At 34.2% G+C, this 286,740-nt stretch overlaps 28 protein-coding genes and 3 non-coding genes across 40 annotated transcripts; 17 read left to right on the forward strand and 14 right to left on the reverse strand.

The window, feature by feature from the left end:
• Positions 1-4,861: 4,861 nt before the first annotated feature.
• Positions 4,862-7,629, reverse strand: LOC109597888 (uncharacterized). Its single transcript, XM_049968701.1, has 7 exons — positions 6,929-7,629; positions 6,627-6,877; positions 6,394-6,573; positions 6,170-6,268; positions 5,944-6,114; positions 5,778-5,892; positions 4,862-5,723 (listed from the first exon to the last, which is right to left on the reverse strand). The coding sequence occupies exons 1-7, from the start codon at positions 7,493-7,495 to the stop codon at positions 4,911-4,913; spliced, it is 2,196 nt and encodes a 731-aa protein (XP_049824658.1). The 5' UTR covers positions 7,496-7,629; the 3' UTR covers positions 4,862-4,910.
• An 88-nt stretch (positions 7,630-7,717) lies between these two features.
• LOC109597895 (uncharacterized) lies at positions 7,718-28,009 on the reverse strand. Its single transcript, XM_020013680.2, has 7 exons — positions 27,657-28,009; positions 17,973-18,324; positions 13,400-13,706; positions 9,640-10,078; positions 9,080-9,585; positions 8,633-8,822; positions 7,718-8,571 (listed from the first exon to the last, which is right to left on the reverse strand). The coding sequence occupies exons 2-6, from the start codon at positions 18,233-18,235 to the stop codon at positions 8,634-8,636; spliced, it is 1,704 nt and encodes a 567-aa protein (XP_019869239.1). The 5' UTR covers positions 18,236-18,324; positions 27,657-28,009; the 3' UTR covers positions 7,718-8,571; position 8,633.
• Positions 28,010-30,617: 2,608 nt separating this feature from the next.
• Positions 30,618-36,713, reverse strand: LOC109597891 (delta-1-pyrroline-5-carboxylate dehydrogenase, mitochondrial). The gene is made up of 10 exons (XM_020013677.2): positions 36,537-36,713; positions 34,042-34,249; positions 32,837-32,964; positions 32,625-32,765; positions 32,396-32,567; positions 32,162-32,349; positions 31,883-32,105; positions 31,652-31,830; positions 31,294-31,601; positions 30,618-31,235 (listed from the first exon to the last, which is right to left on the reverse strand). The coding sequence occupies exons 1-10, from the start codon at positions 36,584-36,586 to the stop codon at positions 31,117-31,119; spliced, it is 1,716 nt and encodes a 571-aa protein (XP_019869236.2). The 5' UTR covers positions 36,587-36,713; the 3' UTR covers positions 30,618-31,116.
• Positions 36,714-38,268: 1,555 nt separating this feature from the next.
• Positions 38,269-39,910, forward strand: LOC109597904 (protein LSM12 homolog B). The gene is made up of 5 exons (XM_020013689.2): positions 38,269-38,471; positions 38,800-38,933; positions 38,988-39,149; positions 39,200-39,280; positions 39,388-39,910. The coding sequence occupies exons 1-5, from the start codon at positions 38,351-38,353 to the stop codon at positions 39,436-39,438; spliced, it is 549 nt and encodes a 182-aa protein (XP_019869248.1). The 5' UTR covers positions 38,269-38,350; the 3' UTR covers positions 39,439-39,910.
• A 695-nt stretch (positions 39,911-40,605) lies between these two features.
• On the forward strand, positions 40,606-40,769 carry LOC126266111 (U1 spliceosomal RNA). The gene has a single exon (XR_007548586.1). It is a non-coding gene; the product is annotated as a U1 spliceosomal RNA (small nuclear RNA).
• A 666-nt stretch (positions 40,770-41,435) lies between these two features.
• Positions 41,436-41,630, forward strand: LOC126266112 (U2 spliceosomal RNA). The gene has a single exon (XR_007548587.1). It is a non-coding gene; the product is annotated as a U2 spliceosomal RNA (small nuclear RNA).
• A 323-nt stretch (positions 41,631-41,953) lies between these two features.
• Positions 41,954-42,077, forward strand: LOC126266114 (U5 spliceosomal RNA). The gene has a single exon (XR_007548589.1). It is a non-coding gene; the product is annotated as a U5 spliceosomal RNA (small nuclear RNA).
• A 700-nt stretch (positions 42,078-42,777) lies between these two features.
• Positions 42,778-44,044, reverse strand: LOC109597926 (60S ribosomal protein L22-like). The gene is made up of 4 exons (XM_020013707.2): positions 43,904-44,044; positions 43,404-43,544; positions 43,205-43,347; positions 42,778-42,963 (listed from the first exon to the last, which is right to left on the reverse strand). Exons 1-4 carry the CDS (start codon positions 43,910-43,912, stop codon positions 42,816-42,818), a joined length of 441 nt encoding a protein of 146 aa, XP_019869266.2. The 5' UTR covers positions 43,913-44,044; the 3' UTR covers positions 42,778-42,815.
• A 159-nt stretch (positions 44,045-44,203) lies between these two features.
• On the forward strand, positions 44,204-45,213 carry LOC109597925 (retinal rod rhodopsin-sensitive cGMP 3',5'-cyclic phosphodiesterase subunit delta). Its single transcript, XM_020013706.2, has 3 exons — positions 44,204-44,382; positions 44,616-44,936; positions 44,998-45,213. Exons 1-3 carry the CDS (start codon positions 44,333-44,335, stop codon positions 45,077-45,079), a joined length of 453 nt encoding a protein of 150 aa, XP_019869265.1. The 5' UTR covers positions 44,204-44,332; the 3' UTR covers positions 45,080-45,213.
• Positions 45,214-46,691: 1,478 nt separating this feature from the next.
• On the reverse strand, positions 46,692-48,383 carry LOC109597924 (uncharacterized). 2 transcript variants are annotated; one of them, XM_020013704.2, is made up of 3 exons: positions 48,037-48,383; positions 47,842-47,964; positions 46,692-47,784 (listed from the first exon to the last, which is right to left on the reverse strand). In XM_020013704.2, exons 1-3 carry the CDS (start codon positions 48,175-48,177, stop codon positions 47,590-47,592), a joined length of 459 nt encoding a protein of 152 aa, XP_019869263.2. In that variant the 5' UTR covers positions 48,178-48,383; the 3' UTR covers positions 46,692-47,589. The 2 variants fall into 2 exon arrangements, with proteins under 2 accessions (XP_019869263.2, XP_019869264.1); XM_020013705.2 differs by having other exon boundaries at positions 48,019-48,175.
• A 701-nt stretch (positions 48,384-49,084) lies between these two features.
• LOC109597898 (uncharacterized) lies at positions 49,085-52,459 on the forward strand. 2 transcript variants are annotated; one of them, XM_020013683.2, is made up of 2 exons: positions 49,085-49,289; positions 51,641-52,459. In XM_020013683.2, exon 2 carries the CDS (start codon positions 51,652-51,654, stop codon positions 52,219-52,221), a length of 570 nt encoding a protein of 189 aa, XP_019869242.1. In that variant the 5' UTR covers positions 49,085-49,289; positions 51,641-51,651; the 3' UTR covers positions 52,222-52,459. The 2 variants fall into 2 exon arrangements, with proteins under 2 accessions (XP_019869242.1, XP_019869243.1); XM_020013684.2 differs by lacking the exon at positions 49,085-49,289 and adding an exon at positions 51,157-51,565.
• A 510-nt stretch (positions 52,460-52,969) lies between these two features.
• On the forward strand, positions 52,970-57,353 carry LOC109597892 (small G protein signaling modulator 1). 2 transcript variants are annotated; one of them, XR_007548480.1, is made up of 13 exons: positions 52,970-53,119; positions 53,301-53,447; positions 53,499-54,273; positions 54,322-54,461; positions 54,516-54,719; positions 54,770-55,066; positions 55,116-55,314; positions 55,368-55,521; positions 55,571-55,993; positions 56,045-56,369; positions 56,425-56,682; positions 56,730-56,885; positions 56,966-57,353. XR_007548480.1 is itself a non-coding variant. In XM_020013678.2 (12 exons), the coding sequence occupies exons 1-12, from the start codon at positions 53,104-53,106 to the stop codon at positions 56,816-56,818; spliced, it is 3,027 nt and encodes a 1,008-aa protein (XP_019869237.1). In that variant the 5' UTR covers positions 52,970-53,103; the 3' UTR covers positions 56,819-57,353. The 2 variants fall into 2 exon arrangements, 1 of the variants encoding a protein (XP_019869237.1); XM_020013678.2 differs by having other exon boundaries at positions 56,730-57,353.
• Positions 57,354-58,118: 765 nt separating this feature from the next.
• On the reverse strand, positions 58,119-64,932 carry LOC109597927 (ATP-binding cassette sub-family D member). Of its 2 annotated transcripts, none has more exons than XM_020013708.2 (5): positions 64,778-64,932; positions 59,854-60,723; positions 58,722-59,799; positions 58,546-58,671; positions 58,119-58,489 (listed from the first exon to the last, which is right to left on the reverse strand). In XM_020013708.2, exons 2-5 carry the CDS (start codon positions 60,668-60,670, stop codon positions 58,309-58,311), a joined length of 2,202 nt encoding a protein of 733 aa, XP_019869267.1. In that variant the 5' UTR covers positions 60,671-60,723; positions 64,778-64,932; the 3' UTR covers positions 58,119-58,308. The 2 variants fall into 2 exon arrangements, with proteins under 2 accessions (XP_019869267.1, XP_019869268.1); XM_020013709.2 differs by lacking the exon at positions 64,778-64,932 and adding an exon at positions 62,780-63,184.
• Positions 64,933-67,164: 2,232 nt separating this feature from the next.
• On the forward strand, positions 67,165-69,737 carry LOC109597887 (uncharacterized). Its single transcript, XM_049968788.1, has 3 exons — positions 67,165-67,368; positions 67,480-67,623; positions 67,680-69,737. Exons 1-3 carry the CDS (start codon positions 67,233-67,235, stop codon positions 69,623-69,625), a joined length of 2,226 nt encoding a protein of 741 aa, XP_049824745.1. The 5' UTR covers positions 67,165-67,232; the 3' UTR covers positions 69,626-69,737.
• Positions 69,738-77,088: 7,351 nt separating this feature from the next.
• Positions 77,089-87,486, forward strand: LOC109597903 (T-box transcription factor TBX1-A). The gene is made up of 9 exons (XM_020013688.2): positions 77,089-77,289; positions 80,415-80,588; positions 80,770-80,902; positions 80,961-81,188; positions 81,243-81,399; positions 81,456-81,614; positions 81,672-81,739; positions 86,555-86,637; positions 87,032-87,486. Exons 2-9 carry the CDS (start codon positions 80,450-80,452, stop codon positions 87,343-87,345), a joined length of 1,281 nt encoding a protein of 426 aa, XP_019869247.2. The 5' UTR covers positions 77,089-77,289; positions 80,415-80,449; the 3' UTR covers positions 87,346-87,486.
• Positions 87,487-90,095: 2,609 nt separating this feature from the next.
• LOC109597893 (microprocessor complex subunit DGCR8) lies at positions 90,096-94,001 on the forward strand. Its single transcript, XM_020013679.2, has 7 exons — positions 90,096-90,518; positions 90,592-90,779; positions 91,823-92,141; positions 92,196-92,360; positions 92,413-92,615; positions 92,663-92,920; positions 92,979-94,001. The coding sequence occupies exons 1-7, from the start codon at positions 90,254-90,256 to the stop codon at positions 93,264-93,266; spliced, it is 1,686 nt and encodes a 561-aa protein (XP_019869238.1). The 5' UTR covers positions 90,096-90,253; the 3' UTR covers positions 93,267-94,001.
• Positions 94,002-94,095: 94 nt separating this feature from the next.
• LOC109597896 (glucose dehydrogenase [FAD, quinone]) lies at positions 94,096-103,404 on the forward strand. Its single transcript, XM_020013681.2, has 6 exons — positions 94,096-94,144; positions 101,111-101,780; positions 101,837-102,100; positions 102,157-102,711; positions 102,765-102,952; positions 103,009-103,404. Exons 2-6 carry the CDS (start codon positions 101,111-101,113, stop codon positions 103,195-103,197), a joined length of 1,866 nt encoding a protein of 621 aa, XP_019869240.2. The 5' UTR covers positions 94,096-94,144; the 3' UTR covers positions 103,198-103,404.
• A 274-nt stretch (positions 103,405-103,678) lies between these two features.
• Positions 103,679-104,635, reverse strand: LOC109597900 (uncharacterized). Its single transcript, XM_020013686.2, has 2 exons — positions 104,053-104,635; positions 103,679-103,996 (listed from the first exon to the last, which is right to left on the reverse strand). Exons 1-2 carry the CDS (start codon positions 104,163-104,165, stop codon positions 103,756-103,758), a joined length of 354 nt encoding a protein of 117 aa, XP_019869245.1. The 5' UTR covers positions 104,166-104,635; the 3' UTR covers positions 103,679-103,755.
• A 4,414-nt stretch (positions 104,636-109,049) lies between these two features.
• On the forward strand, positions 109,050-111,449 carry LOC109597886 (uncharacterized). Its single transcript, XM_049969133.1, has 3 exons — positions 109,050-109,208; positions 109,272-109,748; positions 110,921-111,449. The coding sequence occupies exons 1-3, from the start codon at positions 109,167-109,169 to the stop codon at positions 111,386-111,388; spliced, it is 987 nt and encodes a 328-aa protein (XP_049825090.1). The 5' UTR covers positions 109,050-109,166; the 3' UTR covers positions 111,389-111,449.
• A 67-nt stretch (positions 111,450-111,516) lies between these two features.
• On the reverse strand, positions 111,517-113,421 carry LOC126265826 (titin-like). The gene is made up of 2 exons (XM_049968653.1): positions 113,363-113,421; positions 111,517-113,302 (listed from the first exon to the last, which is right to left on the reverse strand). The coding sequence occupies exons 1-2, from the start codon at positions 113,405-113,407 to the stop codon at positions 111,581-111,583; spliced, it is 1,767 nt and encodes a 588-aa protein (XP_049824610.1). The 5' UTR covers positions 113,408-113,421; the 3' UTR covers positions 111,517-111,580.
• Positions 113,422-118,799: 5,378 nt separating this feature from the next.
• Positions 118,800-120,700, reverse strand: LOC109597884 (lysine-specific demethylase 6B). The gene is made up of 3 exons (XM_049968536.1): positions 120,461-120,700; positions 119,645-120,371; positions 118,800-119,582 (listed from the first exon to the last, which is right to left on the reverse strand). Exons 1-3 carry the CDS (start codon positions 120,515-120,517, stop codon positions 119,269-119,271), a joined length of 1,098 nt encoding a protein of 365 aa, XP_049824493.1. The 5' UTR covers positions 120,518-120,700; the 3' UTR covers positions 118,800-119,268.
• A 786-nt stretch (positions 120,701-121,486) lies between these two features.
• Positions 121,487-123,335, forward strand: LOC109597902 (splicing factor ESS-2 homolog). The gene is made up of 6 exons (XM_020013687.2): positions 121,487-121,659; positions 121,714-121,867; positions 121,919-122,427; positions 122,484-122,671; positions 122,755-122,892; positions 122,953-123,335. Exons 1-6 carry the CDS (start codon positions 121,513-121,515, stop codon positions 123,230-123,232), a joined length of 1,416 nt encoding a protein of 471 aa, XP_019869246.2. The 5' UTR covers positions 121,487-121,512; the 3' UTR covers positions 123,233-123,335.
• Positions 123,336-125,645: 2,310 nt separating this feature from the next.
• Positions 125,646-132,110, reverse strand: LOC109597913 (clathrin heavy chain). Its single transcript, XM_020013697.2, has 9 exons — positions 131,858-132,110; positions 131,513-131,720; positions 130,632-131,348; positions 129,963-130,574; positions 129,662-129,901; positions 128,103-129,603; positions 126,634-128,047; positions 126,354-126,579; positions 125,646-126,295 (listed from the first exon to the last, which is right to left on the reverse strand). Exons 1-9 carry the CDS (start codon positions 131,900-131,902, stop codon positions 126,204-126,206), a joined length of 5,055 nt encoding a protein of 1,684 aa, XP_019869256.2. The 5' UTR covers positions 131,903-132,110; the 3' UTR covers positions 125,646-126,203.
• A 1,066-nt stretch (positions 132,111-133,176) lies between these two features.
• LOC109607956 (60S acidic ribosomal protein P2) lies at positions 133,177-134,353 on the reverse strand. The gene is made up of 4 exons (XM_020013682.2): positions 134,195-134,353; positions 133,847-134,018; positions 133,491-133,580; positions 133,177-133,314 (listed from the first exon to the last, which is right to left on the reverse strand). The coding sequence occupies exons 2-4, from the start codon at positions 134,016-134,018 to the stop codon at positions 133,241-133,243; spliced, it is 336 nt and encodes a 111-aa protein (XP_019869241.1). The 5' UTR covers positions 134,195-134,353; the 3' UTR covers positions 133,177-133,240.
• Positions 134,354-135,177: 824 nt separating this feature from the next.
• Positions 135,178-136,602, forward strand: LOC109597908 (aminomethyltransferase, mitochondrial). The gene is made up of 4 exons (XM_020013691.2): positions 135,178-135,461; positions 135,519-135,918; positions 135,971-136,314; positions 136,367-136,602. The coding sequence occupies exons 1-4, from the start codon at positions 135,209-135,211 to the stop codon at positions 136,582-136,584; spliced, it is 1,215 nt and encodes a 404-aa protein (XP_019869250.2). The 5' UTR covers positions 135,178-135,208; the 3' UTR covers positions 136,585-136,602.
• A 78-nt stretch (positions 136,603-136,680) lies between these two features.
• On the forward strand, positions 136,681-139,413 carry LOC109597883 (cAMP and cAMP-inhibited cGMP 3',5'-cyclic phosphodiesterase 10A). Of its 2 annotated transcripts, none has more exons than XM_049968814.1 (8): positions 136,681-136,842; positions 136,890-137,071; positions 137,126-137,318; positions 137,366-137,592; positions 137,640-138,010; positions 138,061-138,815; positions 138,870-139,157; positions 139,212-139,413. In XM_049968814.1, exons 1-8 carry the CDS (start codon positions 136,748-136,750, stop codon positions 139,348-139,350), a joined length of 2,250 nt encoding a protein of 749 aa, XP_049824771.1. In that variant the 5' UTR covers positions 136,681-136,747; the 3' UTR covers positions 139,351-139,413. The 2 variants fall into 2 exon arrangements, with proteins under 2 accessions (XP_049824771.1, XP_049824772.1); XM_049968815.1 differs by having other exon boundaries at positions 136,711-136,828.
• LOC109607955 (odorant receptor coreceptor) lies at positions 139,404-142,571 on the reverse strand. Of its 2 annotated transcripts, XM_049968817.1 has the most exons (11): positions 142,448-142,571; positions 141,737-141,909; positions 141,549-141,683; positions 141,363-141,499; positions 141,027-141,310; positions 140,889-140,976; positions 140,633-140,837; positions 140,285-140,384; positions 140,129-140,233; positions 139,921-140,076; positions 139,404-139,865 (listed from the first exon to the last, which is right to left on the reverse strand). In XM_049968817.1, the coding sequence occupies exons 2-11, from the start codon at positions 141,907-141,909 to the stop codon at positions 139,815-139,817; spliced, it is 1,434 nt and encodes a 477-aa protein (XP_049824774.1). In that variant the 5' UTR covers positions 142,448-142,571; the 3' UTR covers positions 139,404-139,814. The 2 variants fall into 2 exon arrangements, with proteins under 2 accessions (XP_049824774.1, XP_049824773.1); XM_049968816.1 differs by having other exon boundaries at positions 140,633-140,976.
• A 904-nt stretch (positions 142,572-143,475) lies between these two features.
• Positions 143,476-143,956, reverse strand: LOC109597882 (uncharacterized). The gene is made up of 2 exons (XM_020013668.1): positions 143,930-143,956; positions 143,476-143,874 (listed from the first exon to the last, which is right to left on the reverse strand). The coding sequence occupies exons 1-2, from the start codon at positions 143,954-143,956 to the stop codon at positions 143,476-143,478; spliced, it is 426 nt and encodes a 141-aa protein (XP_019869227.1).
• Positions 143,957-144,546: 590 nt separating this feature from the next.
• On the forward strand, positions 144,547-145,023 carry LOC126266004 (uncharacterized). Its single transcript, XM_049969135.1, has 2 exons — positions 144,547-144,573; positions 144,625-145,023. Exons 1-2 carry the CDS (start codon positions 144,547-144,549, stop codon positions 145,021-145,023), a joined length of 426 nt encoding a protein of 141 aa, XP_049825092.1.
• Positions 145,024-147,018: 1,995 nt separating this feature from the next.
• On the forward strand, positions 147,019-151,535 carry LOC109597912 (alpha-tocopherol transfer protein). The gene is made up of 5 exons (XM_020013696.2): positions 147,019-147,151; positions 150,267-150,413; positions 150,466-150,625; positions 150,688-151,157; positions 151,217-151,535. The coding sequence occupies exons 2-5, from the start codon at positions 150,272-150,274 to the stop codon at positions 151,366-151,368; spliced, it is 924 nt and encodes a 307-aa protein (XP_019869255.2). The 5' UTR covers positions 147,019-147,151; positions 150,267-150,271; the 3' UTR covers positions 151,369-151,535.
• Positions 151,536-152,428: 893 nt separating this feature from the next.
• LOC109597911 (homeobox protein cut) lies at positions 152,429-184,383 on the reverse strand. 4 transcript variants are annotated; one of them, XM_020013695.2, is made up of 8 exons: positions 183,573-184,383; positions 169,817-169,954; positions 161,019-161,200; positions 160,856-160,923; positions 159,484-160,269; positions 156,585-156,909; positions 155,619-156,436; positions 152,429-155,564 (listed from the first exon to the last, which is right to left on the reverse strand). In XM_020013695.2, exons 1-8 carry the CDS (start codon positions 183,690-183,692, stop codon positions 153,901-153,903), a joined length of 4,101 nt encoding a protein of 1,366 aa, XP_019869254.2. In that variant the 5' UTR covers positions 183,693-184,383; the 3' UTR covers positions 152,429-153,900. The 4 variants fall into 4 exon arrangements, with proteins under 4 accessions (XP_019869254.2, XP_049824394.1, XP_049824392.1 ...); XM_049968437.1 differs by having other exon boundaries at positions 155,619-156,460; positions 156,585-156,894; positions 183,573-184,382; XM_049968435.1 differs by having other exon boundaries at positions 155,619-156,460; positions 183,573-184,382.
• Positions 184,384-286,740: the final 102,357 nt, after the last annotated feature.

Below are 286,740 nucleotides of genomic sequence, written 5' to 3' on the forward strand. Positions count from 1 at the left end.
CCTTGGTTTAGGTTAAATTTTACGGATACAATTGTCAATTAAGAACGAAATGATCATGATGCTTTCGTATATAATACGACCATCACGATACGATTTTTTTTCTAATTTAGAAATTTTATTGCACAGTAACATACAGCCAGACTCTTTAATGGTAAACAGTAAAAGAAAGTAGACAATTAGCGTTTGAAACTGAACAGTCGTTTTGAAATAGTAACGTACACTCTAATTATTGTTATAAATATGTAAAATAACCCCAGAAGATGCGTTTAGTTTATTTCGAATGTGTACCTTGAAGCGTTAAGGAAACAATTAACGTTGGAAGAATGGATGAAGAAGGTTTTTTCGTAGATTGTTATCGCACTGGTTTTCTGTTTTGTTTTAACAGCTTCAGTTTTAAATTCGCACAGGAATGTATTAATTAATTTACCATCCATTGTTCTGTTCTAATTTGTTTCTTCGACATAATTCGCAATCGTCAATTTATTTTTAATAATTCATGTAATTTACCAGTTACAATTATTTTTTTATTGCTCTTAAATTCATTTTTATTACACCTTCCGCATTTCCCTTTGCGGTGCAATGCTCCGGTAATAATTTACCCAATCCTGCAATGCATTCATGTTCTTCACATTCATTGAATCCGTTCCTATCACTTCGAATTATTTATTTGAAAACCCATAACTAAAACTTTTCAATTTTTTTTTTTGTAGGTTTAATTAGTGTTTTTATTTATTATTTCGAAACAGGATGTACGAATCTTATGTCATAGAGATTTCTCTAGTTTTTTATTGATTAAAAAGTAACCTGAGACGCTGGAATTAAAATCCTTTTAATTGGCAAAAAGGAGGAGTCGTTGACGACTATTTTAATTTACATTTTTAACTGCGGCAATTGAATCAATCCGTCTCGCTGCAGATTTAATTATACAAACTGAAATGAGTCAAATTAAATTACAAATTTAATGTACTAATAACAACAACTATTGACCCAGTTGAAACTGGCCAGCTTGTTGTTTTATCCAACTCTACTCTGGATGTTATTATTATTATTGGGTTTTTAATAGTTTAACAGTATCTTTTTAAAATCGATATCCCGCTATTTTATATCTGAATCGTCGGTATATGTTGCGTTTATAGCATAATCAATGGGTTCGTGTTAATTATATGGAAGACAACCAGTAGATCAACCCGTTTTTGCTCTACCTGCAGTAAGTGAGCCATGAAGTTAATTAGTATGCATGTAATAACTGCTTAAGTCGTAATGTGTCGCTTAAAAAATTTATATCGTTAATGTTGTCATTAAATTCCATGTTTATTACTGATAATTTTGATTAAAAATTTGCTTTAATTCTAAAGTACTCCCAAAATTTACTTAGTGAAACAAAATATGTTAAATTGTGTCTATGATGTCTATATTTTACACACATAATAATTATTAAAAGTCTAAAATATTCACTTGAACAATTCAGATTTTTCAATTAACCAAATGTCACTGAAATAATTATTCATTAATGCTTAACATCCAGTAAATAATTATTAAAATATTCACCTTTAATTTTGTTAGTTTTAAATTGTAAAATAATTAAAATTCTTTTTTTGTCTCCAATTCTAATTTTACATTAAATTAATTAAACAACTAATATTTTTAAACCAACCAAATGTTTTACAAACAGTTAATAATAATTAAAATAAGTTAAAAAATTAAAATATTAATAATTAATAAATATTAAATTAATACAACAGTATGTAACAGACTTTAAATATTCAACAAAAAGTAAGTAAAGTTTAATAAAAATACAGTTTACAATTATTAACAACAGCGAATCATCTAAAAGAAGTTAACCTTTACTTTTTGCATATTGGCGCTAAAGTTAAATTGTTTAATGACCAATTAAACAGAAGAATAAACAACACACACACACAAAGCCATTACTTCTAACAGTACCAAATACTTTTCTTAAACCATAAAACTATCTGGCTGACTCTTGTTTTATTTGATTCCAATATTATTGCTGCAGCCATGTATAATTATAAACGAACTGAACTAGATTTTTATAATTAAAAGGCCTACAAGATTATAATTTAGATGAGTATATGGTGCACATGGTTTTTATGGTCCACAATCAACCGGAGACAAATTTATTAACAGCAGATGGCATGGCGAATGTTATCGTTGTGTGGATGTAATGTGTACCGTTAGATGGAAACAGAGTTAAATCGTACTTGAGAAATAAATTTCACGATTGAGTATGTCGTTTAAGTTTTACAAGTTTCCTAGTTGTAAATGTTTCAGCGTACAACTTTTGACAGGACTGTTTAGTACTAATTTTTTCTAAGTTTGGGAAGTTATGATAAAGACTACATTAATATTTGAAGTAGTACTACCACTATACTGTTTTTATATTATCTTTACTATTAACTTGTAATGGTACTACCCTGGCAGTTCTCAATTTTGGACGCACTTTACTTTTCATTAATTTAGTGGTTCTATATTATCTAGCCAAGACAATTTACTATTGATTTGTGGTGGTACTACCCTGACAGTTCTCAATATTCGACATACTTTACTTTTTATTGACTTACTCATTTCGTATTGTCTATCCAAGACAATTTATTATTGACTTGTGGTGGTACTACCCCAACAGTTCTCAATATTTGACGTACTTTACTTTTTATTGACTTACTGATTCTGTATTGTCTATCCATGAAAGCTTATTATTGACTTGTTGTGGTACTACCCTGGCAGCTCCCAATATTCGAGGTACTTACTTTTCATTTATTTACTGATTTTATATTATCTATTCAAGACAATCTGCTATTTACTTGTAGTGGTACTACCATGGCAGTTCTCTATTTTGGGCGCATTTTACTTTTTATTGATTTATTGAATTTATTTTGACTATCCAAGACAACTTGCTATTGAGTTGTAGTGATACTACCTTAACAGTTCTCATTTTTCGTACTTTATACATAAGTGTCATTTACTTTAATCATTACACTTCATTAAAAAAATCATACTAAAGAAAATCAATTGGGCCAGAAAATCTAAACCAATGACATGAATAACTTACAATTGCAACAAATCGCAACCAGTTGTTTAAATGTCTTTAATAAGTAAAGAACATCTGCATCCTATAAAATGTCGATTGCGAATAATGGTTTTATTATTAAAAAGATTCGAAAAAGATTTACCGTATAACCTTTTGTGTGGTATTTGCATTTGTAAAAACCAATGATGCAATTCATGTAGGTACTACCGTGGAGAAAGATTAAAGTCACTGAAAATTATTAGAATTAAGATAATAATTAAAATTTATTGCTTAAAGGATTTTAATTTCTTGCCTCATCTGGTACTCAATTTATTACGGTAGTACCACTAATAATAGTAATAATAGTTTTTCAAAAATTGTTAATTATACATATTAATATTAAATTTGACACGCAAAAATTATTGCTCACCTACTTTATGTAGTACTAGGTGTGAAACATTCAAGTACCAAAACATCAGAGGCATGAGTGTGACAATTTTGTCACGCTAAACTACAATTTTCCACCGGCTGGTTTCACTTGGAGATACATCAATTATTGTAGCATTTTAATGACAGTATCGATATTTAAGTACTAATCACTTACAAGAAGTACCAAATTGGTGCTATTAAAAATTTATCTTCTTCTTTCTTTCACCAAGTCTGTTATTTTGCTTCTTATGAGAAACGTCAAAACTACAAAGTACTAATGGTACTAGTAATTTACATTAATAACAATATTATAATAGTTACAATTTAAATTATTGGTACACCCCCTGAAAACTTACCGAAAACCACCCTATTCCTAAAACGTCACAAACGAGATCACAAATAATTAACCACAGTTTCACCCCTCAACAAATCAGTACCATCGAACTTTCCACCAACAGAAAAATCAATATCCAAAAACCACTGCACTGTCGGACGTCCGGAAGACACGCGTTATTGAACACGCAACTCGTTAACGCGACGCTATACCGTCTTGTGGTACCACTTCTTGTGGTGTGCGTCGCACAACTACGTCTTCGGTGCGAGTGCGAGGAAGCAGCGGTACCGTCGGTGATTTTCTTCACTACGCATACAAAAGCCGAGGTGGTACTCGACGGGTATTGTAACAGTTAACCGCTGGGTCGTGCTGAAGAAGCATGCGATTAGAAGCGGGTACTCCGATCTCTTCTTCACGTCTTGGATTTCGATTAGTTTGGAACAAAATAGTACCTCTAGGAGAACGTTAGATTCAGTACCTGGGATCCTTTTCCTGAGGCACTGAGACGTCTTCAGTTTTAACTAGTTCATTTATTCAGAGAACAAATTTGTTGTTTTAATATGAAAATCGAATAGTACCTAATGATACGTTGCTTAACATTTTAATAAAATCTCCATTAATTGGAGTACTACTTCATAAAAAAAAAACTTAAGAAATTCAGTCATTACTTTTAATTTAAATCAAAATTGTTAAGAAATTGTTCAAATATGAAATTTTAAAATTCTCCTAATTGCGAGATAAAATTTGTGGGTCAAACAGGAGTGATAGAATAAAACCTGCTGTTCAACGATCTTGAACTTGGACGCGGCCATTCGAGAATAATGTGCAAACCGTAAAACTAGTAGCACAGAACGCTGTTTAGTGATTGAAAATTGCTGTTAGTGTCGGATGAACAATTTAATTTTCGTACGGCATGGCAGTGCCATCTACCAAACAATTTATTAAGCGTGAGAAGCCAAGACACTTATTTACAAGTAAACTGTTTCAAAAACAACGTCATCTATGTTTGAGTAGATAAAATATAAGTAGCGAATAAGTCAATAATATTAAAAATGCATTTGGTATTTTGAATTATTTTATTGAAACCAAATTTTCACACACGTAACATTAAACTATTCATTAGGAAGAACATGAACTTGGTGATGAGTTTAAAAATGGGCAGTAAAAATGTGCATCGAAATCAGAATCTGACGACTCTGTACTTGAATTGAAAAAACATGAAAATGAATTAAATGGATAATAACTTGAAACTGAAGATGAAATACTCTGTGTTTCTGACGACACATCATTATCCTGCTGAGAATCGGGAACATCATTATTCTGCGGAGCATCGGGAACAGTTTCAGGTTTTGATTTCTTCTTGGGTGGTTCAGGAGGCTCATCATCACAAACAGTTAAATCTATGATGGTTCCAACATGTTTTTGTTTCTTAGTTATCCCTGTTTCATCAACATCGTCAAGTGTTATAACTAATTTAGAGTCCTCAGGTGTTTCATTAACGACTTCTATGGGTTTGGGCTCCGGCAATTGTTCCTTATTTTCAAAGGCGGGTCTAATAAGTTGATCGGATATTATAATTATCTTTGGCACAACTTCCTCAGACACCTCTTCAACCACATCTTCATCAATTAAACTCAACGTGGAGTCTTCGTGCACGTTTAACTCTTGGAAATTGAAATTTAAGATGGGGGACAAGATGGAAGGGCAAATAGGTTGACAGAGCCTCTCCAAATTATTTAGACCCATTTCGCAAGTACTTGCGATGGATCTGTTAAAGGAATTTGCCCCACGATGTAGCAAATCAATGCTTAGTTGCAAAGGGGGGTACGTAGAAAGGGTTTCATCATCGTAGATGGCCACCACAACTTCATAAACTAACTTCTGACATTCAGTGTTATTGTATGGCCTCACCAGGACAGCCTTGTAGATGCCCTTAAATGTTTTTTCGTTAAAATATCTTAAAATTATCTAATTTATTATATTCACCTGTAAAATATTGCCTGCTAAGTTGAATGAGTTGCTTCGGAACAAATACTTTAAGCAGTTCAATGCTTGTTTACGACTTTCTTCTGAATATTCAACTTCAAAAGGTGACAAACTTCTGCAATTGTTTCGATGCAGACTCAAATATTAAAGTGAATTATAAACTTACTGATTTTTTCCACTCTTTGCCTTAGATTGAGGTTTAGCTTTTTGTTTTTTGATTGGACTTATGTCACATAAAATTGCTGCCACCAACCCCTTTTGTAATACTTTGTTAATTGCTGTCTTTGCTATTTTCAGCCATGCTATGATTGTTTTGTAAATGGCTCTTTTGTATCCACTTAAAAAATTATTGAAATGAAATGTGAACCAATTTAGAGGAGTATTAATGTTACCAATCATTTTTGAAGCAATCACATCTTTGAATCCTCTTCAAACAATCAGCCAACAACTTATTTATGGTAAAACTAAATGGCAACAAATGAGTTTGATACCTAAAAACATTTAAAATATAAAAATAATGAAACAAAATTTATATTATAGACCATTTGGCCCCATTGACATTTCAGGAACGTCCTATGGGCGTCTAAGAACCTCCTAATGATATTTGATAGCTTACCCATTTATAACTAGTTGCAACAAATGCAACAAATCTTTCTGTAAAACATTAAGTAATAAAGTAAAATGATAAGTATGTGTCGCAACATCTCCAGCTAAACATTGATGAACTGCCAAACCTCTTATCACTACATCCAGAATCTCTTTGGGCTTTGTTTCTTTCCTTACAGGAAATTTTTTACTGAAACCAAGTTAATCTTGTAACAATACGTTGTTATTAAATCAAGTAAATACCTAATCATATATTTTAAGTAACACAAACAGTTCCTTAGACGTTTTGTCGAGTCATACAAAGTCTTAAGACTGTCGGAGGTGTAACAGTTAAAAGTAAATGGTGACTCAGTCTCGTAATTGTCGTAGGGCTCTTTTTCCTTGATGCTATTAAACAAAACGTCGTACAGGCTGTGTGCAGTTGAACACAACCTTCCAAATTGCCTTGAGAAGTTGTCGACGTAACCCTGGCCATCAACTCCTCCATCTCCAACCTATCCAAACGAAACTTTTTAGTGGGGTAACATAATTAACGGGCAACGAACCTGTTGTAGGTATAAAAATGTGTGTGCAGCCTTTTGGACGACCTCCTGGTCATCACTGTCCAGCATTTTGACAAGGAACTTCTCGATTTTTGTCTTAAACTCCCCCAGGTAATCGCCGTAATATTTCAAGCAACTAGTTAGGAGGCCCAAAGCCGCTTGCACTTCGAACACGCTCTCCAAAGTGGTTGACACGCAAGCTTCGACGATTTTCTTCAGATAATCGTCCTCTAATTGGTCGTGGAATTCATCGACTTCAGGCACGTGGTCCAGGATGGCGGTCAACGTCAGCAGTTCCTGTTCTTTACAGGAGGCAATTGGACGTGCCAAACATACACTGAGGACTTCCCAAGCTTCCGAAGCCTCCAAATTACCCGCCTCGGCAACCGTTGTAAGAAGCTCCAAGCTCTCCTGCCTCGCTTTGTCTTTGTTCACTAAGTTGAACAGTAAGTCGTCGACGATTTTTCGTCCTTGGCCTACGTTCAGTTTCAGGATGTCGGGAACGAACGGCTTCAGCTCCCAATCCGACGTGGAAAGGACGCTTTTAATTTGGTCTGCGTTCAGTGGCATGTTGTCTCAATTTCGTCGTTGTTGTTTAAAAAGAAACCAAGAACTATTGCTAGGTGACACACTGACATTGGACACTGTGGTACGAAGTTGGGCCGGTTGGTGTCGCCCCGATGTGCGGTGCGCAGAAGCCACTGCGCCTCACCTGTTACTGACTTCAATGTGTCTAGGAGGGTATTGAGGGGTTTGAGCCGGATATCAGGATATTTAAATTAAAAACGTCTCCATATTTTAAATGCTTTATTTACAAAAGATACAGACAGTTAAACATCATAAACCTAGAAAAGAGTTCGAAAATTAATTTACAATTACTTTCAAAATGCCTTGTTTGATTCGACCCCTTCAGGACACCGAATGTGACAAAATGGCACATCAAACAAACGAAAATATAAAAAATAGTATAAAATTTCCATTACTGCACAAAAACACAGTTAAAATACATAAAAAATCATTTGTTACTATAGACTCATTTAATATCTAAGCGTTTAAGGCTATATTTACAAATTTAAAGTTATTTGGTCAATAACATAAAAACCATATACCTTTTAAACAAAAAAAAAAATCGAAATTGTTTCCATTAAAAAAAGATAATTGAACATAATGTGTAAAATTTGAGCAAGTCGTTAAAAAGTCGTTACATTTACAATATATGTACAATAAAACTGAGTATTGCAACACTACAAAAAGATAATAAATCTTCTCAATACAATAAACTGATGACAAAAATTAAAAAATATTAGTTTTATTTAATTTTTGCCCCCAATTTATATAAATATTCCTAAAAATGGATAAATACTACGTTAAAATAATAATAATAATATAAAATATATAACTCTATGCTAAATTTATAAACAAATAATTTCTAGAAACAGTACTAGAAGCATTCCTAAGTTGCCTAGTTTACTTCTAAAATTCAGAAAGTCCAATACTGTTGCTGAATATGAATTACATAACAAGTTTAAATATAATGGGTATTAGTGCTCATGTTAAGTCTTATATTATTTAATCTGGTGGTCATAAATAGATTCTCCATTTGATTTGAAGACTTGTGCTTCTTCTCTGTGACGTATGGCTTCATCCTGAAACACCAACAATTGGTTTAGTAAACAGTTAAAAGATAAATTTATGAAAATAACTTACTTTATCGACGATGTCCTCTTCCATTGACTTGTGGTGATGTTACTATGACAGGTGCTCCTGGTCCCATTGCCCTGGACTCGTACATTCCTCTTGGTACTTCGGAACGTTCCAATTCATCTCCTGACAAGTCTAAGTCTTGAACCATTTGCATTATTTCCCTCTCCTTCTTTATGTCCTCCCTGTCTTCCACCTGAAACATTAATTAGAATATAAATTAGTCGACGCATTTGCATAAAATCGTTTAATTAATATTCACATCCTGGCTGCAACGAGGAGTTGCCATATTAGTACCCATTATTCATTCAAAGAAAGTGATAAGAAATTGATCGACTTATACAGAATAGAAATCATTTCATGTGTCTCAACACACTTGCACTTTTATTTTTTACCAATTGGTCACTTTCGATTGTTGCAGAACCGTTCTAGCATTTAGTACCACACACTTACATCGTGTCCGTTCGGTATCGGCGTGGCGAACTTCAGGTTGGCGAGGCTGCCGTAGCTCCTGCTCCGATGCTCCTGCCTTATCGAGTAGGAGAAGGCGCGCTCGTTCAGGTGGCCCTTCTTCCTGTAGATGCCCGTGTTGAACGGGCTCTCCTCGCTCAAATTGGGATCGTCCAGTCCGTTCATGCTCTGCGCCAGCTTCTTGTTCAGCTTCTTCTCCTGGCTCTTCTCCCGCCTGTTCTTCTGCTTGCCCTGCGACTCGAGCGTGGCGTAGTGCTGCATCAGGTACGCCTCGTGCGGGAAGTTGACGGGCTGGTAGCTGGCCACGGGGCTCAGGGCCCGGTTGCTGGGCATGTAGATGGGTTCCTCCATGGCGTGCTTGTTCTTCTTCTTGCTTTGCTTGGGGAGCGAGGTCGGGATGATGACGGGGGCCATCGGTACTAGCGGTGGGGGGATGGGTCTGGCTGGAATCAACATTTTTCCTCTGGGGCGGTGGGAAAAGGTGTTTCCTGCAAACCAATTATATTATACACCTCATCCAGTATGCAATCCGACTTGCTTACCGTGGTGCTTGAAGAACTTGGGGTTGGGTAAGGTGCCGGGGTGGGGTGCCATGATGTAAATGGGTTGTTGGACCATCTGGGGCATCTGTCTGGGTTTTACCATGGTTCCTGCCACGCTGCTGGCCTTGCCGTTCATTACTGGATGGTATAGGTCTTCCCTGGAGCTGCTCAGGGATTTTCCTTTGCTCTTCTTCTTCTTCTCTTTGACTGGTGGAGGTGGTACGGTGACGGGCTGCATGATTTGCCTTGGTCTGGATGGCCTACTGATGGTGGACGTAGAGTATACGTCATAAATTTGGTCCAGGTTGTCCTGGGAGCCAGCCCAGACTTTGTGGTTCTCATCTCCGTTGTAGATGCTGATGTCATCTTTCTGGTTGCCTATTGTATTGATGGTCATGGTGGAGCCTGATTGGGAACGACTCATCTTCCATTCTTCCAACTGAAATTAACACTTTGTTGGAGAAATTTGTGGAAAAAATCAGAGTTAATTTGTTGAACAATTTATGACCAACAGCTCATACATTTTATGGTCAAATAAACACACATGTCCATTAGTATTTTCATTAATCATACAGTTATCGAACAATTTAATTTTAGTGGCATTTAACTGACTCATTTCATTACTTCATCAATATTTTTACTAAGACATAGTTATTATTTGCTTTCACTTTTCGTATTCAACAAAACTTGTTTTAATAACTAAACAATAATTACAAGTGAATTTCAGCGAAGGTTATTCTTCCAAATAATGTGTTGATTTCCACTTGACTATCAAACTGAACCATCGCTTTCATTCACCGAACGGTTCATTGAGAAACTAGTGTGGCGTGTGCACAATTAGCATCCGAAATTGTGACATTAGAAAACCGACGGTCCAATAAATTCGATTTAGTGGAACGTCTCAGAATTCGACTATTGGGAAAAAAAGTTTCACCGACAAAATACAGTTTCCCGTATGTAGGTGCATACATTGTCGTAGCCTACTTCTTATCTGCCGAAGTGAAAGAAGTGGCTTCGTTACACCGGCTATTATGTAAACGTCTCCGAGCGATATTTAATATTTAACCTTAAAACACATATACAGTGTTTGTCGAGAGACAATAGACAAACAAGGTGGAAATTAATTTGTCATCGGTCTCGTATATATTGAATCATCGGCGTTTTGACGTTTAAGAAAGTCACCATAAAGGTAACGGTGTCCGTTCTCCGGCACATTGTTGATGGAATGGCACGTTATTTCGCGAAAGCATATTGTCGATGATGATGATGGTGTGTCGTAAAGTGAGCCATAAAAACTTTTATTTATATTATGTCGATAGTGGATTTCTTTATGCTTTTAACACATGTTATGTTTTATGGCCACTTAATGTACAAAACTACCAAACTATATGTTTCTCTGCTTTGTTTACTAAAATGTGACATCACTGCCTCGTAATTAGGCGGGCAATTTGAAACTGTTCCATCTATACATGTTTTTTGATAATATCTTATTCGTTTTATTTATTTATTTTTCGCAATTAATAATCAAATAAAAAACTATTTATTTTATTTTAATTATTCTTTTTGTTCAATTTATTTTATAATATTTATGTTATTCCTTAATTCATTTATTTAATTCATTTCATTAATTAATTTATTTTATTTATAATAATTTTACTTATTTTATTTTTTGTCTTATTTAAATTATTCATTTCATTCAATATATTACTTTATTTAATTTTCCATTCATTTATTCTATTTTATTCATATTATTCCTTATTTATTTCATTTAAATCATTTATTACATTCAATTTATTCATTTTTTATTTTAATTTATTCAGAATATTAATGATATTCCTTATATTTATTTTATTTATAATAATATGAAGACAATTGAATTAATTTCATTTATTTTATTATTCATTTATTAATTTTTTTATTTTTTATTCATTTTCTCAATTCTATTATTCATTTTCACTTAATTAAATTATTTTTTCCATTGAATTTATTGACTTATTTCGTTGTTTCTATTTTTTTTTCACAATATTCATGTTATTTCTTATATTTATTTTATTTAAATCATTAAATACATTAAATTTATTCATTTTCTCAATTGTATTCTTTTTATTCATGTTATTCGTTATATTTATGTTATTAAAATTATTCATTTGTTTCAGTATATTAACTTATTTAATTTTATATTAATTTATTCTATTTTATCGATAAGATTCATGTTATTCGTTATATTTATTACATTTAAATCAGTTATTACATTAAATTTATTCAGTTTTCAATTGTATTTTTATTATTTGTCTTATTCGTTAAAATTATTTTTTTAATAATAATTTAAATACACTTGAACTAATTTTACTTAGTTTATTTTTTATTTATCTTAATAAAATTATTCATTTCTTTCACTATATTAATTTATTTAATTTATTTTTTCTATTTTATTCATAATATTCATGTTTTTTCTTATATTTGTTTTATTTAAATCATTTATTAAAATAAATTTATTCATTTATTTCATTGTTTTTATTAAATTTTTTAATTCTGTTTTATTCAGAATATTAATGTTATTTTTATATATATTGTATTTATAATAATATGAAGACAATTTTGGACTAATTATATATATATATATATATATATATATATATATATATATATATATATATATATATATATATATATATATATATATATATAATAATTTATTATTTTAAATTTATTCATTTATTTTATTAATTATTTTTTTATCTTTCATTCATTTTCTCAATTCTATTATTCATTATTATTTAATTAAATTATTAATTTCATTTAATTATTTTATTTATTCAATTTTTTATATTTTCATCTCACAATTTTGTTATTCCTGATATTTATTTTATTTAAATTATTTTTTTTTCATTCAATTTAATAATTTATTTCATTTTTTATATATTTGAATCATTTCTTATATTAAATTTATTCATTTTATTAATTGATTTTTTTATTTTTTAATCATTTTCTCAAGTTCATATTATGATAAATATAATAAAAAGAATAATTTTTTTATTATAATTTATAATAAAAATTTAATTAAATAATATGAATAAAATTGAATTAATTTCATTTATTAAATTTTTTATTCATTTTCTCAATTGTATTATTCATTATTATTTAATTAAATTATTCTTTTCGTTAAATTTATTTCATTTTTTCTATTTTTAATAATATTCAAGTTATTTTATTTTAATTATTTGATACATTTAATTTATTAATTTATTTATTTTATTTTTTATTAATGCAATTTAGATATTCATATTATTTATTTTATTTTAATTTTTTAATTTATTCAGTATATTCTTGTTATTTTATATAAACTATTTGATCAAAATTACTAATCTATATATTTCTCTGATTTGTTTACTAAAAAGTGACATCACCACGTCGTAATTTGGCGGGGAATTTGAAACTTTATCTTAATTCTGTGCTGTATATGTGTTTTTCAGGAATGTTAAAAGAACCTTAGCTAATAATTAATAGTATATTTTATTTTATTGTTTATTTATTTGTTTATTAATAAACCTATTAATTGCAATAGATTATTGATTTGCCAATTTCCTTATTTATTATTGGCGAACTGATCCAGATCAAGCATGAAACGTTAATCCCATGAATAAACACCATTGTTCACCGTCTCCAATAATAATTGCGCTGAACTCCGACAATTATTTTATTAAGAAACAATGGCCAATTAAGCCGGTCTTCGAATTCGCCGCGATGACACACCACCTACCTTCTCTTTGTTCGTTATCCTCTCCGACGCCAGCGTGCCGTAAATGCTGCCGGCACTGTCCACTTGTTTCGCATAGCTGGAGTCGGCGTAGGCATGGAAGCAGCACCGCACCAGAGCGTTGGCGGCCACCTCCCTCTTGCATATGAACGCGTGACACTCCAGCACCTTGATGCCGGTGGTGCGGCGCAGGATGGCGGCGAAGAGGGGCGGGTGCGTGGGGTTGGGGGCGCGGGCGAACGGCGAGTCCAGCGGCAGGAAGCGGGGGCTGGGGCTGTGCAGCGTGTTTTTTTCGGGGACTAGAACATATCTGGAACAAAGTGGAACATTATCAATGGTGAATATTTCCTCCTGGAGCCTCCGGAAGGAGGCAAAGAAGAGATATTTCCTGGGGAATACATAAAACTATCGTTTTAACAACAAAATTGTGTGGTTAAGGTCCGTTTCTTAGTCACACGTTGAAGTCTCCGCACTAATAAAAGGCTGTGCCTAATTAGATCCGGTGTTCTGAGTATTTTTAACCGAAAAAAATTGTGAAATTATCATAAAATGTGTATTTTTCAAGGAGTTTTCAGCAGGTACCGTAATTTAATGAAACAATGATGAGAATCTTTGTATATTTCGAGTAAATGCAACAATTTTATGGTCTCCTGTGTCGGCTAATTTGTTTAATGAAAGGAAGTAAACGGTCTAATGTAAATTGACAGGAAAAAGTACCTCTTGATTTTACCTAAAAAGTACGACATTAGCATTTATAATTCGTCAGTACAAATAAATAAAAATTGCAGCTGCACTGAATAATTGATTAACAGAATTTTTAATCACCACAATGTATAATTGACACAGAAAATGATTGTTACATCACCACCACACACAACCATTATTAATTGTTAGCCAATCACCCGCACTTTTCTCACGACCATCGCCCCACATTTTGTTTATTTTATTTCCAATCAGGATTAATATAAATTACATTAATCAAGTTTTTTCATTGCGCCAACATAATTGGAAGGAAAGATCGCTCTTACGGCGTTTCGTACTAGAAAATAGAGGAAACGGGCGCCGATCCGTGATAGCAATTATTAGTTATTCATTGAAAGTGGCTTTTACGTAAGCAGAAAAATGGCCGGGTATCTGCGGGACCGGAGGCGTTAAACTATTGCCGTTACGTAAGCTGTGCAATTGAGTGAAAAATCTTCGTCGGGATCATCGATGATGTTAACGATTGTTTTCAGGGATACACGCGATTTTTTCTTTATCGGACGATACGTTCAAGAACTTTTATGTCATAGCTCATTTTATTCAAATTATTCACCTCATTTATTTATTTTTCATGTTTATTCACATTACCCATTTCGTTTATTTCATTATTTATTCAATTAATTCAGCTCATTTCATTTTGTATTCAATTTATTCAATCCAGTTACATAATTCATGTTATTCATTATATTTATTTTATTTAAATTAATTCGTTTCATTCAATTTATTCATGTTTTTTTTTTTAAATTTTGTCTACTTCGTTGAACTCATTTCATTTACTCATATTTTATTAATTTTTTTATAATTTTATTCAGATCATTAATTATATTTATTTTATTTGAATTATTTGTTTCATAAAGTTTATTTTAATTTTAATAATTTCTTAATAATAATGTGATTAATTATGTTTGTTTTATTTAAATCATTTTCTTAATTTTATCAATTATATTAATTTTATTTTAATTGATATTCAATTTCTTAATTTTATTTGATTTATTTAGTTTTTTATCTATTTTTTTTTTTAGTTTTAATCATATTATTCATTATTATTCATTTTATTCATTGTATTTATTCTATTTTAAGTAATTTTTTATTCGATTTATTGTTTAATTTTATTGATTTACTAAATTTTAATTAATTAATTAATTAAGGACATCATTAATGATGTTTATTTTATTTAATATTTAATTGTTCAATTAATTCAATTTATTCATTGAACTAACTGAATTTATTTCATTAAATATTCATTCAATCATTTCTTATTTTTATTCAGATTATTGATTATATTTATTTTATTTGAATCATTTATTTTATTGTATTTATTTTAATTTTAATTCATTTGCTTATATTTATATGGACTATTCATTTTATTTATTATATAAACATTCATTTCAGCCAATTTACTTATTTATATCATTGATTTTATTTGATTTATTTAATATTTAACAATTTTTTAAAATTTTATTTGTTATTCATAATATTTATTTTATTTCATTCAATTTATTCTTTCATTTCATTATTTTATTTTAATTTTATTCAGATTATTGATGTTATTGGTTATTTTTAAATCATTAAATTTATCCTTCATTTCATTCATTTTAAATATTTCATTGAAATTATTTAATTTATTTTATTTATTTATTCTGAATTTTATACATATTATTCTTTAAATTTATTTTATTCTATTTAACTTATTTATTTAGCTATTTAATTTAATTAATTTTATTGATTTATTCATATTTTTTATTATTTATGTATTTTTTAAGTTATATTCATTATATTTAAATCATTAATAACATTAAATTTATCATTTATTTCATTCATTTTCTCAATTTTATTCATATTATTCATTAAATTTATTTTATTTGAATCATTTATTCCATTCAATATCTTATTTATTTAGCTGTTTATTCATTTTATTTTAAATTATTAGATCAAATTCCGAAGTTTGTGAAAATGAACTTAATAAAACAACTTTTCCTAATGTCATTTGTGTTTATTACAATGGAATTTGCAACAAAGAAACGAATGATCAAACATCTTCATTGTAAAACACCGATGATTTCATTTCAATTTATAGATATAAATTTTTATTGTTCAAACCAGACAAATAGTCTTCGAACAAAAACACATTTACGACATTCTTTTTCCTTACAACAATCCCAACAATCGATTGGAAAGAGTTTCATCTGTGGAATCTATTAAATTAACACCATTGTTCAAATTAAGTGCTTCAGATTTCACTTGATAATAATCCTGTTAAAGTTAAACGAGATACGGTTTATAGATTCTATAAATTAAATTTAAATAAACGATACCACAGCAGGTAATATTTCAGTTTGGTAGATAATTAAGGGGAAATTAATTAAGGGAAATAATAACCGGTAAAAAACCTACTAATTTATTGGTGCAATGAACATTCCGTACAATTATATGGTGTACAGTTAACTGTGTGGGATAATAACTTTTACTGAGTATTGTAACTCGATGTAGCATGACGAGTGGTAATGTAAAAGACTTTTCATTTTGTCCGGTGGATCAATTAAAGAATATATTTTTGTGTATTTAATTCTTCAAATGTATTGATGAAGAGGTGTGGGTGGAAAGCAGAAGGATGGACAAAAAAAGAAGAGGAGGAGGATGGACAAGAGAAGAAGAAGAGGAGAATGGACAAGAGAAGAAGAGGAGGAGGATGGACAAAAGAAGAAGAAGAGGAGGATGGACAAGAGAAGAAGAGAAGGAGGATGGACAAGAGGAAAACAGGAGAAGGATGGACAAGGGAAGAAGAGGAGGAGGATGGAAAAGAGAAGAAGGGGAGGAGGATGGACAAGAGAATAAGAGGAGGAAGGTGGACAAGAGAAAAAGACGAGGAAGAAGGGGAGGGGAAGGTTTTGGAACACATTACTTTGTGAAAGCATTTTTAAATTTGTCCCTCAAACAAAAAATTTATTGTTGTGTTATCTACTTAACAGTTTGAAGAAGGATTCCATTAGTACAATCAATTTCCATAATCATTCGAAGACCACATAAAGGAAGCAATAAAAGTACTAATCGAAGACTTTATGGCCGTCATCAGTGGTTATTTCCTTCACCGTTTCGTAGCCAAGACAAAACCGACACAGATCTAAGATTCCTGGCCTGGGGGCACAAAAAAAACGAGGCAGTTGACAGCAACAGTGGCTGCAAATGGAAGAAACAAGCGACACATGCACTTGTTTACGAATCGACATCGTACTTTCAATGGTGCCGATACATTAACATTATTAGCGGTATATTCAAGGTTAGAAGTCAACATTCTTGAGCCGGGCAATAAAACTAAGGCCGTCCTCACACGAAACTAGCGGTACATCGACTCCTCAACGCTGTGTTGTCTGAATTGGAACATGGAAATCGACTTTGTGGACTTACGGTAACCGAGATGCGGTGTTAGGACAACCCGTAGTGTGTGGTACCGAACTACGAACTTAAACCATCAGGTACCACCACCAGCCAATGAAGAGGTAAATCTTAAATCGTTGATTGAAAACGCATCTCTTACCGGTGGAATGTGGCTTCGGCGTTTTTCAAAACTCGGTTGCTCAAGATGGTGAAAAAATCCTTCGAGAAATTGCATAATCAATAGAACTGGTTGCAAGCCTCCCGTACGCTTGGCGAGAACGCTTTAATTTATTTGAATTCTTCGAGACACACGCATAGTTTTTATTCATAAACAACGTGAGTGTGTCGCATTTGGAATGTTTAATTGCCGATAAATATGTGGTGGACGAGGTGGTTTTCGAATTACGTTTTTAATTAGGCTCAGTAGCATGGTACTCACCGTACTGCGGCGCAGTAATGCAGACTCTCGATCGGGAAGAACCTGGTGATTTTCTTGTGGTTTTCGTCGACGTTCTCCAAGAGGATGCCGTTGGACCAGACGCTGAGCCAGCTGTCGATGCCTCTGGCGCCGGTGGCTCCTTGGTCGGGGTAGAGCTCCTGCAGCGGCTCCTGGATGCCCTGCAGGCCGTCTTTGGTCTGTTGGGGCACGCTAGAGCCCAAATACAGGACTCTGCATCTGCATATTGGGGTGGATTCGGACATTTTGATGGCCTTGTGGTGGTCGAGGACTGAGGGAACGATTCGTTGGTGTGATGGGACGTCAGGACATCTTTAGCTCCTCGTCATGTTTACTAGAATTAAAATGATAATCTTAATTTATTATATTCTCAATAATTAATAAATTTATTTATTTTAATTTAATTATTACCATAAATAATTAATAGAATCTTACAAATAACAGAATTATCTTCGTTATATACATTTTTACATTTTTAATTTAATTTTCATCATTAATAATTAATAAAAATTAATAAATCTCACAAAAAACTTTTTCTTTTTCAGAATTTTTTAATAATAAATGATAAATAATTTATTTTAACTTGAATTATAATTTTTCATTGATTATAATTAATAAATCTTACATATAATTAAAGTAATTAAGACCATTTGTAGAATTTTAGAAGAATATTTATATTATAATTAACAATTGTCATAACTTTCTAAATATTAATAATTAATAAATATGTTTTAAATAATATTTTAGTGTTTTATTAATAATCCTGCTATTTCAACTCCACAATTTTTTTAGTATTTTTATTTGTAGAATTTTAAAAGAATATTTATATTATAATTAACAATTGTCATAACTTTCTAAATATTAATAATTAATAAATATGTTTTAAATAATATTTTAGTGTTTTATTAATAATCCTGCTATTTCAACTCCACAATTTTTTTAGTATTTTTATTTGGGATTTCAAGAAACAGACATTAAATAATAAAACAATAAAATTGAATGTTCTTGCACAGTAATACTGTTCACTATGCCCACCAGCCTGTAAAACAACTCGTCCCATTCCGCACACCGTACAATTATAATCGACTAATGCACAAAACGAAAATGGATTTTGTGACGCACGAACAATAGTTGCGCCAGGTCTGAAATTCTTGAGCATCTTGCCCTCAACCTCAACCGGCATAACTCCGAGAAATCCGAAATTCCATGGTAATATATTTTTACCATGGAATCTGGAGTGCTCTTATCGGGCCATGGTTTTAATTGGCTTTTTTTCCGGGCCAAGGTCGGAAACGGTTTCATTATTCATCGGCTCCTGAGCGACGTGCTAACTGATCCTTTTAATTATTGAAATCTGTTTAACTGTAAAATCGGCCGGTTGACAAATCTGGCGTGTAAGTGGGTTGGATTGTGGTTTAGCACGAGGAAACAATTCGAAACAACAAATGTCTTAATTAATAATTTTAATTAATAGTTTTAATAATGTTCGTCCTGTCTTGTTGGAAATATTTTTTACATTTTTTCTTATGGAAATCTAATAAATAATTTATTTTAATACCAAAATATTTTCTAAATATTATATGGGATATAAATTACTCATGAAAATTCTAAATAAATACATTTTTATTATACTTGTAATTATTATTAACAATAATAATTAATAAACTTTAGAGATAACTACATTTTTAGCATTTTTTTAATAACAAACATTTAATAATTTGGTTTCATCTGCATTCTTTTATTAATAATCAATAATTATTAAGTTTTTTATTATTATCACAAATAATAATAATCAATGTTATTGATAAGTGGATTTTAAATATTTTTATATCACTTTTTAATAATGAGTAATTAATAATTTGTTTTCATTTGCAATTTATTATTAATTATAAATAAATTTTACAAATAACTGAAATTTTCTTTGGAATTTTAATATATTTTTAATTTATTTTCATTATCTATTAATTAACAATAACACTTATTAATAAATTTTAGAAATGGCTGGATTTTTACCATTTTTTTAACAATAAATAAGTAATACTTTGCTTTCATCTATATTTTTATTAATAATTAATAACTTACAAATAATTGAAATTATTAAAACTTAATTAATTAATAATAATAATTAATAAATTTCACATGAGTAAATTTTCTTTGGAAGATTAATTTATTTATTAATTACCAATAATAATAATTAATAAATTTTACAGATAACGGGATTTTTACCAATTTTTTTAATAATAAATAATTTGCTTTCATCTACTTTTTTTTATTAATATGTTTTCTTCATAATTGTAATTTTTTTTTTATAATTATTAAATTAAAATTAATAACCAAGATTAATTATTAACAAATAAAAGCTGAGATTATGAAAATTTTTAAATTTTAATGTTTTTTTATTAATTTTAATCATCATCATTATTATTATTATTATTATTATTATTATTATTATTATTATTAATAATAATATTAATTATTCATTAATTATTCTTACAATTATATAAACTTATAAATAATAAATCTAATAAATCATTGGTCTTTAATATTTTTAAACAATGTTTTTCAACATATATTTAAAATTATTAATTTTAAACCATTAATTATAATTGATAATGATATGTTGAGTTGCAAATATTTTTTACGTACTTTAATCATATCATCCACACATATCTGTTCATGGCTGAACATTCGATAATATCGAGGTTGTTTCAAAATTAATAACAGTGGTTTTATACGGTGAACTTGAATATTGAACTGATGGATGATAAAAAAAAACCATATTATAACATTCTTCACCATATTTTGCATAAAATAAAGACGTTTAACCTTGAACAAAAGATGTTGTTAATGTTTTTTTAATAAAATATCGAATAAATACATGAATGGATGACGAATTGTTTTTTACGTAATGGTGAAATCTTCTCCTCGTCTCATTTCAATAATATCATCTATCTATATCTATTTTTAACCGTTTATTACGATATGGTGTAAGAATTTATTTAAAAACCTTCCTTGTGTTAGTGTGTAATTAAAATTTTCCAAAAATTCCTCAACCTGTCAATCAGTCAGTAAATTAGTTGGTAATTTTCCTCAAATTAAAAATCACTAATTAAACCCAAATAGTTTAATTGTAAATGAATCGTAAACAACACACAAAAAAAATGGTTGTTTTTTTAAATAAAAGTGACAAAGGAATAACTGGACCATTTAACGTTAAATATCCTGAACAAAACGCTGTTTAATGTGTTGATAAATTGAATAAGTGGATAACTCACAACTGGTTTTTTTCAGTCGTGTTTTATAGAAAAATTGTTCAATGTATAAATTCGCAAAAACAAACCGTGAACCGTTACTTTTGATTGTACAATTTGAACGCTGTTATTTATGTTCGTAATTGTTTATAAATTCCCACACTTCTATTTTGATTAACTTTAAACGCAGAGGTTTTAAAGTGTGGTCGAAGAGAATGGTATTAACAATACAATAACTGATAATTGGTTAAGGACAGCACTGTTACTCTGGTTAAGGTCGGAGTCAGTCATGAATGCAAGTGAACTTTCAAAATGTAACGCCCAGTGTTGCACGAGGACTGTTAATCATTTTAAATTGGTGGTTGCTTCGAAATGACGCTTATAAACTTCGGGTTTTTCAAATTTAGCGCCCACTTGATGACGTCAGTTCCCTAATGTGAGGTTAGGGTTTCAATATTTTGTTGGGATTTTACATTAAAAGTAAATTGAAGAGTTTTAATCGCGTTAAATCATGCCACGCTTTCAAAACCGTACAATAAAAACCAGATGTAATCTTAAATTGAATTAAATCGGATTTGATTTAAATTATGATTGTTGAGCAAACTTCGTAATACTTCAAAATCCCACAGAGAGATCCTGGTGGACTTTAAAAGGAACGCCGTTCATTTCTAAAAATACCACAGTGTCTCACATCCATAAGTGGTGTTATGTAAAATAATTATTCAAATTAATTATAATTTTCTATTGCTCTGAAAACGGAAGATACACTTTTGTCACGTACAACATGCGTAGAAACATGTCGGTTTCACTTTTCGTTTGCGCACGTACGGCTTATGTATGATATACAGGGAGATTTGCTTTCACGTTCGATCCATAAACTGTTGGGTGATGATGGTTGGTTTGGTACAGTAAATGTAATTCGTTTTGAGGCAGCATTAAAAGTGCCGGGTTGTAATTAAAATAACTGTAATTCTACAGCTTGTTATTATTGTTGTCTGCACAAAAAATTAAATTATTTATGTATTTCTTGGATTTTTATTGCTGCAAAGTTCAGGCGAATAAATTTCTAGAGAACAGAAGGGAAAATGTTTCGATCAAGAACAGTTTTCTACTTGCTAATTGCAAGGAGTGGTTGAAATGCATTAATCAAAGGTACTGTATTATGTGAGATCGTGTTTGTATAATTTTTTTCAACTTTCTTTGCCTTGATGCAATGCTCATCACGCCATTTTAATTAATTTAATGTTAACATTAATGTGCTGGAAAAATCTAACAAAGTAAGGTTCAAGTGATTACACGAAATGATTATTTGTGCTGAAAATTTAATTTATTTAAATAATTTTATATATAATTGCTAATTTTTATAATATCATAAAAGGAATATGTAAATATTAAACAAAAAATCTAAATTAATAATTTCTTTCCATTAAAAATATGTGTATAATTTATATAATTATTCATTGATAAATCAATAGAGATATAAATTAATGAAAAACTATTGTATATTAATTTAACAATAAAAAATAAAAGTTATTATAAAATTTAATTATTTAAATTGACAAACAAAAAATTAATTAATGTTTAATCAAATAAAAAAATGTGGCTCTTAATTTAGCAATAAAAAATTAAAAATTTTCATATTTTGTAATTATTTATTAATAAATAAATAGGGACTGAAATTAATGAAAAAATATATTATATTTAAGTTATAATAAATTTTAATTATTTAAATTGACAAAAAAATTAATTAATGTATGGTAAATCAAAAAATTTATATTATTTTACAAATAAAAAAATGTGGCTCTTAATTTAGCAATAAAAAATTAAAAATTTGAATATTTTGTAATTATTTATTGATAAATAAATAGGGACTAAAATTAATGAAAAAATATATTAAATTTAAGTTATAATAAATTTTAATTATTTAAATTGGCAAAAAAATTAATTAATGTTTGGCAAATCAAAAATTTTATATAATTTTACGAATAAAAAAATGTGGCTCTTAATTTAGCAATAAAAAATTAAAAATTTGAATATTTTGTAATTATTTATTGATAAATAAATAGGAACTTAAATTAATGAAAAAATATATTAAATTTAAGTTATAATAAATTTTAATTATTTAAAATGGCAAAAAAAATTAATTAATGTGGAATAAATCATACAATTTTTACAAATAAAAAAATGTGGCTTTTAATTTAGCAATAAAAAAATAAAAATTTGAATATTTTGTAATTATTTATTGATATATAAATAGGGATTTAAATTAATGAAAAAATATATTAAATTTAAGTTATAATAAATTTTAATTATTTAAAATGGCAAAAAAAAAATTAATTAATGTGTGATAAATCAAATAATTCATAACAATTTTTACAAATAAAAAATATAGATAAAATATATTTTGGAATTTGAATATTTTTAATAATAAAATAATTAATAATATAAAGAATATATTCAATAAGAATTGGACAAAATCTAAATACAATTATATAATATTTTCATAAAAATTGTATTTTAATTGTTTCATTTATTTTAAAAAAAAAATAATATTATAAAATTAATGTTAAAAATATTTAAAAGTCTAGTTGGAAACTTGAATGAATGAAAATTAATGAATTTTAAAATGTAATTAAGTAATACTGGTCCATTTTTTATAAATCTTATCTAAGGCAACATAAATTTGTAATTATTAGTCTCTAATTAATCCACAGAGCTAAATATTTCATACCATAAACATAAAATTGTATAGTTAATTAAATATAAATCAGTTTTACATTAACTAGTAATGCACAAAGCCATAAAACAAAAAATACATTAATGTGCACACACACTGATTTGTAAAGTAATAATTAATCGGTAAAAATTCTATTTCCAGCAATAAAATGTTAATTTCAATTTTAAACATTGGCTGGAACCAACAACCATCATGGTTAAACCATGATTCGGTATAATTACGCCGTTTAACATTATTATTAACTAAAAATATGCAAAGCATTATTATGCTCGGACGATAGTACTAATTAAGCGTTCGAAGGTCGAACACACCGATACGAACGAACGTTTTAACATTAAGACACAATAAACATTCCGAGATATGTTTAAGGTAAAAAAAATCGCATTTTAATACGACACGTCGTTGTTGTTATTAAAAAGCGATAAAAATATTTTATTTGCGGCTCTTCGAACACTTTCTTGTGCCACGCACGTTACGACTTTTTGGGGGGAACATTTCTATTAGAAACCCGAACCCGTTTCACTTCAAAACGCATAAAAAATCGAAAGTAATCTTCGAAATACATCCGAAAGATTCACGTTTACATTGTTCGGGGCCGGACGTTTCCGGACGCTTACAATAACCGATTGTTATATTGTGTGTTATCGTCGGCTAATGAAAGATATACAGGTGGAATTTTTCTTGAAAACGTGGCCGAGCACAGAAACTTAATAAATTAATCGTCTGATTTGTGGTGCAGTTTCGACTTTCTTTGAAACATGTGGCGAATGTTTTTTTGTAATTTAACAGGAGATTGTTTGAATAAATTTCAAGCTGTTTGATAATTTGGAAACAATTTCAATCAAATATTTTGGAGACTAACTGTTTCTTGAAGAGAGTAACCTAAATTAACATACAGTTAATATTAAAAGTTTCAGTAATTTTCAAAATTTAATATAGACGTGTAAGTACACACTGAAGGAGGTAAAGATTTTTAATAAATTTCAATTTGTTCAGTAATTTCTCAATAATTTCAGCCAAATTTTTGAAGATTAACTAATTTTTAATATAAACACCTTAAATTAACATATACTTAATATTAAAGGTTTCAGAAGTTTTCAAAATTTAAGGACTCACAGAAGGAGGTAAAGGTTTTTTAACAAATTTCAATTTATTGGATAATTTCCCAATAATTTCAGTCAAATTTTTGGAGAATAACTAATTTTTAAATTGAACAACTTAAATTAACATACAGTTAATATTAAAAGTTTCAGTAATTTTCAAAATTTAATATAAAACTGTAAGGACACACTGAAGGAGGCAAAGATTTTTAATAAATTTCAATTTGTTCAGTAATTTCTCAATAATTTCAGTCAAATTTTTGGAGATTAACTAATTTTTAATGTAAACACCTTAAATTAACATACACTTAATATTAAAAGATTCAGAATTTTTCAAAATTTAAGAACCCACAGAAGAAGGTACACGTTTTTTAATAAATTTCAATTTATTGGGTAATTTTCCAATAATTTCAATCAAATTTTTGGAAACTAACTAATTTTTAATGTGAACAACTTAAATTAATATACAATTAATATTAAAAGTTTCAGAAGTTTTCAAAATTTAAGAACCCACAGAAGGAGGTAAAGGTTTTTTAATAAATTTCAATTTGTTGAGTACTATCTCAATAATTTCAGTCAAATTTTTGGAAGACTAACTAATTTTTAATGTGAACAACTTAAATTAATATACAATTAATATTAAAAGATTCAGAATTTTCAAAATTTAAGAACCCACAGAAGGAGGTAAAGGTTTTTTAATAAATTTCAATTTGTTGAGTAATTTCTCAATAATTTCAGTCAAATTTTTGGAGACTAACTAATTCTTCAAGTGAGCAACATAAATTAAGGTACAGTTAATACTATCAGTCCCAAAAACGGTGAAAATTACAACAGTTTAGCATATAAAATATGTTACTTAATGGTGTGGAAAGCCAGACAATCATTTAAATACCAGCCAGTGAATGGATGGAAAAAGGAAACTCCATTGATTCAATTACAAAAGACAGGCATCAAACTCGCGTTTTGAATCCCAAACAATGAGAGTAAACGAACTGAATCCCGCAGTGTGTTACCAGTAAAACGATGACATTTTATTAACCATCCAATGGGCGTAACTAATTAAAATGAGCCGTATCGACATGTCACAACAAAACGTTATTCAACAAATACAGTAATCCCTCATAAATAATCATTTAACCACTCCTCGCAACGATCCAGACATAGCTGAAGGAATAAACACATTTACATCGAGTTTTTAATGCATATACACGGCCAATGAATTGTACATTATTTTTATTGGAGTTAATGGATGTTAATTCGTCGAGCGAGATGTATAAACGTGCACAAAACTAAATGCAAGGCGGGTTTTTCCTTGTCGTGTGCAAATCAGTTTTTCTCCTGCGATGCAGGAACTCTATGTGCGACAGTTAAATGGCTTAATGGCTGTTTACTATTCTGGAAAATGAGGCTTTAAATATGCAATGTATTAATGGTTAAGTTGCATTAGAAAATTTGCATATTAATATCTTAATTATAAACGTGTAAAAACATGAATACGAATCCGTTATGTGGTAATGTTTATCAAGTTTAGGTGTTTCTCTCATCTTGTGTTGGACTAACAAGAAGATAAGCTGATGATCTAGAACTAGTTAGTTTTCAAATATCACAAAGTGTTATGAAAACTTTAATAAACTTTAAGTCAAAGAAACTGATGGGATTTTATTGGATATATCTTAATAACTAACCATTTTTTCAGTCTTTTCAGTAAAGAGTAACTCACCAATTATCAATTAAAGAAGTCATCCGAATATTTGAGCTTCCACAACTTCAAGAGTTTTAAAATGACACCATTTTGAAAAATAGTAAAACATTGCTAGTGTTATGAAAGTATTATGAAAGTTTTAATAAACTTTAAGACGAAGAAATTAGTGGAATTTTGTAATGTAATAATTTTTTCAGTCTTGTAAAAGCTCAAGAATAACTCATGAGTTGTCAAAAGTCATCTGAATATTTGAGCTTCCATAACTTCAGGTGTTTCAAAATAACACTATTATGAAAGACAGTTAAACTTTGTTAGTGTTGTGTAATATGTAACAATATGTATTTATTTTTTAGTTCTATGGATGTCACGTGACTTCAGTTTTTCTGTTCCCATGTGATGTATAATATTAATGAAGATGGCTTATATTTTAATAACATCTTCAGAAAACCACAGAGCTTAAATTCTGACGTTTTGTTATCATTTCCCATCATATCTAGTGTTTAGTCTTTTGGTCGACATCTTGTTTATCAAGTTGTCCGTAGAATTTAATATTACATACAATTTAAAAGCTTTAATTTGTTTAAACATTTGAACTTTGAATACAAGACGTATGTTATTTATTAACAGGTGTATTACATACAATCATGCGAGGCAAAAACATCAATAACTGTATCTACAGTCTGCACTGGACAAGTTCAATCGACCTGTTGCAAATTGGATGGTTTATTGTTGGGCAGAGCAACTTTAATGAGCCATAACATTTCTTTAAACACCAACGGGCAAGTGCATCCATGAACTTCAAGTGGTAACAGGGTAAGTCACCACTGTTGGGCACAGTCAACAACTAAGATAAGGACAAACAGTGTGCATACTTACAAAATCACAAAATCCCTTGGTTAATCCAAATAAAGAACGAAATAAAAAACGGTCCGCCGCAAGAAATTCCTCTAGTAACACACACCTAAATTCCAACGATTGACACAATCTCACCACACACCGATCACCGTGCCCGAAAAGACGCGTACCCGTTGCGAAAATGCTGCACTGCGTACCTTGGTGGTGCACGTATCGTTGGCCACGGACGTCGCGAATTTCTGACCGATGTTGTGTGCCGATTTTCCGGATGGAATTTGGGTGATTTGAACGCTGGTTGTACACGTCGGCGGACCGATGTGTCTGCAGGTAGGCCAGCGCGGAGAATGCGATGGGTGGGGACAGAACGGACGAAGGTGAGACAGGTACGAGGTAGGTACCGACCGCGAGTGCTCCAAGACGGGGCCCGCACCAAGATGGCGACTCCGTACAGTACCGACGGTTGGGAAAGACGGCCGATAACGAGGCGAACGGCCCATTGGGTTCTCTCATTAATTGGCTTATATTTTAATTACATTTTCGGTGGTACCTAATCTTGGTGACTTTCGTCACGTTCCTTTTTGTTCCAAGTACTGATTATCGTCTCCGATTTTGAAATTTCTTCTTCAGATGACATAATTAAAGGTGGTACCCTCAATAAAACACCTCTTTGAGTAACTGGTTTCTATCTTAATCAGTGTTTAAGGTGGTACCTCGTGATCAGATTGTCTTGATGACATTCATTATTCTAGAAAAAATTATCTCATTTGAAGCATTTCTTCTTCAGATAATAAAAGTAAAGATGGCACCCCTAATAAAACGCCTTTTAACTGGTTTCTGTCTTCATCAGTATTTAAAGTAGGAATATGTTTTAGATTATCTTGGTGACTTTTATCAATTAAACCTTCATTTCAAGAACAAATTATCATCTCCCATTGAAGCATTTCTTCTTCAGATAACAAAAGTAAAGGTAGTACCCCCAATAAAACGCCTTTTTGAGTAACTACTTTCTGTCTTAATCAGTATTTAAGGTGGTACCTTATGATCAAATTGTCTAGGTGACTTTCAGCACATAAACCATCAGTAACTGGTTTCTGTCTTAATCAGTATTTGAGGTAGTACCTTGTTATTAGATGGTCTTGGTAACTTTTACACATAAACCTTCATTTGAAGGACAAATTATCATCTCACATAGAAGTATCTCTTTTTCAAAAGAAAAAAGTAAAGGTAGTACCCTCAATAAAACACTTTTTTGAGTGACTGGCTTATATTAATCAATATTTAAGCTGAAGCTTGATAATTGGGGATGGGCTTAATGACTTTTGTCGCTTTAGTCTTCGTTCCAAATACAAATTTTCTTCTTATATTGAAGAAATTCTTCTTTAAAAGACAAAAGTAAAGATGGTACCCTCAATAAAACTCTTTTTTGAGTAACTGGCCTGCCTGTTAATTAATATTTAAGGTGGAACGTGATGATTAAACTCCCTTGGAGAATTTATCCTTCGTTCCAAGTACGAATTATTGAAGATGTTCAAAATAAAGACCAATAAAACACCTGTGTTCAAATTATCATAAAATTCACTTTACGGTGGTGCAAATTTGGGAATTCCCACACACCGTAATTGCACAGGATGTTCAGTTTTGCCTGGCCATTATTAGTAAGGTTGAAGTTAATCTTTAATACAATGAGAACGGAAAACTTGACAGGTAGATCGGTTTCATCCAAGTTTGTCGTAAAAACCTTACTGTCATTGTACAAAGGAATATTTATGTTGGTTCTTCATTCGAACGGTTTTCAAACCATTCCCGAAATTGTCTGGCTTACGTGGGAAGAATATCAGCATCGATAACAAGAGATTACCAATAATATTTGCATTGAAAGCAATTAAAATTAATTGGTGTGAGCTATATGCATAAACAGAAGGTAATTTTGTGTAAAATAAATAAATAAACCAAACCAGAGTCTTTAATTGATGACTATCCTTTAATTTTAACATTATTTTGTACATTTTTGACTCCATCACTATACTCGACAATCGGAATTGGGTCCGGACATACACGCGTAAGGTTAATTTCACCGAAATTCCACGTGACATGCTGGCCAGTTTAAGAGTCGATCCGTCGTGCACCTGTAAAACATTTTAAAAATTAGCACGGTCGTCTCATTTAGCCCCCGGGGCCAATTCGAACCACACGTTCGTACCGTTATATTGTTTCGTTTCCCAAACAAAATTATGTATTGAAATTGGTGTTTGGTCGTCTCATTTTCACTGTGTGTTTAGGTCGTTGAAACTGTGGAAATAAATTTACTAATTACCACCTTGTAATCATTAATATCATTAAACCATTAATATTTTCCAGTTCATAAATATTTTTTATTTAATTTTCCTGAAAATGAATGGTTTAAAGTACGAAAATTATTGTAAAAGGCTTAGAATTGATTGAAATATTTTAATTTTCAATTTATTTATACTAAAACATACAGGGTATTCTATGAAAATGAGAAAATTATTTAAGGTGTACAAAATTAAATGTGAATAACGAACACCCTGTATAAAATTTGAAAGTGCTTATGATGACTCCTTATAGGAAGGTCCTTTCTTAACGTGTATGCCAAAAATGAACTTTCCGGCATCAAAATTGGTGACTTTACAGACATTTTAGTTCATCAATCTGTTAAAATTTTTGGAAAAAAATTCGTAACTCAAAAACTATTGTGTTTAAGTATAGGACGTGGTATAGCAATTCTATTTTCAAATACATGAAGAATTTAAAAATCCAAAAATATACAGGGTATTAAAAATTAAATTTGAATATTAAACACCCTGTATAAAATTTTAGAATATTAATAATGGCTCTGTTGGTTAATGTATTTTCCATAAATGAACTTTCCACTATCAAAATAAATGGCTTTAAAAATATTTTAAAATGTGGATCATAGAAATAATTAAGAATATAAATAAAATAAGGGCTTAAATAAAACAGTTGTATAAACAACAAAGCATTTTATTGCTACGGCAATTTACACTTGTATTTAATACTTAGAAAATGACCAAAATGAATGTAAATAAATAAAATCCCATTACATAATTTCTCGAATTTTACTTTACATACATTTATAGATATGTAAATTACTTTTTAAAAACCAATAAACCTAACAAAAATGTTCAAAATTTACAAATTCTAAATATATAGTTTGTTTCACATATTCTCAACAATTGTAATTATTATATTGTCAATGGTTTTTTACATTCTATTCGAATAAAATATTTATTGAAAAAATTGGTTGATTAACTGAAAATCATTCGCCCATAAAAAGGTAGATGACGACGATCTGTTCAAATAAAATCCAATTAAACCTAATACTTACTGTAAGATTGACTCTGGGTCGTACCCAAACTGATTTTTCAAATCAAAATTATCACATTTACTAATAATTGGTGATCGAACTTAAAATTATGGACACTTAGTTGTATAAAACTTATTATAATTGTTGCATGTATGGATAGGTAACATCGGTTAATGGTACGAAGGTCTCTTTGACGGCCTGAGGATTGCCCCATCTGAGCACGTAGTGAGGACCGCCAGCTTTATCGTTTGTACCTGAAAAAAACACAGTTAAATGCACCAATTAAAAAATACAACAATGTGTGATACCCACCTGACATTCTGGCACCACCGAAGGGCTGTTGGCCGACAACGCTGCCGGTCGACTTGTCGTTCACGTAGAAGTTGCCGGCGGTCATCTTCAAGTCCTCAACCGCCTTCTTCAGCCAGGCCTCGTCTTGAGCAAATATGGCACCGGTGAGGGCGAAGACCGTGGAGTCACCGATCAACTTGACGGTGGCGTCCAGGTCCTTGTCCTTGTAGACGTAGACGGTCAAAACGGGGCCGAAGATCTCCTCCACCATGATCTTGTCCTTGGGGTCTGTGGTCTGGACGATCGTAGGCTCGATGTAGTAGCCAACGCTGCACAACACACTTTAGTACTTAACTAGGGGTGGTATCGGTAACCTCACCTGTCGTCGTATTTGCCACCTCGCAAGATCTGGAGGTTCTTGGAGCTCTTGGCGTGCTCGATGTAGCCGGTGATCCTCTTGAACGCCTTGTCGTCGATGACGGCCGACGTGAAGCTGTCGTACTCGGTCGGGTCTCCAATTTTCAATTGGTCAGTTCCCTTGATCAATCCTTCTTTGATCTACACAAACATAATTAACTAGCTGAACCTTTTTAAACTGGAGGTAACTTGCCTGTGGCCACAGCGACTCCGGCACGTACATCCTGGACAAGGCGCTGCACTTCTGGCCGCAGAACTCGAAGGCGCTCCTGATGCTACCGTTCACCACACTGGTGACGTCAGCTGTTGGATGGACGAAATGATAGTTCTTGCCCCCGCACTCGCCGATCAAACGCGGGAAGTTAACGTAGCGGTCGATGTTCTGGCCCACCTGCTTCCACAGACGCTGGAACGTCCTGAAACCCAACCCGAGACAATTCGATTGATTGACATTCCAACTCGCCAGACTTACGGCACGCTGCCGGTGAAGTTGATGCCCGCTAGGTGCGGGGAGGCGGTAATGGCGTCGCCGAAGACCGGACCGTCGGCTGGAATGAAGTTGACGACGCCCGGCGGCACGCCGGCCTCCCTGCAGATTTGGAATATGTACCAGTTGGAGAGGAGGGCAGTGTCACTTGGCTTCCACAGTATGGCGTTACCCTGCGACGACCCGGTTAACGGTTGTCGGTGCAAACAATGTACTTACCATGAGGGCCGGTGTGTAGGCGAGGTTGCCGCCGATGGCGGTGAAGTTGAATGGCGACACGGCGGCGATGAAGCCGTCGATGCCGCGGTAGCGCATCGAGTTCTTCGTCACCTGCGGGTTCTCCGAGATGGGTTGGTACTTGGTGGCCTCTTTGAGGAAGAATGCGTTCAATCTGCAAGCACAAAATTTATGTAACATCTTTCAAATAATGTAATGAGGATTTGGTCACCTGAAAAAGTCGATGAGTTCTGCGGCGGAGTCGATTTCAGCTTGGATGGTCGTCTTGGCTTGGCCCAGCATTGTGGCGGCGTTCAGCTTCGCCCTCCATGGTCCGGCCATGAGGGAAGCTGCTTTTTCCCAGATGTTCAATCTTTTAACCAACAGGAATTATTTTAGAGGAGATAAATTTAAAAATAAAGATTCAAGAGACATTTTACATACCTTTCGGGTATGGGTACCTTGTCCCATTTCTTTTGAGCTTCGCAGGCTGTTTCAATTGCTTTGTTAACTAGTTTCGTGTCGGCATAATAAAATTTGGCGAGTTTTTTAGAATGATTGTGAGGCATAACCTGAAAATTTAACAAAATAGATAATTTTCAATCAAATCAATGTTAAATAAATATTTATTTATACAAATATTCCACAATCCATAACCACCATTATACCAATCGAAAATGTTTTTAATATTCAATTTAATTATGCTAAAATATACATGGTGTTCCATTGAAAATAATAAAGTTATTGAAGTTTTAAGATGCACAAAATTAAACGTAAATAACAAACACCCTGTATAAAATTTAGGAGTACTAATAATGGTTCCTTATAAGATGACCCTTGGTTAACGTGTATGCCAAAAATGAACTTTCCAGTATCAAAATTGGTAACTTTACAGGCATTTTAGTTAGACCATCAATATGTCAAAATTTTTGAAAAAAAAATTAATAACTCAAAAACTATTGGGTTTAGGTATAGAACATGGTGTAGCTATTTTATGTGCAATTATATGCAGAATTTAAAAATTCGATAATGTTTCCCTGAAAATAAGAAAGTTTATGCCACTTCCGGCGGAACCATAAACGAAATTTTGTTCAAAATAAATTAGAAAAATAGCCCAGATCAAGTTATAATTGCTGCAAATCAGTGCATTTTTCCATTTTCTATTAATTAGGTGAATCACCTTATATATTTAAAAATATTTTTATATAAAAATTAATCTTAATTAAATTAATGTTATTTAAAAATAATATATAATTATAATTTTTGATAATATTGTCATAGAAAATATATTATATTATACTTTTATTCTGTTCATATTAATATTTAATTAAAAATTATTTATTAAACTTTGATTTTTAAACCATATCTTGAAATATTTATAATTATTCATGTACGATACCTATTTATTTCAAGTCATAATATCTTTGTAAAAGCATATTTACATAAAAATATAAATTTTCATTACACTTTATGGATTTACGGTTTCACGTGTCTATTATGCTAAAAACACGAACAAACAAAACTTAACAACCTGCAAAAACAATTAAAAACACATAAAATAAACAACAAATAATTAAATATTTATTTTTTGTATTTATATATTGGTAAAGATACATAAAATATGTAAAACAGTTCATCAAAATGTTTACCTGATATCTGACATCTTTGGTGGTGATGTTCTCGCTACCAATGACGATAGGAACTTCCTCCGTGCAGTTCGACAGTTGGGCGAGGGCGGCCTCGAGCTCCTTGCGCTCCTTCGAGCCCTTCAAGTACGAGAGGACCGGCTCGTTCTTCACGCCGAAGTCGCTGATCTTGACCTCGGGCAAAACGGAGCCCAGACATCTTACACCGGTCCTAAAAAAAATTAAATCAATACGTAAATATATAAAAATAAATTAGTTGGAAAGTTTGCACTCTTAAAATAAATATCGATGGGTCAGTGTTAAGTATATTGTCAGGTGAAATTTGAGATTTTTAAATATCCTGGCCGCCGACTAAACCAATGACTTGTCACTAGTGCAACTAGTTTTAGAGATGTATTTTTAGAAGGTTCACACTTTGAAACGGGGACTGAAGTTTGGACCTTAGAACGGAATTTTTTAACTAAAAACTTGTTTTTTCAGTAATCCGTAAACAAAACAAATTTATAAATAGATGGCCATGTTATATGAACACATACTTTTGTTATAAATACAAAGTTATTAGTTTTTTAAAAAAACTAGTAAACTAGTATGAATTTTAATTATATCTATTAAAATTATAGTACTGATGTTAAAAATCTATTTTACAGTAATTAATAAATGAAATTTTATAATTTCGTTGATTTTATATTAAAAAAATTATATATTACTTCAAACATCTACATAATTATTTATTATAAACATCAATTATTTTCTATAAAATCTTCATTTTTAAGTTTTTTATGAATATTACCCCAAGAAATTAATATTATTAAATTTATTTTTAATATTTGTTCAGGAAAATATCCCAAATTACTCCTTTTTATAATTTTTTAAAGTTAAAAAATCTATTTGCAGCAATTAATAAATGATATTTTAAAATTTCGTTGATTTTATGTTAAAAATTTATATATTATTTCAAATATCTACATAATCATTTATTATAAATATTAATTATTATCCACAAAATCTCTATTTTTAAGTTTTTATGAATATTAGACCAAAAAATTAATATTTATAAATTTATTTTTAATATTTGTTCAGGAAAGTATCTCAAATTACTCCATTTTATAATTTTTTAGTAATTTATTTGTTCAATAATTTATACACAATAAAAATTACAAAAAATGTTGTATATTAGTTATTTGTCTAATCATCTTAATTAACTAATTAATTTTAATATAATTTTGTTTATAAATTTGTTATTCAAACTTTTCATATTATTTTCTTCATTGTTTTTACTATTTTTATTTTTATCTTAAAAAGAAACAATATTTTATTATTTTTAATAGTGTGAAGTATTTTAATTACATCTGTTAAAATTTGAGTATTGCTGTTTAAAATCTACTTTACAGAAATTAATATGCTAATTTTTATAATTTCATTGATTGACTGTGTTAAAAAAATAAATATATATCTGTTTAGATTAAATTATATTAATAAAATCTGTTTAAATTAAATATATTTATAATATTATTTCCAATTATAAAATATTTAGTAAACTAAATACTTTTTTGATCATCTTAAATAAAAAAATCATTTTAAATATTGTTTTTTATAAAAATTACACAAAATATTGTTACATATATTTAAACACATTTATGAAACTGAACAATTACATGATTTTATCAACATTGTTGCAAAAATTACAACGATTTATAACAAATACATAACGCTGGAACTGTTTAACATGTTTATTACACTTAATAACATTATACAAAATTTGCCAAGTGATATTTAATTTCGCACCAGTTGCATAACATAAATTTTCTTTACGGAAACAAACCGACCACAAATAACAACCGAATACTTGCATTTACGCAGATTGATAGCTTTATTGAATCGTATTAATTAATACAAGCTATCGAATGCGCCTGTCTGGTTGGGAACAACGACTATAATTAAAAATGCACGTTAAAGTCAAGGTAAATAGCAATTATTCAATCGCACAAATAAAAATAGAATGAATATGCGTTTACGACGAAAATTCGTGCACTCTCAGCCACGTCGGGTGAAAAACACGTCAACCTTGAGATTAATCCGAAAGTAAACCGAAAAATTGAACGGAATTAATGTGTGGAGGCTTTAAGCAGGGCTTATGTCACGATCAGCTGATTGAGGGAATTCAATGGGTGAATCTTGTGGGTTTTGTGAGGATTCGAAGGGCCGAGGACACATGATCGGCCCGCAAATCCGATAGGACGATGCCGTTATTGATTTTCCCTCCGATCCGGTTTTCCGTGGAAATTTCCACAGTCAACTGTCACAACAGACGGATCCCGTTGGAAACCGCCCGATTATCTTATGACAAGCGACTTATAACGATTTATCAGCACACGAATTTCGATGTTGCAACCCAAATCGATATCAGCTTTATCAAGCGGGGCGATAAATTTAGAGACAAACAAACACATTTTATCAGCCTCTCAAATGTTAGAGTAAAACCGATAACCTGCACTGACCTTTGAAAACCGGCGGATAACTGGTGTTTACAGATTGATAACATTTTCATCGGTTTTCCGGAGACGCACTGAATTTTTTTTGTTTTTGAATTTAGTCAGGGCCCATTTAATGTTTGTTGGAGCACTGCACACTTTTTGACACTTGCCAGTGACGTAATGGATTTTACGTAACCTCACTAAGTTCATTCGCACTGTCCACGCGTTCCTACCCACCGTATTAGAAAAAACGTGGCGGTTTCGATGGGAAATTTAAATTGTATACGGTGCGTTTCGTTTGGTCAAAATCGTTTTTTGTGATTGAAATTTTTGCGGGTTGTTTTCGGGTGAAATGAGGTTTTGGTCTTTTAGGGCGCAGTCGCGCGCAGATTGTTTGAATGAAGTTGGGTTGTCCGTTTCAAATTTGGCACGTTAGAAATTACCAATTTCTGTTTTAATACCTCAATTTTATTAATTACTCCTCAAAATAAAACATCTTAATTAATCATTATAAATATGTATCACAAACTTGTTTCTATAACCAGTTTAATTCACAAAATTAAAGTTATAATTAATAAAAGTTGAAATATATTTTAATGATTTAATTAAATTAATTTAAAACTTAATAATCTTATAGGATTTCATTTATTTAAATTAATAATAAATTTATTAATTAATTAAAATTATTAACTATAAAAAACTATAATTTCTCCTAATTTATTAATTAATAATAATTTAGGTCTTTTTTATTTAATTAATTTAATAATTAAAATGTTTACCAATTATGTTAAAACAAACTATAATGGTTTTATTAAGATTAATAAATTAATAATAATATTGATAATAATAGAAATAATTTATTAATTTTATTAATAAAATATAAGTTATTAATTAAAATATTAATTAATAATTACATAAAAAAATACTATAATAGTTTTCTTATAATTCATAAATTAATAATAATAGAATTTTATCAATTTATTTTATTAATAAAAACTATGTTTATTAATTAATAAAACTATTTACTGCTTCAAAAAATACTATAATGGTTTTTTTAACTAATAAATATTAATAGAATAATTGATTTACTAAATATTTATTATTTTAACATTTATTCATTGATCAAAATGTTTATTAATTATATAAAAAATACTTTAATTGTAAAAATTGTAAATTAATAATAATTTAAGGCTTACTTAATTACTTATTTATTTAATAATATGTTAATAAATCTTTTTTCGTAATTAATAAATTATTATTAATATATAATAAGTTTTGTTTCATTATTTTAATTATTTATTTGATTTAATGACAAATTTATTCCTCAATTAATTAAAATGTTTATTATTAATATAAATAAAAATTCTATAAAAATAATTGTTTTATTACTTTTTTTAGTATTTTCAATAATTATTAAATTATAATATTTGTTACTGTATTTTTATTAATAAATTATACTGTATTTATTTTAAATTGAATTATTCTTTTTTATTATTAATATGCATATTTTACTTATTATAAAACATTTTTAAACATTGGAACGAGTTATTTGATTAAAATTGATTGTTCCTTGATTTAAGTTTTATTATGTGTATTTTCAATTGCATTTGTGGTGGCATCTCTGCGTTGGTAGTCGCATTCAATGAGTTGAGCATAAGAATCCGTCCAACGACGTTGCAAATATGAATATGCAACCACTAGTACTTACACAAAAGTGCAGGATTACAACATATCCTTCTCCATCCGTGCTCTCAGTCCATCCAACGTTGCAGAACGACAACATAACCTGCAAAGTTCCCAGCTTGGTCGAGCTTAGTGTCATTTTTCTATTAGGAAACATGGCTGCCCCTGCTGATTTTTTTTCATTAGGCAGCACAGTTTGGTGTAAAACCTGCTATAATTCGGAGGTGCAAGGCGAAGTGCTGGCATTCGACCCGACGTCCAAAATATTAATATTAAGTATCCTTTTCGAATCGATCGCGTACGTGCGATCCGTAACTTGTGTGTACAAGTGCAATGTTTTTGTTCCGTTTTGTTTTTGTTCGATTCCGCGTGTATGGTTGATTAATTCGCGTTCCGGCTTGAGATTGCAGGTTGGAAGGTGGTGTACCGGCGGTGGAGGGCAGTTAATGTGTCCGAAACTAGTAATGAGTCTTGGGGAAATGTTTTCAGGGATTTCTTTGTTTTTATGACTAACTGGCTGTGATTTTCTTGTACAAACTTGTTCACAATGTATTAATATACTCTTATTACGTTGTTGTCATTGTTTTCCTTAATAAAAACATAGAATGTTCTCCAACAAATGGAGATCCCAAGCTAAACGATGTGAATATAATCAACCTGGCCTGGGTTAGCGAACTGAAAATACTAAAGGAGGTTTTACCACATCATGAAGTACCACAACCACTAAATTTTGAAATGGTAAATATCCACTTAATGATATAACATAACTTATTGTATGTGTTTTCATTTCAGCTCAACAGGAGACTTCACAAACAAGTTAATGAGAAAAAACACAAGCTGCAGGCAATATCAGCAAACGTTTCCGAAGAAGGAAAGAGTTTATTCTTAGCTATATCAAAAGTGATTACAGAGATTAGGTGGAGAAATTCTGAAATTGTTGTATTTAATCAAGATGTAAGTTATTACTTATACAGCTACTTTTTATTAATGTTAATTGTTCATAGGTTATTATAAGTCCTCCATATCAGTTGGAAAACATAAAAGGAAATATAAATAGTAAAGAGTATGGATTTATTAAAAAAGTGGTAAGTTATCATTATATTGTACTAATTTTTAGGAGTTTTACTTGTTTCATGTTGAATTTATACCCTCATCTATTTTATAAATTAGCTTATTAATTGTTTTGTTTTAGGTTGAAAAATTTTTCACAGATAACGCAGTCTGTCAAAATAATTCCCAATAAATGTAATTATCATCAAATTTGAATAGTTTTTATTATGTATGATTTGTATATTACCGTACATACCTATTGTAACTTATAATTTCCGGATTAAATTGACATAGCTGAATATTATTATTTCGATTCGGGATCGGACCACAGCTTCGAACGCAAAATCGTATTTCATCGAAAGTAATTCTGCCTTTACCCAGAGTTAGTTTCTTTGTATATTTTTCTATAAATATTTATAGATTTTTTTTACTGTATACGTGTGTTCGTCAGTTCTTCGATTCCGAATTGATTGACATCAAGTTTTTTTGTTTTTAATTATTGAGGAACGTTTATAATTCACATCGATCAAAATCCAATGTAAATCGCCAACTTTGAATGTCGACGAGTTTTATTCGATTGTTAACATTCTCTGTTGGGAATTTCAATGCTATTTTTCTTTAGTAAAATCTATTTATTTTATATGAATAAAAAATATAAAATTTAATATTGTTTGTTTGTCTCATTCCGTTATAATGGATTTGAAAACCAGTCTTTCAATTATAGTTAAGAAAGTAAAGATGACTTTTTATTTGTAAACTATGACTAGTTTCATACATTTAGTCTTTTATTTATAAAAAATATGTATACAATATACGTAATTTTAATTCAGTACCGTTTTATGATAATTACAAATATATTAATAATAATTACATATTACTAAACGAAATAATAAATATACTTTCACTAATATTAATTAATTTACTAATTTCTATTTAAATGTACCAGTTAAATTTGTACAAATGATTTTTTCAAAACTATCTCACAGATAATAGATAAAGTTAAAAAATGAAAATTTTAAGGTTTTTGGGAATTATCTAAAACATAATAAATATAATATAGTAATTTTTTGTGAATTGATAGATTTCAGTTCGCTTATAAAGATGCTGCTCGAGTTGCCTAACCAGTCGTTCTTATTGTTGGGTCATTGATCTTTGTTAAATGTACAATTAATATTAAGAATTTTAAAGTACAACAAATTTTAACACTTTTAACATCACTAATCTGTCGTAACGAATTAATTTAAAATATGTTGATAATAGTTAAACAAACAAAAGAGTAAAATAAATTTATTTTTTATATATCTCACCATCGTTGTATCAGCTGGAGTATTTATATAGCGCGAGAAGGCACGAACAAAGCATACTTACCTGGCGTAGGGGTCTACCGTGATCAATAAGGCGGTTCCCCCAGGGTGAGGCCCTTTCATTGCACTACGATCGGGCTGACCCCTGCGATTATCCCTAATGTGGATAACTCGGGCGCACAATTTTTGGTAGTCGGGACTGCGTACGCGCTATCCCGGTCATTAATTAATAAAACATAATATTTCAATGAGTCCCTAGAGAAAGCTCACCATGCTCAGCACAAGTGAGTGATGTTATTATTCAACGGGTAAGTTATTTTTATTATTTAAATGTTTGTCTATTTACACATATTTGTGAATTTTAATTTAAAATACGTGGGTACGATTATTATTTTGTTGTACATAAAGTACTTGTCGAATACTACTTACTAAGAAGGATGTTTAAAAGCAAAATAGCGATTATAAATAAGTTATACCTCGGGAAAGGGTCAGGATTTTGATATATCATTTTTATAACTTTTTATTTCATTTATAACGTTTATTAACAATTTATTCGAAACAACACACTATTTATTAATTCAGTATTTCTAATTAACAATAATGAAAACGACCGTAGACCGCAACGATCAAACTAACGCACTTTTCTAAGAGCAATTCAATCTTACGGCCTACGCTACAGTCAGTTATCTTTAGTGCCTTTATTTTGTTTAGTTTGTTTATTATTTGTATTAATCCTAATTCTCCGACAAATGCATTCAGTGTATGGTTTTGAATATGTGAAATAGAAGTTCCTTGTTGTTTGCCTACAGATGTCGCTCTATGCTCTATACTACTCTTGTTGTGGTGAACTAAGAGATTAAGTAGCCAAAATCGCTGTTTTAACGCTATCGCTTCTCGGCCCTATGGCTAAGATCAAAGTGTAGTATCTGTTCTTATCAGCTTAATATCTGATACGCACCGCATGCGGTGCCAGTATATTAATCTGATTTTTGGAAATTGATGGAGGGTTTTTAGGGGCTTGCTCCACCTCTGTCGCGGGTTGGCCCGGTATTGCAGTACCTCCGGGATCGGCCCATAAAATGTAATCAAATATAATTTTTGCAAAGGGGTTTGTTTGAGATGTGTGTAACGGAAAATAAATCCATTTTATACATGTAAGAAATTTTTTTCACTTCTAATATTTTTGGCTTTTATTTCATAAAGTTTGTGTTATTTTGTTGATTGGGGAAGAATGGATTTTTCTTTATAATTTTCTATTTTTTTTTTTTTTCATTTTTTAATAACAGGAGGTATCCAGTTTTTTTTGGAATCCCATGTAAAAAAAATTATTTGGTTAACTGAAAATAAGTCACCGGCGTTGTATCACTGGAATTTAGTAAAAGCTGATGAACGGCGTTTTGGAATTTACTCTGGTGTCTCTTCAGTAAGCGAATAAATCTTTCGCCTTTTACTAAAGATTTCCGTGGAGAGGCACAACTCAAATGAGTCTTTAAACAATTTTTTGTTGGCCTGACGAAAGTTTGGGCCTAAATAAATAATGAAAGAAAAATTTCATTTCTAAGTTTCAATGTATTTCACAAATTTTGTAGATTACCAAGATAGATTGCAGACAGTCTTATTGGGTTCGTTATGCCTAAATTATTTAAAGTTGACGAGCGATTAAAAATAGTCATTTTTAATCATGTTTCAAAGTGAAAAATTTTATTAGTTTTAAAGATTTTTTCTAATTAATATTTTGGAGGACCGTAAGAAAATAATTGGTCTAGTAAAATTAAGACATACTGGTATGATACAAAAACAGCGCCACTTTCAGCGTGAGCTCCCCCAGGACGGATCCACCTTGTCGTGGTCTTGGGGCTCAGTACCGCTCCACAAGCCAGTGGTAGTAGGGAGCTAACGGATCCAACACCTGCAAGTCCAATCCATCCCCAGGAAGATCTCCGATTTTCCTCAGATCGAACCACTTGACAATGGGCTGGCGTCTACGTCAGCTTTAGTCTTCTGATTCAGCTCATCCGCATACACGTATGCGTATCCATCTGGGTTGAGATCTTTTGGATCGGTACCCGGAGGGGGGCTTTCTGTCTTCTGACTCCCCTCAGTAAAAAAAAATCAGCGTGAGCTCAACTAATAATGCAACATTGAATCGAAGCACGTGGCTACCTCTTTTAGTCATTTAAAATGATTCCTTTTTTGAGATTAAACTAAAGGAAACAAAAACGAAAGTATTTTTATTTAACTTGTTTTATTATTATAAAATTACAGCTTATTCATTGTCTTCCTCATCATCATCATCTTGATTGTTGATCTGGAAGTATCTGAGTTCGTAGCTGTCCTTTCCAGAGGCAACCACTCTCAACCAATCTCTCAGGTTGTTCTTCTTCAAGTATTTCTTTGTAAGGTATTTAAGGTACCTATAATGAACAGAATATAAGTTAATAAAAGCCTATTTTAAATACAATAAAAAAATGCACACAAATTAATAAAATTGTCGCCTCACAGTCAACCAAAAGGGCCATATGAGCCAAATTGGGGCATTTAAGCTGGTATCATTCCTATTTGAGTATCTTTAGCACTGAGCAACAATTTAGTTACATTACCAAGTGACTCTAGACTCAATAAATAGTTTACAATACTAAATTAATAAAAACGCACCTTTTAGAGAAGGGAATTTCACTGTTAAGCACCAACTTGGTTCCCTTGTCACGGCTCAAAGTTACAGCATGTTGGCTACCTTTTCCACCAGTAAAGTTTCCAGTCTTTCCATTGATCTTTATCCTTTGCTTCAAGTAGGATTCCTGCAAAAATACAACAACAATCAGTCACATTTCTATTAAAAAACTAAAGTACTTACAAAGTTAGCAACATCCAAGATCGAGTCCTCGACGGGATGCGTGCAGTCAATGACGAACTTGAGGGCGACCTTCTTCTTCTTCAGACCTTTGCCGCGGATCTGCTGTTTCTTGGGCTGGGGCTTGCCACCGACCACTTTTGTCTGGAATCCACAACTTTTAGTCCACACTCCCAACAAAACCCCATAAGTTGGGAAATTTTGCGAGGAGTGTGGACTGGTTAATGTTGCGTTTCAGCCAGACAATTCATAGTACCATCTTGCCGAAATCGCCTGAAGCAAACACAGTGAAACTTGTTCTAAGTTAACAACGGCTAAACCATGTGAAACACATTCGCAGGACATAACCTAAACAACCACAAATCCGGATTCATCGCGAACATCCTTTGGTAAAACGCAAAAATTACAGCACGAAAATGTCCGTCGAATTGTTCTGCATGGTTTCCCGGTGATATTTTCCACAATTCGCTCGGTTTTCCATGGAAATTGATGAAAATACTTACGGGTGCCATTTTCGGTACGTGCACTGACGTTGTCAAAACGAGAAAGAACTGTCAATTTGGCTGCGTTGCTTCGCAAGCCGATTACATTGGTGGGGGGCTAATACTCTGTTTCAAGTTAGGCAACCCAACTTACATTTATTATTTTCTAGTTTTTAACTGTTTTCAATTATATTTTAAAACACCAATAACTTTTTGTATCATAATGGAGCTTAGTTTTTTCTTTCAATATCTTTTTTATTACAATTAAGGATTATTTAAAAAAATATATTGTTAAATTTAGGCAACACGTAATAGGTTTGGCAACGTTTGATGTGTGTTTTGAAATCTGCTTGACGTTTGTGAACGGTCAGTTTAAAAACTTTAATTTTCGTATATTTATGCGGTGAAAACAACGAAAAAACAACGAAAACCTTTTAGTTTTAACGTAGAATGACTGATACTAATAAACGAGGAGAAGAAATACTTCAAGGCTTCCAAGTGTATCCTTTTTTTAATTACTTTCACTTTGTTTACAATGTTTGGCTGCATTTAGTGAAGTTCCAGCTATTTATACGTACTTTATTGCACTAAATTAGCACAAAACACAGTATTGTTTTTAACAGTTGCCATAGCAACAGCCCCAATAATTGATTAACCTAAATCCTCCACATACGAAACCAACGTCCGGTTTCCATAGCAATAACACACATTCCTTAACCCACCATAAATGCAGTAATTGGATCTGTCTGAGGGACGCAGACGGCGGTAAAGTGTTCTGGCAAGGGTCGGAGGACCTGAGCCATCCGGAGGTCGAACATGAGGCCCACGTACCAAAATCGATCCTCAAATGTCGTGCTGTATCTCGAGAATTTAATTTTAGCACCCGCGAACAAATCGAACGGTTCCGTTTGGAGCAGAAGGTACTGTTTAAGGGACGCTGCCTCGAGGAGTGGTACTTCGAATTTGGTTTTGTTATGCCAGAATCGACAAACACATGGCAATCGATACTGGAGGCTGCACCTGAATCACAAATGATGCCCGCCTCGATTTTAAAGTCTGTTTATTATTTACCTTAATTTATTTGTTTGGTGTATTAATTGTTGGTGTTTTTTTAGTGGCAACATTGTTATTGAAACCAAGTTTTATGATGATGATATACTGATAACCACGTCCAAAGTACGATTGTTTTATGTGTGATTTGCACCATGTTTTTGGGGACCAAACTTTGTTTTTAGTTATTTTTTTACATATTATTTATTTGTAGTACAAATACTAATGTCAATTCTTTTGATTTATTGTTCAAAAGTTGTCAATAAACATGTGATCACTTACTACTTGTTGTTTTATGTTTTCGGTGCATTGATTTCACAATGTGTTTTAGAAAAGGGGATTACAAATATGTATTTACGTAATTTATTTGTTTTATGTTTTGAAATGTCGACAAATACTTATTGTTTCAACTATAAATACAATTGAAATTGGCACATGCAAATTAAATTAATAATACTGATTATTATTAATAGATTTAATAATTAAATGCAACAACAATATTTTATTTAAAATAATTACACTATATACTTTCCCTCATTATTTAAATCAAAATAATTTCTTTTTAAATAAAATCTTAAAGTAAATGCAAAATGTGGATGAGCACACTCAAAAACATATATTTGTTAAATAATTTTGAAGAAAGTGCGAATATATTGTTGGGTCCCTCAGTTCGTTATAATCGCCTTTAAAGTGATGAAGCAAAAATTCAATGAAATATTAGTAATGGTCGTTTGATATCAAAATTTCATGTCTCTTCATTTAATAATCATAATTCATCTAAATTTGATGCTTTTTGGTGTCGTCCTACAAGTTTTAAATTGTATTTAAATCCGGACTTTAGGGTGGCCAATCTTAACATTTTTATCTTTTAACCAAATTTGAACAACTTTGGATGAATTCTTCGTTCATTATCAGGCATAAAAATTAATATAATTAGTAAATTATGGCAAATACTCCATTACATCCGTCATGATATCTCTATATACAGTAGGAAAAGCTTTGTACCCGCCTCAATTTAGAGAGAGATATCATGTATGACAGGGGCAGTCTGTCCCATGGTGGGAAACTGTTTCTATTGTATATGATGTCTCTTTCAAGATTCAGATGGATCAAAATCATTTCGTAATGTGTACATACTGTATTGTATTTTCAATGGAGTGTGTTGTTTCATATTTGTTAATCCATTTTTTAGAAGCATTATATGTTTTTGGCGATATCAGCAATATTTGGACCTTGTTTCATATTAATTATTATTTTCCTCTTATCTGTGAAGTGAATTTATTTAATAAAATAACATAAATCTTACTAAGAATAAATTAATACTATTAATATTATTGTTACATACACATGATTAATTCATTTTACTCTTAATTAGTTTCAAATCTCACGAATCACGTTAGCTAAATTTATTTTAATTTTTTGAATATATTATATGATTTTCAAAGGTTTCCTAATGGATTTGGGAATATTACAGACGCTTACGTAATTTCTTTAAGACAACATGTTGGAATAAATTACTCCTACTACCATTACACTCTGCGCTAAGGTTAATAAAAATACAAAAAACAAAATTGTTTGTAGACGGAAACGAAAAAGTTAATTACCTTTATCAAGTACAAAATTATCTAATTAGGACAATCTAAAAATTTAATATTGTAGTATTAGCCTTCATCATATTTTAATTATTTTTAATCTTGTTATGAGTTTTTTAGGAAGCGTAGTTTTATCAGTTTATTTATAGACATAAATAAAACATCATTTCTCATAATATATTTATTTGGTATATATAAAAAAAAGTTAATTATATTTATCAGGTACAAAATTGTCTAGATTTAAAAATCTCTAGGATAAAATTATTGCAAGTGCCGCAGAAATTCCAATACGAAATGCCATTCAGTTCGAGTTGAAATAAGTGCGACAATCTAAAAATTTAATATAATATAGTCTTCACAACAATTGACTTTAATTTTTTTCTAACATGCTTGGTTTTCAATAGATATTTAATATGTTTATTGTGTGTCTCTTCATCCGAATTTTATTCACAATTGGAATGTGGATGCTTTTTTTATTGGTGGAGAAAACATGCAAAAAGTTATATATAAAACCGTGTGTATACGTGTATATATGTCACTTTGGTTGTAACAAAGGCATTTGAAAGTTATAAAAAATAAACCAACTACTAAATCACTAACAACCAACTAAACTAAACCAACAGTTTGCTACGTAGTGGTTTTAAAACTATATAACGAGCAAAAAACTGTAACTAGATCAGTTTATTGTATCACAAACAACTTTTATTTACGTGCACTTATTAAGGAAGATTCAAGTTATCAAGTATTTACAACCATGCAGATTTTTGGAAATTCATGCCATCAAAAAAATAAACATAAAACTTCATGCAAAAAAATGGTGGATTGATTCCATTTTGATGTGTGACTGGGTAAGAATGTCGTCTTAAATTTAAATCCAATTAATTGACAATATCTTAAGCGCAAATTATAAAAACAATTCGGCGCTAATTTCCACTGGATTTTCACAGGTTTGTTGAGGAGGTTTATTTTTATTTTTGCTAAGCCACTACGACCAGACTTATCAGTTGAAGATCCAAAAGTCCAAGGCGAAGATATGTGCGAAAATAGGGTCTAAACTTGGTAATTTTAATCCCTGGAATTCCTGTCCCTCGTCCTCTGTATGTTGTTCAGATGGCTCTCAGGAATGTAGACCTTCTCCTTCAGCGTGTTGAACTTGGTCTGCATCATTTTCAGCTGCATGTGCAGCGTCGTACTAAGCTGCCTCTGCAGGTCCTGCACTTCACCCAGCTCCTTCTTTAGGTGCATGTAATTCGACTTCACCTAAACCACGACGCATTAACATTAACTAAATCGTGGGGGTTGGACGAAAAAACTGACCTCGTTAACGCTCCTTAACAGGTTGTTTACCTGCACCTCCTCCACGTCGTCGGCGAACATGTCCTGCTCAATGTTACCGACCTGCACCGCCAGATCCTCGAACCGTTCGTCCGTCTTCTTCATCTGAAACGGGGAACTTTTTTAATGACGCACCCCTCGCCATACCTCACATCACACAGCTCATCGTCTCGTTACTTTGTGTTCGAGCTCCTCGACCGCCTTTTCCATCTTTGGCCGGCCGCTTCCGGTGGGAGTGTATCGACGCGTCGCGACGCCCGCCGTCGCTACGGAGCAGATGACGCTCGGCGGCGTGAAGAGCGGTTCTTTCGAAACCATCCCGGTCCTGTGCTCACTACGTGACCGCCATCAGGTCGTTCCGTTTAAAATGCGTTTCGCAATCCGTCTCTAGCCTAGCACAAGCTGTGATGGACATAAGATATTTTTATACAGAATTTCGTTGTTATGGAGCTGGGATAAAACAAGGTAATTGAGACGGTAATCGTTCCGGGGAAGCCCACTTCTTGGGGAGATCTTTAATGAGCATTTCCTTATATAGTTTTATTAGGATTGTTCGACTATTTGTTGAGTGTCTGGGTAGTTATTTAGAAAACAGGCGCGTCTCCATAGTATTTTTTAATGTTCCATCTTATTTACACTTTACAATTTTGTTTAACTAAAAGCTGTCATTGTTTGAATAATAAACTGTTTTAATTACAAATAATTTGTGTATTACTCAACAGTTTTCATGTCAAGTTGGTATGTTTTATGTATTTAAGATTATAAATATAGTAATATAATAAACAAAAATGGCCCTTATTTCCATCTACGCCACATAAATTGAAATTTTAAACAAAATTTTGTTACGGCAGCTATATTATTCGCTTCTTAATGGCTACTGTCACATAGATGGCAGCACAAACAGGCACAGTGTGAATTAAAGATTTTCAAAAACATTTAAGTAAATAAAATGATACAAAACAAGTTTAACGTCAAAAAAACAAGGATTACATCCTGGAAAGTCATCTTGAGGGTTTAAATTAATAATTAGTCTCCCTGTTTTGTCCTGAAGAAATTTTTAAGCCGTTTTTTACAGTATTTAAACACTTTTTTCTACGTATTAAACAAATTTATCCTGAAAACCCCTCGAAACTTGACGCATCTGCACACGTGCACGTGCACGTGCAATCAATACAACCGGAGGGGTGACAAAGTGCGTGAGTACGGTTCTGTTTTATTTGGGTGCATCACGTTCACGAAGAGTGATCGCATTGGAACATGGGAGCTGTTTGTTTGGTGTTTTGAAACGCACGCGGTTTTTAGTACGTTCGTCCAGTGATGGGAGATCGAGTCTGTTGGCGTTTCATAGGGAGTTTCGTATGGAAAAGTACCACGAAGGACTATTGTTGAGCCACCCCAAGAAGTTGTTTTCAAGGAGTTCGCAATTTTTGGTGAGTTGTTTAATTCAGGTGTTCTAATTTTTTTTTGGCGGACACAACGTGGTTTTGGTTTTGTGTTTATCATGTGTGTGGTTGATGATTTTGCCAGTTTCTGGGTCAACTGGGCTCGATCAAAACGGTTTTATTAATAAATTTAATTCGTCGAATTTATTGTGACTAATTGTCGAAAACTAAAAATGAAGGTTTTTTATGTTATACAATCGAGAAGATCTCAGATAAGGACGAATTTATTTACACATGTTATCTAAATCCTTTCACTTATCTATCAGGCAAAATAAAAATATGAAATTATAATCAAATTGGATTTTAAACATTTTCAAAATTGGTTTGTTTACAATCATACAAAACTGAAAATATTTATTGCCTTTTAATTAAATATTTACTAATTGTTTATATTTCACAATTGGTAAAGGTGTATAAATAATTTAAATGACCAATTAACCTAATTATGATACTAATCATTAATGAATTAAAAAAAATTCCTAATAGAATAATAACTGACTCAAAAATTGCTATTAAGGTGTTATCCAAATGAAAAAGTCATTAATGAGTTGTTATAAAAATATTTTTATCAAAAAACGTCAGACATAATTTATCCTAGTCACACAACGAACGGAAGCCGATTTAATTACAAGAAAACTACGCAAGTGACTAATTATTTTTCGATGGAATTACGTAGAGTTCAATGATAGAAATAAAAAGACTTTTACGATGACTATTCATTTACTAATGTTCTCTTGGAACAACAACTGTCTGTGATAGGGTAGATAAAATAAGTAGTTGACACGATTTTGTTTTATAAAAATATATCTGTAAGTAAAAGGTTTTGCATGTAATAACTTTAATTGTTAATTAACTGAATTATATATTAACAGTTGTTGCAATATTCAGTTAGTTTAATTATGAAAGAGAGTGCGACATTTTTCGAAATGGTGAGTGAAAATCCATTTTTTTATTACTGATTCGTCATCGTTAACATTATTAATCATTAATTGACGCATATTGATTATCATTGTCCAAATTGTTGTCTAATGACGTGAGTGAAACTAAAAACTAATGTTTACAAATAGTCTAGTCCTAGTCTACGACTTAAATAGTTCACTAGTTTGAACTTTGGAAACTAACTAACAAGTTTAATTAATTAATAAAAAATGTGAAAATATTTTTTCTAAAGTTATGCATCACAGGTTACGTGTTAATGAGAACTGTACTATATTGATTATGATTGTTCAAATTGATTTTTAATGGCGCAATTGAAACTAAAAACAAATATTTACAGATAGTCTAGTCTTAGTCTACGACTAAAATAGTTCACTAGTTTGAACTTTGAAAATCAACTGATAAGTTTAATTAATTAGTAAAAGGATGTGAAAAGATTTTTTCCAAATATTAATTAACATTTTCCAAATTGTTTTCCAATAAGGCAACTGTAACTAAAAACTAATGTTTGCAAATAGTCTAGTTCTTGTCTACGACTAAAATATTTCTCTAGTTTGAGCTTCGGAAGTCAAGTGACTTCTAAATTAACTGACAAAAGGATGTGAAAATATTTTTCCTAAAGTTATGCAACACATATTGCCCGACAACGGGACTGCACCATATTAATTATGATTGTTTTCCAATGTCACAACTGAACCTAAAATCTAATGTTCACGTTCGTGTTCTAGTCTACAACTAAAATACTTCACTATTTTGAGCTCTGAACATCAATTGATAAGGATGTGAAAATATTTTTCCTAAAGTATAGCAACACATATTACACGTTAATGGGAGTTGTGGCCTATTAATTATCATTGTTGAATTTTTTGTTGCTATGACGCAACTCAGATTAAAAATTGGTGTTTACAAATCGTCTAGTTTTAGTCTACGACTAAACTGGATTAATCGTTTATCAGTTGAACTTTGGAAATCAATTGACAAGATCAATTGATAACTAAACGGATGTAAAAATCGTTTTCCCTAAGATTATGCAGCTAATGTGGCATGTTAGAGGGAAATTCAAAACAAGAACAATAATATTGCCAAATTGTTGTTAATTAGCGTTCACTCGTGTTTGATTCGTGACGAATTTCGTACGTTACGTGATTTAGCCAGTTTTTTTCAACTAACAAACGCGATGCCCTTGCATTTGTAATGTTTATGTCCGACGCCTCATGCTGATAACCTTTTAATCGTCGATAATGCGAATTTGTACCGAAATCTTCAGTCTTAAAACCACCACGTCCAGCAACACACATCAAGACATCAACCGTGCAGAAACAAAATAGGTACAGCTATTGCTTTCCTCCATTTCTTTTTTTTTTGTGACATCTTATCGTTAACTTGCCCCCATTTTGTTGCAGCATCGCACAAGATGAGCAGCACGGTGTCGACGACCGAAATGAAAACAATACCGGCCCGTCCCATCGTCAGACTGAAGGCGGACGAACACAAGTCGAAGCTGGTCCGCACCTCGTCCATCGAGAAGATACGCCGCTTCAACAGCTACATCTGCGCCCAGCACTACTACGTCGTGCCGGCCTTGCTCACGTGGCTCAAAAGCTCCCATTCCTGTCTCCAATCGTCGGCCGAGAAGACCATTTTGTTCTTCCGCTCGCTGATCTTCAACGCGTTCTTCTATCGCGTCATCCAGAACGTGTTCAGGGTAAAGGCCGGCGTGGTGGAGAAGATGGATCCGGACGCGCTGAAGGAGAACCTGATCTCCAACTTTTACGATTACTTTTCGGGTAGCTTCGAATCGACTTTGCTGTCGATGGGGGTTTACTTCGTTTCGGTGCTAGTCTATTCGCAGCTGTTGATTTCGATCTACTTCCTGTCGCTGGTGCCCATCCCTGGCGGTTTGTACTTCTTGCTTCTGACCGGAGTCTACATATCGTTCCTCTGTTACAAGTCGATCTTCTTTTATAAAAACAAGACCAACTGATTATAAGACTTTATTTTATTTATTTAAGTTTTAACTGCTTGATAATAACAACGGTGTGATTGATTTTTATATTTTAAATTAATTTTAACATTGTTTTAACGTAGATCGTTGATCGATAGTGTACTGATTTTTTTCGGACGAATATTTTGGATGTATATAGTAATTTTATAGTAGTTGGATTAGATGTATATATTTTTTACAACTATTCGAATTTAATAAAATTTTATTATTGACTTAATTATGTGTTTTATTCATGTTTTTCTAATAGAAACACTTCATTTTTAGTTTTAGAGAAGAGCTTCAACCAGTAAACTTCTGTGGTACCATGGTAAGAATCAGTAATGAAGAAACCTAGACTTTTATTTCCTGTCTTAAAGAACTTTCTAAATTGATTATGATGATGATAAGAATGGATAATGAATAAATTTCTATAAATGATAACTAATTGAAATAAAAATTAGAAAATTATTCTAATTTTTTAAGCATTTTATTCAAAAATTATATCCAGTAATCATTTTAAAGGACACATCCCAAGAGGATATCCTCATAAACATCTTGATCTCCTTTCTTTCCCTTTAAAGAACATTTCTTTCGTCCCCTGTATAGAAAACCAACATAATAAACAGTTCAAAAACCGCAACTCGATTGCAATCCTATCGATTTTCGCCAGTGGCGTGCGCCCTCAATTTTCCCACGATCCGGGGTGCTTGCGCACACCGAACGGCGTGAAAATCGATTGGACGGTTTTCAAGGTAGACTCGGGGACAAATCGGGACCGAAATGTTTCTAATTTCCAGTTAATACGCGTTGGTTTTCTCGTTATCGCCTGTCCGGATGTTGTTGTTATCGGTCTTATGTTTAGTGAGCAGTTGAACTGCGAAAATGACGGGAAAAAACGGTACGTAATTTATTTATTTATTTGTTGTTGTTAACGTCATTACCGTACCCCCACCCCCACCCCTTGTGGGTTTAATTTTTTATTGTTTTGTAATAAATAAAAGGGCGTGATGTTACGATGTTACGGTTTCATCCCTTAATTAACCGGCTTTCACCAGATTTAACTGCTGGCATGATTACAGAGGACGAGTACAAAAACCGCCTCATCACCGCCGTGAAGAAGGAGGTGAAGCAGGTGATGGAGGAGTCGGTGACGAGGAAGTTCGTGCACGAGGAAAGTGGCTCCGTTACTTCCCTTTGTGGAGCTGTTGAAGCTTGCCTATCTCAAGGTAACAAATTCACAAACAGTCTTAAAACTAGTAAACAAAAATGCGATTTAGGTTTGAGGCGTCGAGCTTTGGGGTTGTTCAAAACTTCATCCACAACAGCCCTGTTGCACAAGATAGCGAAGCACAGTCCCGAAGCTGCGATCATATCCAAAAGAGTGCTGGAGATTGAGTGCAAAGATCCGGACCGCCGTTCCAGCAGCAGCAGCGAGAGCCTCACCAAACCGACGCTCAGGAAGAACATGTCACTAAACAGCAACTCCACATCACCCAAATACTTGTGGATTAGGTTGGCGTTGTTCGAGAAACAGCTGGCCAAAATAATCGATTATCTGGTGTCAAACGCCGAGAAGTACTACAACTCAGACGCCCTAGTAGCCGACCCCGACTACGGCAGCATCCTCAGCAGTTTGCTGGTGGGACCGTGCGCCTTGGACTATTCCAGAACCAAAACGCTAGACCACTTCTGGACCGATCCCCCCGCCGACGAACTGGTACAAATGATCCGGATCTACGGCTACCCCTCCACTCCACCCTCGGTTAGGAAATCCAACATAAGAAGGCCGTTGAACACCAGCTCGGAAGACTCTATAACTTCCAGAAGTCAGACGCAGAGCCTCGCCAAGGATTACGTGCAAAGCATCCACCAGAATCCCAAGGCGACCTTGTTGTTCGGCAAGAACAACGTGTTGGTACTGCCGGTTAATTCGGAGGTCTCGGAGCCGATGCCCGGGTATCTGAGCCTCCACCAAATGGCCTCGGGTCTCACCATTAAATGGACCCCCAATCAGCTCATGAACGGCTTCGGCGAAGAAGTCCAGGACAAAAAGTAATCCTTATAAATTGTTTTGGTTGTATTTAACCGGCTACTTTCTAGTGTGTACTGGGATTACGCTCTGCAGGTGCGTCTGGACGAAATCGTCTATGTGCATTGTCACCAGGACAACGAAACTGGAGGCACAGTCATATTGGTAGGACAAGACGGGGTTCAAAGACCTCCAATACATTTCCCCAAAGGTGACCAAGTTGTTAATTAACCAAATAAGGTTGTAACTGAATTGTTTTCGACAGGTGGCCACATGTTGGCGTTTTTAAGTTGCATTGAAACAGGTTTGTTGCCCAGAGGAAGATTGGACCCACCTCTTTGGTCGCAGAGGCAAGGCTTCAACAGCACCAAGAGGCGAAGGCCTTTGCCCGCACTTTCCGAAACTGAAGAGACGTCCAAGGATTACGTCTTTAGAATCATCGACAACAGCAACCATAAAGACATACCTTGTATGTGGTTTTAAATCTAAATCTTCACAATCTCATACAACATTTTTTAGTGAAGAAGACGATTTTGATGGACACCTCAGCTTTGTTGCCAACGAAAGTCAGGATGCAACTCGGAAGCACAAGCACCAGTTCGGAAAGTTCATCGAAAAGCTTCAGCATGGACCAGAACGTACCGGACAGTCCCCCCAGTATTTGCATACAAGCTGTCTGCGACTCCATGAAGAGGCAGATCATTTCCAGGGCTTTCTATGGCTGGCTAGCTTATTGCAGGCACTTGTCCACTGTTAGAACTCACCTGAGTGGGCTGGTCAACTGCAAAATCATCAACGGAGACGGCTCCCAAGATGGTAACTAGTCAACCGCCTCCAAATTGTCTTTCAACTATGTTTTCTTTAGGTATAACGGAGGAGAAGTGGGCGGAGATGTACAAAGATGGAATTTTGAACGATTATGCGGAGGTCTACAGGTTGGTGTACTTCGGAGGAATTGTGAACGACGACATTCGCAGAGAATTGTGGCCTTACCTACTGGGACATTACAAATTCGGCAGTACTGCCGAACAACGTCACGAACTTGGAGAAGAAACGAAGCAAGCGTATGTTTTACATCTTCCCCCACAAATTTGTGTGTTAATATGCTTGTTTGTAGCTACGAGAACACCATGTCGGAGTGGCTGGCCGTAGAGGCAATCGTCCGTCAAAGAGACAAGGAGAAGCAGGCCAGCGCAATAGCGAAGCTGAGCAGCGAGAGCATGTCCAGCGAACAAGTACCAGCCCAAATACAAAGGGATCTCAGCAACGACGTAACTAATCTCAAAACTTTAAAAGCACCAGCTAAACCACACGTTTTAGGTTTTCGAAGACATATCGGACGACGAGTCGATCGACGAGCAAAGCGAGTCGACACCCGAGGCGGGCAAGAAACGTCCGCGCAAAACCAAACAGAACACCATCAAGTACGAGAGCGACGAAGAGAACCAAGACCCGAACGCCGAACTAATCAACGGCGAATGCAACGAACCAGCTGAACTTGAACAGGAGGAGGAGGAGGTGAACGAGGAGCAACTCAAAGATTTTATTCACAATGTTATAGTGACGAACGCGAGTGTTGACATGTCCAATTTGGGCAACGAGAGTCCTAGGAGGAACAACTTGGACGCCGTCACTGAGGAGAACAACTCGTCGTTGGACACGTGCATCGAAACGCATGGACTAGCTTCACCTGCACGATCAGCTTGCGTCTCACCTGCGAGCTCCAACGGAGGAGTCTATAGTGTAAGTAGTACCATAACTCAACACCAACAGGTTGTAGCTAAAGGTTTGCAGCAAGAGTTGCTGGAGACGTTCGGGCTGAACCTGCACCGCATTGAAAAGGACGTGCAGAGGTGCGACAGGAACTACTGGTACTTCGCCGGTGATAACTTGGATAAGCTGCGCAACGTCATGTGCACCTACGTCTGGGAACACTTGGAGGTCGGCTACGTGCAGGGTATGTGCGACCTTGCTGCTCCTCTGTTGGTCATCTTCAACGACGAGTCGCTGACCTACGCCTGTTTTTGCCACCTAATGGAACGAATGGTTGAGAACTTCTCCAGTGGAAACGCCATGGACTGCCACTTTGCTAACATGCGAAGCCTCATTCAAATTCTAGGCTAGTTGCTTCCGTTAACCCCGAACAACAACCCTCTAAACAATTAAAGTTGCAGATTCGGAAATGTACGAGCTGATGCACTCGCGCGGTGACTACACGCATTTCTACTTCTGTTACCGTTGGTTCCTGTTGGATTTCAAGCGGGAGTTGGTTTACCCGGACGTCTACGCCACCTGGGAGTGTATCTGGGCGGCGCAGCACGTCTCCTCCACGCATTTCGTGCTGTTCCTCGCCTTGGCGTTGCTGGAGACGTACCGGGACATAATCCTGTCCAACGGCATGGACTTTACTGACATCATCAAGTTTTTTAACGGTAAAATTTGAGTAATTTTGAAGCTTTTTTTAACGGTTTTTTTGCAGAAATGGCTGAAAGACATGACGCACAAGCAGTTCTGAAACTAGCCAAGGATCTGGTGCTGCAGCTGCAGCTACTGATCGAAAACAAATGATGGAACAAAGTTCAAAATTTAACCAAAGGTTTGAAACACCAAAACACCTTTTTGGTCGTTGTGGAACGTTAACAATTGTTAGTAAATTTATATTATGAAAGGAGTATATCTATATATCAATTAACTTTTTATTTTTTTTACTTGTAGATGAACGATACCTATTTTTTAATCGGTTTTATTGCATTAGTCAAGTTTTAAAACTATGAAGATTTTATCGGTTCACGACCTTCATTTGTGATAAACCGTAGGAAATATATCTAAATAAAAAATTCTAATGATAAAAGTTAAATATACCTCAGATTGTATTGTGGAATATATTTTGTAAACGGTGCCAAAACTATTACAATTATCTTAATATCAATAGGTGTAACAATGAAAAAAAAAAAAATTATAAAAATATGTATTTTTTTAACATTAAGATCTGTTGTATGTGCAGTTGATTTATTGTTATTGCAGATATTTTATTAAAAATTTTATTCAACGAATGGTTTATCTCGAAAAAAAAAAATAAATGTCTTCTAAATATTTAAATATATATCCTGTGTTTCATTTCTTTATTCGACCATTTTAAAACAAATTTTATTTATGCCTACATTAAATTTTTTGTATGTACGCGTATCACATGGAAACTACTTAACGCATTTTGCTGAAACTTGGTATAAGGGTGAATTAAGTTTTGGGTCAACATTTAAACTACTTTTTATTTCAGAAAATGAAACAGTTTTTGGGTTCAACATTGTCTTTTTAACTTTTATCTTGGACTACGTAAACAAATATTTTAATTTTTTTGGATGAAAATTATCTTAAATGTTTACTAAAGATTTAATCTATTATTCTACCAAATTTTATTAAAATCTGATAAATAGATTCCGTCTGATAAGCGTACATATGGAGAATTGTGTTTATATTTTTTCTTTGTACAATTATCACACTAAAACTACGTAACAGATTTTGATGAAATTTGCTACATTAATAGCTTACGCCTTGAGTTAAAAATTAAGGTACTTTTTATCCAGAAAAATAAAATAATTTCTTTTTTACACCAATTTAAACATTTTATTTGTCTCTGCTAAATGCTTTATAATCTAAAATGTTTTATTTGAAATTGGTTTACTAATCATATAGGATTACTAGAGGTATCATGTAATCATATTATGTAACATATTCTGGGTTACATAACAATTAATAGAAATAAAGCAATTAATTCATATGTATAATTAATCGCTTTGTTTTTCGTTAATATAGGTTACGTAATGTTGGTTGGTTTCACTGATATTCGAGGAAAAATAAAACTACAAAATACCGTCTAGTTTCAATGAATTTGTTCGTACTAATTCCTCTAATCCTAAGTTGCAATATACAAAACTATACAATATAAATACATTAGAAAAAATATACACAATCTGTCTTGCACAATTGACAAAAGCATTGCACGAAGCGTGATGTACCAATAAATAAATTAATTAATTATTAATAACAATTAAAGCCTTTCATTCATCCTCCCCCAACAATCTGTTCAATTCTTCTATCCTCCTTGCCTTCTCCTCGCTGTCCGTTTGCCTTAACAGTTGTTCTTTTTCTTTTTTAAGCTCCAGCCTGTTTGAACAGTTCAAAGTGCTGAACTCCCACGCACCGGTGCCGTCGAATTGAAGAATATGTGTGTGGAATTTCCTGTACAATTAGAATTCATTAAAATCACACATAACTGAACGTAGAAAGTTATTTACCAGAGTGTGGGACGATGGGTGATGGTTAAAAGAGTGATTCCCATGTCTATGGCAGTTTGGTACATGTTGCTCTCCACATCTATGGAAACTGCAGACGTGCACTCGTCCAACAGCGCATATTTGGGCCTAAAACACAAAAATTAATACGCACAACTTTTGTTATTCCAGTAAATTACTTGTGGTAGAAGAGTCGTGCGACAGCCATACGCTGTTTCTCGCCGCCCGACAGTATGTCCGTCCAGTCCTTGATTTCGTGGAACGTGTCCCGCTCCACGATGTGATCCAAGTGCACCAGTCGCATGATTTTACGCAGATCTTCCTCCGTCACCTGTTTGTTGATCATGTCGGCGTACGTGTCCGGATAAATCACCTGATCTCTGAGATTGCCGATCACCATGTACGGCCTCTGGGGTATGTAGAACATGGCGTTCTTGGGGGTGTGCAACTCGCCCCCGTAGACGGGCCACAGCCCGCTTAGGATCCTGAACAGGCTCGACTTGCCGCAGCCGTTGGGGCCGGTGATCAACAGGTGTTGGCCCGGCTTTAAATGAAGGCTGAGGCTGGGACAGACGACGTCGCAGTTGGGGGTAACGATGGGGACGTCTCTCAGTATGATTTCGTTGGTGGACACGACCAGTTTGCCCTTGGCTATGGGCTGGTCGCCGCGGAATTCGATTTCGAAGTCGCCCTTCTCCTTTTTCTCCACCAGGGTTTTGTGGTAGACGCCACGGCTTGCCTCCTCCAACACGGTGAACATGTTTTCCACGCGTTGGGTGTGGCCGGCCAGCTCCACGATGTCCTTGTAGCTGGACATCAGCCGTTCCACGGCGTTGGAGCCGGTCAACAACAGGTTTTTGGCTGTGGTGAAGTAGTGGGTGCGCTCCGACACGTTGTCTTCGGCCTCTCCGTCGTGGGACTTTTTGTGCTTCTTTGTGGCCGACAGGAGGATGGGCAAGGACACCACCACCATGCCGGTGCCTGACCAGACGTATTTCATCAAGAACTGCTCTAGCATTACGAACCACAACTTGACGCCGAACATGTGCTCCAGGTGTTGGACCAGTATTCTGTAGGCGCTTCTCAGGTGGCTCTGCTCCACTTTATGGCCGCCGTAGAAGGCGATTTCTTCGGCGTTGGCCACAATTCTTCCGTGTACCAACCTTAGGTAGCCCTTCTTTTCGGCCTCCTGAGCTACCAGTTGGCCAAACTTCGGCGACACTAGTCGGAGTATCAGGGCGGAGACGACCACAACACCTACAACACAGGTCATAATCATACAATCAACAAATTATTATAAAAGTAAATTACCTGAGATTATTACAGGTCCGGTTATGAGGTTGGCATTGCGGGACTTGACGAGGTTGGCCAAAGCTATTGCCATTAACAATATGTCGAAGCAGGGCTTGGTGATTTGACCATACAAGTGGCTGACGGTGTTGGCCACAGTTTCAATGTCGTCGGTTAAACGTTGGGCACAATTGTCCAGACGTCCGTCCAACACAGTAACACGATAGTAGCTTTGATTCTTGAAGTACAGCTTGTAGGAATGGTCGACCAGTCTTGACCTGAAGCTGAGGGCGATCCTACTTTCGAGGTACTTGATCATGCTGTTAATAAAGGTGGCCGGTATGGCAACGGCGAACCACTTCATTAATTGCTTGACGAAGTTCTTCGGGTCCTTCCTGACTATAAACTTAACGATGGCTCCCTCCAAGTTGGCTACGTAGATGCTCAGGAACGTCCTCAGGAAAAGGAATGTGGTATGGCCTGTTAAGAGGGCGGTTTCGGTGCAAAACAAGCTGGGTATCATAATCCTGATCAGCTTTATGAACTGGAAAATGAACCTCAGGTTGAGATTCGGTATGTGGTTTCTGAATTTCCTCGATATGACCTTCTGGGTCTTCGGATCGCCGTTCTGAATGACCACGTTGTCCTTGACCAGGTTGTTGTTGAGGCCGAGGCGCTCCTTGTTGGTCTTGTGTATGAGTCCATCGACGATGGGATAGCCGACTTTGAGTACGTAGGTGAAGAGGACGGCACCGATCACCACCCCCGACACTACGGTGCGGTTGGCGTTCAGGTGGTGCTCGCCCTTCTCCAGGAACTTTGAGATTACGCTCGGCATTTTCGTTTCGTTTTATTGTTCGTTCATTTTTTTCTTTTTACCTTTTTTTCAAACTGCGGACAGAAACAATTATTGTAAATGATATTGGAAACAAGTTGCGTAAATTGTTAATGGTTGTTAATTGAGTCGCAATTATTTTGTTGGACGTTATGGCATGTTTTTCGTGAAGGTTAGGTTTAATTAATTAATAATTTATTGTAATTATTAAATGTAGATGTTGTACTGGCTGGAATCACTGGTTCTAATCCGTTCTATTGCATCAATTACGTTATCTCGACTCGTTCTGGAGTGAAAGTTTGCACAACAGCCTTGGATCATTTGTAAGGAATGTTATATAACTTATAAAAATTTAAACAAAATTTCAACACTGGGAAACTTTCGTACGTACATACGAACCAGATTTTCCTAATCTAATAGAAATTGTGGTCATATTTTTGGACGTGCAACCTTGACAGACGTTGTTTATTAATAATCTGATCAGATGTTTATTTTTATAAACGCAACCAGGAACAGTAACATTTACGTAATTGGTGGACGATGAGAAATGGGGGAGACGCGAGGTTCAAACCTTGGACCATTGTTCTTGGTATTTATCACAAACAAATTTTGTTAATTGGGCGATTTAATAAATAAATAATGACAATCAATGACTGGAAACGAAACAAACCTTCGGCGACTCTTAACATTCTTTCCAAGTTCGACTAGTTTTGCATTTTTCGTACATTAATGTTTTTATTTTATTGCATCGTGGATTTATTATGACTATGTTATAAAATGTTTTAAATTATTTTAAACATAAGTTGGGTGATGCAAATAAAACTATATTTTAGTACATCTTTTATTTCATTTACGTGATGTAATGTTGTAAATATTTTAATGAAACTTTCAAGAAATAATGGTTTAAAACTGTATGATTCTACGACTTTAGAATTTTTAATTTGTCGTTAAAAAATTATTTAATTATGCTGCATAGAATTTAATTAAATATTTTAATCAACTAATGGTTTATGTTAAGAATTGTATAAATTGCAAGGATCGATTTTCAATTTATTAATTGTCTTTAAGAAATATTTTAGCACTTAGGTGCCATTTGTATGTTTGCATTTTTTTAATGTGCAGAATTTATAATTTAAATAATAAAAAAATGAACTGTGAAAATTACAAGATTCTACCATTTTTAATTCTTGACCTGCTCAACACTCTGTTACTAATTTCATGTAATAATGTCATTAATAATGACTATTATTAACTGTGTTTAATATATATTTTAAATAAACAGAGTAATGCTCAAAATAATGAAGAAATTATTATTCTACTGACTTAATGACTTTAAGTTTTTAACTTCCTCAAGAAATGCTTAAGTAGTGAAAACTCCAAAATCTCACAACATTTAGGTTAAAATTAGCTTTAAGAAATGTTTAACACTTTAGACCTAATCATTGTGTATTTTTAACAATCGTTCGCACTGTCATCTATCCGACAATAGCTACACATGTACAAGATGATAATGATGCAGGTTTCTGTAGTGATTTATATTGAAAATTGCTTTGAATTTGATTTTTTAATATACAGAGTAGATTGAGTAATATTTTTGATTAAATTTTACCACATTTGAAAGCTCACAAACGTGCCAACAGTAAAAGATAAAAACCAGAAAATTCCGATAGACCGAAACAACGAAATTTGCTGCACAAACTTGCCGATCCGCAACATTTCCAAATGATACAAATCAGCGTTTCGTGTCACAATAGGCGAACTCCCCATTCGAAACCGGTCTCTCGACGTCGAATTGGAAACCGCGAAGACAAAACGCGGTACAACGGCCCCAAATTACATAGGAAGGTTGCCGTAATTGTGCGTTACGGTTTGTTGCACCGCTATTGCCTCACTTTTCTTGTTATTTTGTTTGTTTAATTTTATTTTTTTTTTTTCGGTATACGGTTTGTTATATTCGGTCGTCGACAAAACGGATTTCGAAATTCAATTAATCTGGTTTATTTTTTTTTTTGCAAAGTGGACGTGCGATTAACGGGCAAACTTTCACGAAATTAATTAAAAAAATAATTAGTCACAAATAAACTAACTAACTTAACTAACTAAGTACGGTACCTTAGAGAACTGTCGCGGCACAAAACAAAGAACCCGACGTAGATGTGTGTGCGGAGGAACGGACGCGTAACCGACGACTGTTTAATTTACGAACGATTAGTTTGGACTTTATTCACAATTGTAATTGATAAGATCGTATCGGCTGTGAACGTGTGTCACACACGATTGTGACAATTTTCGTACCCAGAATCAATTTTTATATATTCATGGTTTTTTTATTTGCCTGCCCGAAATGCGGTTTGACTTGGATGCAGTTTTTCGGTGGTGATAAAAATGCGGGACCATGAAAGTTCAATGCTGTGCATAAAAATTCCGTTCGTGTAGTTCGCAGTGAGGGTCGTAAATTTATTGAGGACGCACCATTCGGGAACAATGTCAAGTGCACACCGTCACGTGAAATATTCAGAATTCTATAATTAACGTTTGTCGTTACTGTTACTTAACACAATGGGTGGATTAATGCTGAAAAAAATGGTACATGTGTTCAGACTTTTGTACTTTATCTGTGACATTGTTACTCCTTTGTTTCCTGTTAGAAAAACACTGTGACATTTTGAAGGAAAAAGGCTACAGGTGTCCAAATTTTAGTGTCCAACTTTTAGTTCCTTTAATTTTTTTCCACTAGGAAAAGACTGTCATAAATAGAAGGAAAAAAGTAACGAGTGTCCAAACTTTTTTACCTTAACTTCTTTATTCCAACTAGAAAGATACTGTGACCAATTGAAGGAAAAAAAGCAACGAGTGTCCAAACTTTTGTATCTTAAATGTGACACTGTAACTTCTTTATTCCAACTAGAAAGATACTGTGATCAATTGAAAGAAAAAAAGTAACAAGTGTCCAAACTTTTGTACCTTGAATGTGACATTGTAACTTCTTCATTCCAACTATAAAGATACTTTGATCAATTGAAGGAAAAAAAGTAACGAGTGTCCAAACTTTTGTACCTTGAATGTGACATTGTAACTTCTTCATTCCAACTATAAAGATACTGTGATCAATTGAAGAAAAAAAAGTAACGAGTATCCAAACTTTTGTACCTTGAATGTGACATTGTAACTTCTTTATTCCAACTAGAAAGATACTATGATCAATTGAACGAAAAAAAGTAACGAGCGTCCAAACTTTTGTACCTTGAATGTGACATTGTAACTTCTTCATTCCAACTATAAAAATACTGTGATCAATTGAAGGAAAAAAAGTAACAAGTGTCCAAAATTTTGTACCTTGAATGTGAGATTGTAACTTCTTTATTCCAACAAGAAAGATACTGTGATCAATTGAAGGAAAAAAAGTAACGAGTGTCCAAACTTTTGTACCTCAAATGTGACATTATAACTTCTTTATTCCAACTAGAAAGATATTGTGATCAATTGAAGGAAAAAAAGTAACGAGTATCCAAACTTTTGTATCTTTAATGTGACATTGTAACTACTTTATTCCAACTAGAGAGATACAGTGATCAATTAAAGAAAAAAAAGTAACGAGTATTTTAAATGTGACATTGAAACTTCTTTGTTCCAACTATAAAAATAAAATGACTAATTGGAGGAAAAAAGTAACAAATGTGCATAGTTTTATATTTTAATTGTGACATTGTAACATCTAATCTATATTCCAGTTAGAAAAATGCAGTGTCAAATTAAAGACGAAAAGATACGAGGGTCCAAAGTCTTGCACTTTAAATGTAATATTGAAATATCTACTAGATAATATTTAAAGAAAAATATAATTAATCCGGATTAATCATATTTAAAAATATCTTCATAAAATAATGTTCAATGCCATTAAGATAAAATGTATCAAAATGCCAATATTAATAATAATTAGAATAATAATAATAATAATAAATGTTTTGTTTACAATGACTAACATAAACAACACGTGGGATCAATAACGCAGATAACCAGGAACTGACTCAACGTCAAACGTCATGACTAGTCACCAAAATAAAGCAAAACCACCCCCTTTCGCAGTGCCCAATGTCATGCATGTCTCACCTATGGATGGATTAGCACACACGGTCGGAACGGCACAAAACACCGTGCACAAATCACATGTTTCGACGAACGACGACGATACGACGAAATGGAAAGTGACAGATCAGAATCCTTAGCACCGAAAGTGGGGGCTTATCTAACGTTTCGCGGTGTTGCCGCCGTCGCGACGTTCTCCCCACCCCACAAAAAACGGCTTGTTTTTGGTTTGGTGATCGTCAGTGACCAAGCCGTTTACTGAAAACCGGTACCACAAACCTTTAAATTTACCTTAGCACATTGCAACTATTAACGGCCCAATTAGGATTATCTAACGAGGAAACGATGTTCGGAAACGCATAATGGCCATTTAATGGCGGCATCCGCAAGTGGCGGAGTCGCAGTAGAAATTGGGCCCGGGGGCAAAGAGAGTGCATCGTTGCATATTTTGCAGTTTCCGGACAGATTAGGAAGAAAGTGCACGGGGACTTTCACTATCGCCTCGAACGCTTCCGTGTAACAAGTTTCGTTTTCTTTAACGGTTACGTATTTGTGGGTCATTGTTATGTAAAACGTTCCGTGATTGGGATACTAATAAAACATCATTCAATTTTATTGTTAATGTTATATTAATTGTTTTTGCAAATTGGCTCTTCGGTACTAAACATTTATTATTTGTTAGTTTTGTCACTTTTAATTTCTAATTAATTTTAATGGAACTTACAGTAAATAATATTTAAATTAATGGGAAATCGAATGGTGAAAACTGTAAAGTTCTACGACTCTTAGTTTTCCAGTTATGTTTCAATAATTACCTGACACTTAGGTGCTAACCTCGCATATAAATATTAATCGTATATTTTTTAGTTTGAGAAATATTTTATTCTTCCAACTTGCAGGAATATCACTACAAATAAGAAAGAACTTAATGGTGAACACTACAAGATTCTACAACTTATAGATTTTTTGTAATTCTTAAAAAACTGCTGAATACATTGGTGCTATTCCCATTTATATAATATTCAGCTTTATAACTTAAAATTTATTACATATTTTAATGAAATTTTGGTTTATATATTGGTGATTGGTGAAAACTGCAACATTCGAAGACTTTTACTTTCTGTGTGATCTTTACACGTTCGTGCTGTTCTCAATTATTTGATTACTACTCTTAGTTTATAAAATATTTTAATAAAATTTTCAGAAGTAATACTTTAAATAATGAAGGAGTGATTGGTGAAAACTGCAAGATTCGAAGACTTTTAGTTTCTATGTGATCTTTTAGACGTTGGTGCTATCCTCAGTTATTTTATTAGTTTATAAAATATTTAATTGAAATTTAAAGGAGTAATACTTTAAATAATGTATTATTAAGTGGTGAAAATTGCAACAACCGACAACTGTTAGTTTTTGAAATATCCTTAATAAAGTACTTAGCACTATGGTGCTAAGTCAATTTGGTGAATATTCTGAGGAATATAATTTTAAATAGAACATAATCAAATCTCACAATGTACATAATTTATTTAAATTACTGGTAAATTTATTGTTTCTAAATATTCCAGCTTAATGTTAATTTTGTATAATTATTAATAATCATCTTCTTTGTGTAATAAGTATTACAATGACGTGTAGACTATTAAGTAAACATAACGCAAATTAAAGTAATTATTAATCAACACACCATTAAATTATGAAATGTATTTCAATCTCAGTGTCGACATAACAGTATATTGTCGTATTTGGGTTAAATCGATATTCTTAAAATCTCCAAAAAATGTTAATAAATCTGCATAATTTAAAAACGAATTATAAGTTCAGTCTTTCCATTAAATCACCATAAATAATCCCAGGGATTATTTTACATTCAAACTGCTATTATAAACACATTAATTATGGAAGATAACAGTGTTGTTTAGGAAAACTCTCACGGATCTTCCATTGTATCTAGCGGCTTGTTTTACATCAAAACACGCACATGATGCAATACAGCCGAAATCAGTACAATTTTATCTTAAGTACGAATTAATGACCCGTGCAACAACTGGGCAACAAATAAATGTATGGAAGTAAAATTAAATTAATTATAAATTGTGGTACAACTTTTACTTTTCGTATGCAACCCCAATTGCACGCGTGCATTTGTAAGATGACCTTAAAGGCGACAACGCTGCGTCTTTTCTTACAATGAAGCTGTGCATTGTTGACACATTGTTGATTGATCACTAACGTTTTTTGTTGTAGTGATACCAGATAAAAAGATAAGCGCAAAAAATGTTTGTAAACATTAAAATCCATAGTAATTAATAAGATTTACTTAATTAAAACTCTTTATTGTACAAAAAAATGAATTGTTTTATTTATTGAGCGGCAACAGAGTAAAATTGAACGGTGATTCATGTTTACTCATCACGGCAACTTGTTGATATTGTTGAGATAGTAAAGTGGGCATGGCCCATTGTTTAGTCAACTATCGAAAATGACGGAAGAGGAATTACCTACTCCGAATTGGCTTCAGGAATTAGAGGCGAAAAGGGAAAGGAGAGTTAAGGCTAAATTGGGACACGAAACTGGTGCCGGTGCTCAATGTTTGAAATGTGCTGATAAGTGCCCAGGTAAGATAAAAATAACATTAATTTTTAAACAATAAGAAACATCAAAAATTATGTCAGAAAATGTCATTGAACCACCACCAAATGTACGTGTAACAAAAATTTCCTTCCTAGGCTTGGACCTCCACTTCTGGCGCAAGATCTGCAGGATATGCAAGTGCACGAAGGACGAGCACGACGTCCCGGACGACGACGTGCACGGCTGGGCCGAATGGCAGCTCCTGGGCAGCAAACCCAACAAAATCAAGACGAAAATCAGTAAGAAAATACCATCACATCCTCATTAAAAAGCTAAATCCACTATTTTATTACAGCTCTGCCCGGCAGGAAAGGCGAAGTGGAACTGGACTGGACGCCCAAAGGTCAAAAGGAGACGGTCGAGAAGTTCCTGCACTCGTTGCCCGTAGATGCGATACCTATTAAAGGTTCGCAGGCGGCTTCGGATCGTAAGCTGCAGCTGCAAAAGCAGATACCGATCCACGACATCGACCCGAGCTTGTGCCACGAGCTGACCGAGAACGAGCTCGAGGAGATGAATAAGTACATTGCGCACGTGAAGGAGAAATCCGTCGGCGTCGGGCAGCTGGTTAGTCTGGGCAATTTGATCAGAGGTGTCGCGCACAACTTGAACCCCGTCGAAATGAAGGTGCTGCACGAGAGGTACGGAAAGAACATACCGATCTTCGAGCTGGTCAAGCTGCAGAGTCAGGCCAACGTGAAGCCGTTACAGATTACCAAGGATATGGAGCGGTTGAACGTCAGAGGTTTGAATAGTAAGGAAGCTCTTGGTGATTTGGGCGATAGGAACCACTTGCAGCAGAATTATGGTAACCAACAAGTTGTTTATGGTAGCTTAGTGAGGGATAAGAATTACTTGGAAGGGAAGCAGGAGGTTGGCAACCTGGCCGGTAGGCGTAAGTACACTGATTTGCCAAAGCAAATTGGGCAACAACCAAGTTATGGTGAGTTGAGGGCACAAGGTAACTTAGAAGGTCAGGTCAACATAGCACAATCAGAAGACGTACTGAACAACCTTCAGAATCCGGTCTATGGTGGATTAAGAGGTAACCAACAGGGCCAAAGCTACAGTAACTTATCAGACAGACAAAACCCTCAGTCTCCAATTTATGGCAATTTGGAAGGAAACAAGTATGATCCAAACCTTGGACAACTGGAGGAAATTCAGAACAACCCTCTGCCTCCCCCGTACGACGGACTACGAGGAAACCAACAAGGTAACATTTATGGTAACTATGGGCAAGGTCAAAACCTTGGAGGTAACAAAAACAATAACCCCCAAGTCCACAAATATGGTACCGTACCAGAAGCAACTGAAGCAGCTAATCAGTTGAAGCTTCAAAAACAATTACCCAACTATACTCCTGGTAACTTGGCGACTTACAGTGAAAACCAAACCGGTCAATCCTTCAACAACTTCAAGGACTTAGCATACTCGACCTACAACAACCCACCAGGAGAACGAGTTTACAGTCCGAATCACAACCAGCAGCTGCCCATCAATAACCAACAGCAAGAAATACTGCAACCCGAGAACGTTAACATAGGTTCAATCAAAGATATTTACCCTGATATTAAAACGGCAAACTTTGGTCAAAATGAGAATTTCATCGAAGATCTTCCTTTACCAAGCGAAGCAACTTACTCTTTAGTGGACAACATAGTTATCCCAGATTGCCACGGTTGTAAACAACCCTTCGATTTCAACGAATTCGCCATCACCATTGAGAAGTCATCGTCTTTGTACCACGCAGGTTGCTTCAAGTGTGCAGGTTGCAACCAGATCTTGGCCGACAACATGTACTTCTATCACAAGGAAACGAACAACGTCTACTGCCTCAGAGACTATGCTAAAGTTAAGGGTTACCCTCGTTGTAAGGGTTGCGACGAACTGATATTTACGAAAGAGTACTGCCTGACTGAAGAAAACACGTTCCATTTGAAGCATTTCTGCTGTTTGGACTGCGACAGCCCTCTGGCTGGTCAGAATTATTTGCTTGAGAACTCGCAGCCCATTTGTTTGCCTTGTTATGAAAAGGGCAAGGCCGAGAAGTGCTTGGGGTGCAACCAGATCATCAAGCCTTTTGAGGAAGGGTTGACTTTGAAGGATAAACATTTCCATGTTAGGGATGAATGCTTTTGCTGTAGGGTTTGTTCCAAGCCTTTGTTGGGGAAGAAGTTGATGTTTAAGAATAACAGGTTGTACTGCTCTCCTGCCTGTTATCAAAAGGATGAGGATTAATTAATTAATGAATTCGGTGCTGATTTATTATATTATTATTACTACTATTATGTATATTGTGCCATTTATTACTATTGTATTTTGTACGAATAAAAATAAATAATTAAATGAACGTCTGGTACTATTTTTAAGTGCCCCCAAAAACGTTTTAGGCCATAAAATCGCCAACCTGGGGTGAGATACGTGTATTTTTTTAGAACAAATTAATTTTGTTGAAAGAAAGTAAAGTTCAATGACAGTGGCGAGGATTGAAGTGTTGAACGTTGGAATAATTCACACCTATTCGGCGGCACATTTCAATCGTCGCTCCGCGATCGAGAGGAAGGAAACTATATTTTCTGCTCGCGCTTTCAACACCTCGCACTGAATGGCATCGCCTGGCGTTTTATCGCGCCACATGTTTTCCTCCGGCTACGAAAAATTTTATAAAAGGAACGGTGTCTTTCATGTCGATTGATTCAGTGGCTTCATTGTGACTCAGGGTACGGTTTTGTGGCCGTTAAAGGTTTAATTGTGTAAACTGTTTAAGTTTTCGTACAAAGATGTAAAGAACTTTGATTGAATTTTGCTTTAAACATTCGTAGTTGGTTTTCTACGAAAATAAAACTGTAAAATTTTCGACGAAATCCCATTTTAGCTGTATTTTTTTATATATGTAATAATCCCAATTATAATGTGGCAATTTGTATGAAATTAATCGACAAAATATAAAAATATGCGACAAATCGATTAATGAAAACTACACTTTTGTATATCCTTTTGTTTTTGAGTTACAGACGTTCAAAGTCGAAAGAGAATCAAAATTCCTCCAACTGAATAAAATAATTTCTTTTCAGCTGTGACTATAAAAATTTATTGAATTTATATAAAGTTTACATTTATAAAAACGTTTATTTTATTTAATTAATCGTCTAAAAGGATTTCTATTCACTTTTTGTCGATTTTATGTTGTGATAGTCCTAATTAGAAAATGAACTCATGTGAATTGTGACAAAACTCAGTTCTTTGAGTTTATCATCTACAATTTTTCTGCAATTTGTATTAAATTCATGAACAAAATACAAAAATGTATGCCAAATCGACTACTGAAAACTAAACTTTTGTATCTCTTTATGTTTGTGACTTACAGACGTTTAAAATCGAAAGACACTAAAAATTCCTCTATCTAAGTAAAATAATTTCTTTTTAGCTGTGACTATGAAAAATCATTGAAATTATATAAAGTTTATACTTCTAAAAACGTTCATTTTATTTAATTAATCATATAAAAGGATTTCTATTCATTTTTTGACGGTTTTACGTTGTGATAGTCCCAATTAGAAAGTGAACTTATGTGATTTGTGACAAAACTCAGTTCTTTAAGTATATCATCTACTATTTTTCAGCAATTTGTATTAAATTCATGAACAAAATACAAAAATGTATGACAAATCGACTACTGAAAACTAAACTTTTGTATCTCTTTATGTTTGTGACTTACAGACGTTTAAACTCGAAAGACACTAAAAATTCTTCTATCTAAGTAAATTAATTTCTATTCAGCTGTGACTATGAAAAATCATAGAAATGATATAAAGTTTACACTTCTAAAAATGCTCATTTTATTTAATTAATCATCTAAAAGGTTTTCTATTCATTTTTTGTCGGTTTCATGTTGTGATAGTCCCAATTAGAAAGTGAACTCATGTGATTTGTGACAAAACTCAGTTCTTTAAGTATATCATCTACAATTTTTGAGCAATTTGTATTAAATTCATGAACAAAATACAAAAATGTGTGACAAATCGACTACTGAAAATTACACTATTGTATCTCTTTATGTTTTTGACTTACAGACGTTTAAAATCGAAAGACACTAAAAATTCCTCTATCTAAGTAAAATAATTTCTTTTTAGCTGTGACTATGAAAAATCATTGAAATTATATAAAGTTTACACTTCTAAAAATGTTCATTTTATTTAATTAATCATATAAAAGGATTTCTATTCATTTTTTGACGGTTTTACGTTGTGATAGTCCCAATTAGAAAGTGAACTCATGTGATTTGTGACAAAACTCAGTTCTTTGAGTATATCATCTACAATTTTTCAGCAATTTGTATTAAATTCATGAACAAAATACAAAAATGTATGACAAATCGACTACTGAAAACTAAACTTTTGTATCTCTTTATGTTTGTGACTTACAGACGTTTAAAATCGAAAGACACTAAAAATTCCTCTATCTAAGTAAAATAATTTCTTTTTAGCTGTGACTATAAAAATTTATTGAATTTATATAAAGTTTACATTTATAAAAACGTTTATTTTATTTAATTAATCGTCTAAAAGGATTTCTATTCACTTTTTGTCGATTTTATGTTGTGATAGTCCTAATTAGAAAATGAACTCATGTGAATTGTGACAAAACTCAGTTCTTTGAGTTTATCATCTACAATTTTTCTGCAATTTGTATTAAATTCATGAACAAAATACAAAAATGTATGACAAATCGACTACTGAAAACTAAACTTTTGTATCTCTTTATGTTTGTGACTTACAGACGTTTAAAATCGAAAGACACTAAAAATTCCTCTATCTAAGTAAAATAATTTCTTTTTAGCTGTGACTATGAAAAATCATTGAAATTATATAAAGTTTATACTTCTAAAAACGTTCATTTTATTTAATTAATCATATAAAAGGATTTCTATTCATTTTTTGACGGTTTTACGTTGTGATAGTCCCAATTAGAAAGTGAACTTATGTGATTTGTGACAAAACTCAGTTCTTTAAGTATATCATCTACTATTTTTCAGCAATTTGTATTAAATTCATGAACAAAATACAAAAATGTATGACAAATCGACTACTGAAAACTAAACTTTTGTATCTCTTTATGTTTGTGACTTACAGACGTTTAAACTCGAAAGACACTAAAAATTCTTCTATCTAAGTAAATTAATTTCTATTCAGCTGTGACTATGAAAAATCATAGAAATGATATAAAGTTTACACTTCTAAAAATGCTCATTTTATTTAATTAATCATCTAAAAGGTTTTCTATTCATTTTTTGTCGGTTTCATGTTGTGATAGTCCCAATTAGAAAGTGAACTCATGTGATTTGTGACAAAACTCAGTTCTTTAAGTATATCATCTACAATTTTTGAGCAATTTGTATTAAATTCATGAACAAAATACAAAAATGTGTGACAAATCGACTACTGAAAATTACACTATTGTATCTCTTTATGTTTTTGACTTACAGACGTTTAAAATCGAAAGACACTAAAAATTCCTCTATCTAAGTAAAATAATTTCTTTTTAGCTGTGACTATGAAAAATCATTGAAATTATATAAAGTTTACACTTCTAAAAATGTTCATTTTATTTAATTAATCATATAAAAGGATTTCTATTCATTTTTTGACGGTTTTACGTTGTGATAGTCCCAATTAGAAAGTGAACTCATGTGATTTGTGACAAAACTCAGTTCTTTGAGTATATCATCTACAATTTTTCAGCAATTTGTATTAAATTCATGAACAAAATACAAAAATGTATGACAAATCGACTACTGAAAGCTACACTATTGTATCTCTTTATGTTTTTGACTTACAGACGTTTAAAGTCGAAAGACACTAAAAATTCCTCTATCAAAGTAAAATAATTTCTTTTCAGCTGTGACTATGAAAAATTATTGAAATTATATAAAGTTTACACTTCTAAAAATGTTAATTTTATTTAATTAATCATATAAAAGGATTTCTATTCATTTTTTGACGGTTTTACGTTGTGATAGTCCCAATTAGAAAGTGAACTCATGTGATTTGTGACAAAACTCAGTTCTTTGAGTATATCATCTACAATTTTTCAGCAATTTGTATTAAATTCATGAACAAAATACAAAAATGTATGACAAATCGACTACTGAAAACTACACTATTGTATCTCTTTATGTTTTTGACTTACAGACGTTTAAAGTCGAAAGACACTAAAAATTCCTCTATCAAAGTAAAATAATTTCTTTTCAGCTGTGACTATGAAAAATCATTGAAATTATATAAAGTTTACACTTCTAAAAATGTTCATTTTATTTAATTAATCATATAAAAGGATTTCTATTCATTTTTTGACGGTTTTACGTTGTGATAGTCCCAATTAGAAAGTGAACTCATGTGATTTGTGACAAAACTCAGTTCTTTGAGTATATCATCTACAATTTTTCAGCAATTTGTATTAAATTCATGAACAAAATACAAAAATGTATGACAAATCGACTACTGAAAACTACACTATTGTATCTCTTTATGTTTTTGACTTACAGACGTTTAAAGTCGAAAGACACTAAAAATTCCTCTATCAAAGTAAAATAATTTCTTTTCAGCTGTGACTATGAAAAATTATTGAAATTATATAAAGTTTACACTTCTAAAAATGTTCATTTTATTTAATTAATCATATAAAAGGATTTCTATTGATTTTTTGACGGTTTTACGTTGTGATAGTCCCAATTAGAAAGTGAACTCATGTGATTTGTGACGAAACTCAGTTCTTTGAGTATATCATCTACAATTTTTCAGCAATTTGTATTAAATTCATGAACAAAATACAAAAATGTATGACAAATCGACTACTGAAAACTACACTATTGTATCTCTTTATGTTTTTGACTTACAGACGTTTAAAGTCGAAAGACACTAAAAATTCCTTTATCAAAGTAAAATAATTTCTTTTCAGCTGTGACTATGAAAAATCATTGAAATTATATAAAGTTTACACTTCTAAATGTTCATTTTATTTAATTAATGGTCTAAAATGATTTTTATTCATTTTTTGTTAGTTTTTCCTTTGTAATAGTCCCAATTAGAATATGGACTTGATTTTAGAGAGTACCTGGTTCTTCAGGTATTAACGTTCAAAAAGAACTATTGACAATCATGGTGTGGTCTTAACATTTGAATATTTCCAATCGAAGGCCGGGCAACCGTAAAATGTCACAGCGAAAAAAATTCAGGTCAGGACAACGGCGAAAAAAAGCGTTTCGATGGCCAATTGGCAGACGAGCGAGTCGATAATTATAATCCGCGAACGTTTATTAATTGCTATTCCGATCTTTCAAAGTTCGCGAAGCTTTTCGAGTAGATCAATCACGGGTTCAAGTGGCCAAAATAAACAGCCCCGCAGATTTATGTGCCGGTCCGGAGAAAATTTCATGGTTCGTACGTTCGACTCGGCCGTTTTTGTTTATCCGATATTTTATTTAGATTTATTTAGATTGGATCGCGACGATTGACGAGAATTGCGGGCGTGGCCCGTACGACGGTACAATCTCGATCAAAACTCATCCGGATTGAGCATAAATTACCGTTTTTATTTGCCTTCGGACGGTCTAAAAATGAGTTAACGGGTTTTTTTTCTGCATCGTTAAATTGCAAAATTGAATTATGGACGTGAATGATGCTTTAATAAGACTTGAAAATTATTTTCTTCTTGAAAATCGAGGAGTTTCGTCATAAACTTTGGGACATATTGAAGCTATAAATTACCAAAATTTGTTATTATTGGTCCAAAGTGTAAAAATATTTCGAAATAAAATTTAGAAGAGGTACAAAATTGAATAATAAATCTTTTAAATAGCTTAATGCTGGAATTTTTAATTTTAAACTTGTTGTTAAACCACTTTCAAACTTGTTAAGAAATAATTCCAATTAGTACTTTTGTAGAATGTTTTTAAAAAGTTTATTTAGCTTTTTAAACATTTCTACATTTTTTAATGCTGAACACTTTAATTTTAAACTTGTTATTATAAAATTTTCAGACTTCTTAAGAAATAATTCCAATTAGTACTTTTGTAGAATGTTTTTAAAAAGTTTCTGAAGCTTTTTAAACATTTCTATATTTTTTTAATGTTGAAAACTTTGATTTTAAACCTGTTATTAAACAATTTTCAGACTTCTTAAGAAATATTTCCAATTAGTACTTTTGTACAATGTTTTTAAAAAGTTTCTGAAGCTTTTTAAACATTTCTATATTTTTTTAATGTTGAAAACTTTAATTTTAAACTTGTTATTAAACAATTTTCTTAAGAAATAATTCCAATTAGTACTTTTGTAGAATGTTTTTAAAAAGTTTCTGAAGCTTTTTAAACATTTCTATATTTTTTTAATGCTGAAAACTTCATTTCAAACTTGTTATTAAACAATTTTCAGACTTCTTAAGAAATATTTCCAATTAGTACTTTTGTAGAATGTTTTTAAAAAGTTTCTGAAGCTTTTTAAACATTTCTATATTTTTTTAATGTTGAAAACTTTAATTTTAAACTTGTTATTAAACAATTTTCAGACTTCTTAAGAAATAATTCCAATTAGTACTATTTTGGAATGTTTTTAAAAAGTTTCTATAGCTTTTTTAAACATTTCTACATTTTTTAATGCTGAACACTTTAATTTTAAACTTGTTATTATACAATTTTCAGACTTCTTAAGAAATAATTCCAATTAGTATTTTTGTAGAATGTTTTTAAAAAGTTTCTGTAGCTTTTTAAACATTTCTATATTTTTTTAATGCTGAAAACTTTAATTTTAAACTTGTTATTAAACAATTTTCAGAGTTCCTAAGAAATAATTCCAATTAGTACTTTTGTAGAATGTTTTTAAAAAGTTTCTGAAGCTTTTTAAACATTTGTATATTTTTTTAATGTTGAAAACTTTAATTTTAAACTTATTATTAAACAATTTTCAGACTTCTTAAGAAATAATTCCAATTAGTACTTTTTTAAAATGTTTTTAAAAAGTTTCTGTAGCTTTTTAAACATTTCTACATTTTTTAATTCTGAAAACTTTAATTTTAAACTTGTTATTATACAATTTTCAGACTTCTTAAGAAATAATTCCAATTAGTACTTTTGTAGAATGTTTTTAAAAAGTTTTTATAGTTTTTTAAACATTTCTATATTTTTTAATACTGAAAACTTTAATTTTAAACTTGTTATTAAATAAATTTCAAACTCCTTAAGAAATATTTCAAATAATTACTTTTGTAGAATATTTTTAATAAGTTTCTAAAAGTTTTTGAACATTTCCACATAATGATAATATTAAAAATTATAATTTTAAATTTTTTATTAAAATATCTTTAAAGTTCACCACATTTTGGAAGTTTTCTATATATTTTCAGCAGCATTTTACATGGTTCAGCACCGCATCACTACTGAAAACTGAATTATTAACCTTGTTAATAAAAATTTTCATTAATCCCAACAAATAAAACAATTCATTAATTATTTTCTTGCGCCCCGAAGCCAAGTACGTAGGAAAGGGGCCTTTTCGATTCGACTGTACGTCCTGAAATTCAGCTGAAAGCCCGCCCCGGACCACACCCGCCGACCAATCGCCGGCCGTGTCCGCGCCGCTGAAAGTGTCGCCTACCACGATGACACCATGTGTGAAAATTTCGACTTTCAGTCCGTCATCGTGCGCGTATCCAGGAAAAACGCGGATCCGGAGGCCGCGGTGTGCCGCACGTCGCGCTGATTGCTGTTGTCGTCGGTGTTATTAGTTTTCGGGATTTATATATTGTTTTTGTGCCGCGAAAAACTTTCGCCCGCGGGGATTTCCCCCGAACCTGAGGTCGACGATCCGTTTGTTTTTTTTTTTGTTGTCGTTGCTGTGAATTTTCGTCAGGTAAGTTTGCTTGTCGTTTTTCCGTTTAAAGTTGAGTTTGTTTTGGACGTCGCGTCCGGGATCGACGAAAGTTTCATGCTTGACAAGTATTTCTTGCCCGAGTTTAAACTTGTCAGATTATTTCCAAAGTTTGTATTGTTTAAGTATTAAATTTACATTAGAGAAAATATTTTATTTTTGTAATTAAGTTAAGCTTTGAAACCAACTAGTTTTTTATAGCTGAAAGCTTTCTAAAAGTTTTTAATCCTTATTGAATGTTTCTCCATTTTTAACTACTGAAAACTGTATTTTTAAACTTGTTACTTAACAATTTGTATATTTTTATGAATAATGTTGAATTACTCTTTTTGACAAAGTAAAAATTTTCTGTTCTGACTTTAAGCTTGTCAAATTAATTCATCATCTTTAAAGTTAAATAATAAAATTTAAAACTTGTTGCTTAAGTATTAAATATACATTTCAGTACAATATTTTACTTGTATTATTAAATTAAGTATTGAAACCAGTCAGTTTTTTATATCAGAAAGGTTTCTAAAAGCTCTTGTTCCCCAATTTTTAACAACTGAAAACTGTAATTTTAAACTTGTCAATTAATGATTTATATACTTTTTATGTTGTGTGTATTTTGGAAGAGTGAAAAATCGTACAAATTTGATTGATACCTAACATTCAAACAGGGTGGTGCACAAGCGTCAACACATGGACGATTGGTGATCGTAAATCTTTTTTTGTGCGGGCAGATGCATAGATAACTGTTAAAAGATAAAAATGCAATTTGTCCAAGAGTGCAAAGTATCATGTTACATGTTACACTTCGGGTGATGCCATTTTCTGTTTGTGTGGTCTCTTAATTTAAATAAAATCAAAAAATAAGTCATGAAAATTGATAAAAATATTTGCTACTAAAATTATTTGTATAGTTTTTATATTAAAAAGTTTATTTTTAGCTCCTTGATATTAAATTATTTCAAATATTCAGTTCAGGGACTGAATAATCGGTTTAAAAATATAATAATTGGGAGGAAAATATTTTTATTAATGGTATACTAATTTATGGCAATTTTAAGTAAATTATAAATTTTAATGAGATAATAAATTAGGTCCGACGGATTAAATCATCAAACTTAAATCACGAACATTTTTAGTTGAGTTGTCTAATAAATAAGTTGAAATTATCATTTATAGTATTTTGATATTTTTATAATATATTTTTATCAACTTTAAATTGAAAATGAACCACAAATATTTTTGAATTGTGGTAATAAATTTAAAATAACAGTTTTGACTCTTTAAAAAACATAAAATTTTTGACAAAATAACTTCTTTATACAATATTATAATTTTAAAAATAGTTTAAATATATTTTTTTGAATTAAAAAATTTTTAAAATCTAGATGAACTTTCAGAAAACATTGCAGTTTGTAAATTAGTTAATAACATGTTTAAGATTAAAGTTTTCAGCATTGAAAAATGTAGAAAGTCTCAGGAACCTTTTAAAAACATTCTACAAAAGTACTAATTGATATTATTCCTTAAAAAGTCTGAAAATTGTTTAATAACAAGTTTAAAATTAAAGTATTCAGTATTAAAAAATGTAGAAATGTGTAAAAAGCTACAGAAACTTTTTAAACAATTTTCAGACTTCTTAAGATATAATTCTAATTAGTACTTTTGTAAAATGTTTTTAAAAAGTTTCTGTAACTTTTAAACATTTGTACAATTTTTAATACTGAAAACTTTAAGTTTAAACTTGTTATTAAACAATTTAAAACTTTTTAACAAAAAAATTTCAATTAGTACTTTTGTAGAATGTTTTTAAAAAGGTTCTGTAGCTTTTTACACATTTCTACATTTTTTAATATTGAATAAACTGAATATAACAAGTATAAAATTAATGTTTTCAGTATTAGAAAATGTAGAAATGTTTAAAAAGCTACAGGAACTTATTAAACATATTCTACAAAAGTACTAATTGGAATTATTTCTTAAGAAGTCTGAAAATTGTTTAATAACAAGTTTAAAATTAAAGTTTTCAGCATTAAAAATGTAGAAATGTTTAAAAAGCTTCAGGAACTTTTTAAAAACCTTCTACAAAAGTACTAATTGGAATTATTTGTTAAGATGTCTGAAAATTTTTTAATAACAAGTTTTAAATTAAACTTTTTAGTATTAAAAAATGTAGAAATGTAATAAAAGCTACAGAAACTTTTTAAAAACATTCTACAAAAGTACTAATTGGAATTAGTTGTTATGAAGTCTGAAAATTGTATAATAACAAGTTTAAAATTAATATTTTCAGTATTAAAAATGTAGAAATGTTTAAAAAGCATTCTACATTCTGCAAAAGTATTACTTAACTAATTATTTCTTAAAAAAATTGAAACTTGTTTAATAGCAAGTTTAAAATTATACTTCTTAAGTATTAAAAATGTAAAAATACTTAAAAACTGCAGAAACTTTTTAAAAACATTGGTAATTGGTATTATTTCTTAAGAAGTTTTCAGTATTAAAGAGTGTAGACATTTATAAAAATACTAATTAGAATTACTTCTTAGAAAGCATTGAAAATTTTTTTAACAAATTTTGGATTATGAAAAACTTAATATTCATAAAATTATTATTTGTCAATAATTTAATATTTGAATTTACAAAATCAGAGAAGTTTAGACTTCTTAAGGAGTTTGGAAATTAATCTGTAACAAGAAACAAGTATAATTAATGTATGGTATAAAGTTACTAAATCGTTCTTAAGATATGTATTACTCGTCTGTAAACAGCTTAGCAAAAACATACAACTTGAATTCCAAGTGTGTTAATTAGTAACGAAGATACACCCTGAAAAATCATAAAACACAGGGTGGTATTCCCGTTACCACATGGCCCGCACTTCAGCCAATAAATCAAGAACGTCCGTTTGTTTCGATAAGGCAAACCGTTCAGATAGGATAAACACAATTCGTCAAATGTGTTAAGACTGTTTCAAGGGTCCATATTGTTTGTTTACTTTTCCTCAAATGCGTCTATATACGTGTGTATGTGTGTGTGTGTGTGTGAAAAAATTATGAGAAACAGTTTTATAAATTTACGTTAAAATTCATCAAAATCAATTGTGCTTCCGTTTACAGTTAATTAGCATGCAGTGAACCGCACCGAAGACACGATGCACCATCAGAACTACGCGACGAAGGAGAGCGTCGTCGGCGCCGCGACGCTGGAACCAATTTACCAATCGCAGTTCTGGTATCCGTGCGAAACGAACCAGTACAATCCGAACGTCACGCCCATGAAACAGATCGAAGGTAAAACAGCACAATCAATATCAACCGGCATCACCTTGTCCAATTAACCACGAGCCGCGGGGTGACGCCGGTGATTTAGGTGCGTCGCGACGCCAGTCGTCCTAATTACCCGGTTCCCACTAAATCACGCTCATTAGTCCGAGCACATGGACGCATTAGTTCAAGTCGATTTGATTTACAGCCTGCCTCCAGATCGCGGGGAAGGACCGAAAGGCGTACTCCCCGTTGGATCAGGCCGACGCTCTGTCACTCGACGTCGAACAGGAACGGGAGAACAACAATCGGGTCAACGCCCACAACAAAAATCACAACAGGTATTTACTAAACGATGACGTCATTAGTTTGTGAGGTTAATGTGATGATTGTCTTCAGCGGAGGGGTTTCCCCGGCCCTGACCAACGCCGGCGCCATCCTGGAGATGAAGCAGCTGTGGGACGAGTTCCACTCGCTGGGCACCGAGATGATCGTGACGAAAGCGGGGCGCAGGATGTTCCCCACGTTCCAGGTGAAGTTGTGCGGCCTCGACTTGAATTCGGAGTACATGCTGATGATGGACTTCGTGCCGGTCGACGACAAACGTTACAGATACGCTTTTCACAGGTACTTTACTCGATTTAATTAAAGATTAACTTGGTGTTATATTTGTTGGTTCAGTTCCAGTTGGGTGGTGGCGGGCAAGGCGGACCCCATTTCGCCGCCCAGGATCCACGTGCATCCCGACAGTCCGGCCACCGGATCTCAGTGGATGAAGCAGACGGTTTCCTTTGACAAGTTGAAGCTCACCAACAACCAGTTGGACGACAACGGACACGTACGTCTACTTAAGTCTTCCCCGGAATTGTTTTAACTCCCGTTTCTTTGTTACAGATCATCCTCAATTCGATGCACAGGTACCAGCCCAGATTCCACGTCGTTTATCTGCCACCAAAGGGGAGCGTACAGGATGAGAACTACGAGGAGAAGTTCAGGACGTTCGTGTTCCCTGAGACTGCCTTCACGGCAGTTACTGCCTACCAAAATCACAGGGTAAATAGCTATTTTTAATTCTGGAAATTGGAGTTTATGTTTCCATGGTTTTTGTAGATTACCCAGTTGAAAATAGCCAGCAATCCTTTCGCCAAAGGTTTCAGAGACTGTGATCCAGATGATAGGTGAGTTTTTGAATTACATACTAAAGAATGACGTTATTTAGTTTGAACGTTGGGCGCCAATTTATGAGATTTATAAAAGAAAGGAGATTTCAGTGGAACCAACTGTGTAAAATTTGTACCGATTTCAATAATATTAACTGTTTTTAATTTTTTCTAATAAAACACTCAAATTTATATATTTTTTGAAGTATTTACTAAAGAATTACGTCATTTAGTTTAAACGTTGGGCGCCAATTTGAGAGATATAAAACAAGGAAGATTTCAGTGGAACCAACTGTGTAAAATTTGTACCGATTTCAATAATACTAACTGTTTTTAATTTTTGCTAATAAAACACTTAAATTTATATATTTTTTTAAGTATTTACTGAAGAATTACGTCATTTAGTTTAAACGTTGGGCGCCAATTTGAGAGATATATAAAAGAAAGGAGATTTCAGTGGAAACAACTGTGTAAAATCTTGTACTGATTTTAAGAATACTAACTGATTTAAATTATTCTAATAAAACACTCCAATTTATATTTTTTTTTGAAGTATTTACTGAAGAATTACGTCATTTAGTTTAAACGTTGGGCGCCAATTTTGAGAAATATATAAAAGAAGGAACCAACCGTATAAAATCTTGTACTGATTTCAATAATACTAGCTGCTTTTAAATTTTTCTAATAATACTCAAATTTATATATTTTTTGAAATATTTACTGAAGAATTATGACATTTAGTTTAAACGTTGGGCGCCGATTTTCAAATATATATTAAAGAAGGGAGATTTCAGTAGAACCAACTGTATAAAATCTGGTACTTATTTCAATAATACTAACTGCTTTTAAATTATTCTAATAAAACACTAAAATTTATATATTTTTTGTAGTATTTACTAAAGAATTATGTCATTTAATTTAAACGTTGGGCGCCAATTTGAGAGATATATGTGAAACCATAGAAGAGACGGTGATGTTTTTGATTGTACTGTACTGTACCGTATTTTCTGAGTTGCCCTAAATTTCCCGAACACTTTGAAAATTAATAATACGAGGGTTGACAAAAAGCGTACATAACCTAATGATTTTACGAGCGACCGGCTAAAATAGTATGAGAAATGGGCGGCAATTATTTGGCGAGTGGACGGTTAAACGCGACGATAAATCCGCAAAACTACAAGTACCGAACCGATTTTTGGATCGTAGCCAAAAGGGACATTATTAATTTGAGACTGGGCGCACAATTTGTCACCGTTATTGATGAACTCGAAAATAAACGGTGGCGGTTTTTTACACAAATAAAATGGATTTTAATTCGTATTTAATATCAAACAGACGGCGTCGGATCGGAAAGCAAGTCGACCGGGGCTAATAAAGTGTCGTGCGCCGTCGAATATTTTTCGGTAATTTGGCACTAAATACTGTGAAACGGCCCGTTCCACTGATATATATGACATGTCGGGATCGTTGCGTGACACTTTGGGGCACCCACGAAACCGCGTCGGGTATTTTTAGACGGGACGGTTGCACGTTGCACAAAGCGCCCGAGATCCGACGGCACTTGTCTAACGGATTAAGTTATTTAAATGTTTTGACAGAACTAATCCGATACTTTTTCTAAATAAGCATTACTTTACGTTCCGTAATTTATATCTGCGGGTGGTGTTTTAAATTTTGCGCCAAAACCTTTTAATATTGTGACGTCATTTATTAGTAAATAACTGTGACAAGTTTTATGAATGTGTTTTTATTTTAAGGATTTATTCTGAGAAAATTGAATGAGACACAAACATGCGAATTTCACCATTCAATTCAGCATATTTTAAAATATAAATTGCGTTAATTTTATTAAAAAATCTTAAGACATTAATATTTCACAGCAAAAGAACTAAAGTGATCAGTAAACAAAACTTCGGTTTAGTCAATGTTTTTTCTAATTTTGAGGGATAATTCTGTAAAAACCTAAATAGATACAAACATGCGAATTTCACCATTCAATTCAGCATATTTTAAAATATTAATTGCGTTAATTTTATTAAAAAATCTTAAGACATGAATATTTCACAGCTTAAGAACTAACGTATTAAGTAAACAAAACTTCTGTTTTATCAATGTTTTTTCTAATTTTGAGGGTTTATTCTGTAAAAACCTAAATAGATACACACATGCGAATTTCACCATTCAATTCAGCATATTTTAAAATATTAATTGCGTTAATTTTATTAAAAAATCTTAAGACATGAATATTTCACAGCAAAAGAACTAAAGTGATCAGTAAACAAAACTTCGGTTTAGTCAATGTTTTTTCTAATTTTGAGAGATCATTCTGTGAAAACCTAAAGAGATACAAACATGCGAATTTCAACATTCAATTTAGCATATTTTAAAGTAATGAGTCTTTTAATTTCATTAAAAAATCTTAAGACATGAATATTTCACAGCAAAAGAACTAAAGTGATCAGTAAACAAAACTTCGGTTTAGTCAATGTTTTTTCTAATTTTGAGGGATCATTCTGTGAAAACCTAAACAAATATAAACATGCGAATTTCACCATTCAATACAGCATATTTTAAAGTATTGAGTCTGTTAATTCCATTAAAAAATCTTAAGACATGAATATTTCACAGCATAAGAACTAAAGTGTTCAGTTAAACTAAACTTCAGTTGTCAATGTTTATTCTGAAAAAACTTAACCTTTTTTTGTTTTTAGTTGTTGAAATTATTGTTTATTTATTTGTAAATATCAAAAACAAAATATGTGTTATAAGTCTGCAATAAAAAAAAAACATTTAGTCACCCATCAATCATCTCAGACAATTCCGGAGATTTCAAACACTCAAGTAAAAGAAAAAACTGTTAAAAATGAACCATTTTCCAGTGAGAATTTTTAATCGAACTCGTCCGATTTCGGCTCCGTCTTATTTTTACATTGTTTATCCGATCGGGCCGAACCAATAAACACGTCATAACGTCCCGAAATTTTTTCACGAATTTGAAACGGACCAAGAGGCCGCCGCATCACCGTTCCCGATTTTTATCCGTTGTGCGAGACGCGCCGCGCGAATGTCTATTCTCGGTCCCCGGGCGAAATTAATGGCCCGAAAGTATTCGGAGGCATTTGTCTCGTCCCTCTTACAAATAGACGCCGTCAGGGTGGGAATTTTTTCGTGGCAATTAGTACCGAACATATCGTTACTTGTGTTACTTATTTTGAAATCTGACGCGGGCCACGTCTCGTTCCTTTAACGTTTCTATTTTCATTAAAGAGGCGAATTATTAGGGGAAATTTCATTTTTTAAATTTTTCAGCATATTATGTAGTACAAAATTCAGTTCAGAGTTTGTTCTGGGGAAATTAAAAGAGATAAAAACGTGCAGTTTTCACCATTTAATTCAGCATATTTAAAAGTATAAACTCAGATAATTTTATAAAAAAATTTCATAAAATAAATATTTGGCAGTATGAAAACGGAAGAGTTCTTTGAACAGATCTCCTGTTTTGTGAATGCTTTGTTCTCAGGGTTTGTTCTGCGGAAATTAAAAGAGATAAAAACATACAGTTTTCACCATTTAATTCATCATATTTAAAAGTATAAATTCAGTTAATTTTATTAAAAAATCTCAAAAAATAAATATTTGGCTGTATGAAAACCAAAGAGTTCCTTGGACAGATCTTCTGTTTTGTGAATGCTTTGTTTTCAATGTTTGTTCTGGGCAAACTAAAAAAGACAACAATATGCAGTTTTCACCATTTAATTCATCATATTTAAAAGTATACACTCAGTTAATTTTATTAAAAAATCTCAAAAAATAAATATTTGGCAGTATGAAAACCAAAGAGTTCCTTGGACAGATCTTCTGTTTTGTGAATGCCTTGTTTTCAGCGATTGTTCTGGTCAAACTAAAAGAGACAACAATATGCAGTTTTCATCATTTAATTCAGCATATTTAAAAGTATAATCTTAGTTAGTTTTATTTAAAAACCTCAAAAAATAAATATTTGGCAGTATGAAAACCAAAGAGTTCCTTGGACAGATCTTCTGTTTTGTGAATGCCCTGTTTTCAGCGATTGTTCTGGTCAAACTAAAAGAGACAACAATATGCAGTTTTCACCATTTAATTCAGCATATTTAAAAGTATAATCTTAGTTAGTTTTATTTAAAAACCTCAAAAAATAAATATTTGGCAGTATGAAAACCAAAGAGTTCTTAGGACAGATCCCCTGTTTTGTGAATGCTTTGTTTTCAGGGCTTGTTCTGGGGAAATTAAAAGAAATAAAAACATGCAGTTTTCACCATTTAATTAAGCATATCTAAAAGTATAAATTCAATTAATTTTATTAAAAAATCTCATAAAATAAATATTTGACAGTATGACAACCGAAGAGTTGTTTGGACAGATCCCCTGTTTTGTGAATGCTTTGTTTTCAGGGTTTGTTCTGGGGGAAAATAAAAAAAATAAAAACATGCAGTTTACACCATTTAATTCATCATATTTAAAAGTATCAACGTAGTTAATTTTATTAAAAAATCTCACAAGATAAATATTTGGCAGTATGAAAACCAAAGTGTTCTTTGGACAGATCTTCTGTTTTGTGAATGCTTTGTTTTCAGGGTTTGTTTTAGGGAAACTAAAAAAGATAAAAACATGCAGTTTTCACCATTTAATTTAGCATATTTAAAAGTATAAACTCAGTTAATTTTATTAAAAAATCTTATAAAATAAATATTTGACAGTATGATAACAAAAGAGTTCTTTATACAGATCTTCTATTTCTATATTTGAGACAAATGATTGAAGTAAAATTAATAAAATGATGAATTTTTGTTTCAGCTCGTCGGAGGCGATTAACCAGACGTCTTCGAGCCAGCGTCCCAGAACGACGTCCAGATCGACGCCGAATAACTGCACCAAAGGTAAAGGAAAAAAAAATAGAACATTCAAGTAAATTTATGAAGTAAACGTGCCCCATAAAAACGGTATTTGTTTACAATAAAAATCCGCTCCTTAAAACCAGTTAAAAGACACTCATCCCATAACGTGGGACCGTGTAAACACAATTACAAGAGTGTTTGGATTACGGTAAGTAAGGCCAATCGTAAAGCCCGCTTGTTTTATAAACACCAGCGACTGTTAAAGTGGCGTACGTAATTTTGTTTGGCACATGTCCTCGCTAACAGACTACATAAATCATTCGGGAAATGGGCCCTAAAAACCCCATGTAAACTTCGGCCACCGCCGAATGATTTTCGACGTTTATTACGGCGCAGATAAAATAATCGAAACTCAACTTAACTTACGTTGTTGCAGACGAGGAAACGTTGGACACGTCGCACCATTCCGACATCTACGCCAACCGGTACCAGAACCACCAGCCCAACGCGTCGTTGCTGCCCTCCAACATAGTGGGCACGGGGCTGGGACCCATAGGACAACCCTATTCGGGTGAAATATGCAATTACGGTCCCATGTATCACTCGCACAATCTCTTGCACAATTACAACGCCGTTTACGGCGGCGAGAAGATAAGGAGTCCGAATTTCGGACGCGTGTACGGGAATTATCCGCCGTTTTACGGGAACAATCCCAATTTCAGGAACTCGTACGATTTCACACCTAGATAAGTATTTTTTTTATTGTATCGTATTTTATAGGAAGATTAGATGTGCCTTGAACGTACCAAAGATATATTTTATTAGACGTGTATTTGTAAAGATATTATTATATTTATTTCGGTGTTTTGTAAATAAACGTTTTATTCCACAGCAGCAGTTTCATTAAATTAATTTTTCATTTTGACGGTCCGTTCTGAGAAAATTAAGGAAACTGAAAACATGCAGTTTCCACCATTCAATTCAGCATATTTTGAAGTATTGATTATGTTAACTTCATTAAAAAATCTTTTTAAATGAGTATTTCACAGCATAAAAACTAAGTGGTTATTTAGGTAAATCATCATTTTGTGAATACTTTTTCATTTTGACGGTCCATTCTGAAAAAACTAAGGAAACTGAAAACATGCAGTTTCCACCATTCAATTCAGCATATTTTGAAGTATTGATTATGTTAACTTCATTAAAAAATCTTAAAAAATGAATATTTCACAGGATAAAAACTAAGCAGTTCTTTAGGTAAATCATCATTTTGTGAATACTTTTTCATTTTGTCGGTCCATTCTGAGAAAACTAATGGAGATGGAAACATACAGTTTCCATCATTCATTTCACTATATTTTGAAGTATAGATCTTGTTAGTTTCATTGAAAAATCTTAAGAAATGAATATTTCACAGCATAAAAACTAAGAAGTTCTTTAGGTAAATCATCATTTTGTGAATACTTTTTCATTTTGACGGTCCATTCTGAGAAAACTAAGGGAGGTGGAAACATGCAGTTTCTACCATTGAATTCAGCATATTTTAAAGTGTTTATTTTACTAATTTCATTAAAGAATCTTACGAAATGAATATTTCACAACATAAATACTAAGCAATTCTTTAGGTAAATTATCATTTTGTGAATAATTTTTCTTTTTGACGGTCCATTCTGAGAAAATTAAAAGAGATGAAAACATGCAGTTTCCACCATTCAATTCAGCATATTTTGAAGTATTAATTATGTTAATATCATTAAAATATCTTAAGAATTGAATATTTCACAGGATTAAAACTAAATAGTCCTTTAAGAAAATAATTTTCTTTCAGTTTTTTTCATGTTTCTTTGAGAAAATTAAATTATAACTCCTAGGTTTTGTGAATGGGGGTGACAATATCAAAGGGTACCACTCCAATTTTGGCAACAACAGACTATTATACGTGTATTTGTCATATTTATTTCTGTTTCATGTAAATAAATATTTATTCCACATCTTCAGTTTTATTCTGTCAAGTAAATCTCGACTAATGACTTTTAGATTACTTCAGCCGTGCCCACTTTGAACTGTCACCCAACCGTTGATTGACAAACTCTCTAATTACCCAAAAAACCTAATGATCGATCGGTTCTTAATACCAGATTCTTGTAAGGAATGCAAGCACGTGTTCAACAAGTTGTTCCACGTTAAGTTTAATTTTAAACGGGTTTTAATGTTTCGCGACGGTACATTTAATTTAACCGTTTTCGTTTGAAGACATCAGACAATCAAAAACTGCGGTTTATCGTGCGTTTATCGTTAAATTTCGAATTTTGATGCGTTCGTTGTTTGTTGTGGTCGTAAAATTAATGAAGAGGTTCAAGATTCGGTTTAGTGTCTGTTTTAGAGGTTGACAAACAACAGACGACGACGACCAACAAAAATTTACTGATTTTTATTTGTTTACTTTGACTGAATTTTATCGCAAATGAAACGAAGTTCTAAATATTTTATTAACAACTATTAAATTACAGTTACTGAGTAGAAATCGATAAATCTTTGCTCATAGAATTGATACTATAGGAAGGAACATGTGCGCTTCCTCCAAATATTCTCTCAATGGCAATAAATCAACTTGTCCAAACAGAAAGACATAGTGTTTCCTTAATGACTCTCGACATTTCAGGGGTGGTCTAGAAATTTTTATACCCACTTCAACTACCTAAAAAACAACTACAAGGGGCGCATTTATTAACCCACTTTTGACATTTATTGTTACAAAAATTAATTGGTATTAAACGTTCCAAAGAATGTCTTTTAAGTGGCGTTGTTTTTGATTTTATTTACCTTTTCTAAAAATGGATTTTATTATTTACTGCTATATTTATCTTTATAAGTTTATACGCACTCAAAAGGTTAAAGATATTGAACATTATCAGAGAAAAAGAAATAATCTATTCAGTGTAAGCTAATTTTTTTCACAATTCTTATGTATATGTTAAATTAAAGCTTAAAAATCAAGAAAATTTTGATACAAACAGAAATAAACACACTTTAATGTAAGTTCTATTTTTTTTATTTCAAGCTAAATTTTTGAGTATTTATGCCCTTTTTATTATTTAATAATTATACAGTAATCGGCAAAAATTTTCAAAAAAATTCTTAGCCAAAAATAGAAAACTGGTTAAATAAATAATAATTTAAAAAATATATGAATTAAATAAATTTCACATTATATTTCAATTATAATATTAAATTAATATTTTTTGTATATATATTTTTTTTGTTTGCGCAAAAAGCAACATCTGTAACTAAGCATATATAGTTTAAGCCCCTGGCGGATAGAGGGCGGCCCGTTATATACAAATTTTGAAAATTTGTTTAAATAAATATCGCTTAGGAGCCTAATTATCACGTTTTAATAGTTAATAAACAATTACAAGCGACTTAAATATTAGTTTAAGAGTTAATAATGGTGGTGCGCCTTATCCTAACCTACCAAACGAATCGATTAGTCGGTTCATTGTTGCGTTTGCGGTGACATTAAGCCACGCACCTTTAAATTGTGTAATTTATAATTGCGGTCCAGTCGCCGAAAAGTTTTCAAAGGTTACATTCAATAAATATTTCAATTTTATATCGAAACAGATTGAAATATTTCGTTGTTTTATCCCTTGAAAATATGGCCAACGCATCGGACGGCGGTGTCACCGTGAAAACGGAAAAACCGGAAGAATGTCCGTACAGCGGCGAACGCTCGTCGCAAAGTATGCACGCCCAGAGTCAGAACGAAGACATACGCAAGTTTCACGTGCTGGACGAGCTCAACGAGGACGACCAGTCGTCGCACTACTCCTCCGACTCGGACGTGCCGGACGATGAGGTCGAACGGATGCTGGAGGAGGCGTTCCAGAGGAAGAAACGGAAGGCGGACGATGCGGGACTGGGTATGGACTGTTATTATGATCTGAGTGAGTCCTTCGGGCACTTTCTACAAGGTGCACAAGTTGTTTTTTCTAGATGATCCTCAGCCTTACGAAGAAAGAGATAAGGTGGTGCTCATCGAGAAGGGGAAGAACCACTTTGAAATGTTGCCTGAGGGTTGGATACAGGCCACCCATAACAGCGGTATGCCTCTGTACTTGCACAAACAGACCAGGGTTTGTACATTGAGCAAACCGTATTTTTTGGGGCCTGGGTCTGTCAGGGTGAGTTGCATTGGATTCCTAATATCATATTCATTCTCCTTGAGCTCCTAATGTGTTTATTATAAACGTGAGTCGTGTGTAATAGCATCGGGAACGTTTAAAACACTATTTGTTGCGAAAAAATAGCCGTTCATTGTTGGGAGGTTTTAGGTTATTTCGCCATTTGTTTATGCAACATAGTTTACAAACATACCAAATACTTTGCCTATGAATAATCAACATTAATTAAATAAAAATTATCATAAACATTTAATTAAACTATGTCTTATTTATTTAATATTTCATCAAGTGTAACATAAAAAACAACATCAATAACAAAATAATTTCGAATTAACTACAGTAATGGACTTTTCGGTTACTTTTAGATTTAATTATGCAACCCAGTTTACACAACATTAAAAAAAAATGATTTAAATACATTATTATGTTTAATTAAAATAATTTTTAACACCTAATAAATTATATGTTAAATTAATCTTGAAATAATGAATATTCATGACTTATTAATTAAATATTCATCAACCACCAGATGCGTATTTAAATATTTAATTTATTTTATGGATTAATTATATTGAATATATTGAAAATCAATGAATATTTTGTGTGTAAGTTCTCTAAAGGCATTTTTAAATGTGTCTCTTCACACAAATTCATTTTATAAGTACAGTAAATTGAACATCTCAATTCGATTCCAACATTCGCGCATGCGCTTTAAGGTCGGGCTATTGTTTCAATGTTAGGGGTGCTGAGGCGTGCCTCTAATCAATGAAACAACTCTATATTCCAAAAAAAAGGATTTTTTAAAATTTATTGTATCCAATTAACGCAAATCAAGAGTTTTATAGCTCAACGACAACAAATCGACGAAGTAAACCACCACATTTCAGTTGGTTCTTATGGTTTAAACAGTTTCTCCACGCAAATTGATTTAAATGAATTTTCAGATGTGAATTAAACGAACAAACCAACCAAAACCAAAACTAAATAATCCACACCACACTGCCTCATTCCGCAACTTTCTCCCATCAATTTTTAAATTATAGAAACACGAAGTACCCTTAAGCTCCATTCCTTGTTTAAACTATCGTAAAGCGTTGGAAAAAGAGGAACGCCAAGAGGAGGAACCTCCGAAAGACAAACCGGAAACGAACAATCAAGACATACCGAACGCCCGCATAGAAACGGTGCAGGAAAACATCGAAAAACACAACCTGAAACCGGAACAGATACGCGAGTACTGCGAGAAACTGTTCAAATTTAAAACGATACAGGTGGTACGGTTCAAATCGTGGTCTGATCGCAGGGAGTTTTCGAAAAAGAAGAAGAACGCCAAACAGTGGGAAAGACCGACGCTTCCTGACGGTACTGTTGGAGTACCAAAAGTGTTTTAAGGTTTAATCAAGTGGGTGGTTGCAGGTACCAAACTGATAACGTTCCCGATCAAAGAGGGAACGGGCGAGTGCCCCAACATGCGTAAGGAGTGGATAATGAACCCGAACGGCAAGTCGTACGTGTGCATATTACACGAGTATGTGCAGCACGCGTTAAAGAAGCAGCCCACCTACAAATTCACCGAGCTAGGTCAGTAACTGAGTGAAGCTTGGTTTGGTTTAACCCTTGGTGATTCTTGCAGAGAACGCCGCCACGCCCTACCAGGCGACGGTGTCGATCAAAGACATGCAGTACGGCGTGGGCTTCGGCACCAGCAAGAAACAGGCGAAGTCGGAGGCGGCACGCGCCACCCTCGAGATCCTGATACCGCAGATGAAGAGCAAGATCGAGGCGGACAGCAAGATGGGGGCGGTGGCGAAGCGCGACCAAGAGCAAGATCTATCCGTAAGTAAAGACGAATTCAAGTCCAGTCACCTGCAAGCGTAATCAAGTTCTTTGACGAGATCCGCGTGGAGGATCCTCGCGTCGCCGAGTTCTGTGCCAAGACGACGGAGCCCAGTCCGCACGACATACTGCTGACGTGTCTACAGAGGAACTTCGGACTGGCCGACTTGAAGATCAACTATCAGGGCAACACGCTGAAGCACCAGGGGAACGAGTTCACGATGACCGTGGGCAAGCACACCGCCACCGTTGTGTGCAAGAACAAACGAGAGGGGAAACAGCGGGCTTCACAAGCAATTCTACAAGTATACGCCTTAACTTAATTGTAATTAGTAATATTAATCTTTGTGGTTGCTTTTACAGTTGTTGCACCCACACATCACCTCTTGGGGGTCGTTGCTCAGGCTCTACGGCAACAGGTCGGTGAAGAGTTTCAAGGAGAAGAAAATAGAGGAGCAGGAAATCACGTTGTTGCAAAGTAGGGCGGCAGTTAACTCCCCCAATTTCGCCATTTTGGACAAGCTGAAGCTGGAGCTGTCGAAGGTGTCGGAAAAGAGGAACGCCCGACAACCCATCGGTGTTTTTATGCCCACCGAAGCTGACAGCGTCCCAAAATTGTCATCGTCCAATTTGAAAAACGTTGATCTGTAATTTATAGGCACCCCTATAATGATTTTAAACCTATAATTTGTTATTGTCAACTTTTTTTGTTAGTAATTATTAACTTTGTCTAGCACTACAGATACTATGTCTTTCAGTTATAGGCACACCTATAACAAATTGTTTCAATTACTTAATTATTATGAACTTCTTATGCCACTAAATATTAAATTTGTCCTTTACTTTTTATTTTACACTCCATTTGGCTTGTACTAAGTCTTTGAGTACGCTAGTAATTAATTGATTTTATTAATTTATTATTATGAACTATTATGATACTAAATATAAATTTTGTCTTTTGTCAGTCAGATAGTCCTAAATCTTTCAGTTGTAAATGTAAATTTACAGTTATAGGCACACCTATAATAGCATTTATAATAGCTTGATTAGTTTAATTTATCATTTATGTTACTATTAATTTTGTCCTTTGTATTAATTCCACTGTGTAGTTAGATGGTACCAAGTCCATTGTCGTAAACGTGGATTTTTAATATAATTTATAGGCACACCTATAATAATTTGATTGTAGTAATATATTATTATGTACTCATATTACTAACTATTAATTTTGTCCTTTATTTCAATTCTCCAATCCACTTAAATGGTACCAATTCTTTCAGTTGTCAGTGCGTAAATTTGTATTTTAATTTATAGGCACACCTATAATATATCAATTCGATTAATTTATTATTATGAATTGTTTATGTAATTAAATATTAATTTGTGTCCTGGGTTTTAATTCCCCACTCCAAGAGTGGTGCCAGTTAGATGGTACCAAGTCTTTCAGTTCTCGTGCGTTGGTCAGAGGTGAAAGTTGTGCAAATTCGTGTTCTGTTAATAAAGCGGATTAACGAATTTTTAGGGTGACGGTACGTTAAAAAATTGATTTGATTTTAAGGGTTTTACCTGTTAACAGCCAACTATCTTTCAGTATTTATAAACATTATCTCTGAAATCTGTCGTTGAAATTATTTTAAATTTATTTAATTGATCTGTTATGAAATTGCTGAAAAATTTACAAATTGTCTGAATAATTTTATAGATAATTCTTTCTGTAAACAATAAAATTTTTTGTTGAACATATACAAATATTTAAGCGAAAACTAGTTTTTTGAATAAAATAATCGTAAACGCCAAAAATAGAAACAAAATTAAAATATGATGATTGTTTCAGATGATAAACAAATATTTAAAATACCGTTGTGTAATACAAAATAAACATTAAGAAGACTGACAACACAATTCCTAAGTTTTGTTATTTTGTCATCTTAAAACAAAGTAATTGTTAGGCTAAATTTGAATTCGTTGCGTTGAAAAAATAAATTATTATGTGTAACTTTAATTAGAATTATGAAATATATAAAATGTACGTTGCTTTTTGTTGCAAAATGCACATTTTTACATAAAATTAGATGGAATTTAAGAAATTTAAGAGGTTTTTGATGTAAATTATACAATTTTGATTAATAATTCATGAAAATTTTCAGTTTATCGATAAAATCCGACAAATTAAAATGCGAATAACCTGGTCATTATTTAAATACCAGATGTGAAGGTGCAAAAACGAATGTACCCATGGCAAAATTGACCTTACTGTTACACATAAGCTCATCTGCCTCAGTGAAAGTGTTCAGCATCCATTGTGACGTGGACACGTTCCACATTTTTCTGTTTTATCTATTTTTTTATCGTTCGGTGCGCATCCTGAAATTCGGACATTTAATGCGGCGACCAGAGGAAAGTAAACAGAAACAATGGGCACCACCGCAGGAAATCGATTCGGTTTTCAGTGTAGCACATTGTTGCGGATTGTAGAAATTTGCGGTTGCGTAAGATTTCGAGTCGAGATTATTTTATTCGAAAACCAGACGCCGCCGTTTCTTTAGAATCTTTTCTCGCAGGCAATTAGGATGGCGGGTGTGATATAACTGGATTGAAAAAATTGATTATAATGGGGCCATTGTTGCGGAGGCTGGCGCGAGAGAAAATCGGGAATTTTGTGACGAAATTACTTTTAATAATGCATGGGTTTTTTTTTGCAACAATTAAAACATGCATGCATGTTTAATTTATTAAGGAGGGAAACTGTTTAATAATGAATGCCGCAATTATAAATTACCGTTACACTTTAATCAATTCGCATAAGTCGAGATAATTTTAAGAATTGAAAAGTGATTGACTGCTTCGTTTTTCCCATGAATAAAAAGTAGGCTAAATTTCGAATATTGCATTAACTTTACATAATTAAACGTACATAACATTTATCTGCGTATATCATTAAGTGAGTCACATTTTATTGTTAAACGTTTAAATTCATAAAAATCCTTTTGGACCAAATTAACATAAGCAGAAATTCTTTCCCCTTGAGCAGTTCTGTTCTGCTACGTTGATCTAATTTGATCTTCTTTGCTGTATAATTTTAAGGTGCGGAACAAAAGCCACTAAAAAAAGCAGGCGTTAATTAAAACCGGTTAATTATCAACAAACTAAATTAACATATTCAGAAGTTAAGGTCAAGTATACGTTGAACCGCTTGGCTAAACACGAATGCACTTATTTTTCGCTTACGTCAATTTATTTATTATTACGTTTCATTAACACAATTCCTTATTTTATTGGATTCCCCGCGTAAATTTTTTCTTCGGGACGCCCGCTCGTTAATGTTTCATTGGGAGGTGGAGGGTGTGACAGGTTTGTGAAACATTAAATTGTAACGAAATAATGTTGTGCAGGTTGCAAGTGACTGTCGCTTATTGAATGGTATTAACACACCTGTTTCGGTTATATAATTTTGCTGAACTAGTTTTGTTTACTATTCGTCTGGTGCGTTGGGTTACGGAGACAGAAAAAAAAAGGTCAAAAAACCCGCACGCATTATTCCAGTGCAATTTTTATTGGTCCGGTTTTCAGTTTTACAGACTATTAATGAAAGTGCAACTATTTAATTGTTGACGTTGGACACTACCAGTTTTGTAAAAACATTAACTCTTGCGTCACACCGTTTGAATTAAGACATGAAACTGGTTTGTGCTTTGTCCTGGACAAACAGCTTCACCTCTACCTACGACATATGTTTTAAATGTTATTAATTACGACTATAACTACTTTATTTAGTGTGAAGTGTTAAAACAATTATTATTGATTAATTTATTGATGTTCTTTTGTACTGAATCATTGGGACAACTATTTTCTTTCTGGGTTGAGCTAGAGGCCCACTATAGAAGCAGATAAGCATCTCCATACCATAATTGAGCCACCTCAGTGTTTCCTTCACCTTGAGTACATCAACATATGGAAGCAAATTGTTGTTTTATATATTCTTCCACATAAATCAGTCCATGTGAGTTTCTGGCCGATGAAGAGGCCCACTCTAGAAGCAGATAAGCATCCCCATACTATAATTGAGCCATCTCAGTCTTTCTTTCACCTTCCACCCAATAATTGAGCCTCCACAGTATGTCTTTCACATTGGGTGCATCAATATATGGCAGCAAGTTGCTGTTCTATATATTCCTCCACATAAATCAGTCCATGTGACCTTCTGACTGATAAAGAGACCCACTCTAGAAGCAAATAAGCATCTCCATACCATAATTGAGCCACCTCAGTCTTTCTTTCACCTTGGGAATATTAATACATGGAAGCAAATTGTTGTTTTATGTATTCTTCCACATAAATGAGTCCATGTGTCCTTCTGTACGATAAAGAGGGCCACTCTAGAAACAGACAAGTATCCCTATACCATAATTGTGCCACCACAGTATGTCTTTCACATTGGGTACATCAATATATGGCAGCAAGTTGCTGTTTTATATATTCCTTCACATAAATCAGTCCATGTGAACTTCTGACTGATGAAGAGCCCCACTCTAGAAGCAGAAAGTATCTCCATACCATAATTGAGCCACCTCAGTGTTTCTTTCATCTTGGATGTATCAATATATGGAAGCAAATTGTTGTTTTATATATTCTTCCACTTAAATGAGTCCATGTGTCCTTCTGTACGATAAAGAGGGCCACTCTAGAAGCAGACAAGCATCCCCATACTACAATTGAGTCACCACAGTGTTTCACAACAAACTTTTTGTTTAATCTTGTCTGAGTAAGACAGTAAGATTCATCACTAATAACTACTTCTGTTCTCACTGTTCTGTTTACCTGTGAACCTGATCCTGAGCAAATGGAAGTCAGACCTTCACATTCTTAGTAGAAAGCAGGATTTTCTGAAGGTCTGCAGACAAACAAACCCCCATCCTCTAACCTTCATCTTATACTCATTGAACTAGTTTTAGTAAGTCCCTTTTCGTCCAGGCTGGCCTTAATTTGACTTCACCATGGGAATGTAAGATGGGATAATGACAATGAAGTTGTTATAGTTATGGCCCAGTGAGTAAATAAATTTCGTATCATAAAACATGTAGTTAGTGTAAATAAAACAACAGGTGACATAATTACAGACCTTCCCTTGTAACGCAATTTCCTGCAAGCGTAACACGCTTTTTTCCTGCTCCCACAATTAAAACATAATGCACTTAATAATCGAACGTGCATTTGCGATTTTTTAATTGACATTAAAATGGCCTCAAGCTGGTTGCGCAAATCATAAAGTTCAATTCCACCGTAAAACCCAGTAATTAAATCGAATTTCATATCGTCGAGTTTATTATAGGAAAAACTGCGGAATATTTTCTAAATTACGTCACCGAAAATTTAGGAGAACAATAACCCACAATCGACCATCATCATTATCCACTCTAGTTGTTACGTTAGACGAGATCCACTTTCTTTTAACGCTCGGCAATTAGACACGAAAAATGAAACATTCCAACCAAATAATAAATACGAAAAAAAAAATCTGTCTATTACCTTAATCCGATTTAATTATGAATAATCCAACCTTGAACTGGTTTGTGGACCGACAATGATCCAGACCGCAGAAATTAATTTAAGCCGGTTTGCGCAACGTACATTTCGGCTATGATTTTCCTAAATTACGACCTCCGCTGTCACACAAAACGCGACGATATTAATTACGGGAAACCAATTTTCTCTTTCGCAACGTCTGAACGTGTTTTATACACGTAAAAGAAATAAACAACGTGGTTTTGATCGACGAGTTGATTATTTGGTGAAACTGACCACGGATTTGGGCGCGGCGACCTCGAAAACCCCTTAAACGATATGCGACAAGCCATGGCTAACTCCAATTGTGTACGCATCAGACCGTTGAGGGGGTTGATGTTTTAAATGGGTTCAAAATGCAACTTCGTAGTAAATATATGGTGTTACATATCGTTTTATAGGTTATCGAGGTCAAAATATCTAAATTTGGGTTCAATTTTCAGTTATCTCCACCTTAGTTGCCAAAACATTGATTATAATAATCATTTTTATGATAGCAATAGGTTCAAGTTTTACAATATAGAAAGCTCCTTGGATTATATTTGAGAAGCCACAACTAATTTTAATTGTATCGCGAAACAGTTAAAGGGGTTGATTTGACTCAAGGGGTTGAAAGTACGACTTGCTAATAAACATATCTTGTTACTTATCGTTTTATGGGTTATTGAGGTCAACGAATTCAAATCCGTGTATAGTTTTCAATTATCTCCAATTGGATTCAAGCAATATACATTACGCCAATGATTTTTTCCAATTCCAGTGATTGTTGAGGTTCAGAAACCGTACTCGGCTACAATTTATATAACTCACGTTAAAACTCGATCGATTATCTTACAAATGATCAAATAACACACGAGATTTTTTTTCGCCTCAGTATCATAACAGTATTTAATGAGTTCGTAACGGAATTATTCTACGATACTGATCTCACTACGCTCACTATCATGCAAATTATTTATCAAAGTTAATTGATGGTCGTGTGGCATGATCTGCGGATCGAACATGCCTGAAATTCCGATCGGGTTGCTCAATTTCGGCACGGTTTTTTGCGCCTGATTTAGAAACCGGTGGTCAAAAGGTCGGGTCCGGTTTCGATACGCTGGTCACGAGAAAATTTACAAATTGGACGGGTTTACTCAACTCTAACAATTTCACCTGAAGTAGAAAAAAAATGCGACTTGGTAAACGTTTTATTGATTAGGTTTCGTTATGTCACACTAAAAACTGCATCTAATTTTCTAAAGATTGAGGCTTGAAGCAACAAACGCTGAATAAATTACGAAGCGTTACGTTGTAAAGTCTTTTTATTGTTTTATTACTGAAACAAACGATGAAACAAAAAAGCCAGACAAAGATATAAGAGAATGCGACCTTCTAGTTCTTCTGCAATGGTAAAAATCTTCTTAGACCGGATTAAACATTAACCTTCAACAATATCTTGCTGGTGGTTTAGTTCCGTATTTGATATAATGTAACAATTATCTTATCTTGGTCTAATAAATCATTTCAATGTCAACGGTTGCATTTTACACCCATGGCACTTTAATAAAAAAGTAAGAGTACTGCTAAAAATAGGTACCGTGTCAATGTCGAAAATTCCCATAAAAACGCCGCACACACTTTCTTGGCAACATCAAGATATTAAGAACAATAACCGAAGATAAAAGACGCCTAGGAACAAACCAATTACATCCAGTACTATTGTTGCGGCAACAGATGAAGATACGGGCACGACATCGTTTCCATTCAAAAATTAAGAAACCCACCATATGGTCCCATTATCTAACCGAAAACTTGGCGAATCCTGCGAAAATGGTATTTAACGTTTTAATTGGATCGACGGTACCGCATTTGGTGGCATTTCGTCTTGGTACTTTCATCGAAATTCGAGGCCAATATCCTCAAATCAACTCCGGTTGCGTAAAAGCATTTGAAAGAGGTATCGAAAACGCTTGGCGTGCACATTTGTTTACTTGCGTGGGCAGTACTGTTCGCTCTGAACTTGACCTTTACGCTCTCCTGATCATTGCTGCCAATTTAAACTGGAATCCGATCGATTTATTTGGTTCTCACGTGTCTATTAAAGGACTACTTAATGTTGGTTGGTGCGGCAATAATGAATGAGTAGTACCTTTTTGGTTTAGAGGCGTGAAACGATGGTTTATTACACACTGGTACCACCATATATGGTGGATGTTTTGGTTATTTCAATGTATTTGGATTGAATTTGATAAAATTTTAGAATGGCAGCACGAACTTCAAGAGTACTTGATTAATGGTACTTTTTAATTTTGGTTCATGCAAATTATTAATTAGTTGTAGTTTTTAGGTTAATATGGTAATATATTTGGTGTACATTTTGTAATACATAATTACACCTCTTTGAATTTTGTAACTCCTCAGTTAGTACCTACTTTTTATTTTCAAATATTAGTATTATTAATAATTTCTACTGTCAATAATCCATCAATTAATCTGGTTGTACTAATAATCCAGTTTAACGTTTTTGCAATCAATCACATTTGATATTTAAAATCCTTTTATTATTTATACATGTTAATGGTACGACTTTTATACTTATCCTTGAAGTCCATCAATTTTCATTCTTAAATGTCTTTGTTACCTTTTGAACAGTTCCTTTATCTGGTTTCTCTTTCCAAATCATAATTTATGTGTTTTTAAATGGTAATATATCAATTAGTACCACTACAATATAATGGATATCTTTTGTTATGCTTCAAAATAATTTTTTATCTTATTGCTCTAGAAATGGTGAACCATAAATTAGTCTAATGGTAACATAATGAATGTGACCTTAAAACCCACCAATTAATATCACCATTTACCCCAAAACCAATTTAATCCATTAATCACAGTACTTCCTACATCCTGAGTTGTTTTAAGACTTTAACCATAATGAATCTTTCACTTAGATGCCTTGTAACTGTCCGGTTACCCAACCGGGACCGACGCTCGCGTCCACCTGCGGCGGCGCCCAGTTCATGCTCTTCATGGGCCTCCTCGAGGTCTTCCTCCGCTCCCAGTGCGACCTCGAGGACCCGTGCGGTCGCCCCGACCATAGCACTCCCATCCTGCCCGAGTACGACTTTATTGTGGTTGGAGGAGGAAGTGCTGGGTCTGTGGTGGCCAGCCGTTTGTCTGAGATACCCGACTGGAAGGTACTGCTGGTGGAAGCTGGCATGGACGAGCCTACCGGTACGCAGGTGCCGTCCATGTTTTTGAATTTCATCGGGTCGGACATCGATTGGGCTTACATGACGGAGCCGGAGAAGGAGGCTTGTTTGGGGGAGACGGATAGGCGGTGCTACTGGCCCAGGGGTAAGGTCCTGGGTGGTACGTCTGTGATGAACGGCATGATGTACATCCGGGGAGCTAGGAAGGACTTTGATGATTGGGCTGCCGAAGGCAACGAAGGTTGGAGTTACAATGAGGTGTTGCCGTACTTCTTGAAGAGCGAGGACAACAAACAAATGGATAAGATGGACAGGGGTTACCACAGCACTGGAGGTCTTCTGACAGTGTCACAGTTCCCATACCACCCGCCACTATCCAGAGCAATCTTGAAGGGGGCTGAAGAACTTGGTACTTCTGTTACAACTCCCCCACATTAACTTTCTAACTGCGTTGTCTTTTAACAGGTTATCCAACGAGAGACTTAAACGGAGCCTACCATACAGGTTTCCAAATAGCTCAGACAACAAACGTGAACGGATCAAGGTTAAGTACTGCAAGAGCATTCTTGAGACCTTTTAAGAATCGAAGAAACCTTCACATATTAATGAATGCTACAGTTACAAGAGTTTTGATTAATACCACCACTAAACAAGCTTACGGAGTTGAAGTACTCAATAGTGGTTTAAAACAAGTCATTTATGCAAGCAAAGAAGTAATACTATCAGGAGGTACCAACCGTTGCTGTTCTTACACATTCAGTAAATCAAAATTGTTTCTATTTTAGGCACAGTCAACTCACCACAAATTTTGTTGCTGTCTGGAGTTGGTCCCAGGGAAGATCTACAAAACGTTAACGTGCCAGTTGTCCATGACTTACCAGGTGTTGGTAAAAACCTCCAAAACCACGTGGCCTTCTTCATAAACTTCAACATTAACGATACCAACAGTGCACCATTAAACTGGGCCACCGCCATGGAATACCTCTTGTTCAGAGATGGACTGATGAGTGGTACCGGCATTTCGGAAGTCACAGGCTTTATTAATACCAAGTACAACGAAAATCCAAGCCAGGAGCAACCGGATGTCCAGTACTTCTTCGGAGGCTTCTTGGCGAACTGCGCCAGAACTGGACAGGTTGGTGAAAAGGTTGACAACAACACAAGGTCCATACAAATCATACCGGCGGTGCTACACCCGAAGAGCAGGGGCGAGATTAAGCTGAAGGACAACAACCCTCTGAGCCATCCCTTGATTTATGCCAATTATTACACGCACCCTGACGATGTTAAGGTCATGGTGGAGGGTATCAAGTTCGCCATCGAGTTGGCTAACACCAAGGGTAATAACTGTGATAAGACTTCAGGTTTCAGAAGATAACAGTTATGTTTGCAGCTTTGAAGAGGTATGGGTTCCAATTGGACACAACGCACGTGCAAGGTTGTGAGTCACTAACATTCGGAACTGATGCTTATTGGGAATGTGCTGCCAAGATGCAAACTGGTCCGGAGAACCACCAGGTCGGAAGCTGCAAGATGGGGCCTCCTTCTGATCCTTTGGCTGTTGTCAATCCTCTTCTTCAGGTACCCATTCTAGAATTGTCCAACGTTTTTTGGTGACATTTTTTTATGTTTTCCAGGTTTATGGCATTGACAGGTTGAGAGTAATTGACGGAAGCATCATCCCTAAAGTGACGTCAGGGAACACCAACGCTCCAATAATAATGGTGGCTGAGAAAGGAAGTGACATAATAAAGTCCAGATGGATAACACCTCAAGGCGGCTTCTTCTACACCAACAGAGTAAACAGACAATGGGGATCATGGTAGAAGAATTTTAGTGCACTACGATTTTATTTTAAATCAATACACTTGGATTTTGAGTGTTTTTATTGTATATTTCAATGCCTCAATCCTTCAAAAGTAATATAATATATTATTGTTAAGAAGGTGTAAAGTATTACTAGTATTTATTTGTAAAATTTTATTGTATAAGTAAATAAAATTAATTTTTTTTATTGAAACTGTCTGAATTTTAATTAGAAATTGACATTGAGTAATTTTCTTGCATTGATAATGTTTGAACTTTAGATTATCCGGGGCCAATTGTGTTTATCAGGTCGTTTATTTTATACCGAGGGTTCAAGTTTGCTTGGAACGATAAAATGGAATGTCAAATCAAATCAAATCCTGATCACTATCTAAGTATTTACAAACATCATTAGCAGTGGGTTCCTAGAAGATCAATGATACAATTCGCAAAGGTATTGAGTCATTTCAATTTATCGGTGTTGAAAATAAAAAACAAAAATTAAGCAAACAGTTTTATTATCAAAAAACCTTAACTAGTGTGATGTACAAGTAGAAGCCTTAAACTATAACATAATTCTATTGTTCCTGATCAGTTTTGACATTGAAGAGTTTGGGCATATCATCCAGAACAGGGATTTTGGATTCCCTCACTTTTCCTACCAAATCCTCCACCTCCTTTCTGAAATTTTGTCTCTTGTCAGCATCCTTTTGAATCCTCCTTAAGGCGATTTTTGATGACTGCGAAGCTGTGTCCATTAGCTTCCTCACGAACTTAAAAATGTCCTCGGTGGGTAAAAAGAGGTTGAACAAGTCCGGACTGGAACAATTACATCAAGTTAGTACTAATTATTACTGTATTACTAAGTTTTTTACCTTCTAGCTTCTGGTACTTCGTCGACGTCCTCACCAAGTGTTTCGATTGGGGCACAGAACCCTCCAACGATCAGCTGGAGAGCTAAAACCGCTAACAATACCCTGTGGATCATTGTAAAACTGCCAGCTACCACTGGTACCCAATTGTTCAAATACTTATAAACGTCCAAACAAAAAACAATCAATATTAGCAACGTAAGTAAATTTTTGTTGCATGTTTTCAACCTTGCACACTTATATAACAAACAAACATGCCACCACAATCAATGGGTCGTTTGGTACAATATTTTTTTGTGTACAGGGCCTACGAAACTAGCTGCTAATTAGCATAAAAAGACTCAGAAGTTTAGTGGCCGTACCCGGTAGAAAAGCCTTGAAGAAATGACGCGGGACGACTAAATGCAATTTCCATGTTATTGGATAAGTTCATTTAATTGAATTAATGGGTATGATTAGAAGTTTTTTTTTAATGGCAGTTGTTAGAACCACGATATCAAAAATTGACCTAACCGAATTAATATGAGGTTGTTTGTTCGGTGGAAAATCAACCACAAATTGAATTCAAAGGGATTAAAATGTATTTTTAGATGAAATATTGAAGTCACAATGGAACCAAGGCAATTTCAAAATGGTTGAAGAGTTTTCTCAAGTACAACATCAAAATATTACAATCAAAAAGACATAAATTTAAAGGATTTGAATAATTGACTCTGTTTTAATGGCAGTTGTAGAAGCTACAAGGTTAAAAGTGGAACCAAGACATGTTAAGGTTGATGAAGGGTTTTGTCAAGCCCAAAACTGAAGGACTGCGACCACAATAACAAAAGTTCAAAGGATTTGGACGACTGGTCCAATTTTAATGGAAGTTGTGGGAACCACGAGGTCAAAAATAGAAGTAAGCAAACTAATTTGAAGCTTTGAAGAGTTTTCTCAAGTTCACAGTCAAAAGATTACAAGTATTTGAATAATTGGGACTATTTTAATGACAATTGTAGAAGCTACAAGATTAAAAAATGGAACCAAGACATGTTAATATTGATAAAGGGTCTTCTCAAGGTCAAAACTGAAGGACTGTAACCACAATATCAAAAATTTGGATAACTGGGACCATTTTATGGGAACCACAAGGTTAAAAATGGAACCAAGGAAACTTATTTGGAATTGTTGGAGTGTGTGCAAGCTTAAGACCAACAGATTGCAACGACAAAGTCAAAAAATGAAAAGATTTCGATGCTCCAAAGAGTTTTCCCGCAGAAATCACCTCGTAAAGTGATCTAACAAACGTCCCTCGTATTACGGCGCTTGATTGCCGTTATCGTCATGAAACGACGAGATAAAAGGTCGGAAGTTCGTAGTAAACCATCAGATTGATTCAGTCCTTCAACAATACAATGGCTAGAAAAATCCATTTCGCTTTCGTCACCGTCTTTATCTTGTTTCTGGTAAGTTAACACAGTTGCCAAATATTTTTTTTGTTCGTGATAACACCCCGTTTGTTTTTCGTAGGCCTTCATCTGGCAGATTGAAGGTTTGGCAATCGAAAAACGTGAGGCCCCACAACAAAAATCAGCCGGACAAACTGTCGACGAAGTTTTGGCACAGATCCAAAATGGATGGAACGATTTCTCCAAGAACATCCAAGTAAGAAGCACCAAAACCTTTATCTTTTTTAAACTAATTTTTGTTTAATGTTGCAGAACAACGAGCTGATCCAAAACATCACAGCCACATTGAAAAATGTCGGTGAAGTTGTTTCCTCAAAGACCCAAGAGGTGGTTTCAGATCTTCAAAAGAAGAATTAAGCTACTAGTATTATTATAATCGATGATTTAATTAATTAATCGAATGTGTATTTATCGTTTAGCCTGTATGTTTTGTATACAACAATAAAAGTTATTTATTTGAAATGAATTGTTTAAGTTTTATTTGTGTTTAGCGATTATTAAACAAACAGTGTGACTTCCTTGTTGGCCGGATTTCAATCCAATTGCTTGCAATAATTGCCTCCAATTAGCTCAAATTATTGAATGTAATTAGCTCATTTAGTTCCACTTAAGTTAAGTTGTGCATAATTGGAACAACATTAACTGTCACTTATAAACAAGGATTTTTTTATTACTTCTTGCTTTGACAAGTGGCACAAGTTGATTGTGTGAAGACACTGTTTGTAATAAAACTTCTGCTGTTGGTTTCTAATAATTTATACCTTCTTGAGGTTACTATAAATATTTTTTGTTATTTTAAATCGTATCAACATTTTACATAAATCAAAACAAGTTTATCAACAAATTAAATAACCAATAATTTGTTGATGAATCAACTAGAAAAATGCCCACAAAATATTTTGAAACACAAATCCGTTTTGTGTCTGATTAAAATCTGCAATATTGGTTATTTTTAATACGGTCCTTGACCTCTTATCAAAAAAGCAATTTTTACAAAGATTATCTTACAATTAGTAACAACCAAAAGTTGATAACATGGCAAATCTGGGACGAATAGAAAATATTGTGTGACTCACAATAAAAATAACCCACAAAAGGGGGCAAATATTTATTAATCAATAAACCAATAATTAATAAGTTTATCTACAACAAATAAATTAACATTCTTAAATCACAAACATGATAATTGTTGTTTTTGTGTACCAGAAATTAGGACGATCGTCTAGAGTTAAAATAAACAAATTCATTGTGTTACCCCCAATGGATTCGGTGGGAGATGTTGATTCCTTGACCTTTGTAATGGTCACCGATTAAATGGCAGAAAACTTCCAAAAATATTCCCCAAAAACAACAAATTTTCTTTAACTGCGTAGTATTTTTTTTGCTGTGAGGAACAGGTGGTGGCTGAACAAAGGATTTTTTTTGTTTTGTGAACAGGTAGAAGGTAAAACTAGTTTCGGGGTGGAATACTGATTTTATGAGGTGGTTGAGTTGGTTTGAAGAAAAAAAACGATGGGATTTCTTTGTTCGAAATGAATTATTTATGTTTGATAGGTGGAAAATGTTCAAAACGACAGGGTACAGTTGATTCAAGTTTATTTTCTGTTTTGACAACAAAAGAAAGTGGTTTCATATCAAAGTTCTGAGTAAAATTTTTCAAAATTTCCTTTTAAAATTAAAATTTAAGTTCCAACAATTAAAAATATATAAAATTAATTAATTTATGTGAATTAAATTATTTAATTTTATATAATAAACTTAAATTGATTAATTAATATTTAATATATTTTAATTAGGACAATTTTTAAAAGATATAATTTATTATAAAATGCTTTTTAAAATCAGAATATAAAATGAGGTTTATAAAATAAATTAATTTAAATAAAATTAAAAACAAGAGAAATAAATGTTAAATAATTTTAATTAAAACAATTTTTTGAACTATTTTAAAACATTTATTAAAAAATTCAAAAAATATCAAAATTCAAAGTAATTTTTTTAAATTAAATATAAGAAAAATAAATGTTATAAATATTTTAATTATAACAATTTTATGTTACAAAATTTATTGAAAATAAAAAAAAATAAGTTCACAACATTTAACAATTTTAAAATATTTATTAAAAAATTAAAAAAGTATCAAAGTTTAAAGTAAGATTTTTATAAATTTAAAAACAAAAAAAAATGTTATAAAACATTTAATTACAACAATTTTTTAAAGATTTTGTTGCAAAATTTTATCGAAATTAAACTAAAAAAATAAATTTACATCTTTAAACAATTTTAAAATATTAATTAAAAAATTCAAAAAATATAAATTCAAAGTAAGATTTTAAAGATTAAATATATTAATTAATTTAAAAAAATTAAATTATTTAATTTAATGGAGGAAATTAATTCAAAGCTTTGACAAATTAAATTAATAATTAAAAATTTAGTAAATAAGAGAAATAAATCTTTCAAAAACATAATTTGTCACATTTGAATTAAGATAATTTATAAGGGTTACTTTGTTTAAATTATTTGAGATTAAAATAAAAATTTTTATACAAAAAAATTAAATTTAAATAAAGCTTTTTTCATTTAACAAGTTTCAAGATAAGTTTAAATATGGCAAAATTAATAATTATAAATATTATAGAATAATTAATATAAAATATTAATAAAGCATATTAATTAATATTCAATATTCAAATTAAAATAGTTTTTAAAATTTGAAATAAAATAACAAAATGAATTTTTTAATTGTTCAAACTTAAAGATAATTTATTTTCCAAATTTGGATAAAAAATAATAATTATGGGATAAAGAAAGAGAAATAAATATAATAAAACAATAAATTAAATTTTATTTTAACATTTATAACATTTATTATTATATCTATATATTTTTAATTTTGTTTTTAACAAAAAGAGATAAAATTGTTAACTTAAAGAGAAGTGATAAAATAAATTTGTACACAACGAGAGGAAATTAATTAACGTGATTAAAAATCAGAATTTATAAAAAGAAGAATTATACAATTTTATCTATATATTTATTTATCACAGTTCTGTAGTATTAATTATATTATTAATAATGATATTAATATATATATATATATATATATATATATATATATATATATATATATATATATATATATATATATATATATATATATATATATATATAGAATCTTTTTTTGAAATGAGTATAAAATAAATTGTTTTAATTAAAATGTTTAATTATAATATGTATGAGCATATTTAATGTGAATTTGTTAAATATGAAAAATATTTACTTATACAATAATATTAAATTACATAAATTAATTACAGAACAAGCAAATTTACAATCAATCCCAATGAACTTTCCACATGGCATATGAATATAATTAATATTTGCTGACCTTAAGAACAGTTCAAAACTAAAATAATTCACCCATTTTTAGCTTCATTTTTTATAGCCAATTACTGACCTACAAACCACAAGCTAAAACCCGCAAACAACTGAACCACAGCAAAAATTAAATACAAAGTTTCATATCCACGAGTAGAAAAAAAGCAACATGCGACCGAGATAACAACCCTACGTAACACGAGATAAATCATCCGAACCCGAAATCGGATATAAAAGCGGTCCGAAATCCCTACAGTGCATCATTCAGTCCTGCACCATCAAGACAAAATGTACAAGACTCTTGCAATCCTCGCCCTCGCCATCTTCGCCGTAAGTATACGATTTGTTTGATTGTTTCGTCTTTGCTAAAGTTATTGTTTTCTTTTTGTTCAGGCCGTCGAGGCCAGGCCAAAACAGGGAGCCGCCGCCCCCGAAATCAACCTCGACCAATTGGCTAACAGCGCCAAGGACTCCATCGACAAGTTGGCCGCCTCATTGAACAAGAACGTCGACACCAAAAAAATCGCCAACACCGTCAACGAACAAACCGCCATCCTCACCACCAACGTCCAAAAGGCCGCCGCAGAACTGAACAAGAAACTCAACAGCGCCGAAGCCAAGGCCGGCATCCAACAGGCCCAGAAACTGTTGACCGACGCCACCAACACCTTCAAGAGTCAAATCAACGACGAGAACGTCGCCAAGGCCAAGCAAGTCAAAGAGGATTTGGAAAAGGGCATCAAGGACGCCGTCGCTGAAGTACAAAAGTCTTTGAAGAACTTGGAACCAGAAGCCAAAGCCAAGGGCAAGGAAATCCTCGACTCCATCCTCGACTTCACCAAAAACCTCCAAAACCAATTGAACCAGAAATAAGAAACCTGATTTTTATTACTATTATGTAATTATTAAATTAATACAACCACTATTTTTAGTATGCATGTGTTTTATTCAAAATGGCAGGCCCCAAAAAGACTTTCATCAAATTGTTTAAACAAAATCAAAGAGAGAGTCTTCTTGATCAACTTATCTTCTTGCTTATTTTTGTTATCTTCTTTTTATTTATAATTGTTTTTATTGGCCATGTGTTTTACAAAACAAGTTACTTCGACCATGTGTGTCAAATTAATTTCTTCATTCTTTAAAAATGTGATAATACTATTTTAAAATGTGATAATTTTCTATAATTACATCAAAACAACATTAATCATCATCATTTACAATATCTAAAGCAAATAAAAACAAACTAAATCTATTGATAAACAGATTTTCTTCTACTTTTCTTAACAACTTGTTATTGTGTACCTCTAGGGTTAATGAAAAGGTCTTAAGTTATCTCCCATAGTATAAAAGAAGTAGTATAGTATAAAGAAGAAGTTTTCTTCAACCACTTACGATGAATTAGCTTTTTGGAATGCACTAAAAGTTCTAGAAGTTTCCAGCAAAAGTAATGAAGATTAAATTTGTATCTAACTTAATTGTAAATTAATTCTTCAGTCATCCCCATTATTTTGTAAGATCAATTGAAGCAAATCCATTCAAAAATCCTTCTACACTTACTCTTACTACTTACTCATCTTTGATAATTAAGGAATATTTTGAAGTAATTACAAAACAAGCAAATCTCAATGAACTTTCGACTGGATATAAATATAATTAACATTTGCTGACCTTAACAATAGTGCAAAAACTAAAACAATTCACCGAATTTCATTTTTTTAAACAATTACTGACCTAAAAAACACAAACTGGAACCCACAAACAACTGAACCACCGCAAAAATTAAAAACAAAGTTTTATGTGCATGCCGAGATATAAAAAATAAACATGCGACTAAGATAACAACCCTACGTAACACGAGATAAATAGTCCGAACCCGAAATCGGGTATAAAAGCGGTGTGAAATCCCTACATTGCATTATTCAGTTGTGAGTGCATCATCTAAACAAAATGTACAAGACCGTTGCAGTCGTCGTCCTCGCCATCTTAGCCGTAAGTACTTTTGCTTTTTGGTTTATCCTTCTGCAATTTGTGGTTGTGTTCAGGCTGTGGAGGCCAAGCCTAAGTCGGGTCCCAACGAAATCGACATCGACCAACTGGCTAACAATGCCAAGGACTCCATCGACAAGCTGACCGTCTCCCTGAACAAGAACGTCGACACCAAGAAAATCGCCAACACCGTCAACGAACAAGCCTCCATCCTCACCACCAACGTACAAAAGGCCGCCACCGAGCTTAACAAGAGACTGAACAGCCCCGAAGCCAAGGCCAGCATCCAAGAAGCCCAGAAACTGTTGACCGACGTCACCAACAGCTTCAAGAGCCAAATCAACGACCAGAACATCGCCAAGGTGAAGCAAGTGAAGGAGGACTTGGAGAAGGGCATCAAGAAGGCCGTCAGCGAAGTGGAGCAGTCGCTGAAGAACATGGAACCCGAAGCCAAGGCCAAAGGCAAGGAAATCCTCGACTCCATCATCGACTTCGCGAAAAAACTCCAGGCTGACTTGAAATGAACCATCTGACTTAACTATAATTATTATGTAATTTTTAAATTAATAAAACTTCTGCTTTTTCTCTCTGGTGACTTTCTTGAAATGCCCTTAATATAACTCCAAGAAACGCAAATAATAATACGCAGAGATTCAGTTTAAATTTATTATATTTAAAACAAAATATAAAACAAAAAACAACTAAAAAACCTAAACTTAATAATCGTTTAACTCTTTAGTGTATTTGGAACAAGCTTGGCACTCAGGCTTTTTAATACTGACAACATCATCGACCTGTGAAGGATTAATATCGAACCTGGGCACAATGTTGTACCTAGGAATGACCTCGTAGCGTTCGCACCTAGGTTTGGAAACAATCTGAATGGTTGCTGGAGGTTGGAAGGCCTCCTTGACAATCTCTGGCTTGTTGGAGTCGGCGAAGACATAAGAATACGTCTTAGGTTTGGTACAGACTACAATCCTTCTCGGGTCCTCATAGACACTTCGTCCATAAGAAGACGAAGCTTCCTGGTACATAATCCTCGGTGGTTCGATGATGAGCGGTGCTGGAGGAACGTACATCAACAGATCGTCCAAGTCCTTAACGAAACCACGTCCGCGGTACTTGGAGCAGGAGGCGCAAGGACAAAATTCCACTTCTCCGTTGTACCTGTACAACCTATCTTCGTCCTGGATCTTGGCGCAGCCGCATCCTTCCACTTTGATGCTTTCAGCTTCTTTGGAAGCGTTGGAGAAGTGGACGACGGGGTAGGTAACGACCAGTTTGGGCTCCGAATTGCAGCTGGAGCAGATCACCAAGGCCAACGAATGTTTCAAATCCTCGCTGATGTTCTTTGCAGCCGAAGGTACTTCTGCAACTTTCGGGGTTGAGCTCTTGAGCTCATCCAAATTTAAAACAACCTCCGGGAACACTTCGGGGTGCAATGAGTTGGTGATTTTGGTAATGGGTATTTCATTCAGTTCTTCCTTCTTTTGAGCGGATTCTTGTACCACTGGGAGCAGTTCGGGAAGTCCCGGAACTGGGTAAGGTTCTACGATTTCTGCTTCTGGACTTAGTGGAAGAAGCTTAATTTCTTCTTGGACCTTCTCTGGAAGTCCAGCAAGTTCTGGCTGTGGTAATTCGGTTATGATTGGAATTTCTGGTGCAACTTTGGGTTGTGGTATGTCGACGACTATTTCTCGTACTTGAGGCACAGATTGAAGGGGTAGGAGTTCTGGCGCTGGCAATTCGGTGATGATCGGAATCTCTTGCGCTTTCTGTGTTCCTGTAAGTGGTTGGAGTTCTGGTGCTGGCAATTCGGTGATGATCGGAATCTCTTGCGCTTTCTGTGTTCCTGTAAGTGGTAGGAGTGCAATTTCTGGAACTGAGTTGTTATCGTCGAGTACAACAGTAGTCTCGACAACTTCAACGATAGCTCCGTCCTTGTCATTCATGATGGACGGATCTTTCTTCAGCTCAATTTCCTCTTTAATATCCTTGGTGGTGATCACAACTTGAGGCAGTACTGTTGGAGAGGCAACTGGAACGTTTTTCACCACCGTAATGGTTTCCTTTTCTACCACAGTTTCTTTGGGTTTTTCTTGTGAATCCTTGAACAAATAAGGGAATCCAACTGGTGGTGGAGGTGGTGGAGGGTAGTAGAAGTAATTAGGAGGAACATACGGAGGATACCCGCAGTAATAAGGTGCTGGGTAAGGATGGTAGAACATATTTTTCTGGTCTCCAATTTTCAGTGAGACTTGTGCATTAGCAAAAGTCTTGGGAACATCTTTTAATTCCTCCTGGATTGGTATTCCTTGTTCGATTGGATCTCTACAGTTCTTTTCAATTATTTCCAATTTATCATAGTGGGTTTTCCTAATTTCTTCTGGTGTTTTAAAGACGGATCTCAGGTTGCATTCTGGTGCTTCTTCACCCTTTAAAAAGAACAAGGTTATTAGAGTTCTTCCTATGGAAGTAATTGATGATTAACTTACCGAAGCAACTGTGACTAGAAACACTAGAACTATGTAGTATAACATTTTTGCACAGTGAAAAAATGTTAACTAACTTGTTATGTAAGTCAAGCTGATCTATATAGGAAATGTTAACCTAGAAACGGCACGTAGAAAAGTCGAATAGTTGTTGATGTTATTGTTAACTGACATTGAATGAGAAGTCATCGAGCTTTTTTAACAATTACTCATTATTGTGAAACAAAAATCTGTTAGAGTATTTTTATAACTATTACAATTCTTCCTTCCAATTAGTAAATTGGTTAACAAAAATGTGGTTTTAAGTCCTAGACTTAACAAAAATAATATTTATGAAGAAATATTAAGTTATAATTCTAAACTTGATTCAATTTTACTCAATTTTCTAGGTAAGGACAATTTTTGATCTCTGAATGAAAACACAAAAATTATATTTGTTGATGACAATTTATTAACAATATTGTTGTGTTACAATTTTTATAATGATTGTGCAAAATACAACAAGTTTTCAAAACATTTTTCCATTCTCGTCCTTCATTTACAACCTAAAACAAAACAAGGTTTGATTAAAAAAACAAGTTTTAATAATTTCAAAATGGAAAGAATTAAAAATTTGTTGTATTTTGTCTACTTGCTAAAAAAATGGATCTACCTGCAACTCAGAAAACAATTAGAAAACACGTAGATGCATTTCTTTCCACAAATTTTTAATTTTTCCATTACTTCTTCTTCAGGGCGGTTTCCCAAGTGGAGAAGGTCTGCCCGAAGAAAACAACAAATTTCCCAAATCAAAATTACAACACAAAGGTCAAATCATGGTTTCTTCTTCACCCAAAATTTGTCCAACCAAGTTTGCTTCTCGTTTTTGCCCACTATTTTCCCACTTATCTTCTTCAACAAGCTCTTCTGTTGAGTGTTGCATTGATCCCACTGCTTCTCCAAGTCGAAAATGATCTTGAGCTCCTTCTTGATCCTCAAATTGGAATCGATCCTGTTCTTCATTTCTTCCATTGTGTCCTTTTGCAGCTTCTCAATGTTCTTCATCTCCCAAATCACCGCGGCCTCCTCCGTTATCAAATCGATGTCCCTCATGTGCATCAGCTTCCTCAAGTTCTCCAGAAGGTTCATATTCTCCTGCAGCTCGGTGTCTCGGGATTTTTTTATGGACATCAAGTTGTCGTTCCTGGTCATACCGTAAACTAGATTGATGCTATCGAGCATGTCCACAAGTTGTATTTCTTTTTGCACGTCGAACTCACGTCCCAGCTTCATCCTGTGCGAAAAGTCGTCAACAATCCTGCTGATCAAACACTGCATCTTCTGCAGACGAATCATAATGATGATCAGAGTCTTAGTCATGAATCTGTTCTCTTCACCGATGATGCAGGAGATTTTTTTAACGCAATCCTCCTTGATTTCTTGTAGCTGCTTGATTTTATCCAGGATGTTGAGCTTGAGGGCAATGTCGTTGATTTTTCTCTCCATGAGGATTTTCTTCCAGTCCTCCACGATCGAAGTCTTGATGATTTGGCATTGCAACAGGTCGTCGTGGATGTCTGAATATTTTCCGAAGTCCATGTTCACCAGACTGTCGACCTCCGCCAACAGTTGAGTGATGCGCTCCTTCAACGTGTTGACGGGCATTTCTGTGTGCTTCGATTTCATCACCGGTTCACCGTTCTCCACTTTGTCCCTGGCCAGTTCAATTAAGTCCGAAAGTTTGTCGCCGGTTTTTTCCGTTTCTTCGCTTAGTTCCTCTTGGGGTTTGCCCACTACCTCTTCCTCGTCCTCAGGCTTCACCTTCCGTTTGAACACCATTGGTCTCTTAACCCCGTTCATTTCCATGAAAGGTATACCGTTGTTGTCGATTATAATTTTAGGCTTAAGCTTTTCGACTTTCATCTTTTTGTTGCCCACAATTGGGTCCTTGCTCTTGTGACTCTTTTTCAAGATCGATTCCAGGACTTCAGTTTCATCGATCTTTTTCTTCTTCTTGGCAGGCTTTTTTGGTTTATCGTCCATGATGTTACCCAGCTTTTCCTTCAAGAACTCGTGCACCTCCTTCTCGTCCACCACCTTAAGGATGTACCTCTTTTTCCTTGCCTTTTGAGGCTTGGCCTCGCGAAAATTTTCGCTGTTCACATAAGCGCTCCTTCTGAACCTTCTAGCTGGCGCTAGTATTCCGTTAAATAAGTTAGGTTTCGGACCTACGTGGTCGAAATCACCAATGACGTTACTGGCCAGGTTCAACATGCCCTTGTGGAAGTTTTTGTGAAAATCCTTGAAGTACTGCTTGGAGCTGCCTATGAACTCGGCTCCTTGCTTCAGCATCGGATTCATTGTTTCGTGGATCTCGTGGAACTGTTTCATAAGAGTGACCGGTGCCTTGATCAAGTACAACAGTGGGTGTTTGGCCAAAATTTCGTTCTCTATGTCGTCCTTTTTGTTGGCAAGACGTTCTTTAAGCTCCAACTTTTTTTGATAGTATTTAGGAATGGTCAGCATGTTTTCTTCTGACTCACCAGACGAGTAATCTTCGCCTTCATACTCAGCCGAGTCTTGTTCTTCAAAATCGTCGTCTTTGACTTCGAAGAACGGCATGCTAAGCTCGTCACTTCCTATGATTATGGATCTTTTGCTTCTTCTTTTGTCTGTGTTCAGTTTTTTCAGTTTTTCTAAAAGCACTTGTTTCTCTCTGTGGGTCATCGGTAATTTAGAGCTTGTTTCAGGAAGGAAAGGCTGCAACAACCTTTGCTTATTGTTCTCTTCCTTTGTCAAGGTCTTCATGAAGTCGTACGACTCTTTGTTAAGCTCCGAGTCTTTAACGATCTTGGTGGGCTTCAACAAAGTGTCCAGAAGACTCTCCTTAGGATTCAACAGGGATTTTTGTATGTTATTGTTCTGCCTAGCAATGTTTTTCTTGATATTATTAACCTTCTTCTGTGTCTTCAGTTGATTTTGTTTATATTTCATCAAATTGACGGTTTGCTGTATGGGAAACTTGATGAAGGGTGGCAGAAGGCCGACCATGAAATTGACCCCGTGTTGCAATATGGGTATGTCCCTTTTAGATCTGGAATTAACTTTGTTATTGTACCTGCAAGAGCACGCTGGAGCTGGGGCTGGTGGTAAGATGTCGACTTTGGATGCTGGCACTTGACAGCTCTTGCCTGGCACGTAGACGTAACGGCCTGGCTCAGAAACTGGGGCGGTGGGGCACACTAAAAAGAAGCAAATTAGTTAAATAAAAAAGAAATTTTATAAACTAGCTTACGTCTCTTTGGTGCTGGCAGGACGACTCTGTCGGTGCAGTATTTAAGGTTCAATGGTGTGAAGGAGCATGGTGGTGGTGCGACTGGAGCTTGGACGACGTATTCATGTTCTCCGCAGATTTCCTCAACGCATTCTGGGATTTCTGGTACTTGGACCTGTAACCAAATACATTATTCATTAATAATTTGACTTGTACCTTCTTCAACAACGTGTTTGGGATCTAAAAGATGAATTACGGAGACAAAGAGAAAGTTTTGAGTGTTACCTGGTAGTTGTAGGTCTTTCCAGCTGGTGGGCAAACTACTGGAGGGATCACTGGGGCCTCAACATGATAAGGAAGAGGCAACGGGCAGTGATTGGGTGCTTCGTCCTTGTAGATCACCGTCACTGGGCAAGATGGAGGTGACACCACCCTCAAATTGGGGGAGCACTAAAACAGTAACACAGTTAAGAGGGAGGTCAATTAATAGGCAATCAATTGACTTACTTTGAGGCAGCCGCAGTTTGCGGAGACGGCCACGATGACGGCGAACAATACGACGATGGTTTTCATTTCGAGGAGGAATTTCGGGAAATGTAAACCTGATTGGGGAACACGTCATATTTATATATCGCGAGGTGCATTGACAAGGTGATCGGCGTCTATTGATCTGGACGGTTATGGTGTTTGTAAACTAGCTCGTGATCTATACCGAAAACAAATTTACAGGTTTGAAAATATTTTATGGGGTTAAACGTTGTGACCCCTTAAACAATTTGGCTGAAAAGGAAGGGAAAATGTTCAGGAAAACCATAATTATTGGCAATTTTAACAAGTTTTAAAGGCAATAATAAAAAACAAATAAAATTTATATAAAATAAGTGATAATGGTTCGTTAAACTTTTACTTTATAATTACATTCGTTATGTTCATTGTTATTTAAGTGTTTATATTCTTATAGTTATGTAAGATTTATGTTTTTAATAGTAATTACTACTATTAAACTTCTCACTTTGAACCCACAAGTTGAAATTGTTGTTATTTATGGATTTTTGTTTAAATAATATAAGTAAATATAAAATTAAATTAATAATTTAATTGTGATTAATAATATAATAGTTACAATAATTACATTATTTCTACATGTTATTTATTAATGATTTTAATTAACTTATGAAAGTTAATAACATACAGCAATTAGCTTTATTACAATAACAGAAGTTTTTATAATTTAACTAAAATAAAAATAGATTAAATTCTACTCCAGTTTTAAAATGAATGTATGAAATTGATGTGTTTATAAACATAAAAATATAATATGATAAATGGTTAGGCAATATTTACACACTTAAGTAGTTAGAAATGTTGAATTTTTACATTTTTTTATTCATTCTTATAATTTAAATTAATTTAATCTTATTTTATTAACAAATTCTTTGACAAATGTATTAAACTGATTAATAATTATAAATGAATGTAGAAATAATCGATAATTTTAATAAACTTTGTATGTATATAATATGATAAGTGGTTAGGCAATATTTACACAGTTAAGTAATTAAAAATGTTAAATTTTTACATTTTTTAAACAATTTTATCTTTTAAATTAATTTAATCTTATTTTATCAACAAATTTTTTGACAAATGTGTTAAACTGATTAATAATTATATATGAATATAGAAATAAGTGATAATTTTAATAAACTTTTAATTTATATTCAACATTTTTATAAAACTGTCTAAACTTGTAATGAAATTTTGTTTGTTATTATCGTTCAAAAAAATAAAAAGAATTGATAATTTTAATAAGGTATTAATATTATATAAATGTTTTAATTTTAACAACAAAAATAAATTATATCAGCTATTTTATATTACTGTAGATACTTTTATCAATTGTTTTTTGAAAATAATTAAAACAATTATCTCATTTTGAATGTAAACAATATTTATAATTTATATTTAATTAAAAAATGTATTGTTTTATTAAAATTAAAAATGAATTTAACAACATATTATATTTTAAGCAATTAACTATGATAATTAATAAATTTTATTCTTATTTTTATAATTTTATAAAATATGTTATGTTTTATTGTTTTCCCAATTCACAGATTTGATTAAATGTAAGCAACTTTCATTAATTAATAATGAAATTTGCTGAATTTACTTTTCACAGTGTAGAAATGTAATTTCTGCACAATGTATTTTGTTTACTGTTATAAATAAACGTTGATGAATCGTATTCAATGCAATAAAACACTAAAATGTGGTGAAAAAGCCAAAAAAATATATATTTAATCAAAGTATCTCAGGCAACCATACAACTGAATGAAATGTTTATAAACAAATTGAAAGGAACAATCAAACAAAATATGCAAACAAAAAATAAAACACTACAAAAACAAAAACAAAACAGTCAAGGATGAGAAGAATGAACTACTACAGCTAATATCACAGATGAGATTCAAAAATTAGAAAAAATAAAAAAAACAAAGACGGGGTATGATTGCTTGGGATCTCAGTCTTGAAGCCCTTGAAGCGGAACGCCTCCAAATTTAGATTGATGTGATGTATGTAAATTTGGAAGCCTTGTGGCATCAACGGAGGAGAATTTTGAAGAAGACTATGGACTGGAAGTTGCGGCGGTCACGATTTACAAGCAGGAGGAGCCCAACTGTTGGAAGATGATGTTCTTGCCGGAGGCGGCTTTGTTGGTGGACTGGCAGAAGGAGAATGCCGGTGGTGGTGGTGGTGGGGCTGGTGCTGGGGCTGATGGCACTTCGTACTCTTCAGATGAGTCGCAGAGTTCTGGAGCGGGGACGATGAGTGGTTGGGGTTTCTTCATGGTTTTGAAGCTGACGTTTCCGGGCACGAATCCGTCGTTGCAGGGCTTGGCGGCGAGGGCGGCCTCGGCGGCTACTTCGGATGGGTTGCCGACGGCTACGTTGACGAATGGTACGGCGGCAACTGGAATAATTAACGGGAACATTAGCAACTTTGTACATCAAAGAGGTTAAACGGTCTGTTACCTTGAGCTGGTGCGTATCCGATTTCTCCCAAGCTGACTTTTCTGATTTCGGATGGTTCGACCAGTTCGTCGGACAGAGCCAACAATTCCTCGGCGGCTTCCTCCTCTAAACTCTTCTTGTTACCGCATGGGATCTTCTTCAGTTCGACGATTTGTCCGTTGAGTTTGTACAAGTTCTCTTCTGGCACGTTGTTCTTCTCCTTGACTACCTTTGGTACTTCCTTTGGCAACTTGGTGAAACCGAAGGACAATTTGTCTTCACCTCTGATGCAGTTTTGTTGGGCCAGTTTGTAGGCGATGCTCAAGGAGACGGGATCGGCGGGTGCGAGCTGGGATGGGGTTCCGTACCTCTTGGTTGGATATTGGATTGGTACGCAGTCTTCGGGGATGTCTCCAACTGGAACTGGGACTCCGTTCAAGACGGCGGCACCGCATCCGCAGCCGGCAACTGGGGCGGGAGCGGCGGCTCCGCATCCGCAAGTGTTTTGGCAAGTGCAAGTTGGTGGTGGTGGTGGTGGGACGAAGGCTGGCTTAACGATGGCTTTGGTGCAAGCGCATGGTCCTGGCAATGGGATTGTGGGCAAGGCTGGGGGTTTGGGAAGGACTTGAGGACGGACTACCATGGCACCTTGGGCTGGTGGTGCGCTGCACGGGTCCTCTCCAGGTCCGAAGGCGAAACCTGTCTGTCTGCATGGGTTGCAGCCTCCTAAACAACATGCTGCGTTTGCCTAGAAAATCAATATTGATCATAAGCCGATTGTTCCAAATTTAAACGGGCAAATAATTTATGTAAAACACTGAAATATCATTGACTTACGGCTTGGAATACGCAGGCGACGCCGAATAGAAGGACGATCAGGTTTTTGCTTGCCATTTTCACTTAAGATCTATATTTTGATATAGACAAAAGTGGAAGGATGATAATGATCGGTTGCGGTCGCATTTTATACCAAACGATTGTTTAACAAATTGTTTTTAGTTGATTAGATTGTTATAATATCAATTGTTCGGTGTAATGTATTGTTGACGTATTAAACATGGTTCGGCAGTCGTTCACCTACATCAATTCGTATTTTGCATTTCTGCATTGATTATAACATTATTTCTTAGAGATTCGATAATCTCACTTATAAAAAAGTTTAATTAAACATTACCAAAGTTTTCAGTATTTTTTTATTACATTTTTAAGTATGAACATGAATTTTTAGATTAATTTATATACATATAATCATGAAAAAATTAATTTAGATACTTAAAAATAAGTTTAAATATATATATTATTTTAAAATAAATAATAATGATTGGGAAAAATTAAATATTTAATCTTTGATGTTTACATAAATATCATAAGATTTACTCAAAAATAATTTATATAGACATAACAATATTTAATTAAAGAAAATATATATAAATATTTTCAAATATAAGTAATATATTGAAATTTTTTAACATATTTAATAATAACAATAATTAATTGTAATTATACATAGTTAAACACATGTTTATCAATAATATTTTAATATATACATCTTCTAATTTGAATTTAAAAAGTATACAATAACTATTTAAAGTAAATATTGAGTACTATTAAGTAAGTAAAATAAGTAATGAAATTTTAAAGTTCTATTTTTGTAGGCAACCCACACTACACAGAAATTGAAGCTTAATTAAAGTTGAGGAGTCCTTAATGTATAAAATTAAATTTTAAATATTATAATTTTATTCAGATGCTATCAGACGGAACATTTATTTTCTGTTTATGTGCTTCTACGACAATAAGCACCAAAATTTAAAAAGTTGTCACACTTAACTAACCTATAAGTAATCAGTTGTCAAGTGGATTGTCAACAAAACAATTTACGTTTTAAAATGAGCGAAACTGGAGAAGAAACGCCAGGAAGACGGGCGATCGAAGTGATGAAAACCGTCCACAAAGACCTAGTGTTTAAAAAACCCATTGGCACAGTTCGTAAAAAGAAAAAACAGAAGGTTTTGGACGACGATACCTATGTAGATGTACGTTTGAATTAGACACTCTGGTTAATAGATTTATTAACTAATTTGTTGTAGGAAATGGGCAAAATAATACAAAGAGACTTCTTTCCTGACTTGGAGAAACTTAAGGCGCAAAACGATTATCTGGAAGCCATGGAAAAGAATGACACGATCAAACTGAGGCAGCTACACATGAAATACAGTGGGAAAAAGCCGCCCAGTCAAAGAAGTACTGTTATACATCCAGTCAGTGAGCTTGTATTAAAATTTTTTGTTTTAGTGCCTTCACCGGCCACTTTTGAGACACCAGCACACCTGCACAACCAGTCTGATAATGATGGTGAGAGCGTGATTAACTGTGATAACAACGAGAAAAGCGAGAAGAAGCTGAGTCTGGATCAGTATTTGAACAGTCATACGTCACAAGACAATGAGAGTTTTGAGGAAATACTCACTGAGTCGGCCAAGAAACACAGACAGAAATACTCATATTTGTACAATGAAGAGGAGAAAAGTGTGGAGGAAAACAAGAAGTTGCTGGCGTTGCCCTCAATTGAACAACAATGTGCTTTGCCTGAGAAGAAACTGGATGTTGACACATGGACATACAAAAATAAAAATTATATAATGTATGTGCCTGATGGGGTCGAATTATCAGAGGAGCAAGTAAAGGAAATTAATAATAAAAGGCAACAAATCAACCACACTAACACCAGACTGGTTAATAATCCATTTAATGAGGTACAGAGCAAAGAAACCATCAATGAACTGGCGAGGACTCAGGCGAAAGTATTGATTCACAAACATTCTGTTTGGATAATTATAATAATTGTTTTGTTTTGCAGGTTTTGGACGGTAAAATTGGCGTTGATGGCAAAGAAATCCTAAAACCAGACACGCCGAAAGTTCAAGGATATAACTTCATCCGCAGTCCGTCTCCTTGCCCTGGTGTGATGGACAGCCCACTTATGACATGGGGAGAGATCGAAGGCACTCCATTCCGATTAGATGGCGGCGACACACCTTTACCCAGGTTTGTTTACTATTAATTATGTTAATTGTTGTTTATTGCTTTGATTGTTGTGTAAATAATATAATTGTTGTGTAAATATGCAGATCACAGGGTCCTAGTTTTAAAATGGCAGAGCCTCCGAGACGGGAACAATTACTCTTCGCCTTGGCCGAGAAAGTTGGGGAGAAAAATCGTGACCAGAAGAAACGGGCCATTGAAGCTGCACGACGACAGTTCACGACGTACGTACTTATTATTATTATTTGAGTTGTTATTATATTATTAATAATTTAATATCTTAGGCCTTCTCCTCGGAGACCGGGAACAATCGACCGTCTTTCGACGTTGTCGCCCGCAGCTAGAAAACTGGCGACTGCAAAACTTAAGCTGGGTGTTAATTCGGATTTGTTATCTAGTTATTCGCCTAGTCCCTCAATGAAAACACCCCGTACCCCAACTCCCAGAAGGACGACGACGCCCAAACCTAACCTGGGGGTTAAAAAGACCACCACCGAAGTATCTACTGATGATTTGTTGAAAATTAGTTTGCCCAAAAGAGCGAAGGCTTCCGACTTTTTTTAACATGTATAAATTATTTATATTATATATAATTTATGTTATTTAATATGGTCTTATATTTTATAAGTCGAACATTATTTGTGTAAATATTAAATAATTATAGTTATTAGCCTCTAGTATTTTTTAACATTTTGATTTAGTTGAAATATTACAACAACATTTTTAATAATTGTTTTAATTGTGCAGAATTAATTGGTTTATTATATATATGTGCCACCAACAATTAAAGCTCACCTATATTCATTTGTTATTTTAAGTAAAAATATCTAAATTAATTTCAGAACATTGGTCATCATCTCTCGGGCAGTCCCGCTCCACAAGCCAGTGGTGGCGGGAGGCCGACGGATCAACTGCAAGCCCAATCCTCACCCAGGGAGGTTCTAGGACCTTCCTCAGATTGGGCTTGTTCTTCCGGGAACCAGTTGACAGGGGGCTGGCATCTTTGTCAGTCCCGTCTTCTGGTTCAACTTCACCCGTGTATGTATATACACGCCCTTTCCCCCATATGTGCTTGCACATATGGTTTCCAATAGGTTATGATCTCCGGATCGGTGCCCGGAGGGGGGTTTACACTTTCCCCTCTCTGTCCCCAGAAAAAAAAAAAAAAAAAAAAAAAAAAAAAAAAAAAACAGAACATTGGCACCATCTAGATTAAACATGCTGAACTGTGAGCATTCGAAACAAAGGTTCCTTTTCTCAAAAAGAATAGTCCCTATTAATTAAACTTTTAACGCACTAATTATACCTCACCTATATTCATGCAATTTGAAAAATATTCAAACCAGTGGTAGCGCCATCTAGAACAGACACAGTGAACCTTGAGTACGTGAATTAAAGTTGGGACTTCATTGTATAGATGGCGACACTTCTGAAAGGAACATTTTAATTAGTATATCCATGACTCCTTGTTCTGATTTAGATGCCGCCAATTTAGAAAATGGGTAAAGTTGCAGAATCGGTCACTCTAAGGAATATTTGTAGCGCATGCGTCAACTGGATTTGAAATCGTCTGTTTCGGAGATTTTAGACAGCATAGTTGCCAGATTTCATTTTTAACGAAATATGTAGAGAAATGATTTTTAGAAAAATATATATGTAATTTATTATGTTTTTCATGTATGACTTATATTATTTATGTGGTTGAATTCGAAAAGAGATAAAATTCGGCAAATCACTTTATAATTAGTATATTCATTTTTTATTTACTCTATATTTCTTTGATAGTTTAACTATCTAATTAAAAGTTCTTTATTAAATAATTAGGTAAATTTACAACATTAATATAAAATTAACAAAAAAGATATATTTATGTATTTTATAATAAAAAACAAAATCAATTAAAACAAAAAAATCTATTCCACTGGATATTGCTTCCTGATACAATTTAAAATGCTCATAAACATATTATGATTTTTAAATTTATTTCTCCATATGAATTCGTGAAGGTACGATGGAAACAGATCTTCCGAGGAACAGTCATGGTCCTATATTAAGATTGTACAAAAAAAATAATAAATGCAGCACACAAATAATCTATAAAGTAAGATAACTTAAAATATGACTGCTAACAAATTAAAAATAATCTTACTAAAGGAATAAAAGTAAAATATTTTAAAAATGAGAAAGATCTATAAAGTAAAATATATTAAATGAGCATACAAATAAATTAAGAAAGTAATTAGCAGAAGAATAGGAATAATATATTGTTTTTAAAAACGCCATGAGAATATAATCTGTAAAGTATAATATTTTAATAACGAACAATAATCATCAAATTAGAAGAAATACTATACTTACCAAAAAAATAAAAAGTATAATACATACACAACAACACAACAATAATTCAACCATAAAAAATGATTCGAATATTTTGACCGTTGCAAACCGACAACACTGCACTTCAAAATGTTCAAGAAGCGCGAAATCAGCGCCTCACGACGCATGCGCTAGATAATGTTCCTTAGAGTGACCGATTCTGCAACTTTACCAGAAAATGTATTGCTGGAAACATCATTTGGGATAATTTGATGCGTTTCGCCATCTACAGAATTTTAGCGCAACTAATACTATTATGCGTATTGTGAAAAGCAAACTTTAAATAGTATATTCATAGTTCAGCAAGTTTCTTCTAAAGGGCGCGAGGCTTTTGACATTGTTTCGCCATCTATATTATGAAAGCTTAATCATCATGTATTATTGTTTTTATGAAAAGGAAACTGTAATTTTTATTATCGCAGTTTAGCATTGATAGCCTAGATGGCCCTAGTGTACATTTAATAATAAAGATGAAGCGAGATGGTGCCGCTATCTATGTAATAATGCCAATTGACTTTATGTATTTAAATTTTTTAATTAGAATCATAACTTTTAGTGGAAACTTTTGTTAGGGAATGGTTAATATGAATAAAGAACATAGTTAAACATTGATAATTTTATTATATATTCAGCATATACATATTATTTTATAATTAATAATTAATTAAATAATATAATATTAATAATAAAGGGAGAATAAAGGAATGATGCTTGCATGAAAGAACATACACAATTACATAACTTGTAAAATTGCCATACCAAAAGAGTACACTTAATATGTAAAATCTGTGTGTGAACGGACAATCTTTGGCGATGTAGTGCAACTTCCAAGTTATATTACAGTACAAATAACATAGAACATATTTTAATTAATGTTTTTTGCTTACAACAAATACAATGTCCACGTGTATATGTACAGTACAATCAGTTAATATTGTACCCGCACTGCCGCGGCCTTAAAAAACAGAAAATACTACGCTTAATAAAAATTATTATACAAAATAATCCGAAATATTGATTTCCTTATATATCTGAACGGTGTTGGTATTTCGACCTGTTTGTTCGTCCTTGAATTCTGGCTAAAAAACGTTCGTTTAACTATATGCAAATCGGCTAAAAATGAACGCAACTAGGATTTTTTCTTAAAAACGGTGCATTATTACATCCCCGGGTAGCCTTGGTAGGGCATCTGGGGTGCGTAACCGGGTTGGGCGTAACCCTGCGGTTGAACGTACTGTTGTGGAGGAATGCCTGCAACAAAACAACACAATCACACTAAAAAAACAATAAATGCATTCAAAAAACTAACCCATGCCTGGACCAGCTGTCAGCATCAACTGGGGCTCGGGGATCATCATCGGTTTGTTGGTTTCTTCGGCTGCTTCACTCTGTCTTTGCGCATCAGACAGCTCCAGCTTCTCCACCTTCTGCGTCAGCTCCCTGGTCACTTGAATGAAATAGGGCATCGCGAAGTCTGTTATGTTGTGGCGCCAAGACAGCTCCAGGATCACGTCGGGCCTCAGCAAATCATAACACTAAAACAAAGAAAACAATTTAGTTTAATAACAGAGAATATTTTTTTTTATTACCTGGTATAAACAGGCTGAGAAACAATCGTAGGCCTTGCGTTCCAAGAACCAAGCCAGCAACTCCTCGGCTAACTCTTGACTCCTGGACTCCGACGCGTACTCCATCGCGTCCCTGAATAATCTGTCCTTTTTGCACAATTCGACTGATTGTTTCCAACGGTTGTTGCCCTTGTATAAATAAGCGGCGATGCGTCTGAACTCTGTCAACTCGTGCTTCTCCAAACGCTGTGCCAGACCAATGTTGTCGAAGTTGTCGAAGGCGTCAATAGAAGTGCGGAGACCCTGGAAGTCTTCCTCTTCAATCAAAAGCGAATTAAGAGCTTCATTTATGGCCTTGTTATTCAAGTTTTGTACTGATCTAAGGTATGATTTAACCAGTTGCAGGTGGCCGGTTTTGGTGAAGAAGCTGACGGCTCTGGTGTGGTCCATTCTGGGGGCGAGAACTAAAAGCAGATCGTTCAAAAGCAAAGGTTTGTAGTCGAGATAGAACTGAATGGCCTTGTAGTAGAGCTCAATGTTCGCCACCTTGGTGATTATATCCTTAAAATGTCCCTCACGCCACGCCTCTGTGGGATGGGCCATCATGCTCAGCACCGCGTTGTCATACTCCTCGTACTTGTCGTACAGGAACACCAACTCGGCCCACAGATGTGCCTGTTCAGCAGCACGCAACACTTTCGGGATGTTGACTCGACTCCAGAACAATTCCAGGTGCTCACGCATTTTGGCTGGCTTGTATTTCGAATACAAGATGGCCAGTTCTGTGAACATACCCATGTGGGCACGTTCCAAACCTAGGGCAGCCTCCAAGAGCCCGATTAGCTCTTCGAAGTAACCTCTGTCTTGGTAGTAGTTGATGAGGTCCTGAAGCTCGTCGGCGTGCACAACAATATGCATGCCACACATTTGGGCCAGACGAAACTCTTCGGCGTCCACGCAGGCGAAGCACACCTCCTTCCACGTTCTTGTGCTGTTGGCTTTCCTTGCACTATCAACCGCACCCTGGAACTCCTTGAGGTGGACCAAAGTGATGGCCAACCTGGCGAAGTTGGAGACGTTGTTGTACAACAACTTGGCGGCATCATACATCTTGTCCTCGAAACACCTGTCGCCAATCTTCTGGATGTCCGCATGATTCGGGCCGCTAATGAACTCTTCCAAGTCGGCCAGACGTCCTGTCTTCGCGTACGAGTAGATCAATTCGGATTCGATGTAGCTTTCTCTCGCCTTCTTGCGAGCCATTTGCAAATAGCGGACCAGGTCCTCCCAACTGTTGTTCTTGGACGCGGTCTCCACCACTGACATGTAGGCAGAAGGATCGTCCGCCTTTATGTAGGAGTCGATGGCTTCTTTTACCAGGCCTTGGTTTAACTGAGCTTTGGCCAGTTGGGACCAAACTGCGGGCTCATTGCATCTGGAAGTAGTTGAATTTATTCAATTATCATTTATTTTTTTATTAAATTTATTACCTTTCAGCGAATTCGTAGGCACGATCCAAGTTGTTGACTTGTTCAATCAGCACCTGGATGGCTGAAGTGTTAACGTCAAACTTCTTGAAAATGGCAAAGGCCTCCTCGTACAAATGATTGTTGATAGCAATATTGGCGATATCCGGGGCGTCGTAATTATCCAATCGGTTGATGTAATCCATAACTCTGGTGGCATCAGCTTTGATGGCCGTCAGAATCAACAGGTTCTGCAAGTTGCGATGGTCCGAAAAGACGGAATTATCCAGCACGATCTTCTCTAATAACTCGATTAGCTCATTGGGCAGGTCGGCGGTCATAAAGGCTTTAACGGTAACAGAAATGTCTTCGGGATCTTGAGTTTCGCTCAATGCTGTCTGGACCACCTGGTCGATCAACTGGCGTCTGAACGGGTTGCTCTCCTGCAACACCTCCACCCACAACTCGGGCTCACGGCGACGTACCAAATATCTAGCCTCCGACTTGAACAAGGAATTCTCGTTACAAACGGCGATCAACTCACGATCGCATTGCCCTCTTTCATACGCCACACAAGCCAGGTGAGGATCACGCTTCTCGCAGTACCTACCGACGACCCGGGAGTCGTACCACTGATTCTCCTTAAGGAAACGCTCGGCGTTATTGTTGGAGTCGATGTAGATCTTAGCCAGGGCGTTGTGTGTGGCCGGTTCCACACAACCTTCGTGGACGCGACTCTCCAACCAAGGCAGAAGCAACTTCAATCTGTTCCTCTTCTCGACCTCCTCGACTAGCTCGTCGGTGGAGAATTGGCCGCGCACGACCAGAATCAGGTTCTTGATGATGTCCTCACTACAGTCCACGTCCAGAAGACCGCCGACGACCACGGGCAGACGGCTCGGATTGACCTTTTGCACGTAGATCTCGATGTACTTCTGCAGCGAGTTCCTGTACAGATAGAGCACCAGGTCGTGCACGAAATCGAAGCGATCGCATACGATGATCAAAGGCAGCTGATCAGTTAGTTTGGCCTCTTTGAGGAAGTTCTTCACGCGCTCCGGGTTGTAGCAATTGGACTCCCTACAAATGCGTTCGACCTCTTTAATCTGTCCCGTCTTGCAGGCCGCCTGTATGTATTTAAAGTGGACCTCCTGGTCTTGAGAGAAGTTAACAATAGAGCCAAGGAAGTAGAACAACCCTTCATAACTCTTGTGGCTTTCAAACAAGTCAATAAGGGCTTTAGTTGTTAATTGTTCGTGGTATTTAGTGGCAATTTGCACGCAGATCTGCAAGTTCTGGCGAATGTTGGCCGTTAGCATGGCTTTAAGACACTCCAAGCTGTCCTCGACACTTAGTGTGCCGAAGAAGCTGACCAGCCAATCGGCGGACAGCAAGTGGGTATGCACGACCGCTCGTTTAATGTCGTACAAGTCCGTGTAGTGTTCGAGGGCACGTTGTAGCAGTCCCGCCTTCTCGCACAGCTGCGCAATGTGCGCCCTGTCGTAGTGGGTAAACATGTTATTGCCTGAAACACACATAATAAGTCAATACATTGTTTATTGTTGGTTAAGGGAATGGTCAACCTAAAATTGCGTCGGCGACTTGTGGGGCACTCATCAAGTTCATTTCTAAAAGTCTGGTCTGCAGATGACCTTCGGTGGGACGGTTGTTCTTCAGTGCGTCCAGCAAGAAGGCGGTGCATTGTTGTACCATGTTTTGTTCCATGAAGATGTCCACAATTTGGTTGATGTCAGCCAAAGGTTCTTCGTCAGCCACTAGCATGGCGGCGAACGTGGCGCCTTGATCTGGGTTACTCCTCATCACTGTTTAAACAAAAAAATCCATTAAATATTATGGAATTGTTTGGTATTTTGAGGCTATTACCTTGTCTCAAGAGGAAAATGTAGTCGGGCGTGTAGGACACCTTCTTGGCATACAATACGATCTTCTGGAACTGCCCTGTCTCGGCAAAGCTCTGAATAACCTTAGCGGGTACGTTGGCTCTCAAGTAAACGGCTAGTGCCAAAGTGGGATCCGCCTGCTTAACCAAATCTCCGAGCTCCTCGCTACACTCCAACTTCTCCTCCTTGAGCCACTTTTCCAGCAGTTGTTTCCTGCCCTGCAACAGTACTGGTTTGCACAGCTCCAGCGACTCATACCGGTTCAATTGTCCTTGATCCAAGAGTATGCCAAAGTATTGTAAAAGGGGACTGTTCTGGCCGGCCTGCGTGGGCACGTTCTGGAACATTTGGATGGTGGTGGGCGTACGCAGTATTCCCTTGGGGGCGTTTGCGGCCACTCGGGCTGCCTCGGCGTACTGTCCGTTCTGGAACAAGAGTTGGAACTTGCTGACGAACAGTTCCTCGGCGCCCGCTAAGTTGAGGCGTGTGGCGATTCTTAAGGCCAGATCGGGGTTGTGGAGGGCGGTGTTTACGTATCTGATTATGCTGTCCTCGTCCACGGACACGGACAGGACCTGTCCACGTCTGTTAACGCCTGAAAAGTTATTCAATTAGTAACTAATTAAAATTAATTGAGTTGATGAGTTTTTACCGATTATTCCTCCGGTTGATTCGTGGGGGGCGGTGACGAAGATTGTCTCGCTAGAGATGCGGTTCATGTAAATGCAGGTGGCACTCTCTATGTCGTACATGTGGATGTAGCCATACTTGGTGATCAGATAAATAACGTCGTATTTGGTGGAGACTTGCATGGCGACAGGAAAATCGTTCTGTGCCTCAGGGGGGAAGAACACGTCCACCGTTTTCTTGGGGAAGGGTTGATTGCCTGCGGGACTTTGACCAACTTCGATAATGTGCAGCTTGCCGCCCTGCACGGTGCGTACGGCGAAGCAAAACAGGGTGGAAGGCTCGGGATTGCCGTCCATTTTAAACGTGGCGAAAGAGGCTGCGTGTCCTTCGATGGGTTGGGAACATTTCCTTTCTACGGAGTACAGTTGCATGGCACCGACAACACGGGACTGTTGGGCACTTATTCCGACCAAAAGTAACCAGTTTTGCTTGGGATCTGTGCGGTAGTTGATGATCTGGCAACCATTCAACGAGGAGTGGCGGTCGAACATCTTTACAGGGGTGGAATCACCCTCCATTGACCAGTGGAAAACTGAAGTTTCAGTTACTAAAGCCAAGGTGTTGGGGCTGATCCACTTCCAGAAGATTACGTCGTCGGTCATGGTGTGAGCCTTCATTTTTGACTTCATTTCGATGTTGAAAATCTGAAGGGTCTTCAGTGCTTCAGCACCTGCTTTACCTATTTCAAATATGAATGATTTCAGAACAAATTAAATTCTTTATTTTATTAAGGCTAGGGCACTTCAGTCTTGACCTTTATAGCTTTTGTTATTGATTTAACAATGCTTACTAAGCATAACCAGCCAAACATCAATAATCATCAAATTTTAAATGAAAACTCACCTTTCAAAGCAATTACTTTGGATGCTGGGTTCATAATAGCACTCTCAGCAGTGATCGGTCTCTTGATGGGATTAGCAGTGTCTGCCATATCGATGATGACCACCTGCGAAGTGTCGCCCACTTTTTCCCTCACACATATGAACTTGTCGCTCTCCATGGTGAGGGTGGCGAACGAAATGTTGGCCACATTTATGCCCACCGACGTTAACTAAAAAGATTTGAGTCATCGTAAATACGCCCCCCAAACAAAGTAAAACAAAGTGCGGCCGTTCATAAACAACAACCAGAATTTAGTTCCTATAGGAACGATAAGGCCGGAAGGAAGCTAATTGAATCACTATTTACCTGTAGGTGTTCCTGAAACTTAATCGGGAGCAATTGGGACGTCATGGCGGCGGCCGCTGGTTGCCGTACAAACCGCAAGTGGTGATTATCCGGGGGGCGGGCCGTTCAGCACGGTGTGTTCGCGTTTTACGTGTCCAGCTGGGTTTGTTTAGTTGTATAGCGTCGGTTTTTGTTACACACTGACAGATCACTGACACCCCGAATCAATATGGCGCCGTGTTGGGGTCTCTCTTTGAATTTTGTAGACGTTGGAAGTTTGCCCAGTCATATGTACGCGTAGCCATATGTCAAATGCGGCGGATGACGACAGGTGTATCTGCTATTGAGCGGACAGTGGCGTAACATAACAATGTTTACCTGGAAAAATGTTTGTTCCAATTTATAATACAATGTTAAATTTTATTTAACATTGTATTATAAATAAATTATTATTTGATTAATATTTGAATTTTACTTTTATATAATATTTTTGTATTTTTTGTCAATAAATTCAGTTAATTAGTTTTTATGTAATAATGCTCCCCAAGAGATAAATAATCAGGCCATTATTGCATGTCCAACTTTACTCAACCAATTTGTCAAATTTAATCAATTTTCAATCATATTTCTTATCAGTGTTATACATACAAACGGTAAAATTAAACGTTTTCTTCTCCCAAATATAATAATAATAATAATAAATAATTGCGTGTTTGTTGTTAATAAATTCTCTTTAAGAGTTGAATAATCAGGATATTACTGCATGTGCAGCTTTGTGTCAAATTTAATTATAAATGTTCTATTAAATTTGTTTTTGATGTTATCTTTTATAGTTTTAACTTTTGAAAACATTCTGAAATAGAAAAAATAAATAAAAATGTCCCAGATTCACTAAAAGAATCAGTTGCTAATGTAAAATTTACTAATCTTTATTTGTAAAGAAATAAAAACATTATTTATTTTCAATTTATTACACAGTATTAACGTGTTAATGGATTACTAAAAGAATTTAGTTTTCCTTAAAAAGACATCAATGAACAAGTGTTACGCCACTGGAACGTGTCCACACAACCACAAATACACATCAACACTTTATGGTTAAATGAACAAAGTAAAACACGTATTTATTTACATTAGTTGCCATTTTCACACGTCAGTTACTAAGAAAAGTACACAATTAATAAAATCAACAATCAAAAAACCCAGTAATTTTTTTTACGTTGCTTTTGATGAGTCATCACAAACACCTAACCTTAAAAAAGCAGTTTCCTGTTTTGTGAGTCACAACCGATGAATAAATTATTGTAATTAAATGGGTTCAACAAATAAAATAAACGTAATTAGTTTAAAAGTCTTTTTATTAAAAACTTAAACTGAACCTTACAACTAAATGTGGAAGGTACTTTAGTCGAAGAGTCCAAAGCCCATATCATCATCTTCTGATTCAGATTCAGCCTTCTTTTCTTCCTTCTTTTCCTCTGTAAACACAGAATTTTAAATTAACACAAATACTTACAAACACAACAATTTATAATTGATAATTTGGTGTCAGTTTAAAGATTATCTGCACGGTTTCTCAGCCGAAAGATGGTGTGATAATTAAATCATCATTAAGTAGACACAAATATCAATAATTTGATGGAACAAAACGCACCTTTCTTGGATTCGGCAGCGGCAGCTGGGGCGTCTCCTGCAGCAGCTGGGGCAGCACCACCGGATGGCACGGAAGCCAATTTTTCACGACCTAAAATAAATCAAAAGGATCAGCACCCACTCGAAAATCAACACAAAACACGTTAAAACAATTGGGTAACTTCAGACAAGCAAGCGTGTTTAGAAATCACGGTCTCTCATACGAAAGATGGTATAATTTTAGTCATCATGTTTGAGCGCCAAAACAACCCTCAAGTTTATTGCACCACGTGTTTTTAATTAGCGCCAAAACTTCGAACATCGTTGCGACGTATTTCTGTCCAATTTTAACGTGTAGTTTGTCGTTTTTGTTCGTACCTTGTGCGATCAGTTCTTCAACGGATTTGCCCTTAAGCTCATCAATGACTTTGGTGAGCTTGGTCTTGTCGACTTCAATACCGACAGATCCCAAGATCTTTTCCAAGTCTCCGGAAGCGGGGTCTTGTTTTCCGCCGAGGACGGCCAATAAGTAAGCAGCCACGTAACGCATCTGAAAAGTTCAATAAGTATTTTAGCCTCACTTCACATAACCTCAACGGATAAAATCCGTGTTTATTTCAACGATCTTCACAGAAAACTCGATGGTGATATTTGGAAAATGTAAAGGGAACACTTGTTGATCAAATAAGCACTGTATTTTTGTTATATAAGTTGTTTTTCACTTACTTTTAAGTCTTTGGACACGAAACGTGTATGCTGACTATAAACGAGTTTACGAAAGAAAGAAGCGAAAAAGTGACGGATCCTTCAAGGTTCAGGAGATGTGCGCCTGCGTAGTAACATTCGCATCACCATAGATTTAGAAAAAAATAGACGTATATCATAGACAAGAAGTTCATAGATGGTTGACTAATTTTATCACTTGATTTTATTAGTTTCATTATTATGAAATATAAAATAATAGGTAAAGTTGCGTTTGAAGTTCATAAATATGAATCTTTCCAGAAAGTACGTTGTTATCTGTTCACTTTACTTCTAATTTGCGGAAGGTGTTGAATTATTTTAGTTAACAATAAACTTAAAATAAAACTATATAAAAATACAAGACACAAGAGGGTAAAGACTAATAATATTTCTAACAAATTTAAAGTAATTAATTTAAAACAAAATATTGTTACAAAATCAGTATTGAGACTTGTTTTATGTGTTTGTGTTTGTCTATTCTTAAAGAGATGGCAGTGCGAACACCTGTTAAAAACATAAAGCAACAGCACAAAAATTAAAACTAACTTTTTATTTAATTTATTTATATAAATGTTTTATGAAATGAAAAATATACTAAAGTACAATTGCTTAGTTAAGTTTGTGTCTTCAATTGCTCTAAAATAACAAAAAAACTTAATTTTTCAACAATTATTTTATATATGACATGTAAATAATATATTTATTACTTAACAATTTTGTTTTAATAATGTTCTCTCTGACCCATATCAATATAAACAAATAAATTGGATGTTATTAATTTTTTTTATTATTTCACAAATACTTACATCATTTTATTGGCCAATACGCGAACATCAAACACAAAAACTTAAAAATATCAAAACAATATTAAAATTCCATTAAACATTTATCACCCAACAAAATATTTGACAAACATTAACTTATCGCACTGACCCCGTTGGTTGGATGACCCCACACAGCACAGCAGTTTTGTAATAACCACCAGCCGAGAGCACCATGTTGCCCCGCAGCCTCATCAAAACCCTCAAACACTCCCAAATATTACAAAGAACTTTTGCTAGTGATGCGAAGGGTGAAGTGACCAGTTTCTACGACTTTCATGGGGAAAACGGCGGCAAAATCGTCAATTTCGGGGGCTTTTTGCTGCCTGTTCAGTACGCCGACTTGAGCATCGTCAATTCGCATTTACATACCAGGAAAAATGCTTCTTTATTCGACGTTTCGCATATGCTGCAAACGGAAATCAAAGGTAACACTGTTGCTTACAATCACCAATAATTAGGTGATAATTTCTTAACATTTTCAGGCAAGGATTGTATCCAGTATTTGGAAACGGTTTGCACAGCAGACATACAAGGTTTGTCGAACAATTCGGCTTCGTTAACAGTGTTTACGAATCAAAACGGAGGCATTTTGGACGATTTAATCGTAACCAAAGTCGCAGACGATCACCTCTACGTAGTTTCAAACGCTGCAATGAAAAACCAGGACAAAAACCACATGTTGCAAGCTCTGGAGACGCACAAGAAGAAGAACCCTTCCTCCAACATTTCTATACAGTTCTTCGAACCGCTGGAAAGAGGGCTGTTGGCCCTGCAAGGTCCAAAAGCTGCTGAAGCTTTGCAAAAGCTCGTGGAAGTTGACCTTAGTCAACTGTACTTCATGAACACCACAACTGGTTCCGTTGCTAACGTTCCCAATTGCAGGTAAGTGATAACGTCCACCTAACGTTCTAGATTCATTATTGGTTGCCTATAGAATCACACGTTGCGGTTACACAGGAGAAGATGGCTTTGAAATTTCGATGCCGGCGAAGGACGGCGTCAAAATTGCTAAAGAACTTCTGAACAACGAAAGTGTGAAGCTGGCAGGACTGGGAGCAAGAGATTCGTTAAGGTTAGAGGCCGGACTATGTCTTTACGGCAACGACATCACTCCAGAAACGACCCCAATTGATGCAGCCTTAACTTGGTTGGTCGCCAAAAGGAGGAGGACGACTGCTGACTTCCCCGGTGCCGAAACTATTTTGAAGCAAATCAAAGAGGGCTCCTTAAGGAAGAGGATTGGAGTTGTTTCCGAATCGGGACCACCAGCACGACACGGTACTACTTAAATTGATTCGTTGGCGTTTAGAAATTAGTTTTGGTGTTGTAGGTGCGGCCATTGTCGACGAAACTGGAAAGGAAGTGGGGAAAATTACTTCCGGATGTCCGGCCCCGAGTTTGGGAAAAAATGTTGCCATGGGTTACGTGCCAACTGATCTCAGCAAAGTGGGTACCAAGTTGAGCTTGAAGATTAGAGAAAAATTGTATCCCGCCGTTGTTAGCAAAATGCCTTTTGTTAAAGCTAATTATTATAACAAACCTAAATAAACTAAATAGAATGTTGAATCGTTTTTTATTTCAATTAAGTCTTCTGAAACTTCAGACATCAAAATTGTCAACTTTGAACGATCGTTATATCAAATTTATACCTCTATTATTTTATTTTTACAATATTTTTTAACAGAAAATATTTTATAAAACAAAAACAAAAATGGCTAGAGAGTCGAAAGTGGACATGGGAATGGACTTTGATCCACAAAATAAGGCTGCGAGGAAGATCATAGCGCCTTACGTAAAAATATTGAGGTAAATGGAAGGTAACACACTTCCTGATTTAAAACATTGTTTTGCAGAAAACGTGCTAAAATAGTGGAAGACAGAGAGGTAGTAAAGAAGCCATTACTACGAAAACCAGAAAAACCACTCGACGAAGATTTATTTGCTGACCTAAAAGCCTTCCTTTCCGACTTTATTGACATCCCAGTTGTTATGCATCAATCTGCTGAAATATTAAAGCTCGTCACCAAGTCCACAGGTGTTTATTTGTTGTAATTCCATAAAATTTTGATCACCAAAACAATAATTCCAGCTATAACTTTGTATATGGTGGATGAATCCTTAAATGAGATCTATTTAGTACCGAAAGCAATATATAGCGACCGTCATAAAGTCAACTGGAAGATCCAACCTGGATCTACCATTGCAGCCTATGTTGCTTACAAAAAAGAATACGTTCTTCTCGAAGACATCTTCAACGACGATCGGTTTCCTAACGGACTAGGGTAATTTCCCCTACATTATTTACAGTCTGTAACCGATCACTTTGTAGCCTCAACAACGACATGGCCAAATCAGTCTTGGCCGTACCAGTTTTGACACCAGAAGGTGACTGCTTCGGTGTCCTGGAGATGTACAGGGACGTGTTCTCAACCGCTTACGAAATTAAAGATCTGAGCATTGCCATTGTGGTGTGCGGCTGGATGGGGGCGGCCATCCACCAAAACAGGGAGCGGGTGGCGTTGCACAAGCAAAAGCGCATCAACGATTGCCTACTAGGTCTGCTACGAACCTCGTTAGAACCTAAAGTGCCACTGTAGTTGTAGATTTGATTAAGTGTTTCTTCACGAGCGATTTACCGTTGGCGAAGATGATTGGGGAGATAATGAAGCTGGCGAAAGCTTCGATTCAAGCACAGAAAGGTAGTTTCTATGTTATCGATTCGACTTCGCCGGATTTGGTGGCTGATGTGTTCGAAGAAGGTATTGAAGATGATGGGATGTACAAGAAGAACGTTAAGGTGAAACTGATGAAGGATAGATCGATTGCTGGCTTGGTAGCTCGTCAGAGGATCACGGTGAAACTAAATGACATGTATAAAAATAAAAGTAACAAAGAAATCGATGACAGGACTGGTTTCATCACCAGATGCATCATGTCCACTCCAATAATAAGCGGGCAAGATGTTATTGGAGTGGTACGTTTAACATTAACTAGTACTATTGAATTAAGTTTTGATAATTGTAGGTGCAAGTAGTGAACAAATCAGACCCGTACGAACACTTCACGCGAACAGACGAAAACCTTTTCAAAGTTATTTCAGTGTATTGCGCCTTGGCGTTGCATTTCGATAAGCTTCGAGTCAGCGTGACCAAACACGAGCACTTCAACATGTGTTACGTCGACATGCTGGTGAGACACATGAGGCCCTGCATCCACGACACTAAGTTCTTGGAGGAACACATGGACATCGATTTTCCGCCGGATTTCAACAGGTTTTTCTGGTACATTCCGGAGAATCTGCTTCAGTATATGCCCCAGTACTGCATTTTTATGTTTCGAGAAATTATCGGGGAGGAGTTTTTGGATATGCAAGTGCTGATGAGGTTCGTTTTGACCGTGAGGAAGATGTACAGGAACAACCCTTACCACAACTTCGAACACGGTTTCACCGTCACCCATTGCATGTACAACATGTTGATCAGGAACAAAGGGATATTTTCGCAGATCGAAAACTCCGCCCTGATGATTGCTGCGTTGTGTCACGACATAGATCACAGAGGGTTGACCAATAACTTCTTGAAGCTGACTGGAGACAATTTGGCGTTGCTGTACGAGGAGTCGATCATGGAGAATCATCATATACAGGTTACCATGATGATTCTGAACGACTGTCCCATATTGATTGACTTGAGTGAAAATGATCGCCAGGTGCTCCTGCGAGAAATTAAGGATAACATCCTCGCTACCGATTTAGTGCAGTTCTTTAAGGTCAAAAGCAAGTTAGTACCTTTAACTCGTATCTTCTGCTCTTTCTTCATCTGCGGCTGTTGTAGGTTATCAAACTTGTTGCACGAGTTTGATTTCAGTGACGAAGAACACCGACAGTTACTAAGAACTGTTATGATGACTGGTGCTGACTTATCAGGAAATGCTAAACCTTTCCTGGTGGCGAAAGTGGTAATGCAAAATTTGTACAAGGAGTTTTATCATCAGGGCGACATGGAAAAAGAATTGGGACTTAGACCTTTGTCAACAATGGATCGTGATCGAGAATCACAAATTCCTGACGACCAAGTATATTTCCAAAGTGTTCTCGTTCTTCCTTGTTACTACATATTGAAGTAGGTATTTTGTTAGACAAGTCAGTATTTAGACATGTTTCTGTTTGTTTGTAGGGTTTTATTGCCTTCTACGATGCCTTTGTATGTAGATGCTTATAAATTGAAGGACTGTTGGGCTGAGATTATAGAGATGAAGGGTTCCAAACATTGGAGACAGTTTGAATCTGTTGTGAGCAAACGAATTAGTGACTGATCACTTACTTATTGGGTTAACATTTAATTTTTTATAGTTCAATAAAATCTCAGTTGTAACTTTGTACTTCTTTATTAAAATATCAATAATTTATAACATTTAAAATCTTAAATTAGTGTTTAACAGACTAGAATTAAGAGTATGTTCCCCTTAACAGTATACAAAGTCATGAAAACTTAGTGCAGATATAATACTTATTTTGGCGGTGGCGTCTAAATTAAAAAATATAACTATTTATAAAAATAGTATTAAGACACTTAAGAATGCCTGAGTATTTGTCCACGAATAGAAATTATCAAATTTCTCGGTGAAGGCACAACATTTATTTAAAAGGTACGGTGCTAGTTTTGTACTTAACCTTACTCATATCACAATCTATAATAATACTTTTGTACAGTTGAGGTATTGTGCAATGCCAGTACAGATCACAATCTCTTCAAAGTACTGTAAAGATAAAAAAGGGCTTATTTCAATTGTACCAACACCATGAAGTAGGTCACAACGGCACCAAGTACCTGAAAACAACCAATATTAGCTCACAGGAGTCAAAAAATTGACTTAAATCAGTACAGAAGCGAACAAATCCAAGGAAATTGTGAAGAACTTCGCTCCAGAAATTGACATAGCCTTCTGGCACTGTTGGCACACGATCTGCACGAAAGTCTTCGCCTCCTCTGAGCCGTCGTACCAGTGACAACTGTACGCCGCCTCCATCACCGAAGAACTCTGCAACAATAAGTCTTCTAGTAACTCCCACAACACTTAAAAACAAACCAACCTCTTCGATCAGCCGGTTGCCGAAGATGCAGAAGTGGAAAACTTGTCCAAGGGCGTAAAGCAGATATCCCAGTGTCGATGCTGCGTAAGTGTTAACGCCGTCGATCTAAAATAAAATTGGATGTGAATTTTTTGGAGGTAACTTCCTTGGACTTACTTTTGTAGCTTGGTAGGCCAACAGGGTGAGCATGACAGTGGATGTTAACATGTGGAGGAGAAGAGCCACTCCATAGGCGTCCCCTATTGCCGTTACAAGTCTGCAATGAATAAAATATCATTAATATTGATCCTCAAAATTCCTCCTCACCCTCGAGACTCCACCAAATGCAAAAATTCCCCAATCAATAGTCATTAAAGCATCCCCTGAATAAAATATAAAACATCCAGAAATGATTAGCGGCCATTAGAATCGCAATGACATCCCCATTAATAAACATAATCGATCGATTCAAATCCAATATTAATACAGAAACTAAACATCTGTTAACGATCCTACGTAATTTACCTGACGACGTGTTTGTGTCGTTCCACCCAATATTTAATGGCTGATCGAACCATCAGCTCTTGTTTTTTGGTCAGCCCGTTCGGACCCACTCCTCCGCCGCCCTGACCGAAGGTTTGGAGGGCGCCAGACCTAAAATGACCTCCCAATTCTTGCCTTGTACTGTAGATTCCTTTGAGGTTTAGGTCTTCGTTTTTGTCGTTGTATTCTGGAACAAATTCACATAAGTTTTTTGACGAACGAGAAGGAGTAGGATTACCGTTTTCCATTATGTCATTGTTGGCACTTGGGGCACGGAAAAGGTCAGCGCTTTTCGGGACGTAGGTGTCCAAAGTGGCACTTAGTTCCTGCAACCAACAAACTGTAATTTTGCCTCATGATCGTTGATGAACGTTACCATGAGTGGCTTCATGATTTCCTTCAAGTGTTGGAGTTGTTCGCAAGCGAAGATCAACCAGGAACAGAACAAGCTGTCAAGGAGATTCGCCTGGGCCAAAGCGAAAAAGACGTAGTAAACCTGGAACACCAGGGTTGCGTAGTAGGCCGTGCCGGACATGGCGTCCCAGGGGTACCATGATTTGATCAGAAGCCTCGGTATTTCCACCGTTATCGTTTCGTTCTCGTTTTCCGGATCTTTTTTTGACTTCACACTGTCTCCTACGAAAGTTATGGCTGTCCAAGCTGAAATAATTTGTGTTAAACTTGATTTAAGGGTGGAAAGGAGAAGGCATACCAATTCCACTAAAAAGGGTGGCACAGACAATGATTACAAGAAGCCTCCGCATTTTTTTCAAGGCTAAGGCATGGTACCTGTTGTTCGACTCCAGGAAAATTGGATGGCTGTTCGCCTGGTTCCAAATTCCTAAAGTTCTAAACCAAAAGTCTGTATTAACTGTTTTCAAAACTATTTTAATCTTACCTATAAAACAGTTTAGACCTAAGTGCAAAATAAATGAACTTGGTGATACAATGAGCAAAAAACAAGGTGGTGATGGTGTTGGCGGCGAGTTCGTTGACGTCTTCCCTGTCCACGACCAGATTACCCAAAATTGTTCTGCAACAAGCAAAACAGTTAGATCAGGAATTCAGAAAATACTCAGATATTACCCATATTGGAACAGCATCAAGACAAGATGCACGCAACAGTAGCCCAATCGAAGAGTGTGCAAGGCACCTGAATTATCAGCGTGGTAATTTAGCATGAAGTGACCTGCACCCTGCATCAACCTGATGTTGGGCATCAGGTCGGCCACAAGGCCGGCTACCTTAAATTTCATCATCTGGAACAAAGCGTGTAAGTGTTTTAAAAGTTGAAAGAGAAGAAAAGGAAAAGGAATGGCTTAAGACTTTGAAACATATGTTAAAAATCTACGTCAAGAAGAAATAGATTTGAAGAAGAAAATATATGTTAGAAGGTTATCTGGAATAATAACTTAGAGAGTAATAAATGTACATAATGAAGAAGGAAGAGATTTGAGATGAATAATTGTATTAAAAGATAAGAAAATTGAAGAAGATGAAGGAAAAAGTCGTTTTAAGGAAGAACATGACTAAATAATTCAGAATTGAGTTACCACACTTTGGAGTTTATGAAATTTTAAAAGAAATTGAAGGCTAGTCCTCAAAATCATGGAGGATATCCAATTTGAATACCTAAAATTATCAAAATAGTATTAGGATTGTACCATTTTTAAGAAAATTATTAAACAAAAATAATTTGAAAGCTGGAAAAATAAATTGGGGAGCTTAAAGAGAGCTACAGAAGATATTTCTTCTTTTTTTCTTTTTAAAATTTGTAATTGCATGACAAAGCAGTACCTTGAATCCGAAAAAAAATCGATCTCACTTAAAACATAATCACTAGAACACTTCCTCCGGCAACCACCAACGAAAGACTAACCCCCAACGGCCACCCTAGAAACTTTCAAGTCGTTTCGATTTTTCATCACCAACAGCCAACAACTCAACTATAATAAATTAATAAATAGAGGTCAAAATCGTTTGGTATCGGTTTTTGCAAAAGTGACCAGAGTCGTGGACCAATGGAGGTCTGTAATTCCCCTACAGGGGGTGGAGTTAAGTTAAACCCCCGTTATCAAGCTCTGTAATTTTCTTGCTTTCAATTATTCACGACACTGGATGCTTTATATTTATTTTCCATCGATCCGAGAAGATAGTGAATGTACCGAAACTTTAGTATTAATTTCGGTCATTACTAATTTATGTAAATGAATTTAGAACTGTATCGATTCCAAGTTTTCTAGGTTATTACTTGAGACTGATGAAATTTTAATCAATGCTAATAATGATTCATGTTGAATGTAATACTAAAAATTGGAAAATTGTCCGCCAATCTCTCCTGATTTAGCTATTAACAAACAACCAAATGACTCACTGCCACTTTATAATTATAATTACGCAGCAGTTTCGCAAATACATAAAAAAACGAAGTAATTTAAAATTATATAATTGTATAACTTAAAATACATCAATCCCCGGTTACTTAGAGTTACCGTTTTGTTTGTGTGTGTGTGCAATTTTTCGGTCTAGATTGTTTCTTCATAGCGCGTAGAAAGTCCGACGGATATTTCTTCAATGAATCACCGAACGGTCTGTTGCAAGCCAGGAAGCCACCTTGAAATGGGTTCCAGCGAAATGAGCACGAAGATGGTACAATTCGACACGCTCCCGGTACCACAGCAGAACAGCTAGTTTTCCTATTTTGTGCTAATGCTCTATTGGGTTATTGTTTTTAATAAATACGTAATGATTCAACGGACTATTATTTTATTGCCTAAATATTACATCAGATCTATCGGATTTGTTTTGGGTTTGTCAGGACTAAATTAGCAGACTGCCAACTCCTTGTCACCGCATCCTTGCCCAACAAAGAATTGACCAACCGGGCACCTCTGCACCACAGGGTAAAAAGAAGTGATCCCCAAGCATTGAACGTAGCTGTTACAGTCCTCATGATTGGGATCTAAGATCTGGGCATTTTTGTACTGATTCTCACACATGTTGTCTATGCAAACTGCCTCCTGGTTGCTCTGGCACCTTCCCAAAGTCGGATTGAACAATTCCCTTTCGGAGCAGGTCCAATTGGTCTTGACCAGCACCGAATTGTGTAAGGTACAAGTGTAGAAAGTCCTGCAAGTCGAGTCCATGTATCTGAAGGCACCTTCTTCGTAGCAGTTGTAGCTTGCAGGGCCCGCTGAAGCTGAGAGACCAGCTGCGATGCAAGTCTGAAGACCGAGAGAGTTATTAGTTGGGTTCAAACTAAATCAATGTGGTGCTTACCAAGAGAACGAAGCTGAAGGTGTACATGTTTGTTGTTGTAACTATTTAGGAGACTGTACTGATGTTTTAGTATATGACTTGATATTTATATCAAATTGTTTATCTTAAATCGGATGTAAGAGATGTGAATTGACACGGGCAGTCTAGACTTCATCCCCTCAGCCATCTAGACTTACAATCAGCAAACACGGATCTTTAAGAGGCTTATGTATGTCAGACATCAAATGTTATCAGAGATTTGTTGTGTCCATTATCCAATAAATTATATCAGCACTTGTTAACGCATGACTTTACACACGTGTTTATGGGAAACGTGCAGCAACTTCTTAATAAAACACGGGTCAAGAGACGAGTGATTCAAAGGTATTGAGATACTTGATCATTGACTTGATCATCGAACTACAACATGATTGTTGTGGATCCGGATGGTGAGACCGTCTGGTTGGTCTTATCAATTGGATAATACTGTCTAGATCTGTTGTTGAGATAACTAAATTTTGAATTTAAAGTGGTTCATGCAATTTTCAAGTGCCAAACATGAGATAACTGATGCTGTTTTAATATAAAACCATCACTTGGACTTGATTGAAGGCATTCAGAACTAAGTCACAGCTAAAATGAACCCTTCCCTTCTTATTGTGCTGGTAAGTCTTTAAAACTTTACTAATTTGGAAGCCTAATGGTTAATTTTATAGATTTGCTTTGGAGCAAGTCTCTCAGCTTTCATTGGAGCACCTGACTACACCTGCTACAGTGAAGGAGCCTACAGATACATGGACTCAACCTGCAAAACCTTTTACACCTGTTCTTTCCAAGATTCAGTTTTGACCAAGACTAATTGGACTTGCCCTGAGGGAGAACTATTCAATCCAACATCAGGAACTTGCCAGGATGATAAAGTAGCAGTTTGTATAGACAATTTGTGCGACGATCAGTATAAAAATGCTCAACTTCCTGACCCAAATCAACAAAACTGTACCAGTTACATTCAGTGTTTTGGAATTACTTCGTATTATCCTGTGGTGCAAAAGTGTCCTGCTGGGCTTTATTTCGTTGGACAAGGCTGTGGTGATAAAAATTTAGCGGTTTGTTAACTTAAATAGTTTTAATATTTATGAACAAGATCTGATTTATTGTTAATTATTTATTTATGTATTAAAATAAAGTACACGTACAGGACAGGTTTCTCATAATTTAAATCGTCAATAGTACATAAAATATTACCAGTTGTTTTAATACAATCGTATAATCAATTTTCTATGAAGTATTAATCAGAAAATCAATTAATGCAATAGTTACAGTTTCATTTAAGGTATTCTACAAAAATAAATTAATGTCTAGAACTTATTATTTTAATAAAAATCAATTAAAAAACACAAAGAAGCAATATTACAAATTTAATTAACACTAATTAACATAAATATGCGAGTGGAGCAATTAAAAGTAAATAATAAAATATAAAATTTTAATTTCAAATTTCACGCCTGTGTGATCTTTATACGACCAATATTTTTATGTTTAAAAAGTGACTCAAGGTTCGAAAATTGTTGCACATTGCTCAACAAATTTACGATAATTTATGTCTATCATATATAATTTTATTAGAACTAATTATATTTTTTACAATCGTCAATTGTTACCGGACATAATTCATAATTAAAGTAAATTAGTTAATTTAAACGAACGCATCATCTGAAATTTATATTGTTTATGCAAGTTCGTCATCATAATTTGCTGCTGAAGTTTTGCCCCAGGACATATCCAGTTGGACCTGATCAAAAGTGAATTTTGCCCACATATCTCGAGGCAACTTTTTTTTAAAGACTTGCTACACAGCATATTTATAAAATTAACGGTCAGCTTGTTTGTTTTAAGTGCACAATAAAAGTTATTCTTTGTAACAATTATAATTGGGAGTTCAATGGATGATGATCTTTAAAATTGTTCAGCTTGTTTGTCCTCTAATTATATGTTTTAATAGCACACAATAAAGTAATAGTAGTTGTTGCCCAGTTTAAATTTCTTCAAACAAGTCCACCTTAATATCTTTAGTTTAAAGATCCAGTTATCGAAACGGATCTAGACAATATTATCCAATTGATAAGATCAACTAGATAGTCACACTTTCAGAATCCTTAACAATTATGTCCTAATTTGATGATGGTTATTGAACAATTATCTCCACTAGCTTTGAAGTAATAAATACTTTGTCTTTTAACCTTTATATTATTGAGGAGATGATGATGATGGCATCAATAAAAAAATGTAGTCCTTCAGCTTAATTCTCAAAATGTTCTAGCTTCAACTAACTCATTCTTAACCTTCATTTGGTTTATCAGTGGTATAAACAAGGAACCTTCTGATACATGAATTTGATCTTAAGGACTTTCTACACCTGCAACTTATAGGACCAAATCCTTACAACCAACAATTCTCTTGATAAAGCCTTAACTGTTCTTCCAGTGCCAGTAACATCTTCTCTATGTCCAAATTTGTATTTTTCAGCTTCAGCCAAACCTAAAGGCTACAACTGCTAGGAAGAAGGCTTCTTCTTTTTCATAGACTTGACCTGCAAGGCTTTGTGCATCTGAACTTCACAAGTTTGACTTCTGGTGGTGACCTCAAGGTGTCAAAGAGACTGTAACAGTTTGGAAGTCACTTCCTTTTATCTTGCTGTTAAGAAGTGTCCAAGGACAAGGTTGAAGTGATAAGGATTTGGTACCCTGCTAATTTATTTCTGATACTCCCTAACTAAACATTATAATTTTGAAATATTTATTTAAACAATACAACGATTATAACCAGTAACATCCTCATCGAGAGTGTAACGACCACTTAACATTGAAGTAAAAAAATTAACATAATGCCGCTACATCAGTTTGCACTTAATTAGTTCGTGTAACGAACAACCCAAATCCAATTTACCACCCGAAATCCGACAATTTGAATTTACAGATTCAAACAGATCCAACGGTGCATTGAAAAAAAGAAGAAAGCTTCGAATTACGTTTTTGATTGGTGCGCATGCTACGAGTTTGAATCCCATTGGTCGTACGTTGGCTTAGATATACGGCTAAGTTATAATATAAGAAATTCTAGCGGCACTTTCTCTAGTAGTAGTACCGCAACTATTCCTCCGTCGGTTTTGGTCATTCCGGTCGTTTTTTGGTGCCTGTGTGTTTATTTTTTTTTTGCCTTGTAGTTTTTGGGGATACTCTTAAGGTTTGTGCAATTTATTATAATTATAACACTTGTTAGAGGTTATTAGTGTTTGTGGGCAAAAGTGCGTGGATTTGTAATAGATTAATTCTTGTGCAACGATTACTGACACACTTTTCTTCACGAGACTTCCTAGTTGTAATATTATTTTGCGCAATTGTGCATGAAATTTTCATTATACACATGTCGTTTTATTGTAAAATCCACACGGATTTTTTTAATTTATCAGTGTTATAATTAACACATTGTATAACCAGTTTTTCGCATAATACATGTGGCATAACTGGACACGCACACGAAATTTAACCTTTAGGTTTTCTATGCACCGTTTGTTTTTTAACCTTTTATCATTTAAGTAGCTAACATTAAATTTTGATAAAGATCGAAGAATTGTGTGAAACAATCGGTAGAATAACAAACGTGAATTGTTCATGAATTAATTGGTTGGTTAACCAAAAAAATCGTTTAAGAAAAGTCAAGAGATAAATTGTTAAACGTTGTTTCATAAAAAAAGTAATTTTTTGGGCAGTTATAGTTAATTAGTTAATTTCGTAAACCTCAAAAAATTGTTAAATGTCAAAACCTTCATAAAATACATAAACATTCAATTTAATTAATTTTGTTTTTTAACATTACATTCATTAAAATGAACAAAAAATGTGTTTTTTATAATTATTTTTATTAACCATAAAATATTAAAGTTATAAAATTATTAGTGGTAATTATTTCTGTGTAAATTTAAAACAAAAAATGTGGACTTTGGTTTTGCAAATGCAGATCCAAATTTAAAATATGGTTTCCAATGTAAGATTATAAAAAATATTAATATCTGAAATATTGATTGTCAAAAAGGGTGAAATAAGTCGATCCCTTTTACAGTAAGTTAGAAATAATATATTTTCATTGGTCTTTATGTTTTGAAAAGCCAAATCCAAATTTAAAATATGGTTTCCAATGTAAGATTATAAAAAAATATTAATATCTAAAATATTAATTGTTAGAAAAGGTAAAATTAATTAAAATATTTCTAATGTTTTCTTTCAATGATATCAAAATTTAATCAATTTAAATTAATTATAATTATATTTCCTTATTTGCACATCCATAATTATTTGATATAAAGATATTAACAATAGCAAATTGTTTTAAAATTTTAATTACAGAAGTAATCTGAATCACTGTTTTTTAATAAGAATTTCACAGTTTCTTTATTATTTCATTATTCATTACATTATTTTTTAATGAAGCTAAATAATTAATTTATAAACTAAAATAGCATAAAATGAATAATTAAGTGGCAAAAATAGTAATTCATATTTCATGACTTTAAAACCTTTGTTGTAGAAAGTTTTTTGGCAATTTTCTAATAATAAATTATAATTACACTTTGCCCATTAATAAAACAATATTTTACAAAGAAATTGTCCATTTTAACATGGACAAAGAGAAACTTTTACATATCATAAGCTTGTTTCAAGTGCGGAATTAGACATTTGATTATTGTGTTAATAACATTTGCATTAATTAACATTCACAACACGTAATTGTTGTGTGCCGTAATTAAAAAGCTCTTTCCTCGTCGATCAGGAACAGTTTTGGTCCGATTCGTTTACATCCGAACGATCAAAAAGATTTTCTGTTGTTGCGAATGAATTTCTAACAAAAACCCAAACGTTTCTCAACGCTGCACCGTTACGTAACGCTTAATATTTATGAAAGTAAACTAAACGGATTGTGTAAAACATAGGCCTGGACTTTCGTGCGTTTACAACGCTCTACTTAATGTCAAACCATGATTTTTTATCATTTTTTTTCTTGTCAATTATAAATTATTGTTTTTAACGTAATTCCCAGTATTATTATTAATAAAAGGATTAATTATGGTTTTTCTAATGCGATTCGATTGCGGTGTAATTATTTCAGTTTTCCTGTACATTTAATTGAATTATTGTTTGCACCAATGTCGCCGTTACAAAACGCCACGGTTCAATGTCGCTCTGTACCACTTCCACATGCTGTGCAAGAGATAGAAAGCGGCCAAACAATTAAAGCGTCTTCTTAATTGAATTTATTTGTGGGTCAAATTGAATAATAACAGTGATTCATGCTTTCACGGATTTCCTCACAAAAAACAAACATACAACATCTGTTAATCGGATTGGAAAATCGGTATCGATTGAAGATGAACAAGGACAAGTGATTTTTTTTCCAACTAATTGCCAACGGTGGATAATAATTTATTAAACATTGACGTGGTTGTTACCTTTGTAACAAAAACGTCAATGTAAAACTAAGTCAACACCTCAGTTTTTTTATTTGTTATATTATGCAAAGGACAATTATGAATCATGCAGTTTTTTTCGTTTTGTTTATACCGGTTTGTTGTTTAGAATTCTTTGGAAAATTGGGCAAGGTTTTATGTGGATGTCGGTCGATATTTTTAATTAACTATTATATTTTTTTTTAAATAAGACTTGTCAATAATGATTTATTTGCAATATAATATTTATCTAACTACTTATTCTTTATATACTACAGTAAATAATTATAGAGGTACAACAAATTGAACTAAAATTCCTTAGTAACTTGGAAATATGTTTTTCATGGGTGATAATAAGTACAGAAAACAAAGTTTTGCACTGTTAACTGCTTTTAACATGAATTGTATAATTAAACACAATTTTTTTATATTGGATTATAAAAATTAAATTACCAAACTCAAGTTTAATAGATATGTTGAGCAAAATTAGTTAATCCATTCGTAATTTAACTCAAATAGGTCATGACTGACACTATTAAATCAAAACTAATTGAGCAGTTGATGGCTACAGATAAATTTTTTATTATTTAACTCATAATGCTTGTAGTTAATTTCCCTATTAATATGTACAAGGAGAAAAAGACATTTTACATAAAAAATCATTGTTTCATGTAAAAGTTAATTAACTAAACGAATGAAATAATGAACATTAATTTTACTGGAAGATTTATTTTGATTACAGTACTTTAGGTTCATTAACAACAAACAATTAATTAAGTTTGTTTGTTGCTATGCATTAAAAACTGTTATTTCCTCCAATTTTGAAATGTGAAACTGACCTTTATATCATTTTTCCAGTTAAAATGAGTCTGCTAGTACAACCAAGCCCCGAACTCCAAATCAACATCAGAAAGGAACTGAACGAAGATGTTAACACCAGAGACTCCGATCTCCAGCACATCAAGGATTGGTTGCAAAAACAGCCACATCTTCCAGACACCTGGGGTAAAATAAAAGGAACGTAGACAATAAATTTTATTAACGTTGGTGATTACAGATGAACAGAGATTGATGACCTTCTTGAGAGGGTGCAAGTTCTCGTTGGAAAAGACCAAAAGGAAGCTTGATATGTACTTCACAATGAGGGCCGCCTGTCCCGAGTTCTTCACCAATCGTGACATCAACCGTCCCGAGCTCATGGCTCTTAAGAAATTGGGGTAAAACTTCCAGACCTCCCAATAGTTTAAGTATTAAATAAAATACTTGTGGCGGTTTTCAGAGCTCTCCCTCCACTTCCCGGCTTGACACCGAACGGCAGAAGGGTGATAGTAATGCGGGGCAACGACAAAGACGTGGACACCCCCAACCTGGCCGACATCATGAAACTGGTGCTCATGGTGGGTGACGTGAGACTCGCCGAAGAACAAGTCGGAGTCGCCGGCGACGTGTACATCTTGGACGCCAGCGTCGCCACCGCCAACCATTTCTCCAAAATCACCCCGACCCTCGTCAAGAAGTTCCTGGTCTGCGTCCAAGAGGCCTACCCGGTCAAACTCAAGGAGGTGCACGTGGTCAACGTCTCCCCGTTCGTCGACACCATAATCGGCTGGGTGAAGCCCTTCCTTAAGGAGAAGATCCGCGAGAGAATCCACGTGCACTCCAACTTGGAGAGTTTGTACAAGTTCGTGCCCAAGGACATATTGCCCGCGGAGTACGGCGGTGATGCGGGCAAAATCGACGACATCAACGGTACGTCCTCCAATCATCAATCCACCCCGAAAACGAATAACAATTTTTTCAATTTACAGAGGCTTGGGTGGAGAAATTAAAAGAGTACACCCAGTGGTTCAAGGATCAGGAAAGTTTAAAGGCGGACGAATCGAAGAGACCCGGCAAACCGACGAATTACGAGGATCTGTTCGGTTTAGATGGTAGTTTCAGACAGTTGACGATTGATTGAGCCGATTCAGGAATCAGCATCTTCAACGACACCAAATTTTCTTTTTGTTGCGTACTTTTCGTTCACTTTTCAGGTTGTTCAAGCTCTTGATTTTGCTGCGTCGCGTTTTTGTGATTTTTGGGTATTTTTGTAGTTCTTTTTTTGTATAATAAACTTTGTTAAACCGATTTTTTGCATTATGATTTTTTTTCTTTATTTTAATTCTTATCCTATATATAACCCATTAGTTAGATAGTTAATTAAATCTAACATAGGATAATTTTATTGGTTGTTTTATTTCTTTGATAAAAAATATTATATCAAAATATACGTACATACTCTACAATGTATGTTATGTAACGTTGTAACGTGGGTTGCATACGATAATACCAGAATTAGTGATAACAAAACCAAATCATAAGGCATAATACCATTAACGGTAATGAAAAATGTTTCAATTTCTCACATATATAATATATAAAACAGAAATGTTTATAAAATTACAGATTTCAATATGGACTAAAATAGTAAAAGAACTGTCTGTATATTTTTATACCTTAGTTCACAATATTACCAATAGATGTCTTGTTGGAACTTCGGTGACATCTCTTATATAATGTGTCTAGTATTCGTTCTATTATGTGACTAAGTTGATTACGCAACCCACATTACTAACTATTTTCTTAAGTTATATGACTTAAGTATTTGTAAAAATCTAATTAATTAAATTATAAATTAACTAACATTAAATTCAGTAAGTTAATACGTTGTTTATTAGGTACTTTTATGTATTTTCTAGAAAAACACCTATTTTCCCTGGTAATATTGTTGTAACAATAATTTATTTCACTTTTGTGATGAGTTCTCTTTATAAAAAATGTTAATTCTAACTCCCCTGTAGTAAAACAGGAGTCAATCTTCATAAATTTGAATGCTAGATTATATCGTGAACCCCATGAAGACAAAAAGTTGTCCTCAGGATTATTTTATGAAGACATTCAACACCTACAACAGTTAACATCATTGTAGTTTGAATTGTAGATTTAAGGTGTAGTAGGATAATAATGTATTAAAACACAGATTTAAATACAGAGAATTCTTTAATTTAGAAATTTTAAAAGGAGAATTGATATGATATAAATATTTACATTAAAAAAATTAGATCTATGATCTATCTTGTATCATTCTTCTATAATATAAAATATAATAAAAACGAAAAATAAACTTTCTTGAGTAACATCTCGAAAATGTTTTTGGAAGAATAATTTTCTATTTAACAACGAGTCATATTACGTATGTTGCGTTTTTTTTTTTGTTTTCCTGTACCTAGAAAGTTTATTTCACATAACAGAAACGGAAAAATGCAGATAAAAACCTTCTTTTTTAATCATTTTTTTTCTTCTACGGCAAAAAAATCTATACTATGTTCCTACATGCATGTTTTTATTCAAAAAATGTGCATATTATACATATTTTGCTAATAATGTACCCGAATCCGTATGTTTTCCGAAACTCCGGGCTTACGTATTATTTTACAATGTCCTCGAAATACATTGAAATGGAAGAATTTACAATTTTTTTTGGTATATCGCCAAAATATACTCAAATATTGCACTCAGATCCAGAATTTTAACGCTAAAACTTCTGTGTGTCAACAGAACAATGTCTTCAAAAAATTCAAACCAAGATAATCAAAACCAAGATAAACAGATATATAATTTTATGGCAAGATTGTGTTTGTAATATTTATAAATATTTATTTTGGCTGGATTCAAAAATCTTTTTTATTTACTTATTGTTTAACGATATGTAACGTTATTTATTCTATTTTACGTCAAATTAAAGCTATTTAACAATTTTTAACGTTTTGTTTTTTTATTTTAATACCGGGTGAATTGAGATCGACAAGCCAAATAAATTAAAAAAAACCACTTAAGAATTAGCGGCGAAATAAATTAACAATTAATCAGTACTGGCCTTATTTTGAGAAAAATGGTATCAGCTGTATTATGCCCTTCGTTAAAGTTAATTAATTAAAAAAAATTATAGACTAGAGGAAGTGTGTGAATATGTACAAAATAAAAAGAAAGAATAAAAAAAACTTTGGGACTAATGTGATATATTTTGGCCGTTAATCAACAATCAACTTGGAAAGCACGAGACAAATTAAATTAAAAAAAAAGTTTATCACAATGTTTAAAACATTTCTGCAACATTCGCCAAAAAACAAAGGCTTAATGTAATATATATAATCAATAAATGGTAACAGTCTTATTTATAACTACATAATATAAATACAAAAAAAATCATTCGAAGAACAAAAAAAGAAAAACGATTGTCCTAGTGCGTGGCTGCGCACGCGCAAAACTTTGGCAAAAACAGTCCGGACCGAACCGGCGCATAGTACAATAAAATCACAATAAATTAAACATGTTTTGTGGGCCTTCAGTTCCATCTCTTAAATGATTGCACGTCTCAAAACAACAGAAAATAGTAAACAACAATAACAAATCTTCCGCTGGAAGTCTTTTTTTACTCTATCTCCACTGCGCACTAATAGTCCCACCGTTCCTGTTCCTCTTCCTGTTTCACCTGTTTATCACTGTCCTCCTGTTTCTGCACACTGTCCTCAACCTCATCTTCCTCCATTTTTTTGTCGTCGTGCTTCTCGCTTACCGACGAGGCGTCGGATCTGTCGTCGTCGAACCTGTCGTTCACCGGTGTGGGTTCGACGTGGACCGTCTCTTCGGAGTTGCCTCTGTCGTAGTCCTCAGTCTGCATGACGCACACACCGTTTATGATCACCTCGTCACCGGTCGGTGTTTTATCTTTATCCTCCTGCCAGTCGGGATTCACCCACTGCGGAGCGACAGGTTTTCTCCTGCTCGACCTCCCCTGGTTCGCACTCCTCGGAGTCTCTCTCTGTTCGATCTTCACTTCTCCGTGCAAACTACCCGTCGACATGTTACTATCCTCTGAACCCACGTTGCTTTCCACATCTTCCTCATCGTCGTACATGGGCTCCCGCTTCAGCGACGGCATCGACAAGTCCAAGCCGCTCATCTGTTCCTTGACCGCGTTGTTCAAGGCGGCCAAGTCCATGTCACCGGTGGGCAACAACCCCCGACTGATCAGGGCGGCCAGGTTCGTGTTGGCCGTCAGGTATGGCGGATAGGGCAGCGGTACGCCGCTCAAGCCCATCCTCTCCTTGCTCAGCTCCATGAGCCTCTGATTGAGCAACAGTCGGAACTGTACCGGATCGAAGGGTGCGTTGCTTCCACTCTGATCTCTCGGCGGAATGTCCGAGGGCATGCCGTGGGGCACCTGTTGTTTCAGACGCATTCTGTGATTGTGGAACCAGTTGGTTATGGTCCTGCTCGACAGGCCCAGTTCGTTGGCCAGGAATTCTATCGTCGCCACATTGGGGTATGGGTCCAAAGTGAACGCGAGTCTCAACGCCTCCTTTTGTTCCTCGGAGAAGAGCACGCGTTGCTTTTTGGCCGATTGTGGTCCGGGTCCGGGAGAATTCGAGTGGTAGAACTCGGATGTGTCGTTCGAAGAGGTGTCGGAGCTGTTGTCGTGGGCGCCGGGGCCGGAGGATCGTCTCCTCTTGCTGGCCTCTCGTCTTTCGTTCTTCAACGCTTGCAGCCTGTCGACGTTGTGGGCGTCGTTCAGCCACAGTTGCATTCTGATGAACGGTTCTCTGCCTTTGATACTCAACATGTGCCACGGCTTGGGTTTGCTCAGCAATTCGCTCACTGAACCCTGTGACAGGCCTAAGACGCATTCACCGAATATTTTTTGTCCAATGTTGTTAGCCAACAAGGCTTCTTTGATTTTGGTTGTGATCACTTGTGTGTCTAGGTCTTGGGTGAGGGCCGCCATTTCGTAGACGCTGGGCGACATGTGTTGTTGCATGTTCCTGAGGCCACCTTGTGTCTGGCCCATCGGCGAGTGGGGTACTCCCAAAGGACTGGCGTTGGATTTCTTCAGATGGTCAGGGTTTTGCAAGTTGATGGCGTGATGTGGGGGAAGTCCGGGTGGTGTTAGTAACATAGGAGGTGGTGGCGGTTGTGGGTTGTTGTTTTGTGGCGGTCCCAACTGAAGGGATGATGGCATGAGACTTTGAGTCTCTTGCATCTTGTTCAAGAGACCTGCAGCTTCCGACAGCATCTTGGTTGTTGGAGGCATGGGTTTTGAGATCGTTGTACTGCAAGCTGTAATACAGTCACCATTAGATTTGTTCCTAATAATTAAATTTGAATAATCACCTCCTCCATATCCTCCAGTTCTCATGAGCTTTTCAGGAGCTATTTTGTACTGACTGGCGACCAGTTTGTGGACTGCGTTGTCGTCTTCAAGGAACATCTTCATTCTGATGAAGGGTTCCCTGCCTTTTTGGGTCAACATGTGCCAGGGCTTCGGCCTGGCTAATAAATCACTGACGGAACCTTGCGACAATCCCAACACACTCTCGCCGAACAATCTCTGACTGATCGAGTACTGGCTCAATTGTTCCTTAACCTTCTTGACAATATCTTCGGTGTTCAGATTGTTGTAGAGATCGAACTGCTGTTGGGTGATTGGCGGAAGGACGGCCTTCAATGGTCGTTGCGAGGTGGAATGATGCGGCTGCGCAGGAGGCTGTGAGATCAGCGAGTTGGTGATGGAAGCCATTCTTTGCAGCGGGCTGGCCGCAGCAGATCCTGTGAATTCATCCCCGCTCGTCATGGGGGGTAGAATGTTGTTGCCCAACGGGCTGGAAGCAGTGGATCCTGTGTTTTGAGTGCCTGGCTCGATTTTCGGTCGCACCAAACTGAAGGCGCTGCCCGAGTGTCTCATGTCCTCTTGTTTGATGTCTTTCTCCTCAAGACCGTTCATCAGTTTCATTTTGTCCTTGGGGATGGACAGATCTTGAACGCCTCCGTTGGAGACTGATTGTTGATGCTGGGCCAAGGCTTGTTGTTGCAGGGCTAGCAGACCTAGGGGCATTTGAGGTGACGCTCCTGGGTTCAGTTTGGCAAGTTCACGATGGTAGGCGTCCAAGGCCATGCGGATCTCCTCTTGGGTACGATCCATTGGGTTGCTACTGAAAAATTGGGGCAGAAACATACTGTATATTAGTTTAGAAACTGCTCTCAACACAATTAAAGGCTTATCAACTAAGTACTTTACGTTAAATTAAAACACTAAATAATTACTAGAGTATTTTTTTATAAATCAATAGTGCAACTCACCCATGGAATGCCTCTCTGGGATTTCTGGACTCCTCCATCCGTCTGCCCATAAGTTTGGCCAGCTCTTCCTGATAGATCCTCAACACTTTCTCCTGCGAGATGTCGTCGTTTTCGTACTTTTTCAATCGTTTGTTCATCGACGAGTCTTTGGAGAAGGGACTGGAACAGCCGTGCGGCGATTTCGAATCCTCGTTGCTGTGACTGTCTTCGGTTTTCATCTGTTGGAACTGTGACGCCTCGTTCAAGATATGGGCTATCCGTTCTTCGGAAAGGTCGGTCTGTCCAAAGGCGGGCATGCCAGTCTCTTTGCCTGTTGAAAAATTGTCTGTAATGGCAATAGGAGAAACGAATGCTTAATTAGAGAGTTCTTTTTGCTAAACGCCTGTAGGTTAGCAAAAAAGCTTTTTTCTAGCGCATAACCAGGTGATCTAAGAAATTATTAAAAGTGCATTAATTACTACAACTACTACTACCACTATAAACTATAAGAAAAAGGAGGAGGAATAATAAAAATACGTTTAGTATGGATGCTTAAATCTACGTCTATATCTGTTTTGTTTGTACGTACATCACACTGAAACTACTTAATGTAATTTTATGAAACTTGTCATAAGACATGGTTATATCCTAGGTCAACATTTAGGATATTTGTTAAGTCTGATTTATAAAAAATTTTTAAATAATATACTGGCGACACCTATCAACGAGTAGCTGAAGTAATGTTATTAATTATGTTATTTAAGTTGATCCAGTAGATCAATTAACTTTTACGGTGTAAAAACCGAAGCACAAGAAGCGATTACGAGTCGATCGACACGTCGAACATCTGCCGATCGATTCCGCGGACCGCACATTAATGATTGATTGTGGGAGATAATCCGTCGCCGTTTTTTTTTTTGATCCGTAATGTTTCTCGGCATTCTCGAAATTGATTATAGGTAATTTATTTAATTCGTGCGGCACAATTATATTCGCATTAGACCGGATCCCTTATGAGCTTATAATTGGTCGGTCGGTGCATCCTATGGCCGGTCGCCTTTAAAAATCCGTAAAACCGTTCTCGTCTCTCTAGAAACATAATTCTGGACTCGGGCCAGGGAATTCGGGCTTCATTAAGATTCTGCATTGTTTTCGTCCGTCGTTTTGATCGATGCGCGTGCATGTGTGCACACACTGCGGCCGCATCATTCACGTGCCGCTAGGTTTTAATAAATAAATAATAAAAAAAGCCGGGGGTGGGAAACAATTACAATTTAACCATCGCAATTGAACACAATCGATGCTGGTGAGTGTGCGGATGACAAGCGGACATAAAAATCGACGTTGCGAACGACGCGAAACGAATAATGCAAAAATTCCCCCGATATGATTAATAAATGCTGAGGCGCAACATAAAAGTTGCGGCCAGACAATATTGGAAACGGATATTGGGCTCCGTTTTAAGGTTTTATCTTAGCTTACGGTTTTTGTTTGGGTATGCAACCCAGATTGCACCGCATAGTTTCTCCATTGAAATTAGAGTATTTGAGTTACGGGGGGCGTACGTGGAGGTGGATAATAACGTAAGAAAGTCTCCCATAGCTCCGACGGCCGGGTTGAATTGCATATAATTCGCGCTGATGATGACCGTGTTTTGCATCAATCACCGTAAGCTGGTTTTAATATGTTATTCCAGCGATTTGTCAATTGCGTTTTCTCTTGGGCTTAACTGTAAAAGAAAAAATTGACGGGTACAAAAGATAATGGAACAGAATCGTACAATATGTTCCTTTCCCATGAAACTATAATTGCGCAGGAATTATATAAAATGCGGAGAGACAAAATAGATGTCACACGACACACATCTACAGTTACGTGTAATTTCGTTTTAATAACAAAACAGAACAATCGTAAATTACCTGAAAGTTAATAATCAACGTCCCCGGGGCTGATTTCCACTCTCCACAGAAATCCATAACCGTTTTCGGATTATTAAATCCACGACGAAAAAACTGCACCGATAAAATATCCCATCGACACGCAACCGCATTTTACCCGGATTTTTTGTTGTCGGTTTCAAACCGAGAAACATGGCATTAGATCCTCATTAATATTTACCAGGCTTTATACCAACAAAATTAGACGTAATAATAATGTTAGCGACCAATTAACGAAGTGTAGTAAAAACACGATTGCCCAACCAGTTTCAAAAATAAAAAAACTATCCCAATCGATTCCGGATCGAAACCGTGGACAAAACAGCGAATTGCGTGTGATTAAACGATTGCCAAACCGGACGACAGAAAAACCACAGACAAAATTAATAACACAGTATTGAATCACAATCAAAATTAGCAGTTCCATTGCGTTGTTTCGTCGTAGGAAGGAAGTCGCGACCAATTATCAACGATATTTTATCAATAGAACGATAGTGGAGAGAACGTTCGATTCAATTGCGGGACGATCGCGTGTAAAAACCATTTGCATGTGTCAAAAAAACCCAATATCGACTCCCTTAGTGATTTATCGTTGCACGACAAACAAAAAAATAAAACTTTTAATGGAACCCCTCCACCACCTTGCCACGTCCGACTAATTCATGCCTCTCCGGTGTTTAATCTGGAGATCGTATTTTACATGCTCTATAAAATTCGAAATATTAATGTGTACGGATCTTTGTATAATTTTACAATTTAGAAGAATTATATATTCTATGTGTGTGATCTACTTTTTCTTTAATTGCCTAATGTTACAACAGTTTCATATTTAAAATCTGACGAGACGATAAAACTGTCCGATCGCCTTCACACAACCATAAATTAGTGATTCACTGGAATTATTCATCAACTCTTCCACTAAAGCAACTACTAGATAACAGAAAATTAGTAAATCGTGCAAAAAAATTGCTAAAGACACATACCTTTCTTGGGGATGAGACTCTTGAGGAGCATGATGGCGTTGTCGTCGCAGGCCCAGGCGTGCATCTTCCTGTAGCTGTCCCTGCCCTTCTCGGTCAGCTTGTCCCAAGGCTTGGGCTTGGAGAGCAGCTCGCTGACCGTCCCCTGGGACAGCCCCAGGATGTACTTGGCGAACAGCCTCTGTCCGATGTTGTGGATGCTGAGCAGCTCCCTGACACGTCTGGCAATGTTCAGCGTGTCCAAGTTCTGCGAGGCGTACTTGTCCATGTTGTAGCGCAGCATCTCCTGCAGCTTGGCCTCCATCGGGTCCCCCTTGGGGATGAGGCTCTCGCCCAGTCTGGACACCATGGAGCCGGGCGCCATGCCCAGCTCCTCGGCAAACCTGAACGGCCTGTGGTCCTCGAAACGGTACGGGCTCTTCAAGTCCTCGTTCCTCAGGAAGTTGCCCACGCACATGGTGGGTGTGATGGGGATGTTGTTGTTGCTGACATGGTGATTGTTGTTGTCCTCGGGCGTTTTGGGGTTGCCGTTGACCAGCTGATCGGGCTGGTTGTCCCCGTCGCCGGGCTGCGGCGTCGAGGCGGCGCTCTTCTCCGTCGAGTCGGCGGCTATCGGCGTCTCCGACTTTGGACAATCTGTCAACGAAGTTTTCTCATTAGTGCGGGCGTCCAAGTGCCGTCTCCAATGCGAGACGATCTCCTCCCCCAGCATCGAACCGAACTTCTCCACGTTCTGGAAACTGGGGGGGATCAATTGGCCGGGGGTCGAACACGTCCTTTCGACTACCCCTGCAAGAAAAACAACCATCATACCATCACCAACATTGAACGGTTTGGTGCGTTTTGGTGATCGGCCATTTTGTAAGAGTGAGTCGTCGGAGCGCGTCGTTGCGTCACAGTTTTTTTTTTGGACGCGGAATGCATATTCGTTTCTAATCTGACTTTGAAATCTGGGCTTCCTGGCCGTGAGGCTTCAACGATTTTAATTTACTGCCCAAATTAATTATTTAGCTAATCTCATTAAGTTTGGTTTTAATTTTTTTTTTGGGTGAATTATGTAAATCGTTATTCGGTCGATCGTTATCTTTGGCCATTGTTTTCGTGATTTTTTATTTAACTGTAACACATGTTAGGTGTACGGTTACGGTATAAATCACCCCGCTTAATCAATTTTTAGAACAATCGTAACTGGCGCAATGGACGTGGGAATCGGGACAATTGAAAACGGATTTCGTAAAATAAAAACATTAACAGATTTCGGATTGTCAAATGTTTTCTATAATTTATATTAAACCGGCCGATTTTCCCATGTTGAAAGCGGCAAAACAATCGGAGTTGCCAAACAATAATACGAGTAATACGCAAATTGCCTCACCTTCGTTCTCGTTCTTGGTCTCCTTCTTCTCCAACTCTGTCGATCTGTCCGAATCTGACCTTCTCAAACTGTAACAAACAACACGTCATCGTATTTCATCCGAAATCAAACACCAGATAACACATCAAACAATGATCTAATCCCTCCCATTTCGATTACTCACCTAAGCTCTCTTTTCAAATCGTCATAGTCCTTTTGCTGGTCCAGCCTAATTTCCAAGCTGGCAATTCTGTGCTTGTGCTGCTCGTTCTCCTCCTCCAGCTTGGTGATCTGTGCAATCGAGGTCTCCTGCAGCTTGCTCAGGCACGCCTTCAGCCTCTGGTTCTCCTCGGTCAGCTGTGTGATCTGCAAAACGTCAAACAAACCATCCGATCAGCCCCCGTACAAGCATTAAAATAATTGGAGAACATCGAATTTCCGAATAATTTACTAAAAGGGTTGAACCGTCCCCCCTTCAGTTTCCACCGCCCCCCCCGTGAGAACGACGAAATTAATCAATGCATCTATACCTTTCCGGTTGCGGGGGGTTGTAGTAATAAAGGGGGGGGGACCCCGGATTGATATAACGTCTTCATAACGGAATTGATTGATTTTACATCTCGATTCTCCAGCGCCGGATTCCGAATCGAACCACGCGTTCGTATCGGGGCCCTCGAGCCTTTTGTTTTACGCGGCGCAACCACCTGTTTTGCCGCACGTTTTGGACACGGAACAATCAGAATCTTGTTTTCCGGCCGAGGAATGCCAATAGGACGATTAAATGTGTCTTGGGCTTAGAATGGACGCTTGTAATGTGTTTAGGACTTTGATGCATTTGGTTCGTCATCAATTTTAACTGGTTTACCACGAATGGCATCTTTTTAAATGTGTTTATTATGCTAATAAGTATGTAAACATGTTTTGGACTTCTGTTATGACTTTTATAGACGTTTTATTTAAATATTTTTGACAGTTATAATCTTATTTTCAATAAAGAGTAAAAGAAAATAATTAAACTTATTTTAAGTCGTTTGACACCTTCTAAAAATATGTTTATTATGCTAATTTAAATATTTAAACATGCTTTTGTGACTTTTTAGATATTTTTCGTAAATTTTATAGGACAATTATTATTTTTATTTCCAATTGGAAATAAAAAAAATAACAGTCCTTTGACGCCTTCCAAAAATAGTAAATGTAGTAAAGTATTTAAACATGGTTTGGACTTCTGTTATAACTTTTATGGACATTTTTCTTAAATTTTTATAATTTATATTACTGTTTCCAATTAAATATATATAAAAAATAATTAAACACAATTTAAACCGTTGGTCACCTTCTAAAAATATATTTATTATGCTTATAAGTATTTAAATATGTTCTGAACTACTTTTATAGACTTTTTTTTGAATTTTTATGATAGTTTATGTATCAATAAAAAGTTAAAAAATATTTTAATGTGCTATTAAATATTTAAACATGTTTTGGACATACTTTAAGTAGTTTGACACCTTCCAAAAACTGTTTACTATACTTAAAAGCATTTAAAAATGATGTGGACTTCTGCAGACATTTTTTATTAATAAGCTAAGCCTTTTATTGTTATTTTCGAAGCAGTTGAAAAACTTGTTTGGACGTGATTTTCCGGAATTAATCACAGTTTAAACAAGTAAAGGACTCTGTAATCAAATTTATGGACTTCCAACGTTCAAAACAATGCGTAAACATCTGCGTCCAAACAAAAGGAGTTTTTTTTTGTTGTTTTTTTTTTGAAAAACTTGTTTGAACGTGACAATCCGGAGCTAATCACAGTTTAAACAAGCGAAGGACTCCGTAATCAAATTTATGGACTTCCAACGTTCAAAACAATGCGAAAACATCTGCGTCTAAACAAAAGGAGTTGTTCCTCGTTGGTTTTTTGAGTGACTGTGCAATAAAATAATTCCCCCCTGTAATTTATGGAAAGATTAGAGTGTGGGCTTTTTTAAAAATTGATAACGCAGCCAGATTTATGTCGTTTGCGATAGGTTAAATAAAAAAGCAACGTTCGATGGTTATTAATGGGTTAAAGGATCGGTGTTTTACTCACCACGTCTTCCTGCACCATTTTGTGCTCGACAACCATCACCGATTATTATCTGATTAAAACTGATTTCACAATAAATATCTAAATTAAGACGATATCATTATAATTTATGGAAAGGTAAACACAATACCGCGATAAATACGTTGATTTAATGGCTTATCGTCGACGTGATGAACACGAAAAATTACAACGAATCGTGTAAATAGTGCCATCGAATAATATAGGTTGCAGATTATGTGATTTATCTTTTGATAAGGCTCTAATAATAAATACGGAATAATGGTAGACAATCGCATAGCAATGGCGTCGATGTGATTATCATTTAGCAAATATTCTCTAGAAATTGTGATTCAATCGCATGCGAAAATCCACCTGCAATCGTAAACAAACCGAAGGGGTCCGTTCCCCAACGCCGAAAGATTTTTAATCACTATATGAGTCATTTGAATAATTGATTATAGATACGGAATCCAAACTGGGGGGGTTAAAAACTGAGAGAGGGATTTCGCCCGGCATTATCTTAAGGGCACACACACACACACACACACACACGTTTTACATCAGCGGCAGCGCCGGGGGTGGGGGTTGGTTGCACAAGGTACAAACGAAAATGAATAATACCCCCAACGAAACATTGCGAGAGCGAGACCGAGATAGACCAGGCACGGTGTCAATCATTCAAACGGAACGGGGATGGAAAACAATCAATCGATATTTCGGGAGTCTAAGACCGTATCATTCTAATTGTCAGTTTTCGGGGGCGAGACGGGCGGGGGGTCTGAACGGAACGCGAGGGGGGAAAGCCGCCCCGCGATATCGAAATATAGAAACCCCCGCAAAATCAGACGTTACATTTGCGCCACGGCTAGACTTTAATCCGGCCGTACGCGGGGCGAAAAATTTGCGGGATCGATGGCCGTTCAATAATTCAAAAAACAAAGCGGGGAATGTTTGCATAAATTTGCGGCCCCCTCGCACTTCGGCCCATAAAACATCTTCAATTAGTACGCATTGTTTTTTTACTCCCACCCCCCCTTGGGCCAGTAAATCACTCATGCTAATTAGAAATGATTTTCCCATAATGCGCCTCTCAAACGTACCGGATCCGATTGCCGTCCGATTCAATCTAAGACAAGGGCACCCGGGGGTGCGATTTTTATTTTTTTGCATTCGGACGCGACCCCGTATCGCAACGGAAAGGGGTTGCATGAATAATCGTCGGATCGCATGAGGTATCGCGGATCAAAACACGTTACACGGGATTCGGATGCTCTCCTTGTCTTCGGCGGCGGCGGCGTCCCCCCCTTCAGTCGTCATCATATCGCTCTTTTCTCTTTATATTTCGGTTTAATTATTGATTATCGGGACTTAGATGTGAGGGGGTGTGTGGCACGGGCACCACGGCGGGCGCGAGGGGGGTGATTAAGCTATATGGATATTTCACCCCTTTCTGTAATAAGGGATCTCTGCCGACTGATTGAGGGATACACCGAGATGGAATATTTAAATCAGGCCCCGGGATCAATTCCAGTGTCGTGACATCCGGACTGTACTGCTTTTTCAATTAGTACAGTCTAAGACACGAGTAAACCACTGAAAAAACTTCGGAGGGCCGGAGGGGGTTAATTGTCGTACGTGGACATGCTTCCGCGGTCACACACACAAGAACCGTCTGTCTATGAAGCAATTTTTTCGAAGAAAGAGGAAATGGATCATTAATTTTTTATGTGTTTCTCATAACTCATTTTTTAATAAATTGCTCGTCGTTTTCAAGGCCGATCTCTCTGTCTATGTGTGTATCCGGTTAATATTAAAATATTAGTATTAATGGACCCCAATATCACAGCACTCGGTTACAGAACAGTAAACCGCCTCTTTTGTTCGACGCGACACGCTTTACTGCCTCTTTTACATACTTTTGCCCTTATGAAATACATTTTTATACACTATTTATCCCACACAAATTAACAATGCACACAAGAAAACCGATTGTAATGTCAGGTGCACCGCACGGCACCATTCTTTGACCCACAAGGTCTAACGATTCTACTTAATGACACGAAATCACGTTTTTGATTGCTTAAAAAGCTCCAAACCTATTTTACATTTGTATATATTTTTTTATAAATTTTAAACTGTATAAATTACAAAAATATAGATAAACATGATTAAAACTGTTTTTAAACTGTATAAACTAAGTTAAAAATTGTGCAAAAAGTTCTAAAACTATATTAACTCTATACAAATGTTTTTAACTCTATATATTAGATAAAAATGAAGATAAACAATATACAAGATTGTTTAAAAAGTGTCTAAATTGTATATAAAGCTGTTTAAAAAGTTTTAAACTGTATAAATTACACAAAATTAAAGATTACAAAATTTAAAACTGTATACAATAAAAACAAAATTGTTTAAAAAGTTTTAGAACTGTCCAAATTGTATACAAAGCTATTTAAGAAGTTTTAAATCATAAATTATGTAAAAAAAAATGTTTAAAAAGCTTCAAAACTATCTATATTCTATACAGAACTTTTTAGAAAGTTTAAAACTGTATAAATTATATAAAATTAATAAATTTAAAGCAAAGCTTTTAGAAAGTTTTGAACTGTAACTAAGTAAGCTTTATAACTATTTTTAAATTATATACAAGGATGTTTAGAGAGTTTTAAAGTGTATAAAACAAAATAAAAAAATTATTTAAAAGTTCCAAAAGTATCATAATTTTTTAAGTCTTAAACTGTATAAATTGTAGAAAAATAAAACTAAAGAAGTTATATATTATATATATTAAATACAAAATAAAAGTAATTGTATACCTATTAAAAATATAAATATTAAATCAGGTACACCGCACGGACCCATCCTTTGACCCACAAGGTTTACAGAGTTACTTAATGACCTTACAGAAGTAATTAATTAGGATTTTGTTATTGCTACCGAAAAAAAAGAGAGAGAACAATTTTAATTGAAATCTAGATTTTTATGTAATATAAACTTATTATCCTAAATTATTTAAATGTTCACTAAAAATAGTCGTCAAGGTTAATTATTGTGTAAAACCGTGCGAGGATCGAAACAATCAAAACAAACATAGTCGGGGAGTCCAAAACACAACGTAACCAAAACAAAGTCACAAAACCGACGTCGGGAGTTGCTGAAGCTTTTAAGAGCGGTGATTTAAGTGGATGAAGTGCAGGAAAAGTGTGATTGAAAGAATCGAGTGATTATTATTCGAAATATTCCGATATAAAACTGATTAAATTATCCACCCGTCTGGCCCAAAAGCTTTTAAAAATACATCTGACAATATCAATTAGCCGGTAATCGGATATCGGAGCGTTCCGTTCCCGTTTTTGTACGAGGGGGCAGCAGTTTTCTTGGCGGTCGGTCGCCAGCCGAAAACACGGCACGGCCAACAGGTTAGTCAGTTTCGGTCGGTTACACACCAACGAGTACCGGCATTTACTTTATTATACCATTGTTTTCCACTAATTATTAAAAATACGTACGTACGTCTGGACGCGGGATGATTCACCTGCGATCGTTAATACGAAAACTGTCCGGTTACTTGGCGGTGCACGTACAGCGAAATCTGCGAAGTGTCCCACTAATTTTTGACTCCCGAAACCGATAACCTCTACCACAAAAAATATATCCTAATAGCCGAATCGAATCAATATTGCATAAATGATCGCTGATAAAACGTACGCTGGACCGCGTCGACGACGAGCCGCACGTACGTGCCGCACGGTTCGTCGTTCCTGTCGCTCAGCGTACCGCCGCCGACCGATAACACATTATTTTTATAACATGTTTAATTGATGGCCAATTTACGGGCTTATGTAATTCCGCCAACCTTTTGTTCTCCCCGTGTTTACGACGAATTTCTGAGGTCGATCGTGACGACACTTTAATTCCTTTATCCGCGATTCGAGAGCGGCGGAATCGCCGACTCTAATTCGGCACACGTGAAATCCATCTTTCGTTACTTTTAACGTTATAAAACCTATCGCCGCCGGCCCGTAACCGTATACTAACGAACCCAGAACGTATTGCCTTTCTAAAAAGCGTAATCTAACACGTGAAACTATTTCGAAAAATAAAAAAGCCACGGCCCGAACAGAAACCGGAACAGCGAGCGGATAAATCAAAATCCTTATCTGAATTATTTTGCGATAGTTTCGCGAGTGCGTCGCGATTTATAACGATCGCGAGGTATGCCAGAAACTTCCCAAGTCCCTCTTGTCGGATCGGAATTTCTTCGCGACGCGCGATTTATTTTATTCCAGCATGGAAACTCTAAACACCACAAGGTACTGATTTCTTAATGATAACGGCGCAAAAATGTGTCGAACAAAGAAAATCCGTCCGAGAAAGCATAAACCTTCACAAGTGTTTTAATCGATGTCTTCTAATTGTATGTGTTTCTGGAAGAACATTTTTTAGTTGTGTAAAAATGGTTTAAAAATTTACGAAACTGCCCTAATTGTATACAGGCCTGTTTAGGAAGTTTTAAACTGTATATACTGTATAAAAAATTCCAAAACCGTCTTAAGTTTATAAGTTAAGTTTTAAAATATACAAATTGTATAAAAAATTGCTCAAAAAGTTTCACAATTTGTGTAAAGACAAGATTAAGATGTTTTAAACTGTATAAAAATTTTTTCAAAACTTCATAACTGTTTTAATTTTACATAGAAACGTTTTTATAGTCCTATAATTGTTTAAAATCTATTAAATAATTCCTTAAAATTATTGAGAATTATTTAAAATGTATATATAACTTTTTAAAAAAGTTTAAACTGTATAAATGAAACAAAAATTGTTTTATAATTATTTTAACTGAATAAACTATAGTAAAAAGTTTTAAAATATATAAATTGTACAAAAAATTGCCCAAAAAGTTTCACAATTTGTATAAAGACAAGATTAAGATATTTTAAACTGTATAAAAATTCCTTAAAAAGTTTCACAAATGTTTAGTTTTTAGTTTTGTATATAATGTTTTGGTAGTCTTACAACTATCTAAATTCTTTTAAAATACTGCTTAAAGTGATTCAAAATTATTTAAAATGTATATATAAATTTTCTAAAAAATTTAAACTTAAAATATATAAATTGTACAAAAAATTGCCCAAAAAGTTTCACAATTTGTATAATGACAAGATTAAGATATTTTAAACTGTATAAAAATTAGTTAAAAAGCTTCAAAACTGTCTTAATTTTATATATAAATGTTTTGGTATTCTAATAATTGTCTAAATTCTTTTAAACCATTGCTTAAAATGTTTCAGAATTATATAAAGTTTAAACTGTATAAATGAAATAAACATTTTTTTATAATTATTTTAATTGAATAGACTATAGTCAGAGAAGTTTTAAAATATACAAATTTTAAAAAAAATTGCCCAAAAATTTTCACATATTGTATAAAGACAAGATTAACATGTTTTAAACCCTATAAAAATTGCTTAAAAAGCTTCATTATTGTCTTAATTATATAAATGTTTTGATAGTCTATCAACTGTTTAAAATATTTTAAAAAATTGCTTAAAATAATTCAAAATATACTAAATTTGTACATAAATTTTTAAAAAAGTTTAAGCTGTATAAACTGAACAAAAATAGTTCCACAATTGTTTTAAGTGGATAGGCTGTAGTGAAGGGTGTTTTAAAATGTATAAATTATTATAAATAATTACTCAATATTTTCACAAATGGTATACAGAAAAGATTAAGATATTTTAAACTGTATAAAGTGTGCTTTAAAAGCTTGACAACTGTCTTAATTGTATATTTGGACATTTTTTAACTGTCTAAATAATATAAAACATTCCTTAAAAGCTTCAGAATTAGTTAATCCTGTTTAAAAATATTTATATAAGTTTAAGCTGTATAAATTGATTTCACAACTATATTATCTGTATAGAACATATTATAGAATGTTTAGTGAACAAAACTTTGCTGAAAAGGCCTCATAATTGTTTTAATTATGTACAGAAATGTTTCAGTAAGTTTAAACTGTATAAATTGATTTAAAAATGTTGATAAATGATGTTTTAAACTGTATAAATTATTGCCCAAAGTCTCATAATTGAAACAATTAAGCACAAAAATATGTAGAAAGTTATAAACTGTTAAAAAAGCAGTGTAAAGTATCATAACTGTTCCGAACTGATTGGCGCAGATAACGGGAGGAAAATGTGTCGAACAAAGGGAATCAGTGGCGCCATACAAGTGACAAAAAGCGCAATTGTTATCAGTTAATTTTTTCGTTCGCAATGTAAAATTATGCACGGCGAAGCAACGGTACTCGACAACGAAAAAAAAAAAAAAAAAAATTAGTCCGAATGTATCGCTAATAATTTCCAGATAATTTTTAATCAATAAACGAGCCGTTGAACCTGTTTTATCGCTCGAAAATTCATTTGAAGAATTCCAAAAAGGAAGCGGATATCCAAGTTATCGAAAGCTGTTATCTTTTGTCATTGTTCGAAAGTTGTGTGTGTATGTAATTTTTTTTTTTGTGTGTGTGTGGTGGACTAACGCACACATGCGTGAAACAAATGAATTTCTGCATTAACAAATGAGTAGCGGATGTCAGTAATGGACTGCGATGAAGTAAATAACTATGGCTATCGGGAAATTTGCATTGCCAGTACAAAAAGAATTACCAGCGCCATGAATATTCCATCGCCCCGACGATGGGAAGCGGCAACACCATTCAATACCTTCCCCAAAACGGATGAGCATCGAATAAAAACAAAAACAACCATTCAACAAGCTTGTTTATCAATACATCCCCCCCGTGTACAGGGAAAAAACATCTGACACCTTTCCCATCTTAATTGCAACGTTTTTTCTCCGGCTTTAAGATTGATTAATCCACTCACCTCCTTGTCTTTGTTCGCCAGTTCCGATTCGAAGTTTTGGCTGTCCATGTTCGAGCCCTCTTTGCTCTCGCAGCTCGGCTGCTGGTTCGACAGTTGCTCCTTGAGGGTGGCCACTTCTTTTTCCGCTAACGTGGCCCTCTGCAAAAAAAAACAAGCATATCTTATCGTTGGGAGTAGGAACTGTTGAGTTGAGTAAAAGTCATCATCCCGTCACCTTGAACCGATCGCATTCCGCCGAACAATGAACGTAAAACGCAAAACGATGCGACGACAATCCGCACACCGGAGGACTGTGAAAGGGTTGCTGGACAAATAAGGGTGGACCCCCCCTTCGGCTGATTGCTAATTAGTTATCAAAGGCTATCGACGACGCAAAATAAGGGTAGTGCAAGATCGATCCGGCTGCACTTTGATGTTTTTAAAGAGCCCGGCCGAAAAACCGAGATGAGAATGGGGAACGGCGTCTCCGTCCTGCGATAATATGTATCTGCAGGAACGCAGGATTAATAAAATTAACAGATAGAATTAGTGCACATAGTCGGCGCGTCGGCGTCGGTTTCCTCCATCGTCGTTTCGGCGACGCAGAAAGGCCGGTAATTTTGTTTTAGAATAGCGCTAATGAAATGAAAGTCAGATCATCCGAAAGTTGGTAGTTTTAGGCGGGCAGGACTATCCAATTTTCGATATGGTTTCAACTATTAACTTTATTAACTGGCATAGACGGTAATTCGATTTGGTTAATGGACGTAATGGTGTGACGCTATGTGTGTGTGTGCTGGGGGTGGGTGGGCAAAAATCTGATTTGAATGCACCACTTGTATCATTCCTAATATCGTTTGATCTGGGGCCAGAAAAAAGACAAAGAAGGCTCCAAAATTGACTGTAAATTCCAAAGCATCCCAAAAAACTCTTTTAATTGACCTCAAAAATGTTTTGGAAGTTTTTCAACTGTCTAAATTGTATAAAACTTTGCTTAAAAGCTTCAAAATTGTCCTATTTTATGAACAAAAATATTGAGGTTGTTAAAATTGCATAGACAAGACTGGAGGAAGTTTTAAATAGCATGGTTCGTATACAAAATGACCTAAAAAATCACAAATTGTATACTGAAAGGATTAAGAAGTTTTAAACAGTATAAAAATGACCTAAAAAGTTTCATAATTATTTTAATTATATACAAAAATGTGTTGGAAGATTTCCAACTGTCCAAACTGTATAAAATATTGATTAAAAAAAGTTGAGAATTGTCTAAATTATATTCATATATGTTCAGGCAAGTTTAAACTGTATAAATTGAAAATTAAAAATAATTTGACAATTGACAAAATTGTGTAGACATTAATAGAGGGAGTTTTAAATAGTATGATTCGTGTACAAAATGACCTAAAAATCACAAATTGTATACTGAAAGGATTAAGAAGTTTTAAACTGTATAAAAATTACCCAAAAAGCTTAATAATTGTTTTTTTTTTGTAACAAAAATGTGTTGGAAGACTTCCAACTGTCCAATCTGTATAAAATATTGCTTAAAAAAATTGAGAATTGTCTTAATTATATACAGAAATGATGAGGTAAGCTTAAGCTGTATAAATTGAAAATTAAAAATAGTTGACTGACAAAATTGTTGACACTAATAGGGTGAGTTTAAAATAATATGAATCGTATACAAAATGATCTAAAAATGATTAATGTATAAAGAAAGAAGTTTTAAACTGTATAAAGAATGACTTAAAAACCTTTACAACTGTTTTAATCGTATACAAAAAAGTTTTGAAAGTATTTCATCAGTGTAAAAAGTTTCAAAATTGTCCTAATTGGATATTGGGATAAATTTAAGCTGTATAAATTGAATTAAAAACAGTAGACAGAAGTGTTAAATTGTATAAATCGCGTGTGCGTCGGGAGTGGGTGGTAAAAATCAGGTTTCGAATGCACCACTCGTATCATCATTATTATTAATATCGTTTGATTTGAGGCGAGTCAAAGACAAAGGAGCTTCCCCGAAAACCGAATGCGAATTTGTTACGTTCGAATAATCCCGGCCCGTTCGGAATCGCGGGCATTAATTTTATATATATATACAGTCCACATTTTGATCAATAAGAATATTCAAAGGGTTCCGCGACTTATTATTGAAAGGGTAGGGAAGCCAAAAGGGAAAATATATATTTCGAAATATGATAAATTTTCGCACTGTCAAAGCTTTCTGTTCCCGTTCCTCGTTCGCTAATTAGTTAATAAAAGTTTTCGGTTCTCTAGTACTGCGACCCTTTTGCGATTTCCATTCCGTTTTTCCACCCCTTCAGTCACCTACAATGTCTCGCCCCTCTAACGTTTCTGACGTACAGATAATTGTCGGCATAATCGGCAAGTTTAGCTGTCGATTTCGGTTCGGCACGCGGCTTTTTACTACGAAAATCCCGTGCCCATTGTCGTCTGGTCGTTGTTGGTTGTTGTCGCGTGGGCGGCCGCCAAGTCTTGCCCGAGAGTGAGAGACTGAAACGGGTCCGAGGGCCGAGAATCTAGACAGTAAGTAGGTGTTGTTGAATCGGTAATGTTATGATTCAGATGAGAACAAGGCGTGCCCCCGTCGCTCTTACGGCAAACGGCACGCAGAAAAAAAATTGGAGGAAACACGGGAAAATAGAAATAAATAAAAAAAAATATCCGCCGAGATTCCGGCACTGCACTACGAACTGCAGATATGTAGATGCCGGGAGCTTAAACGGATTAACGGGCGGCGGGAAGAAACGGCGTTCCACATCCGATTCGCCGAAAATTACCGTTAATTCGATTAGCATTAGCGAGCACACGGGCACAGACAGGGAAAACGGAAAATCTAATAATAAACTATTTCAAGTTGCGATTAATGAAGTAACGTCGAGATATTTCAATATAAATTCCCCGGATTGCCGGCAACGGCCCAAGGATTTTCCCTTCACTTTTAACCGGCTACCCTCCACCCGTTCGCTGCCCCGCCGACAAAACCACCCACATTTTTTACACGTGTGTTTTTCTCTGATAATTTTATACACGATTGGCAGAGAAGATATTTTATTGTATACAGAATTTTTTAAGGAGATTTACTACTGTACTTCTATAGAATGTCTTCAACTGTATAAATTCTACATAAATTGCTAAAAAGTTCACACAATTTTATACAGAATGAATTGAAAAAATCTACAGTTGTACAGAGAATTGTTTAGATAATTTTAAACTGTATAAAAATTGCTTTAAAAATCAGAAGTGTCTTAAACGAATGAAGAATTATTTAGAATGCTTTAAACTGTATAAATTCTATATAAAATCTTTTACAATTGTCTTGATTTTATAAGGACCTGTTTGAAATGTTTTAAACAATACAAATTATAAACAAATTTGGTAAAAAGTTCTCACAATTTTATACAGAATGAACTGAAATAATCTACAGTTGTAATAAAACTGTTTAGGTAATTTTAAACTGTATAAAAATTGTTTTAAAACATCAGATTGTCTTAAATGAATGTAGAATTTTTTAGAATGTCTTAAACTGTATAAATTCTATACAAAATTGCTAAAAATCTTTTATAGTTGTCTTGATTTTATAAGGAATTGTTTAAAATATTTTAAGCAATATAAATTATAAATAAATTTGGTAAAAAGCTCTCACAATTTTATACACAGTGAATTGAAATAATCTACAGTTGTATATAAAACTGTTTAGGTATTTTTAAACTGAATCGAAATTGTTTTAAAAAATCAGAATTGTCTTAAATGAATGAAGAATTCTTTGGAAAGTTTTAAATTGCTAAAAATTGTCTTGACTTTATAAGGAACAATACAATATATAAACAAATTTGGTAAAAAGTTCTCACAATTTTATACAGAATGAACTAAAAAAATCTTCAGCTGTATATACAACTGTTTAGGTAATTTAAACTGTATAAAAATTGCTTTAAAAATCATAATTGTCTTAAATGTATAATTGTTTGAAATGTTTTAAACTATACAAATTATAAACAAATTAGGTAAAATGGTCTGACAATTTTATACAGAATAAACTGAAAAAATCTACAATTGTATATAGAACTGTTTAGATAATTTTAAACTGTATAAAAACTGCTTTAAAAAGTTACAATTGTCTTAAATGTAAAAAGAATTCTTTAGAATATTTCAAACTGTATAAATACTATACAAATTTGGGTTAAGTCTCAATACTTTAAACAGTATCGAGTTAAACTGTATAAATTGCTTAAATAAATAATTGTTTAAAAAATACTAAAATCTAAACTGTATAAACTTAATAAAAATTCCCCAATTGGTGCAATAATATACAGAACTAATTAGAAAAATTGGACGAGTCTAAATTAAGTAAAAAAGTTATTAAAACCGACACTTTTATGTTAATGCGCCAACAACAATGAGGGTTAAAATAGTGCGACAAAGTTATTCGACGTCGTAACAATAAAATAACCTGTCATGCCGAAAACGAGGGGGTGCACCGTAAAAAAACCGGGGGATCCGTCGTCGAAATTGCGGTCATATATTTTTTGTTTTTTTACAGAGTACACATAATAAGATGCAAATACGGTTTCGGGCACGTTAAAATTTTTAATTCCCGCGTTATAAACAAAGTATCCGCGGGAGTGGATGGCGGCGTTAAATCGTAATCCACCTCGGTGCCGGATTTTATTGAGGTTTTTTTTTTCCACCCTCAACCCCGTGCCGGCGTCGAACTGTCGATTGCGGCAAGGAGGCAATTTTAATTAGTAAAAACTTTTCTGAAAAGCAATCCTCTCCGCAAAATATCCAATATCTTGATTACTAATTAGGAAAACGCGGCCTAATTAAGTGAGTGGCGTGTCTCCGGTTTTCGCGATTATCGACGTCGCACGCGGGGGCGGGGGCGGTTGGATTGAGAGATCATCGGAAATCTTTTAATTTGCCTTAATGGGCCTTAATCCCGGCTCCCGGGATTTTCATTAAATCGACTAAAAATGGTCCGATGGCACGACGATTGTTCGTCGTTCACAGCACCAGCCACTCTCTGCGGTGACGCCGACATGTGTTCCGAATCACTTGAACCTGTCAATTGGAACCGTACGCGTCTATAAAGTAATAGTAAAGTTTTCGGGTGTGGGGCGAAAAAAACGCCACCCTCTTCTCGGTTTCTCTCTTCTTTCCGTTCATTTAAGTTATTTTTTATCCGACCATCCGTGCTCTTTACGTGACAAAAACCATATGCGAGACGTGAGAAAAACACGAGACAATCTTAAGTTACTTGATAGTGTTTTCTGATAGTGTTGCATACCGGGAAAATCTGGGTTTATCAGCATGTGAAATGGCGTCACTGCACTTTCGTGCAAAACCCCAACCACCCCCCTCCCGGCGTCCAAATTTCCAAAAACCCCACAACAAAAACTCGAAAGCATCGACGTGTGTGGGGTATCATTGGACTGAGCCCCCGCGTCCCTCAAATCTAACGACACATTCTCAGTCAAACAATATTATTGTTCCGAGATGATTAGCTGAACGTGCAAGATCTCAATTTTCCTAAACACGAGTATGTAAGTCAAGGTTTGCGTTTTCTGTCGTACCCTGTTCTGGGAAACGTGTGCCTGATTAAAAACCGTCGATTAATTTAGGTCATCGGCGGAAATTTTTACGTCGGAAATCAATGCCCCCGATTTGCATATCACTGCCCACCTTCAAGGGTGCGTGTGGAGAAAAAAAACGTTACTCGAACTCAAATTAATTGGAAAATGAACTTCCAACAGTTCTTACAGTCTTAGAGTGTATAAAAATTAAATAACTTTATAAGAAACTATACAAAATTATACAGAATTGAGGAAAAATATTGATATTTGTATATAGAACAACATATTAAACTGTATACAAACTTATGTGCAACTGTATAGAGACTGTTAAGAACTGTATAAACGATATAAAAATGAATCAACATGTTTCAAAGTTGTCTTAAAAGAATAAAAAATAGTTTAGAACATGTTAAACTGTATACAAACTTATGTACAACTGTATAGAGATTGTTAAAAAGTTATAAAACCTCAATTTTTATATTAATACTAATCATTACTAACAATATTGGATTGGCATTAATTTGAAAACCTTTTAAAAAAATGATACGTTCGTTCTGTTTCTGTTATTGACTCATACGGCAACACATGTTGGTTGAATGTTACGTTTTTTTTTCACATATTTATTGCCACCATTCGATTTGTGTTTTTTGCCCGTTCACATCTGTTAAAGCTGTCTATAACAGATATCTGCAGCCACAGGAAGTTGGTGTGTGTAAATCACGAATTACCATCACTTCGACGACGAATTTTCGGAACGTCAACAAATCAATTTTTACACATTTCATCACATCGTTGACTTCTGCCCAATTATCTGTTCGAAAATCAACAATTTCATATACAAATATTTGTTGTTTACAGTTTTATGGCTAAAAAATTGATTAAAATACACCAAATTGGTCTTAAAACTATACTGTACTGTTTAGGACGTTTAAAAATGTCTCAAAATGTATAAAGATCTGTTTAATAAGTTTAAAACTGTATAAATTCAATACAACTCACAACTCTTTTTAATTGTATGCAAAACTATTTAAGTATACAGGACTGTTTAGGACATTTAAAAGTATCTAAAATGTATAACGAACTGTTTAATAAGTTTAAAACTGTATAAATTTAATATAAAAATGTTTAAACAATCTTAAACTGTTAGTGAAACTGTTTAAGAAGTTTAAAACTGCCAAATTTACAATAAGATACTTTTACAAATGTCTTAATTGTATGCAGGACTCTATAAGAAGTTAAAAACAGTCTAAATTATATATAAAATTGTTTAAAAATGTTTATAAATGCCTAAATTGTATAAAATATTGTTGAAAAATTATCATAACTTTCTTAAAAGTGTCTAAAAGTGATTAAAAGTGTCTGAATTTTATATGGAACTGAATAAATTGTATACAAATAGTCTCAGAACTATTTAAACTGTATACAGAACTCTTTAAGGAGTTTTAAATTGTATACAATATTGGCAAAAAGTGCCAAAACTTTCTTAATTGTACACGGAACTGTTTACTGATTGAATTATACACAAAATTGTTACGTAAGTGTTACAACTTAATTAAAAATTAATTGAAAATTTCTCATTTTTGCTTAAATTTATTGTTGTATATAAAATCATTATTACATTTTTTATTTCTTATAATGTTTAATAAATAATAAAGTCCCACTTAACTAATAAAATAAATATAATAAAAAATAAATTAATTTCATTTTACGATATTTCACAGTTCAATTAAATATTTATTTACCATTATGAAAGATTAATGAGAACTTTTAACGAAACAAAAGTAAGGTAAATATTGAATTAATTTAATTAAATAAAAAATAACAAACATCAACAATTTTATAGTTAACTCACAATGCTGAAATAAAAATAATAATAACGTAGAAAAAAAAAACATTTGCACTTTTTAATTGTGATTTAATAAATGTTAATTAAATTTCACTTAACTATTGTGGTAAATTAATGGTTAAAAAAAATGGGCATAATAATCGTCCCAATTTAAATTTATGGCATTTAACGGCCTGAATCGAAAGTTTTTTTATTATTATTTAATTGAAATTCGCCCGGCCAAGCACCCCTTTTGTTAATCCTCGCTCTTTTTTCTTAAACCCCGTGAATGGAGCTTATAAAACGAGACTTTCCTCGCGTTATTTAAACAAATTGAAATCCAATCATTCCATTTCCTTTTCCGCCCCGCATTCAAATCCGTCAGCGAAACAAAACCGTATTAGGTGTCATTTGCTTATGAATAGGGGGGGTGGCTGCTGGACGACGACCGAAAAAACAAAACACCCACTCGCCCGTTCCTCCAAAACCCGAAAAAGAAAAAAAAAATGAATGGGACCTTTCTTGCGGCGTAAAAATTCCCTCATTGTGCGTGACATCCGGCCCCCCTCCGGCCGCCCGGCCGCCCCGCCGCGGCGGCACAAGTCGTCCGGCATCGCCGCGAATTATCGGAAAAATCGGGCGCGCCGATCGCCGTCGAAAGGAGGCTGCGATCCTCCACTATTCCCACATAGTGGGAGAACGGATAGGTGGTCCGCGTCTCTCGGAACTCCTCCCACCGCCGCCGCGTTATTTTTTTTTCTCTTCCACCGCGTCCCCCCACTGGGGCTCCCCGCACGCCCCCGCGCCCGGCCACTCTTTTGTGTCGTGCGACGCGTTCCGCGATCGCAATTTCATTTTATTTCGATTCTTTTTTTTTCTCGTATTTCTTGCGTGCCGATCCGGTGGCGGGACAGCCGAAGACACCGTGAAACTGGGGCTAGCCCTCCTGCCGGCGGGACCGCGTCTAAAAATAATTGCACGTACACAATTCCCCGTCAATTAAGTTGTTTTCAGTTGCGGGAGCGTGAGAGTTGGGGAATTTGTGGCGCGATGCGTCCTGAAAATTATTAATCATACTCGGCTGTCAATTCCTAATTTAAATTAATAATATCGATGAACTAATGCCATTAATTGATGACTGAGTCATGCGATAAAATAAGAAACGATTGTCAGTGCTTGCCCGGTTTAATCGATTTAACAATTTAACAGATGAAATATCGGTTTCGTTTAAGTGTCCAGCACCAGCATTGAAGGTGTACAATTTAACCAATTTATTATCCCACTTCTATACTCCTCTTGTTTATCACACCATGAGATTTCATCAGATTTTACGTGTATTTTTAATTTAACTTTGATAAACAATTAATTTAGGCATGGTTGTGCCTAATGGGTAAAAAAAAACAGGAGGTTCTTAGTGTAACTTTAATGTTATTATCATTTTTTAGTGGAACAAAAAGGTCTATTAATTTTGATCGCCCTGTATATTATTAAATCGTCTTTAACTCCTCGAGAGGGGTCAGTCGACACCCCACATGACATATCTACGACGACTTTTTAGCCTAATCAAAAATTCCAACTGTTCCTCCAAACTTAACCTAAAAATTCTTAGGTGACATTAATTAGTGTTAACTTAGGTGTGATACAGGACATTTTTATTGTAAGATTGATACAATCAATATTTTTTCTTTGGGGAAGAGAATGATCAATAACATTTGATCATACAGTAAATGGTAAAATCGTTTCTAACTCCTCAAGAGGGCTCAGTCGACACCCCACATGACATATCTACGACGAATATTTAGCCTACTGAACAATTCCAACTTTTCTGCACACTTGGTCAATCATATTTGATCACACAGTAAATAGCAAAATCGTTCATAAGTCTTCGGGGGAGGTCAATCGAGACCCCACATGCCATACCTACGGCCAACTTAAGCCGCATCAAAATCACACCCCCGCTCCCTCGGAATATCGATTGAGTCGTCTTGAAACTGCAAAATCCACCAAAAAAAACCTAAAAGTCCCCCAACGGCTACTTCCTATTTAGACAGTGTGTCAATTAGCGTGCGTCAGCCCGAAAATTAGTGATCCGGGGGGGCTGGCCGGCGTCGTGAATAATTCCGCATGCGGAAGCCGTATGGATTTTCCCCGATAGCCCCTTTTTTTGTACCGTGCGTCTCCCGAAAAGCGCGGAGGGTCCTGAAAAGGGTTGCGTCGTCTGCATATCTCATATATGTGCCGCTTCCCCCTTCCGCCCGGCCATTAAATATTTCTCTCGATATTCAGTGACTTTTGTTTCCGGCCGGCCATCGACGTTTCCATCGCCCCGGACACGGGCGTCATTAAAAGATTAAAGCCGTTTTCGGAGGCCGGGGGGGTTATAATTCGATAGTCGTCGTCGTCGTCTTCGAATTCTTGACAATTCAACCCTAATGCGGACGCGGAGGAACGAACTCGAGCATCACTTATTAATCCCGCTATAAAATTTCCCTTACTTTCCTCCCGAAGTAGTTTCGGCGTAACAGATTTCTCCAGATTAGCAAAAACGGAAACGTTTTGGAGCACAAATCCGGCCCCCGGAGTCGTCGGTGCATGAGCCACCCCCCTAGCAAAAGGCCTCGAAATCTTAAGGGTTGCATGTGTTGTTTACGGTATAAATAACTTCTTTGTTGGGTGCAATCTTTAAATATAGACAAAACATGTGCGCCATTCGATAGGACGCCTCAATAATTAATATTTCCAACTAATGAACGCCGTATATTAAGTTTAATAGCCTTAAAAAAAACGCTCCCGATGGGATACGAGAAGATCACAAACTCGCAACGTGAAAATAAAAAAACGAACTCTTTAATAGTTCTCGAAACATGTGTTATGAATTTACTAGAGGGTAATTTTGATATATTAAAAACATGTGTGTGACTGTCTTTCCGATGTGTATTTTTAAATGAGCCGATCGGAGTCGTGGGTCCGACTTTTTGTACCCTCTGCCGAACCGCAGAAACTCATTCCGAAGCTGATCGATACGTGTAAGTTAACTGTGGCCAGTCGGGGGAGGAAAAAAATGACGAGGGGCGAGAGCCCTGACCCGGGCCAAAGTGGAAAGGAGTGCGAAGACGTGGCTCGCAAACGCGGCGAGGAGCCCAATTGGCAGGAATTAAAAAAAATATTCATCATCAGTTATAAGCAAATGAGGATGTCATCAATGTATTGGTGTATATGTGTGTACCCTTTTATTTGAACTTCCTGTCTATTAATTTTAATTTTCTTTCTAATACTCGATGCCAATTGATGCTTCGCTGGCACGACGTTCGAGCCATACGCGCACACAATGCAAACAATCAATTGATTTAATAAAGGAATAATTCACTAATATCTCGTCCTCATTGATCATATTAGAAAATTGCCTCATGTCATTTCCTGTCAATAAACCTATTAAACTTTTACGGACACGTTAAAACATGGGCATTGTAACATTGTTACACCGAAAATACACTAATTAAACCGTTATTAATTATCCTACGGACAAAGAGAAAACCGCAAACTTCGTTTTTTAAGTGAAACGACGTTTCTAAACTGTTGCCAAATTCCATTCAATACGATTTTTAATATCAAACGACCAATTATAACAAACAACTCAACCAATTCAGTTCACACCAATGGTTATAACAGTTTTTTTCACATTAATTAATTAAATTAATTAATTAATTATTGAGTTTTACACCCGGGTTGTGACCCCTCGTCTGACCCCCCGCACCGAGCCCGACCCAAAACCGCCGTCCAAATCGAAAATAAACATTTTTTGTTTGTCCGTGCTCGGATCGCGGTGCAGTTGCACAAAAAGTTTCGTCGAGTGCGTTCCGGGAAAGCGAATGCAGCACACCGCTTATCGGTTCATTGTTAGATTGTTGGCTTCTGTTACATTGTAAGAAGGCGATAATTTTATTTGCGACGCGGCCTTCTAGGAAATCTAACTTAATCTAACGCTAACGCTAATGGGAAAAGAATATGTGCACCTGTCCGAATTGTCTTGTTGGGACGTGAATTTTACAGGAAACTGTAAACGTTGTTGTGATTGGGCATCGATTGTTCTGGTGCGTGGCCATTTTTAAAGTTCCAAGGTCCGGATTAATTGTTTTTGTCTGTTTTTATTGCGGGGAACCTTGATTATTTATGTTTTAGAACGTTTATAAAATCATTGTTTCTGGTGATAAAACGCGTTTGATTTCCTTCGTTTTATCGGAAACTAAAATATTTTTTTTCATTTATCTGCTGCGGTTGGTGACCGCAGAAGTGACAATTTTTCGACGAAATTTAAATTTCATCATTAACTTCATGGTTAGTTGTAATTTTTAACTTAGTCGTTAGTGGCAATTATTTTAAAACAAATTTAATCAATTTTCTACGTTTACATGCCTCTTAAGTGGTTTTTGAAAGTTTTGTTTAAGTTTCAATCATTGTTTTAAAACAAATTAGAACTACAAGATTATTTTTTACTTTTTATATTTTATTTGTAGTCAATTTAAATTAAATGTTTAGTTAATTAAAGTAAATTTGTAAATATCTTAATTTATTCTAAAATATTGAAGTTTTCAAAATTCTTCCAAGTGTTGAAAGTAATAATAAATCAAAATACAACTTTTAATATTTTTATACATCATTTGAAAAATCTACTCAGTCCTTAATTTAAGGCAACAATTTAAAAATTTAAATCGAGACTGAAAAGTCTAAAAATATCTAATTAGATACATTTATTTTTTTCAAGTTTCCTTCAAAAATATTATATTTATATAAAATTATGAAAATAAATATTTAAAACAGACTTTTTAACTTAGTTTTGAAAATCAAATCAGACTTTTGATCACTTTTATGTAATGTGATAAAAAAACAAATATTATGAAATATGGTCTTTAACTTTTCGTGTATTTTCTAAGTTCCAAATCTGACTTTTGAAGTTTATTTTACTGGACTGAACAATTCACTTAAATTTAATTTATATCGAAGTTTAGTCAAGTTGAATCATTTAATAAATTTAAAAAAACAACAATAAAACTTAGTCGTAAATTAAAATTAATATATTTTTTGTATTTTTGAATAAATTATCGTTTATTAGTATTTTTATATTTTAATTAACAATAAAATTCTATTGTTATACAAAGTGACACTTTTCAAGGTATTTTTAAAATATATATAACACCTATTTTAAGTGTCATATTTTCAAGGTTAATTTTCTTAGAAAAATAAACCATTTTTTTGTGTTTGTTATTGTTTTCTTAACAGTTTTATTAATAGAAATACGAATGTCAAACTAGAAATAATAAACAGATAAGTTCAGCCTTTGATTTTTAGCCTAAAAAACTTGTTTTTATATTTTTTTTATTGGACTTTATTAGGATGACTTGAAAACAACCTCAATTAGGTGATGATGTTGAAAAATTGTCACCAAATGTTTTGATTTTAATTATTGCTGATTAATACTTTAAAAAACTTAACAATTTTATTAATAGAAATACGACTGTCAAACTAAAAATAATAAACAGATAAGTTCAGCCTTTGATTTTTAGCCTAAAAAACTTGATTTTATATTTTTTTATTGGATCTTATTGGATGCCTCGAAAACGACCTTAATTAGGTGATGAAGTCGAAAAATGTTTTGATTTTATTTATTGTTGATTAATACTTCAAAAAAATCTTATTTATTTTTTTCTTAACTAGGTGATGATGAAAAGTTGTCACCAAATATTTGAACTGTTGTTTTGATTGAGTTTTTTGTTGTTGGTAAACATTTCAGAAAAATTATCTAATCCAGATAACTTTCTTTATAAATTAGGTGATTAATTAAAAGTTGTCACCAAACTGTTGTTTTGATTGAGTTTTAGAAAAATTATTTGATTCAGAAAACTCACTTATTAATCAAGTGAGAGATGGTCAGAAATTGGCACCAAATATTTGAACTGTTGTTTTGATTAAGTTTTTCACCTTAGAAAAGTTATCTAATCTGGATAACTTCTTCCATCAATTAGGTGATGATCAGAGACTGACACCAAATGTTTGAATTGTTGTTTTGGTTGAGCCTTTTACACTTTAGAAAAGTTATCTAATCCAGATAACTTTTATCATCAACTGGATGACGATCAGAAGTTGGCACCAAATATTTAATGTTGTTTTGATTGGATTTTTAAGACTTTAAAAAAGTTATCTAATGTAGATAACTATTTTCATTGATCAAATGTTTTGGTTGAGTGTGATTGTTGTTGGTAAAATTATCTAATCCAGATAACTTCCTCCAATTTGATCAGCAACTTGTCTAAGTTATGTAGACCAACGATGGTAGTTGTTAGTTATAAATTTGACTTACCTGTTGCCAGAACTGCGCCAATAGATAGATCCTTTCCTTCTTGAAGAGCCAGTCCATCGACTGTATCGTTTCCATATCACCACCTCCCGGGGGTACGGTCGCGGTCGCCGTCGGTTGCATCCGTAATTCCTCCAGGTTGGCCAGCTTTACAGTTTTTTATTAGCCGTAACACGTATCAATTAACAGTAATTATCTCGTTCAACAGTAAACACAACATCAATCCCTTTATACATGTGTACCATTTATGTGCGTGTACAATAATAATAAACAACAGCTAACCCGAACAAACTCAACCGCACACCATCACCAAATAGATCAATCGCAAAACCACCGGATCACCGTGTGACGCATCGTTCAAATATCAACAGACGAAGAACTCCGGGTGTGACGACCTCAGTGGTGCCGTTGCGACTGTTGCGGGCGACAAAACATAGTCCACCGTGTTGCTGTGGGGTGTCAGTTTCAAAATGTGAACGCGCTTCACGCGGAACTCCACACGCGGTCACGTGCTGACGTCGAGATCGCCGTCCCAACACTGAGAGCACAGCGGCCGGTCGCCTCGCATCTGCCAGCCCGACGCTCCGTCTCAGTCTGCGTGAACGGGCTCTCGCACTGGCCCCGCCCCCATTGTTGGTAAGTGGCGCACCCTGTCAACATCTTGACACAATCGCGCTGGCGTTGTCTCGCTCGCACGCACCCGTTGTTGTCCCGTCGTCTCGGTCGCGCACGGTGCGCGAATGCGGGACCAATAGTGTGGTGCGGATCGAGGCCTGTGAATTTACTTTTTAGTTAAAAATCGAAGAGGTTTCTTTTGAGTCGTCGCGGGTATTGCCTCGATTCCATACCACCCCGCCCCCTCCCCTCGCGCCTCGCCACCCGACACATATACGTGTACATCTCGGCCGGGGCGAGTTTTCCCGTTTTTGCTCGTCTTTTTTTTTTTTTACTTCACTTCCCTCGCGGACGACTCTGATGGATTTTAGGGCGCATGTTCTGGCGTTTGTTGTAGTTGCGTTTTTTTTTTTTTGGTTCTTTTATTTATTTATTTTTTTTTTCTATTTTCGTTCGGGTTTTCGGGGGACGGCGGCGGCGAGCGGAGGAGCCTATCGACAGGTGACATCTTCTGTGGGATGATGACGGTCGGCCTTGACAGTGATGGTACCATTTTTTTTTTTTTGGATTCGGTTATAAAACGACAAATGATTGACAATTCGTCAATTTTATGTTGGAAGAATTCAAACATAGTTCAAACTGTTGATTGTCATTCAACACTTTTTATATCATCAGTTAAGTCCTACACGAATATTAGAAATATCATCATTTAATTATTTAACGACAATCAATTAACAATGTTACAAAAAATTATCTAACATCTGTTTTTTTTTATATAATTTTAATATGACGATTGTCTTTTAATTTTCTGTCATCAGTTAAGTCAAACTCCAATGTTAGAAAAAATCATTTAATTATTAAACGACAATCAATTAACAATTCATAATATTTATATTTTTTCACATAATAATTGGCTGAATAATTGTAACAAAAAATTATATAACATCTGTTTTTTTTCATAGAATTTTAATTTTGACGATTGTCTTTCAATTTACTGTGTCAAACACTAATATTAGAAAAATCATCATTTAATTATTAATTTATAATATTTATATTTTTTCACATATTATACTAATTGACTGAATAAATATAACAAAAAATTATATAACTTTTGTTTGAATATAAGACTTTAATTTAAATTGAAGATTGTCTTTTAATTTAATATGTCATTAGTTAAATCAAATAAGGTTATAAGAAAAATCATCATTTAATTATTAATATATAATATTTATATTTTTTCACATTTTATAATAATTAACTAAATAAATATAACAAAAAATTATCTAATTTTTGTTTGTATATTAGACAGTATAATTTAAACTGACGATACCTTTTAATTTTCTAAGTCATTGGTTAAGTCAAACGCGAATATTAAATGACAATTAATTATTAATTTATAATATTTATGTTTTTATACAATTTGTAATAATTGGCTAAATTATCTAATTTTTGTTTATATTATATAAGACTTTAATTTAAACTGACGATTGTCTTTTAATTTTCTATGTCATCAGTTAAGTTAAATATGAATATTGAAAAAATCTTCATTTAATTATTTAACGACAATCCATTACCAATTTATATTATTCATATTTTTTCATAACTTATAATAATTGGCAAAATAAATTTAACAAAAATTATCAAACATCTTTTTTTTATAGAACTTGAAACTTTGATTACTGTCCTTTAATTTTCTATCATTGGTTAAGTCAAACATGAATATTAAAAATATCATCATTTAATTATTAAATGACAATTAATTATTAATTTATAATATTTATATTTTTCCACATTTATAATAATTGACTGAATAAATATAACAACATTAATTTAAACTGACGATTGTTATTTAATTTTCTATGTGATCAGTCAAATTAAACACGAATATTAAAAATAATCATCATTTAATTATTAAACGACAATTAATAAACAATTTATAATGTTTATATTTTTTCATATTTTATAAGAATCGACTTCATAATTGTCACAAAAAAATGTCTAACATCTGTTTATATAATAAAACTTTAATTTAATCTGTCGATTGTCGTTTAATTTCCTGTGATCAGTTAAGTCAGACACGAATATTAAACGACAATCAATTTTCAATTCATAATTTTTTTATTTTTTCACATTTTGTAATAGTTGAATGAATTAATATGACAAATATCATCAATAATTGAAACTGTAAATCGTCGTTTAATTCGATTATTAAACGACAAATGGAACAAAATATTCATTAAAACTGTTGATTGACGTTGTGTCAAATCAAACAGAGATATTAAAAAATACTTTCATATTTATTATTAACATAAAACCGTCATAAAATGTTTAATTTTTAAAATATTAGAGAATTTTTTATGACGTACTATTTTTAAGTTTTTTATTCAGCGTTCTTAATCTTACTACGAAGTTAAATTAAAATTTCACAAACAATACTTACTGACTGATTAACGAAAAGTTTCATTGAACAATCAACTTTTGTTATTTAAAATGCAAAGTATTTTAATGTAGCAATTTAAATATTGAAGCGATAATATTAAATATAATTTGCAATTGATATGCTTTTAAAAAACAATAACGCTATGTAAATTGTGATTGATTCATTTTCGATGTTTTAAATCGTGTCGTTTAACAACTTGACGTATTGAAATTAATAATTGATTAGTCATTATAGATAATTATCGTTAGTTTCAAATTGCGTTGCACTAATATTTATAATATCTTTATTATTCATATTGGTTTTATGTTGTAAATATTATTAAACATTAATGCCAACTAATATTACTAATGTCGTTTATCTCTTTGAAAATTGTAACACTTAATATTCAATTTTTTTATGATCAGCTAAAAATAAATGAATTATTGACTTTCTGACATTTTAATCAGTGTAATTTTTTTAGGTTTATTGTTTGATCAAATTTTAAGATTTTTATTGCGGATGTAACATTTGAATGAATTTTAAATTGGCATTTTTTGTTTCTTTAAAAAATATTTTAAATTAGATTTTTTAATTAACAGAAAGAATAAACAGAGAGAAAATTTATTTATAAATTTAAATATTTAAAATACTTAAAAAGTTAAAGCAATGATAAAACATTATTTGCTTTCTTGTAATATACACATTCTCATTATTTTAATGACCACTTTTTTAATGGTTTGAAGAGTTTTCTCTTTTATAAATTTAATATATAATTTTGTGTATTTAATATATTTTTAACAATTTTAATAAAACAAGACAAATAATTAATTAACATGAGTATAAAAACATAAATTTTACAAAGAAAGTAATAAAACATGTAAAATTTATTATTGAAAAATATTTAAGACAATAAACAAATGCCTAAGAAAGCAATAAATCTCGTTAACCTTCCGAAATTTCGGACGAAACAATGCCAAACTCCACATAAATAATAAAACGTATGCAATACTTAAAATCAGTCATCAAAACCTACAATTTAATCAGACCATTTCGATTCAAATTATCCTCCACGAAAAAAAAAAAAAATACACAAACCGTGACAGAAACGATTTTGCGTTGCGCAATTATTCAAATTTCGAAATTCACGCGAAACGATTCCGGGACAATGATACATTTATTACATGAAAATCGGTGAAATCCATTTAAAACAAAAAAAAAAAAAAAAAATATATCGTTTGTTGTTTACGATCACTTTCTTTTATCCGATGTATTGTTATTTTTCGTTTCAAGGACTACATTCGTTGGATTGTGGCGACCTCTACGCACTTAAGGGATGATTCCACCCTACGTAATTTGTGTGCACAAATATTATCCCCTTGTTTCGACTCCCTTTTCGTCCGCCGTTTGTTAGCTCGTCCGCTCGAGCTACAAGAAATCAAACGGCGGACAAACAACCAGCGACGATCAAAAATAAAGCAACTGACACTCGGCTTTCGATAACTTTCTGAAAACGCCTGAAAAAGCTGAAAAAATTAAAAATAAATACACACGTTTTTTTTATATTAATTTAAATTTATTTTTAATTACATTAGATTTATTTTAATTATTTTGTTTAGGCCAGTAATATATAAAAGTAATTTAGAAGAAGACAGCAAAAAATGATTTCTACTAAATTACGAATAGATAAACTATTAATTTATAAAAAACAGATAATAATCAATTATTTAATAACACCTTTTATGGTCTTAAAGAAATTTTTAAATGTTTAAAACAATTTAGAAGGGAGAGCAAAAAATGACTTATACTAAACTAAGAACAAATTAATTATTAAATTATAAGAAATCGATAATAATCAATTATTCAATGACATCTTTTATGGTTTTTAAGGAATATTCATATGTATAAAACAATTTAGAAGGGAGAGCAGAAAATGATTTATACTAAATTAAGATGAAATTAATCATTAAATTATAAGAACTCGATAATAATCAATTATTCAATGACACCTATTATAATTTTAAAGAAATTTTCAAATGTATAAGAAAATTTTGAAGGAAGATCAAAAAATGATTTCTACTAAATTAAGAAGAAAATAATTATTAAATTATAAGAAATCGATAATATTCAATTATTCAATGACACCTTTTATGGTTTTAAAGGAATTTTCAAATGTATAAAACAATTTTGAAGGGAGAGCAAAAAATGATTTCTACTAAATTAAGAAGAAATAAATTATAAAATTATAAGAAATAGATAATAATCAATTATTCAATAACACCTTTTAAGATTTTAAAGAAATTTTCAAAATCAAAAGGGAGAGAAAAAAATAATTTCTGCTAAATTAAGAACATATAAATTGTTAAATTATAACAAATCGATAATAAACATTTTTCCAATGAAACCTTTTATGGTATGAAATAAATTCCAGATGCATAAAAAACTTTAGAAGCATTAGAATAAAACATGAATAAAAAATTATAAACCATCATAGCAATGACACCTTTAATATTTCAAGATCAATTTCCAGCTGTACAAGACGGTTGGAAATTCTTGAACCCAATTTAAATACATGAAGACAATCAAAGAACAATAATGCCAACATACAACCCTTTCAGAAAATGATTTTCTGCATACGATTATCGATTGCCCCTGCCAATTTGCATACTTGCATAAATTTAATGTGGGAACAATGCAAAAATGCCTTAAGAAGGGTAAAACGATATTATCTTCGGATCGATATTTGGATTTTTGCAGCTGACACACACAATTAATGCACATATTGATTAACAACCCGAAAACCTGTTTCTATGGGAAGAAAAATAACACGTGAATTAATTTCAGCGATCTGAATTAATAATTTAAGGGTTGGACGTGAAATTTCCTTTGCTGGGCTTCAAGACAATGTCTTGATCATTTCTTATTTCATCAAATAATAAGTGAATTTAATTCAAGGGATGAAATCTACATCCGTTTCCTTGTTGGGCTTCAACTTGGCAATTTCTTGAGACTGGCGTAAGACAAAGTCTTGATCATTCGATTAAAATAATAATATATAAAAAAATCAATGGCACAAAGGTGGTTAAAACACGTGGACATCTGCCAGACTTCCTTCAGGATTGAATTAATTAGAACTCGTTCTTCGATTGAGTCCCATGTGCTCGGGGGTCTGGAAATATAACCCCTCGCTTAATTTATGCACGCATGTAAATTACGGGTGAGTTTTAGTGCACGAAAATAATAAGAAGCGATATGTAAATCAATGGGTCGACGAAACTGGTTCCTTGCAGATGTTTTTGCCGTCTCCTAATTAATTTATGTATCGATTTCTGGTGTGAGAAAATCGACTGGCCAAATTATTCATCCATCGGGAATATTTAATTAACTCGGAGTAAATTTCGCAGGCAAAAAGGTCGTTTATAAATGTGGGAATTGTTCCAGCCCGTACGGACTTAAGGGTTGTTTTCCCACCGAAAAAAAAAACGCAAAAACCAGAAACGCGTCCCGCAAACACCGAAATCGCGAGCAACAATCGGTCAACAACTTGTTCAAGAAGCACAAGTGTTGCGGTGCCGCCACACGCGCCCGACCTAACTCCGTCTCGCTCACTTGCACGGCCCCAAGTGCGGGACGTAGGCGATCGAAACGGCGACGCCGTAACGCGATGCAACCGCCGCAAAACTGCCTGCCAAAGTGCGAACTACTGATTGTTATGCCGCGGTTAATTTTCACTCGGCTCGGCTTTTGTTTTCCTACGTTGCGGCACACGCGACCGTATTATTTTTTTTTCGACGTGTTTTCGTTCGTTTTCGAATGTTGACGGTTCGATCTGGCGTGAATTTCTGTTTAAAACGATTAATTTGATTGTTTGCCTTTGATGTAGCAAAGGAGTTTGTTGTAATTGGGATAAAATAAAAACGGGCACAAATTTACAGAAAAAGAATTCAAAGGTCTACTTAGAAAACAATTTAAAACCATTATTTAATATTATCATAACCTTGTTAATTGTATTTTAGTAATAATCAATTTTTCCTAGCCTTCATCAATAAATAAATGGACGGAGTTGTGCAGAAAAAATATAAAGGTCTAATTAGAAAACAATTTAAAACCAGTATTCAATATTTTCACAACCTTATTGATTGTATTTTGGTAGTAATCAATTTTTCCTAGTCTTCATCAATAAATAAACGGACGGAATTGTGCAAAAAATATATAAAGGTCTAATTAGAAAACAATTTAAAACCATTATTTAATATTTTCACAACCTTATTGATTGTATTTTGATAGAAATCAATTTTTGCTCGCCTTCATCATTAAAAGTAAATTGCAATTATACGTAACAAAACCTGTCCACCTCCTTTTATAACCCACATAAAAGAATGTTTGTATTTATAAAAGGCATTTTTGCGCCTTTATCACGAAAAAAAATAAGACTCGAGGAGGGTAAAGATCGAACAGTGATCGATGGCGTTAATTAACCGCAGTTTAGGCACAAAAGGAATGAATGTTCTACTTCGATCGATCTGTTAAAAAATGCACCGACGAAAAACGTAGGAAATTGAATGGGGCCCATTGTGAGCTAATAATCGACACAGGTAGTCAAAAGGCGTCCTTTCAATTGGGGTGCGTCTCGTTTTAAAAAACTGTTTACTTTAAAGCGTTTTTTTTTAAGGGTGACTCTCTTCCGAACTGGGGCGAGCGCGGACTGTTTACTAGGTCACTGGTTTTCGTCATTCTTCGCGGCCTGTTTTCAGGGCAGTTTTTCTTTCCGTTTTGTTTTTGTGATTTTTTTTTTTAATGGGGTTAGAATACAGGTTTTGTTTGTTGAAATTGACTGGTGGTTTATTTATTGTTTATTAATAAAGTAATTAATTTTTTATATTTGGTTAAATTATTTTATTAAATCTTATTTAATTATTATTTTTTAATGTTTCAATTTTAAATAATTTTACCCCTTTGAACAATATTTGTTGCCACGTCCCTAATTTTTGGAATTTCTGAATGAAAATTGGGACAATAATAGATAATTTTTCGTTGAATCAAGTTGCTGAATCTATATTTAATTACCTCTAATAGTTTTTGAGTTCTCGTAGCTCAAAGTGGTAAGACAATTATTAATAATGGAAATACTGAACTAAGATGGTTTATTTGTTACCACGTCCCTAATTTTTGGAATTTTTTAATGAAAATTGGTATAATAATAAATAATTTTTCGTTGAATCAAGCTGCTGAATCTATGTTTAATTATTTTTAATAGTTTTTGAGTTCTCTTAGCTCAAAGTGGCAAGACAATTATTAAAAATGAAAATACTGAACTAAGATGGTTTATTTGTTACCACGTCCCTAATTTTTGGAATTTCTTAATGAAAATTGGTATAATAATAGATAATTTTTCGTTTAATCAAGCTGCTGAATATATGTTTAATTATTTTTAATAGTTTTTGAGTTCTCGTAGCTCAAAGTAGCAAAACAAGTACTAAAAATGGAAATACTGAATTGAGATGGTTTATTTGTTACCACATCCCTAATTTTTGAAATTTTTGAATGAAAATTGGTACAATAATAGATAATTTTTTGTTGAATTAAGTTGCTGAATCTATATTTAATTACCTCTAATAGTTTTTGAGTTCTCGTAGCACAAAGTGGTAAGACAATTACTAAAAATGGAAATACTGAATTGAGATGGTTTATTTGTTACCACGTCCCTAATTTTTGATATTTTTGAATGAAAATTGGTATAATAATAAACAATTTTTCGTTGAATCAAGCTGCTGAATTTATGGTTAATTATCAATAATAGTTTTTGAGTTCTCGTAACTCAAAGTGGCAATACAGTTACTAAAAATTTTTGGAATTTTTGAATGAAAATTTAGGTATATTTTCATTGAATTATCTTTCGTAGTTTTCAAGCTTTTGTAGCTGAAAATGGCCAAGTATTAATAAAAAATAAGAATGCTAAATTGACCACGGAAAAATTATAACAATTCTAAACTAATAATAATAATATCAATGAAATGTTGACATAATTTCAGTTATTAAACAACATTTATTTATATATACAATAAATAGTAAATAGAATATAATTATGTGTAATTTCCTAAACATTTTTCTGGCATAATTTGCCATAATAAATACATAAAACATAATCCGTACAAAACAATGAATCAGATCAGCTCGATTCAGTTTAAGAGTGCAATTAGAAATAAAACGCGTTACATAAGTTCATCTTGCGAACAATAATGAGTTACGTCAAACAATAAACAATTAGCCGTTGGCATAAAAACGAGGATATTTAGTAACAGAAATTAAAAACAGATAAAACGCAGCCCCGATTTCGGCACACGGCAATTTTCAATTGTGTTTGCTTGAGCAACGACAGTTTATCGCGTCCATCTTTCTAGAACTGTTTTCACAATTCTTCAAAATTGTGTATATATATATTTATTTATTTGTATCAACATTTGCACCACTTTAATATAAGCTAAGGATGGATGGGTTTGACCAATTTTCGATAGACTTCAACATTAAATTGAAAAGAGTAAACATTTTCAGAAACTGCATTTAAAGGTCTAATTAGAGAACAATTTAAAACCATTATTTCATATTTTCACAACTCTATTAATTGTATTTTTGCAGTAATCAATTTTTGCTCACCTTCATCATTAAATACAAGTGCAATTTTTGATAATAAAATTGCTCCTCCTTATTTTATATGTTGTAAAGAAGAATGTTTGTATTTATAAGAGGCGTTTTTGGTTGAGCAACGACAGTTTATCATGTACATCTCCTTAAATAAATATTTATATCAAAATTTGTCCAACTGCAAGTTAATGAGAGATAAATTTAAAGACAATGAGACGATAAGAAAGTCGTTTGGAACGTTTTATAGGTAACGTATTTCTTGCACCTGTGCGTGTATCGATGAGTCCTGACATATCCGGGGTGTATCTACAAACGGAATCGAACACTAATAACACACTTATAGAAATCGCTTCCGGTCCAACCGTCGTTTTCGTGAAGACGACGTTTGTACGTTCGTAGAAACGGCGGCAAGAAAACGCGGGGATGGAATAGCATATTGCCCCGAACATCAATTAATGCGTCTGCCAGCTTGGGAATATCAAAAACGGGAAGAGGAATTCGGGAATTGGCACAGTACTCCGAAACAATTAAAACTATAAGAGGCGCGGCGAAAACACGGAGCCGAAAAGGGGTTCGTCGGAGTTCGAAAAAATCGGATGATTTGTTGAAACTGGGGGGATGCCGAATACCCCGAGCTCCCACTTAATTTTATATCTCTGATATCCGCACATTGAACATCTACCGGAAAATTTATATCTAATCGATGTTAATTTAATTAAATTTTGTCGAAATTATTCGTTTAATTAAAATCCCAACTTGCCTGCCACGCTGACGCCCACACACGATTAAAAATAAAAACTATCGTTAAGTAGGTGCAAATAATTAAAGAAAAAACCTTCAAGTGAAAAGAACCGAATTTATTACATTTGTTGCAAAAGCCATTTTTATTCATTCGTTTGACGTAACCCATCATTGTTCCGTAAATCTGATTCATTGTTTCTAAAAGGAATGTTTTATGTATTTTTATATTAACAAATTATACATTAAAATGCTCAGGAAATCGTAAATAATTGCGTTTTATTGTTTCGACTTTTTTTATTTAACTGAACGACAGAAGATAAATTAGCTGCTTTAAGTAATAATTACGACAGGGAAAAGTTTTTGAAATGATCCATGGAGAAATATTTTTAATAAGGTTTAAGAATTTTTTTAATTACATTATCTATGTTATCTACATTATCTGTATATTTCATTCAAAAGTTAAGGACGTGTTAAGAATTATACTACATCCATTTAATATTTATATTTTTGTCATTATTTTATCACTTTGAGCACCGATAACTCAAAAATAACACGAAATATTAAAATTCAATTTCTATAGTGTGCTTCGGCTTAAAATTTTCTATGATTGTACAACAAGTAGACTATATCTATTCAATATTTTTATTTTTGTCATTATTTTGCCTCTTTGAGCAACGATAACTCAAAAGTCACAAAAGATATTAAAATACAGTATTCACAATTCGATTCATCATAATATTTTTTATTATTATCAAAAATTTCATTAAAAAATATTTGATTTTAAGAACGTGGTAACAAGTAGACTATATCTATTCAATATTTTTATTTTTGTCATTATTTTGCCTCTTTGAGCAACGATAACTCAAAAGTCACAAAAGATATTAAAATACAGTATTCACAATTCGATTCATCATAACATTTTTTATTGTTATCAAAAATTTCATTAAAAAATATTTGTTTTTAAGAACGTGGTAACAAGTAGACTATATCTATTCAATATTTTTATTTTTGTCATTATTTTGCCTCTTTGATCAACGATAACTGAAAAGTCACAAAAGATATTAAAATACAGTTTTCATAATTCGATTCATCATAATATTTTTTATTGTTATCAAAAATTTCATTAAAAAATATTTGATTTTAAGAACGTGGTAACAAGTAGACTATATCTATTCAATATTTTTATTTTTGTCATTATTTTGCCTCTTTGAGCAACGATAACTCAAAAGTCACAAAAGATATTAAAATACAGTATTCACAATTCGATTCATCATAATATTTTTTATTGTTATCAAAAATTTCATTAAAAAATATTTGATTTTAAGAACGTGGTAACAAGTAGACTATATCTATTCAATATTTTTATTTTTGTCATTATTTTGCCTCTTTGATCAACGATAACTGAAAAGTCACAAAAGATATTAAAATACAGTTTTCATAATTCGATTCATCATAATATTTTTTATTGTTATCAAAAATTTCATTAAAAAATATTTGATTTTAAGAACGTGGTAACAAGTAGACTATATCTATTCAATATTTTTATTTTTGTCATTATTTTGCCTCTTTGAGCAACGATAACTCAAAGGTCACAAAAGATATTAAAATACAGTTTTCACAATTCGATTCATCATAATATTTTTTATTGTTATCAAAAATTTCGTTAAAAAATATTTGATTTTAAGAACGTGATAACAAGTAGTTGTATATTATTATTTTTAATATTATTTTGCTACTTTGATACTACGATAACTCAAAAATGGCACAAGATATTAAAATTCAGTTTTCACAGTTCGATTCAGCGTACAATTTTCTATTTTTACTCAAAATTTCATTAAACATACTTGAAATTAAGAACGTGGTAAGATCAAATAGACTATATCCATTCAATATTTTGTTATTTTCCATTTTGCTTTTTTGAGCAACGATAATTCAAAAATCACAAAATATATTGTATTGACAGTTCTATTTACCATATAATTTTCTATTATTAAAAAATTCATTAAAAAATATTTGATATTAAAAACGCAGCAACAAATAAATGTTCGTAATCATTGTTTTAATTAGCTTTGCCACCACGATTAATTGTTTATCAAGTTTCGAGTGACAAATATTTGTACATTAAATTAATTCAAGCATCCCGCAGTTTTTAAGATTTATATTATTTAATGTTTTTAAGTGTGTTGTCGTTTGTCTTGTCCATTTCGTTGATCCCGTAAATCCGTCCGTTAAAAATAATAACTCAGTGTGGAAACATCTCGAATTTTTGGAACAATGCGCCGGTTGCACCAACGTGCAATAAAACATATACATTTCGCTCATTTCACCCGTGTCATTAGTCATTTTTCCGCGGACGATTTGGCACCGCGCATTTTGAATGGACACAAGATTAGCAATTTGTCTGCGGGCCAATCGACGTCAATTCGTTTATAAGGTGCCAGCATCGAAAATATCGAATTTTTCTCACACACATTCCGCACATTCGTGCCGTAAATCAAGTTGCGGCTGGTATTCGTATTCAAATTTTTTTTTATTGTGACCCCGTTGAACGGAAGAAAGGGTTGGAGATGGTATTGCATTGATATCGAAAGCCATTAATTCCCCCGTATTTGCATATCGCATCCCGAATGATCCTTGTGAGAGACTGCCACGGTTTTTTCCGTTCTCTCCATTATTATTCAGAGGATGCGGTCGTCGGGTCCGTAGAGGAGGGACACTTCCATCCGATAATCGTGTCGAAGGACAATTTTTCCATCCGTCCGTGTCCACCGACAGCCACGTACAAAATATAATTTCAAACCAACGGACGTAAAATTCGATAGTGTGTTTTTCGTGTGGCATAATTCCGGGGACGGTTTTCATTAGTGGAAATACGGGGACGATGTGCCGAGTCCCGAATGGCCGAATAATAGGTCTAGCTGAAAAACAAATGTTTATCCACGTCGCGGGGGCGAAATATTGAAACATTAGAATTTCAAGCCGAATAATATTTTTGTCGCATACATTATAACGGGGCGAGCGTCGAGTCCGTCACCGGGACCCACCCCACTGGTCGGCCGCCTCAACGTTTCGCCCTCCCGTATGTGCAAAAGTCTTTATTTTAATAAAATAATTAAAATGGCATTGTCTGGCTCGAGAATATTTGCAGAGAGCGCGGCCGGTTCTTGTTTTGCTTCCTTTTGTCGGAATTATTCGTTTTTGCATTACACAGATCCTTCAGCGGACTTATTTCCTGAATTTTAATATATTTGTGTGTCTGTGTGTGTGTGTGTGTGTGTGTATGTGTATGTGTCTGTTTGCGTTTTCTTCCTTTTTTTACTGGGAAAGATTTCATTATCCGACCAGATGAAAACATTACCACACTCTAATTTATTAATACTCGGACTTTTCCTGCCGCACTTTTTAATTGTGATGTTTTTTAAATTACTACTAGTTACTTTTATATGAATATTTGCTTTATATTCTTATATTGTTTTTTATGAAATATCTAATTTAATATTTTTAATTGTTAAGTTCAGTTTCTCAACTCACAAAATAAAATTATTTATGCAATATTAGATTTGCTATCACGTCCTTAATTTCAAATATTTTTTAATGAAATTTTTAACAATAATATAAAATAAAACTCTGAATCGAACTATGAAAACTAAATTTTAATGCCTTGTGTAATTTTTGAGTTATCGCTACTCAAAGTGGTAAGATAAGCGACAAAAATAAAAATAGTGAATGAATATAGTCTATTTGTTACCACGTCCTTAATTTCAAATATTTTTTAATAAATTTTTTAACAAGAATAAAAAAATATACACAGAATCGCACTGTGAAAACAGAATTTTGATGTCTTATATGAGTTTTGAGTTATTGCTGCTCAAAGTGACAAAAATAAAAATATTGAATGGATATAGTCTATTTGTTACCACTTTCTTAATTTCAAATATTTCTTAATAATATTTTGAACAACAATAAAAAATTATACACTGAATGGAATTATGGAAACAGATTTTTAATATCTTCTGTACATTTTTTGTTATATAAGCTCAAAGAGGCAAAATAATTACAAACGCGAATACGAGTAATTTATTAATTAATTCCATTTTTAACTTTTGAAACTAGTTTATATTAATTTAACATAAAATTTTAAATTATAAACATCTAATCCTTTGACAATAACCCGAATTACAATTCATTTCGAGTGTCCCTTTCCACATAAACCTGAATACTAATGAGCATTCGATCTCCTTATATGATTTTTTCTAACGACATCTGCACCATTATCATTCACAAATAAAATTTATTTATTGATCTCGTAATGACCGTATGCAAATCCTTAAAAAATTTTATCCACATCCTCAAGACGACCGTGAGGCGAACGACAAAAGGGGGACGGTCGTTTACCTGTAATCCTGGGGGTAACCAAAATCTTCGACGGGAACATAAACCCTTTTGTTGCGGCATATTAAATATATCACTGCACATCCCACGGATTTGAATATCGACAGGCCGGATATACTATTTTTTACATAATTTGTTTACTTTGGCCGTTCGAATTTAAATGAAAATCGAATGAAAGGGGTTTTAGTATTGATGTGTGATTTATTAATGGGCCCATTTGAATATTTAAGCTCTGTGAGAGGGTTTTGTGTGCGAAATCGTCGCATCATTGTTGGATTTGAAATCCGTGCAAGTGATACTTTTGTTATCAATTAAAAAAAATTGCGAGGGGCTTAAGTGTGAGAAAACTGTTGGACATTAGATAATTTTTATTAATTTCACAAATAACAGAACAAAAACTTCTTAAGAGATTCCCAACATTCTCAATTTTAGACAGTACTGTTTTAATTGTATAATATATATAAAATTGATCAAAAAACATTCATGATTGTCTTACTTGTATACAATATTGCCTTAATTATATACAATTCTGCTTTACAAGTTTTATGACTGTCTTAATTATACAAAGTACAGCTGGAAAAGTTCAATACTGTCTTAATATTATATAGAATTGCCTTACTGTCTTACTTGGATATATTACTGCCTTAGAAGTATTCCAACTGTCTTACTTGTATACAATATTGTCTTGATTATATACAATTCTGATTAAAAAGTTTTATGACTGTCTTAATTATATACAGTACAGCTGGCAAAGTTCAATACTGTCTTAATTTTATACAGAATTGCCTTAAAAACTTTCCTACTGTTTTAGTTGGATATATTACTGTCTTAGAAGTATTCCAATTGTCTTACTTGTATACAATATTGTCTTGATTATATACAATTCTGCTTAAAAAGTTTTATGACTATTTTAATTATACACAGTACAGCTATAAAAGTTCAGTACTGTCTTAATTTTATACAGAATTGCCTTAAAAGCTTTCCTACTGTCTTAGTTGGATATATTACTGCCTTAGAAGTATTCCAACTGTCTTACTTGTGTACAATATTGCCTTAATTATGCACAATTCTGCTTTAAAAGTTTTATAACTGCCTTAATTATACACAGTACAGCTGAAAAAGTTCAATACTGTCTTAATTTTATACAGAATTGCCTTAAAAGCTTTCCTACTGTCTTAGTTGGATGTATCACTGCCTTAGAAGTATTTCAACTGTCTTACTTGTATACAATATTGTCTTAATTATATACAATTCTGATTAAAAAGTTTTATGACTGTCTTAATTAAACACAGTACAGCTGGAAAAGTTCAATACTGTCTTAATTTTATACAGAATTGCCTTAAAAGCTTTCCTACTGTCTTAGTTGGATATATTACTGCCTTAGAAGTATTCCAACTGTCTTACTTGTGTACAATATTGCCTTAATTATACACAATTCTGCTTTAAAAGTTTTATAACTGCCTTAATTATACACAGTACAGCTGGAAAAGTTCAATACTGTCTTAATTTTATACAGAATTGCCTTAAAAGCTTTCCTACTGTCTTAGTTGGATGTATTACTGCCTTAGAAGTATTTCAACTGTCTTACTTGTATACAATATTGTCTTAATTATATACAATTCTGATTAAAAAGTTTTATGACTCTTAATTATACACAGTATGGCTTGAAAAGTTCAATACTTTCTTAATTTAATACAGAATTGCCTTAAAAGCTTTCCTACTGTCTTAGTTGGACACATTATTGTCTTAGAAGTAACTCAACTGTCTTAATTGTATATACATTGTCTTGATATAGATAGATATTTCATGTCTGCCTCAATTATATACAGTATGGCTTAATAAGATCAATACTATATTAATTTTATACAGAATAGTTAAAAAAGCTACGTTGAGAAGTTCTACCACTGTTTTTGTTGAATATACATATTTTAAAAGGGTTCATTACAGCTTTAATTGTTTATAGAACCGCTTTAAACAGTTCACTGCTGTCTTAATTGTATAGAGAGTTGGTGTTTAGGTGTGAGAAATTTGTTGCCAGTCATAACATATAATTATTATTAGTTGAACAAGAAAGCAACAAATAGTGTACGAAAAAACATAACGACGAGTACTAATTCGACGATTAAACGGCCGCATTGGTGACAATAAAATCGGCATTTTTCCCGTCGTGTGCCAAATAATGTCAAAACACACCGGACCAACAATAAAAACACCGATAGCACCGATCGCTTAATAGACCCGATCCCGCGTAACCGAAAATAGAACGCGGGCCACGTCTACGCGTCCAAAACCGCCGTCGGGTAATTAATACGCGACGACACTGAAATTCGAACAAACAATGCCGATACCCAATCTATAAATAAATACATCGAAACACACATACACACACACACACGGATAGAGACGAAACCACGTCCAACGCGAGTGGTTCTTGTTCCGCCGTGTGTTCCTTCTTTGTGGGTTTTTTTCAGTCCATTAATAGTCTGTCTGTGTTGGTGTCCGCTCTACCATAACCTTATGACTGCTTCAGTCATATCCTGTGACGCATCAATGCAGACTCGCCATTCAATCCGTGCTTTCGTCTTTGTCCGACACAATTGGTTGGAACGGGTGAGATGGTCGTGCGTCCGATTCGACTCGGCCGTGTTTTAATTACGAAACAATTGATTCGAAGTAGTATGTCAGTTGTTTAAATGTAATTAATGTGTAATTTATTAAAATATTCCGCCGTTGCTCGATACACTCACTTGCAACGCTATTGAACCTGTCTGCTCCGAAAAAAACACGATTGTTTCTCGAAGTCTTCATCAGCAAATTTTAAAATAATTCAAGGCTAAATAACTGGAGTATTTTTATTATTTCTTGTTTTCCATTTAATATATTACGAAGTTTCTCTACTCCCCTCTCAATTCTATACTGAAATGTTTAAAAAGTTTCCCAACTGTTTTAATTCTATACAGAACTGTTTAAAAAGTTTCCCAACTGTCTTAATTTTATACAAAACTGTTTTAAAAGTTTCTCTACTGTCTTAATTCTATATAGAACTGTTTAAAAAGTTTCCCAACTGTCTTAATTCTATACAGAACAGTTTAAAAAGTTTCCCAACTGTCTTAATCCTATACAGAACTGTTTAAAAAGTTTCCCAGATGTCTTAATTTTATACAAAATTGTTTTAAAAGTTTATCTATTGTCTCAATTCTATACAGGACTATTTAAGAAGTTTCCCAACTGTCTTAATTTTATACAAAACTGTTTAAAAGTTTATCTATTGTCTCAATTCTATACAGGACTATTTAAGAAGTTTCCCAACTGTCTTAATTTTATACAAAACTGTTTTAAAAGTTTCTCCACTGTCTTAATTCTATACAGAACTGTTTAAAAAGTTTACCAACTGTCTTAATTTTATACAAAACTGTTTTAAAAGTTTGCACTTTTATACAAAACTATTTTAAAAGTTTATCTATTGACTTAATTCTCTACAGGACTGTTTAAGAAGTGTCCCAACTGTCTTAATTTTATACAAAAATGTTCTAAAAGTTTATCTATTGACTTAATTCTATATAGAACTGTTTAAAAAGTTTCCCAACTGTCTTAATTCTATATAGAACAGTTTAAAAAGTTTCCCAACTGTCTTAATTCTATACAGAACTGTTTAAAAAGTTATCCAACTGTCTTAATTTTATAAAAAAACTGTTTTAAAAGTTAATCTATTGTTTCCCAACTATCTTAATTTTATACAAAAATGTTCTAAAAGTTTCTCTACTGTCTTAATTCTATATAGAACTGTTTAAAAAGTTTCCCAACTGTCTTAATTCTATACAGAACTGTTTAAAAAGTGTCCCAACTGTCTTAATTTTATACAAAACCGGTTTAAAAGTTTATCTATTGACTTAATTCTATACAGGACTATTTAAGAAGTGTCCCAACTGTCTTAATTTTATACAAAATGTTCTAAAAGTTTATCTAGTGTCTTAATTCTATATAGAAGTGTTTAAAAAGTTTCCCAACTGTCTTAATTTTATAAAAAATTGTTCTAAAAGTTTTTCTATTGTCTCAATTCTATACAGAACTGATTAAAAAGTTTCTTTACTGTATTAATTGTATACAGAAATACTTTGAAAGTCTATACAAGACTGTTTAAGAAGTTTCCTATCCTAATTTTATACAAAAATGTCCTAAAAGTTTCTCTACTTTCTTAATTCTATACAGGACTGTTTAAAAAGTTTCCCAACTATGTTAATTTTACACAAAACTGTTTTAAAAGTTTTTTTACTCTCTTAATCCTATAGAGAACTGTTTAAAAAGTTTTCCAACTATCTTAATTTTACACCAAACTGTTTTAAAAGTTTTTCTACTGTTTTAATTCTATACAGAATTGTTTAAAAAGTTTCCCAACTGTCTTTATTTTACACAAACCTTTTAAAAGTTTTTCTACTCTTTTAATCCTATACAGAACTGTTTAAAAAGTTTCCCAACTATCTTAATTTTACACAAAACTGTTTTAAAAGTTTTTCAACTGTCTTAATTCTATACAGGAGGGTTTAAAAAGTTTCTCAATTGTCTTAATTATATACAAAACTGTTTTAAAAGTTTCTTAACAATCTTATTTGTACAAGAAACTATTTTGTCTGTATATGGTTGCTTAAAACTTTTAAAGTCTGTCTCAGTCGAACAATTTTAATTATCATAAGCCCGTGTGTAGTAAAAATGAAGAAGAGAAAAAATGTTGCGGTTCAGTGTAAACGATAGTGAGCAATAATTTATTAAAATATTCAGATATTGTTTCGAACGGAGCGTTAAAAATTGCTGATAACGGGCAAAGATAGTGGCGATAGGATTTCTATAATTAGTTTTTATATGTGTGTGTTTCATGAAGATTCACACAAGTTCAATGGTAACACTTGGTTGGAGGTTCGGAGCTGGCGGCCAACCGAGCGTTGAAGGTATAGAAATTCTTATTAATATCGCTCACTTGGTCATTAGTCAAGCGTTATTTGATACCACTCTTATGATAGGCCAGACGGACCAATTTACATATTTATGTTATTTCCACTTTATGAAACCCTAAACAAAGGCTAATTACCGCATCACGTATACACCACGACGTTCTAATCGTTCTGCGGCCGCACTTTTATATTTGTTTCGATGCGAAATAAATAAATAAAAAAAAAAAAATGGCAAGAATTAATTAATTGGCGATGCGTTAGAGCAGGCCGTTTTTAATCAATTAACGCCGGGACGGGGGGACGTGTTTAAAAAAAGAACAAGTCGATTATCAAAATTGCCAAAGCCCGGCGTAAATATTCATTGAACCCGTGCGTCCCGCCGATCAGATAATCGCCATTACACTTTTTGTAATATTAATTAGGGACAATGAATATACGTCGTCCCGTGGGCGATTTTTTCGACATAAATATCGATAAGTTGCGTGTGCAATGCCGAGACCGATGGCAAACACTAATACATTATTGTTCTATTAAAATTTATGGAATACTGGCCGTAATTAAACGCGTTCGCACGCCCCGTTCAATTTGTATTCGCCTCGGGGTTTGACACTGCGGAAACGCATCCATTTTTATGACGATTGCATCTATGTCGACGTGTGTGATCCAGTTTTACCATGTCGAAACTGTTTTAATATTTACCCCGTCTTAATTTTATACAAACCTGCTTGAAAAGTTTCTCAACTGTCATTATGTTATACAAAGTTGCTTTAAAAGTTTATCTGCTGTCTTAATTCTGTACAGAACTGTTTTAAAAGTTTCCCAACTGTCTTCATTTTATACAAAACTGCTTTAAAAGTTTTCCAACAGTCTCTATTTTATACAAAATCGGTTCAAAAGTTTTTTATACTGTTTTAATTCTGTACAAAACTCTTTTAAAAGTTTTCCAACTGTCTTTATTTTACACAAAACTGCTTTAAAAGTTTCTCTACTGTCTTAATTTTGTACAGAACCCTTTTAAAAGTTTCCCAACTGTCTTCATTTTATACAAAACTGCTTTAAAAGTTTCCTAACTATGTTCGTTTTATACAAATTTGCTTTAAAAGTTTCCTTACTGTCTTAATTCTGTACAGAACTGTTTTAAAAGTTTCCCAACTTCATTTTATACAAAACTGCTTTAAAAGTTTCCTAACTATGTTCGTTTTATACAAAATTGCTTTAAAAGTTTCTTTACTGTCTTAATTCTGTACAGAACTGTTTTAAAAGTTTCTCAACTGTCTCTATTTTATACAAAACAGCTTTAAAAGTTTCCCAACTGTCTTAATTTTATATAGAATTGTTTAAAGAGTTTCCCAATTCTGTTAATTCTATACAGAACTGTTTTAAAAGTTTCCTAACTGTCTTTGTTTTATACAAAACAGCTTTAAAAGTACCCAACTATCTTAATTCTATACAGAACTATTTAAAGTTTCCCAATTATCTTATTCTATATAGAACTGTTTTAAAAGTTTTCCAACTGTCTTCATTTTATTCTAATTGTTTTAAAAGTTTCTCTACTCTTTCAATTCTATACAGAACTGTTTTAAAAGTTTCACAACTTTCCTCATTTTATTCAAAACTGTTTTAAAAATTTTTCTATTGTCTCAAATCTATACAGAAATGTGTGAAAGTTTCCCAAATGTCTTCATTTTATATTAACTTGCTTTACAAGTTTCATCACTGGTTTAATTGTATGAAATGTAGATTTATGAGTCGTGCCAATTCCGAGACTGATCAGGTTTTCCTGGACCACTCGAAACAACCGAAACCACCCCCAAACCATGAAAGTTGGACTCTGGAGCTTTGCGCCGCGTCCTTGGTCTAAATACCCAACATAATACAATAACAATGTTAATTGCGACAAAAACACACGTAACCCCGGTATCGATTATCGGTTCCCGAGGGGTGGACGAGGGCCGCGAGCGGCGGCCGGGTGAATATTAAAAAAAAAAAAAAATAAATATTCATGTGATTCGGTAGGAATGTCCAGTAACAAGGAGAATGGAGTTAATAATTATCGGAATATAAAATAGGGGCTTATCGCGCCACGATATCACGTGCTAATGCCGACAGTTGTCCAATTTTTAACATTTGGAGATCTCGTGTCGAGATAATCTAACGGCGATCTATTCGCTTCGCGGCCTACGAGCCCCCTTCGACTGGAATTAATACATCGATATCGTTTTTTATGCATGTAGTTAACTCGATTAGGGGCCAATCGACCCATTTTCATTTATGTCCGTTCTTAAATTAGCTAAATCAATTTTTAGTATGGTTCTGAGATGGCCAAAAATAATTGAACAATTTCAACAAAGACTATTTTTTAAGACAATCAATGCAAAGACTGAAAAGGGGTTGAAAAAACTTTAAGAAACTAAAGACTGTTAACAGTCTACCGTCTTAATTTTATACAAAACGTCTTTAATTGCCTTAATTCTGTACAGAACTGTTTTAAAAGTGTCTCAATTTTATACAAAACTTTTTTTAAAGTTTCTTTATTGTCTTAATTCTATACAGAATTGTTTTAAAAGCTTCCAAACTGTCTTTATTTTATACAAAACAGCTTTAAAAGTTTCTCTTCTGTCTTAATTCTATACAGAATTGTTTAAAGAGTTTCCCAACTGGCTTAATTCTATACAGAAATGTTTTAAAAGTTTCCCAACTGTCTTTATTTTATACAAAACAGCTTTAAAAGTTTCTCTTCTGTCTTAATTCTATACAGAATTGTTTAAAGAGTTTCCCAACTGTCTTAATTCTATACAGAAATGTTTTAAAAGTTTCCCAACTGTCTTTATTTTATACAAAACAGCTTTAAAAGTTTCTCTTCTGTCTTAATTTTATATAGAATTGTTTAAAGAGTTTCCAAACTATCTTAATTCTATACAGAACTGTTTTAAAAGTTTCCCAACAGTCTTAATTTTATACAGAACTGTTTTAAAAGTTGCCCAACTGTCTTTATTTTATGCAAAACAGCTTTAAAGGTTTCTCTACTGTCTTAATTCAATATAGAATTGTTTTAAAAGTTTCCCAACAGTCTTCATTTTATATAAATGGCTGTAAAAGTTTCTCTACTGACTTAATTTTATGCAGAAGTGTTTTAAAATTTTCTATAATGTTTTAATTCTACAAAGAATTGTTGTAGTAGATAATTTAAAAGAATTTAATGTTAAAAACAGTCAAACAAAAAAGTAAAAACTGTAAGATAATCAGAAATGGGAAGGCAATAAAAATAGTAAGTAGAGATTTAAGACTTTCAATTAAACGTGATTTAAAACAGTTAGTGGAGGTTTAAGGCAATTAAAAGTAGTTGAAAACAGTTACAAGAAACTAAATCCAGTTAGTCGAGGGTAAGACAATTAAAAGTAGTCGAAAACTGTCACAATAAACTAAAGAGAGTTAACAGAGATTTAAAACAATCAAAAGTAGTTGGGAAAGGTCAAAATAAACAATAATCAAAGATTTAAGACAACTAAAAGTTATTGAAACGATTTAAAAGAAAATAAAGACTGTCAGTTGAAGATATAAGACAATAAATAGGGACCAACAAGAGTTAAATAAAACTGATTTAAAGACGGCCAACAGTGACTAAAAATAGAGATTAAAGAGGAGACCTGTCAATTTTATATATCTGTTCTATTAAAAGTGACAAAAAAAGGAAAACACGTACAAAAATACATCAATGCATTTCTAAAATTACAATCTTTAAAAAATCGAAGACATGAATTCCATGCGCAAAAACATGTTATTAAAGAGCCGAGATTTATAATTTTCGAATCGTCTTTCTTTAGATAAACCCACTTGAGTTATGTCCCATTCAGGTGTTACAAAATAAGTGATATTTATATTGATGTTATTTTAAAAAAAAACCTATAAAATCGTGAAGCCAATGTAAATATCGTCGATCTCTAAAAATATTCGAATTCCGATAAGCCACACTCAGATATTACAAAGACTCCTATAAATAAAACGTCATAAATTAACCGGTCCGAAGTTTTATACGAGCGCTGATTAATTTGTTGTCATCATTATTCGAATCCGAGTTAATAACGTCCCCCCATTTCAAAAATAAAATGAAAGAAAGAAGAAGATGCATCGAAACAACGGGTTGATTCACTCGTATTAATAATGGACGCGTCCGAATCGAAATCGGTCTAATTAATGTAATAATATCGTGAAATATTAACCAGTTGGCAGTATGTTGCATACGGTTTTCAATAATGAATTAATTTATAACACTCGGAGGCCAGGCCGCATAAATTATTTATATGGCAATATACATATTAAATTGCTGTACCTGCTACGGGAGAGCTGCCAAAAATATTTGTCGCTCTAGTATCGCGGAAAATTACAATGTGTCTTCTCTAATAAGTTATTAAGCTTTTACACACACACACATGGAACGGTTACGGCCCATAAAAACAATTGTTGTTGCCGGGGAATTACCGGGATTCCTGATAAAAATTGGCGGGACGTCAACGCCGCAAAGGATGACGGTCACAAGTGGCGACTCCCTACTGTCTCAATTTTATACAGAACTTCTTTAAAAGTTTCACTATCCTCATAATTCTATACAGAACAGTTTAAAAGTTTCCCAACTGTCTTTATTTTATACAAAACAACTTAATTTTATACAGAACTGCTTAAAAAGTTTCCCAACTGTCTTAATTCTATATAGAACTGTTTAAAAAGTTTCCCAACTGTCTTTATTTTACACAAAACAGCTTTTAAGTTTCTCTACTGTCTTAATTCTATACAGAACTGCTTAAAAAGTTACCCAACTGTCTTAATTCTATACAGAACTGTTTTAAAAGTTTCCCAACTGTATTTTATACAAAGCAGTTTTAAAAGTTTCTTTACTGTCTTAATTCAATACAGAACTGCAAAAAAAGTTTCCCAACTGTCTTAATTCTATACAGAACTGTTTTAAAAGTTTCTCAACTGTATTTTATATAAAACAGCTTTAAAAGTCACTCTATTGTCTTAATTCTATACAGAACTGCTTAAAAAGTTTCCCAACTGTCTCAATTATACACAGAACTGTTTAAAAACTTTTCCAACTATCTGAATTCTATACAAAACTGCTTTAAAAGTTTCCTAATTGTATTTTACACAAAACAGCTTTAGAAGTTTCTCTACTGTCTTAATTCTATATGGAACTGCTTAAAAATTTTCTCAACTGTCTTAATTCTATACAGAACTGTCTTAAAAGTTTGCCAGTTGTCTTTATTTTACACAAAACAGCTTTGAAAGTTTCTTTACTGTCTTAATTCTATACAGAACTGTTTTAAAAGTTTCTCAACTGTATTTTTATACAAAACAGTTTTAAAAGTTTCTCTGTCTTAATTTCATACAGAATTGCTTAAAAAGTTTCCTAACTATCTTAATTCTATACAAACTGTCTTAAAAGTTTACCAATTGTCTTTATTTTATACAAAACAGCTTTAAGAGTTTCCCTACTGTTTTAATTCTATACAGAACTATTTAAAAAGTTTCCCGATTGTCTTAATTTTATACAGAAAGCTTTTACACACATCGAATGTTTACGGCCCATAAAAACAATTGTTGTTGGCGGGGAATTTCCGGGATGACTGATAAAAATTGGCGGGAAATCAACGCCGAGCAGGACGACGGTCACAAGTGGCGACTCCTCGAAAATTTACGGACTTAATGCAATTCTCAATTAGTGGCCTAATAGCACGGGGGACGACCGAATGAACTATTGCCGGGGACCCCGGGAATTTAGTTTTGTGACCGGTGCCGCGTCAACTCCGGGCGATTTATAACGACCCCGACGGTTATTTATGCCATGCCGACATCCAATTTTCTAATAATCGTCGGATGCCTTCGCAAAACATCTCGCGGATTTCGCTCCATTCTTAAAACCGGCCTCCCCCTAGTTTTCCGGAGCGGATCACCGGGAAATTTACACGCGTCAAGACAGGAAAAAATAAGAGTGGAACGGTGCCGGTGTATTTAACATAAATCATCGGGAGGATGTTGTTCTTTTTAAATTCTGAAATATACGCAATAATTCTTCGTCGGAGAATTAAATTCACCCCCTCCCCCTTAGGTGCGTAAGGAGGCACGTGTAAAACTCGAAAGAAGTGAATCAATACATGTACCAACTGGATAATAAATTGTTAACTATAGGGGTTAAGTAGTTCCGATAGGGGTCGCACTTCATTAAACCTTTGCGCTCTTTCGGCGGGGATTTCCCGTACGGAAAATTAATACCTTCCCAAATTGCCGGTTAATGCGCCAATTAAACGTTGAGTTATTGTTTCATAATTTCGTAAATTTATCGAATCGATGAAACAATATCAGGAAAGGTGTACCGGGGGTTAATTATCCTCCAATATATTATCCTCCTTGCCTGCTCCCGTCTCAGTCCCACCGGCGGCGAGAGTGGGTTTCGTCCTCGTCCTTCCAAGACAATCCAGTTCAACCCTTCACACATACAAGTTCACGGGGAAATCCAGTTCAATTGTTTTGTCCCATAGATTTATTACGTAATTAGTTGGAAGTGACTTATAGCCAATCAAGACGGTCCGGAAGGCAGCCGAGTATCGAATGTGGAGTTAGTTAGCATTAAATAGGTTACACCAACAGTGATTGATAGCGCCATCCCCGCGACAACCACCCCCCTTAGTCGAAAATTTTAAAATGTCCCGCAATTCGGATTGACACACAGCCATTCTGATTATACAGGAGCGGCGTCTAATTCCGTACAATTCGTGACACATTCCCGACTATTTTCAGATTCATGACAAACACCTCAACAACACACACCTACGAACAGTCTACCAACGGCCCCCTAGCCACATCTCTGTCCAACACTCTCTATTGTCCCTAAGTGCGTTTCACTCGGTCACACGTGAAGCGTCTTCTAAACCAGACGTTGCGGTGCGGGTGCTTTTGAAACATGTGACCGTCTGATATTAATTGAGCATATTTCTGATCGAGAATTGCCAAGTTGGCGGTGGAATTGGATTTTGTTATTTCTTTGTCATCGTTAATGCATGTTTTCTTCAACGGTCGCGCACATTAATCCTGCAACCGTCCAGATTTCGCGTTGCACTTTTTGGCGTGTCGCTGTTTGATTTATCCACCACGTCTTGGAACCGAGTCAACTGTATTGATGATGTGTAATTTTAGGGAGGCCGGTTTTGAACGTGCTAGAGGTCTTGTCAAATAATGCTGGCGAAGCTAAGAAACGAGATGAAGACGTATAGTTGTTGGAGAAATAACTGAGGATTAACAAATTAAAGGAGGCTGGGCCAGTACTAAGGAAGGAGACAAAAGGGGAGATGTGACTTAAGATGAAACTTAATTAATTAAAAGACATTCCAAAAACCTAAACAATGCTGATCCAATGTTAAATGATTTTCAAAGGAGCAAAGGAACTGAAGAAGTTGAAGACATTTCGTTATCTGAGAAGTAACTTAAGATGAAGCTCGACAAATTGAAAAACACTCCAAATAACTAAACAATGATGATCCATTATTAGACGTTTTTTAAAGATGCAAAAGAAATGAAGAAATTGAAGATATTTATGGTTATTTGAGAAGTAACTTAAGATGAAGCTTGAGCAATTGAAAGACATTCCAGAAACCTAAACAATGCTGATCCAATGTTGGATGATTTTCAAAGGAGCAAAGGAAGTGAAGAAGTTGAAGACATTTCGTTATCTGAGAAGTGACTTAAGATGAAACTTGACTAATTGAAAGACACTCCAAATAACTAAACAATGATGATCCATTATTAGCAGTTTTTCAGAAGTGCAAAAGAAATGAAGAAGTTGAAGACATTTGGTTATCCGAGAAGTGACTCAAGATGAAACTTGAACAATTGAAAGACATTCCAAAAAACTAAACAATATTGATCGTATTTTAGATGATTTTCAAAGGAGCAAAGGAAGTGAAGAAGTTAAAGACATTTCGTTATCTGAGAAGTAAGTTAAGATGAAGCTCGATTAATTGAAAGACACTCCAAATAACTAAACAATGATGCTCCATTATTAGACATTTTTCAGAGGTGCAAAAGAAATGAAGAAGTTGAAGACATTTGGTTATCTAAGAAGTGACTCAAGATGAAACTTGTACAATTGAAAGACATTCCAAAAAACTAAACAATGCTGATCCAATGTTAAATGATTTTCAAAGGAGCAAAGGAAGTGAAGAAGTTGAAGACATTTCGTTATCTGAGAAGTAACTTAAGATGAAGCTCGACAAATTGAAAAACACTCCAAATAACTAAACAATGATGATCCATTATTAAATGTTTTTTAAAGGTTTAGAAGAAATGAAGAAGTTGAAGACATTTGGTTATCTGAGAATTGACTCAAGATAAAGCTTGAACAATTGAAAGACATTCCAAAAAACTAAACAATGCTGATTCAATGTTAGATGATTTTCAAAGGAGCAAAGGAAGTGAAGAAGTTGAAGACATTTCGTTCTCTGAGAAGTAACTTAAGATGAAGCTCGACAAATTGAAAAACACTCCAAATAACTAAACAATGATGATCCATTATTAAATGTTTTTTAAAGGTGTAGAAGAAATGAAGAAGTTGAAGACATTTGGTTATCTGAGAATTGACTCAAGATAAAGCTTGAACAATTGAAAGACATTCCAAAAAACTAAACAATGCTGATCCAATGTTAGATGTTTTTCATAGGAGCAAAGGAAGTGAAGAAGTTAAAGACACTTCGTTATCTGAGAAGTGATTTAAGGTGAAACTTGATTAATTGAAATACACTTCAAATAACTAAACAATGATGATATATTATTAGACATTTTTCAGAGGTGCAAAAGAAATGAAGAAGTTGAAGACATTTGGTTATCCGAGAAGTGACTCAAGATGAAGCTTGAACAATTGAAAGACATTCCAAAAAACTAAACAATGCTGATTCAATGTTAGATGTGTTTCAAAGGAGCAAAGGAAGTGAAGAAGTTAAAGACATTTCGTTATCTGAGAAGTGACTTAAGATGAAACTTGACTAATTGAAAGACATTCCAAATAACTAAACAATGATAATCCATTATTAGACATTTTTCAGAGGTGCAAAAGAAATGAAGAAGTTGAAGACATTTGGTTATCCGAGAAGTGACTCAAGATGAAGCTTGAACAATTGAAAGACATTCCAAAAAACTAAACAATGCTGATTCAATGTTAGATGTGTTTCAAAGGAGCAAAGGAAGTGAAGAAGTTAAAGACATTTCGTTATCTGAGAAGTGACTTAAGATGAAACTTGACTAATTGAAAGACATTCCAAATAACTAAACAATGATAATCCATTATTAGACATTTTTCAGAGGTGCAAAAGAAATGAAGAAGTTGAAGACATTTGGTTATCCGAGAAGTGACTCAAGATGAAGCTTGAACAATTGAAAGACATTCCAAAAAACTAAACAATGCTGATTCAATGTTAGATGTGTTTCAAAGGAGCAAAGGAAGTGAAGAAGTTAAAGACATTTCGTTATCTGAGAAGTGACTTAAGATGAAACTTGACTAATTGAAAGACATTCCAAATAACTAAACAATGATAATCCATTATTAGACATTTTTCAGAGGTGCAAAAGAAATGAAGAAGTTGAAGACATTTGGTTATCCGAGAAGTGACTCAAGATGAAGCTTGAACAATTGAAAGACATTCCAAAAAACTAAACAATGCTGATTCAATGTTAGATGTGTTTCAAAGGAGCAAAGGAAGTGAAGAAGTTAAAGACATTTCGTTATCTGAGAAGTGACTTAAGATGAAACTTGACTAATTGAAAGACATTCCAAATAACTAAACAATGATAATCCATTATTAGACATTTTTCAGAGGTGCAAAAGAAATGAAGAAGTTGAAGACATTTGGTTATCCGAGAAGTGACTCAAGATGAAGCTTGAACAATTGAAAGACATTCCAAAAAACTAAACAATGCTGATTCAATGTTAGATGTGTTTCAAAGGAGCAAAGGAAGTGAAGAAGTTAAAGACATTTCGTTATCTGAGAAGTGACTTAAGATGAAACTTGACTAATTGAAAGACATTCCAATTAACTAAACAATGATAATCCATTATTAGACATTTTTCAGAGGTGCAAAAGAAATGAAGAAGTTGAAGACATTTGGTTATCCGAGAAGTGACTCAAGATGAAGCTTGAACAATTGAAAGACATTCCAAAAAACTAAACAATGCTGATTCAATGTTAGATGTGTTTCAAAGGAGCAAAGGAAGTGAAGAAGTTAAAGACATTTCGTTATCTGAGAAGTGACTTAAGATGAAACTTGACTAATTGAAAGACATTCCAAATAACTAAACAATGATAATCCATTATTAGACATTTTTCAGAGGTGCAAAAGAAATGAAGAAGTTGAAGACATTTGGTTATCCGAGAAGTGACTCAAGATGAAGCTTGAACAATTGAAAGACATTCCAAAAAACTAAACAATGCTGATTCAATGTTAGATGTGTTTCAAAGGAGCAAAGGAAGTGAAGAAGTTAAAGACATTTCGTTATCTGAGAAGTGACTTAAGATGAAACTTGACTAATTGAAAGACATTCCAAATAACTAAACAATGATAATCCATTATTAGACATTTTTCAGAGGTGCAAAAGAAATGAAGAAGTTGAAGACATTTGGTTATCCGAGAAGTGACTCAAGATGAAGCTTGAACAATTGAAAGACATTCCAAAAAACTAAACAATGCTGATTCAATGTTAGATGTGTTTCAAAGGAGCAAAGGAAGTGAAGAAGTTAAAGACATTTCGTTATCTGAGAAGTGACTTAAGATGAAACTTGACTAATTGAAAGACATTCCAAATAACTAAACAATGATAATCCATTATTAGACATTTTTCAGAGGTGCAAAAGAAATGAAGAAGTTGAAGACATTTGGTTATCCGAGAAGTGACTCAAGATGAAGCTTGAACAATTGAAAGACATTCCAAAAAACTAAACAATGCTGATTCAATGTTAGATGTGTTTCAAAGGAGCAAAGGAAGTGAAGAAGTTAAAGACATTTCGTTATCTGAGAAGTGACTTAAGATGAAACTTGACTAATTGAAAGACATTCCAATTAACTAAACAATGATAATCCATTATTAGACATTTTTCAGAGGTGCAAAAGAAATGAAGAAGTTGAAGACATTTGGTTATCCGAGAAGTGACTCAAGATGAAGCTTGAACAATTGAAAGACATTCCAAAAAACTAAACAATGCTGATTCAATGTTAGATGTGTTTCAAAGGAGCAAAGGAAGTGAAGAAGTTAAAGACATTTCGTTATCTGAGAAGTGACTTAAGATGAAACTTGACTAATTGAAAGACATTCCAAATAACTAAACAATGATAATCCATTATTAGACATTTTTCAGAGGTGCAAAAGAAATGAAGAAGTTGAAGACATTTGGTTATCCGAGAAGTGACTCAAGATGAAGCTTGAACAATTGAAAGACATTCCAAAAAACTAAACAATGCTGATTCAATGTTAGATGTGTTTCAAAGGAGCAAAGGAAGTGAAGAAGTTAAAGACATTTCGTTATCTGAGAAGTGACTTAAGATGAAACTTGACTAATTGAAAGACATTCCAAATAACTAAACAATGATAATCCATTATTAGACATTTTTCAGAGGTGCAAAAGAAATGAAGAAGTTGAAGACATTTGGTTATCCGAGAAGTGACTCAAGATGAAGCTTGAACAATTGAAAGACATTCCAAAAAACTAAACAATGCTGATTCAATGTTAGATGTGTTTCAAAGGAGCAAAGGAAGTGAAGAAGTTAAAGACATTTCGTTATCTGAGAAGTGACTTAAGATGAAACTTGACTAATTGAAAGACATTCCAAATAACTAAACAATGATAATCCATTATTAGACATTTTTCAGAGGTGCAAAAGAAATGAAGAAGTTGAAGACATTTGGTTATCCGAGAAGTGACTCAAGATGAAGCTTGAACAATTGAAAGACATTCCAAAAAACTAAACAATGCTGATTCAATGTTAGATGTGTTTCAAAGGAGCAAAGGAAGTGAAGAAGTTAAAGACATTTCGTTATCTGAGAAGTGACTTAAGATGAAACTTGACTAATTGAAAGACATTCCAAATAACTAAACAATGATAATCCATTATTAGACATTTTTCAGAGGTGCAAAAGAAATGAAGAAGTTGAAGACATTTGGTTATCCGAGAAGTGACTCAAGATGAAGCTTGAACAATTGAAAGACATTCCAAAAAACTAAACAATGCTGATTCAATGTTAGATGTGTTTCAAAGGAGCAAAGGAAGTGAAGAAGTTAAAGACATTTCGTTATCTGAGAAGTGACTTAAGATGAAACTTGACTAATTGAAAGACATTCCAAATAACTAAACAATGATAATCCATTATTAGACATTTTTCAGAGGTGCAAAAGAAATGAAGAAGTTGAAGACATTTGGTTATCCGAGAAGTGACTCAAGATGAAGCTTGAACAATTGAAAGACATTCCAAAAAACTAAACAATGCTGATTCAATGTTAGATGTGTTTCAAAGGAGCAAAGGAAGTGAAGAAGTTAAAGACATTTCGTTATCTGAGAAGTGACTTAAGATGAAACTTGACTAATTGAAAGACATTCCAAATAACTAAACAATGATAATCCATTATTAGACATTTTTCAGAGGTGCAAAAGAAATGAAGAAGTTGAAGACATTTGGTTATCCGAGAAGTGACTCAAGATGAAGCTTGAACAATTGAAAGACATTCCAAAAAACTAAACAATGCTGATTCAATGTTAGATGTGTTTCAAAGGAGCAAAGGAAGTGAAGAAGTTAAAGACATTTCGTTATCTGAGAAGTGACTTAAGATGAAACTTGACTAATTGAAAGACATTCCAATTAACTAAACAATGATAATCCATTATTAGACATTTTTCAGAGGTGCAAAAGAAATGAAGAAGTTGAAGACATTTGGTTATCCGAGAAGTGACTCAAGATGAAGCTTGAACAATTGAAAGACATTCCAAAAAACTAAACAATGCTGATTCAATGTTAGATGTGTTTCAAAGGAGCAAAGGAAGTGAAGAAGTTAAAGACATTTCGTTATCTGAGAAGTGACTTAAGATGAAACTTGAACAATTGAAAGACATTCCAAAAAACTAAATAATGCTGATTCAATGTTAGATGTTTTTCATAGGAGCAAAGGAAGTGAAGAAGTTAAAGACACTTCGTTATCTGAGAAGTGATTTAAGGTGAAACTTGACTAATTGAAATACACTTCAAATAACTAAACAATGATGATATATTATTAGACATTTTTCGTAGGTGCAAAAGAAATGAAGAAGTTGAAGACATTTGGTTATCCGAGAAGTGACTCAAGATGAAGCTTGAACAATTGAAAGACACTTCAAAAAACTAAATAATGCTGATCCACTGTTAGATGATTTTCAAAGGTGCAAAGGAAGTGAAGAAGTTGAAGACATTTAGTTATCTGAGAAGTGACTTAAGATGAAGCTTGACTAATTGAAAGACACTCCAAATAACTAAACAATGATAGTCCATTATTAGACATTTTTCAGAGGTGCAAAAGAAATGAAGAAGTTGAAGACCTTTGGTTATCTGAGGAGTGACTCAAGATGAAGCTTGACTAATTGAAAGAATTCCAAAAAACTAAACAGTACTGATCCAATGCTAGATGCAGAGAAAGAGAAGAAGTTGATGACGTTTCAAGAGAGATAACCAACCAACAACCAAAGACATTGAAAAGAAAAGAGTACTTCCTAAATAAACTGTGCACAAGTTGAGAAACCATCAAATTGTAGCAGCAACGCTCCCAAAACCACAAAAACAAAGGTGTAGCGCAACGTCCCGCTGATGCTCGCGAGTTAATAAAATCTTCATAACAATAACCGCAGCGGCGCAATAACGGGGGGCGAGTTCATGCAAGTAATCCCGAAACTTTGGAACACAATTAAAAGCTCGCGCCGAAAATCGCATAAAGAATCAATTTCATTAGAAAATCCACCCCGGCCAATATATTAACGAAAACAATTAACGACGGGCGAAATAACAATGATCGGGACCTGTAAATAGCCGTGGAACGACCGCAGTGGCTGTGCGGCGGGCGCGCGGGACCGGGACGCGCGGAGGGAAGGACGGCACTCCGAAAACGGGAAAAGAGAACGCGCTTATATTTACTTATTTTATTTTGGCTGCGCCACGCTCTCACTACCGAATATCGAGCGGACAACTCTCGAACACCGTTCAATCGACCGATGTACTTTATTTCTTGCCTTCTCGGGTTCCTCGTTCTCTTGTTTGCCGTTAGCTGTTTTGCGGATTACTTCGCGCCGGCCACGCCGCCCGATGCGCTTCTGTCAGACCATCAACCAATCACTACTTTTTTTTATATACTTTCCAACTATTTTTTTCCTCCCTTTCTTTTGTTCTCCGCGTTTCATTGGTGTGTTCGGCAAAAATACATTTTTCAGGCGACCAACTGTTTTCAATTCCACTTAACTGTTGTCAATCACTTTTTATAGCTTTTTCAACAACTTATGGAGAATTTGAATTACTTTTAATTGACTCGAGTCATTAAAGCAACTGTTTCAGTTTCATGTGTCTGTTTTCAACCTGTCTTAAATCTTCACTAATTGTCTTTAGTTTCTTGTGACTGTTTTTAACCACATTTGATTGTCTTAAAACTTTACTAGATGTCTTTAGTCTCTTGTGACTGTTTTCAACCACTATTGATTGTCTTAAGTCTCTACTAATTGTCTTTAGTTTCCTGTAACTGTTATTAACCACATTTGATTGCCTTACAACTCTACTAGATGTCTTTAGTCTCTTGTGTCTGTTTTCAACCACTGTTGATTGTTTTAAATCTCTACTAATTGTCTTTAGTTTCTTGTGACTGTTTTTAACCACATTTGATTGCCTTAAAACTCTACTAGACGTCTATAGTCTCTTGTGTCTGTTTTCAACCACTGTTGATCGTCTTAAATCTCTACTAATTGTCTTTAGTTTCTTGTGACTGTTTTTAACCACATTTGATTGTCTTAAAACTCTACTAGACGTCTTTAGTCTCTTGTGTCTGTTTTCAACCAATGTTGATTGTCTTAAATCTTTACTAATAGTCTTCAGTTTCTTGTGACTGTTTTTAAGCACATTTGATTGCCTTAAAACTCTACCAGACGTCTTTAGTCTATTGTGTCTGTTTTCAACCACTGTTGATTGTCTTAAATCTCTACTAATTGTCTTTAGTTTCTTGTGACTGTTTTAAGCACATTTGATTGCCTTAAAACTCTTCTAGATGTCTTTAGACTCTTGTGACAGTTTTCAACCACTGTTGATTGTCTTAAATCTCTACTAATTGTCTTTAGTTTCTTGTGACTGTTTTTAACCACATTTGATTGCCTTAAAACTCTACTAGGTGCCTTTAGTCTTTTATGTCTATTTTCAACCACTGTTGATTGTCTTAAATCTTTACTAATAGTCTTTAGTTTCTTGTGACTGTTATTAACCACATTTAATTGTCTTAAAACTTTACTAGATGTCTTTAGTCACTTGTGACTGTTTTCAACCACTGGTGATTGTCTTAAGTCTTTACTAATTGTCTTTAGTTTCCTGTGACTGTTATTAACCACATTTGATTGCCTTAAAACTCTACTAGGTGTCTTTAGTCTCTTGTGTCTGTTTTCAACCACTGTTGATTGTCTTAAATCTCTACTAATTGTCTTTAGTTTCTTGTGACTGTTTTTAACCACATTTGATTGCCTTAAAACTCTACTAAGTGCCTTTAGTCTTTTATGTCTGTTTTCAATCAATGTTGATTGTCTTAAATCTCTACTAATTGTCTTTAGTTTCTTGTGACTGTTTTTAACCACATTTGATTGCCCTAAAACTCTACTAGACGTCTTTAGTCTCTTGTGCCTGTTTTCAACCACTGTTGATTGTCTTAAATCTCTACTAATTGTCTTTAGTTTCTTGCGACTGTTTTTAACCACATTTGATTGCCTTAAAACTCTACTAGGTGCCTTTAGTCTTTTATGTCTGTTTTCAACCACTGTTGATTGTCTTAAATCTCTACTAATTGTCTTTAGTTTTTTGTGACTGTTTTTAACCACATTTAATAGCCATATAACTCTATTAGATGTCTTTAGACTCTTGTATCTGTTTTCAACTACTATTGATTGTTTTAAGTCTCTACTAATTGTCTTTAGTTTCTTGTGACTGTTTTTAACCACATTTGATTACCTTAAAACTCTTCTAGATGTCTTTAGACTCTTGTGACAATTTTCAACTACTGTTGATTGTCTTAAATCTCTACTAAGCATTTTTAGTTAACTTCTTTTGACTGTTTCCAATACGTCTATCCATTTATAACCATTTCAACTTTGCCAGGGGATGGAAAACTTTGGTCGAGGTGTGTAGGTCTGGCAACCGTGTCCCGTTGATTGTGTGTCCCCAGAGCAGATAAAATAATTCGGTAAAACGTTTAACGCGCTACAGACACTAAACAGGAACAAAAACTAATGTGCGTAGAGCATTTTGCGAAATTTAATTTTCCGGTCGGACGATTTTTATGTGTAAAAATGTCCGGCGACCGTTGTCCGGCATCTCTGAACGTGCACGCCGACAACGTCACCCGATCCGGCTTTCGGTCACTACGATTTTTTTCGTCAATTTGATGGAACATAGAGCAGGAGGCGGACTGATTAAGAATTCCCCCGTTACCGGTTTTAACTTGCGTATACGTATGTAAATTCGCGCATACCGCCAGAATTTAATTATTAATCCGTTTTTGTCGGACAGAAAGGAAGTAGCACGAAATCTTCCTAGATATAATGTAATTAAATACATCGTCCGTATGTGTGTATGTGTGTGTGTGTGTGTATACGCGAAATGAAAATATAATAACGGGTCCGTGGGCTTAAATTCATTAGAACATTTTATAATAGAAATTACAAACATGCCTTTTTCTCCGACGGATTCTAATTTCGCTCTCACGTACGCCACTTCTGCGGTCACTCATTAAACACAATAATACTAATTGCGCGGGCCGAACCGCGCTCAAAATCGTACCGGTGTTATTTTCATGGAAAAATGGAAAAACAAATGGCCACCGTCCTGGATAATTGTTATCATAACAGCAGAAGATGGCGCACACAATTATTTCTATAAATACCTTTTTTCTGAACAGCTGTTTAATTTAATCGAAGATATTAAATGAAATGGACAAGTGTTGAAACGATAAACAACACAATTTTAGATAAATATTTTCCTGTCTTTAGTTTCTCTTGACTGTTTTTTATATAATTTTAACTGCTCTTCTATCTGTTTTTTTTTTAATATTAATGAGTTTCTCCCGTTTTTCCAGTTTTTAATTTAGTCTAAGATAAATGAAATGGACAAATGTTGTAACTATAAAAAACAGAATTTTTGATGAAATTTTGACTTTATTTAGTTTCTTTTTACTGTTTTTTTCTTTGGTATATTTTATTTAAATTTTGTCTGTTTTTGTCTACTTCTACCTTTTTTTGTTATTCCTTTCATTGTTTTTAATAAAATTTGACTGTTATTGACTTGTCAACTGCGTGTATGTCCTTTTAACTGAATTTAGTTCTTTCAGTTTCTTCAGCTGTTTAATTAAATCTAAGATAAATGAGGTGGACAAATGTTGTGACGATAAAAAACAGTATTTTTGATGAAATTTTGAGTCTATCTAGTTTTTATTGAGTATTTTTTATATAATTGTGTCTACCATTACTTTGTTTTGCTTATTTTTTGTAAAATTTTGTCTGTTTTTGTTTATTTCTAACTTTTTTAAAAGACTGCCATTAATATAATTATGTCCTTTCAAGTGAATTTAGTTCCTCCTGTTTCTCCAACTGATTAATCTAAGATAAATATGATGAACAAATGTTGTGACGATAAAAAACAGAAAATTTTGTATGATTTTATCTACTTCTAACTGTTTTTTTGATACCTCTGAGTCTTTTCACTAAAATTCGAATGCCATTAGCTTTTCCTAACGATTTTTATGGACTCTTGTATGTCTTCTGTTTCTTGTTTTTGTATATTTTTGTCTGTTTTTGTTTTTTTCTTAATGTCTATAAAGAAAAATGGGAAAATAAATGAATAATTGTTGAGATAAGAGAGGAAGATGGCGTAGACAATTATATCTATAAATACATTTTTCGAACAACTGTTTAATTGAATCGAAGCGACCGAACGAGATGGACAAATGGTGCGGCGATAGAAAACAGAGACGGATAGTTCTGCATTAATTTAAGCGAAATTAACGTGGAGCATTCGAAGATCGTTGTTTTGCAAAATACCATAATTAAGACCGACAAACCCAAACATACTTAAACCCACTCAATATAATTATCGCGAACCGGTAAGAGGCCAATCAATGCGAATAGTGCCAGTCAGTAATAGAGCAGCACGTTACACACGGCATCTAAGAATATCTTGGGGCCTTATTAATGCCCGTGGAGGTGCACTTGTGTACGTTATTGTCTTGGATAATAGTCGGGACATCGCTGCGGCTGCCAAGAATGCGAGAACCGGACAAAAATAAAGCGGAAAGCGGGTGCCCCCCTGGTACTGCGTGCCCCCTCGGGGTCCCGACCCCCGACATGCCGCGGACGCACGCGGTTCCTCGCATACCTCCGCGACGTTCGCGTATATCGATACGCCGCCCCCGGTCCCACGATCGTCGATATTGTTTTTAGACGCGCACCGTTGGGGTGTTTTGTCGGGGGACCGTTCGGGGGGCGGCTGGGTTGGGAGCGGGCGCCTCGTACGTACGCCGTGTCTGTCCCGGGGCGATGCTCATTAGAACGCACTTCATCCGGAAGGCCGAGAGTTCTTCAATTGTCTGAGCACGAGTGGCGAGTTCTCGAGCGCAGCCTACTTGTGCCACTCTACGCTGCCAGCGCGTTTTCTTTATACATGACATCGGGCGAGTCTGACAGATGTGGAACGGATCATTTCGCTACCCGGTTTTTAGCGCCGTTCAATTCCGTATGTGGGATTGATTTTCAAATCAAACTTTATAATGTTCCATCCAAATTTTCTGGTCTTCTCATTTTTTACTGTCTCTTTTTTTTTTTTCTTCTTATGATTTTTCCAATTGTAGCCCTCTCTTTATTTATCTTTTTGACTATTTTTATATTTTAGTTTGACTTTAGTTCCCTCTTGCTGTTTCTTCTTCTACCAACCTTCATCTTGAGCTTCCTTTGACAATTTTTTATGTAATTTTCCATATTTTTAGTTTCTTTTTACTGTTTATGTACTTTTGACTGTCTTTGTTTTCTACTGACTGTTACTATTAAAATTTGACTGACTTCAGTTTCTTCTAATAACTTTTTATGTATTTTTCACTGACTTTTACTTTCTTCTGACTGTTTTTATATTCTTCGATCTGTCTTCAGGGTCTCCCAACTGTTTTGTATGTATTTTTGTCTGTCTTCAGTTGTTTTTCTATTTTCAATTTTTTCTATGAATTTGGATATTTTTAGTTACTTTTTACTGCTTATGTACTTTTGACTGTCTTTGTTTTCTACTGACTGTTTCTATTAAAATTTGACTGACTTCAGTTTCTTCTGATAACTTTTTATATATTTTTGACTGACTTTTAGTTTCTTCTGGCTGTTTTTTTATTCTTCGATCTGTCTTCAGGATTTTCTAACTGTTTTTATGTATTTTTGTCGGTCTTTTGACAATTTTTTCTATGACTTTGGATATTTTTAGTTTCTTTTTACTGTTTATTTACTTTTGACTGTCTTTGTTTTCTACTGACTGTTGCTGTTAAATTTTGACTGACTTCAGTTTCTTTTGATAACTTTTTATGTATTTTTGACTGATTTTTAGTTTCTTCTGACTGTTTTTATATTCTTCGATCAATCTTCAGGGTCTTCTATCTGTTTTTTATGTATTTGTCTTCAGTTGCTTTTGGCAATTTTTTCTATGATTTTGGATATTTTTAGTTCCTTTTTACTGTTTATGTACTTTTGACTGTCTTTGTTTTCTACTGTCTGTTTCTATTAAAATTTGACTGACTTTAGTTTCTTCTGATAACTTTTTATGTATTTTTGACTGACTTTTAGTTTATTCTGACTTTTTTTTTATTCTTCGATCTGTCTTCAGGATTTTCTAACTGTTTTTTATGTATTTTTGTCTGTCTTTTGACAATTTTTTCTATGACTTTGAATATTTTTAGTTTCTTTTTACTGTTTATTTACTTTTGACTGTTTTTGTTTTCTACTGACTGTTACTGTTAAATTTTGACTGACTTCAGTTTCTTTTGATAACTTTTTATGTATTTTTGACTGACTTTTAGTTTCTTCTGACTGTTTTTATATTCTTCGATCTCTCTTCAGGATTTTCTAACTGTTTTTTATGTATTTTTGTTTGTCTTCAGTTGCTTTTGACATATTTTTCTATGATTTTGAATATTTTTAGTTTCTTTTTACTGTTAATGTATTTTTGACTGTCTTTGCTGACTGTTACTATTAAAATTTGACGGACTTTTGACTTTCATTGGTTTCTATTCACTGTTAATATTTCAATTTCTTCTGATAACTTTTTATGTTCCTTTAACTGACTTCTGACTTCAGTTTATGTTGGGTATTATTTATTATTTTTTGGGCGGTCCTTAGTTTCTCCTTATTCTGAGCATCTTCATATTCTCTTGACTATTTTGGCTTCTTACTAAAGTTTTTTGTAACCTTCTATCTATATTTAGTCTTCCTGATCCTGCTTGTTTTATATCCATTAGGTGTGTTATTGTCGTTTCACCATTTAACACATTTTTTTATGTTTTAAAGTCCCAAGTGTGTAACAACGAGTTCGTTTTTTTTTTCATGTGTAACAATTGATGATGTCGTTAAAACCTTCGATCAAACAATACACATAATAGTGGTCGGTTGCATTTTTTTTCGCCCGCACGCCATCAATAATTCGTTTGCCAATAAGCAATAAAAAAAGCCGGACGCGTAAAATCGAACCGCCCCCGTTTTAATGACGTTCAAGTTTATTAAGTACCGCACACGTGAAAAAAAGTGAGCCAAAAAAAAAACAAAACAACAAAAGTATAAATTGCCTGCCATAAAACGGGGCCGTTAATTTACGTGTGCGTTATTGGAAACTATTTGTAGACGCATACACAGGGTGTCCGTGTCCGGCGTGTGTGGGTGCGTGCTTGGCGGGGTTTCGGGCCGGTTTTATTGAGGTTTTAGAGGGGTTGATGGGACGGTAAACTGTGCCGATTACAATTGCAATTTAACCGGGACGATTATGTGCCCCGAAATGGGACGGCATTGTCGGGCTCGTGCTGTTGCCGAATCTGGCAGAAAATCGCAATAATTCTTGTACGAAAATTTGCCACCTAACCACCGTGAATCCATAAATCCGGTCGATAAATCGTCGTGGCACATAGATAATACACGGCGTGGCGCAAACCATAATATTGTCACCTGCGTGTGTGCGGCGGCGTAAAGCAACGAACAACGCGGGACTCAGCAGCGTCGAAACACGCAGCATTAAATATAGAAATCTTTGATTAGAACCGAGATGATTGGAGCAGACAGAGCTCGGATGGATTGGGATGTATCTCGCTCTGTGAGCGTGTTGCGTTTTGTATCGGGGATACGGGATGATACACGGTGGGACAGGTGCGGAATGGGTTTTGGCGTCCCAGTTTGTTTTAGTCTCATCAATGACTCAATTTAAACTGCGACGTTGGGTTCAATAACAACTCGGAATTAATTCTCTCTACGGGGGAACGTCTGCACCTTCAAAATTCACTTTATCTAAATCATGTTAACCATAAAAATGCTGATCAACAGACAGTTCTTATAATATTTTAAAAGTGCGTCCTGTAAAGAGTAAAAGAGTCAGAAAGGTAACTGTTTTATCAACATATCTAGTTATTTTTTTACTTTAAATTAAAATCTAGAAAAAAAATAAATATTACGAAAGTCATAAATAAATTTAAAAAGTTTTACTTAAAGATGCTGATCAACAGTCAGTTCTTATAATATTTTAAAAGTGTGTCCTGTAAAGACTAAAAGTGTTAGAAAAGTAACTTTTTTATTAACATAATTAGTTATTTTTTTACTCTAAATATCCAAAATCTAGAAAAGAAATATATATTACGAAAGTCATAATTAAAATTTAAAAAGTTTTACTTAAAGATGCTGATAAACAGTCAGTTCTTATAATATTTTAAAAGTGCGTCCTGTAAAGAGTAAAAGAGTCAGAAAAATAACTTTTTTATTAACATATCTAGTTATTTTTTACTCTAAATAACCAAAATCTAGAAAAGAAAAATATATATTATGAAAGTCATAATAAAAATTTAAAAAGTTTTATTTAAAGATGCTGATCAACAGTCAGTTCTTATAATATTTTAAAAGTGTGTCCTGTAAAGACTAAAAGTGTTAGAAAAGTAACTTTTTTATTAACATAACTAGTTATTTTTTTACTCTAAATATCCAAAATCTAGAAAAGAAATATGTATATAACGAAAGTCATAATTAAAATTTAAAAAATTTTACTTAAAGATGCTGATAAACAGTCAGTTCTTATAATATTTTAAAAGCGTGTCCTGTAAAGAATAAAAGTAACTTTTTATTAATTTATCTAGTTTATTTTTTACTTTAAAAAGCAAAAAACACAAAAAACAAAAAAAAATAGTACAATTTAAAATGCTGATCAACAATCAGTTATTGTAATATTTTAAAAGTTTGTTTTAAAAAGACTTGAAGAGTTAGAAAAATCCTTAAACTTAACCAAACTTAAATTTATTTATTTTATGTAGGAAAATGAATAAGAAAAATAAATTAAGTTTAAAGTAAAATTATGAATATCAATTATTATGCTCTTTGAAATGTCTTAATTGAAAACCTCTTGTTTACATTAAAATTTATATAATTTTTCTACTCATTCGTGAAAACAGAGAGGATGATTAAAGATTAAGATCACGTGATTTCCCCCAATTTCGAATGTAAGACAACCGAAAAACAAACGGATCAGGGGAACGAAACACCAATTATTCGAAGTGCGATCCGAAAAAGAATCCCCCTCCTACTCAAACAAGCAATCTCGAGTCCGATACATAAAAATCGCGGGGAGTCGGTTTCACCCCCCATTAGCCGGGGGTCGTTTTATAAAATCCGTTGCGCCCGCCACGGCAATTATAAGCGTCGCTCGTTGCGCCGGAATTTTCTATCTTAAAAACAGCAGCTATCTATCGTTTACCTACCCCCAATTATCGTTTATCATCAGCCGAACACGGCAAAAAGAATAAGAACACGTTATAAGTATGGATTATCAGACCACACCGAACATAAGGCTGTCTTTTCCGCCCACAGTTCTCCGTCGCCGTCTCTCTTTCCTCCCGCCTTGCGCCGGGGGTTGGAGGAAGAGGAAAATCGCGGCCAGACTTAATGTTATATTTCCTATAAAGTATAAAGAATATATATGGCAGTAAGTTTTCTTAGATCTGGCCATTTTTTAAATGCGCTCCTTAATTACTGCTGGTGGGGCGGCTCCGTTTTATGGCCGAGGGAAATAATATGATTCGCCTCGCGTTGATATTTATCGTTTATGATTTTTATCGGGAATTTACTGTCTTGTATTGCACAAGGAAAACATAATGTCTTAATTAAATTTTTTTCGCCGCCGCCGCCGCCGCCACCCCCGATGAGGATCGTTAAACTGGAGGGGTAAACAGATGCTTTTCCCATACTTTGTTTGTACGTTCATCTAATTTTTTTGCAGCAGAACTTCAGCAGCGGTGGAAGGTTAGAAATTAGGTTGGCGGCATTTTCAGCTGAACGCTTTGATTAATCCTTGTATTTATTTAGTGTCCAATAAGTTCTGACCGAGCCGGTGCACCGGTCGAATTTGCATGCGGACCTTGTTTCGTTATTAAACGACCCAAACTCGAAACAAATGAACCCGAGCTCAACCCGACCAAACACCGAATCATTATTTATCGGGCCGCCAACATTTTCGTTGTGACCGTTCAAAAATCATAAAACTCCCGGTTCGTCGTCGATTTTTCAGTGCGCGACTCCGAAGTGGTGACGTCCCATTGATTAAAACGCATACGAAACCATTAAAACGACGCGCACTGTTAGCTGATTGAGCTTAATTGCTAATGGTGCGGCCCGATCCGCAGGAATCTGACAGGAACAGTCAAAGACCGGGCACAAGAGCGCGGCATAATTGGAGAACACTTTTTAAAAAATCCTCGACACAGCCGTGTGCACACGCCAGGCGCACTAAAAACAAAGAGTATCGCGGAACAAGTGAAATACAGTTTCACAATTGTTCACACTTGCACCGTATCCGAAACACTTGACTCCGTTTTCTCGAGGGCCGCGGCTACGTGCGATTTTCTTGGGCGGCGGCGGCGGCGGCGGCGGCGGCCGCGGCAGGCGCACGGGTTTTGTCTTCGAGCGTCCCGGTTTTCGTCCTCCCGTTTCCTTCTGCCCGCCAGACGATTGTTTATTCCGTTTGACACCGGTTGTCCAATTAAGAAAAACCTACTCGTTCACATTTGTTTTACTTTTTTTTTTTTTAGTTTGAGGGTATTGTTTTCACACGCCGCAGGATCGTTGTTTCACACTCGTCGTCGATCACCTGATGACGACGACATCATAAAATTTGTGAAATGTGAAATATTCTTTCTGTCCTTGAAATGATTGTTCATTGTTTCACACCATCCAATTAGAAAACGAGTGATTAATATATTTTTTATTTTTTATTATTTTGAGAGCAACCCTTGTCATCAATCATTTGAAAGACGACAATGTCACAGAATTATGAAGATTAGATAATGATAGAATATTTTTTGATTACATGATCCTGAAGATTTATGATTACACTTTCTGGATTTCTATTGAAGAATCCTGCTAATTCGAATTCTATATATTCAATTGTCTTCGACGTTCTGAAAATATATTGATTTGTTTTTAGGAAAACCTCTGATTATACTTACAAATATTTTTTTGTTTCAGACGACTGTTTATTCTGTTTTATCTAATTAGGATTGTTTTTCCAGGATAGTTTCATCATCTTTGTCATCAATTATTTGAAAGACGACATTGGCATAGAATTATGAAGATTATTTAACGACGTGATATTTTTTGATTATGTGATCATGGAGATTTATGATTACACTTTTTGGATTACTATTGAAGAGTCCTACTAATTCGACTTCTACATATTCAGTGTTTCAGACGATTGTTTATTCTGTTTTACACCAGTTATCAATTAGAATTGTTGTTCCAGGATAGTTTCTTCATCTTTGTCGTTAATCATTTGAAAGACGACAATGGTATAGAATTATTTAACGGAGTTATATTTTTTGATTACATCATCCTGAAGATTTATGATTAAAGAGTCCAGCTAATTCAATATACTAAAAATATACTGGATTGTCTTCAGGAAAATGGTTGAAGATAATTTCTACTTCAAAATTATTGTTTATATTTACATATTTTTATTATGAAAATATTGTTTTTACAGGGACGTTTCTTAATCCTCGTGTCGTCAATCATTTGAAAGTCGACAACATCAGAGAATTAAGAGGGAATTGTTTCTATGACGACGTAACATTTTTTGATTAAATTGTCCTGACGATTTATGATTGCACTTCTTGGATTAGGATGGCAGCGTCCTGCTAATTCGATTTAAACGCTTCCTCTTGTCTTCGACGTGTCAAACAATAATCGAAATGCATTCAGGAAAACAACGACGTCGGCGACGTGTTGCGAAAGACGTTTTTAATTGACGCAAGGTTCATTCATGTCTGCGTCGAACAGGTTAAATAAAAAAAAAAGTAATATTAAAACAGCGTTGTGCAATTGCATTACACAACCACAAATGTTTATTTTTATGGCATTATGTATGTGAAAACAGGTAGTTTTAGAAACTCCCCTGGTCCTATATAAACTAAGCAACAGTAGTTACTATAATTTAATCAAACATCGTATGTAAGGTTCAAAACCTGTGTAATTAGAAAATTATACAATAAGGAGTAGTTTGACTCGGTATTAACTATTAAAATTGGCTTGTTTTGGCCGTGTTGACTCAGCAAACTGCAAGCATTGTCCAATTTCTCAAAACACAATGACCGGTGCCCATTTTCAGGCGATCGCTGAATAATTGATCCCAGTCCGGCCACTCCGAAAACGTTTATTTGCCCGAAAACTTCTTATTTTAACCGGCCACTAAATTAATTTCGCATCTATTATTTCATCCCGCCCTTTATTAAAACCTACATAAAACATTGACGCTGCAAACTGAACTGATGTGAAGGGTGTCGTTACACTGCTGGCAGGAACTACATTCAATGCTAAATTTTATACGTCCTGTTTTAACATTACAATTTCTCCGCTTTTAATATTATTTTTATATTGCTGCCTTAATTAAAACTGTCCGGCATTTAAAATATTAGTTGAATCGTTCATTAGAATATATCATATACGTTTAACAAAAGATTTAACAGCAAAACACTTGTATGTGAGATTAAATTGAAAAATTCCTTGCCATTAATATTTCACGCCATTTACCTTAACAGTAAAGAAGAAAAAATCCGGCAGGAACAAACGATATTTGCAATTGTCACGGCTGAAACAAAAGGCGACATTTTAAATCGATTATTTTCCGAAATTACGTAACCATTAACAATTACCCGTACAATTATCAATGTTCCTGCAAATTGTAAAACTCCTAATGCATTTCCTGCAAAAACTACTCCATAAATATATACGTTGTGTTGCCGCATCTACAAAATTACCCATAAAAATTACCATATACAACGTACAATTCATTAGTTCTCTGCGATTTCTTTACAGATGCCCATACCAGTTCCTGCTGCTTAAAACAATTAAAAAAATCCACTTTTACTGCCAGCAACAACAAATTACGGACCGTAAAATTGCATTATTTATAACTACCTGAAAAACATCCTGGTGGCAGGAACGCGATTCACGAAACAGAAGCGACTGTAAAAAACAAACACGCCGCGACGAATCAGGACGAGGTCGCAGGATAAAAAATGCGAGCGGCAGCGGGAGCGGGACCACGGTCCAATAACCGATCGTCGAACGCCGTCGATCGGATATCGATGGGCGGCGACCGTTCTCGCCGCCGTAACACTTTCCTGCCGCTGCTGCTGATGCTGGCAGGAATAAGTTGATGCGGCAATTAGCTTTAGTGTTTGTGTGCGGCGGCCGAATCGAAAACAGGCGATAACTCAGCGGGCTAAAACAATTTTGAAAATAGAACCCGGTTCCTGCGACGGTAGCCAATAAATTTAATTTCAATAAGTCTTCCCTGCGCCAGTAAATGTACTGGTAATTGATTTACGATGAATTAGGTTAAATTTATAATCATTTTAACAACCCACAATTTCATTAGGACGACGTGACATTGAGTCGCAGGCGATAAACTCGGCGAATTTATTTATAAAATGATGCGCCGATGTTCCCGCCGTTTTGCAGTTTTGCAGTATTGCTGGAATCGACCAGGTCGAACCAGGTGATTTCGTCCAACAAAGACGACGTAAAAAATCACGGCAAAACGGTCGGCACTAGGAAAAATCCAGCAGGAATGCTCCCGGTGCGATTAGCTTTGATGAATTTGAAAAATCCTGCGATCGTTGCAGGTGAAACAATCACGTTCGATCGTATTTGAGGTATGCCTAATCGTCTATTAAAACTTGAGCACTCGCAGTCGTAAAAATTCCGGCTGCAGTTCCTGCAAAACACTTACACGCGGACGGCGCAATTAAAGTTGTACGGCGGATTCGATAAATTCGCGTTGCAGTCCAGTTTATTTGGACTGCGCCGCGGTAAATCGATGTGTGTGCACCGCTATCGAAAAAGTGCAAATCCGAAACGACAACGACGGCAGGAGGCAGGAAAAACTGCGGCAGCCAACTGTCTAAATGCGAAGTGGATTTATAAGGCCATTATGGTTTATGATAGTTGTAAATGTATATGCACTACCGAACGTCGTATTTACTAGATTGTAGTTTAATGTTGGCAGCGCCGCAACAACAAATAAGTTTCATCTCGTTGAAATATCGGATCCGGTCGTGACTTTATACATCATCCTCGCTCCGGACCAATTTCATGGTCGCCCGAAAAGACTTACTCCTGATTTCCAACAAGACAACACCCGAACCCGCTTGATCAATCGAGTTTTTGTTCCAGTCCTGAAAACTACACGTCAAAGATTTATGGTTCCTGCAACGCACCACAACAATTCCTGCAACCGCAACTATTTGCATGGAAACATGATCTGCAATAAATACGACTTAACTTACGGCCGAATCCTGTTAATAATTTCGCAGGAATTTCACTTGCGATTAATTTCTGCGGCAGGACAGAAATAAAAATGTGGGACGGGTCCGTCGTGCTGTGGAGCGTTTTGTGGCCCGTATACAACGTATAAAATCGATGGAACGGCAAAACGAAATCGGGTCTCTCTCTTTCGCACGTCTCGGCAGCCACCCCCGAAAGGATCCCGCACGATTCTTCGGCGGCCGCGACGAAAAACTGCGATCGCACGCCACGGCAATTGTTGCAGTTTTGCAGGACGTAACAATAAACGGTGTGTTATCAGTTATTCAGGTTTAATCAGCGGGTTGGTGTGCTGGTGCAGGAATGCTTGAGATTTTCTTGCTATATTTGATTAAAGTTTAATTATTTGCTTGCACGAACTTTTATATTGTTTTATTAATGTAATAACTTAAGTATTTTGTTAACAATATGTATAGAAATTTTAAAAAGTAGTCGTGTGAACGTATTCCATTCTACATCTTTGGATAATTTGTCGCAGGAACTTACTTAAACTGTATTACAGTACTTAAACTATTCCATTGTAAAATATATGTGACACACTTTCCGACTCTTCTTTTAAACTGTACAATTTAATTTTGATTGTGGGATTATTAAACAATTTATTCAGATAAATCAATCCTGATGAAATACCTCCAGTTGGCAGCAGAAATATTCCCGTAAAGTAAAAGTATAATTACCTTAAGTTACAAGAACATGAATAAAACTGTATTTAGTAGCTACACCAAAATTTCATACAAATGGAGTATATGGCAGGAACTATAGGGTCTCTTGCAGGATTGAAATAAACGAGGCTAGGTGAATAATTTTTTATCGTTAAAATAATGTAAGTTCATACTGACTTTTATATGCAGGAACTGTAATGGTTGATTTTTACAACTGTACTTGAATAATATTAATCTTTTAACTTGAAGGTTGCAGATATTAGCAGGAACAAGTAGGAAGTCTGGAGATTCTATATATACATAATATACACTAAGTATGTCATTGTACAATTAATATTTGATAACAGGAATAGTATACAATTTATTAAAATAAATCAATTCTCAGGAAAAGTCTCAAGTTAACAACAGCAGAAACACTCCTACAAAGTTAAAAGTACAATTACCCCGAAGTTACAGGTGCATGAGTAAAACTATGTTTAGTATCTTCAAAATTTCATACGAATTGCTTATATTGCAGCAAATCTTGGGTTGCCTTGCAGGAATGAAATAATCGAGAGTAGATTAACAATTTTTTGTTTTTCGTCTACAGAATAATGCAAGTTCGTACTGAGTTTAATTGCAGGAACTGTTGATTTTTATACCTCCACTTGAAGAGTATTAACGTTGGAACTTAGTAAATTAATTTGAAGGTTGTAGATATTAGCAGGAACGAGCAGGACTGTAAAAAATGTATGACATTCATTATACTATAATGTATAATTTGATAATAATCAGACAATCTTGAAAGACAGTTTCAATTTATGAGCAGGAGGAACATTCCTGCAAAGTTAAAAGTACAATTACCTTAAAGTTAGAGGTGCATGAGTAAAACTGTGTTTAGTAGGTATCTTCAAAATTTCATAGGAATTGCTTATGTAGCAGCAACTGTTGGGTTACGTTGCAGGAATGGAATAATCGAGACTAGATTAATGATTTTTGTTTTTGACGGTGAAAATAATGCAAGTTGATATCGGGTTTTGTTTGTAGGAAGTATAATGGTTGATTTTTACACCTGTACTTGTGTGTGTAATATTAATGTTGGAAGTTGGTAAATTAATTTGAACGTTGTAGACATTAGCAGGAAGGAGTAGGAGGCCGGGGGATGATTTAGATGTGAAAAGTGTATGGATGTGGAGTAGTAGTGTTGGTATTTGTTAGTGTAGTTTAGGTGATCGTGGGCGAGGACCGATTCGCCGGAGCGGGATTTTTATCAATAATTTTGCAGGAACGGCGGACCAATCGGGCACGTCCCGATCGCCGTGTCATCGATAGCGCTCCGCGTTGGCGCCGATTTGTCGAACTTTCCTATGAAATCGAAAACCCATCAGCCAATGGCGAACGACCGATCGGCTTCGACTCCTATCTCCTCGTCTCCAGCCAGGAGTCTCCCGCCACCGGGAGAGGGATGGGAGAGGGCGCTGTCCCGAGAACGCAGCGCCGGGACCGGCCGAGTGGTGGTGGGAAACGGGAGGAAGGGGTAGCCCGATTCCGATATCGAACAGGCCGGTCGTATCGTAAAAAACTCGATCGGCTGCCGGTGCCCCCTCCGTCCCGCCGCACCGCCACCACCTCCTCCTCCTGGCCCGTCCGCAGGAACCTGGAGGCGCGCGTCCCGTCTCTGACCTATGACCTCGCGACCCCTTGGACCATCTCTCGCCACCCTCCCCCCTGCCTCCAACTCCACCTCTCCCCCCCGGCTCACTCCTTGCGCATAGTATGGGAGTTCGATTTTTGCTGAACGCCGACGCCGTGTCAGGAGAGGAGCGGTTGTTCCTGCCGCGCTCTCGCACATGCAGGAACGGCGTCCCGATCGGCACCGGCATCGGGAGACGCCCATCGATCACCTATTGGTTATTGGTTATCGGTTTCGTCCCCAAAACCGTGCTTCTTTTTTTATTTTCATTTTGGCTACGATTCCTGCGATGCGATGCGATGCGACGCGCCGGCAGGAACGCTCCAACCCCCTTCGAGCTTCAAATATTCAAGGTTTTAACTTTTCTATTTTATTAGAATACTTGTTAAATTGTCGACCTACCAACTAACTGAAGCTAGAGTTTTTAATTTTTCGTGTAGATAAACTGAAGCTTTTAAAGTTAAAATGTTCCATACTTTGTTGTAAAAAATAAAAATATAAACACTACAAGTTTAATAATTTATACGAACATTATAAAAAACGAAACTTACAAGCAATCGGTTCCAAAGACTTCTTCACATTTTGAAAGACTGTAATAAAAAAACAGTAATTAATAAACATATGCAACTTTTACCACTAGATTAATTATACAAAGAACTATATATTTAGTAACAATTTTGTTTAAATATTTTAACAATTATTGACAAGAAAGTGAATTAGGTGAGTGCTTGTATATTAGAATTTACAATAACGATTTCAACACTTTGAAAGACTGTAATTTAAAAATGACAAAATATTAAAATTTGTAGTTTTCACTATTTGATTAAACAATAATTATTACATGGTTTCCTGTTAATTACATTTAATTATCTTGAACGTTTCTAAACAAGAAAGTAAATAAATTGGGACTGTTGAATATCTTACACTCTATAATGACGTCTCCAACACTTTGAAAGACTGTGAATTAAAAACTATAAAATATTTACTTTTCACTATTTGATTTAACAATAAAAAATGTTGTTTTCTGTTAATTGTTATCAGTTGTATCAAACAAGAAACTAAATTTCAAGCTGTTGAAGTCTTACAATTTAAGAATCGTTTTCAACTCTTTGAAAGACTGTAACTTAAAAACAATGATATTTGAAAATATTTGATTAAACAATAAAAACAATTATATTTTATTTTAACTATTTCCAATTATACCAAATATTTTAAACAAAAATGTAAATAAATTGAAACTGTTGAATATTTGACAATATGTAAGAATGTTTTCATTACTTTGAAAGACTGTAACTTAAAAACTAAAAAACATAAAAATATTTGGTTTTCATTCTTTCATTAAATAATAAAATCAATTTTGTTTTTTTATTAATTGTTTTTAATTGTACCAGATATTATACCCAAGGGGGTAAATAAATTGATCATCATTTATACAATCGTTTTTGAAAGACTGTGGCTTAAAAACGACAATATATAACAATATTTATTTTGCACCAATTGATAAAACAATAAAATCAATCTTATTTTTTATTTATTGTGCTTAAATATCTTATAAATTCAAAATAATAGAGTGAATTAACTGAAATTGATAAATACTTTAATATTTGGAGCAATGATTTCAACATTTTAAAAGACTTTAATTTGATAAGGATGAATAATAAATGATTAGATTTCTGTCTACATAAAACAACGTAAAAATTGAAACAACACAATTCAGCAGTGACAACCAATGAGAAATTAATTGATATATAATCGGGTTGACTATGGCAAGTACCGAAACGATCTATATACAGAATCGGCGATTTCCAATCATCCACGAGCAGCCGAACTCCGGTAAATAGAGTGCGGCCACATAGGCCCTGTATTGGTCCGTTATAGCCGATACGCAGTCATCTATAGCAATGAAATCGCTATGTATCGATTCTGCGCACCGCGTCGACCAATCGAACGATCGGACGGCGATAGAGAGTGCTGGAAGTGGCGGCCGATCCGGCGATCCGATGGTGCGGAGACGTGGTAGACGCGACAACCCGGAATCGATGCACTACGAGTGGGAAAAAAATATTGAAATAAAACTAAATGGAAATATCAAACCCGGCTCCCGGACGCAAGGTCAAGAATCCGGGTGCTAAATCGATCGATAACTGTCCCTCATTTGTCATAGAAATTGCGTTTAGGTTGTGTCAACTATTTATGCAGTCTACTGCCAACTATAAATAAATATTATTAACAAAATAATTTATTTATAGATTAAAAAAATCATATTTATTAATATAAACAATTTTGTTATGATATATAATATCATAATAATATTTTATATATTAATTCTGTTTAAGTAGTATTATATTAAAAATGATTATAAGATTTTAAATTTGTTTTCTTTAAAAACTTGTGTAGAAATTTTACTTTAATATTTATTTGATTATAAGTTCCAGGTGTCCCCTTTATTCCTATTTTCCAGTTTTTAAATATATATATTTTTTATTATATCAAACAAAAAAGCATTTTTTCTCTTATTTATCTTGCAAAAATTAACATTTTTATCATTATTAGATACATAAAAATAGTAAGAAAATTATTAAAAAATATTTTTTTTATAGAAACGAAAATGTGAAAATCACATTTTAAATAATTTGATTGTATTCAAAATATCTTGTATAAATGACACATTATTTCTAATTTATATATAATATTTTTATATAAACAATTTATAATTTTAATGACAGGAATTGATTTTAAAAACTTTTATTCTTAATTTTTTGTATAAATATAATATTTAATTATTATTTATTTATTATTTTTAAAATATTATTATCTGATAAGACTCCAATTTTAATTCTGTTTAGGTATTAAATATTTTAAAAATCATTTTTCAAGATTTTAAATTTGTTTTTATTAAAAAAGTCTTCTCTCCTCTAAAAATTTATGTAGAAATTTAATTTTAATTTCTTTTTTATTACAATTGTCCCCTTTTAAAAAATATTTAATTTTTTGAACAATTTGTAATTTTAACAACAGAAATCGATTTTATAATTTTTTTTTTTAATATTTCCTTGTAAAAATCATAAATTTTTACTATTATTCTTCTTTTTTTCTAAAAAATGTAGAAATTTTATTTATTTTTATTTTTATTTTATTATATTAAGTTCCAGATATCTTCATATTCCTATTTTCCAGTTTTTAATTAATTTTTTGATTATGTCAAACAAAAAAGTATTTTTTTACTCTTATTTGTCTTGTAAAATTTTTATCATTTTTTAATTACAATATTTTTAATTAAAAATAGTAACAAAATTCTTAAAAAATATATTTTTTTTTTAATAGAAAAAACTATGATTCAAATTTTAAATAAATTGACTGTTTTCAAAATATCTTCAATAAATAGTACAGTGACCCTAATTTATATTATGTTCAATTTAATAATAATTAATATTTTTATAATTTTATAATAATTGATATCAGAATTTTTTTAACAATTTTTAGTAAAAATCATAAATTTTTATTATTTATTTATTTATTTATATATTTTGTTCTCTGATGTAGTCCCAATTTTTATTTTTTTAGGTATATTTAATACCTTTAAAATTATTAAAAATATTTTAAATTTGTTTTCACTAAAAAATATGGGAATACATTATAAAAAGCAATTTTTTGTTCTTGATTGACTTGATACTGCACATTTTTATCATATTTAATTACCTAATTACAATATATGAATTAAAAAAAATAATAGTAATAAAAAAAAATAGTTTTATCATATCAATTAAAAAAAATAATAGTAATAAAAAAATTTTAAAAATTTATAAAAATAATTTTTTGATAGAAAAAAAAATAAGATTTGACTGGTGGAAACCGCGTTTTAATAAAGTCAACAGTTTCTGAGATATCTTTAATAAACTGTTGATCAAGTGACAACCACATAACGTAGAGGCAAAATTAAACGAAATTTTTAATATTATTCTTGTTGTTTATTAAACTTCAATGACAATATACGTTTCTAGATATTGTTGTGTACATTTGGATGTGTAAATCACTAACTCAGAGTTGACATTTACTATTTTTAAAACATTATTAAATTAAACAAATGTGGTACATTGTATCAACCCACAATAATCTTCGCCGTGTTTAAACAGTGATAACTGGAAAACGGTTTAAGATATTTTAGATGTGTTTGTACTTAAGACCTTTTTATTGTTTCCTCTATAAAAGTGTGTGAAAATTTCGTTTCGATTTGGGGCCCTAATATTTTTTTACAACCCCCAAACCAAAAGTTAATGTTCTTCTCAACAGTTCATTTTTCTGTAATACAAAAAAGTGGTCAATAAATTCGATCCGGGTGGTCGTGGAACGAACACGCGGGGGGGTGGCCGGGGTGGTGTGCACACGACTGACAGAAAAAGAGCAATTTCCATAGCATTAGCGAGGAAATTGAATGTTTTAATTAAAAGAAGAGCAGCAAAAATAAGACAATAAAAGTCTGGGAGTCGAATAGATTGTTATCAGCGTTCGGGAACGGCGACGCGGACCGTCGGCGGGGCGGCGCGGGGCGCCGAGGGGGGGACACGCCGAGGGGGGGCGGCGTGGCGCGGCGAGAGGAGAACGGCGAACAGAAATATGGCATGCAGCAGATCAACGACTGATGCTTTATCGAATACGGGGGACAAAGATCCGCACTGTTCTCTGTCTTTTGACGTTCACGTTTCGGGTTTTCGGCTGCACTTGGAGTCGCCGAAAACGAAAAAATCTTTTCGCAACGTGCGATTGCGGCGTTCGACGTTCGACGTCCGACGTTCGGGGCCGTGTGTTGTTTAATTATCTAAAAATGGGAATGCGGTTACCGGCTAAGGAATTAACATATTGCCTTTTTTTTACTAAGCAACGGTTTGTTTATGCTAAACTTTACTTTATAAGTGTATGTGTGTTTTATGAAAGTGCATTTAATTGCCTCGTATACTTTAAAATTATAATAAAAAGCGTTATTTATTGCGTCGTCTTCTTGAGATTTTTTTTTCAGGTCATTACAATGGTTTTTTGGGGTCGTTAAAATAGAAAATTTAATTTATTACTTATATTGCAAACAATTAAAATGCTAATGTAATAATATTAATTAATATGTGTTTCTATTATGTTTTAATTTTATGGTATTATCTTTTCATTGTACAAGTTTACAAGTCATATTGTTGCACTACAATTATTTTTATTAAAATTCACGGAAAACAATTTTTTAACGTTTAATTGAATAACAGAACTAAGTCCACTTTATAAAATTAGTTTCTGTACAAGTACTAACAAATTTATTGTGTTGTAGTACTGAAAAAATACACAGAAAAACAATTTAATAATAGGCTAGGACAATTTAATTAGTTTATTTTATTGGTCCACGTTTCAAAATTATTGTTCTTTATATTAGTACCGACAAGTACTTTTTATTCACTGAAAAATGACGAATTTAATTTTATTTTTTGTCCTATAATTATTGAGAACAAAATTCATAGAAAAAAAACTGAAAAATGGACTAGAATATTTTAATTATTTGACTTTTTCAGTCCAGGTTTTAAAATTATTGTCACTAATATTAGTACTAATAACTTTATTAGATTATAGTACTTTTTATTCGCTGAAAAAATGATGAATCTAATTTTATTTATTTGATTTTTTAAGTCCAGTTTTTAAAAATATTTTCGTTAATATTAGTACTAATGATTTTATCATATTATAGTACTTTTTATTCATTGAAAAAAGGGTGAATTTAATTTTTATTTATATTATAACTATTTTGAACCAAATTTATAGAACAAATAATGGAAAAACAGGTTAGAATATTTAAATTACTTGATTTTTTAAGTCTAGGTTTTAAAATTATTGTCCTTAATATTAATATTAACAACTTTATTGTATTATAGTAATTTTATTCATTGAAAAATGATGAATTTAATTTTATTTTTGTCCTATAACTATTTTGTACAAAATTTGTAGAAAAAATAATTGAAAAACAGACTAAAATATTTTAATTTCTTGAATTATTAAGTCCAGTTTTTAAAATTATTGTCGTTAATATTAGTACTAACGACTTTATCATATTATAGTACTTTTTATTCACTGAAAAAATGGTGAATTTGTTTTATAAGTATTTTGAAAAAAAAAAAATTCACAGAAAAATATATGAATAATAAGTCTGAATATCTTAATTTCTTGATTTTTTAAATCCAGGTTTTAAAATGATTATCATTAATTTCTATTCACTGAAAAAAATGATGAATTTAAATTTATTTTTTGTCCTATAATTATTTTAAATAAAATTCATAGAAATAATAGTTTAATAATAGGCAGGAATATTTTAATTTCTTAATAATTTAAGTCCAGTTTCTAAATTTTATTTTAAATATTATCACTATTAACTTTATTGAGTTATTCTACTCTACTTTTACTAAAACAACGATAAATGTAATTTTATTTTTTGTTCTCTTTTATTATTATTTAGTTTATTTTGTTAAAGTATTTTCAATTTACTTAATTAATCATTTCATAGAGCTATTTTTAACAAAATTCACAGAAAAGAACGTTATTTATTTTTACTTGAATAATAAAAATTAAAATATTTTTATGGCTTGCTCTTTTTCCAGTTTTTTAAAATACTATTAATACTAATGATTTTATTTTATTACGGCACTTTTAATTTAATGAAAAAAACGATAAGAATTCATTAGTTTTTTATGTATGAGTAAATGAGTAACGGGGTGATTATTATTCAATTACTGAGTACTAATACTTTATTAGTGCACTGTAACTTATTACGTATATTATTATCTAAATTAAAACTACTAAAACTGTTAGTGTTAGTCATATAATAATTCCACGTCCATTACACCCCAATAACAGCGTGTTGCCCCAGTCCGGTGCGGCCTAATCGGATGCAGTTATTGAATTGAAAACACGGAATCCCCCAACGCCAATATATCCGCGTCACCCAGCCTCACCAGCCACTAAATAACACTTAGTTATTTGCGTATTAGCGCGACACGCAATATTTTCACAACCCACCCCCACCCCCACGAGAGGCAGCTGAGAAGAGCAAGAAAAAAACACGTCGCCGATATGAAATATAACCGTACTTAAGGTGATGGCTTTCCTTAAACTCGTCCCGTGCAAGCCGAGCGAGAGGCGGCGCGATGGAAAACCTAAATAAATAATGCGGATTTTTATTTATCTGTCTCCTTGTAGTGCCGCCGCCGCCGCCGCCCGGCCCCCCCTTCGGAGGAACATCTCGCGCTATGTGTGAATTTATCCGCACCCGAAAATGTATCGTCACGATTTATTGTTCGGGGAAATAACCGTCCCACCCCCGGTTCCGCGCTTCTTCGCCCCCCGATTTTGACGGCTGCACCGCCACATTGATCTACAACCCCCCCACTGCAATAATAACGTTCATATTATTAAACAAAAATTTTAATTATATTATATTAGTAGCCCCGCATAACAAGCCACCCCTGTGACAAACGTCGTGCATTAAACCCAATATTGATCAGCCCGAGTCCAGTTGCAGTGACACAATCGTGTATTAATGGCCACTCAGATCTAAGATAAAACCAACCCCCACCCACCCCCGGCGTCAACAAAACGCATATTTTATTGGTGATTAAAAACAAAAGAATTTCCCCGTTTTCAACCCCAAAAGCCGTTGTCACGTAAGTGCAACGCAGTTCGCCGAGTGTGTGTGTGCGTCCGCAACCCTCGTCCCGGCGACGAGGGGCTCGGGGGGAGGGCACACGCGTCCGGGACTCTTGACCTACTCGCCTACATACCGGCAAACGGCAAAAACCGTCACCCCCGGCCAGGAAATTGGCAATATTTTCGGCGACCGGATTAACTCGAGAGGTCGGGCCGGAAAAAAAAAATTCGAAAGGTTCTGTTGCGGGAGACGATAAATTTTCGGTGCCGGTTTTATTGGATGGATTCCTTCTGGTTTTTCTTCCTCGGTTTATTGCTCCCACCATCGTTATTAGTTTTTGTCGACAAAAACGCTTTATTACCGGTCCGGTAATTAAGTCACTCAATTTTTACACGGATCACATGAGGAGGAGGAGGAGGAGGTTATTTTATTACTAAAAACAAAACCCAATTAAACAAAAGGAAAAACGCTGAGCGAATTATAATAACAGTTGACTGTCACGGTCGACGGCCGTCCTTTTATTATTTTAGCTTTACTCGCGTGAATTTACAAGCGATTGACGTTTCCTCGTGTCACACAACCGTGAGCATCTAACGAACGTCTTATTTGGCCGGCCAGCAATGCGAGACCGACGTCAATTTTTCGTTCGCCGTCCGAAAATCATTAGCGCCCCGCAAAAATACATATATACACACACGCGGGGGGGACTAGGGGGGTCGACGCAGGGCGGACGAAACGATACACATTCGGAATCAGAAAGAGCGCTCGCTGAAGAAGCGGGCGGGGGCGGCCCCACTATCGGACCACGCACGAGAGCCCGAACACGTGAAACTGGTGGAGAAGATCCATCATTCTATCGTGGGTACATCATTCTTCTTTCTTGCCTTCGAGACTTCTTCACCTACTTCATTCTGATGATGCTAATCCGTAAGTTCTTCTTCCCTTCAATAATTCTTCCAGGTTAAAGTTATAATGTATAGCCAATTTTTTGACATAGCTGTCAAGAAGTAGCCTTCTTCTTTTCTTTTTAAAATTTCTTAATACTTAGCTGTCAATAAGTGGTCAACTAAAAAGCTTGCCAGTCGCAGAATTATCCATAAACAGCCAGTTTTTTATTAAACAGCAACTTTATTAATTCAATTCAAGGTTTCATCGTTCTTAGCTGTCAATAAATAATCAACCAAAGAGTTTCTTATTCTTAAGACTATCCATAAACAGTTACTTTTGTGTTTGACAGCTACTTCTCCCATTCACTTCAAGATTTCATCATGCTTACTTGCCAAGAAATGGTCAACTAAAAAGCTTATCACCTTCAGGATTATAAGCTTTTTATTCTCAGAATTATTCATAAACTGTCAGTTTTTTTTATTAAACACCAACTTTATTCGTTCAATTCAAAGTTTCATCATTCTTAGCTGCCAATAAATGATCAAGCAAAGAGTTTTTTATTCTTAAGATTACCCACAAACAGTTACGTTTATGTTTGACAGCTACTTCTCCCATTCACTTCAAGATTTCATCCGTTTACTTATCAAGAAATGGTCAATTAAAAAGCTTATCATCATCAGGATTATTCCATCATTTTTAGCTGTCAGTAAGTGGTCAATTAAAAAGTTCAACAGCCAGTCCACAGTGGAGCAGCGTTCCGTACGATTGTGCGGGGAACGGAGAGATCGGTCGGCGGCAGATCAGATGGACGACGTGCACCGCGGCGGCCGTCGTCGTCGTCCCGGTCTGATCAAACAGAGGGGCTCCTCGATCAATACGCCACGGCGGACGCAGAGAAAACCTAAACAACACTCTCTACACGGGATACACACGCGGCGGTCCACGCCTCGCGTCCCCATCCTACCGCCGTCACCCCTTTACCACTGATTTATGCCGCCGGCCCGCCGGGGACGCGTCCATCTGTTGGTACCTTCCGCGGAACGCTTCCAAGGCGCCATCTTTGTCCTGATTGATTTGTCGCGGTTGATTTTTGGCTTTTTGACGATGGGTCGGTCTTCCCCGGAAGTGTGCGATGGATAATTGACTGATATCGGTGCCGTCGTCGGCGGTACGGTGTCATTGTCCTTTGTCCGAGCAGTTAGAAACCGGACAACAATTTTTAATTAGCCGTTGATGGTGTCGAATGGCCGATGACGTGTGAAATGGTTGTACAGTCTAATTGTAAGATGCATTAATTAGTGGCCGAGTGTCGAATGAACTCTGGGTAAACGAATAATAATTGAATGTATCCGGTACATATACATGTGTGGGTTATAATACGGCTTTGTGTTAATTTATTTTAAAATTATATCCATTAATTGAAGCCGAATTGTGACACTTTCGATGTAAATTGTTCGCATGACTCACACGTTCTGTTCTAACGCACTTAAAACCAGTTGACACACGCTCGACCCCAAATTAATCATTTCTTTGTACGATCAGCATATTTTTCCCATGTCGGTGACGAAAAATAAATATAAAAAATCGTGGTCGATTGTTTCCATGAATCCGCGCGTCGATCGGTAGATCTTCGACGGAGATAAAGCCCAGATGTTCTGTCATCGCGATTTGACAACGTCTTAAACAACTCACGTCCAGCGCTTCTGGTCATTTCTCGAAAATTTACGATCGACAATTAAATCTCGACATCGGCGCTTTTTTTTTAACGATTATTATTTCATTTTATTTTCAAATATGACAACGTCCACACAAATATCCCAGGAATTAATTGACCCGGACCGTAAATCACCCGGATTATTGCTTTCGACGTCAATTAACCGAATTTAGCATTAATGTGACTCTTAAAACACACAAAAATGAACCAGATCGTGCGTTAATTAGTCGCGGGAATTGTTGTTAGGAGCCGAACGAATCGTTTCTCACGTACCACAACGTATTCAGGTGGTCATACAGTTGACCTTTCATTTTTCCTTGTTCACGTACATTTTCTCATGAGAAAACAACCGAAACCGTAAGACGGGATCGGAAAAAAAACTGTACATTTTCGGGGTTGCGACAAATTTGCCAGGTAGATCCCGATCGTTATCTTGGAGACGACGAACGATGCCACAGATCGGTAAGATAAGCGGAATGCGACCGATATATTTGTAAAACATCTCTTTTTGTCTTCGGGTGAATTAATGCGCGTCGATAAAAATTCCAGCGGTGACTTATTGTGCCGATAATTGTGGAAGGGTTCATAAGTATTTCGTACACGTGCTCGGAGGGACGATTTTTTGGAAAAAGGTTTACCTAGAAAGGGGCAGTTTACATTTTTGTGCACTGCCACTTTATTATGACATGGTGGCATTTCCAAGATATTGTTAATATGTTTCTACATTAAAACATTAAGAAAGTTCCAAGTCGATGGGACAAAGGACAATAAAGGAATCGATGGAGATCTTCTAAACTACTGCATCTCCCTTATCTTCATCTAGATCAACCAGTTATTGTCGTTTACATTTTTTAACAATCTCTACTGATTATGAGTTGTATGAGTAACATTTCCAAGATGTTGTTAACATATTCCAATAAGAAAAGACTGAAAAAGTTCAAAGTACATAGAAGAAAGAACAATAAACTGATCGATAATGGAGCTGATCTAAAGTAATTCATCTCTTTTGTCTTCATCTGGTTCAACTAGTTATTGTCATTTGTATATTGAAATACAGTCTATTGATTATGAGTTTGAGGCCTTCCTAAGATGTTGTTAACACATTCCAATAAGAAAAGATTGATAAAGTTCAAAGTACATAGAAGAAAGGACAATAAACTGATCGATAAATGAACTGATCTAAAGCAATTCATCTCTTTTGTCTTCATCTGGTTCAACTAGTTATAGTCATTTGTATATTGAAATACAGTCTATTGGTTATAAGTTTGAGGCGTTCCTAAGGTGTTGTTAACACATTCCAATAAGAAAATATTGAAAAAGTTCAAACTAAATAGAAGAAAGAACAATAAACTGATCGATAAAGAAGCTGATCTAAAGTAATTTATCCCTTTTGTCTTCATCTGGTTCAACTAGTTATATATTGAAATACAGTCTATTGATTATGAGTTTGAGGCCTTCCTAAGGTGTTGTTAACACATTCCAATAAGAAAAGATTGAAAAAGTTCAAAGTACATAGAAGAAAGGACAATAAACTGATCGATAAAGGAGCTGATCTAAAGTAAGTCATCTCTTTTGTCTTCATCTGGTTCAATTAGTTATTGTCATTTGTTTATTGAAATACAGTCTATTGATTATGAATTTAAGGCCTTCCTAAGGTGTTGTTAACCACATTCCAATAAGAAAAAATTGATAAAGTTTAAAGTACATAGAAGAAAGGACAATAAACTGATCGATAAAGGAGCTGATCTAAAGTAAGTCATCTCTTTTGTCTTCATCTGGTTCAATTAGTTATTGTCATTTGTTTATTGAAATACAGTCTATTGATTATGAATTTAAGGCCTTCCTAAGGTGTTGTTAACACATTCCAATAAGAAAAAATTGATAAAGTTCAAAGTACATAGAAGAAAGGACACTAAACTGATCTATAAAGGAGCTGATCTAAAGTAATTCATCTCCTTTGTCTTCATCTGGTTCAACTAGATATTGTCATTTATATATTGAAATGCAGTCTATTGATTATGAGTTTGAGGTCTTCCTAAGGTGTTGTTAACACATTCCAATAAGAAAAGATTGAAAAAGTTCAAAGTAAATAGAAGAAGAAACTCATCAATAAAGTACTTCATCTCTGTTGTCATCAACTGGTTCAACTAGTTTATTTTTTAACACCATGAGTTGATATGAGTTGCAGACATGTTCCAGCAAGAGACGATTGAGAAGTTGATAATAGAAACAGCGGTAAACCAATCAGATAAACAGTCGCTTTCATCTGTTCGACCATCATCTAGTTCAATCGGTGTTTGCGTTTGGAAAAACGGCGAATAAAATGAAAAAAAATCACGAAGCAAGATTGAAGAGAACACCTGCGAATGTTGGAATCACGATTCCGCGCCCATAAACAATCGGGATACCGGATCGTTATTCTCGATCTTCATAGTTTCACGTAAAGTGCGCGTCGCACACGGACCCGACGTATTTATTTGAAAAATTTACGACGCTAGATGCGATCTGCTTATGCACACGGGTCCGAGGCCCGGCTGCAATTATGCCGGCCGGGCCTGATGTACAAGCCAGTTTTTAACCGAGCTAATATGCTACCTGAATATAAAGTTACCAGGTAGTGTCCCTCTCTTGTTGTGGCAGCGAGCTGCGATCACGTATCCGAGCCAGATCAAGATGTCATCCCGGTTTATGGCTTGCCAGCATCCGATTTATGATGCACGATTCACTTGCGACTGTCGATTTTTTACACAGATAAACCCCGGTATTGAAGATACTGTTTACATTTTACTTTGTGCACATTAAAAAACAAACGATTCCATGAATTTTAAATGCGTGTAATTCGATCGGGTCCAGATGTGACGGCATCGTACGGGCAATAAACGTCGCGAATAAATGTGTCAATGATGGAATGCGAATAACAAATTCTCACTTCCTTAATTTAACATAATTAACAGCTTTCATTTAGCCAGACGTGATCAGAACCAGCCTGTTCGATGACAAAATTAATTCCTGCAACGCCACCAAATCCGATGTATTTACGACTGGCTCTACCGGGAATGTTCAACTATTCCTGTTCACTCAAAATTTACTTCATCATCCAAACTATTATTAAAATTCAACATTTAATAATAAAGACAAACTCAAAAGTATAACAACTATTTTAATATATGAAACTTTGCTTTTGATCCTTGAATCAAAAGCTAAATAAGGCTTGAAATCTTTAAACAACAATAAACAATCAAGTTAAAATAATTTTCCAAGACGGTGAATCTGGATTTTCTCCTCTATTGATGAAGATTAAATCAAACCAAGATGGCGTTTATAAACTTCATTTGGTTAGAAATTATTTGTCTAGTTGTATTAAGTTGTATCTTATTGGAAAGGGCATATTTTATTCCATAAATATGATTTTTATAATTTTATTAATAAGCACAAAGAATAAGTTTAGTTTAAATTTTTTTCATTGGCGCCCAACGTTTAATGTTGGGCGCCAAACTTGATTTCCAATATGGTGAATCTGGATTTTCTTCTCTATTGATGAAGATAAAACCAAACTGAAACAACTACTTAAATATTTTAAATTTGGTTTTTGAAACATGAATAAGATACTAAACGAGACTTTTAATTTCTAAGAGTCTTTTCCAAAATAAATAAATTTACTTCCAAGGTCGTGGTTCTGGACTTCATTTTCTTAGAAATTATTTGTCTAGTTGTATTAAGCTGTATCTTATTGGAAATGGCATATTTTATTTTATAAACATAATTTTTATAATTTTATTAATAAATACAGAGAATAATTTTAGTTTAAATTTTGTAAATTGGCGCCCAACGTTTAATGTTGGGCGCCAAACTTGATTCCCAATATGGTGAATCTGGATTTTCTCCTCTATTGATGAAGATAAAACCAAACTGAAACAACTACTGTAATATGAAACATGAATAAGATGCTAAACAAGACTTTTAATTTCTAAGAGACTCTTCTAAAATCAATAATTTAATTTCCTGTTGGAGTTTCTTCTTCACACAATGAAGACAAAGTTAAAACTAAAAGAATTGTTGTTTTTGAAATATGTATCTTATTAGAGAGAGCATTTTTTATTCTATAAACATGGTTTTATTAATTTTATTAATAAACACAAAGAATAATATTAATTTAAATCTTGTACATTAAACGTTGGGCGCCAAACTTGATTTCCAATAAAACAGACAAAACTTAAACTATTACTTTAATATATTAAATTTTGTTTTTTAACTCAACTCACAATTCCCAGTCTCTTCTAAAATTACCAACTTAGCTTCCAAAATGGTGGTTCTGGACTTTATACTTTATTAATTAATGAAAAAGTAACCAAAACCTAAAACAAATTAAATTTTTGATGGGTGAAGAAGTATCTTCAGAAGGCTTGACTTTTATGACTTGTAATATAAACTTGATATCCAATATGGCGGCCGTGGAACGTCTCTATCATCACCAGAGACCGAACGAAGAGCCAAACCGTCTGGGTTTGGCAATATTGTGAACGTTCCAGTTATATCGGATGCTAGACACTAATTTTAAATTATTCTAATTCCGTGAATTGGTAGCGAACATGACTCACGCGGCCATCATTAAGCCATTTATTGCCTGTCGCACCGTTTTGCAGTGTGAATTCGTATTATTGTGACTTATTCGAATTGGCCAGTTTAGAAAATTATGCGTTTCCGTTCCGCCCGGAACGTAGCAAAACGACGGGCACGTGTTTTTTTTCTAATTTCGGTGGGACGTGTTTAATGGCCGACGTTGATTGTATCGAGGACGAACAAATATTTACCGATTTTTTTTTGCGCCATTGTCGCCGTTTCTATTGTTTGAGGAATCCGCGGATAAAGTCCGAGTCGTGTTCCCATGTTAATAACGGTCGTTAAACGACGCGAAATTATTAATTATCGCTGTATTTACGTTGATTTCGATGTTTAATGGACTGGTTAGCATTGATACTGCCGTTTAATTGCAACGTGCCGCAATCAAGGAAAAATTACTAAAAACTTTACAAGACGTCGTAACAATAAAGATGACAGAAAAAAGCGGTAATTGAATCATTCGGTGGTGGAACCGATTTAACCCACATCGATGGCGCGCAACGAGGGGGAGTTTATCAATTCGTCGGGCACTTTTTCACGGCATCGGCTCGGGACGTGGCGAAAGGCGATGGGGGATGATTTTTTCAAGCGGTGCACACTCAACAGGTTGGCCCGATATCGGTTTATTGGAAAATGGGGCATTTTACGGGGGCTTCCTTTTTTCGCGACGAGGGTGATTTGCATCGCCTACGTGATCCCAGTTTAGGGGGGATGATTTTTCGGACGTGACAAAATTCCACGATCCACAGCGGCATTGATGGAGTCGAAAATTCGCGTACGATGCGGTTATAACGTCGGTTGTTTAATTGTTAATCATCTCAGACGTGAATCTGGCCAACAAAAGGAAATGTTGCAGCCTGTTTTCCACGATTTTCCCTCGGGATGTGCCCGGTGTGGTGCAGTTTATTATTTCGAAGCCGGAGTTGACGATTCCAATTAGTAATATTAATTAAAATTTCCAACACCTAGACAAATATAGACGGGGCTACCATGTGTGTGTGTATGTGTGTGTGTGTGTTATTTTAAATAATTCGTGTTTTCGACGTGGTACACTATTTTCGTTTTATAATAAATTATTAAGCAAATATTTGCCTGGCGAGTTTATAATTTCTCTGTCGTGACCGAAGGGAAAGCAAACGTTTTGCGGTGATATTATATCAACTTGGATGCCACAACTTTTCTATTGTTGCATGGATGCTGGATGGATTTATGGCATCTCACAACAAGTCATAAAATTTACTTCCTTTCTTCGTGTCATCCCGTGGATTATAATGAAGAAAAACCTATCACATTTAATCACCATTAATCCCCAGTTAGTATAACACGGTATTTAAACGTAAAACAGCAAAACAACCCCGTTCATTGTCCCCCTCCAGGAAAAAAGCGAACCGATACCGCAAAATTATTCATCTCCGGCACAATAAAACCGAAGAGTGGCACAAATGAAGCGCGGACAACTACAAAAATTGAAAAAAATAAAAACGATGAGCGGGCACGAATCACGTCAATCAAAACAAAACGGACGAAATGTTTCCAATTATCGGGGAACAAAAACGGTATCGGAACGCTTTAAAATGCCCGCTCGCAACAATCGGCCGTCGAAAAACAATCCGCGATCGTCCAATAGCCGTGAACAAAGCCGATTAATCTCCCTCGCCGAAACGAATTGAATGACAACTGACGTGAGCGTCGAAATTTCAAGCTCTCCCTCACTCACTGTACCCCCTCAGTTTTGTTTTCGGTTGTTTCGATCGGATTTCCAACATCGAAATTAATGTTCTGTGAATTTGTTTTTTTGTTGTTTTAAAAGGTTTTTTTGTTATGGGGATTTGATGGGGCTTTTAACCTGTGGCGGTGCGACTTCAACCCCTTAAAATTGGACTTAACTTTATTTAAATTTTCTAATTCTTTTGTCTTAAGTATTATAATTTTGAAAATAGCACATTCTATATTATGGACATATATTTTGTTATAATTTTATTAATAAACACAAACAATAATTCTAATTTGTATTTTGTAGGTTGGCGCCCAACGTTTAATGTTGGGCGCCAATTTCTACAAGTTTTGTATAATTTACAGTTAAAAACTTTTTTCTGACTCTTTTAAGAATTAAACTATTGAAAAAGGCATGTCATAAACATATTTTTTCATAATTTTATTAATAAATAATAATAGTAGTAGTTATAAATATAAATAAATTGGCGCCCAACGCTTAATGTTTATGTTTATAGTTAAAATATATAGTTTAAGTTTATAGTTAAAATATATTCGATTCAATTTGGATAATTTTTGAATATATTTTATAGTTTTTAGTAATTTTTCGGCATTAAAAACTGTTCTATTTTAAACCACCTTATCAGATTTTTGCCAATCTCACCTAATTTACAAATCTAAATGTGCTCTTTCCGGTGGTGCAACCCCCAATCAAATCAAATTGACAATTTTTGACTAATTCACTCGTAAAACCAGCCGTCCGGACAAAGAGACAGATCTGTGTTAATAAACGAAGACGTTGGGGGCTTATGGATTTTTTGTGCGACGGTTCAAAGGGGTGAAAAAGTGGAAATTAGCCCCGCACGAATGGCGGCGAACAACGCGGACGCAGGTTATTAGATATGAAAGCGAATAGGATTCATTTTCCCGAACTAATTGCTCCTGATCATTATCTTTGAATAAGTCCGTCCGATTCCCCGGGTCCCGATGTATGTCTGTGTGTGTATGTGTATGTGTATCTGCCATGCATCCGTGCGAATATAAAAATAATTTACCAACCCTTTGTAGCCGGGTCTTTGTGAAATTTTACTTTTGCGAGGCCGCAGCCAGAACGGTAATTTTATTACTTCCTTTTACTTGTTAGGGACCTCCGTGCGCTCCGGGCACTCGAATGTACCCGCCATGTGCGGTCACTTTCTATCATCCGTTCCTCTTCTATTCGATATTTCAACGGGGGTTTTTATCCCCCGAATTACTTTATCGTGCTAAGAAGCCCGAACGTTTACACTCCTTAAGTCACCACGTTTTTGTTTCGTACAAGTTTTTTCAGCCCTCCAAACTTTCAAGAGGCAAATTCGTGTTAAATAGACAGCTTCGCAGTCGGTGAATTAGCATCGTTTGAAGGGGTTCACGAAACAACGGCGGAATTATTATAAAAGGAAGCGTCCGCCGTTCGACCCCAGTTCGGTTGTCCGAAAAACAATAAACCCCTTTTATTGTCGATGTACCGCAAAAACACCGGCCCCCACGCCAAAAAGGACCGCCCGAAATTGATCTTTTTATCTGGCTCCGGAGTCCCCCGGAATAAAATCAGTATAAAAAGCCGCAGGCCACGTAGCGATTGGTCATCGGCTCTAAATACGAAACGGCCGCAAAAAAGGTCTACGGTCGTTTCTTTTATCGTCGGCATCGGGAAAGCGACATTTTTCGATGGGGATGTTCGGCGGTTTTTGCACGATTTAATTTTCGGAATCTTTCTGCAAACCGCGTTTTATGGCCGATACTTCCGTCCGAATAGCCGCAGCGATAAGCCCGAATCAATTAGACGGTTTAAAAATTGCGTGGAAGGGTTGAATGTTTTGAATGGACGCTTTAAGGGTGACTATTTTGAAAAGTCAATTGCTTCAACTTCAAGGGAGAACAACACGAATATTTTATGAGTTTTATTCAGTGATTATATTGCTCCAACATTTTTCTTGTTCAATATAAATTATTTTGACTTCAGTAGAATAAATATCATAAATAGTTTGTACCAGTTTTCAGTTCATGTCTTAAACTTTAAAAATATAAAAGTTAAGGCCCGTTTAGGGCCAATCTTGATGCACCATTAATAAAAGAAATAAAGAGACAGTTTCGGGCAATTTCTATGAACGCTCAACTCGTTGGTAACGAACACAATTTTCGGAAACAATGAGAAGAGGGAAACGATGATTTTTTCCCACAGAATCCGTTGTCCACGTATCCGTAATAAAAATAATTAAACAGTCGACGGAGGAATATTTCAAGTAGTTCTTAGTCATCCGTGTGAATAACCGAAATTTCATTTGGAAATTGTTATTAAAGCTGTTAATTACATAGGGTAATTTCTTTTTTTCACGACACACTAGCGGCGTCTCACTCTCGCCGTGGCCGACAACGAAAAAGGAAGGAAGACGGAGCGAGGACAACAATTAGTTACAAATGAGTGTAACCCGCATCTTGGTGTTAATTAGTGTTCGCTCGGAGATAACTTCTGAATAGTTTGTTAAATGGAATAATGAATATTTAATATTATATTTTACACAAGTTTTATTGGACATTTCGGTCCTGCATAAGGGTTCATAAAACGATTACTGGTTCAGTTTTCGATTCGGATTAATCGCCGTTTTTAATTGACCGTTAAAACTAAATTAGTTGCTTGTGGCGACGCACACATACACACATACACACATACACAAGACACAATATTTAAATGAGACGAATAAAAGCGGATTTATGGCCATAAGAACGAAGGTTGTCTATTGCAATTTAGATTGATCAAAATTAATACATCGGACAAATTGCACGACGCAGAAAATTGGCGGAGATAAAATGGTCACATTCGAGGTTAAACCGGAACGATAAGATCTATACAAAATAAAAAAAACGTTCCTTGTGTCTTCGCATAAAAAGATCGGAAATTATGGATGTTTTACCCGTATAAAATGGTTTAAAAAATTAGTTTTCATCATTCGTATGTTTATTGGAATTTTTATGGTTCCAGTTAGCACAAACCGAACTAAATGCTTACTTAAATCAGTGTTTTAAAGGACAATTAAGTTCATGAAAAGTTTCTGGGTATTTTGCTTCATAAAATTTGTACAATGTAACTTTTGATAACATCTAGTAAATCATTTAAATGATCTACGATAATCTTTATTATCTGAGTTACTGGGAACAGTTTAATATTGGGCAATGTATTTCTCACAATAAAGTTTCTAAAATCTGTGCATTCTTCGTTCATGTTCCAACGAAAAAAGCCATTCAATTACGTTGGAAAGTATGAATGGCCGAAAAAAAATAGCCCAGTATCAATTATGTGTGTAGTTTTGTTAAATTTAAATGGTTTACGGAAATGGTCAGTTAATTAAACACGTTCTAGGAACAAATGGTATTAGACACCTTTATTACATACTTTAATACACGTACCGGGTCCGAAAAATTGTAAAATTTTAATTATTACATTTTTATGCGTTTGTATCCAGTGTTCCCATGGTCGCGGCTACTGTAAAATCATAAAAAAACCGTCGTTTTTAATTTAATATTTCTTTAATTTCCTAGAATGAACTACCTGCGAACGTATCATAATTTTTATTTATGGAAACGTGTTGTATCAACACTGGAAACTGGTTGCGCCCGAAAGTGATTTATTCCTACGACATCGTACCTGGAATCGGCCATAACCGAAAAATTTGTTAGATTTTTGATAAATCGACATTGAAACGTTAAGTTTTACGGGCTTGGAATATGATTGACCGGTCCGGACTGATTTATTGCACTCGTGGCGACCCTGAAGTCACATTTCATGTTTATTGTGACGCAAACCGAATAATATATTCGAGAAACTGTATATTGAATTAGAAATCGTACAAATCGAAGCAAATATCTTTCTTTCTTTCAACTGTAAATTGTTTAAGTTAATGGCTTTACAAAATTTGGCGCCCAACGTGAGACGTTGGGCGCCAATGTACCAATCTAATTAGAAGAGTTCTTTCCATTTATTAAAAAGATCACAACGAAATATTTGTTCGTAAAACAAAATGTGTCCTTTTCAATAGAATAATTCTTAATATAAGCATTATATAATTTTTAAATTAAATTTAATTAATAAGAAGAATAGATCAACAAATTTGACGCACTCCGTATAATACATTCAAAATATTGAATATTGAGTTCAACATCATAAAAATCAAATTGGAGATTTATTTAATATTAATTGCTTTGCTTAGAAGAACTTATAAAATATGGCGCCCAACGTTTAAAGTTGGGCGCCGATGTACTGAACTAATTAAATTAAATCATTGAATTTATTAACAAATTTTAACAAAATATGAGTTTATAGTATAAAATGTACCCTTTTCAATATGATAATTCTTACTACAACCAGACAAATAATACGCGAAGTAAATTAAATTGTTTTAATTAATAAACTGAACGTTGGGCGCCAATGTTGTAAACTACTTAATTTTTTTGTGTATTTATTAATAAAGTTATAAGAAATTATATATGTTTACAAATTAAAATGTGCCCTTTAATAATTCCTAAGCACATGAAATTTTATTTAATTAAATAAATTAATGAAGATTTGGGTGCGTCGTTCTTGCTGTCCGAATCAAAACAATTTGGCAAACGTCAGAGGGCGATTTCGTAGGGTTTAACCCTCGTACAGGTGTAATAAGCGAAGGCGACTAGACACATCAAAGGCATAACGGGCCAAGTGCTTAATCTGCAATTTCTGATGTTGATTACAATAATCGTGGCTAAAATATTAATTTTTCGCATAGTTTGCTCGAAACCCGGTTCCTTTGAGGCCTTTGATCCCTGGCTGAAACCATCCCTCAGGTATTGGGAATAGTTGATGAATTCCCCGGGCTCGGGAGGCGCCAGCGATTTTAATATAACGGCCGATTTTTCGTCGACAAATTTGCGAAATATGCGTTTGATAAAATTTCGCCGTTCGCTGATTAACGTTCGGGGATAAAAATAAACAGCTCGAAACGGCGTCCGATCCGCCCGTAAAACAAGTCGAAACCGTCTTGAATCTAAATCATTGAACAGCCAACGCGCGGAAACGATAGAGAAGACGTTGCGCTGAACAGGGATGGAGGAGGGTTGCGATTTCGAAGTGGGGCGATATATCTTGGGGTTTTTTAAAGACGTTCCCGGTAACCGAAACATATATAGCGGTTTTGTTGGAGAACAATTTAAGTTATGGTTTTCGAGCGGGGAGACTGTGCTGTTTCGTTCGCCGCCGCGCAATCGATGCCCACTGCATCTTATCCCCACGGTTCTTTACTTCCTGCCTCTTGTTCTCTGTTTATTGCTAGATTGCTACATTCAAGACGACACACTAACTATTTGTTCATTTATTACCATCGATTTTCCTTCTAATGGTCCAACTGGATTTTTCTATGGACTCACATATTTAATTTAAACAAAAATCTCACATAATGTAACTGAAAATTATTCTTAAAAAAAATAATAATAACTATAAATGTTCGTTTATTTATTATCACGAATTTCCTTCTAATTGTAGGACAAGATTTCTTAAGGACTCGTATATTTATTTAAAATGTAAAATACAACTAAAATGACTGAAAGATGTCCTTAGAAAAAAGAAATAATAACCATAATTGTTTATTCGTTTATTACCATAAATATTCTTCTAGTTTTGATTTTGTATGGTTACGTTAATTTGAAGAAAGAAGGTTTAAACTTACCCTTGGTAAGTTATTATCGTTGAATATCTTCATATGACTTGAGGACTCACCTAAAAAAATGAAAAAAATTGGTATAGTGAAGAAAAATGTATAAGTAAACATCCAGCCATAGTTGCCATACTGATGAATCGAATAGTGGAAGGGTAAATCGAAATAAATGGCCCCGGTTCATTTCCAGCGAGTCGTTTCAATTGTGACAAATGTTGATCTTTCCATCCAGATCCGTGAGGACGCGGAAAAGCGGGAAGGGAGTCCCGGAATGTGCCCAATTCATCATCAATAACGGATTGAAAGGCGTTCTGGCGTACTAATGACCGGCGCAGTCATTAATGCTGACGTTTTGTCGGAAACAGAATAAAGAAATTTTATGGTTAATGCTTTCTTTTTGTAAGTGATTTTTTTTTCCTGTACGCTCTCACAATAAAATATCGGGGTTGGCGTTCCTTCTGGCCACTCGCATTCGAGTGGAATTGAATCGATGCGATCGGGACGCAAAAAAAGCACGTTAATGCGAGAGGGAAATTAATCTTTCGTGTGTCGCCGTAATTAGACGGCAGTATTAGTGGATCGAATTTTTTCGTTGCATGTCTCTCTCGAGTGCAGCCGAGACGTTTGTTATAATGGTCAGGAAGTTCCCACAAGAATATTCGAAAGATGTAATTATAGGTTCGCATCAGTAATATGTGACCCGTTATTATTTTTATTGGAATAATGGAAATCGGAAGCCTCTTGAATACATGTGTAATTTTTTCTTCAGTTTGAATTAAAATATCGTTAGCGGACAAATATGAACGTGGCCGGGAATTTCTATGAGTGTTCCAAAGCTATTTTTCACGACCCTCGGACACTGCAATTGAAATACCTTCATAATTGAAACGTATAGTTTAAAAGGGCCCCTGAAAGTGATAGTTGTGAAATCGCTACAGAATGCGTGCCCATTAACTCAGGAATGTACTCTCCATACAACTGACAAAACTAGTCTCAGCACCCTTTTCAAATCTTAACTGTTTCCAATTCGCACTTTTAAGTATTAAATATTCAGTTTGACATACAAACAAAATAAACATCTTATGGTGCACAATTTGTCATTATTTCATTTTTAAACTAATGCTGCCAGTTAAGCTACAATTGGAGGAATAATCCTGGTGGAACATACTCCATACAACTGACTAAACTTAGTCACGAAACCATCTTTGAATCTTAACTGTTTCCAACTTATAAGTTTAAGTATTAAATGTACAGTTTGACATTATTTTATTTTTCAAGTAATGTTGCCAGTTAAGCTACAATTGGTGCAATAGTCCTTAAAGAATATATTCCATACACCTGACAAAACCTAACCTAGCCCAATTTTTCAGAAAAAGCTACATTTGGTGGTTAAGGTACAATGGGTACACCTTATAATATATTCAAAATATTGAATATTGAGTTGAATATCTTAGTTTTTTTAATATTAATTGATTTGCTTAGAAGTGCTTATAAAATATGGCGCTCAACATTAAACGTTGGGCGTCATATGTACTGAACTAATTAAAATAAATCATTGAATTTATTAACAAATTATAATAAAATATTTGTTTAGAGTATAACATGTGCCCTTTTCAATATGATAATTCTTACTACAGACAGACAAATAATATGCACAGTCTATTAAATTAATTTAATTAATAAAAAAGATTAATTAATGAGTATATTACAAATAAAGGGGAATAAATAAATAAGTATGATACAAACAGAACAATCTATTCGAAAAATTAAATGTATAAATAGAATTAAATATTTTTAACAGTATTTTGTTATTTTCTTGAAGTACTTATAAAATTTGGCGCCCAACGTTTAATGTTAGGCGCCAATGTACTGAACTAATTAAAATAAATCATTGAATTTATTAACAAATTATAACAAAATATGAGTTTATAGTATAAAATGTACCCTTTTCAATATGATAATTCTTACTACAACTAGACAAATAATATGCAAAGTATATTAAATTATTTTAATTAATAAAAACAAATAATTAATGAGTATGGTACAAATAAAAAGGAATAAATAAATAAGTATGATACAAATAGAATAATCTATTCGAAAAATTAAATGTTTAAATTGAATTGCATAATTTTATCAGTATTTTGTTATTTTCTTGAAATACTCATAAAATTTGGCGCCCAACACTGAACGTTGGGCGCCAATGTTGTAAGCTAATTAATTTTTTTGTGTATTTATTAATACAGTTAGAAGAAAATATATATGTTTATAGATTAAAATGTGCCCTTTTCAATAGAATAATTTTTAATATATACAGAAAAATAATTCCTAAGCATATGAAATTTTAATTAATCAATTAAATTAATGAAGATTTGGGTACGTTGATCTTGCTGCTATTTTTAAAATAATTCTGCCAGTTAAGCTACATTGGGTGGAATAGTCCTTGAGGAACATACTCCATACAACTGACAAAACTTAGTCACAACACTATCGTAAATCTTAACTATTTCCAACTTTAAGTTTAAGTATTAAATGCACTGTTTGGCATTATTTCATTTTTAAACTAATGCTGCCAGTTAAGCTACAATTGGTGGAATAATCCTTGAGAAACATACCTCATACAACTGACTAAACTTAGTCACGACACCGACTTTAAATCTTAGTTGTTTCCGACCAACAACTTTAAGTATTAAATGCACAGTTTGGTTTGTTTTATTTTTAAAGTAATGTTGCCAGTTAAGCTATGTTTGGTGGAATAGTCTTTGGGAAATATATTCCATACACCTGACAAAACCTAACCTAGCCCAACCTTTCAGAAAAAGCTACATTTGGCAGTTGGGGTACAATGGGTGGAATAGTTCACAAGCTCCTGCAACAGGAATCTATACGTGCCGTTGCAGATAACGCCACATATTCGCGTTTCGCAGATAATATTAATTGTGCGCTTGTGAGGATTCGATTGTGTACAGAAACGGCAGAAGCAATTACTTTGTACACCCGGCCCCGCCGCCGCGAAATCGAGTGTCTCACAACGATATACGTTTTCGACAAAGACAATTCCTTTCGCCCAACAAAACGTTTTCGCCGTTTTCCAAAACGGATCGAACGCAAAACGGATCGTCGTCGAACTGTGCTGAAAACTCGAGTGCGCTACCCACGAGCACACAACAATAATAAAAGTGGAAAGAGAAAAAGAAGACATGGAATCACGCACACAGAACCACTAATAAAATTATCCGTGTGAATCGTATAGATCTTAACGAACAATCACACAAATTATCAAACCGTAATAATGAAGATCGGGTTTGATAAATATTTTTTCTTCGCAGTCATCGTACGTGCAACTGGCGACGGAGGTGGACGCACTGTAATTTTTTCCAATTTTCACGCTCACATGCCTCGAAACGGAGTCTCGAAACAATATTAAATACGAATATAATGACAGTCGGAGGTGCTCGACCGTATTACAATAACCTGCTTAAGGGAAATTATTATTTTTAAACGGGCGTACCGTTTATTTAGCCATTTGCTAAACCGACGCTCGGTTGCCTAATCGTGGCACGTTAATCACGTCGCCCTCTATCGACGGTTATTGATTTATTTTTCCTGTGGACTCATGTTGGGGTTAATTGCCGGACGAATTATCTCGTAGGCCAGCGTGAAAGAACGAATTGTACGAATGGTAATAATAAAAAAAAAGTTGCAGTGATTCTTACAAGACAGACTTCCGGTTTATTTAGTTTGACATGTCAGCGCGGTCGACCATTAAGACCGTTCACATATTAATTATGGTCGTTGGGAGGTCGTAAAGCCACCTGTAAACCGTGCAACCGTCTATGGGAAAAACGAAGCGCAATTAAAATTCTCCAACGGTTTATCGATGTTTCGCTGACTAAGGGTGGAATAGCGATGCGGACTTGTCGAAAGGAATTACCCGAATTTAGACAATATTCGTCAATAAGTACGTCGTGAGTTCCGAATCTGTTTCGCTCTGCCCCCCACCCCCGACTACCCCTGCACCGTGTTTACACTAGTCTCGTGTATTCAAACCCTTTCAGTCCCTCCCCGACTTTGATTTGATTAACTTTGATTTTGCATATAGAAAATTTAATCCTTGTCTCCAAATTAGCTCGCTGTTCAAACTCGAATTTCATTTCGACGGATTCAGACACGTGTTTGGCTTTCTGTTACCGTTTCAATTGCCGTCTTTCAATTCGCATTCAATCCCGTCTTCTCTCATTCAATACGCCGGATTGTCTTGCTTAATATTTAATTATCAGTCGCTCTCATTAAATCCGAGCAACCCGCCGTTGGGATTTTTATTCCGACTTAATTCGGCGCACACCTCGTACACCGAGTGTGTGTGTTTGGATTTTCTGGAATAGTTGGAGCGTTTCGCCGAGCGGATTTACGTTGATTAACTGGTTAATTATTGGCAATTTGGCGGTGCCTATTAAAAAAATAAATCACATCACATGTTATTTAAACGTCAATAATGCCAATCGCCGAAATTCGCCAGTTATTCGGGTAAAAAGGCCTTTGATGTCGGGCCGGCGAGTCGGATGCCAGTTGAAAGTATGCGGCCCGGTCGCATATCTCCAACGATTTTCCCACCCTTCGAATATCTTCGGTTCTTCGACTCACCAAACCATCTATTTTCAATGTTAATGCGGCCGCGTTATGCCATATTATTAAGGAACAGTCAGAAAAATAATTAAAGTAGGAGCAAAAACCTCCCCAATCGCCAGTAAATCCCCTCTATATAATATATATTTGGTCGGATCACGCAACGCTTATAATTGAAACGTCCATTTGGACATATTTATAATTGGAACAATTGCGAATTTATCTGAAACAAATACAGCGAAATCCGCTCGAATTTCAGCCAATTTATTGCATCATGCGATGGGTAAAAGTTTTACGATATGCACCGCAACGATTTTATATATTATAAACCAATCAAATCAACACGAAATATATTTTGCGTGGCCTCATTTGTTCCAGCCAAAAATCACAATTATTGCAGGCACGACAACCGACGGTGCAACCTGAGTTGCCTACACCTGCACCACCACCCAGCCGCCCTCTATCGCTGGACCGCCGTAAACTTGATTGATTGGCCGTAGGCGAAGATTGATGGATGAATAAATTACGTTTTTAGTCGTGTGTGTGTCTTTGGGCTACCCGAAACCGTTGTAGATTTTTGCCGAAATCAATTAATCCTTAAAGACCGGGACCGACGTATTCATAGGACATTATCAATCAAAAGTTGAACCCCTCAGCCGATGTCAGTTTGCGCCCGTTCTTACAACCCCTTTCGGTCCGCGTCGCGTACACATATCACGTAATAATATTGTCCGAATGCTGCTTCGGCCATATATCTTCTCATTATGGCCAGCATTCCGGCCATTACCCAATATTCATATTTCAGGGACACATCGCGAGTCAAATGTGTCATCTAAGAAATGCGCAACGCTCGCATCGTTGATAATTTAAGATTAATATGTGGGCCCTTTGTTGCCGATGTTTAATTAGTTGCGGACCTGAAAGACATCGTTTATTTGATGGACCAATTTACAAGGACAATATATGAATGTAAATGACAGTCTGTGTGTGCGAGTGTGGGGAACCGTCCCGCAATTCCAAGGTACGGCTACACGATTAATTATATCAGTTTTAACTTGAATACGGACCCCAAATCGTTTTTATTTTCGAACAAAACAATACCATTTCGTTCTGCACTATTGATCATTTTAATTGGCCCATTCTTAAACTGTCTATTTATCAATTGTCAATAGGTGGCGACATAATGATTGTACAACAATTAGACAACCATTATTACACTATTTTAATATCATCACATACATTTTTCATAACCATATGATTAATTATGGAGTAAAAACCTGGTGGAGTTACTTTACAAGCTTATGAATAGATGTAGGAGTCTCCTTATTTTAATTTATTTGCATTAATAATTTATAGATTGTACCAATCAATCGATAATAGCCAATAGGTGGCGTCATAACACTTTTACAATAATTAGGCAACACCGATTACACATTTTAATATGTACGGAACGACTAATTATAAAACAAAAATCTGGTTAAGTCGTTTTTTTCCTCAAGTGCATGTATTGATGTGTACGAAACATTTTAACAGTAAAGCCGTGCGAGCTAATGAAAATAATTCATTTCGAGATTTTTTAATAGTTGAGTACACGGTTGTGCCCGACGTAATTTCTTATTTGATTCAGTGATTTCTTTGAATAAGCAATAAAACCGTCACTCTGCGCTCTAAACAAAATACATCAAACCAATTACCGTCGGCGTTCTTTTCACGTACCGGTTATTATTCAACTGATTCGTGTAAATTATGAAAACTTGTCCGTTCACGGAACCCATAAACGTTACAAAACCCACGGCTCGGCGCAAAATAATAATACTGACTGACTGAAAAAAAAAAAAAAATGAACGAAATAAATAAATGTAATCCTTGTAGAATTTCAATAACACGGAATAACAGGAGTCAATAGGCCTGAAATTGGCCCAAGGGGTTGGCAGTCCCCTAAGCGGCGGCGGTCCCCGCAAAAATCCGCCGATAAAAGGTTAAACGACCTAAAAAAAACACACACACACAAATTTCGACCGCACTGGATAAACACCTAAATTCCGGGGGTGTGCCCTCGACTGTCACCGCGTAATCGAGAAGGGATGTTGTGTACATTGGATCGGTTACAAACCTTTTTTTTATTTGTTCGGCTTTATTTGTTCAAATCGGATTATTGTTTTTTGATGTAGTGACTTGTTGGTCCGGGAACAGGTTGTTATGGTGCCAAATCTAGCACCGAATAGTTTTTTATTCAAACTCATTAACAACCCATCGTTTTTGTGCCAGCTAGTTAATTAACTTCCAGGCCGTTCGATCATAATTAAGTAACGATGCTTTTTGGAACTATTGATCGGGACGCATTTAAAATTCAACCCTCTCACGTCCGGTCAAGTCGTCGCACTCGACAAATCTATCTTTCGCCATGTACGAAAAGGGGTTGGTTTTCGGTCCGTCATAACGTGACACAAGTCGCCGGTTTGAATACAAAATATCCGTCAATTAAAGGGCAACCTTTGAGACCGTCTTTTCAATCGCGGATCGATGTGTGTGAGTCTGTGTGTGTGTGTGTGTCATTCAAAACGGAGATCTGGTAGTACCTGAAAAGGGCCCCTTTTATATTCAAATCGTCCTTTATTATTATTTATTCAGTTTCGTTTTGGGTTCCAATAACCCACCTACTTTGATTATAACATATGGGACATAATGCGAGACATCCTATTGTCGCAGCGTGCCCGATCATTATAATATGAAATTTATTATTGTTCTACGACGGATACGCGCTTAAATTATGTGTCGTTCGTGTTTTTTTTTCCAATCTCAGATGAATATTTATGTTAGGCAAACATGTTTAAGTCGTTTAAACGTTGTGGAGTGCGCATAAGTCTGCTGCGCATCCAACAAGGCGTGGCCTAGCCCGTTGCCAACTTAAACAAACTTTAATTACGATAAAAGACAAATGATGAAGTGGAATAAAGTCTTAAGAACGAAATTAATGCAGGTGTCACTTATGATAAAGTAATTGGGTAATTAAGAAGTATTTTTGTTCAATTTCAATAATTTTAACCTTGTTAATTGCGCGTGGGTCTAGTGCGCATCAAAAAAGGCGTGTCCTAGCCCGTTGCCAACTTAAACAAACTCCAATTAAGTAAAAAGAGAGAGAAATGGAGCGGAATAAAGTGTTAAGTACGGGATAAATACAGGTGGCTGTTGTAATAGAGTAGCCAGATGATTAAGGACGTTTTTAACGTGACATTTCATCAGTGCTAATGCAGGGGGCCGCCCGCTTAAAAATAACCATAATTAGACCGAAATTTACCGTCGCAATAAAGGCGGCATGAGAGTGTAGCTCGTTCAACCCTTCGTCGAAAAATCATCCCCGCGCCGAACTTATTAGAATTTACCGTACTCGATGGTGCGATTTGATACTTAATGTGTCTCTTAAAACGCGTCGTTAAAACAAAAGGGGTTCGGGCGAATGGATGCTGCATCTTTCGGATATTTACATTTCGGTTCGGTCCCTTCGTTAAGGGCCCATCGATATTTCTATCCTTTGGGGGGTTTTAAACTAGTAGAGGATGCTCGATGGGGGGGTGGGGGCGATGGGCTTTGTTGATGCAGCCTCGTAGAATGTGTCACAAGTGTGGCAAAGGACAAGGTACAATATCCGAGGTTGCTGTATCTCCTGTTTCAATGTTTCGCTATCGAACGCATCCAATAAATTATCGTCGACGTTGTGTTTTAATGTCCGCGAACACCCTGTAAATCAAACTAGTGTGGCTATTGATCAGGTTCGAGTGTGGGCCGACCATAGTATTTATTACCAAACGTTGTACGATCAAAAAGTAAAAATCCACGGCACGTCCCCTGTATAGCTACGTTTTAATTTCGCTGCGGCGATCTAATTACGAAGTGGCATAACCGAAATTATCGGAATCCGATTCGATATCCCGTCGCCGGTTTGAGGAATTCCCGAAACGCACCGAAGACACATGTACGGGTGCTCATTAAAAGCGGGCCGACAAAGGGTCATTTCGGCAATCAGGAGGACCCGGATTTTTGTACCGTCCGATCAATCTATTTCTGCGTTTCGTCTCCCATAGAACCAGTTCCGACCGGGCCGGACCACGCGAAAACTTCTACCATCCCCCCCCTCCCCTCTGGGAAGTCGCCGAGGAAAAAACTAATTAATTCACCTCCCCGGCATTAATTGATAGCGATCGCCGAGGAAACGTTCGTGATCGAATCGTGGATACGGATAGTACGTATAAAAACCGCGGCGGGGAGGCATTAATGAGTCGCAATAAAATCACATGACACCCGAAATGATTTACCGGGCTGGCGTTTTTCCGACGCGTTCGTTAAGTTGGTATCGGCAATGAGCTGGCACTGGCTTAAAACTAAATCATTAATACGGAATATTTGTTAACCCCCTCGGTTTTATGGGCTGGTTGCCGCTTGACATAAATAATTCCAGTTTTATCACGATCGGCACCGATTAAATGGTAATGTAGGTGCACTTGGCACGGAAAATTGGTCGAAATTGAAATTTTTAATGTTGCCCACTAAATATATATTTAACTTAATCCATCACTTATATTTTCACCTAGTTTTCGGCTCACACTAACCATGTAATATGTAATTTATCGCTAATCACTGTTTTCTCGCCAAAATTTGTCCCACTTTTTTGTAACCGACACTTATTATTCTAACCTAATTCCTAGCCCCAAATTCAAATATATAATTTAATAAAAATACATACATCTCTAATTATTTTTTATCTGTTAAAGTTGTGACTAAATGATTTTAAAAAGACTAAATACTATTTAAATTGTGTTTATAAATATTTTTAGGAACAAAATTGAAACAAAATGACAAGTTTCATATATTTGTTGTCATGTGGGAGTCAACAGATGATTAATAAGAAGACAAATCAAGTTGATGTTGGTTGAAATTGAAGTTTTTAATGTTTTCCATAAAAGTTATATTTAATTTAGTTATTTCACATATATTTTCATCTAATTTTCAACTCACATCAACCATATAACCATATAAAAATAAAATATCACTAATCATTATTTTCCCTTCAAAAATTATCCTATATTATTGTTGCCAACTTAGTTATTGGTGGTAAATTCAAACCAAACAATTTATTAAAAATACTTGAATAAGTCTTTTTCATTAATTCTTAACTATTTTCGGAGTAGCATTATGTTTTAATCTTAGTTTGTTTATCCGTCTTGTGACTAAATGATTTTAAAACAACGGAAGACTGTTGTAAATTGCGTAAACAGTAATGTTTAGGAACAAAATTTAAATGTAAATGACATAATTTTTGAAGTACTCAAAGCATATTCTTAAGGTCAGCTTCCTCGACTATCTACTGGTAGTGTCTAAATTACTTTAAAAAGCTTGAAAACTGTCCGAACTGAGTAAGGAGATAATATTCGCAGCGAAATTGCAAATTGAACGGCGAGTTCCACATAATTGCTGTTACGTGGGAGTCGAACGGTAATGAATAGGAAAACGGGGCATGTGCACACAGGTTGCGTTTCCATTATCGGACCGCGGCTCGCATTAGACAAAACCCAATTATCCACCGACGTTTCGGCACACGGTACGTATGGCACCGCGGATAAATCGGAAGCTGCGCCGCTAATTAACCAGAGAGAATTAATTGAATCCGGGGGCCACGCCGGTGTCCGAGGTGAAATGAAAAAATTACTAATAATACTAAAAGAACGGAGATGAGCCGTCGAACTAATCAACCGCGATTTGTCATCGTTCGCATCGATTCAAATGGATCCCCCTCGGCATCGGTAATTAGCGAGTGCGGCACGAATTACACTTAATTTATTTATTTAATTAAAATCCGCGGTCCGCCATTCGGCACGCACGTTTCACACTCCGGCTCTTTCTTCTCGCACAGATGCTGACTTCTGATTTTACAATCCGCGGACAAATCCATTACGCGATGGATTCCAAACGTAAATATATTGTTTTACATTGCGCTTTTAGCCGTGGAGACGGACGGAAAGAAGGACCGTCGTCATTATTGCCCGTTTACTCTTCAATATCATTTGTTGTTTAAATCTGAAAACAAAAATTATTCCAAATATTTCCAAATTATTCTAAAATCAGAAAATAAATAAACTCAATAAAATAAAATCATTTTACAAACAAAATATTGGGTGGAAGTCTTATAAATTTAAGATAAATTCTAAATATTTTCCAAATTCTTAAAACTCTCATTGTAGTTCGATGTAGGTATAAACAATAGTTGAAAAACTATAAAAACATCCCTTATGCTATCTAAAACTGCCCTTAAATGTTCAACTTGGGCTTTAAAATTGTTGAGTATTGTTTGAAAGAAGTGAAAATGAAAATTGAACACTATTTACAAATGAAATATATATTGGTTAGTGTTAAAAAATATAGAGATCAGAACATTTTGAATTAAATTACAAATCATTTCAAATCCTTAAAATTAAAAATTCGCATTGTAGTTCGATGTAGGTATAGACAATAGTTGAAAAACTATAAACACATCCCTTATGCCATCTAAAACTGCCCTTAAATCTTCAAATTCGGCTTTAAAATGGCTGTATATTGTGTGAAAGAAGTGAAAATGAAAATTGAAGACTATTTACAAATGAAATATATATTGGTTAGTGTTAAAAAATATAAAGATCATAACATTTTAAATTAAATTACAAATCATTTCAAATCCTTAAAATTAAAAATTCGCGTTGTAGTTCGATGTAGGTATAAACAATAGTTGAAAAACTATAAAAACATCCCTTATGCTATCTAAAACTGCCCTTAAATCTTCAACTTGGACTCTAAATCCGTTACGCGATGGATCCGAAAGATAAATATATTGTTTTACATTGAACTTTTAGTCGTGGAAACGGATGAAAAAAAAACACCATCGTCATTATGCCCGTTTAGTCTTCAATATAATTTTTATTTTCGCGTCCCGGCCACGAAACACCGAATGGATTTGTCAACGTGTGAAATCCAAAACGAAGCATTCAAATTTGTAAGTGTAATAACAGTGCAATTAGTAATTTGCATGATAATATAATAAAACATGCGCATCTGCATATTAATGCCCCGGCATATATTATTATAATTATTGTTACGAGCATGTTTTTAATTTGTTCCTCACACACACACACCCATATTATGTATGCATAATTCACAAACCGAGATTTTAATCCGATGAATTCGAATCGACACGAAAAAAAGCGGCGATGAATTAAAGAAAACAAATCGGACCGCAGGAATGTTGTCGAACGAAGGGGGTGAGGGCGCCCCATTAATTTATTAAAAAGAACGGGCGCCACCCGACAAATGTAAAACAAAGCAACGATATTAAAATTTTAATCAAATTCATTGAATTGGAAGGAGCGAGCGGTTATTTTCTTTTTTTTTTATTATTATTTCCCAGATCCGGACAAATTAATAAAACTCGAATTTAATTAATTTTTCCTCGGCGGCGCGCAAAGAAAGGAGAAAAAACACACTTCACCCTTGAAATTTCAATCATCGAAACTGGACCTATCAGAACATCGACAACTCCCCGAACTCCGACCCTTTTCAATGGGTCTTCGTCTCACCGGGATTAAATGTGTCCGAATGTTTCGAATAACGTTTTATGTTGGAAACAAAGATTAAGGATCGATGCAGGTTGGGATTGGGACCCGCAGAATTTATTAACATCCTTTGTGACTTCTGAAACAACCCTTAAATCGTCTCATTGTGTTTTTGAATTCGTAATCAGGTATTGTACGCGATTAATAAATAAACTGGCTGGTGAAATTGGAAAGGAAAACAATTTATATCAAAATTATAAAATGATTATTCAAAAATTACTGACAAATAATATCACGTTGGGAAAATATAGTCTAAATTCAATTTGATAAAATTTTAATGATGTTTAAATCTGAAAACAAAGATTACAGTTTAGTGTAGGTCTACATGAAGATTGGAAATTTATTAAAACATCCGTTGAAACTTCAAAAGCAACCCTTAAATCTTCAAGGTGGCTTTCCAAATTATTCAGAAGTCATAAAATAAAGACACTCAATAAAATAAAGGCATTTTATTAATAAAATATTGGATAGAAGTATTGAAAAATTATAATTTTAAGATAAATTCTAAATGTTTTCCAAATCATTAAAATTGAAAACTCGCATTGTAGTTTGATGTAGGTATAAACAATAGTTGAAAAGCAGTAAAAACATCCCTTATGCCATCTAAAACTGTCCTTAAATCTTCAACTTGGGCTTTAGAATTGCTATAAATTTTTGAAAAAAGTGAAAATGAAAACTATTTAGAAAAGAAACATATATTGGTTAGTTTTTTTTATTTTTTATATCAAAATCTAAATCAGTTGAAATCCTTAAAATTCAAATCTCGCATTGTAGTTTGATGTAGGTATAAATAATAGTTGAAAAACCATAAAAACATCCCTTATTGCATCTAAAACAGCTTTTAAATCGTCAAGTTGTGCCTTTAAATTGAGTGTACATTGTTTAAAAACGGTTTGTTTAAAATTTTAATTGGATGCAGGGGCAGTTTTCGTCGCTCCGTTGCAAAGTAACAGAATCGAGAAGAATAACGGCCATTAATCAAGATATTTAATTATTGGCCGTTGAAATATCGTCGCGTTCGGCAAACGAAAAGGGGTAGATTTGCCGTGATGATAACCAGAGCCTAAGGTTCTCCTTAGTTTCCACCCCGCATTTGATTTAGAGCTTTTCACCTCTTTTCTCGCCCTCAATGAGCCCGTTTTTCCAATTAGTCCTAATGAAGTCTGCGTCGGATCGATGTATCAATTTTTAAATTACTCGCCGGTTATAAATCACGACGAGCGGTCGGGGGGAAACAAATACAAAAAAATAAAATAAAAAGACCGTGTTAAAGAGACAGTGCATCGGACTGAGGGAATAATAATAACAAATAGATACAAGGGACGGCATTTGAGACGCCATATATCACTGGAACAATGGTTCGGTGTCGCGACCCACGAGAAAATGCGTCTTTATCTGCGGCCAAAACGAACGGGTATTGATTTAAAACCGTTTCCAGAGCCGATAAATAACCCGCGACCCAAACGACCAACAAAAATGCACATTTGCATCCACTTAAATGATTTAAACGACCGTCCACATATACCTGGCACGATCAAGAATTATTATTATCTAATTGCAATTAAACGCAATTGTTATTGGTGGGAGGGAAAATAAAAACGCCTGACAGGACAATGCGAGCGTAAATTATCGTTTTCAGTGATTGGTTTAAAATTGTTGGGTTGTTGTGGAAAAAAAATTGTCTTTTATCTGTTAAATCGCAGACTAGCAGCAACCAAGTGTAACAAATGATGTCGGATGCAACGGAACTATTTTACTGCTCGTACACTTTTGTCAAGAGTCTTTGTTAATATTTATATTATTATTAAACAATAAAATATTATGATTGTCTTACCATAATTTTACTTGTTTTTCTTAAGCTTCTCACATGTTTTACTTGTCTATTGACTTATCTCAATTTTACTTATCTTACCCAAATCTTTACTAAAAATTCTCATTAGTTTCAATTGTCTTATTTTAACATTTATTTACCTTACTTAGACTTCTAAGTTGTCTAATTTAAACTCATTTATATAATCTAAACTTTTGACTTATCTTATACCAATTTTCACTTGTCTTACCCAAATTTTTTACTTGTCAAACTTGTACAACCTAAATATTTGTTGTCCCATCTCAAAGTTCATTTATCTTACCTAGACTTATTTGTCTTCTTGTCTTATTTAAACTTCTCATTTGGATAATCTAATTTGTTTATTTCTAATTACAAAATAAATTGGAAAACAATTTTGGAAGCTTTAATTTTGAAGATTTAAGTCTCAGTTACAAAGTTTCTTGGTATAAAGCTATTAAGTGGTTTGAAATTTTTCAGTCATAAATTACAATTACAAGTATTTTTTTAAAGCTTCAAACTTCCACTATTTTAAAGAATTCAGCTTCACGTTGTCACAGTTACAAAGTTTCGTATAAAAAGTAACTTTTGAAAGCTTGAAACTTTGAGAATTACAAAAATTTTAGTAAATTTTTTTATTTGTAAAATAAATTTGAAAAACAATTTTTGGAAGCTTTAATTTTCAAGATTTAAGCTTCAATTGTCTCGTTACAAAGTTCTTAGTATAAATCCTTTAAGTGGTTTGAAGTTTTTCAGTCATAAGTGACAATTAGTAAGTTTTTTAAAGCTTCAAACCTCGACAATTTCAAAGAATTCAGCTTCACGTTGTCACAGTGACAAAGCTTCGTAAAAAATGTAACTTTTGAAAGCTTGAAACGTTGAGAATTACGAAAATATCAGTGAATTAAATTTTGGCAAAGAAGCTACAGTACTCCGACCCAGCAAGTTAATTCGATTTGTCCACAATTCCATTTTCACGTGTGGTCGACCGTTCTCCCCCACATTGTGGCGTAAAATTTCAAGAAACCAACCCCTTCCACCCTCTTAAAAATGCATCATCGGCGGAGCGCGCCGTTTCCGCCGTCACTTTTCATGGGTCAGCGATTAAAATAATTACAATTCAAGAACAAACACAAACCTTTACGTCAAATCGAATTAGTGCGGAAAGTGGCAAGTCTAATATGAATTTTAAACGTGAATTCACCAGCAAAAGGGTCCGGGACCGTGAGGCCGGGGCTAAAACGTCTGCGTCGCGGTAAATAATAAATTACAAATTGAATAACGTTCTGTTTTGGTTTGGGGATTTGTTGGATTAGCGGCCAAATCGAATTTGGCATGTTCGGTGCGCCGCGGCGACAAGAAAACGACAGCCCGAATTACCGCGCCGCACATTCGGGCTCTCCCCGTTGTTTAAATGTTAAATTACGTCCAATCACAATCCGAAAATAAAAAACAACACCCCATAATAAACGGAAAGGAACCGCTATTAATAAATTTATTATAATCGCATAATCGTTGGGATATACAGGTATGGGAGAGGGAAGACGGCGATAATAAAACCTTACGGTTTTCGATTTGCTCTTTCGGGTTTTCTTTTTGCCCTCGTACATAACGAATTTATGCCAATCGTAACGCTTCCATTACGACCCTGTGTCATCTCTTTTTATGGCTTTGTAAATATTTTATGCCGGTATCAATGTCTATTTCATGCTGGTCATAATGTTGTCATTAGTTGGTTTGTTAATAACCGACAAACTGGAAGGAAACTTGTAGAATGTGTAACAAGAACTAAACAAAGAATGGATAAGAAGAATGTTATAAATCAATTGATGAAACTAAGTGAGAATTGGGATAAGATAATTGGAAGTTTATGTTAAGCATATAGAAAGTTTAAGTAAGAAAATCAATAAATATAAATAAGGTAAATGAATATTGAGATAGAACAATTATATTTTCAAATTTATATGAAAATATTAAATAAGACAAGTAAAAAGTTTAGGTAAGTCAGTGAAAATAGAGATAATATAATTAAAAAGTTAGGGTGGTACATGTTAGAAAAGACAATTAAAGTTTACATTAATATCAAGTCAATCAAGAATCTAAGTAAAGTAAATAAATATTGAAATAGGACGATATAACACTTTTGGGTTATACATATGAGAAAATTATTTAAGATAAATAAAAGCTTAAGTGAGATAAGTAAGTAAGACAATCAAGAAGTCGAGTAAGGTAAATGAATATTGAAATAAGACAATTGAAATGTTCAGGTTACATAAGTGAGAATATTAAATGAGACAAGTAAAAAAATAGACAAGACATGTGAAAATAGAGATAAGATCATTAAAAAATTTTGATTACACATGTGAGAAAATTAACTAAAATATGTAAAAGTTTAAATAATATATATATAAGTGAGAAATAAAACAATTAAAATTTATATTAATATCAAGTCAATCAAGAATCTAATTAAGGTAAATAAATATTGACATAAGACAATAGGTCCCTTGAAAATTGAAATAAATCAATTGAAAAATGAGGAAATTATTTGAGATAAGTAAAAGCTTAAGTGAGAATTAAGATGACAATTAAAGAGTTTATATTATACACATAAAAAGTTTGATAATCGAAAAGTTTAGATTATATGTGTGAGAAAATTCACTAAATTTTTAAGTCTAAGTAAGGTAAATTAATATTGAGATAAGACAATTGAAATGTTCAGCATATGAGAATATTAAATGAGACAAGTAAAAAAATTGGGTAAGACACGTGAAAATTGAGATAAGTCAATTGAAAAGTTTGGGTTATACAGAAAATAATTTAAGCTTAGATTATTCATGTAAAAAGTTTGATAAGACAGATATGAAGTTTAAGTAAGGTAAATTAATATTGAGATAAGGTAACTGAAATGTTCAGGTTATATTAAATAAAATAGTTAAAACAGAAATAAGTTATATAATTGAAATAAGACAATTGAAAGGTTTAATTTCACAATTGTAAACTTAAGAGAAAAGAAGTTAAGGTAAACTGACTGGATATAGATTCGTGTAACTAAATATTGCAAAATATTACAAAGTAATAAAACCGATAGATTCCAATTGGGTAAGCCCATTCCAATTGTAATTTAAGATGCATTCGTCAGATTGAACTGTACCCAAATCACATCACCATGATAAATTTATTAAATCATTTGTCCGGCGCTATGAAAAATGCGCTTAATCCCTTTTATTTATAGTCGAACAATTTATGATTAATACGTTCCCGTGGTCGACACAAGGCGTTGGTGAGTCGGACACAAGACACTCATTATGGACCAGTATTATACAAAACACGGGTCCCATTTTTATACAGATGTTTATCTCCGAGCTTCATGATTTATTCCACAATCCATACGAATTTGTTCGTCGCAGAGGAGAAATAGAAAAAAAAAACCGTTGCGATCGAAGGCGATTATGTAAATTGTACAGGTAGCTGTAACAAGTAGTCGAGGGGTGCGAAACGGACAGGAACAATCGTCGATCGACAAGAGGAATCCGTTGGTAATGACGGTGCGGCGCATCCGGCCAGGAAACCCGATCGCCGAATCATCGTTTCACTTTTTTTTCCCAACAAACAGTGATTGAGATCCGGTGTGTCGTTGGGGTCCGCGTCGGAAAAAGGGTTGTTAAACGTCGGTGGCATTGTAATTTGGCGCGTTAATAAATTGTTAATTGTGCAGCGTCCTCGCGGGTACAGTCTTGACCGTTCCCGAACTCGGTATAATTAAGTTTGTTTTCTATTGTGGCCCGGACGTATGGAACTCGGTTGACCGCGAGCATAAATAATTCAATAGGCCGCCATTCATTCCCGAAAACGAAATCCACAATACCAACATACATACATACACACACACATACACACAGTTTTGTGTGTGTGTAAACTTGGGGGTGGCGAAATTAAGTTTTCGGACTACAATGTCGATCCTCGGGGGCAGCGCAACAAAACGTGCCACCTTTTGATGTTAAATCGTTGGGAATCATCGCGTTAAAACCGGGGGGGAGGTTCCGGCCAAGATTTTCGACGTAATTCGATTTGCGTTTTCAATTTTGCCGGCCACGAGCGACTCTTTCGGCAACCGTCTTGGAGGTTAATTACGGTTACCCTTTTCTTTGTTTATTAATACACCCCGCTTAACAAACTTTCGGTTTATGGTGCGTTTGTGATTGTATGATTTTTGCCTTTTTGCCTGCAGACTAATAATTTAAATAATATAAATATTAACAAATGTCTGAGGTTTTCAAAATTGAAAATTCAGATAAAATAAATGGTAAGATTCATAATATTTACTGCATATAATTAAATTTGAAATCATTTAAAGACTTTGTATTAAAATAATTTGTAACTGTGATAATTTGACCATGAAATTATGGAAATTTAGAGAGAAAATAACTTTTCCACAAGTAGTTAAAAGCTTTATACTAAAAAACTTTGCAACTGTGACAATTTGAAGGTGAAATCTCTTCCAAAAATTAATTTTCCTTATTTATTTTACAATATTTAGTGCCCATAATCACATTTGAAACTTTTTAAAAGCCTTGTTCCAAGAAACTTTGTAGTTTTGTCAACCAGAAGCTTTATAAAAAATAATTTTGTAGCTTATAGAGTTTGAGTTCTCTGAAATAATAAATGTTTAAATCTTCATAAAATGAGTTTTTCACATATATTTTGTAATAATAACTGTATATAATTATATTTAAAATTACTTAAAAGCTTTATATTAAAATACAAAAATGAGATTTTCGAAATCATGGAAGTTTAAAGCTTCCAAAAAGTACTTTTCAATATTTATTTTACAATATTTGATAGCTATAATTACATTTGAAATTCCTTAAAAACTTTACTCTAAGACTTTCAACTGTCACAACCAGAAGCTTCATAATGAATAATTTTGTAGCTATTAGAACTTGAAGCTTAATTCTTTGAAATAGTAAACGTTTAAATCAACAAAAAATGAGTTTTTCACATATATTTTGTAATAATAACTGTATATAATTATATTTAAAATTACTTAAAAGCTTTATATTAAAATACTTTGTAACTGTAAGAATTTGAAAATGAGATTTTCGAAATCATGGAAGCTTAAAGCTTCCAAAAAGTATTTTTTCACATTTATTTTACAATATTTAGTGGCTATAATTACATTTGAGATTCCTTAAAAGCAGCCCTCTAAGACTTTCAGCTATCATAACCAGAAGCTTCATAATATATAATTTTGTAGCTATTAGAACTTGAAACTTAATTCTTCGAGTAAACGTTTAAATCTGTATATAATTATATTTAAAATTACTTAAAAGCTTTATATTAAAATACTTTGTAACTGTGACAATTTGAACATAAAATTTTTAAAATCATGGAAGTTTAAAGCTATCAAAAAGTACTTTTCCATATTTATTTTATAATATTTAGTGCTTATAATTATATAGGAAACTTCTTAAAAGCTTTATACTAAGAAACTTTGTAGCTGTGTCAACTAGAAGCTTTATAATAAGTAATTTTGTAACTGTGACAATTTGAACGTGAAGCTTAAAGCTTTCAAAAATTATTTTTTCACATTTATTTTACAATATTTACAGTTTATAATTAAATATAAAATTATTAGAAATGTTTATAATAGAAAATGTTGAAACTCAGGCAAATTAAAACTGAAATCTTTGAAATTATGAAAGATTTAAGGTTAAAAAGGTTCGCGTATCGAAGTGCCGGTGTTTCTTCGGCACAAAGTAATTTAATGCAACATCATCTAGTACGGTGAACATTAATAATCTGAAATCGGTATCTTTCTAATGAATGCCCACATGATTCCTTTAATATGTGTCTCCCACCGTATATTATTGCCATAAACAATTACCGAAGCGACACGCCGTCACACACACGATTTTTTTTCATAATTACTGTTACCAAACCGGCGACACTAATGTCGACTTCGACACACCGCCACGCATCCGATGATCGGCACAATTTTTTACATATTCAGATTATAAAATTCTTGGTAACTGCGTTTTAAAAATATACCACTTTAATATTTATATAAAGACGATACGTGTGTATGTGTGTGTGTGTGTGTGTGTGTGTGTGTGTGTGTGAATGTGTGTATTTTTTTGCACGGCAACAGTTCAGACAGAACTTGCCTTTGGAATGTTGAAGGCTGCAGGATTGAAATGGCACTTCGTTCCAAATAAATACTTGATAAGTGTGTAATACAAAATAAAATCGATTAAAAGCCCATCAAGAAAAGCAATAATAAAAGAAATGGGGTTTTTTCAATTAAAGAAGTTAATTTAAATGATCGTCTGCGGGATTTACGACAACAACGACAACAAGTATCCACCACGTCCACCGGTCCAAGTTGTTTCACTGTCGCACACTTTTTAGGCCTCGCCTGTATCTAATTATTTAGATTCTTGGGAGACACATGTGTCTGGTGTAAAAGAGCAGAAGGGGCGGCAGAAGGCCCCCGGTATCGGCAAACGCAGATAAAGGGTTGCAGATTGCGAATGGCGGGGTGGGCGAAAAAGGGTTCGAAATTTATAGGCACGGTCCCCGGTCTAATTAACACCCTAATGACTTATTAGAAGAACGAAATGATAGCGGATTCTTACTTTTTCGGGGACCGGTATCGATCCGGGCGACACCGAATTCCCCGATGGATCCACAACATCTGGATTAAATATTCTAATTAATTTATGATTTATGGCCGCTGGGAGTTTCTGCATTCGTTTTATTGATGTTTTTCTTTTTTATCATTTCGGGCTCCGGCTGAATTAGGATTTATGTTTAATGTCTTTCTTAATTTTAATCCTGTACACAAAATTATACCAATATTTTTAATGGCTAATTAACTATAATAAATGGTAATACGAATGATAAGTCCATGTAATTTGATCATTTTAATTTGGAATTACTGAAATTGTCTAAAAATTCGAAGCTGGAATAAATTACTTTTTACATCCATTCTGTATTATTTAATTTGAATATTTCAAATTGATTAAAAGCTTTAAATTAAAAACTTTGTATTACAGATAACTTGAAGCTGAAATTCATGAAATTACCAAACCTCGAAGTTTAAAATATACTACTGGAGCTCTTTTTATTTATGAATAAAGCTAAAAAAAATATTGTTTATATTATTTTCAATAGATGCTAAGTATTTGTAGCATCTTGAAGCTGAAAGCTTTGAAATTATATGAACTTGAAGCTTAAACAATTACTTTTTGACATATCTACTAAATTATATTCTTCAGATAATTATATTTGAAACTACTTAAAAGCTTTAAAACTAAAAAGCTTTGGGTCTATCACAACTTGAAGCTGAAAGTCTTAAATTATGAAAGCTCCTAGCTTAAAAAAAATATTACTTCCCATCCATCCTATATTATTTAGTTCAGATAATTACACTTGACACTACTGAAAGCCTTAAACTGGGAAACTTTGTATCTGTGACAACTTAATGACTTAAAACTTTGAAATTATCAAAGTTTGTAACTTAAAAAATTTCTTCTTCTCAACTTTCTATATTATATACTTCTGATAAGTATATTTGAAGCTATTTCAGTCTTAAATTGAAAAAAATATATTATATTTGTGACAATTTGAAGCTGAAAGCTTTATTTCTGATAAGTATATTTAAAACTACTTTAAAGTCAAAAAAATATGTTAGTCACAACTTGAAGCTGAAAGCTTTAAAATTATGACAATTCATAGATTAAAAAATTATTTCTTCACAATCATTCTTTATTATTTACTTCAGATATTTTAAACTACTGAAAACATTAAATTAAGAAACTTTCACATCCTGTCTATATTATTTATTTTAGATTCAGACATGTAAAAGTTTTCATTTGAAAAAAAAATGCATCTGTGACAAAATGAAGCTGAAAACTTTGAAATTATGAAAGTTTTTAGCTTAAAAAATAGTTTTTTCACATCTTTTCTATATTATTTACGTCAAATAATTATATTTGAAACTATTTAATGCCTGTAATGTAAGAAACTTTGATAGCCTGAAGCTGAAAGCTCTGAAACTTCGGAAGTTTGAAGCTTGCAAAACGCCTTTGAAAGTGTAGTTTCTCGTGTGTAAGCTGCAGCAAAATATAAATAGAGGACAAAAACAATTCTATCAGTAACTGAGTTAAACCTATTTGAATTGTAGTAACCGTATCATTGTTCCTCCAGGTCCGAAATTGTGTTCGTCTAATCCCTCCTCACATATCGTTTGATATATGAATCGAATCATATATCACACGATCCGGCGTGACGTGCTCGCAATTCGGGAATAAAGGCTAAAGGTTTGACTAATCACTGGACCGGACCGGGAGACCGAGCGGGCGGTTTTGGGGGGTGGGTTTCTCCCGTTTCGGAAGAGTCAGTCTTTGACGCGGCGTCGCAAGTGTCCGTGGATCAAGTGGCCACGGAAAACAATGGGACTGAATTATGGGGACCGGACGGCGCGGCACATTGATTGATTGTCCTTTAATGCCGGCCACCCCGAAAGGGTTTCGTCGATGTGGACGGAAAGTTTTTTGAAAATTTTTTGATCAAACGGGAGGCCCGTACGCGGGAGCTGAGAGGCACGTTTCTCGTAACAGCGTAGGTAAAACGATCGGGGGACATAAACAAAAGGCGGATCGAGAAAAGGCAGGTAGATGAGGTAAATAGTAAATTTTCGTAAAAAATAATAAATATATAACAAGTGTGTTCGCATCGAGTGGCCGTTGTATTTTATTGTCATTGGTTTTTTTGAAGACTGAAAGGCCGAAAACACATAACGGCCGACTGTTATTGCTATTTATTGCCCCCCCGTTTTTTCGAAAATAAAAAAGGTGGATTGGATTCCGTTCCGATAGTGCGCCCGGCCAGTCATCACGTCATATCTCAAACGATTGTTTCGACCCCAATGGAAATATAGATATTAAGTGTGCATTGTTTTCGAAAATGGGCCGGACCCAAGGCTTATTTATCGACGGTCCCACGTTACACTTACTTATTGCTCTTGACGTTTTACTAATGTCTACTGTCGAGAAATATCATCTGGACCGCGTTCAATTTGCGTGTATGAGTGAGTTATCATGTAAACTTCTAATGCGTCTTCACGGAAATTATCCTTATGTCCTTTAAATGTCATGTGTAAGTCCGATCGAATTACAACATTATACAACTGTGCACTTTTGCTCAATTAATATTAATCAACTAGTTTGTTAGGTTTCTAATTTGATTTTTTATGTATACTGGCTTATTTAGATTTATCAGATTATTTTAATTTATTACTTCTTTAAGTTTATTTAATTTTTTATTTACATTTTTAATATAACATTTATTGTCAGCATTAACATCCCAACTATTGTTAGACTTTTAATTAACTTTTTAATTATTATAATGCCTTTTTTGGCTTAAAAACTATAAATTTGAATTAATTTAGTGTCTTAATTTATAATTATATAAAACATCTTGGTAAATAGTTGAAATTTTATTTTATTTTGACTTTTCAAATTATTAATAAAAAAAATTACAACCAAAAAAATAATAATGAACTAACTAAGAAATAATAGAAATAATAGAATTTAAAAAATCTACAAGCTAAATTACAAGTAATATAATATATATATATATATATATATATATATATATATATATATATATATATATATATATATATATATATATATTTTGAATAAAAATTTTTAAAGTCTTTAAAATAATTAATCAATTATTAATATTTAAATAAGAACAAATAATCCAGAAAATGTTATTAGTTTTTTTTTTGTTTTTTCATAAATGTTTGGGTTCTTTAGATATTTAAGATAACTTTTAATTTCTCTATATTTATTTAATTTTTAATTTAGAATTTTCCAGTTGATGTGTTCAAGGACTCAACTTTTATATGAGTTTTTAATTAATAAATTATTATTAATTAATAATTCTTATTAATTTTTATTTTATTATAATTTTTCTCATATATTTTACTTTTTTACTTATTTCTAAATTTAAAATAATTTAAAATATACCTTAGAATTGTTTGTTTGAAAATCTTAATAATCCAATTGCTATGTTCAAGGACCCACTAATTAACTCTTTTTAATTAATTAATTAATAATAAATTATTCATATTAACTCATAGAACTTATTTGCTTATTTTTCCTTAATTTAAAATAATTTAAAGTGGACTTTTACTTTGGCTTTTGATTTATTTTTATTGTCTATGAATTTTTTTTATTTATGTATTGTCTTTTTTGTCTGAAATTTTGGTTTAAAACCTTTAAATTTAAAATAATTGAAATAAAATTTTATTTATTTATATTTGCTTTTTTTATTGTTCTGTAAAATTTCTTAATTTTTCACTTATTACAAATCTTAACTATTAATTAATTTATTAATTTTTTTATTATTACATATATTTTTTATTTATTGATTTACTTATTTATACAGGTTTAATATTTCTAAATTTAAAAATTACATTTTATTTAGATTTTTTATTTATTTATTTATTTAATTTTCCATTAATGAATTTTTATTATTAAAAGAGTTTTTTGTTTCAAATTATAAAATTTAAATATATTTTATTTTGATTTTTAATAACTTTTAAATGCTTCAGATATTTAAAATTATTTATTAATTAAAATTAAAAAAATTATTTTGTTTAAATTAATTTATTTTTATGTTATTCATTATATTATATTTATTATTAATAATTTTAAATAAAAAATTTCAAGACCTTTAAACTCATTGATTAATTATGGATTATCAGAATTCCAATAAGAAAAGTTAATCAAGATAAAGAATATTAAAATAAGTATATAAAATTTAAATATTAAAATTTGAAATAAAAATATTCAAGGACTTCACAATAATTGAGAAATATAAAAATATAAATTTAAATAATCACAAAAATTGTAAAGATTAAAAAATTCCAAGGTCCATAAAATATATTAAGATTTATCAGAATTCCATCGGGGATAAGTTATTGAGAAGTTTTAACAAAATTGGCTGCAACCCCCTTGAATTCTCTGTTGTTCCAGCAGATGTGTCGGTCGCCAATAAAAATACCAATGATGAACATAAGTTTTGTCGTTTATTTCCATATAGTTCGTTGGTTTAACAGTGTATCCAATAACGATATGTTAATGAGCCCAGTTACGATTATTAATACGGGAATGATCGTAGTTTACGGCAGTTACGTCCGTTTTTATGGTTGTTTATGCGATACAGATGATTGGTTAGTATTGCCCGGGTTCGCTTTTCGATTATAATCCCCCTACTTCGTGCAAGCGATGTAATTAAATAACGAATTTGTGATCAGGTCCTTTCGCCTCTCTTATTTCGTTTTTATCGGTTTGTTTTATTAAAACGCATAATTAATCGACCCCCCTTTTTTTTCCGACCACGGCACAGAAAATCGGTCCAGAATTAAAAATTATACAAACGACCACCTGAGGAATATCGGTTCGATGGTTTCCTTTTTATTTTTATGTTCGTCGTCTCTTTGCCTTTGTGTTTTCGGTGGTTTATAGTCAATTATCAATTCGGGATTCGATATAAAAATGTCATGGGGAACAAAAGATGCCACTCGGATGGTGGTTGTTTCGGTCCTTCGCAGCGGGGGTGGAGAGGCCAACCCTACTTTGCCATGTCAAATCGGATGTCACTAATTTACACGTTTTCGATTATTTTCCATTTTTTTCAATGCCAGCTTTTTATAACCGCAACAATGAATAAATTTAAATTAATTAATCATATTTATAATCATATCAAACAGAAGCCACAAAACACAAAATAATTAATAATATTAATAATAATTAATATAATCTAATAATAAATTCAAATTAAAAAAAAAAACATTTAAAAATAAGTTCATTTGTTAATTTAAATTTGAGAAATTAATAGATGCGCAGTAGGAGTTTGCGCATCTGTGACTCAGGATTAACTATGCATAAAAGTATTAATGATCATTTGAAATAAAAATGCTCATTAATATTTATTTCAATTTTTTATTAATAATTGTAATTAGCCTACTTAGGGTAACACCGTTAGACTAAAGAACAGTGTGGAAGTAAACACCAAAACTCAAGCCCACCATCGGCATTTTTATTGTGCCCGAACACATGTGCCGGAACAAAAGCGAAATCCAAGGGGTTGCAGGCAAAAATGCCGGTCTCAATTAAAACGAGCAGTGAATTTCGGGGTTTTCTTAACTCCACCGTTAACGGTGGGGCACCCGGGTGGGGGTGGGATGCTTCGCGTCTGGGCCTCCCCGATTCACCCATTAGTAGCGCGACGTTCGGCCCGCTTGATTTATTTTATTGCTTTTAGTAGCGTTAATGTTTATTTCTCTAAATTACAGCGAAGGGGTTTGTGCATACACACACACACACACACACACACACACACGGGCGCGCGAGCCCGCTCTCTGCTCCGTCTCTCCACATACTTTGTACCGAATTTCTATCTGGGTGTTCATTATTGCCGGGCAGGATTTATGGGGCGCGGATGGCTCGCAAACTATTCCAGATGAACGGTACAAAATGGTTTATGCGCCCGATTTTGTCGCCGAATTCACCGTGCACGCGGATAATTACTAACCGCACACAAATCGTACGTGCGACGATCGCAATACAATATTTAAATTGTCACAATGTCTGAGTACAGTTTGGGGAAGTTGGAAAACTGTACGGCGTCGCAGGTGCGCAAACTCCTGCTGCGCATCACGAAGGAGTGGCTTATTAATCCTGCTGTCAAATTAGTTGAACTCTTGCTAAATTAAAACCATAAAAAAATGAACTAAAAAGAATTTTAATAATAATAGTAGAAATATTTTCTTAATTCTCTGTGGTACCACCAAAAAACTTAGTACTACTTATAGTATTAGTAAAATATAAATCATAAATTACCTAAGGTATATAAACGAGGATGGCAAATGTCAGTGATGTTGAGACAAGGTTAAAATATTTATTATAGATAGTACTGTACCACAATATTATAGAAATTTGACGAACATATTTGACTTTACACATTTTTTAGTTAATCGACTAGTTAATTGATCATATCACGATTCTATAAATTAGTAAAACAAAAGACTCTGTGGTACTATCATTGATACCACCAGAAAAAATTTGACCATAGTAAAATACAAATCACAAATTGACAAATGCATATAAACAAGAAAGGATGGCAAGTGTCTATCTCAACATATGTCAGTGATGCTGAATTAAGTTTAAAATACTTATGATAGATAGTAACTGTTCCATAATATTATAGAAATTTGACGAAAATATTTGACTGTATAATTGTTTTAGCCAATCGAATGTTAATCTACTGGTTAATTGATCATGTCATAACTCTATAAATTAGTAAAATTTTATGGTACTATCAACATTGGCCATAGTAAAATACAAATCACAAATTGCCAAATGCATATAAACAAGAAAGGATGACAAGTGTCTATCTCAACATATGTCAGAGATGCTGACTTAAGTTTAAAATACTTATGATAGATAGTACTGTACCATAATATTATAGAAATTTGACGAAAATATTTGAATGTATAATTGTTTTAGCCAATCGAATGTTAATCGACTGGTTAATTGATCATGTCACATTTTATAAATTAGTAAAACAAAAGTCTCCATGGTACCATTATTGGTACTACCAGAAATACATCAACCAGAATGTAATACAAATGACAAAGTACCAAATGAATAATAATATGAATAAGGAAGGATGACAAGTGTCTACCTCAATGTATGTAATATAGATAGTACTGTACCAATAGTGCTACATCAGATAGACGTGAATATTTGACTATACAATTTGTTTAGTAAATTGTTGGTTCACAGCCCCACAAATTAGTAATTCGAATGGACAGAAGTGATACAGTGGATTAGAATCTGACCGGTCCGGTGACCATTAACCCCCAACCTACGACAATCCGATCATCGGAATGATAAAAAACGTACAAGCGCATCTCCGACCTCGCACACAAATCACGCGACGCAATAATAAAAAATCAGTGTGTGATATAAGCTGTTAAAGATCGGTGGTCCATAATTCAACATCCAAATATCCGACACCCACGCCGAGATGTTACCCAAATAAACGACACCACCGAAATGATATACCGATGGTTCGGATTTCCCCTCTTTCGCATCGTCGCACACTTTTTTACGTGTACTCTCCTTGAGGAACTGACGCCCGGGTTATTGGATTATGCGCCGGTTTTAGTGCCGCTATCGATCAGTACCGACCTTTTATTTTTTGTTCGGTTCGTACAAATTAGCGTGAAAGACGTACGGAATGTGTGACACCCAGTCGGGAGTTTTGCGTAAAATTTTTGTGCACCACCCCAATTTTTTACTACGTCCCCGACTTTCACTCATACTCCAACAATTAATAAACACAATTACGAAATATTTTCGCCGAAACCAATTTAATTGGTCAAGTTTATCGGGGGTTAATTCCCCGTAATAATTTTACGTTAGTGCTCAGAGTAGTGAGTTTTAAGACGCAGCATCTGAGTTATGGACCGAAGTATTCTTTATGTTCCCGTGGTCGCATCCGATTTATTTATTTATTACGGCAACATTTTACCAGATGATACCACCATCGAAAGGGTACACACACGAGTAAATACCATTCATATCGTGTTTTTTTCCCCTGTTGAATCCGAACCGACATAAAATATATTTTATGCATATTTGCATCGAGTTATGGCACGGCGAGCGCGGAATTAATATCGTATTAGCGTCTTATTTGTTGCAGCAACTTTAGATTTTGTTTGCTCCTTCTTTTTTTATACAATTTATTTCACGAATCGATTCCGATTCACACACACACACACACACACTCACACACAGGGAACGATGGAACATTGTTATGGTCTTAAACTGTTTTTAATTTCGCGGAAATGTCGTGTAATCCGCGGCATTAATTCGAAATTAATTGGAACGAGACAATATAAGATTTCGTTGTGTGTAATTAGATCGAAATCGTGATTTAATTAGCGATGAAGACCGAGTCGGACATAGAAATGCAGATACGGTGGGTAACTTTAGAAAAAATATTGTTTTGTTTGAATTAGGGTTAATTAAAATTCATTTAAGTTAATTTTCTATACGGTTCTTATCTGGCAAGAGTTCAGTTAAGTTGCCAATCGGTTTAATAAGTCACGCCTTCGGGGTGCGCACCACGAATCTGCGCATGTGTGACCTTGAAATGATTACTACTTTGCACAACGTATAAAAATAATACCTAAATCATTTTATATTCTAATAACGGTAAGTAACGTAGAAAATTAAAGAAATTAATGAATGTAAAAAAGTAAAACAGATAAAATAAAACAAAATATGATAAAGAAAATAAAAATCCATTTAATCTAATTAATAAAATAAATAAAAATTTAATATATTTTTGTAAAATCTCTATAGTACTGTAGTATAGTACTATACATAAGAAATATTTTAAATTTACCACTGCCCACATATATGGGTACACACTTGCCATCCCTCTTTATTTATAACTATTTGGTAATGTGTGATTTGTGTTTTACTGTGGTCAGTATATTCCTGGTCGTATCAATGACAGTACCTTAGTGTCTTTTATATTATTAAATAACTATCAGTTCTATAGTACTATAGGACAGTACTACCAATTAAAAATATTTTAAACTTAAGCAGTGTTTTTTGGTGGTAGTACCGTGTTAGAAATATTTTGAAATTATTATGTACCATATAACAATGATTTGTTTTGTATCAAGTCCATATTTTTTGTGGTAGCACTAACTAGCATTGTTTTATTTATGGTACTCATAAAAAGGTAGCAAGAAATTGACTCTTTATCTAAAACTATCTATAGTATTATAGTACAGTACTACCGATTAGAAATATTTTAAATGTAACTCTGCATTGCACATATTTATTATTTATATCCATTTGGTAGTCTGTTATTTCTATTTTACTTTGCTCAGAGTTTTTTATGATAGTACCATACTAAAAATATTTTAAAATTATTATGTACCATGTGCCAATATGTACTAATTTGGTAACATGTGATTTGTATTGTGCCAAGGCCATATTTTTTGTAGTAGTACCAATTAGTGTTGCTGTATTTATGATTCTCATAAGAAAGTATTAGAAAATTGATACTTTATTTGTCTAAAAGATTGTATGGATAAATATTTTCGTAAAATTTCTATGTACTATTGAGTACTGTACAACCGATTAGAAATATTTTAAATGTAACTCTGCATTGCACACATTTCTC

The sequence above is a fragment of the Aethina tumida genome, chromosome 6 (genome assembly GCF_024364675.1).
Source record: "Aethina tumida isolate Nest 87 chromosome 6, icAetTumi1.1, whole genome shotgun sequence".
Lineage (NCBI taxonomy): Eukaryota > Metazoa > Arthropoda > Insecta > Coleoptera > Nitidulidae > Aethina > Aethina tumida.

Coding starts and splice junctions, on each gene's coding strand:
- LOC109597888 (XM_049968701.1), bottom strand. CDS start 7,495: ATGCCACTGAACGCAGACCAAATTAAAAGCGTCCTTTCCACGTCGGAT. Junction 6,878..6,928: donor CATTTTTATACCTACAACAG/GTTCGTTGCCCG, acceptor TCGTTTGGATAG/GTTGGAGATGGAGGAGTTGA. Junction 6,269..6,393: donor TTGCAACTAGTTATAAATGG/GTAAGCTATCAA, acceptor AAATGTTTTTAG/GTATCAAACTCATTTGTTGC.
- LOC109597895 (XM_020013680.2), bottom strand. CDS start 18,235: ATGTCCGAATCCACCCCAATATGCAGATGCAGAGTCCTGTATTTGGGC. Junction 10,079..13,399: donor GGATAACGAACAAAGAGAAG/GTAGGTGGTGTG, acceptor TGTTAATTTCAG/TTGGAAGAATGGAAGATGAG. Junction 9,586..9,639: donor CAAGTTCTTCAAGCACCACG/GTAAGCAAGTCG, acceptor ATTGGTTTGCAG/GAAACACCTTTTCCCACCGC.
- LOC109597891 (XM_020013677.2), bottom strand. CDS start 36,586: ATGAAAATGTTATCAATCTGTAAACACCAGTTATCCGCCGGTTTTCAA. Junction 32,965..34,041: donor CCAAAGATGTCAGATATCAG/GTAAACATTTTG, acceptor TTAAATTTTCAG/GTTATGCCTCACAATCATTC. Junction 32,766..32,836: donor AAGGTACCCATACCCGAAAG/GTATGTAAAATG, acceptor GTTGGTTAAAAG/ATTGAACATCTGGGAAAAAG.
- LOC109597904 (XM_020013689.2), top strand. CDS start 38,351: ATGGCTGCCCCTGCTGATTTTTTTTCATTAGGCAGCACAGTTTGGTGT. Junction 38,934..38,987: donor AACCACTAAATTTTGAAATG/GTAAATATCCAC, acceptor TTTTCATTTCAG/CTCAACAGGAGACTTCACAA. Junction 39,150..39,199: donor TTGTTGTATTTAATCAAGAT/GTAAGTTATTAC, acceptor AATTGTTCATAG/GTTATTATAAGTCCTCCATA.
- LOC109597926 (XM_020013707.2), bottom strand. Junction 43,348..43,403: donor TCTTGGATGTTGCTAACTTT/GTAAGTACTTTA, acceptor GTATTTTTGCAG/GAATCCTACTTGAAGCAAAG. Junction 42,964..43,204: donor GAAATTCCCTTCTCTAAAAG/GTGCGTTTTTAT, acceptor TGTTCATTATAG/GTACCTTAAATACCTTACAA.
- LOC109597925 (XM_020013706.2), top strand. CDS start 44,333: ATGACTGATACTAATAAACGAGGAGAAGAAATACTTCAAGGCTTCCAA. Junction 44,383..44,615: donor ATACTTCAAGGCTTCCAAGT/GTATCCTTTTTT, acceptor CCATAAATGCAG/TAATTGGATCTGTCTGAGGG. Junction 44,937..44,997: donor ATGCCCGCCTCGATTTTAAA/GTCTGTTTATTA, acceptor GTGTTTTTTTAG/TGGCAACATTGTTATTGAAA.
- LOC109597924 (XM_020013704.2), bottom strand. CDS start 48,177: ATGGTTTCGAAAGAACCGCTCTTCACGCCGCCGAGCGTCATCTGCTCC. Junction 47,965..48,036: donor TCGAGGAGCTCGAACACAAA/GTAACGAGACGA, acceptor TCCCCGTTTCAG/ATGAAGAAGACGGACGAACG. Junction 47,785..47,841: donor TGTTAAGGAGCGTTAACGAG/GTCAGTTTTTTC, acceptor GTCGTGGTTTAG/GTGAAGTCGAATTACATGCA.
- LOC109597898 (XM_020013683.2), top strand. CDS start 51,652: ATGAGCAGCACGGTGTCGACGACCGAAATGAAAACAATACCGGCCCGT.
- LOC109597892 (XM_020013678.2), top strand. Junction 53,448..53,498: donor TGAAGCTTGCCTATCTCAAG/GTAACAAATTCA, acceptor AATGCGATTTAG/GTTTGAGGCGTCGAGCTTTG. Junction 56,683..56,729: donor CATCATCAAGTTTTTTAACG/GTAAAATTTGAG, acceptor GTTTTTTTGCAG/AAATGGCTGAAAGACATGAC.
- LOC109597927 (XM_020013708.2), bottom strand. CDS start 60,670: ATGCCGAGCGTAATCTCAAAGTTCCTGGAGAAGGGCGAGCACCACCTG. Junction 59,800..59,853: donor CGGACCTGTAATAATCTCAG/GTAATTTACTTT, acceptor CCTGTGTTGTAG/GTGTTGTGGTCGTCTCCGCC. Junction 58,490..58,545: donor ACCCATCGTCCCACACTCTG/GTAAATAACTTT, acceptor CTAATTGTACAG/GAAATTCCACACACATATTC.
- LOC109597887 (XM_049968788.1), top strand. CDS start 67,233: ATGACGGAAGAGGAATTACCTACTCCGAATTGGCTTCAGGAATTAGAG. Junction 67,369..67,479: donor ATGTGCTGATAAGTGCCCAG/GTAAGATAAAAA, acceptor TTTCCTTCCTAG/GCTTGGACCTCCACTTCTGG. Junction 67,624..67,679: donor CAAAATCAAGACGAAAATCA/GTAAGAAAATAC, acceptor ATTTTATTACAG/CTCTGCCCGGCAGGAAAGGC.
- LOC109597903 (XM_020013688.2), top strand. CDS start 80,450: ATGCACCATCAGAACTACGCGACGAAGGAGAGCGTCGTCGGCGCCGCG. Junction 81,189..81,242: donor TACAGATACGCTTTTCACAG/GTACTTTACTCG, acceptor TTGTTGGTTCAG/TTCCAGTTGGGTGGTGGCGG. Junction 86,638..87,031: donor GCCGAATAACTGCACCAAAG/GTAAAGGAAAAA, acceptor ACGTTGTTGCAG/ACGAGGAAACGTTGGACACG.
- LOC109597893 (XM_020013679.2), top strand. CDS start 90,254: ATGGCCAACGCATCGGACGGCGGTGTCACCGTGAAAACGGAAAAACCG. Junction 92,361..92,412: donor CTACAAATTCACCGAGCTAG/GTCAGTAACTGA, acceptor TGATTCTTGCAG/AGAACGCCGCCACGCCCTAC. Junction 92,616..92,662: donor ACCAAGAGCAAGATCTATCC/GTAAGTAAAGAC, acceptor AGCGTAATCAAG/TTCTTTGACGAGATCCGCGT.
- LOC109597896 (XM_020013681.2), top strand. CDS start 101,111: ATGCCTTGTAACTGTCCGGTTACCCAACCGGGACCGACGCTCGCGTCC. Junction 101,781..101,836: donor GAAGGGGGCTGAAGAACTTG/GTACTTCTGTTA, acceptor GTCTTTTAACAG/GTTATCCAACGAGAGACTTA. Junction 102,712..102,764: donor CGAGTTGGCTAACACCAAGG/GTAATAACTGTG, acceptor TTATGTTTGCAG/CTTTGAAGAGGTATGGGTTC.
- LOC109597900 (XM_020013686.2), bottom strand. CDS start 104,165: ATGATCCACAGGGTATTGTTAGCGGTTTTAGCTCTCCAGCTGATCGTT. Junction 103,997..104,052: donor GAAGTACCAGAAGCTAGAAG/GTAAAAAACTTA, acceptor TAATTGTTCCAG/TCCGGACTTGTTCAACCTCT.
- LOC109597886 (XM_049969133.1), top strand. CDS start 109,167: ATGTACAAGACTCTTGCAATCCTCGCCCTCGCCATCTTCGCC. Junction 109,209..109,271: donor TCGCCCTCGCCATCTTCGCC/GTAAGTATACGA, acceptor CTTTTTGTTCAG/GCCGTCGAGGCCAGGCCAAA. Junction 109,749..110,920: donor AAAACCAATTGAACCAGAAA/TAAGAAACCTGA, acceptor GGTTGTGTTCAG/GCTGTGGAGGCCAAGCCTAA.
- LOC126265826 (XM_049968653.1), bottom strand. CDS start 113,407: ATGTTATACTACATAGTTCTAGTGTTTCTAGTCACAGTTGCTTCG. Junction 113,303..113,362: donor TTCTAGTCACAGTTGCTTCG/GTAAGTTAATCA, acceptor TTCTTTTTAAAG/GGTGAAGAAGCACCAGAATG.
- LOC109597884 (XM_049968536.1), bottom strand. CDS start 120,517: ATGGCAAGCAAAAACCTGATCGTCCTTCTATTCGGCGTCGCCTGCGTA. Junction 120,372..120,460: donor TCGCCTGCGTATTCCAAGCC/GTAAGTCAATGA, acceptor TTGATTTTCTAG/GCAAACGCAGCATGTTGTTT. Junction 119,583..119,644: donor CGGATACGCACCAGCTCAAG/GTAACAGACCGT, acceptor TAATTATTCCAG/TTGCCGCCGTACCATTCGTC.
- LOC109597902 (XM_020013687.2), top strand. CDS start 121,513: ATGAGCGAAACTGGAGAAGAAACGCCAGGAAGACGGGCGATCGAAGTG. Junction 121,868..121,918: donor AAAGCCGCCCAGTCAAAGAA/GTACTGTTATAC, acceptor TTTTTGTTTTAG/TGCCTTCACCGGCCACTTTT. Junction 122,428..122,483: donor TGGCGAGGACTCAGGCGAAA/GTATTGATTCAC, acceptor TTTGTTTTGCAG/GTTTTGGACGGTAAAATTGG.
- LOC109597913 (XM_020013697.2), bottom strand. CDS start 131,902: ATGACGTCCCAATTGCTCCCGATTAAGTTTCAGGAACACCTACAG. Junction 131,349..131,512: donor CAAAGTAATTGCTTTGAAAG/GTGAGTTTTCAT, acceptor TATTTGAAATAG/GTAAAGCAGGTGCTGAAGCA. Junction 126,580..126,633: donor TCTCAGCCTGTTTATACCAG/GTAATAAAAAAA, acceptor TCTTTGTTTTAG/TGTTATGATTTGCTGAGGCC.
- LOC109607956 (XM_020013682.2), bottom strand. CDS start 134,018: ATGCGTTACGTGGCTGCTTACTTATTGGCCGTCCTCGGCGGAAAACAA. Junction 133,581..133,846: donor TGAAGAACTGATCGCACAAG/GTACGAACAAAA, acceptor GATTTATTTTAG/GTCGTGAAAAATTGGCTTCC. Junction 133,315..133,490: donor CGCTGCCGAATCCAAGAAAG/GTGCGTTTTGTT, acceptor CTGTGTTTACAG/AGGAAAAGAAGGAAGAAAAG.
- LOC109597908 (XM_020013691.2), top strand. CDS start 135,209: ATGTTGCCCCGCAGCCTCATCAAAACCCTCAAACACTCCCAAATATTA. Junction 135,462..135,518: donor GCTGCAAACGGAAATCAAAG/GTAACACTGTTG, acceptor TAACATTTTCAG/GCAAGGATTGTATCCAGTAT. Junction 135,919..135,970: donor GCTAACGTTCCCAATTGCAG/GTAAGTGATAAC, acceptor GGTTGCCTATAG/AATCACACGTTGCGGTTACA.
- LOC109597883 (XM_049968814.1), top strand. CDS start 136,748: ATGGCTAGAGAGTCGAAAGTGGACATGGGAATGGACTTTGATCCACAA. Junction 137,593..137,639: donor CATCAACGATTGCCTACTAG/GTCTGCTACGAA, acceptor CTGTAGTTGTAG/ATTTGATTAAGTGTTTCTTC. Junction 139,158..139,211: donor CCTTGTTACTACATATTGAA/GTAGGTATTTTG, acceptor GTTTGTTTGTAG/GGTTTTATTGCCTTCTACGA.
- LOC109607955 (XM_049968816.1), bottom strand. CDS start 141,909: ATGATGAAATTTAAGGTAGCCGGCCTTGTGGCCGACCTGATGCCCAAC. Junction 141,500..141,548: donor AGGTCTAAACTGTTTTATAG/GTAAGATTAAAA, acceptor CTTTTGGTTTAG/AACTTTAGGAATTTGGAACC. Junction 141,311..141,362: donor CACCCTTTTTAGTGGAATTG/GTATGCCTTCTC, acceptor AAATTATTTCAG/CTTGGACAGCCATAACTTTC.
- LOC109597882 (XM_020013668.1), bottom strand. CDS start 143,956: ATGTACACCTTCAGCTTCGTTCTCTTG. Junction 143,875..143,929: donor CCTTCAGCTTCGTTCTCTTG/GTAAGCACCACA, acceptor CTCGGTCTTCAG/ACTTGCATCGCAGCTGGTCT.
- LOC126266004 (XM_049969135.1), top strand. CDS start 144,547: ATGAACCCTTCCCTTCTTATTGTGCTG. Junction 144,574..144,624: donor CTTCCCTTCTTATTGTGCTG/GTAAGTCTTTAA, acceptor TTAATTTTATAG/ATTTGCTTTGGAGCAAGTCT.
- LOC109597912 (XM_020013696.2), top strand. CDS start 150,272: ATGAGTCTGCTAGTACAACCAAGCCCCGAACTCCAAATCAACATCAGA. Junction 150,414..150,465: donor ACATCTTCCAGACACCTGGG/GTAAAATAAAAG, acceptor TGGTGATTACAG/ATGAACAGAGATTGATGACC. Junction 151,158..151,216: donor CAAAATCGACGACATCAACG/GTACGTCCTCCA, acceptor TTCAATTTACAG/AGGCTTGGGTGGAGAAATTA.
- LOC109597911 (XM_049968435.1), bottom strand. CDS start 183,692: ATGCAACCGACGGCGACCGCGACCGTACCCCCGGGAGGTGGTGATATG. Junction 160,924..161,018: donor GATTTGAAAAGAGAGCTTAG/GTGAGTAATCGA, acceptor TGTTTGTTACAG/TTTGAGAAGGTCAGATTCGG. Junction 156,461..156,584: donor CCCAGAGAGGCATTCCATGG/GTGAGTTGCACT, acceptor ACTAATATACAG/TATGTTTCTGCCCCAATTTT.